General features: G+C 38.7%; 2 protein-coding genes across 7 annotated transcripts in view; one reads left to right on the forward strand and one right to left on the reverse strand.

Moving 5' to 3' along the window:
- Window positions 1-219: 219 nt before the first annotated feature.
- SEL1L2 (SEL1L2 adaptor subunit of SYVN1 ubiquitin ligase) lies at window positions 220-122,232 on the reverse strand (the record flags this gene model as incomplete). Of its 3 annotated transcripts, XM_080684223.1 has the most annotated exons (20): window positions 220-339; window positions 480-608; window positions 13,881-14,053; window positions 18,619-18,693; window positions 18,789-18,954; window positions 20,080-20,228; window positions 22,770-22,857; window positions 23,416-23,478; window positions 41,880-41,957; window positions 43,377-43,445; window positions 58,104-58,160; window positions 58,800-58,954; window positions 60,458-60,539; window positions 60,630-60,689; window positions 61,349-61,402; window positions 83,965-84,127; window positions 87,919-88,021; window positions 89,449-89,617; window positions 107,978-108,033; window positions 122,175-122,232. In XM_080684223.1, the coding sequence occupies 20 exons, from the start codon at window positions 122,230-122,232 to the stop codon at window positions 220-222; spliced, it is 2,067 nt and encodes a 688-aa protein (XP_080540349.1). The 3 variants fall into 3 exon arrangements, with proteins under 3 accessions (XP_080540349.1, XP_080540350.1, XP_080540351.1); XM_080684224.1 differs by lacking the exons at window positions 13,881-14,053; window positions 18,789-18,954; XM_080684225.1 differs by lacking the exons at window positions 13,881-14,053; window positions 18,789-18,954; window positions 58,104-58,160; ... (1 more) ...; window positions 107,978-108,033; window positions 122,175-122,232 and having other exon boundaries at window positions 220-342; window positions 87,919-87,968.
- Window positions 122,233-132,337: 10,105 nt separating this feature from the next.
- Window positions 132,338-288,358, forward strand: part of MACROD2 (mono-ADP ribosylhydrolase 2) — a 1,970,509-nt gene continuing 1,814,488 nt past the window's right edge. For all 4 annotated transcript variants that reach the window (XM_080685397.1, XM_080685398.1, XM_080685399.1 and 1 more), the window contains exons 1-3: window positions 132,338-132,667; window positions 140,182-140,298; window positions 203,511-203,618. In XM_080685397.1, the coding sequence (XP_080541523.1) occupies window positions 132,622-132,667; window positions 140,182-140,298; window positions 203,511-203,618 (271 nt within the window). In that variant the 5' untranslated portion in view covers window positions 132,338-132,621. The remainder of the gene's footprint in view (window positions 132,668-140,181; window positions 140,299-203,510; window positions 203,619-288,358) is intronic.

Raw genomic sequence — 288,358 nt, forward strand, 5'->3', positions numbered from 1 at the left:
TTAGGTGACTAGTCCCCATTACCCATCAAGTGGTCACCTCAACTAAGCAGGAAGTGAAATGACTTCTCAGAGGACAGGTCCCAAGCTTTGTCCATTTTCTATCACAGGCATTTGGGAAATCCGTGCAGACTCTCGAGCTTGACAAGAAAATTCTTTATTTAGTGAGGACACCTTGGGGTGAACTGGCTCCCATGAGCAGGTTTTCCCAGAATCCAGGTCCTACCCGTAGCGATTTCTAAGCAAGTAGATCAGCATAGCAACAATGAGGCCAATCGCAAATAAATCCCAGTATTGTCCAAGGGTATCATCCAATTTTATCCATTTCCATCTCATTGTAAACTGCTGGGAAAAGACATTTTGTTAGAAAAAAAATCTAAGCCTCCCACTCTATTCAGGGGAATAGATCCCTCCATTCCACCACCCAAGAGTTGCTCACTGGATTTTTTCAGAGATTTGGGACCTATTCGAGACAAACTCACATTAAAAAACAGGATATCTTGGAGCAAATGCATAGTCTCCAGTTTCACGAGAGCAAAGAAGACAGGCATATGAGCGTCGGGACTTGTTTGAGCAGCCATGTCATATAATCTCCTGGCCAAGTGAATGTCCTAGAAATAGAAGAACAGCCCATACTCATTAGTAAACAGAAGCCATTGTGTAAAATATTGTAATTTATCTTGGGTATGCAGCATGGCTCCCCATAACAAAGATGTTATGTCCTATTCATTGGAACCTGTGAATATGTTACAGGCCTTAAGATAGAGAGATCATGGTCTATCTGATAGACTCAATAAAATTACCTGAGCTCTGAACCACAGAGTTTTCTCAGGGCTGAGGGCAGGAGAACCCTAGACACAGTACAGTTCCCTAAAACAAATAACAATACAGATAATAACAAGCATTTAAAATTCCTAGTTTTCTTCATGTGCTTATCATCGCTGACGTTAATAGAATTTGTTTATTCATTTACCTGTCTCTTAGTCCTGAAGACAAGGACTTGGACTCCTGCTTACCTTTGAATTCCCAGTGTTTTATGATATGCTGAGTAAATAGTAAAACTCTGATAATACTAGTAGACTGAATGAATAAACTATTTTGGTTCTCAGGCTAGATTTGGATTCCTGAAAGGACATACTATATTTTTAGGGACTTTCTTTTTTCTTTTTTCTTTTTTTTTTTTTACCATTAACTTATGTCAGTGGTCGGCAAACTCATTAGTCAACAGAGCCAAATATCAACAGTACAACGATTGAAATTTCTTTTGAGAGCCAAATTTTTTAAACTTAAACTTCTTCTAACACCACTTCTTTAAAATAGACTCGCCCAGGCCGTGGTATTTTGTGAAGAGCCACACTCAAGGGGCCAAAGAGCCGCATGTGGCTCGCGAGCAGCGGTTTGCCAACCACTGACTTATGTGATGGCACATAATCATTAAAAAAATGTTTCACCTGCTATGGCTTGTTTTTGTTTGCTTTGTTTTCTAAAGCAATGTAGTGAAAAGGCTAAGCAGAGTTGCTTTTAGAGATTGAAGTGACCTGGGACAGTCCCAGAATTGTACTTTGCTGGGTGCCTGTGGCTTATTTTCAAAAGAAGGGGAAGAAGAGAGATTTTTCACAAATTGTGGCCATTCAGTATCTCTTCCTTGTTCCTCTCCATCTCTCAGAACTTCAGTACACAGAGTTCAATAGTTATGAATCCTTGCGACTTGTGCTAAACCATTTCTTGGGCAGTGTCCTCTCTCAGCTGTATTCTGCTGGTCATTTCTTAAGTTTTCTTAAAGCTTTGTGATCCGGTAAATTGATTTGTGGAGAAAAAAGAATACTCTTGCTTAAAATACTAAAATTCAGAAGACTGGTTCTGAGCAAATCTTCCTGGCAATAGAGAAAATGGATGTCATAAAAAAAACTCCTCTAATTTGTGTCTCTAATTCCAACAAATCCAGTGGGTGTTCATTTGAAAGTGCCCTGCAGATTAGAATGGCGTGTCGCCCGCCCCACATATGAAAGGCATATTGACTTGAATCGTTCAGGGGAATGCAGCCTTTTTCATTATTTCAGGCATTCATTCTTATTTGAGGCAGGCAATAGTTATTAATTTATTTCTTGAGGCACAAACATCACAATTCAGTCACTAGCTTATACTAAAAATAGTGAGAAGTACCTTTAATGCCCAGGCAGCCTCACAAATTATAGTGGGGGTGAGGTAGGATAGAAAAACCTTTCTTTAAAATTCCCAAAGAAATTTCTGAACACTTGTGGCTAACATATACTGCCCTTTACCTCTTTGCACACAATATGCCACAATTGCCTAATCCTCACAGCTTCCAACTACACGGTAACATTTAGTCTAGTCCAGTGGTCGGCAAACTCATTAGTCAACAGAGCGGCAAAGTGCGTTTCGCGAGCCGCATGTGGCTTGGAAGCCGTGGTTTGCCGACCACTGAACTAGGGTAACCCATATAAAAGAAATTTTATTACTAGACTAGAAAAGACTCCCTATTCTTTAGTCTATTTAATAAAAATCCAAATGGCTCAACTAAAAAATTTCCTCTGAATAGTGTTTTGATGATGACTAGAGTTCATTAAATAAGTCCATTGCACTCCTACCCCACGAACACTTAAACTTTCTGTGGTACATTTGTGTTTATTTTGCTTTAACTTCAGTGATTTAACAGATTATGTAAAGGAATCTACAGATTCTTCTTAAATCAATTTTCTAACTAAAATGTCAGGTGTGCCAATGTTCACATGTTCAAAATAGCTTCTTATAATTCAACTAGAGGCCCGGTGCATAAAATTCGTGCATGGGGGGGGTCCCCTCAGCCCAGCCTGCACCCTCTCCAATCCGGACCCTCGGACATCCCTCTCACAATCCAGGACCACTGGCTCCTAACTGCTCACCTGCCTGCCTGCCTGATCACCCTTAACTGCCCCCCTGCCAGCCTGATCACTTCTAACTGCCTCTGCCTGCTGGCCTGGTCGCCCCTTACTGCCCCCCGCCTGCCAGCCCGGTTGCCCCTTACTGCCCCTCCTGCCAGCCTGGTTGCCCCCAACTGCCCCCATCACTGGCCTGGTCGCCCCTTACTGCGCCTGCTGCTGGCCTGGTCACCCCCAACTGCTCCCCCTGCCAGCCTGGTCACCTCCAACTGCCCCCCCCCCCCCCCCCCCGCCAGCCTGGTTGCCCCATGCAGCCTGCTGTTCAGTCGTTTGGTCATCCCTCACTAACCCCCTTGCTGGCCTGGTCTCCCCATGCAGCCTGCTGTTCAGTCGTTTGGTCATCCCTCACTAACCCCCCTGCTGGTCTGGTTGCCCCACACAGCCTGCTGTTTGGTTGTTACTGTTACTGTGACAGCATCCTGGACAATTTGCATATTCCTCTATTATTAGTATAGAAGATACAGAATTCTTCAGCAATAAAGGATCTGGTTTATGAAAAGTATTCAATTACATGATGAAGGAGCCCCAAAGTGCAACAGCATGGGTGGACCTGGAGATTATTATGCTAGTGAAATAAGCCAGTTAGAGAAAGACAAATACCACATGATCTCACTTATATGTAGAATCTAATGAATGAAATAAACTGACAAACAAAATGGGTCCAGAGGCATGGATGCATGGAACAGAATGACAGATCTCAGTGAGGAGGAGAGTGGAGGGGACGGGAAGAGATTAACCAAAGAACATATATGCATTTATGCATAACCCATGGATACAGATAACAGTGTAGGGAAGGCCTGGGGTGGGAGCTGGATGGAGGGGGCAAAAGGGGAGACATGAAGGGACATCTGTAATACTGTCAACAATTAAAAAAGTTTTTATATTGGAACAGGTAATTTTTGAATAATTTATTCTTTCCCTATAAATATAGTATATGCTAATTTAAGGAAACTTTGAAAATATAGAAGTGAGCAATTTTTAAAAATCACCTACAATTTCACTGTAAAGAGGTAAATTCTGATAATATTTTATATATATTCCTCCAGCATTCCAGCATTTATATCTATACTAGAGGCCCAGTACATGAATTTGTGCATGGGGTAGGGGGGCCATCGGGAGCAAGGCCAGTCACGGGGAGGGGGCTGCAGGAGGTTGGCCGGCCGGTCCCTCCCCCTCTTGGGGTGAAGGGTGCGATCAGGGGCAGGTCAGCCGGGGGAAAGGGGCCACAGGAGATTTGCCATCTGGCCCCACCCCCGATCAGGCTGGTTTGCTGGCTGCAGTAGGCGTCATAGTGACTGCTCATTCTGGTTGTTCCAGCGTTACGGTCCCTGGCTATATATATATATTTATATATTTATATATTTATATACTTATATATTTATATATTTATATATATATATATATATATATATATATATATATATATATATATACATACTAGTAGAGATTCTTATGCATATAATTTTAATTCAGGAATTTTTCACTTTGGGTAATATTATGTCTTCTGCTTTCAATATATTTCAATACATTTCAAACAATTATACTGTGTCCTAAGATATTCCTTTAGTCTATAACATTTTATTTTTAATGGTTGCATAGTGTTTCATAACAAGGACTAATAATTAAATACTTATGCTACATGCCAGTTATCACTGTCATTTAGTTAAATCTCATGACAATTCTATAGGGCAGATGATATTATAACCCCATTTTAAAGATGAAGAAACTAAGGCACAGAGTGGTTAAACCACTTACCCAAATTCATGTGACTTGTCAGTGGCAGAGCTGAGATTCAAATCCAGACAGTCTACTTCTAGCCTGCTCACTTAATGAGGCCACAGAATACCTGATGGAACCACACACTACTACACAATAGTTCAAGTAACAGGGTTTCTATTGGGGAGCATTTTGGTTGTTTGTAGGTTTTTTTTCTGTAATAAAGCTTTACACACACAATTTTTTTTCCATATTTCTAATTATTTCATTAGGAAACATATTTATTTCAAGAAAGGCTGTGACCATATTTAAGAGGTATATATTCTATCCTGTCATATTCATGAGAGGATCATTTTAAATTTCTAACTTTAACTTGTCCTTTCCAGAAAAGAATTCTATTCTGGTATTTAAGACTACAGTTCTAACTCTCCATAGGTGGTCAGACCAGACAAGTGAGAAATAAAAATGCTTTGTGCCATAATTACTTTTATTTTTCACAGGACTATTTATAATTTATTCAGTATATACATTTTTTGTTTTCCCTGAAGGATCCCCCAAAATGTGTTATCTATTAGGTTGCAATACTGTGATTTATAAGAAATACGTATTTGTTCACTCAGATAACCAAATATATGTGACCGAAGGTCAGGAGGGTTCAAGGTCTTTTGTGGGGGGGGGGGAGGAAAAGTAGTCTAGAAGATATATAGAAAAATAGTGGCATATCAAGCCATTATAATCAAGGTAGGGTAGGTCAGGGTAAGAAGTCTGGACTTCATTAGACAACAGAAAGTCAAGAAGATTTATTTTTTGGTTTGCTTGCTTATATTTTTCTTGTGTGTGTATGTGTGTGTGTGTGTGTGTGTGTGTGTGTGTGTGTGCGCGCGCGCGCATGTTTTGGGTGGGGGAGGGGAGAAAGATGGAGAAATAATGGTACCAAACTTATTTTTTATCAAAAATAACCTGATAGTATTTTGTTAGATGGATTATATATGGATTAACTAAAGTAATGCTTATATCTGTAACAACCCCCCAAATAGCAGCAGCTTAACATATTTAGCATTCCAAGTGGATGCTCCTGTTTAGTGAGGAATTTCCTTCTTGTGATCATTGAGGAACCCAAGCTCCTTCTGCCGCGTGCTTCTGCCTGTCCCTAAAGCCTCTGGGTCTCTGTGTTCAGCCAGTGGAAGGGGAAGGAGACTAGGGAGAAGCTCCATCTACTTCTCAGCCACCTTAGATTAGAAGAGACACCTTCACCTTCACTCCCATTCCTTTGGATGTGATGAGAGCCTGGAGATGCAGCCTATGACTAGGAGACACAGCAGCAGCGAGACCTCCCTGTGGATGGGCATTACAGGGAACTGGTGGACAGACCTATCTCTGCCACAGACTCAAAGGAAAATGCTAGAATGGGAGACTCCTGAGGAGCCTTTACAGAAGCCTGTGTGAGTAGAAATTCCAGCCTGAACCAGAATATGGGCAGAAGGAATGGGCAGGAGGGGATGGGCACCAGGTTTTGTCCTAGGTTAAATTTCTGAAGTAATTCTGAATCAAGTATAAACTGAGAAGGAGTTTCATAACAACTTGCGAGATGAATATAGAATTATATATAGGATGTAGAATTTCTAAATTTAGAATTGGGAGATCATCTTCCAACTTCTCCCAGGTAGTTACGTTTTTGGTCTCAGAACAATGGTGCAGTCAGCTCTGGGCCACAGTTTAAGTAAAAAACAATTTATTGAGTTTAATCAGAAGTCAGAAATTGAGGAGTGAGATGCTTTTCAGTGAGGCTATTAGGATAACTCTCTTACATCACCCTAATCCTAATGTTCTTTCCTAAAAATAGATGAGAACCATGACCCATATTTTTACACTGATTTACTTAGAGTTGATTTATATTTCACTTTCTTCTCCCAGTGGGCTTAAATACAGAGTCTACGAAACCTGATTCCATACTACACCCTTTTTGATTCTCAGAGAAAGCCTCGTAATAATATTATACTCACCTTTCCCACGGGTTTGTACAAGGATTAACTAATAAAGAGGATTGTGAAGTGCCTTCCTGAACAAATGTGTAATCACTGGATGATTTAAGTGCTGTGAAAGCCTGTTCTAATTGTTGTTTTGCTTTCATTAACCATCCCTGGAACAAGCTCTGGGCTTTTAATTATCAGCATACTCATTTTGAGGATTAGAAAAGGTGGGATCTCCTTGTTAACCTGACTGTGAGATAACAAGATTAATAAACCTGGCACCTGAGTACATTACTTGGTTATTATTTTCTAATTGCTAAACAGAGGGAATTAATAAAGACAAAGAGCAATGGCCCTCATTAACTAAATATAAAATTTCCATATCCCGGCCTGAGGTTGAGCACACCTGTGCATGTGTGCGCCTGTGTGTGTGTGTGTGTGTGTGTGTGTGTGTGTGTGTGTGTGTTTACGTGTAGAGACTTTCTGTAGAAAAATGTCTGTGAATGAGAGAGACTGATCAAAGTGCCCTGTGATAAAACAGGAACCTTGACAGAAAAAGAACAGAAAGTCAGAAACTCAGAGAGAAACTTCAGAGTTTTTTCTAAATGTATGAAATGTATGTTTCGACAATTGTTATTTAACATTGTGAAGCAAGTGCCTAGGGGAGCCATCAGCAGTGACTCCAAGGAGGAAAACCCTCTGACACAGCTGGGGGTGGGGTGGGATGGGGGTAGGAGAGTTAATTTGAATTTAATCTATGGGGTGGGATCACTTTTATCTTTTATACAAACTACATTCCTCTCACCATTATAGTTGTTTTCCATGGGGAATGATGAAGTAAAGCTTTAATCTTTCTGAAGCTGCCTGGGGCAGGACAGGTATCACTATTCTGTTTTGCAGATGTGGTGACAGTTAGAGGGGAACTGGGTGTGGCTGAATAACAGCCAAAGAATCACCTAATACAGCTAAACAATCCAATCCCAATACCTCTCACTTCCCATAAACACAGGAAGCTTGCAGCTTCTAGAAATGGGGAAAACAGACTAGATTTGGGGTTAATATTCTTTCTATTGCTTAGGGCCATGGTCGGCAAACTGTGGCTCGCGAACCACATGCGACTCTTTGGCCCCTTGAGTGTGGCTCTTCCACAAAATACCACAGCCTGGACGAGTCTATTTTGAAGAAGTGGCGTTAGAAGAAGTTTAAGTTTAAAAAATTGGCTCTCAAAAGAAATTTCAATCGTTGTACTGTTGATATTTGGCTCTGTTGACTAATGAGTTTGCCGACCACTGGCAAATGGGGCTGGTACTGGGGCTGATGAAAAGTGATCAGCCAGCCTGGCTGGTGTTCTCAGTGGTTAGAGCACTGGCCCGTGCACCGAAGGGTGGCCGGTTTGATTTCCTGTCAAGGTATGTATCTGAGTTGCAGATTCAATCCCAAACCCCAGTTGGGGCACGTGTGGGAGGCAACCAATTAATGTGTCTCACATCGATGTTTCTCTCCCCCGCACCCACTCTTTCCTCTGTATCTCTCCCCCACCCTCCCTTCCACTCTCTCTGAAAATCAGTGGAAAAAATATCCTTGGGTGAGGATGAACAACGAGAAAAAGTGACCTGCCAAAAGGCTACAGGGCAGCACAGAAAGGTAGGGATCTTCACTGCTGGATTATTAGGACCGTACTTTGGTTGCAGTGTGGACCATTAGCCAATGTCACACAGGAAATTCCCTACCTCTAATTCTCAGTTACTGGCACAACTGGAAGAAAAAAGAGATCATTAAAAACAAAACAAAACAAAAAAGCATAGAAAAGCTGATAACCTCTCATTATTTGGCTCTGGAAATGCAGCCCAGAATATAAACACTGAAGTGAAATATATCCTTGGGCATTAAGGATGACACAATGCAAGGCCCAGTCTTTCCCCAAAAAGCAAGGGGTCAGGCAGTCCTGGGTTCAAATTCTGACACTACTACTAACATCTCTGTACTTCAGTTTCCTTTTATTTTTTAAATATATTTTTATTGATTTCAGAGAGTAAGGGAGAGGGAGAGAGAGATAGAAACATCAATGATGAGAGAGAATAATTGATCAACTGCTTCCTGCATGCCACACACTGGGGATCAAGCCCACAATTGGGGCTTATGAACTGACTGGGAATAGAACCGTGACTACCTGGTTCATATGTCGATGCTCAACCACTGAGCCACACCGGCTGGGCCTGTACTTTGGTTTCTTGATGCATTCATTGAGGACATTTATAGGGCTTATTTCATTGAGTGGTTCTGTAATTTAAATAATAAACCAATACTGTTAGAGAGTAGAAATTTTTGAGCATGCTTCCTCCTAGTCGACTTAGCCTTGAATCCCAGCTGCACCTCACAAAATAGCCTTGCAAGATAGAACACTGTCAGCTTTCTGAAGAACAGGATGACCCTGTAAATAACATCGTCATCAATAATATCACCCTGACATTAACAACTGTTTTGTCTTAAATTGCTTGCTTTGCAAAAACAAGATGGGTAAATGTGCTTAAAAGCAGTCCTGCAAAAAGGGTCAGGGCTGCTCTCTGGACTCCCTGTGTGGAGAAAGGCAGAGCAGTCGCCGGCTGGCTAATAAAGGCTCCCTAAGTTTTAATTTGGTCTGGACTCCAGTGGTCATTCACTTGCGTTCGCTCCACAACATTTGGAGGCCTCAGCGAGATAACCAGCCTTTGACTGGTCCTGTGACCGGAGCCCACCGGGGTCCCCGGACTCTCCGACCGAGGGGGAGATCTCTGAGAGATGTTCCTCAGCCCCGGGACTGGTAGAGGTCGGAGACCCCGCCTGCTAAATTTCCTGATGGACTCTGTTCGGAGCTGCCTGGATCTGGTTCTTACCAGTAAGAAACTTATTTCTGGTTTTGTGGGTGCCATCTAGGGTCTCACAGCACTACTTCTGAGACCAGATCCCGGCGCACGACGGTGCCCGGCGATCCTCAGTTGGTTGTCATTGTCTCTGTTATTCTGTGTTATTGTGGTCTAATTGTCTCTATCATTAGAATGGGTCAGTCTGCTTCATGTTCTGTCTGTACTCCCCTGCAATGTTTTTTGAGAAATTTTCAGGAATTCAAGCGGCGAGCGGATGACTACGGAGCCTCCGTTAACGCTTTTGATTTACAGAAATTTTGTCAAAAACTCAGACTGTCTGGTGTATAAATGTAAATGTGAGAGTCTGTGTGAAAGACAGTGCAAACCGTGCTTTAGAGGGAAGACAGTAGAGAACTTAAAATTGCTTTTCCTTGATTTATAATTTTTCTGTGTTAATTTAAAATTTTGGAATTCTAGGGTTAATTTGTGAAAGTTGCCAATCCAGAGAAGTTTAAACAAAGGCTTGTTAGGTTAAGATTAGTAATAATTAACTGCTTTGTAGGCTGCCTTTTTCAGCCCTGCTAGCAAACAGAGAATCATGTGGTCCAAAGAACTGCGACCTGCCTGCCCTTCCTGATAGATTTACAGTGGGTCTCTGTGGGAGGAGGAAGAGAGCCGAAAACTGCTCCGGAGCAGGTGTGCGAAAGGGTAGAGGCAGTAGAATTCACTCTCAGCCTGCTGAGATAGAGAAGCCCTAGGCTGGGGAACAGAGGATGGTTGGAGATATCAGAAGTGGTGAAGGTTGAGATCTTTTGGGGCCTTGGAGTAAAGAAGGAAAATCTGGGAGGGAGATCAGCTGTTCCTTAAGTGTAAAAAGCCTGGTTATACAGGATCTCAGACCACTTGCCTTATTTCCCCTGCTAAGGACAGAGTAAATGGTTAATGCAGAAAAGGGGGGGTGTCGGCAGGGAGAGATAGGTTTTTGTTGATTTTGCTGGCTACAACCTGCTCTGCTGGTGTCCTTGGTTTCTTATCTGAACTATGCTAGACTCAAGGCTTTCTACAAAACACAGTGGATCTTCTTCTGCCCCGTTTTCTTCTTTTTAACCCTTCCAATACACATAAAGAAAATCTCATTGTCTGAGCCTGGTAGGGCGGGGTTACTGGGTACTTCTTGGGCGGTGGTGGAATATTCAGCAAAGGAACTTTAAGATATAATATCTTCAATGTTACAACTAGTTTGTTTTAAAAATCTCTCTCTCTCAAAAAGAAATATTTTTACCTACTCTTAGTTTTATCACAGAAGGTCTAAGTCATAAATGTTAATCTAAGAAATTCTGGCTGTTTACTTTTTAGGAATCATTAAAGGATTGATGTTTCAAAGAATAAGGAATACTGAGTAGAAGGTCTGAGGCATGGTTATGCATTTTTAAAGGACATAGAAGGTTTCAAGGCTAATTTGGAAGTGTAAAATTTATAAAGGTTGTGTATGTAATAAGAAGGAAAAGAGAAATGTTGAAAGGAAATAAAATAATACAGGCCAGTAAGCCAGGAAGAGTAAATAATTTACATTCTGCCTCCCTAAACAGAGGGTAAATAGTTATGCCAAAGTACTTAGGGAGGGACTGATAAAAGAAATCTAACAGTTACTGTTTGTTATAATACATTCAGAAAATATTACTTTGGAAAGTCCATAGAAAGGACTGGCAAGGAAAATTCTATCTTAAAGCAGGTCAGTATATTTTTCTCCTTATACAATTCCTCCGAAATTTGGCAATACTTAATAAATAAATCATGGCAATACATTTCTTTGCATAAATTCAATAAGACCAGTTTTCAATAGTAGTTTTATTAACCAGAAACTTTGACTGAAGTATCATGTTTTAAAGAGCCCTGCCTGAACTCTGAAGACTTGAAGCCAATAAGAGTACCATGGAGAAAGTCTGGTATTCTGCTTGGTAGCCCTGAAAATACCTGGTGCTGGAGCGTCAGGCCCATACCCTACCATCACTGGCGGTTGGTCAGAGTAGAAGGGGAGCAATAAGGGTGCCTCTGTGTCCCTGCAGGACCTCCATGCACTGTGAGCCACAACGAGTAGGAGAGCTGAGATGGGCCTTAAAGCCTAGGGCATAAGCCCGGGTAGAGCCACTACAAGTGAGGACTTCACCTAACTCAGCAGATACTGCAGGCAGGCCTGACAGCAGCTGGATTGCTTGGCTTCCTGGACCTATGGGGCACATTAAGATTCAATCATGAAATTCTGGCAAAGGTAGTCAGTTACCATTCTTGTTATGTTTATGCAAACAATCAGGCCAAATTAAATACAATAGATAAATTAGTCTTGATTTGGCTCTTTTGATAAGGGAGGGGGTAATTTTGAGGAGAAAAATTCTATTTCAATGGAAGTTATTAAAACTGAAAGGTTTTCTTTCCCTTCCACCAGACCATTTGTTACAGTTTGTCTCCACCAGGTCACAAGCCCACCTCCTTCTGTGCCCAGGCCTCATTGTCCCTCTGACAGACAGCAAGGATCTCTTGGCTCTGAGAGAAACCTCTGACCCGCCTCAGTAGGAAGTAGCTAGAAGAGCCCACTGACGTCCATTTTCCCTAAAAGAATTCAGAGGCAGGATCCTTGAGGTAATATATTAGGCTGTTAGACAGATATGAGCAGAGCAAGGACGATGGGCCAACTAGCACTACCAGATGTAATCAAGTCTTTCCATCTCTACCTATGTAAGACAAGGGGACTCCCCAGAAGCAAGAGGGAATGAGGCTGCGGCTGAAGCAGCCCAGGAGGCTGCCCTAAAACCAGTGGGGCCTCTACAGATTCTAGTGACTCTTCCAAACCCTGACCTACCCACCTCACCAGCTTACATGGAAACCCAATCTAGAAAAGCTGAAATCCATAACCAATCTTTACTCAAGTTCTTACAGGCTTTACAGTCTACCCAGAAAGCAGTCCAGAAGCATTTCCAAGGTACTCTGCCTATACCAACTTCTGATCCAGTCCATCCTTCCACCCTGGTGACCCTGTTTGGGTAAAGAAATTTGTCACACAAGGACTGACTCCTACCTGGAAAGGACCACCCCCACAGCAGTCAAGGTTGACAGGTTCCAGATGTGGCTTCATCACACTTGGCTTAAGACAGCACAGGCAAAATAGAGAGTCCAGGACTCTTCGGACCCTCTAAAGATTAGTCCTGGCCCTCATTCTGGGCCCTTATCTTATAAACAGGCCCACTGACTTTATTCAGCAGAGAATTAATTCTATCAAGCTTATAGTCCTCATGGGTCAATATAACTCCCTTGCCAACAATGACTCAAAAGAGTCAATCATTTGACTCATGTACATAAAACCAGTGGGGAATGTTAGAGAGTAGAAATTTTTGAGCATGCTTCCTCCTAGTCGACTTAGCCTTGAATCCCAGCTGCACCTCACAAAATAGCCTTGCAAGATAGAACACTGTCAGCTTTCTGAAGAACAGGATGACCCTGTAAATAACATGGTCATCAATAATATCACCCTGACATTAACAACTGTTTTGTCTTAAATTGCTTGCTTTGCAAAAACAAGATGGGTAAATGTGCTTAAAAGCAGTCCTGCAAAAAGGGTCAGGGCTGCTCTCTGGACTCCCTGCGTGGAGAAAGGCAGAGCAGTCGCCAGCCGGCTAATAAAGGCTCCCTAAATTTTAATTTGGTCTGGACTCCAGTGGTCGTTCACTTGCGTTCGCTCCACAACAATACCTGGCTATTATCATTATTGATATTTAATGCCTTTCTCACCCTGTCAGATACCAAAGACCTCTTCTGCCTTAATTACACTTACTGTCTAAGTGATTTACCCAATATTCCCTTGTTTTGTTAGCTCTCTTTCTTAATGAATATGCCTCACCTCCTCAAGTCATATGTAATCTTTGAAGGATGGAGATCTATTTTCTCGGGCCTCTCCAGAGTGCTGAGCACTGTTTCATATACACAGAAGGTGTTTCAGAAGACATTTCTGGATTAATGTCACTTCAGTGTCCACCTCTAACTTCATTCCCACTTTCTCCTTGTTACTAAGAGCTTAAGAGTCAATGGAAAAGGTCACTAGGTAGAAGAGAGTCAGGGCAAGGTCCACCAGTATTTCTTGAAAGAAGCATGAATTTATAAATCAAATTGGCCAAGCCTAGATTTAGTCTACTCCGTAGTTATGTCCTTGGGCATAAATATAGGAAATAACTTCTACCTCAGAGGGTTCTTAATAGGGTAAGTAATAGGTGTTGGCACATGGGATGGACTTAGCAAATGAAAAGGAAGTCTTTTCCTTTCTTTCTCTACATTTTGATGACATCAATGAAATGCAAAAAATTTATAAATTGTCCCTTCCCATAGAGCCGCCATTATCAGGTTTGTATTATTACCAATACAATTACCTTTGTGGTACCTAAACCGTGTTCATACATGTAGGCCAGATTGAACATGGCTTGTGCACTCTGGTATTTATGGGCTGCAATGCTGTAATGTGTGGCTGCTGTTTGATAGTCCTTCTTAGTCCCATAGCCATAGTAATGGTAATCTCCAATTTTCACTCTAGCGAATGCATTGCCTGGTAGAAATATTAGAATAAAACATAAATGATTCATGTTCAGTTCCTAGCAACTCAACCTATAATATATATAAAAGAAAAAATTTACACTCAGTATCCAAGAATCAGGATTAGTTATCATCTATGGAACACAAATGTAACACTCAATGCTAGCCATCTTCACTATGGGATAACTCCCATGGTATAGTACAAATATCCTTAAAGAATAAAAATTGTGCCCTAGCCGGTTTGGCTCAGTTGATAGAGCATCGGCCTGTGGACTAAAGGGTGCCAGGTTTGATTCTGGTCAAGAGCACCTACCTCGGTTGTAGATTCGATTACCAGCCCTGGTTGAGGCTTTTGTGGGAGGTAACTAATACATGTATCTCTCTCACATTGATGTTTCTCTGTCTCTCCCCCTGCCTCCCACTCTCTAAAAATCAATGGAAAAATATCCTGAGTGAGGATTAACAACAACAAAAAGAATAAAAATTGTGAATATTATCTTTTAATTTTTTTCTTATTTTCAAAACATATTTTTATTAATTTCAGAGAGGGAGAGGGAGAGAGAGATAGAAACATCAATGATGAGAGAGTATCATTGATTGGCTGCCTCCTACATGCCCCACACTGTGACTGAGCCCACAACCCAGGCATGTGCCCTAAATGGGAATCAAACCATGACCTCCTGGTTCATAGGTCGACGCTCAATCCCTGAGCCATGCTGTCTGGGTTTAATTTTTTTTGAAGATAAGTCACTCTTGGGAAACTGGACCCCACCTGTTCTGTCCTTAGATTCACTTCTGAAACTCGACTCTTCTGCATCATCAGTTTCCTCCTATTTCCTAGATCAATCCCATCAGTCATTCAAACGCACTTGGTACTTTCTATGAAAAAAAAAAACAAACCCTTAGAAAGATCCCATGGTGTCTACTAACTACTCCCATCTTTCTATTCCATTCATACTAACCATCTCTAAAACTTCACCTCCCCTCCCATATACTCTTCAACCCACCCAATCCAGCTTCTGCCCCTCCTCCATGAAATGACTAATTTCAAGGTAGTCAATAACCTCCATTCAGCCAAATCCACTGGCCACTTCCCTGTCCTCATCTCGCTGGACCTCTAAGCAGCCCTGGAGTCACTGGATCTACACGTATGTTCCCAAGGACTTTTCTCTTGACATAAGTGACCATGCATCCTCTTGATTTCCCTTCTACCTCATAAGCCTCCCTTTTCGCACCCTTGCCTGACTCCTCCTCTACCCAGCTTCTAAATTTTGGAACATTAAGGGCTTGTTATTCAACTCCATTTTCCCCTTTTTTCTCTTCCTTCTTCTCTCTTTTCTCTCCTCCCCCAACGCCTCCTTTTCCCACTGCTCTCCTCTATCTCAACTCCTCCTCTAGGTAATCTCATCTTGTTACGTGGCTATCTTTATGTTTACTATTCCTGAATTATTTATCTACAGTCCTATCTCTTCCCAAGCCCCGTACTCTTATAATTGCCTTATTGACTTTACTACTTGGATCTAAAACTTAAAACATCCAACAGAGATTTCTAACACCCTGCTACCAGGCCCCCTCCCCTAGCCCCCAAACACACACACACACACATATAAAGACACACACACACACACACACACTCATCAGTTTTCTTCCCTATTTCAGGGCCAGCACCACCAATGTGCAGGGCATGAATCTAGGATAATTATTTCTAATTCTTTTCCCTGACTTCCATTATCAAATCCATCCCCAAGTTGGTTCTACCTCTAAAACATACCTATTATATTCTCCTCCATCATCTAGTCCAAGCCTGGAGTACTACAATAGCTTCCAAAGTGTCCTTCTATTAATCTATTCTCCATACAACAGCCAAGATGATCTTTAAAAATATAAAATTAAATCATGTTATTCCCCTGTGCTAAATCCCCCCAGTGCTTCAGTTTGCACTCAGGATGATTTCCAGATGTCTTACCTGACCTACAAGTCATGCCTTTCTGCCTCTCTGACTAGCTAGCCTTCTCACATGTCACTTTCTTGATATCCTCTAGCCTTCTTAATATTCCTTAAATGCATTTGAGTTCATTTGTATGATCTGACGTATATCACTAAGGGCTACAGGACTCCTTCCAAATTCCATTTGGCCTAGTGCAATGCCTAAAATCCTTTGGAATTGATTATTTTGGGTACTGAAGTTCTTTTAATCTTTCAGAATCCTCTATTAAAATTAATACCACAAGCCATCTTTAGCTCTTTCTGAGTAGAGATAACATCATACAATCCTTAAGCTGCCAAGACATTAGTTATCAGGGTTTGCTTCCCAGGTACTTCAAAATGTACAGGTAGCTGGCAGCAAGACCTTACAGAAGTGATGCCCAGAAGAGGGGTCTGCAGGGACCTAGAGAGGCAAGAGGCCCCAGGAGCCCTGTGAGAAACTCACTCAATCTCTAATTTTGCCCAAATCTGCCTTCCTTTGACTCCAAGATGCCTTCTGGGCCATAAACCAAAAGGACAGGACTTCTGTGTACCTCCGAGCTGTACAAGCAGTAAGCACGACCCCTGAGGTCTCTAAGAATAGAAGGCAGTGAACATCAGGTTCTCCAGAGGATTCGGCTGCACCCTAATTAGGGAGATAACTGGGGGCATGGGGGGTCCCGACAGGCTCCCAGGGGTCACTTGACAAGGGTAGGGATTTCCCCTTCAATTTCATAGTCACAGGCGGTGGTGACTTAGTCCTGATGGCTCACCACTCTCCTCACACACAGTAACTGCTGAAAGAAGCACCACCAGTGACTGATTAGAAACTTTCATTATCAGATTTCCTAACTGATTAGAAACCTTCATTATCAGATTTCCTAACTTCAAGGGAACGACATCTTTGGGGACACTCATGACTGACCTCTCTTGTGACAGGTAATTATTTTTAGTGGCCTAACGTTCTTATATTGGTGAATTCTGTTTAATATTAATGTCCCCTCATTTTCTTTTGTGTATGTGTATCTGTCTTTTTTCCTTTTTATTAAATTTATTGGGGTGACACTGGTTAACAAAATTATATAGGTTTCAGGTGCACAATTTCACAACACATCATCTGCACACTGTATTGTGTGTTCACCAACCCAAATCAAGTTTCTGTCCATCACCATTTATTCCCTCTCCCCTCATTTTCAATGACTCTTTTCCTTGGTGCAATTTTCACACCATTTCCTGACTTTGAATAAACAAGTATTTGTTGAAATTGGGCTAATTTGCCACAGCTGAGAGGTTGCTGGTGTTGTTTCCCCACTCCAAACAACGTCTTTATTGCATTTAGAAAATATAGACTTCTTTTTTAGGGAATTTCTCACTAAAATTAGCTGGATGGCTTGCTACTGTGTTACCAGCTTAGCTGCGTGTGAGGAGGCACCATTGTGACTTTTTCTTCTGCCTCATATTAACATCAGCTGAGAATCACTTTTTATCCCATTCCCTTCTTGTAGAAAGGGTGATTTGGCCTCAGCATGAGATGATTTTAAGAAACTTAATTGGAAGCAAAATTGCTCTCTTACTGCAAGAGAGTTCCTCACATATCCAAATGCCAACAGTGACAGCTTTGCAGTATCTCTCAGCTCTCAGTAATATAATTGTAGGGAAAGAATGGAATGAGACATAGTGATGCAAATGCCACTTGTCAAAGCTTCCCCACCAATGCTATCTTAACATTCCTTATCGCATGTGAGCATGTGATCCCTATAAGCAGGGCTCCAGGAAGGGAAGAGGATCTGGCCAATTAACTCTATGTTGTTTTTTGTTTGTTTGTTTTCTGATGCTAACATGCTAATGTTTATATAATAAAGATCTCTGAAGTTTATGGCAATCATCAATGTGATATTTTAAAAGAGAAATCAAGCAAGTCTTAGATCCGTAAGTAATTTTACCTATAAACTCATTGAGACATAACATAGACCACACTTTAGATTAAATTCAGAAAAAAACCCAGCAAATGAGTGACTGAAGCCAGACCAAGAAAATTGGTTTCTTGAGTAAAACTGTGATGTGTCAAACAACTGTTCTGGTGCCATTGAGACAGAGCCACAGAAAAATTCATATGGTTTGCTAAACTGAGACTTGGAGAATAACAAAGAAAAGAAAATTTTGGCCCTAACCAGTTTGGCTCAGTGGATGGAGCGTCGGCCTGTGGACTCAAGGGTCCCAGGTTCGATTCCGGTCAAGGGCATGTGCCTTGGTTGCAGGCACATACCCAGTGGGGAGTGTGCAGGAGGCAGGTGATCAATGTTTCTCTCTCATCAATGTTTCTAATTCTCTATCCCTCTCCCTTCCTCTCTGTAAAAAAAAAAAAAAAAAAAAAAAAAAAAAAAAAAACAAAAAAAAAACAATAAAATATATTTAAAAAAAAAGAAAAGAAAATTTTAGAAATGACCTGTAACCAAAGGCTGATCCTAACATCAGTACAATCTGAAATATGACCTACTTGTGCACCTCTTTGCCTATTACCCAAGAACTCAGCTGGAGCAAATCAGATGAATAATGATATGGTTTGCTATAGACAGGGAACAGGTAGGTGCTCATTTTTATCTGGTTCTATACCTTGAATGGCAGCTCGATTCCACAGGAGAAGTGCCATTGGATATATCTTCTCTTTTTCAATAATTTTAGCCTTTTCTAAAAAAAGGAGACATTCCATTAGGAAGACTTAAAATACTCCTGTAGAAATCATATATGAATATGTATGATTAGGGAATTTTAACTTATCTTACTAGATTCCAAAATGAATGCTGAATTGCTTTGAGCTACTTCATACCCCATTTCTGCAAGCAGTGCATACTGAACAAGGGAAGAATCTATATCACCATCCTTATAGGCAAAGTATGCTGTCAGGAATTTCTCAGCCCAGTGGCCTAGTTCACAGACACCTTTATAAAGCTGCATATGGGAAAAGAAATCAAGCAGATTAGTTAGACAATATACTTCATTCCAGGTAAAAGATAAATGACATCAGTCTTCAGCTCCTGCTGGCTGGTCAGGCAAGCATTTCCAGTCTAAAGCATGGCTTTTGCAAATTATTTAGGGTTAAGAGTTAATTCCTTTCATAGACTCAAAGATTACAGGTGCATTTTTTTTTGGTCTTGAGCTGAAGCTTCCTGAGGCTCATTTTATGTTTTGTAATGAACTTTCCTGACTTACAGGTGATTTGGCAGGACAAGACTACATTGACTTCTGTTTTTTTAAAAGGGCCTTTCTGGGCCCTGCTGCTCTGCAAGGGCGAGTTATAAGGTCACAGCTGATATGGAAAGGAGGGAATGAAGGGAAGAAAGTGCCTGGGGCTATAGGTGACATAATCACGAGGGAGCTGTGAGAGTTCTATGGGAACAAATGTCAACTTAGCTGAATAGCCCTTATGTAACCAAAAGAGGTTAGCCATACATAATTCATTAGGAAGTTGGCAAAGGAGCAAATCTAAAGATAGATTATTAGCTGGCAGCTTTTGAACTGAGTTTCAGAGGGGCCAGATTGCAACATGGATATATTTATATTGGTGCAGCTGAAGTATTTAATAAATCAATGAAGGGCATTAAGGTCCTAAAAGCATTCTTTTGAAAAGTACATCACTGGATCAGGCTGAAACAATTCACTTTGTCAACCAAATCATCAAATACCTAAAGACTCTGCTTTTTTGGGGGAAGTGAACTACATTTTCCAGGCTAGATCAAGCCTTTTGATTCCCAAACTGCATTGCCTAATCCCACTAGAAGTGCCAAATTGTCCTGGTGATTTGATTGAAGGCTGAAACAGAGCTCCTTAACTGCATTTGAGGGAGCTCTGAACTTGATGAAAAGTCAAATGCAAGAGGAGAGGGATCATTTTTTTTCCTCCATTTCCAGCTTGAGTTACATCAGTGCTTTCCCTCCCTAACCAATGTCAGTGCTCACCTTGACAACTGGGAGAAAAGAGGTGATATCTATAAAATCAAAGGCACCAACAATTTAAGGGCAGTAGCCTCTTCTGTATGATAAATGAAAAGTGCTTTACAAACATCTCATTATTTACCTCCACAGCAGTTCTGCATGACCTTAACACTCCTGCTCCTGTTGCGTACATCTCAGCCAGGTAGTAGATGGCGAGGGGCTGCCCACTCTGAGATGCCAAGTAAAAATATTTGAAGGCAAGTTTATAATCCTTCCATACTCCAGAGCCAGCTGAAAAGTAAAATGATTTTGCGCCATCTCTTATTTATTTTTTACATTATAATCTATGTATATAATGGTCATAATGATGTCTGCTATTTCAAATAGTATGGGGAAAATCCAACCCAAAGTTAAGCTGTTCTAGTGCCACTGTTTTGTTTCGTTTTTTTTTTTTTTGGGGGGGGTGGTGGTGGTGGTGGTGATTTTGATTATAAGTAAGAATATAGAAATCCTTGTTCTTGACCCATTCAGAAAACTGAAGGATTATTTTGTTTCATGAAAATATCTCCTCAATATGAAAAGGAGACCAAATGCTGGTCTCTGAGGACTAGAGCCCCACCATGATGTATCTCTGCATCCTTGTCATCTTTATACCAGGAGGCCAGTATAGTTCCTCCCAGCCATAACTATGGAGTTTGCAGCAGGCAAATCCCAGCTCCAGGGGGCTCTGCTGGGACTCAACTCATGGTCAGAGCAAGGGGCAGAGAATCAACATACTCCCAGCAGCTGGGATTCTTGTCTTGGCTCTCTTTTGTGAGCTGGGCACCTGTAGGGACTTCATTTGCAAAAGGAGGAGCTTTCCCTAGTTAGTCCTTAAATTCCTCGCCTGCATTAACTTTTAATAGCCTTCAGAAGCATGTCATGTAAAGGGTACTAGCAAAGGCTCTAGACTAGAGGCAGATTGCTTGGTTTTAAATCCCAGCTTCACTGAGATCTTGTTTAACCACAGTCTAGCTCAGTTTGCTCATCTATAAATGTTGGGATACCCACTAGAGAACTAAATGAGCTAATACAAAATGAGTTAATACAAAATGAGTAAAGACTAATAAACTTTAGCTGTTACTATTACTGTTATTCTAGAAACTTAAGGAGTCTGATGGATCTTGAGCCTGTGACTTGGAAAGAACTAGAAGAATAAGGCCATCTTAGGCAAGCCCCCAAGACAGTGCAGAACAGGCCCTGCCCCAGCTACTGTAGAAAATGCCAGCCAACTTTTTGGCCATCATCTGACCTCCTTGATGATGTGGTCTGTGGCTATGCTAGCCTCAACTCTGACAGGAAGGACTTAATGGGGAGACTAAAATTGTTCAGATCGCCTGGTACTTGTCTTGGCCAGCCCCCACCCCTCCCCCCCACCTCCACCGCCCCGTCCTCTCTTAGTCCCCACAGAGATGATGACAGAACTTCATGGCTTTCTGAGACCTCCTATCCCAATCACTCTATCTTTTTTCTCAGAAGACAACTTTGTACCTCCTAACTCACTGAGGAAACCCTTCCTTTGTCTTTCCTCTTGCCTCTTTCCTGTGCCCCCCAGATTTACATACACATCATCCTTTCCTTCCTGCCTTCATCTTTGAGGATGAGAAGTCCCTCCTCTCTGTGAAGTATACAGATCCTAATGCCACCCTACTTTTTCCAGAACCCCTTTTCATCAATTATCTCATTTCTCCCATGATTCATTAACCATCTCTATTGGCTGGCTTTCTTTCCTGTGTCAAAAATTATACTCATAACTCTCACCATCTTAAAAACAACTCCCTCTTAGTTCTCAGTCCCCTTTATGCTACCATCACATCTCTCTCTTTCCATTTAAAGGTGCAGTACTTCCAAAAATATTTTTACTTCACTTTCCCCTCACAGTTCAACCCATTGTATATGGCTTCTATACCAACCTGTCCAAGAACATCACTAACATCCTCGATATTGACAAGTGCCATGGATACTCAACTCCTCTTTTAAAATTAAGAACCAGGCTTCTTGCTGCATTCAGAGGGATGCTCATTCATTTACTCTTTCTTGAAAGTTCCATCCTTTGGCTTCCTTAAGATCATCTTCCCCGCCCCGCCCCCCCCCCCCCCCCCGGCCCCACCTCCTCTAACCAAGCCTTTCCAGCCTTCTTGTGACCAGTCTTCTCTGTTCATCTTTTTAATGGCACTGAGGATCACCATATTTCTAACCATGGTCCACTGCTTCTCCCTCTCACACTCTCATTTGCAACCTCAGTTATTCTTAACAAACACCTGCAAGTTGATGTTTGTCATGTCCCAAATGTTTTTCTCCAAGTTTGACCTTTCTTGTGAGTTTCTTTTTAAAAAAATATATTTTTATTGATTTCAGAGAGGAAGGGAGAGGTAGAGAGAGAAACATCAATGGTAAGAGAGAATCATTGATTGGCTGCCTCCTGCACACCCCCTACTGGGGATTGAGCCTGCAACTGGGGCATGTGCTCTTCATTGGAATTGAGTCCTGGACCCTTTAGTCCACAGCCTGATGCTCTATCCATTGAGCCAAACCAGCTAGGGCTCTTCTGAGTTTCATACTTGCTTCTGGGTATGTGTAGTATTGGATATCACAAGGCAACTCAACCTTTTCAAAGGTGTGTTTCCTGACTCTGTACCTCCTTGCCTCCTCTTCCCAATGGTATTCTTTCCTTTCATCTTCTTTAAATTCCTATTTAAATTGCTGCCTGAATGTTCTATCTAAACCACACATACCAGTCCTTTGATTTTTGTTCAAAAAGGAGCAGTTAATAATCATATTCATAGCACTTACAGTAGTACATGAAGCCTAATTGAAACTGTGCGTTGGGCCATCCTTTCTCTGCAGCTTTCTGAAAGTATTTAAGTGCTTCACCATAATTCTGCAAGATAATTATACTCTATTATTCAGAGGTATAGATATAACTCCATGGTAACAATTGCCTTCTACTTTTTAAAAAGAGTATAGATAGTGCCCTATGTGATTTAGTATAATTAAAATAGTATCAGAAGTATTATACATTTTGTTTCATTATTAAATTATGTTAGGAAATAATTATCTCATTTTCAGTGTAAATTATGACTTTTCCTACATTGATAGTAAGTCTTGTTAGACATTGGGGAAGGGCACTCAAAGACAGAGGTTATCAAAATTTCTCTATTAAAAAAATCCTCAGGGGTTAGATGATTTCTAAGGTTACTGTTACATTTGGCTATTATTCCTTAGGTAATGATTAGGGTTTGTAATTTTTGTCACAAGGCTGTTCTATGTCTTTTTGGCAAACATTTCACTAGATTATTTTATTCTCTATTATCATATGTGATAGTTTGGCAAACCAGGTAATAGAGACTAATTTCTTTAAATTAATCAATGACCATGAATTTTACTTTATAAGTTGCTAGAAACATGTTGAAAAGATAATGGAAATTATTTAACTTACCACAGGAACGCCTTTTCCATAAAAATAAAGAAGACCAAGCCCATGAAGACCAATTGCATTACCCTAGAACAGTTTTAAAAATCCAAGTTAAGTTTCACAAGAATTCATGGTAAATAAAATTACTGAAAAATCATTCAAAATATTTGAAATTCACCCCACAGTGATTAATCAAGGCAGTTTAATCAGGCAGTTGGCAAGTTATTCTGACCCTCTCTAGTTTCTCCTTTCATACCTTCATAACTCCCTCTGACTGAAAAAAAGAAGAGGAAAATGAAAGTCAAATCTTTCCTCCATTCTTTCATTCAGATTTCATTTATTGCTCTCCCTGTGTGTGACTCCATAAGAATGATTATTTTTAAACAAATGATTATTGATTATATTTTAAACCATGATCCTTGTCTTAGAAACTTCACAGGTTAGTGGTCTCTGACTCACTAGGTAGCTCTTCTTATCTTAAAGTGATCATGTCAAATGTGGTAAGTCCTATAATAAAATGTGGTGGGTTCCTAGAAGAGGGATACTCAACTGCCTGGATCAGCTTAGGGTCTGAGGGATTTGAGTTGTCAGACGTAGCTACATTTGAGCTTCGTCTCGGACTATATATATATATAGGAGTTTTCAGGAAGGGAGAAATCTATCCAGACACTTGTTACCTGCTTTGGTCAAAGGAGGTTACCACAAATGGCAAATAACATTTTAGTGTGTGAATTTCAATCAAATTATTATGAATGGTCAAGCATTGTTGGTATATATTACCTTATGCAAACATACCTTATAGAAGGAAGTACTTAGCACTTTAGCATTTAGTACACATTCAAAAATATTTATATTTAGCATATTAATCATTGATGAAGTAACTTCCCCACCAGAAAACTCACTTTTTCTTTCTATCTGCCATCATGCATTTCATCCTGTAGTAACTGAGTAGGGAGCCACACTTGGTCACTTAGCTTTCATTCAGCAGATCTATAGGATTGTTTTATTGGTTTATAGTATTTCCTCAGGAACTTTCCTCAGGAACTAGTTATAATAGAAAACTCTCCAGAATTTTTACCACCTAAATGTAATTATTGTGGGTGAAGCCAGAGTACCCCTCAGTAGAGAAGGCATAGTTAAAAGACTACTTTAAGATTCCAAAGTTTGGGGCAATGAATATGAAAGGGCCAGCTATTGTAAGAGTTCTTAAGAGTTGTGCACCTGTATTTAAAACAGGTGGTATATGTCTGCTTTCTTCTCCATTCTCCCTGACAACATCTACTTGTGGTCTTAGGAGTACTGTAATAGTCTGGTCTGGGGATAGTAATGCCTGGTGTGATGGATGTGATAAAGTCTAGTGAGTCTGTCTTCTAATTATTCTCAGTTAAGGGTTAAGAAAAAAGGAAGGGAAGGAAAATGAGAGGAGGGAAAGGAGAAAGAGAGAAGGTGAAAGGTTAGAATAGTGGAGACAAATTTCTCTAAGAGAGTTCCAGAGCCTCATTGGATGACTCACCAACTGTTTAAGCCCACAACACCTTTTTAGAACTTTCAGATCAGGAGTAAACATGCAAGTATGTAAGATGGACATTAAACCAGGTATTAGGTGGCTGGGACTGAGGAAAGCCAGAGAGTGCCTGTCCTGTCTAAAGGTAGCAGCAGGTCCACAGTTCTCTGCTCCAGGAAGTTTTTTAAAAAAATAAATATATATTTCATTGGCAAATTCTGGGAAAATATACATCAAACTATTAACTATGATGATGAGATTATGAGAAATTTTACTTTCTAAGAAGATATCGGAATTTTTTGGTTTTCATCTTTTTTATTTTTTAATTAAAAATTTTTTTTCAGTTACAGTTTACATTCTGTATTCTTTTGTATTAGGTGCTCAGCATAGTGGTTAGCCAATCATATACTTTACAAAGTGCTCCTCTGATATTTCCAGTACCCACCCGGCACTATACATAGTTATTACAATATTATTAACTATATTTCTTTTTAAAAAATATATTTTATTGATTTTTTACAGAGAGGAAGGGAGAGGGATAGAGAGTTAGAAACATTGATGAGAGGGAAACATCGATCAGCTGCCTCCTGCACATCCCCTACTGGGGATGTGCCTGCAACCAAGTTACATGCCCTCGACTGGAATCAAACCCGGAACCCTTCAGTCCGCAGGCCGACGCTCTATCCACTGAGCCAAACCAGTCAGGGCTTAACTATATTTCTTATCTGTACTTTACATTTCCATGACTAATTTGTAACTATAAATCTGTATTTCTCAATCCATTCACTTTTTCACACAGTCCCCCAACCCCTGTCCCCACTGGCAAAAATCAGTCTGTTTTTTGTATCTATGAGTCTGTTTCTGTTTTGTTTGTTAATTTATATTGTTCTTTACATTCCACATATGTTATGTCTTATGGTATTTGTCTTTCTCTGTCTGGCTTATTTCACTTAGCATAATACTCTCTAGGTCCATCCATGCTGTCGCAAATGGTAAGGTTTCATTCATTTTTATGGCTGAGTAATAGTCCACTGTATATATGTACCACTACTTTTTTATCCACTGGTCTACTGATGTGCACTTGGGTTATTTCCATATCTTGGTTATTGTAAATAATGCTGTGAATACAGGGATGCATATATTTTTTGAATTACTGTTTTGGGTTTCTAAGATATATATCCAGAAATGGAATTGCTGCGTCATAAGGTAGTTCCATTTTAATTTTTTGAGGAACCTCCATTCTATTTTTCATAGAGGCTGCACCAATTTGCATTCCCATCAGCAGTGCAAAGGGTTCACTTTTCTCCACATTCTCACCCACACATTTATTTATTGCTGATAGCCATTCTGACAAGTGTGAGGTTATATCTCATTGTGGTTTTAATTTGCATTTCTCTGATGATTAGTGATGTTGACCATCTTTTCATATATCTACTGGCCATCTGTATGTCCTCTTTGGAGAAGTTCTCTGATCATTTCAGTCCTCTGATATTCAGGTCCTCTGATCATTTTTTAATTGGATTGTTTGTTTTAGGTTGAGTTATATGAGTGTTTTTTAAAATAAATCTTTATTGTTCAGATTATTACAATTGTTCCTCTTTTTTCCCCCCATAGCTCCCCTCCATCCGGTTCCCACCCCACCCTCTGCCCTTACCCCCCGCCCCCACTGTCCTCATCCATAGGTGTACGATTTTTGTCCAGTCTCTTCCCGCACCCCCCATGCCCCGTTCCCCCTGAGAATTGTCAGTCCACTCCCTTTATATGCCCTTGATTCTATTATATTCACCAGTTTATTCTGTTCACCAGATTTTTTATTCACTTGATTTTTAGATTCACTTGTTGATAGATATATATTTGTTGTTCATAATTTTTATCTTTACCTTTTTCTTCTTCTTCCTCTTCTTAAAGGATACCTTTCAGCATTTCATATAATACTGGTCTGGTGGTGATGAACTCCTTTAGCTTTTTCTTGTCTGTGAAGCTCTTTATCTGACCTTCAATTCTGAATGATAGCTTTGCTGGGTAGAGTAATCTTGGTTGTAGGTTCTTGCTATTCATCACTTTGAATATTTCTTGCCACTCCCATCTGGCCTGCATAGTTTCTGTTGAGAAATCCACTGACAGTCGTATGGGTGCTCCCTTGTAGGTAACTAACTGTTTTTCTCTTGCTGCTTTTAATATTCTCTCTTTGTCTTTTGCTCTTGGCATTTTAATTATGACGTGTCTTGGTGTGGTCCTCTTTGGATTCCTTTTGTTTGGGGTTCTGTGCGCTTCCTGGACTTGTAAGTCTATTTCTTTCACCAGGTGGGGGAAGTTTTCGGTCATTATTTCTTCAAATAGGTTTTCAGTATCTTGCTCTCTCTCTTCTTCTGGCACCCCCATAATTCGGATGTTGGTACACTTGAAGTTGTCCCAGAGGCGCCTTATAATATCTTCATATTTTTGGATTCTTTTTTCTTTTTGCTTTTCTGGTTGAGTGTGTTTTGCTTCTTTGTATTTCAAATCTTTGACTATATTCTTGCAATCCTCTAGTCTGCTGTTGGATCTCTGTATATTATTTTTTATTTCAGTCAGTGTATGTTTAATTTCTAGTTGGTCCTTTTTCATATTCTCGAGGGTCTTGCTAAATTTATTGGCCTTTTTAAGAAAATTCTTGAAAAACCTTATAACCATGGTTTTGAACTCTATATCCAGTCGTTTGCTTTCCTCCATTTCTTTCATTTGTGATCTGTTTCTTTGTCTCTGCATTTTGGCTGCTTCCCTGAGTTGATAGAGTGGCTTTGTGTGCTAGGTGTCCTATAGGGCCCAGTGGCTCAGCCTCCCCAGTTACCTGAGGTGAACACTCTTGGAGCACCCCTTTGTGGGCTGTGTGCACAGTCTTGTTGTAGTTAAGCCTTGATTGTTGTTGGTATCACTGGGAGGAATTGACCTCCAGGCTAATTGGCTGTGAGGATCATCTGTGTCTATTGCTGGAAGAACTTCTGTGCTGGAGACACCCTTATGAGACAAGACTTGCTTCAGTGGGGCTTTGGTGCTCACTGAGTCTTCCCCCTGTGTGTGTCCCTTATGGATCTGAGGAGTTGTAATCTGTATGGTCCCACTCTGATCCCTGGGTACATTGGCTCTTGGATCTCCAAGGAGGTGCTAATTTAGCCTCTGCCTGAGGCCACCCAGCAGGAGCTATGGAGAGATCTGCAGATTCCTCTTCTTTGTTTGGGTTTTGGAGGTGCCCAAATGAGGCCCAGCTGTGAAGCAATGCAAGCTACTGTCGGGCCTTGGGCCTTCTTTTGGATGTTCTGGGTCTCTCTGACTCAGCTCTAGGTAAGTTTAAAATTCAGCCGAAACCGGTTTGGCTCAGTGGATAGAGCGTTGGCCTGCAGACTGAAGGGTTCCAGGTTCGATTCCGGTCAAGGGCATGTACCTTGGTTGCGGGCACATCCCCAGTGGGGGGTGTGCAGGAGGCAGCTGATCGATGTTTCTCTCTCATCGATGTTTCTAACTCTCTATCCCTCTCCCTTCCTCTCTGTAAAAAATTAATAATAAAAAATATATATATATATATATTTAAAAAAAAAATTCAAAGGACCATGCCATTCATATGCAAAAGCCTCTGGACTCAGCTTGGATGGGGTGGAGTCTCACGGCGGAGCAATTTTGCTATGGCTTCATGGGGTGGGATCACAGGGTGGGGAAAACAGCGATGGCTTCCCATCAGCCTGCTCTAAGAGGCCCCTGGTTCTCAGTGTCTTGCGGTAATCACTGCAAGCACCTCTGAGAGAAAGCCGCCCTCGAGTTTCGCCTGCTGCCAGACAGTCCAGTTTCTCCCCGTATGAGACTGGGTCCCAAGAGTCTCGCCCGGAACTGGAGTTCAGAGCAGTCGGGAGCTTTTGTCTCCATCCTGATTGAGAAAGCCTGCTGCGTACTCAGTTGCCAGCCCTGTCTGCGCGTGCACGCGTGCCTTTGTACCTCTGCCTTCCACAGCTCCGTAAGTCTGAGTGTGCTTTTTTCTTTCCTTCTAGTTGTAGAATTTCCACTCAGCCAGCCTTCCTGTAGTTCTGGATGATGTCCATTTTGTCTTTTAATTGTAGTTTTGAAATTGTTGTGCGAGGCAGCAGTTTAGGTGTTTACCTATGCTGCCATCTTGGTTTCTCCATCTATATGAGTTCTTAATACATTTTGGGTATTAACCCTTTATTGAGTGTATCATTAGTGAATATTTTCTCCCATTGAATAGGCTGTCCTTTTGTTTTGTTGATGGTATCCTTTGCTGTGCAAAACCTTTTTAGTTTGAGGTGACCCATTTGTTTACTTTTTCTTTTGTTTTCTTTGTCTGAGGAGAAAAAATATTGCTAAGAGAAATATCAGAGAATTCACTGCTTACATTTTCTTATAGGAATTTTAGAGTTTTGAGTCTTCTATTTAAGTCTTTTATCCATTTTGAGTTCATTCTTGTATATGGTGTAACAAGGTGGTCTAGTATCATTTTTTGCATGTATCTGACCAATTTTTCCAACATCATTTATTGATATAGATTGTCTTTATCCCATTGCATATTCTTGCCAACTTTGTCAAACATTAATTGACCAAATAGGTGTGGGTTTATTTCTGAGCTCTCTATTCAATTTCATTGATTTATATGCCTGTATTATGCAAGTACCATGCTGTTTTGATTACTATAGCCTTGAAGTATAGCTTGATATCAGGTAGCATGATACCTCCAACTTTGTTCTTTTTTCTCAAGATTGCTGTGGCAATTTGGGGTCTTTTGTGGTTCCATATAAATTGTGGGGTTATTCAAGTTTTATAAAAAATGCCATAGGGGAGGAGGAAAAAATGACAGCGGAATGGACAGACATGTTCCAAGCCTTGTCCCGAAGCAGATAGAAAGAACAGCTGAGGGTCACACAGGGAGTGTTTGTTGGTGAGTTGAGGGACAGCTATACTCCAGGAGATGGTGGGGGACTGCTGGATGGGGCTGCCCTGACCTGGCAGCCCCCACTGCTGCTAGGTTCCCTCCTGGAGCGACCAGCTTGGACACAGAGACCATGCCATCTTGAAGGGGAAAGTGGATGGTATCAGAAGCCTGAAAATCTACAACTGCGGCACGAACTGAACAGCTGCAAACCCCAGAGCACCAGTCCCCAATTGTCGCAACATACGGATTCAGAGGAGCTCTACACTCCACCATGGAAAGGAGAGAGAGAACTACATAACCAGACACCCAGAGAAGAGAGACCATGGGGAGATAAAGAAACAGCCCGCATATGAAAGAAAAGCAGGCATCACCAGAAAAGGAAGTAAACGAAATGGAGGCAAGCAACCTGCCAGAGAAAGAATTCAGAGAAATAATCATACGGTGGCTGAAAAGAATGGAAGACAAATTCGACAGTATGTGTAAGAACCAAGAGGAAATGAAGAAGAACCAAGAAGAAATGAAAAATGACATCGCTGCTGTAAAGAATGCAATAGAAAGCATCAAGAGTAGACTAGAAGAAGCAGAGAACTGCATCAGTGAGCTAGAAGACAAGATGGAAAAAAATACCCAAGTAGAGCAGCTTCTAGAAAAAAAAAATTAAAAAGCAGGAGGAGAGTTTAAGGGAACTTTGGGACAACATGAAACAAAACAACATCCGCATAATAGGGGTTCCAGAGGGAGAGGAAACTGAGCAAGGAATAGAAAACCTGTTTGAAGAAATAATGACAGAAAACTTCCCTGATATAGGGAAGAAAAAACCCACACAAATCCAAGAAGCTCACAGAGTCCCAAGCAAAATGAACCCCAAAAGACTGATGCCAAGGCACATTATAATTAAATTGGCAAACACCAACGACAAAGTAAGAATATTAAAAGCGGCCAGAGAGGGACAGAAAGTTACCTACAAAGGAACCCCCATCAGACTAGCGATTGATTTCTCAACAGAAACTCATCAGGCCAGAAGGGAATGGAATGAAATATACAAAGTCATGCAAAGGAAGGGTCTGAATCCAAGAATACTGTACCCAGCAAGGCTATCAATCAAAATTGAAGGTGAAATCAGGAGCTTCACAGACAAAAAAGAACTAAGGGAGTTTATTACCACCAAACCAGCAGTGCAAGCAATTCTAAAGGGTCTGCTGTAAAAAAAGAGAAAGAAATAGGAAGTGAAGAAGGAACACAGGGGTAAAGAATAAAAATGCCGACAAATAAGTACCTATCAATAATAGCTTTAAATGTAAATGGATTAAATGCACCAATCAAAAGACATAGGGTAATGGATTGGATAAGAAAACATGACCCATATATCTGCTGTCTACAACAAAAAAAGATGCACACAGACTGAGGATGAAGGGATGGAAAAAGGTTTTTCAGTCAAATGGAAATGAAAAAAAAGCTGGGGTAGCAATACTTATATCTGACAAATTAGATCTCAAAGTGAAGGACATAACAAGAGATAAGGAAGGCCACTTCATAACACTAAAGGGAGCAATCCAACAAGAAGAAATAACTCTGGTAAACATATTCGCACCCAATAGAGGAGCACTCAAGTACATAAAAAACTCCTGAAAGATATCAAAGGAGAGATTGACAGCAATACAACCATAGTAGGAGACTTTAATACCCCACTATCACCATTGGACAAATCCTCTAAACAAAAAATCAGCAAAGAAACATCCATCCTAAATGACTCACTAGACCAGATGGAATTAATTGACATCTTCAGAACATTTCACCCCAAACCACAGAATATACATTCTTCTCAAGTGCACATGGGTCATTTTCAAAGATAGACCATATGTTGGGTCCTAGGCAAAGTCTCTTCAAATTCAAGAAGATAGAAATCATATCAAGCTTCTTCTCAGATCACAGTGGCATAAAACTGGAAATCAACTACAATAAAAACAATCCAAAAAAATCAAACACATGGAGACTAAACAGCATGCTATTAAACAATGACTGGGTTACCAGAGAGATCAAAGAAGAAATAAAAAAACATAATGGCAACAAACGACAATGAAAACACAACAATCCAAAATCTATGAGACACAGCAAAAAGACTTCCCTCACAATCTTGAGAGGGAAGTTCATAGCTCTACAAGCCTACTGCAAAAAACAAACAATGGTATTAAATTACCTAACCCCACAACTCAAAGAGTTAGAAAGAGAGCAACAAGAAAAGCTCAGTGTAAGCAGAAGGAAGGAAATAATAAAGATCAGGGCGGAGATAAACGACATTGAGACCAAAAAAAACAATACAAAAGATCAACAAAACCAAGAGCTGCTTCTTTGAAAGGATAAACAAGATTGATGAACCTCTAGCCAGGCTCACCAAGAAGCAAATAGAGAGGACCCAAATAAACAAAATCAGAAATGAAAGAGGAGAAATAACAACAGACCCCACCGAAATACAAAGGATTGTTAAAAAATACTACAAACAACTCTATTCCAACAAACTGGACAACCTGGAGGAAATGGACATATTCCTAGAAAAATACAACCTTTCAAAACACAATCAGGGAGAATCTAAACATTTCAATAGGCCAATAACTATGGAAACATTGAAGAAGTCATCAAAAAGCTTCCAGCAAACAAAAGCCCGGGGCCAGATGGCTTCACAGGGGAGTTTTACCAAACATTCAAGGAAGAACTAAAACCTATCCTCCTCAGACTATTCAAAAAAATTCAAGGGGAAGGAACACTTCCAAGCTCATTCTATGAAGCCAGCATCAACCTAATACCAAAACCAGATAAAGACAACACAATGAAAGGGAATTACAGGCCAATATCCCTCATGAACATAGATGCCAAAATCCTCAACAAAATTCTAGCAAATCGGATCCAGCAGTATATCAGAAAGATCATACACCATGACCAAGTAGGATTTATCCCAGGAATGCAAGGATGGTACAATATCTGCAAATCAATAAACGTGATACATCACATAAACAAATTGAGAGATAAAAATCACATAGTCATATCAATTGATGCAGAAAAAGCATTTGACAAAATCCAACACCCTTTCTTGATAAAAACTCTCAACAAGGTGGGAATAAAAGGATCTTACCTCAACATAATAAAAGTAATATATGATATACCCACAGCCAACATCATACTCAATGGGCAAAAACTAAAACCATTTTCCCTAAGAACAGGAACAAGACAGGGATGCCCACTCTCACCACTCCTGTTCGACATAGTACTGCAAGTATTAGCCATTGCATTAGACAAGAAGAAGAAATAAAAGGCATCCAGATTGGAAAAGAAGAAGTAAAGCTGTCCTTATTTGCAGATGACATGATATTGTACATAAAAAACCCAAAAGACTCCATCAAAAAACTAATAGATTTAATAAATGAATTCGGCAATGTAGCAGGATACAAAATTAACACCAAGAAATCTATGGCATTTCTATACACCAATCGTGAACTTACAGAAAGAGAGACTAAAAAAGCAATCCCATTTTCCATTGCACCAAATAAATTAAGATACCTAGGAATAAACTTAACTAAGGAGGTAAAAGACCTATACGTGGAAAACTACAGGACACTGAAAAAAGAGATAGAGGAAGACATAAACAGATGCAAGAACATACCATGTTCATGGATCGGAAGAATCAACATCATTAAAATGTCCATACTACCCAAAGCAATCTATAGATTCAATGTACTCCCCATTAAATTACCAATGGCATATTTCACAGACCTAGAAAGAACTCTCCAAAATTCATCTGGAGTAAAAAAAGACCCCGAATAGCCACAGCAATCCTGAGAAAGAAGAACAAAGTAGGTGGGATCTCAATACCAGATTTCAAACTGTATTACAAAGCCACTGTTCTCAAAACTGTCTGGTACTGGCACAAGAACAGACTTATAGACCAATGGAATAGAATAGAGAACCCAGATATCGACCCAAACCACTATGCTCAATTAATATTTGACAAAGGAGGCATGAACATATAATGGAGTCAAGACAGTCTCTTCAACAAATGGTGTTGGGAAAATTGGACAGATACATGCAAAAAAATGAAACTATACCACCAACTTACACCATACCCAAAAATAAACTCAAAATGGAGCAAGGACTTATACATATGATGAGAAATCATAAAAATACTAGAGGAATCCACAGGCAGAGAAATCTCAGACATATGCTGAAGCAATTTCTTCACCAATACCGCTCCTATGGCAATGGAAGCTAAAGAGAAAATAAACAAATGGGACTACATCAAAATAAAAAGCTTTTGCACAGCAAAAGAAACCATCAACAAAACAACAAGAAAGCCCACTCTATGGGTGAACATATTTGCAAATGTTATCACTGATAAAGGTTTAATCTCCAACATCTACAGGGAACTTATACAACTTAATAAAAGGAAGATAAATGATCCAATAAAAAAATGGGCAACGGACCTAAATAGAATCTTTTTGAAAGAAAACAGAAGGAAGGTCAAGAGACATATGAAAACATGCTCAAAGTCACTAATTATCCGAGAGATGCAAATCAAAATGACAATGCGGTACCATCTCACACCTGTCAGAATGGCAATCATCAACAAATCAACAAAGGACAAGTGCTGGCGAGGATGCGGAGAAAAAGGAACCCTCGTGCACTGCTGGTGGGAATGCAGACTGGTGCAGCCACTGTGGAGAACAGTATGGAGTTTCCTCAAAAAACTAAAAATGGAACTCCCATTTGACCCAGTAATCCCACTCCTAGGAATATATCCTAAGAAACCAGAAACACCAATCAGAAAGGATATATGCACCCCTATGTTCATAGCAGCACAATTCACCATAGCTAAGATTTGGAAACAGCCTAAATGCCCATCAGCAGATGAGTGGATTAGAAAACTATGGTACATCTACAAATGGAATACTACGCTGCTATAAAAAAGAAGGAATTCTTACCATTTGCAGCAGCATGGATGGACCTAGAGAGCATTATGCTAAGTGAAATAAGCCAGGCAATGAAAGAAAAATACCACATGATCTCACTCATTTATGGAAAATAAAGAGCATTATAACCTGATGAATAAAAAGATAGATACAGAGGCAGTAAAGCACCGAACAGACTGTCAAATTACAGCGGGAAGGCTGGGGAGTGTTGGGGAGGGAGGGAAATAGATCAACCAAAGGACTTGTATGCATGCATGTAAGCACACCAATGGACACAAGGTATTGGGGGGGTGGGATGAGGGCATGCAACAGGGGGTAGGGGAGGCTGGGGGAAGGTCAATGGGGGAAAAAAAAGGGAGATATATGTACTAATATATTTTAAACAATAAAATAAATAAGTAAATAAATAAATTTTTAAAAATGCCATTGGTATTTTGCTAGGAATTAGGTTGAATGTATTTATTGCTTTGGGTAATATGGACGTTTTAACAATGTTAATTCTTCCTATCCATGAGCATAGTATATGCTTCCATTTATTTGTATCTTCTTCCATTTCTTTCTTCAATGTCTTATAATTTTTTAAGTACAGGCCTTTTACCTCCTTTGTTAAATTTATTAAGTACAGTATTTTATTTTTGATGCAATTCTTAGTTTTGCTTACCAATAGTTCATTACTTAATATAAAAATGTAACCAATTTCTGAATATTTATTTTGTATCCTGCTACTTTACTGAATTCATTTATCAATTCTAGTCCTTTTTCCCCCCATGGAATCGTTATAGTAATTGATATACATTATCATGTCATTGCAAATAATGACAGTTTTACTTCTTCTGTTCTCATTTGTAGTCAGTCTTCAGATTTTCTGTATCTACTTGATTCAGTTTTGAGAGATGGTATGTTTCTAGAAATTTATCCATTTCTTCCATATTATCCAATTTGTTGCCATGTAGTTGTTTGTAATGTTTTTTTTTTTTATAATCCTTTGTATTTCTATGGTGTCAGTTACTTCTGTTCTTTCATTTTTTATTTTATTTATATGGGTCCTTTCTTTTTCTTGATGAGTCATTTAGCTTTACAAAGAATCAGATTTTGGTTTCATTGATCTTTTGCATTTTTTTAGACTCTATTTCACTTATTGCCACTCTAATCTTTATTATTTCCTTTCTTCTACTCACTTTGGTCTTTGTTCACTGCTCTTTCATTAATTCTTTTGGGCGTAAAGTTAGATTATTTATTTGAGATTTTTCTTGTTTCTTGAGATAGGCCTGTAATGCTATAAATATCCCTCTTGTACTGCTTTCACTGTTGTCCCATAGATTTTGAGTTGTCGTGTTCCCATTTTCATTTGTCTCAAGGCATCGTTTGATTTCTTCCTTGATTTCCTTATTAACCCATTCGTTATTTAGTAACATATTATTTAGCTTCCATGTGTTTGTGTGTTTTTCAGTTTATGTATTATAATTGATTTCTAGTTTCATATCATTATGATCAGAGGAGATATTTGATATAGTTTCAATCTTCTTAAATTTATTACAACTTGTTTTATGTCATAACATGTGGTCTTTCCTAGAAAATATTCTGTACTTTTACTAGAATGTATATTCTGCTGCTTTGAGATAAAATGCTCTGGAAATATCAATTAAATCCATCTGATCTAGTGTGTCATTTAAGGCTTCTGTTTCCTTATTGATTTTCTATCTAGAAAATCTATCCATTGGTATCAATGAGGTGTTAAAATCCCCTAGTATGACTATTATGGTAGACCTCTTCTTCCTCTATGTCCACCAAGATTTGCTTTATGTATTTAATTAAGTGCTCCTATGTTGGATGTATAAATATTTAAAAAGGTTATATCCTCTTGTTGAATTGTCCCCTTTTTTATTATGCAGTATCCTTCTTTGTCTCTTATTATATATACTTTGTTTTAAAGTAGATTTTGTCTTACCTAAGTATTGCTACCCCAGCTTTTTAAATTTCCATTTGCATAAAATATCTTTTTCCATCCCTTTGTTTCAGTCTGTGTGTGTCTTTCATTCTGAGGTGGGTCTCTTATAGACAGTATATACTAGTATATTGGTCTTGTTTTCTTATCCATTCAGCTACCCTATATCTTTTGATTGGAGTATTTAAACCATTTACATTTATAGTGATTGTTGATAGGTACATATTCGTTGCTACTTTATTCTTTATAACTATGTTCCTTTATTTTCTCTTTCTTCTTCTTATAGAAGTCCCTTTAACATTGCTTGCAATACTTGCTGGGCAGTCTTGGTTGTAGGTCCTTGCTTTTCATTACTTTGCATATTTTATGCATATCCTTTCTGGCCTGAAATGTTGCTGTTGAATAATCAGCTCATAGGGGAACTCCGTTGTTGGCAACTACCTTTCTTTCTCTTGCTGCTTTTAAGATTTCTTTACTGTTAACCTTTGCCATTTTAATTATGATGTATTTTGGTGTGGGCCTCTTTGGGTATATCTTGTTTGGGGCTCTCTGCATTTCTGGACTTGTATGTCTTTTTCCTTCACTGGATTAGGGAAGTTTTCAGTTATTCTTTCTTCAAATAGGTTCTCAATCCCTTGATTGCTCTCTTCACCCTCTGGTACCCCTCTGATACAGATGTTGTTACACTTCATGTTGTCCTTAAGGTCCCTTAAACTATCCTCATTTTTTAAAACTCTTTTATTTTTGCTGTTCTGATTGGGTGTTTTCTGCTACATTGTCTTTCAAATCATTGATTCGATCCTCTGTTTCATCTAACCTATTGTTGATTCCTTCTAGTGTTTTTTTTTTTTCATTTCAGATATTATATTATTTATTTCTGACTGGTAGTTCTTTTTATGGTTTATGTATTTTTTTTAAGCTGTTGAAATTCTTGCTAACTTCTTTGAGCATTTTTGTAACTATTGTTTTGAATTCTACATCTGGTAGATTGCTTGCCTCCATTTCCTTTAGTTCTTGTTCTAGAGATTTCTTCTATTCTTTCATTTGGGGCATGCTTCTTTGTCTCTCCATTTTGGCTGCCTCTCTGTGTTTGTTTCTGTGCATTATGTCAATCTGCTATGTTTTCCTGTTTTGGCAGGGTGGCCTTATGTAGTAGGTGTTCTGTGGAGCAGTCTCCCTGATCACCTGAGCTGAGTACTCCAGGAACCTCCCTGTGTGGATTATGTAAGCCTTCCTGTTATAGATGAGTTTTGACTGCTGTTTGCTCCTCTTTGCAAGAGGTTGTCCCTCTGGCTGGCTGACTGTGAGGACTGAATCCAACCATAGTGTGTGAGCTGCTATGCAGGCACTGTCCACACTAGCCTCAACAGGGTTTGGCGCCTGCTGAGTCTCACTTTGGATGCGACTCTTGTGGAGTTAATTGGGTTCTGCTCTGATATTGTCTGTATTCTGCCATAGGATGTGCTATTCTGGGACCTCTTGGGAGGGACTCTGGTGGAGGTCAATGTCAGATGCTGCCTATGACTGTCCCTAAGCAACCTCTTTGGAGCTACAAAGTGATCCACAGTTTGTTGCTGCCCTTACTGGGCCTGGGTGTGTGTTGAAAGTGCCAAGCTCTGCACCAAGGCCAGCTGCCTCCTGCATCAAACTGGGGAACAGGTCAGCATAAGGCCCAATGTTTCCTGATATCTTCCTCTACCTACCTTCACCTGCTGGCTACCTGTTAGGCTCAGACACTGAAATAGCCTCTGGTGGTACTCAAGTTACACAAGGTAGGTTCCCAGTGAGTCATCAGGTAGGGGCGAATCGTCTTTACCTGACTGATACAGATTCAAACTCTGTGCCAGTGCTGGATCTGGCTCAACTCAACAAAAGTCCCAAAGTACACCAACACCAACTACTACCCATCAGGCCCCTGCAGACTTTTGTGGTGGGACAGGGTCTCAGGGAGTCATCAGCATGAGGCCTGCAGAGCTTATCTGGCCCAAACAGAACAGGAATATTGTGAGGAAAAAATGGCCTCCACCCTGGAGACACCCTGAATTCTGTGGAGACTTCTTCAAGAGCCTTAGCTCAGCAGTGTGGGGTGGCAAGGAGCTGGGAGGGTGGGGCTAGTGGATTTGTTGTGGGGTGGCCGTGCCAGCCAGACTCTCAGGAAGGGGAAAAATGGCCTGGACTCAGTCTCTGATACAACTCCAGTCCACGCAGACCTCCACCACATGTGCAGGCAGTCAAATCCTCTGCAGTGAGCTCAGCAAGATGGGGTGACAGGGAGTCAGGAGGGTATTGCATTTCCTGGGGGCTGATGTCCTATGGAGGGGTGTGCTCAACCCAAGAAAGATGGCCTCGATGGGCGGTGGGGGAAAGGGACACAGCATAGGGACCCTAGCACTTGTCCCTTCAGCTCCCTCCTCTCACTCTCCGCCGAGGGCCATTCAACTTAGTCTCTCCTCACACACTCTAGTCTGCTCAGAACTGCCCTCCCTCTGCTGGAGCCAGGGTAAGTGGCTGTGAACAAGATTTTGTGTGCTGGCCCTTTAAGAGGGTGCCTGGGTTTCTAGCAGACTCTCATCTCTCCCTGGCAGACAGAATCCCTGCTGATTCTCATAGCCTAGCTCTGGTGCTCTGGGTTGGGGAGCCAGGTTTGGGGTTGAGATCCCATGCTCCTCAGGGAGAACCTTTGCAGCTGAGATATCCCTCTGGAATTTCAGCTGCCACCTAGGAGCCAGGCCAGGCCTTTGCAAGTCTCTGCCCGTCCTACCAGTCTCATTGTGGCTTCTTCTGTAAATCCTTCTGTTCAGTTAGTCTTTAGTTGGTTATTCGGGTTAATTATTCTATATGTTAGTTGTAATTCCAGTTTGTTCCTATTCTGCTGCCATCTTGGATCCTCTCCAGGCAGTTGTTATATGGAATAGTGGCCTTATAGGTCAGCTCTTCCTATTTTCCAAAAAAATCTGGATATTGAGATTTTGATATGAAATTCTCTAATTTTAAAAACACTTTTTGGGCCAAATATAACATGTGTAGGCAATCGCATCATATGTAACTTCCACTTTAGGGCTCTTGCTTAGGTTAGCTTACATGAACTCAGTGAGCAAATGATCATTTATCTGGCAAATATTGTACTAAGACTATAGCCCTTTTGTAATTGAGGAGACATGACTTCAGATAGCAGGAGAGATGGCACAAGGTAGAAGCAGTGAAGTTCCATCGGAAGGTAGCACGAATGCAGGGCAATTTCAGAAGAGGAAAAAGATTATGTGAGCCAAGGAGGGTAAGGGTGGCTTTGTGCAGGAAGAGAGGTTAAACTCTCATCTGGCGAATGGGTAAGATTCAGAATGGGAGAGTCTGGGAAGGGAGAAGGAAGGACAAAAGTATGGAGATGGGGTGGACCTGATGTGTTCAGAGGTATGAGAGAGAAAACCAGAAGAATATGGGCCCAATATCACATAGGATAAATGTTCATGATTCTAAGTAAATAAAAATCCAAAGAGGTTATAACGTTTGTATCTTTGCATCCTGGTACTGATATGACCTAAAACAAATTGAAAAAGCAATGTTTTTTTAAAAAATTATTAGTGAAAGAAGAGTATGGATGTGCAAAGAGTGGAAGACAGAAACTTTTATACTTTACTAGTGACCCAAAGTAAGAAATCTAATTGTGCAGTTGGTGATAAAGGAATATCGGTGATGTCAACCCAATGCCATTCAGAACAACTACTTTAAATACATGTCAGATTTCCTCTGTAAATGAAGGTAGCTCAGGTTTAGAACTCGAGTAGCTCAGATCACTGCTGGTCATACAACCCTGGATAGTTTGGGAGCTGGGTTAATTTACACACTCAGCTTCCTGGCATTATTCCTCTGGACTGACAAATCAGCATTATTTGCCAGATTATAAGAGATCTTCCCATTACATTACCTCTTTTTCATTTGGCTTTCCCTTGTCATCCTAATCTAATGGTACTCCAGATAACTATCTTGCTGCACCACAGTTTCATATAAATTACAAGGAAGAGGAGCCTCCTACCAGCCTTCTCAGTAATTTACACCACAATAGCAGCAGCACCAAAGTGCTAGTCATTTATAAATAGGCTCCTAAAGCAGCATGTAGGTTTTTAAAAAAGAACAGTTAAAAATATTCCCCAATTTGAGCACATCTTTACTGCTAGTGTTATAGTATGACATAGACAACAAAATGTTTTCTATTGTGTAGGGATAGAAAGTTCATTAGGGCCACTCACCAACATTAGGTTGATGGGTGTTGTGACTAGGAGCTCTTTATGTACTAAAGGGATTCAGAGTAGTCCACTAAGTTTTATCTGACAGATACCAGCCTCACTGAACCTAGGAACCAAGGCAAAACTTCAGTGGCAGGATTCAAATAACACCATTTATATATTCCCTCATATATTTAATCCATTTTGCCTTAGATATGCTTTGAAGCTCACTCTATCTAACTGGTCCCAGGCTGCAAAATATAATAGCAGACACATACCACTTACAATGTGCCAGGCAATGCTTTATCTACTTTATAATAGGAGGCACAGAAATGTCCACTCAATAAATCCTGACAACAATATGAGCAAAATCTTCTTATACTCCCATTTTATAGATGGGGAAATTGAGGCACAGAACGGTTAAGTACTTGCTCATAGTTACATCGCTAGTAAGTAGCAGGGCTGGCATTCAAACTAAATGTCTCCAGAGCCTTGCTCTCAATCATCTTGTCCTGGCTGCCTCTCTGACAACCTTCTCGGGCCAGGGGAATGTCTGCTTTTGGGTAAGATCGAATGGGAGAAAACTGGGCATTTCTTGGTTGTTTTTGTCCTGAATGCATTGCTTTACTGATTGAGTTTTCCCTTCCTTTGTCCTTATCTTTTTATTTATTGTTTTGTGAGCTAGATAACCTCGTCTACAGCATGGGAGAGGGGAAAGCTGAACTTCTGTTTGTCCTCCTGCTAGGAGTCACTGGCATTTCCCATTTACCAAGAAGACAGGACATACCTCCTACCAGCCAAGCCCCATGTTTTATTGTTAACAATATTCTTCCTCTCCTGGACACCAAACTCCTCCCAGCTCTAGTAGCCAGGCATGAAGCTTAGGAGTCCATGTAATACAAGCCAAATGCTTTTATGCATTTGCAGAAATGGGCTGAGTACATACCTTATTGGCTGCCATGGAAAAGTATTTGAAAGCAGTAGCATTATTTTGTGGTGCTGCATCATTACCTTCTAAATACATCTAGAAAAAAATTAAAGAGGGTGTAAAAACGAAGGAATTTGAGGTGATGGTTATACAAAACTGTGAATATAGTAAATGCCACTGAAATGTATACCTTTAAATGATTAATTTATGTTCCATGAATTTCACTTCAATTTTTTAAAAAGGAAAAACTAAAGAAACAATCTACTACATACATTCGGGAGTGACCTTGCACAAGAACCAAAACACGAGTCCTATTTGTGTTTTTTTCATTTCCTTGTATCTGCATTTATTGTAGATTGCACTTCTGGAAGCTGGAAGCTGGGCACTTGTCCCCACAGTTACTAATAAATGCAAACTGGCTGCAGGGAGCCAAAGGCAGCACCTGGCAGAGAGAGTGGTCTTTGAAGAAGACATAACATGCCCTTCTAGAGGGACCCTCCACAAAGGCTGCTCAGGAGCCGGAGGGGGCTCCCATCAGAGGCAGCCCAAGGCTGCACTTTGGTCAGCCTGGATCTGGGTCTCATTCTTGGAATTAAGGAAGGAGGCACTCATTGGATTGAGGACTGTACCAGTCTTGGATGCATAACCATCCTGGGTCTCCTGTTACATGCCAGGGGAAGGGGTCATGGGAGGGATTCTGAGCTATATTCAGTCAAGGAGCCCTAAGACAGGTGAACTTTCAAGGTTGTGTTTGGTGTCCCAGATAAAAGCTTCTGTTTTGTGGGGATCCTTCCCAAACTATCCCCTCAAGAATACCATCAGTGTGTAGCCACATGCCTCGCTCAGCTGCTTCCGTGAAAGAGGCCTGCATCATTGTACCTACGCTGGGTTCAATCAGCTGATACCATTTAGGAAATGAAAATTATTCATCAAGATGAAGCATGTAAACAGTCAGCAGCTGTGCGACGCAGCAGGTTGCCTAGGACCAAACCAGAGAGGGTTGGACCTGCATTGCCACCATGTGCCCACCATCCAGATATCATTGCTGACATGTACACATAAGGAACTGTTTGACATTGAAACAGGGACTCAGAACTGTTGGACATTGAAATTGGGACTCAAACATTTTTTGTTATTATATGCTTATTTCTAGTCTGCAGAGGCAAGATTTTTTAAAGGAAAGAAATGGGGAAAAAATAGATACAGAGGCAAAGAAGCATTGAACAGACTGTCAAACTACAGCGGGAAGGCAGAGGAGGCTGGGGGAGGGGGGGCTGTAAGAGATCAACCGGAGGACTTGTATGCATGCATATAAGCATAACCAATGGATAAAAGACACTGGAGGGGGGGGCAGGTAAAGGCATGTACTGGGGGGAAGGGGAGGCCGGGGGGAGGTTAATGGGGGAAAAAAAAGAGACATATGTACTACTATTTGTAATACTTCAAACAATTAAATAATAATAATAATAATAATAATAAATAATAAAATGCTAAAAAAAAAGAGGAAGCATGTACCTTTCCTATGAATGCCATGGCATTTGCACTCCCAGCTTTTGCTGCCTTTAAGAAGTAGTATAAAGCTTTCTGGAGAGAAAAGAAACAGTATTATTGGTAATCATGAACATATCCTACAAAATGGTTTTTCAAAGCAAACAGTTTCATTCAACATGCATTCAAAAATATCTATGCAACGTCCACTTTCTTCAAGGTACTATTCCAAATGCTATTTAAACCATAAACCGGAAGAGCTGGAGATTATATGTCTATCTCATATGCATATTTAGAATGTGAGGACTTCTCACATTGGGAAAAGCTCGATGGGCATGTGGCTTAGTGGAGGACAAATGAGTCCCAGCTGCAGACCTAACAGTCTAGTGTTTTGAAAAAGTAAGCTTCTATGTTGATACTATGTACTTATAAGACAGTTTATACAACTGGCAGGATTTATCCTAATGTTTATAAGGCAGAGTGAATAGGACCAGACACACATGGCTGCCTGCTGAGACCAGATCTTCCTGCAGAGGTGAACTTCAAGCCAATTCTTTCTAAGTCAATTTGAAGGAGGCCAGCAAAGCCTCTGATTCTCTCTAGGTCATGACATTAAATGTATGGCTCAGTCTAGAACACATAAGGGTTGCCCTGTACCTTGCTGCCTCATTCCCTAGCCTCATCCTGAACTTCCAGAAGTTTTCCTCAGAGACCATATGGAGTAATGAAAGAAATCAGCCCCAGGAATGAGAAGTGCAGAACTCTCCAAAGTGTCTTATTAGGACACAATTCTTCTGCTCTTTAAATAACCTTGACTCAGTTGATGTGCAAGGCTCTGCTCCTTCCCAAAGAGGAGAGAATGTTTAAGAAAAACATGTGGGTAGTGTTTTTATGTATAAACTAGAGGCCCAGTGCACAAAATCTGTGCACTTGGGGGGGTGTCCCTCAGCCTGGCCTGCACCCTCTTGCAGTCGGGGAGCCTTTTGGGGGATGTCCCTGCAGGGAGCGGGCCTAAGCTAGCAGTCAGACAACCTTAGTGCTGCTGTGGAGGTGGGAGAGGCTCCCACCACCGCCACTGTGCTCGCCAGCCATGAGCCCAGCTCAGGGCTTCTGGCTGAGCAGTGCTCCCCCTGTGGAAGCGCACTGACCACCAGGGGGCAGCTCCTGCATTAAGCATCTGCCCTCTGGTGGTCAGTGTGCATTATAGCAACTGGTCATTCTGCTGTTTGGTCAATTTGCATATTAGCCTTTTATTATATAGGATTTGCTCTAGAAATATTGCCAACTTATTTGACAACCACATGCTTGTTAGTAAAGTCAGTCTCTCTGGTGCTGGACCTCATCACATCATGCATCCATCATCCATCCTCCTGTTCTTCATCTACCCTTTCAAATGCTTGATTCCATACTACTGTATATATGGTAGTATAAAAGGTATTCTAAGTGATTCATAGATGAACAAAAAACACGGTGTCAACATCTGCTCCCTAGCAATACTGATGAGAAGAAAGGAATATATCTAAATAGCAATAAGGTAATAGGTAATAGGTGCAATAAAAGGAACACCAAAAAGAATCAGAAGGGAATGGAATAATACAAACCAGTTAAGTGATAAGTATTTTACAGTTTTTTCTTATGTAACCTTCACAATGACACTAAAAGGATGGTATTATTAATATCTGAGCCTATTTAGTGACACTCAAGAGTCATGCAGCTGGTACTAGAGTCCCACAAGCCTGAATCCAACTTCCATTTACTTGGCCCTCTGCTTTCTCAGTTCAAGAAGAAGGGCTTAAGCCCTGGCCAGTGTGACTCAGTTGGTTGGGACATCGTCTCGTCTACTGAAGGGTGGCAGGTTCGATTCCAGCCGGGGCACATAACCAGGTTGCAGTTGTATGGAAGGCAACTGATAGATGTTTTTCTCTCATATCAATGTCTCTTCTTTCTTTCTCTCTCTGTCTCTTTCTCACCAATGAAAACATATCCTCAGGTGAGGATTTAAAAAATAAAATAGAAAGGGGAGGGCTTAAATTATAAGGGTCTCATGAAAGCTGGATAGAATTCACCAGTGCAGAGGGCATCAATGGCTGGAGGAATAACATGAGCAAAGAATGGAGATGGGAGTGTCCAGAAAATAGTAACTACTTCAGTATGGCTTAAGTAGAATATCTAAAACCCAAGACTTGCAAAAATATGATGGGGCCATATTATAAACAGTCTTGAATACCAGGCTAAGGTCTCTTATTTTATTTGGTAGAAAAGAGAGCCACTGGAAATTTATGAACATGAGGAGATCTTGAAACAAGTGCTGTCTAAAGTGTCTGGAATAATATGTCAATTATATAGGAGCAAGTTGTAGCAATGTATGATTTACCAATCATTTGCTGGTAAATAAATTAAATGTATGATTTACCAATTACATTTATCAGAGCTCATTAATATAAAAAATAAAGGCATTTATTTATGAATGTCTCCATTAAGCCAAGACCCAAATATACCCCTAGATTACTATAATTTGTGCTAGTCATAGTGTCTCCAGGCCTTGGTTTCCTCATTCATGTTTTCTTCTGTGCTCTTGGGGCACCCTATCCTTCCCTATCAGGACATGCATTCATTGATTTAACTGTGCTTAATTGTTTTTCTCCTCCAATGTTGAATCCTCTGTACTTAGCTCAATGTCTCCTGTATGTTAGGCACTCAGGAAATACTTCTGGAATTATTAAGTAAATGAAAGGATCCTATGTAATAAGAGCCTAATATGCAAATTGTCCCTCAACTGGGAATTTGACTGGGAGTTCCACTGGGCGCTATGACGTGCACTGACCACCAGGGGGTGGCACGGTACATGGTGGGCATCAGCGATGCGGCGCTGGCAGCGGGAAGCAGTGGAGACGCTGCCGCCCTGATGGGTTCTGATGAAAGCGGGACCATGGCGGGATGGTGGAGAAGGTGAATGGGCAGCGCCAGGACAAGGTGACCAGCAGCAGTGGTGGGGGGCGGGGCCGCCGCCCGGCTCCCACACACTGAGGGAGATCACCCGCAGATGGCGCAGCAGCCAGCAGGCCCTGATTGCCTGATCGGGCAGGCCCTGCGATGGGTTGGGGAACTAGGTGTGGGTGGCGGTGACCAACCTCCTGCAGCGCCTGGGTGGGGGACTGCGACCTCTCGCCAGCTACCTGGGGGTGGGGGTGATGGAGACGAAGGTGCGGTGAGAATGTGGGGTGTCTGCCGAGCTCACTCTCACTCTCCCTCTACCCTCCCCTGGGATGCCAGGGCTCATGCACTGGGGAAGCCCCTGCGCTCAGGTGCTGGGTGCCCACGAGGAACCTGTCCCGCACCTGCACGGCCTCTTCTGGGTGAGCTGGGCCACAGCCGCCAGGAACGCAGGGGCCAGTTGGGCTCCTTGTGGGTTTGTGCAGGAGCCAGCTGCACTCACCGCATCTCTGTGTGGGGACTCGGGCCCTGTGACTCAGGCAGAGGGGGGGTGCATGGGGACCTGGCGGCCCAGGTGCTGCCCAGGGCCCAGAGGTCAGCTGGGACCTGCCCTTCCATGCCAGACGCTTGCGCTTGGATTGCCAGCCAGGCCTAGGGACTGCACTGGTGCACAAATTTCATGCACTGGGCCTCTAGTAATTCATAAATCTTTAAAACAAGGGGGCTGGATTTTAATCTTTATGGCCCATTCCAGCTCTAGTACTGTGATTCTGTGTAACCTTTTACAAAGTCCAGTTTCAGAACTTGGCTCTCAAATATGGCAATAGAGAGTTCTAGAAAGATGTTTCACACTGGAAAACTAGATTTGAACTGTTACAAGTTAATAATCTATTCCCCAGAAACAAACAAGTATCCTGGAGCTTTCCCCATTCTTCAATATAGTGATCCCATAAAGAGCAAAGGAATTAAAGCTTTCTGTAATTCCCTGTTCCATACTCCTCCACTAACGTGGCTTATTTGGCATTTCCATTCTCTATTCTTTCTACTTAAATTAACTTGTCTTTAATGCTATTACTTTATTAAACACTATGTGAAAATACCATGCAAGTTTTTTTGATGGATAAGCATGAACCAACCTGAGTTCTTGCTTTCAAAGGGTAAGACCAAGTATCCATCCATTTATCCATTTATTTATTCATCTGCTATGGTCTGTATATTTGTGTCTACCCAATTCATATATAGAAAATGTAACATCCAAGGTGATAGTAAGGAGGTGAGGCCTTTGGAAGGTGATTAGCAGAGCCCTCGTGAATGAGATTAGTACCTTTAAAAAAGAGGCCCCAGGGAGTTAGTTCACCCCTCTGCTATTTGAGATATATGAGAAATCTGCAAACTGGAAGGCAGTCCTACCCAAACATGATCTCAGACTTCCAGCCACCAAAACTGGGAAAAATAAATTCCTACTCTTTTTTTAAAAAAAAATTTCTTTATTGATTAAGGTATTACATATGTGTTTTTATTCCCCAATTACCCCCCACCTCCCATTCATGACCCCACCCCCCTGTTGTCTGTGTCCACCGATCAGGCCCACATGCATGCATACAAGTCCTTTGGTTGATCTCTCCCCCCTACCCCCACCCTCCCCTACCTTCCCTGAGGTTTGACGTTCTGATAGATGTTTTTCTGTCTCTGGATCTATTTTTGTTTATCAGTTTATGTTATTCATTATATTCCACAAATGAGTGAGATCATGTGATATTTATCTTTCTCTGCCTGGCTTATTTCACTTAGCATAATGCTCTCCATCTCCATCCATGTTGTTGCAAATGGTAAGAATTCCTTTTTTACTGCAGCATAGTATTCCATTGTGTAGATGTACCACAGTTTTTTAATCCACTCATCTGCTGATGGGCACTTAGGCTGTTTCCAAATCTTAGCGATGGTGAATTGTGCTGCTATGAACATAGGGGTGCATATATCCTTTCTGATTGGTGTTTCTAGTTTCTTGGGATATATTCCTAGAAGTGGGATCACTGGGTCAAATGGGAGTTCCATTTTTAGTTTTTTGAGGAAACTCCATACTGTTCTCCATAGTGGCTGCACCAGTCTGCATTCCCACCAGCAGTGCATGAGGGTTCCTTTTTTTCCACGTCCTCGCCAGCACTTGTCATTTGTTGATTTGTTGATAATTCTGACAGGTGTGAGGTGTGAGATGGTACCACATTGTTGTTTTGATTTGCATCTCTCTGATGATTAGTGACTTTGAGCAGGTTTTCATATGTCTCTTGGCCTTCCTTCTGTCTTCTTTCGAAAAGTGTCTATTTAGATCAGTTGCCCATTTTTTGATTGGGTTTTTTTATATTCCTTTTGTTAAGCTGCATGAGTTCCCTGTAAATGTTGGAGATTAAACCCTTATCATTGATATCATTGGCAAATATGTTCTCCCATGCAGTGGGCTTTCTTGTTGTTTTATTGATGGTCTCCTTTGCTGTGCAAAAGCTTTTTATTTTGATGTAGTCCCATTTGTTTATTTTCTCTTTAGTTTCCATTGCCTTAGGAGCAGTATCAGTGAAGAAATTGCTCCGCATATGTCAGAGTTTTCTGGCTGTGGATTCTTCTAGTATTTTTATGGTTTCTCATTGTATTTTTAAGTCCTTGATCCATTTTGAGTTAATTTTTGGGTATGGTGTAAGTTGGTGTAGTTTCATTTCTTTGCATGTATCTGTCCCATTTTCCCAACACCATTTGTTGAAGAGACTGTCTTGACTCCATTGTATGTTCATGCCTCCTTTGTCAAATATTAATTGAGCATAGTGGTTTGGGTCGATATCTGGGTTCTCTATTCTATTCCATTGGTCTATATGTCTGTTCTTGTGCCAGTACCAGGCTGTTTTGAGAAGTGGCCTTGTAATACAGCTTGAAATCTGGTATTGAGATCCCACCTACTTTGTTCTTCTTTCTAAGGCAGGGGTGGGCAAACTTTTTGACTCGAGGGCCACAGTGGGTTCTTAAACTGGACCGGAGGGCCGGAACAAAAGCATGGATGGAGTGTTTGTGTGAACTAATGTAAATTCAAAGTAAAGGAGCGGAGGGGAGAGCAAGAGAACCCTCCGCTCTTTCGGCTCTGCGGGCCAGATAGAACAGCCGAATGGGCCGGATCCGGCCCGTGGGCCGTAGTTTGCCCACGGCTGTTCTAAGGACTGCTGTGGCTATTCAGGGTCTTTTTTTTATTCCAGATGAATTTTTGGAGAGTTCTTTGTAGGTCTGTGAAATATGCCATTGGTAATTTAATGGGGAGTGCATTGAATCTATAGATTGCTTTGGGTAGTATGGACATTTTAATGATGTTGATTCTCCCAATCCATGAACATGGTATGTTCTTGCATCTGTTTATGTCTTCCTCTATCTCTTTTTTCAGTGTCCTGTAGTTTTCCACGTATAGGTCTTTTACCTCCTTAGTTAAGTTTATTCCTAGGTATCTTAATTTTTTTGGTGCGATGGAAAATGGGATTGCTTTTTTAGTCTCTCTTTCTGTAAGTTCACGATTGGTGTATAGAAATGCCATAGATTTCTTGGCATTAATTTTGTATCCTGCTACATTGCCGAATTCATTTATTAAGTCTATTAGTTTTTTGATGGAGTCTTTTGGGTTTTTTATGTACAATATCATGTCATCTGCAAATAAGGACAGCTTTACTTCTTCTTTTCCAATTTGGATGCCTTTTATTTCTTCTTCTTGTCTAATGCAATGGCTAATACTTGCAGTACTATGTCGAACAGGAGTGGTGAGAGTGGGCATCCCTGTCTTGTTCCTGTTCTTAGGGGAAATGGTTTTAGTTTTTGCCCATTGAGTATGATGTTAGCTGTGGGTTTATCATATATAGCTTTTATTATGTTGAGGTAAGATCCTTCTATTCCCACCTTGTTGAGAGTTTTTATCAAGAAAGGGTGTTGGATTTTGTCAAATGCTTTTTCTGCATCAATTGATATGACTATGTGATTTTTATCTCTCAATTTGTTTATGTGATGTATCACGTTTATTGATTTGCAAATATTGTACCATTCTTTCATTCATGGGATAAATCCTACTTGGTCATGGTGTATGATCTTTCTGATATACTGCTGGATCCGATTTGCTAGAATTTTGTTGAGGATTTTGGCATCTATGTTCATGAGGGATATTGGCCTGTAATTTCCTTTCATTGTGTTGTCTTTATCTGGTTTTGGTATTAGGTTGATGCTGGCTTCTAGAATGAGCTTGGAAGTGTTCCTTCCCCTTGAATTTTTTGGAATAGTCTGAGGAGGATAGGTTTTAGTTCTTCCTTGAATGTTTGGTAAAACTCCCCTGTGAAGCCATCTGGCCCCGGGCTTTTGTTTGCTGGAAGCTTTTTGATGACTGCTTCAATTTTTCCATATTGGCCTATTGAAATGTTTAGATTCTCCCTGATTGTGTTTTGAAAGGTTGTATTTTTCTAGGAATATGTCCATTTCCTCTAGGTTGTCCAGTTTGTTGGAATAGAGTCGTTCATAGTATTTTTTAACAATCCTTTGTATTTCGGTGGGGTCTGTTGTTATTTCTCCTCTTTCATTTCTGATTTTGTTTATTTGGGTCCTCTCTCTTTGCTTCTTGGTGAGCCTGGCTAGAGGTTCATCAATCTTGTTTATCCTTTCAAAGAACCAGCTCTTGGTTTTGTTGATCTTTTGTATTGTTTTTTTGGTCTCAATGTCATTTATCTCCGCCCTGATCTTTATTATTTCCTTCCTTCTGCTTACACTGAGCTTTTCTTGTTGCTCTCTTTCTAACTCTTTGAGTTGTAGGGTTAGGTAATTTATTACTATTGTTTGTTTTTTGCAGTAGGCTTGTAGAGCTATGAACTTCCCTCTCAAGATTGTGAGGGAAGTCTTTTTGCTGTGTCTCATAGATTTTGGATTGTTGTGTTTTCATTGTCATTTGTTGCCATGATGTTTTTTATTTCTTCCTTGATCTCTCTGGTAACCCAGTCATTGTTTAATAGCATGCTGTTTAGTCTCCATGTGTTTGATTTTTTTTGGATTGTTTTTATTGTAGTTGATTTCCAGTTTTATGCCACTGTGATCTGAGAAGATGCTTGATATGATTTCTATCTTCTTGAATTTGAAGAGACTTTGCCTAGGACCCAACATATGGTCTATCTTTGAAAATGATCCATGTGCACTTGAGAAGAATGTATATTCTGTGGTTTGGGGTGAAATGTTCTGAAGATGTCAATTAATTCCATCTGGTCTAGTGAGTCATTTAGGATTGATGTTTCTTTGCTCATTTTTTGTTTGGAGGATTTGTCCAATGGTGATAGTGGGGTATTAAAGTCTCCTACTATGATTGTATTGCTGTCAATCTCTCCTTTGATATTGTCCAGGAATTTTTTTATGTATTTGGGTGCTCTGGTATTGGGTGCATATATGTTTACCAGAGTTATTTCTTCTTGTTGGATTGTTCCCTTTAGTATTCTGAAGTGGCCTTCCTTGTCTCTTGTTATGTCCTTCACTTTGAGATCTAATTTGTCAGATATAAGTATTGCTACCCCAGCTTTTTTTTTCACTTCCATTCAACTGAAAAAACTTTTTCCATCCCTTCACCCTCAGTATGTGTGCCTCTTTTTTTCTGAGGTGGCTTTCTTGTAGACAGCAGATATATGGGTCATGTTTTCTTATCCAGTCCGTTACCCTATGTCTTTTTATTGGGGCATTTAATCCATTTACATTTAAAGTTATTATTAGTAGGTACTTATTTGTTGCCATTTTTATTCTTTACCCCTGTGTTCCTTCTTCGCTTCCTATTTCTTTCTTTTTTTTACAGCAGACCCTTTAGCATTTCTTGCATTGCTGGTTTGATGCTAATAAATTCCCTCAGTCCTTTTTTGTCTGTGAAGCTCCTGATTTCACCTTCAATTTTGATTGATAGCCTTGCTGGGTACAGTATTCTTGGATTCAGACCCTTCCTTTGCATGACTTTGTATATTTCATTCCATTCCCTTCTGGCCTGATGAGTTTCTGTTGAGAAATCAGTCGCTAGTCTGATGGGGGTTCCTTTGTATGTAACTTTCTGTCTCTCTCTGGCCGCTTTTAAGATTCTTACTTTGTCGTTGGTGTTTGCCAATTTAATTATAATGTGCCTTGGCGTCGGTCTTTTGGGGTTCATTTTGCTTGGGACTCTGTGAGCTTCTTGGATTTGTGTGGGTTTTTTCTTCCCTATATCAGGGAAATTTTCTGTCATTATTTCTTCAAAGAGGTTTTCTATTCCTTGCTCAGCTTCCTTTCCTTCTGGAACCCCTATTATGCAGATGTTGTTTTGTTTTGTGTTGTCCCAAAGTTCCCTTAGGCTCTCCTCCTGCCTTTTAATTTTTTTTTCTAGAAGTTGCTCTACTTGGGTATTTTTTCCCATCTTGTCTTCCAGCTCACTGATGCGGTCCTCTGCTTCTTCTAGTCTACTCTTGATGCTTTCTATTGAGTTCTTTACAGCAGTGATGTCATTTTTCATTTCTTCTTGGTTGTTCTTCATTTCCTCTTGGTTCTTGCTCATATTGTCGAATTTGTCTTCCATTCTTTTCAGCCACCTTATTAACATTTCTCTGAATTCTTTCTCTGGCAGGTTGCTTGCCTCCATTTTGTTTACTTCCTTTTCTGGTGATGCCTGCTTTTCTTTCATATGTGGGCTGTTTCTTTGTCTCCCCATGGTCTCTCTTCTCCGGGTGTCTGATTATGTAGTTCTCTCTCTCCTGTGTTGATTTAAAGGCACAAAATACAACACAACCAGGTACAACACACAAGGCACTGAACAGAAATGTATTCACAATATTAATAACCCCAAATAAAGGTGACCACCAGAGAAAGGCAAATTAGGGGATAGGAGATAAAGAAGAAGAGAAAAAAAAAAGAAAGAAAGAAAGGAGTGCCAACATGAAATTGGGAAAAGGAAAAAAAAAAAGTAAGAGAGAAAAGAAAGAGAATAGAAATAAAAGGGGAAAAAACTATATATATGGGGAGAAAACTGCAATAGAACAGCCACTAATCCCAGCAAATGTCAGCAACAAGTACCTGGAGATGAATACAAACTACACACAACAACTAATATCAAGTGAGGCAAGGGAAAACAGAAGCAAAAAACAAACAAAAACAAAGCAAACAAAAAAACAAAACAATAAAGAGAATAAGCAAAACAATCTCACAAACAATCATAAAAATCGATATAATCAACATTCAAGCAAACAACAACAAAAGGACAGAGAGAAAAACAATTTTTTGGATAGTAAAGGCAGGGAAGAGAGATGTGTGTTTGAACTCAGAGCAGGGGATTGGAAATTAGATATATAACTAGGGTGAAATTTTAACAGGGGGTAAAAAGAAAGGATAGGGAGAATCTAAAGCAGGAGAAGGGTAAGAGAAACAGGACAACAAAAGGGGAAAAGTTAGGAAGAGAGTGATGGCATAAAGGTAGAGTTGAGATAGAGTAGAATGATGCTAAAGGAAAGATGAAAATAGAATGTAGAACACTAATCTCAAAGTCAAATAAAGAGAAAATAAAATGACACTTTTTTTAAAAAAGAGGTAAAATAGTAGTAGTAATAATACTGATTGAAAATAAAAATGTAATAATTAAAAAGGTAAAAATCAAGTGAGGAAAAAAGAAAATAAATCAGTTAAGTAAAAGATGAAAATAAATAAATAAATAAATAAATAAATAAATAAATAAATGAAATAAAAATAAAATGTGCAGTAGTGAAGGTCATTCACTTCCTCTATTGTTCTGTTTGGCACGCCTCTTTCCCTGTCAGGACAGTATTGCAGTTCCCTGTGTTCCACTGCTCCTCAGTGTTGTAAGCCAGTCCTGATTTTTAAGCAGGCAGTGTGTCTTACTCTCTTGTATTCCTTTATTTGTGATTATACAAGAGTCAATTTGTGATTCAGCCCCTGGGTGGCAGTGTTTCTGGATTGACCTCCGGATCTATAGGTCCTCTCTAGCCTGTGCTTAGATCCTGCTTTCCCTGTGGCACTCAATACCAGTTTGTGGGAGTGGGCTGCTCCAGAGCTGGTTCTCCAAAGGTCACTCCACACTCCGATCCCCAGGTTCCAGAAAAACAACTTTCCCCTGAAGTCTCCTAGGGTATCCCAAACTGGGTGATTCCATGCACTGGGCTCAGCAAACAGAAGCAAGGATTTAAAGAGGAGAAAGTGCAAGTGTGCGAACTCCGGGGCTGTGTGAAAATCTGTGCAGTCCTTCATTCCCCACAATGTGTCCAAGCAGCTGGCACACTTTTAAAATTTTTAGGATGTCCTTTTGCATCAGATCAAAATGAGTTGCTTTTTAGAGATCCTCTCTGTTAGCAGCTCTGAGAACCCCTTCCACATTCACAGATCATGCCAGCCCCAACAGCCACAGATTTTTCTAGGTGCAGACTTCCCCTGGTCCTCCAGCTCCTGCAGTGTGTGCGTTTCTCTCTCCTGCCAGGAGCAGAGGCCTCACCTTATCCCAGGAAAAATCTGACCTTTCCGTGGTGGAGTGTTGAGCTCCTCTGAATCCGTGTGTTTGTGCCAATTGGGGACCAGTGCTCTGGGGTTTGCAGCTGTTTGGTGGGTGCCGTAGCTGTAGACTTTCAGGATTCCGATAACATCCACTTTCCCCATTGCCGGGGAAACCCAAGCCTCCCTCCTGCTCTCTGTGGCTGTAGCCATCTTGGTTGGGTTTATTTGCATATTTGCTCCTGATTGGCTGGTGGGCGTGGCTTGTGGGTATAGCAGAGTGATGGTCAATTTGCATATTACTCTTTTATTAGATAGGACTGTGTACCAGGTACTAATCTGAGTACAAGATACATAGTAGTGAGCAAGACAGATAAGAACTTGTATTCCATTTTGGGGAGACAATAAACATGTCAAAATCAATATAGTTCAGAGAGTGATACAGGCTAGAGGAAAATAAACACAGAGTGGTATGATGTGATGGAAGAGTAGAGTTGATCAATTAAATCTTTTCTGAGGAGGTAAGACTTAAAGGATGAGAAGTTAGCCATGGGAAGATTTGTATTAAGTCTTTCAGAAATTGGGTTTATACTTTTATCTTCTCTCTCCCCTTTACATTTCCCATGCCATTCCAAGTTGATTCTGGTGCAAATAAGCTTGTTGCAAAAATGACCATCACAATACTCTACAGTTCTGCCTATTAGGGGGAGATGCCTTTTCCTCTACCTCTTTAATGCTGCTGGCCTTGTGACCTGCTTTGGCTAAATGAATGTGGCAGAAGTGATTTGTGAGTTCTGACCATATGCCTCAACAGACTTTCTGCTCTGTGTTCTTAGAACCTTAGAACGAAAGCAATTTGCTATGTGAAAGCTTGAGCCAACTGGCTGGAGAATGAGAGCATATGGAGAGATCCAGTCATCCTGTCACAGATGAGTCCATCATAAGCCAACCAGCTCTGGCCAATAATACTCTAGCTAACTATAGATGCATGAACAACCCCAGCCAACTTTAGTTGAGTCTGGCCAAGACCAGAATTACTCTGCTGAGCTCAATCAAAACTACTGACCTGCCAAAATCATGAATTAAATAAGTGGTTATTGTTTTAAGCTTCCTAAGTTTGTGAGTGTTTCCTGATGCAGCCTAAACTAATTTTAAGCCAATCAATGTTGAGCACCAAGACCTTGACTGGAGTCTCTCATGGAAATTCCAGTTTATTAGGCTGAGGAAAGCAGCAAGGACCAGCCTGTGCATGTGCCAGAATGTGCCTGAACCATGGGTGGTGGTTGTGGAATTAAACCAGCTTTTCCCCCCCTAATCCTCACCCAAGAATATGTTGTGTGGCTTTTTAAAAATTGATTTTAGAGAGAGAGAAAGGGGGGGGGGTGAAGGAAGGGAGGGAGGGAGAGAGAGACCTCAACTGAGAGAGAAAGGGAGAGAGAGAGGGCGCTCATTTGGCTGCCTCCCATATGTGCCCCTACCAGGGATTGAACCTGCAACCTGGGTATATGCCCTGACCAGGAATCAAACCCATGACCCATTCAGCACTCCAGATGATGCTCCAACCAACTGAGCCACACCAGCCAGGGCTAAACCAGCTATTTTGAGATGTATGGATGGGAAGCATGGGGCCTAACCCATCATCAGAAAGTTAGATCTGAAGCAATCTGAGAGATTATGTCGTTCCTTGTTTTTGCTTTATAAGAGAAGAAACTAGATTTTAGAATCCCTATCCCCCCCTCCCCCGGTCAAAAGGAAATAAGGTTTAATGGAAAGAGCACAGGTTTTAAATGCTGAAGCCCTATGTTCAAATTTTGCTTCATAATAACCTTACTACCTAGTTGTGAGGCTTGAAGCAATTTACTTCATTTTCCAGCCTCAGTTCCACATCTGTATAATAGAGATGTAAAACCCCTGTGACCGAGCTCATGGGAGGGCTATATGGAGCTCCTGAGTGATGGCAACTGCTTGGCTGTTGCCACTACAGAAGCAAATCCTTCAATGCCAGCCTTGGATAGCACTTCATCCTCACCTGGAGGCAGCTACCTCCCATCTGGTGTTCACAAAACTAGGTGGCTGGAATTGACCAGAAGTACCTAGCTTCGTGGGGTTTTATGCACTCTACAAAGATTGGTGGATTTTCTCTGTAGCTGAAAACTTTAATGCCTTAATGATCAAGCTTCATGCTTGCGGAAAATGGAGAATTCTTCTTAGTTATGCATCCCATGGTTGCATGAGAAATTCATTGCAGGCTGAAATCTGACATTGGAATAATTTTGTGAATCCAGAAATTCCCATCTAAAGAGCTAAAACCTTGGCTAATGATTAATATAATTTAATCTGAAGACCTTCAATTGAACTGTCGTTGGCACACATATGCTTATTTCCATTACTACCTATTTTTATCACATTTTATGAACTTTGAATTTATATAATATATCTCATATAAAAACTATCTTACCAATGACATACTCATATCATAACAATATGAAATGAGATGGGAGGTAAGAGCAGATTACTCTTTAAAGTAACTGCCTTAGAAAGTAATTTCTATTGCTTAGCTTTTGGGACCATGTTAAAATAGGGTATGTGCTCCTTTGAGCACGTGGCTCCTATAAAATAACAAGGGCTGAAAAACCATCTTTTAAAAAGAATCCTAGTTACTTCCCCAGGCCTATGGGGATCTGGGGCCTTGAAGTCATAGTCAGGATCTAGACAAGACCTCATCCCAGGGCTCTGGTATCTAATTGAGGAGGATCCTGTATAGGATTTGCTCTTTCTTCACTAAATATGAATTGTTAATTAATCTTCTAACCTCACGGGATAAGTAAGGTTAAGCAAGATGATTGAAAGAAGCTTTGAAAATTCATAAATATGATGAATAATTTTTCTAATTGCTGTACATTGAAAGCTGTCTGTCCTCTGATCTAGCTAAATGGGGCTGAGGCTGGTCCTCAGACTCCTTGGTAGGAGACTTCCAGGTGGATTTGGGGAATGGGCAAGTCCAAGGCCAGCAGGTGGGGTATCCTCCTCACCTTACCCCAGTCCAAAAGTCTGTTTGGATAGAAAGAGGTTAGGTTCAGAGCATGGGAACTCCCCTGCCCCAACTGTTCCTTCAGAAGCCTCTACCCCTTTGTACTTGGAGGCAGATAGGAAGGATGCTCCCTCTGGTGAACTTTGTTGTTCTTCAAAAGCTGGAAAACTGATCTGACCAAGGAAGCAGCAGCAGGCTTTCCCCAGCAACTCTTCCACACCCGCTCCCGTTTCACTGGCTCCCTCACTACTATGCTCCCCTCCCCACATGATGGAATCTTGAGATTGACTTACGTAGTAATCCTGATCTAGACCTTTCCTCCCAATTAGATGTAATTGTCCAAGAGAAACCTAGGAAATATGATTTTTGAAAATTATTTTAGCAGTTGTATTAATTTAAATAAAGAAAAGAAAAATTTTACTTGGTGATTTTACTATAGTGTGTTGATCCACTTTGACGCAGTTGGCATGTCTTAAAAAAAAGCAGGAAAACATTCCAGACTATATCTTTCATTGGGTAATTGGTTGATGCTGAGCATATGGCTTCTTTAATGAGTGGCCTGCTAGTGTATAGCAACACGTGGGCACATAAACCTAGAGGCCTTAACTCTTGGCTATGAAAGGCCCACAAACACCATCCCATTCTCACTCCCATAGAACATTTCTGGATCCTAGTAAGAAGGAGTTCATTAATATTAAAACCAACATTGGATGGTGCTTTTTTCTATAATTAAAATCTATGTTTTTTAAAAATGATTTTTTAGGAGTAAATGTAAAAAAAAATTGCCATTACTATGGCAACTGGCTCTTCTATAGGCCAGAGGAACTGCAAGTAGCAGGGGACAAAAAAAGAGTAGGACAAAGGGGAGAGGGTATCTCTTCCCTTTCTCATTTAGGATGGGGCATTGTTAACCCCTCTAAGACTCAGAGCAAATCAAGCCCCTTGTAATTTAAATGTTCTTAAAATTCAAGTTTGTCTGTATACTTTACTTGTATCTGAACATCTCCTCTTTCAGCCAAAAATTTATAGTATTGATATATGTCCCAATCCAGAATCTCACTGTTAGAACTCAGATTTTCAGGTCTCTCAGTTAGTCTCACTTTTTCCACTGGAATACCTTCACTTTTTTCCAGTTTGTCAGCAACTGTGAGTAGAAACAAGCCAGAGAATAGCCAAAATACACAGGTTTGCAAAAGGTAACAGTCAACTTAGAGAAAACACTGTTAGGTCTATTCTCTTTAAGTTGTGCAGAGATCTGATCTATTAACAAAGGAAATATCCTTAGGTGATACAAATTTGCTTGATTTATTTGGTTCTGAGAAAAGTGCAAGCAAGCTTTGCAACCCATACAAATCTTGTATCAACATATATCAAACCCTACTCAGGATCTTGGCCAAGTAGGTATAAGAAAAAAAGACAGCTGTCCAGCTGATGTGGCTCAATTGGTTGAGTGTAGTCCCATGCAACAGGAGGTCACTGGTTTGATTCCAGGTTAGGGCACATGCCTGGGTTGTGAGCTCGATCCCCAATAGAGGGCATTCAGGAGGCAGCCGATTGATGATGTTTTTCTCTCTCCCTCTCTCTTCCTCTCTCTGAAGTCAATAAAAAAAATATTAAAAACAACAACAAAAATCTGTCACACCTTAAAAAAAGAGAGTTATTGTATGACTAATAACACAACCACTCTGGTAGATAGAGTGAAACTTAAAAAAAAAGAAAAGTAGAGAAAAAAGGACAGCTTTTTTGGATTTTAGAAACAAGCAACTGACCCTTTCTACCACTATCTTTTTCAGAGACTGAAACTACAATATAAGAGCAATAACTGTTCCTTACTTCCTATGGGTAATCTGAAAATAAATATAAAGATAACTATGCTTAATAAATACAACAAAGCATGCAGTTTGAACTATACATATATTGATTCTAGTTTCATTAAACATATGAAATGATCTTGTTTTATATAGCATCTTAAATTCAAAATTAGTTATTTTCCTTTTTTTCTTAGATCCCAATAATGCCAAAAATGTGTATTTAAATGTTATTGTGATTATAGAAATTAGCCAAATGGACTTTACCTTATTCACTTCTTGGCAGACTTTTATTTAAAATTCTATTATGTAGTCTGATTCAGTGATGTTGCATGATGAAATGTGACATACAGCTTTGAAAATTATTCTAGGAACGTATATTAATCTCATGCTCTATTTTTTTATAGATAAAGGGTAGGGTGATAAAATAATGATTACTTGAATTGTTCTCAAGTGCAGTAATAGAGATCTCCAATGTGTGTACCTTATATCCATTTATCCTGGAATTTTAAACAAGTCATGCCATATTATAAATGTTAATATTTATTGATGCTACATTCAAATTCTCAATAGAAGGAAAGAACATCACAAAACAAGTAAAACAGAATTGTTTGGGGTCATGTACTAACAAAAATAAAAGATGAGCACAATAATTTAAAACTTGAGAAGTAACTATTAAGAAATCAGAAAACTACATTGCATTGAAAGAATTGTATTATAACAGATATTAAAAGCATAGTCTTTTAATACTTTCATAAATATGTCAATTGGCATTGATTTATTTTTTTAAATGCTTGGCAAGTCTGTTTATCTTAAAATAAACTATGTGGATTACTCACTATAATCTGCCACTTTCTTGTAATGATATAGGGCAACTTCACAATTCTGTAGAACATTGATTCCTGACAAATATCTGTATCCCTAAAACACAGGCATATATATTCTTAGTATTCTGACAATGCTGTATTTACAACATAACTATCTGGGTCCAAGAATATTTAATTTACAAACCAATATCATCTGGGACACCATGCTTCCTCCAGCACTTCCAAAGGTGTAATATATCAGTGCCTAGTTAAAAATAAATGAATATATATAATCTGAATTTGAAACTCAAAAACTAATCATTGCTTTTCTTATTCTTAGCACAGAAATGAACCCAAAATATATTCCATATTTCATTCTCTTCATTTGTAAAGACAGTTGGCATTATTTTTTGAGGAAGGGAGGGAGTCTTAGTGATCTCTGCAGTCTGTGAAAAGGGCATTGTATATGAGATTGTATTTACTCATCACAAATCCCTATGAAATACATATAATCTATCTTTAATGAAGAAACTGAAATACAGAACATTAAAAAAGTTATGGTATTTTAACCCTAAACTTCTCTGACTATTGAGCTGGTGCTTTTAATCACTGTACTAGAGTGAGCCCCTTTATCTAAAGCAGGGGTGGGGAACCCTTTTCTGCCAAGGGCCATTGGGATGTTTATAACATCATTTGCATGCCATACAAAAGTATCAACTAAAAATTAGCCTGCTATATTTGATCAAGCCTTTAATTAACTCACCCCTAATGCATTGGCAGGGCCAGCTCAAATGATTTTGTCAGCCTTATACAGCCTGCGTGCAGGATGTTCCCACCCCTTACTAAAGCATAGACTCTAGTCAATGTTAATGTCCCTTTAAAAAAAAATCAGTTTTGTTTCAGAAAAAAATAGAATGGTCTTACCTTGGCTTGATTATATTCCATTCCTATTCCATAAGAAGACAAAAACCCCAATGCCTAAAGCTCAAAAGAAAAAGTCAGTAAATACATTTATTTCACAATTATTCTTATCTATATTGGTAAGGGGTATTTTAAGTATTTGTTTCATAATAATTAGTATTGTTAACTTATTTCTTATACCATAACAAAGTGCATATATATATATATATATATATATATATATATATATATCTCCAATAAACACATAAAAAGATACTGAACATCACTAACCATTAGGGAAATACAAATAAAAATATAATCAGATATCATCATATCCATTAGAATGGCTACTATCAAAACAAACAACAAGCAAAACTAGGAAACAGGAAATGTTAACAAGGATATGGAGAGATAAGAACCCTTGTACACCATTGGTGGGAATGTAAAAGTGCAGCCACTGGGGAAAACAACATGATGATTCTTCAAAAGTTAAGCAGAATTACAATATGATCCTGCAATTCCACTTTTGGGTATATATCCAAAAGAACTGAAAACAGGATCTCAAAGAAATATTTGTATACCTGTGTTTATAGCAGTATTATTCACAATAGCTAAAGTTGTAAGCAACCCAGATGTCCATAATCAGAGGATGAATGGATAAACAAAATGTGGTTTGCAATTATGTTGATTACTGTAGCTTAAAGTATGGCTTGATACTTCATGGAGCAAGTCTCCCCTCATTATTATACTCCCAATTCGTTTACTATTCTTAAACATTGTGGATACATTTTAGTGTATGTATTCCAAGTGTCACCAAACTTTCATAACATAAATATATCTTTTTAATTTTTTATACATTTTGGAGATTTCCTCCTGCCAATACTTACAGGTAGACATGCCATAACTTCATAACATAGCCATTTCTCTACTGTTAGCCATGTAGGGCATTTGAAATTTTCAGCTCTTACTAAAAACATTGCAATTCTTGTACATGCACAGGTATATATATACATATATTTTTAAATATATTTTTTAATTGATTTCAGAGAGGAAGGGACAGGGAGAGAGAGAGAAAGAAACATCAATGATGAGAGAGAATTAATGATCGGCTGCCTCCTGCAGAACCCACACTGGGGATTGAGCCCATAACCTGGATATCTGCTCTGACCGGGAATTGAACTGTGACATCCTGGTTGGTTCATAGTTGACACTCAACCACTGAGCCACACTGGCCGGGCCAGGGATATATTTGTTAGGACAAATAACTGGAAATGGAATTGCTGAGTCAAAGTGCTTCTGTAGTGAAAATGTTAATAGGTACTGCCAAATTGCCTACCGAAGTGTTATACAAATTTACACTCTTACCAAAAGTATGTGAATTACCCATTCCCTCATAATCTCACCAACACTGGATATCACTGATCTTCAATTTTTCAGTTTTACCAATCTAATGTATATAAAAAAAAACTTATTTAAATTAGGGTTTCCTGAATTTCTGGTGAGATTATCTTTTCTTACTTACTAGCCATTTAATTTCTTTTGTCATTTGCATGTTTATAACATTTGACCGTTACTACTAGGTTTATGTATCTCTTCTTATTGTTGTGTAAGAACTTCATATAAACTATATGTATTAGTCATTTGTTTGTTATATATTTTGGTGAATATTACCTCTTAGTTTACTGCTTGCCTTTCAATAATGATTATACCACTAATGGTTAGTGATGTGCAGTATCTTTTTATGTGCTTATTGGATAAATATATATGTATATATATACATATATATATCTTACCTAATAAAAGCAAAACATGCAAATTATCTATCACTCCGCTATGCCCACAGCCAATCAGAGTGAGTACGCAAATTAACCCACCAAAGATGGAGGTTAATTTGCATATGCAGGCGCAGAGCTGTGTGAAGCCTGCTATGAGGGGAAGGTGGGTGGTGGAGGGAGCTACTGGAGTGGTGCTCCAAACAGAAGCAAGGACATGCTGGCTCTGGGCAGCCCCAGCCTGGGAGTGGGGACATGCCGGCTGCCAGGCCACAGGCGGCGGGGGAGCGGGGCGTGCTGGCTCCTGGGCGGCCAGGGAGTGGGGACTTGCCAGCTCCCGGGTGGCTGGGAGTGAAGCCAGGGGCCTATTCTTGCATGAATATTGTGCAATGGGCCTCTAGTATGTATATATATATATATATATATATATATATATATATATATATGCGCACTTGGTTATGGTATAAGAAATAAGTTAACAATACTAATTATACAGAAGTTTTAAAGTTTTAAAAATAAGATTTCTCAAGTTTTTCTTACAGAACAAAACAAATATCAATAATAAATCCTCAGAGTGACTTTTCTGGAATCTACACATGCCATTTGTTCTGTATTTTACATCAACAAAATTGAATATAACATGTCTTCATGTTACCTTCTCAGATTATGTATTACTAACCCACTGTTGTGTATTGGGATGAAAATAATGCTTACTTGCATATTAGGTGCTAAGATCAGCATTTCATCTTGATTAGTCATTGGAGGGAGACAATGGAGTGAAAAGTGGACAAAAATGCTTTTTAAAAAATGAAATTAAAGGACGCAAATCTAAAGCAGTGATAACATTAAATGTTAGTGAGGATGTGGAACAACAGGAACTCTCATTCATTATTGGTAAGAATGTAAAATGGTATAGTCACTTTGGAAGACAGTTTGGAGGTTTCTTACAAACCTAAACATAAACAAAAATAAAACTAAACATACTCTTACCATATGATCCATTAATCACACTCCTTGGAATTTACCCAAATGAGATAAAAACTTACGTTTACACAAAAACTTGCACATGGATGTTCATGGCAGCTTTATTCACAATTGTCAAAACTTGGAATCTATCAAGATATCCTTCAGTAGCTGAATAAGTAAGTAAACTGATATATCTCGACAATGGAATATTATTCATTGTTAACAAGAAATGAGCTATTGAGCCATGAAAAGACATGGAGGAAACATAAATGAATATTACTAAGTGAAAGAAGACAATCTGAAAAGGCTACATTCTCCATGATTCCAACTATATGACATTCTGGAAAAGGCAAACTGCAGACAGTAGGAATACCAGTGGTTTGCAGGAGGTGGGAAGGGAGGAATGAACAGGTGAAGTACAGAGGATTTTGAAGGGTAGTGAATACACTATATCATAAACATGGACAAAAAACAAATTATATACTTGTCCAAACCCATAAAATGCACTACATCAAGAGTAAACTCTTAAAAATAAAATTAAATAAATTCCTCTTACTGAAAAAAAAAAAACACACACAAAAAAACAAAAAAACAAAACAAAAACAAAAACAAAAAACCTGTGGCAGGGGTTGCTGGTTGTACCTTAGGATTTCCCCTCCTTCTAGAGTAAAAGAACTCTTGATTTACAGCTGAGGATGTGGCAACCAACACACTAAGGTTGAACCATAAGAATTTGATGGCGTTGTAGGTCAAATAAATAGCAATGTCATGATTTAACTTAATATGTTCCTTAGCCTCCTTAGTTAGCAGTCAGATGTGCCCATGTGGTTATTACCAATAGACACAGTGACACTGATGTAAACAACTTCTACGTCATGTTTGTAAAGGTGTGCCTTCCCTTTCCCCTCTTCCTCTTCCTATTAGCTAGAATGCTGACACGATGGTGAGCCAACTTGGACAGTGCAAAAATTAGCATATCCTAAAGATGGCAAAGTTACAAATAAGGAGTCTGAGTTCCTGATGACTTTACTACTGAGCAGAGCCACCTTCTCCACTCAAATTGCACTGTAGGGAAAATACAATTCTGTTTTGTGTAAGTCATTTTATTTAGGGTCTCAGACATGCTCAACTAAACCTATGTCCTAACTCTGTAGTTATCAAAGTATAGTTTGTAATGACTTGGAACATCAAGTCCTTTCATCAGGTCTTCAAGGCCAAAATGATTTTTATATATTCAAAGACAGTATTTGTGTTTCTCTTCATGGTGACATTAGCATTAATGTTGAAGAGCAATGGTAAGTAAAACTGGTAGTATGTTAGCATGAATTAAAGAAGTACCCCAAGCATCCATTTATATTATTATTCTTCATACATTACACTCACAGGAGAATATGCTAGTTTCATTTTAGAATGTTTGTGATGAGGCAGTAAGAGCATTATTTTTATTGTCTCAAATCTTAAATACATGTCTTTTTAATATTCTACATGAGCAGATATGAAGTAGGCATAAAGCACTTCTGATAGTAAAATATGCTGGGTATTTCAAAGAAATTCTTGAAGTGCTTGTTTGAGTTGCAAGCTGAACTAGCCACTTTTTTCATGGAACACCATCTTTACTTGAAAGAACAATGAACTGATTATGTTCATTTAGATTGGCAGACATTTTCCTGGAAATGAATAAAGCAAGCTGGTCACTTCAACAAAATAATTAAAAGTACTTGTCAATCATAAATATAAGCTTGTAAGAAAAAAACCCTGAAATTTAGAAAACTTGTATGTGATATTATGAACTTGATACCCCATTAAAGACTTTTGATGAGATCAATGGCAATATTAGCATACATGATTTTTTGATACCATATAATGAAATTTGTCAAATTTGGAAGATTTGCATAACTTGGAGAACCAATATTTTCTAAATGACCACTGTATGATGTTATGAAATCATATATGAGTAAAAAATTTCCATTCAAAATGCAAGACAGACCAGTCAATTTAAATGTAAGAAGTAGGAAAAGATCATTGATAGGATTTCAGATTCCACATTGCAGCTGACCTTTAAAAAGTTATCAATCACCGTTGGAGTTTGGTGAGGAACTAAAGAAGAATATATACAATTATCTGAAAAAGTTACTAAAATACTGTTCTTTTATACTGTTATTTTGCTATTTTTTTCTTTTAGCTTTTTGAGATATAAACTTGTGTTTCTTGTTTATTAAAACACTTAAAGCTGTATTTTTTCCTCTGCATATGGCTTTAGCTATATTCCATAACTTTTATATGTAGTGTTATTATCATTGTTGAGTTTTAATATGTCATTTCAGTTTCTCTTTTATCTCTACTTGCTAAAAACTAGGAGACTTAGAATTTATAAGAGGCTAAATTTTAAGCTATATTTTTGTCATTAATTTTTAGTTCTATTGCTTCTAGTCAAAGAATGTAGTATCATTTACATTTTAAAAAATAAATTCACATCTGGCAGGCATGGCTCAGTGGTTGAGCTTTGACCTATGAACCAGAAGGTCACAGTTTGATTCCCAGTCAGGGCACATGCTTGGGTTGCAGGCTTGATCCCCAGAGTGGGGCATGCAGGAGGCAGCCAATCAATGATTCTCTCTCTCGTCACTGATGTTTCTGTCTCTCTCTCTTCCTCTCCCTTACTCTCTGAAATCAATAAAAATCCTATATAATAGAAAGCTAATATGCAAATTGTCCCCATGGGCAGGAGTTCAACTGACCGGGAGTTAGACATGTGTTGACCACTAGAGGATGGTGCAGAACATGGTGGTGTGGAACATGGCGGGACTGATGGGCCCTGATGAGAGCAGGACCGTGATGGGATGGTGGAGCAGGTGAGTGGGCGGCACCAGGCCAAGGTGAGTGCGAGTGGGGGCCCCAATTGCCCCGCTTGTTGCCCCACAGATGGCGACCAGCGGTGGTGGGGGGCTGGGCTTGCCAGTGGGCAGCGCCAGGCCAAGGCGGGTGTGAGTGGGGGCCCTGATCGCCCCGCCGGTTGCCCCACAGGTCGGCCCTGATTGCTGGCCAGGCCTAGGGACCCTGTCTGTGCACAAATTTCATGCACTGGGCCTCTAGTATATATATATATGTGTGTGTGTGTGTGTGTGTGTGTGTGTGTGTATGTGTGTGTGTGTGTGTGTGTGTATATATATATATAACATTTTTCCTTGTGTGATTATATGTTGAAAATACTTTTTCAATTTTAACTTTTTAATTTTGTTTGTATTTTGCATGTAGATGTAGTCGGTGTATACTTTTTGTCTTCCTGGATTCTCTTTGTGAAACCACCTTCAATTCTCTGTTCATTTGGTTCAATGAACTAATGGGCGTCTCATTCTTTTCTGAATCCAGAGGAGGTCACCTGACATTGGCTCAACCAATCAGATTTTTCTCTTGGATGTGGTGAAATTTTTTTGCACTTTTTTCAATATATTTTTTTTCAATTACAGTTTTGCTTTAGTTTCAGTATACAGCATAGTGGTTAGACATGATACTATACATAGTTGTTTCAAAATTATTGACTATATTTCCTATGCTGTACTTTACATCCTCAGGACTACTTTGTTACTACCAATCTGTACTTATCAACCCCTTCAACTTTTCACCCAGTCTCCCAATCCCCTCCACACCCCCTCCGGCAATCATCAGTCTTTTCTCTATCTATGAGTCTGTTTCTCTTTTGTTCTTTAGATTCCACATATAAGTGAAATTATATGGTACTAATCTTTCTCTGACTGACCCATTTCAGTTAGTATACTCCCTCTAGGTCCCTGGATGCAATGATTGACTCAGGGTTGGCTTGTGATCTAACCCGGTGCTTTTGATGAAACCATTGGGAAAGAAGCTGGCTTTTCTCACATAGACTTTCAGATATAAGGGAGAAGGATATCTACAGCTGTTGTTTGCCATCTTTGCTTCCATATGGGGTCAGCTGGCTCAAAATAAAGCCATAATAGAAAAAAAGAAAGCAAAGAGCTCAAGAAAGTATGTCCTGATATCTTCATTCTTTCCTCTTGATCCAGGTTATTAAGGCAGCCACAACTTGGACTTCACAATTACATGAGCCAATAAATCCCACTTTTGCTTAAACCAGTTAGGTTGTATTCTCTGTACTTGAAACTCAGAGAATCCCAACTGATACAAGTGGACATCTCTGTTGGTGGGAAGTTTATTAAGTTAATAGATACTGAAGCAAAATTAATCTCTATATAGTAGTTGTTGCCTTAGTACTTAGTTGCCTTAAACTATATAATAATTTGGTGTTCTACAAATCACTTCCTGTTTTTGCAACACTCTCTGCCTTTTAGACACTTGAGGGCAGCTGTCTGGTACCTCAATTGTTCTCTTCTACAAAGATTCCCCATTCTGCCTTCCTCATGTAATATATTTTGGGTCATAATCACCATCTTGTGTGTTCTCTGAATCTGGACTACATTGTGGATGCCATATTTCTATCATGACCTTGTCAAAACAAAGTAGTTACAAGTTCCTAAAAAAGGGAAGATATCCCAAAGTGGATGAAACTGTGTTACTTTGTATTACTAATTTATGTGCAAAATGAATGGCTGTAAGCCAAGCCTTGAAACTCAAGGCAGGGGAAATTGACAAATCCCAAGGAATAGATGGAAACTATTGAACAATGAGAAGCTATGGTGACCAATTTATTTAACATGATATATAATGATTAGGGTGTTCAATATTGAACATTGTCAGATACTTCTTGCTGACTTTGATTGAACTTCCAGAAACATGTGATTCAACTGAAGAAAACAAGTAAGTACTCTATGTTTAGTCAAATTGGAAAGAGTCAGCATTAACAGGTGCAGAATGAGTCAGTAGTTTGGAAGAAATTCTGGAGGTAATCGAGGAACACTCCCTAAAGATATTCTTTTCTTAAAAACTTTAAAAATATATGAATTTTATTTATTTCAGAGATGAAGGGAGAGAGATATAGAAACATCAATGATGAGAGAGAATCACTGATCGGCTCCCTCCTGCATGTCCTCTGCTGGGGATTGAGACCACAACCCAGACATGTGCCTTGACTGGGAATCTGAACTGTGCCTCCTGGTTCATAGGTCAATGCTCAACCACTAAGCTATGCTGGGCAGGCTCTAATGATATTCTTAATGTACAGAGAATGTCATCGTGTTGGACAAAGATAGTTACCAACTAAGTTTTCTAAGTTTAAACTGATTCAATTGGACTCTGAATGAGAAGAATTTTGGAACACCTTAATTTATTTAACTTATAGTATTTACCTTTTTTATATAACCAAATACTGGTCTATGATAAAAATTCGTGTCTAAAATGTCTAAAACAAAACATTTAATAGAAATAAAACATAAATCTAATAAGAAAACACTGATTTATGCTTTAATTGACAACTTTTATATGATACAAGTATATAACTGACATTTAAAAAGTATATAACTTAAAATCAATGGTGTCTTATAATGGATAAAGTATGGAATTATCATCTCTACTGCAAGTTTCCCATTTCTCAATTTAGCAACTGCTTAATTCAAATTGTTCTTAATGAATCCATGCTGCTTGACAAGTAGTACAGCTTCATTTTATGGGATTTTCATAAACAAACATCATGAAGATATGATGGGAGTCTTCCATTAAACTCACCAACACTATGTGTGATTTGGACGAATTTGGCAACCAGCCTCCAGGGTTTGTGGCTTCTTTCCTGCCCTTGTTAATCTTTGACAAGTTGGCAGTGACATTTACAAATTCTCTCAGTATCCAAGGATGAAACTGAATTGGGTCCAGAGATTTGAACTCACTGCAAACCAATGTTCGTTGCACTCTGCTTTAGGTGCTTCTGAGAAAAGTACATTCTAAGCTTTTATTAACTTACTATAAGTATCCTTGTTTTATTTTAAACACAATTTATAGTAGGGTAGAGTTAATATATAAATTTAACATTTTATATAACTTCATCAAACTAATGGATGCATACGTATATAAAAAATTAAAATTCTAATACTTCTGAGGGCTTATAATATAAACATCAATACCATGCTCCTTTCTAAGTCACTTCTTATTCTCTTCATAAACAACAATTTTTAATTACTTTAGCATTTTTCTTCTGATAATTACCACTGTTGTGACACCTGATAAGCTGCTACTACTTGCTGTTAATTTATATATTTCGCACATTATCTATCTGATAGATATTTATTTAGGTCATCTATATCACTGTCTCATTTTTTCTCCTCCCTCCTATTCTTAATAGAGTCACAACACTGTATTTTGTCAGAATATAATTATAAAATTTGTTTTGGTGTTTCTAATCTTTTCAAGGTTCTACTCATTTGGAGCTTTATCATTCCTGTCAGCATTTTTATAAGCTCGTTCCACATTCTTATATATATCATTGGTAATATGCCTTTCTTTCCATGCTTTATATTAAAAACACTCTGGTATTAGCCATTCAATTCAATAGTTGATGAAATATTTGAAGAGCACAGGGTCATAGGCAGAATTCTTTGGCGGACTGCCAGAGACTTGATTTTACATTGGCATTGCTCCATTAGTCTACACCCTTTATCTACCTTCAACAAAGCCCACATTTTTATTTTTTCATCTAGTTCATGAGAACATCATGCAAGAACAAAGAACTATGCTACTTTTTAAACTAGGGAATTGACTACAGAGTTCAGTTCCCCCAAAGCTTAGAGCTCTAACATGTGGTTTATAAGTATAATTTATATAATCTGCTTAATCCATAAACTGGAAAAAAAATTCTATGATCAGCCAATTCCTTTTTAGTCTCCAAGACTCCCCTTTTTAGGATAGTTGACCACAAAGGCTGTTATTAGAAATGGAAGGCATCTGGAATCCTGGGACTTCTGTAACCCTTTTAAGTTTATATTTAAAACTAGAGGCCCAGTGCATGAATTCATGCATGGGTGGGGTGCAGCTGGCCCACCCCAATCAGGCCAGCTGGAGGGAGGGGCCGTGGGCAGTTGGCTGGCTGGCTCCACCCCCTGGTCGAACTCCCTGTCGAACTCCCGGTTGAGGGGACAATTTGCATATTAGCCTTTTATTTTTTTTATTTTTTATTTTTTTTTAATAAATCTTTATTGTTCAGATTATTACAGGTGTTCCTCTTTTTTGCCCCCCATAGCTCCCCTCCACCTGATTCCCCACCCCACCCCATGCCCTTACCCCCCGCCACTGTCTTCATCCATAGGTGTAAGATTTTTGTCCAATCTCTTCCCGCACCCCTCACACCCCCTCCCCTCTGAGAATTGTCAGTCCACTCCCTTTCTATGTCCCTGATTCTATTATATTCACCAGTCCATTCTGTTCTTCAGATTTTTTATTCACTTGATTTTTAGATTCACTTGTTGGTAGGTATGTATTTGATGTCACTTTGTTGTTCATAATTTTTATCTTTACCTTTTTCTTCTTCTTCCTCTTCTTAAAGAACACACTTCAGCATTTCATGTAATCCTGGTTTGGTGGTGATGAACTCCTTTAGCTTTTTCTTGTCTGTGAAGCTCTTTATCTGACCTTCAACTCTGAATGATAGCTTTGCTGGGTAGAGTAATCTTGGTTGTAGGTTCTTGCTGTTCATCACTTTGAATATTTCTTGCCACTCCCTTCTGGCCTGCATAGTTTCTGCCGAGAAATCAGCTGACAGTCGTATGGGTGCTCCCTTGTAGGTAACTAACCGTTTTTCTCTTGCTGCTTTCAAGATTCTCTTTGTCTTTTGCCCTTGGCATTTTAATTATGATGTGTCTTGGTGTGGTCCTCTTTGGATTCCTCTTGTATGGGGTTCTGTGTGCTTCCTGAACTTGTAAGTCTATTTCTTTCACCAGGTAGGGAAAGTTTTCGGTCATTATTTCTTCAAATAGGTTTTCAGTATCTTGCTCTCTCTCTTCTTCTGGCACCCCAAAAATTCGGATGTTGGTACGCTTAAAGTTGTCCCAGAGGCTCCTTACACTATCTTCATATTTTTGGATTTTTTCTTTTTGTTTTTCTGGTTGGGTGTTTTTTGTTTCCTCATATTTCAGATCTTTGGTTTGATTCTTGGGGTATGTTGATCTACAGTTGAGTTTCTGTATATTCTTTATTTCAGACAGTGTATGCTTAATTTCTGACTGGTCCTTTTCCATATTTTGGCATTCTCATTAAGATCCTTAAAGGTCTCACTAAGTTCCTCAGCGGTTTTTAGAAGATTCTTGAGTAACCTTATAAATGTGGTTCTGAACTCTATGCCATCCAGTAGTTTGCTTTCCTACATTTCTCTCATTCATGACATGTTTCTTTGTCTCCGCATTTTGCTACTTCCTTGTGTTGATGGAGTGGCTTTGTGTGGTAGGTGACCTATAGGGGCCAGTAGCTCAGCCTCCCCAATCACCTGAGGTGGACGCCTTTGGTACACCCCTTTGCGGGCTGAGTGCAGTCTTGGTGTAGTTATACCTTGATTGCTGTTGGTACACTGGGAGGAATTGACCTCCAGGCCAATTGGCTGTGAGGACCTGCTGTGTCTATAATGGAAGAACTGCTGCGCTGGAGACACACTTATGGTGCAGGACTTGTTTCAGTGGGGCTTTGGTGCTCACTGAGTCTGCCTCTTGAATGTGTCACTTATGGATGTGAGGAGTTGAAATCTGGTGTCTCACACTGACCACTAGGTACACTGGCTTCTGGATCTCCAATGGGGTGCAGGTCAGCTACTGTCTGAGGCCATCCAGCAGGCGCTACAGCGAGAACTACAGTTTTCTCCTCTTTGCTTGGGGTTTGGAGGTTTTGGAGCTGTCTGACCCAGGCTGCAAGTTTGCTAGGTTAAGCTGTGATAGGGCAGACCATTCATATGCTAAAGCCACTGCTTGGAGCTTGGGTGGGTTTGTAGGTTGTGCGGGGCGGGGTCTCAGGGCATCACTAGGCTAGGGCGTGGCAAACAGCGATGGCTGCCAGAAGTAGGCTCTGCGTCTCTGACCGTGTCCCGTGTCCCATGCCCCAGCACAATAAACAATTATTCCTGCGCGCAGCCCTGCAAGCAAGCCTCCCTCACTTCCCGACCTCACAGCAGACAGTCCAGTTTCTCCCCATAGGAGTTTGGGTCCCCCGCATCTCCCCAGAAACTGGAGTTCGGAGTAATCGGGAGCTTATCTCCCTTCGGGTTGAAAACAGCAGCGCTCCTGATTCGTGCGTCTCCGTACCTCAGCTTTTCCGCGCTTGTGCACCCCTCAATGCTGTTTGCTCTTTCCTTCTAGTTGTAGAACTTCCACTCAGCCAGCTTTCCCGTGGTTCTAGGTGATAGACGTTTTGTCTTTTAGTTGTAGTTTTGAAATTGTTGTGCGAGGCAGCAGTTTAGGTGTTTACCTACGCCGCCATCTTGGATCCTCCCTAGCCTTTTATTATATAGAGTGATTTAATTGGCTCCTTTTAAGGAGTCAATATTAGATTCTTATTTTTCTTGAAATCCTTGTAATTTTTGATTCTGCTTAATTTATAATCTGGTTTACTTATATAGAAACTTTGATAGTAAACAAATATTCATTAACTATTAAGTTGAATGGCTAATGCCAGATTGTTTTCTATAAGAAAATTAAGATACTGTGCTATTCAGTTGAGCTTATATTTTTAAATATGCTTCATCAATAGTGTATTATTTTATGCAAAGCCTACCATACTTTTTGGCCTGATCCTTCTGAGAAATTTGTGAGGTCCTGAAATTGTGAAGTAAGTTGTGTAGGAGTTAAATTTCTATCCTGTGACTGTGGAGAAGAGCTCACCTCTGTATAAAGCTCACTCTTGAAAGAAAGGACTAAAACCATCATTTTACCAGCTGCAAAGAACCATCCCAGAGACGCACTCCCTCTCTCTTCAGCAGTAAAGTAACAATGGGTGATTTTGAATTAATTTTTGAGGGTTCAACTTCCTTTCTTTCTTTCTTTTTTTTTTTTTTTCACATTCCTTAAAGTATGGCAGGCACTAGAGGAAGACAAAAGATGTTATGGGCTCTTATGTAGTAGATAATGCTCATTATAGTCAGTTTTTCCCTATTCCTTTACACCTGGGCATTGTCTCCTAACAATTTACAATAATCAAGTTTTGGTATTTGATCTTTTTTTCTGAGATAAGGGCAGAGATGAAATGAGATGGATTATAGAATGATAAAATCTTAATCCAGAAAAAAATGCTTTGAGTTGAAAGAGAAGCTACATAATAGTGATGACATCAATGACACTTTCAGTGGCTTTTAAAGGTCGAACTCTGCAAATTAGATTTGTTTATAAAACTGGATTCTGAACTCAACCATTGTGCTGTGCTTTTGAAGGATCTGTTAAAACATCTGTGATTTGAATGGAAGGAGTTAAGCATAGAGAATATTTTATTATATTTCAAAACAAATTACTCAGTTTCCATAATAAGAATTGAAAAATTAAACATTCCACCTTTTACTTGTTACATAAGACATTATTGTTAAAAGAGAAAAATATTAAGCAAGTTTCCATTAATTGTGGTACAAGGCTTGAAAGCATCTGAAATCATTACTTTCAGCTCAAATTGCTACCAAACGAAAGTGGGAATCAACCTTAATGAGCAACTTAGAGCTGGTCTATATTCTTACTACAAAAAGAGCATTCACATCAAGATGAAATGCTTTACAAAGCAATCCTAGAATTATCAAAGTGATTATTAGATTGATACTAAAATATTTTTTCAGTAGTAGCAAGGTGCTAATAACTATAGTCCCTCTATAAAACACATCTATAATTCAAATCTTAAATAAATGAAGAATATGTGGAATCTACCATTGTGATAGAATTATTATAGAATCACAAACCATGGTAAAATCCTTCTCATTTATATACTAATAGTTATTTTTACATAATAAAATGGATTTCCTTATAATTCATATTAAAACTATTTTGAACTGTGTAACCAAGAGAGTAGATGCATCTACGTTAAGTAACTTTTTTCTGGTATCAAAGTAATACGTACCCATGAATAGAAAATTTAGAAAAAATAATCATAGAAGTATTTTTAAAAAGAAAATAGCTACAAATAATACCACCACTTAGAGATTACAGTGATTAAGTTTTAGGTGGTACAATGTGGATGATTCATTTCTTGGTTCTTTTTTTAAAAATATATTTTTATTGATTTCAGAGAGGAAGGGAGAGGGAGAAAGAGATAGAAACATCAATGATAAGAGAGAATCACTGATTGGCTACCTCTTGTGCACCCCACATGGGGATGGAGTCTGCAACCTGGGCATGTGCCTGACCGGGAATCGATCAGTGACCTCCTGGTTCATAGGTCGATGCTCAACCATTGAGCTATGCTGGCCAGGCGATTTGGTTCTTAAAGCACATGAGATTTAATCCTACTTTCTTATTTGGCAAATTAACAGACAAAATCCCATTGAAACAGTTCATCAAGAAAAGAGTTCATCTTTCTAATTCTGAATTTTTGCTTCCTGAGCGAGAATCAGAGAAATAAAAGGAAAATAATTTATCTACCTCCAGCTAGTATAATATAACATCTTATAGGACATCTTCCAGGGTATGACTGTTTTTTGTTTGCTATTTCCTCAATTTCCACCATTATTATGAAGACTACTCCATTGATTAATAGTTCTCAATATTTCAAAGGTATAGATTCTTTGAAAATCAATTAAATGAACCCTGTTCATAACCTTAAATGCTTTTATTGCTCTTATTGGGATTTATTTTAGTTGATTTTGAATTTTGTGAGATGAAGCCTTCAAGGTGCATGAAAAGAAATAATTATGCCTTTTCCACCATCAGCTGCCCTTTATACATAGCCTGAAATTGCATTTCTTCCACCACCTCAGTGTCACTTTATAATATTAATTCATACCTCTTTTTTCTTTGTTAATTCTGGTCTCTCCTAGACCTCTGGCACTCCAGGCTTCTCCCATGTAGTATTACATTTCAGTATTTCTGATTATTCTTCCCCTTTCCCTCAGAGGTAGGTGTTTTAATTCTTTTCATTCCCTTTCTCTCTGTCTCTATTCCTCTCATATTCTTTTATTATAATTTTCAGCTTATTTAGCCACATTTCTGTTATGTTGTCCTCAGTTTCCAGCAAACATTACTTACAAGTTCAGGCAGTTTTCCTATATAGGCTGGCACAAACAGCTTGAGAAGAAAGATGGTTATCTGGCCAGCCCTACTAGAGAGCTGTGATCTATATGCCCTGTGACCAATCCTGGCTGGGTGGTTCAGTTGGTTGGAGTGTCATCCTGCATACCCAAAGGTTGCGGGTTTGATTACTGGTTAGGGCACATACCTGGGTTGTGGGTTCAGCCCACCGGTTGGGGCACATATGGGAGAAAGCTGATCAATGTTTCTCTCTTACATCTATGTTTCCATCACTCTCCCTTCCTTTCTCTCTAAAGATCAATAAGAGCATATCCTCAGATGAGGATTAAAAATATAAATATATGTGGCATGTGATCATCCTGGTCCCAGCAACCAAGCATTGTTGGTAACATAGAATCTCTTTGACTAGTTGTGCTTTGTACAAGGAGATAAATCAACTACAAGAGGATTGGATATTGGAAACAGATTTTCTTATAGTGATGACAGGGACTATAGTCAAAATTTCAGAATAGAATCTGGCTGCAGCACTAGATCAGGGTCCTATAGGCTCCATGCTCATTCAGATGTTAAAGATTTGATCACTAGGTCATAGGGAATTCATGGGAAGAGGGGGAGTCTGAAGTGAAGAATAAGGGTGTCCAGGATCTCTTGCTAAGAGATCTTTTGGATATTATTTAGTTCTTGTAGTAACCTTATGAAATATCATAGTGTGAACCTTATTAACAATCCCTTTTTCAGGTGTGGGAAACCTGAGGTTTAGATAAGTAACTATTTCAGGAATACTAAAATAATGAACAAAAGAATGAACATCATAGAGTCTGGATTCACACACTGTCAAACTTTCTGATTCCAAAACCCCTCCTCTGCTACTACACAATGCCACCCTGATGTCTGTAATTATACATTTCCGAGAACACTGTCCCCCCAATGCCTGCTCTTCTCTACAAAGATGGCTTTCATAACACATGGCCAATGGTATACATTTAGAGTTTTTGTTTTTTTTCTGGCATTGAGTTAGCACTCAGCCAATTACATTCCCCTACCTGATTCTCCTTAAAATCAAAGGCAAACAACTGATGGTCAATTAACTAGGATTAGAGAGTGGTTTGCAACCATGTAACAGAACCACACTAATTACAGTAAGTAGAGTGAAACTTGGAGTTCAGCTCTAAAATCCATGTGTTTTAATGTGCCATTTATGTTAATTTGAAATTTCTTTTCTGGGAGAGTTATTTTGACATTAAATCAAATACTTTATTTAAATACAAATAAATGTTTTATGTTATCTATATCCAATATTCAAGACTGGGTGTCAATGTAAAATAAAGACTTTGATCTATTAATCTTTTTCTCTCATCAACTAGATTATGTTTAGTAGATAATAAGTGTCCAAGTAACAATTATTGACTTAATTAATTAATATACCCATTGAAAAATAAAGTACATGTCCACTAGTTTGGAAGGATAGGTGAGTTTGTTTTTTTTACTTTAAATATATTTTTTTCAATTACAGTTGATGTACAATAGTATATTAGTTTCAGGTGTACAATTCAATGATTAGACATTATATACTTTAATAAGTGATCACTTAAAAAATCTAGTATCCATCTGACACCATACATACTTATTACAATATTATTGATTATACTGTATTCCCTATGCTGTACTTTGCATAGTATGACTATTCTGATTTTTAGTATATGTGCTGTTGAAGAGAGTACCTCTGTGACTATTTGTACTTCTTAATCCCTTCATCTTATCACTCATCATCCCTCCCCCCTCCCATCTGGCAATCGTTAAAATGTTCTCTGTATGGGTCTGTTTCTGTTCTGCTTTTTCATTTTTTTTTAAGATCTATTTTATCTGATGTAAGTATCACTACTCCAGCCTTTATTTGTTTCCATTTTCATGAAATATCTTTTCTTATCCCTTTATTTTTAGTCTGTGTATGTCTTTCAATCTGAAGTGAATTTCTTATGGAGAGCATATGTAAACATTTTATTTGTTAGCCATTCAGCTTCTATATGTCTTTTGATTGGAGTGTTTAACCCATTTGCATTTAAAGTAATTGTTGATAGGTATGCCATTTTATTATTCACATTTTGCTCTTTTTCTTAAAGAAGTTCCTTTAATCCTATATAATAAAAGGCTAATATGCAAATTGTCCCCTCAACAGGAGTTTGACTAGGGGGTGGGGCCAGTGGGCCAACTGCCTGCAGCCCCTCTCCCTGGCCGGCCCTGCCCCCAATCACCCCCCTTCCAGATTGGGGGCGGGGCCGGCTGGCCAACCTCCCACTACCCCTCCCCGCCACATGGCCCAGCCCGATTGACTGGCCGGACCCCACCCATGCACAAATTCATGCACCAGGCCTCTAGTATCTATAATAATAAAAGCATAATATGCTAATTAGACTGGACATCATTCTGGACATTTTTTCAGATGAAGCTGGGGCCGGAGGGAAGCCAGTGCCAGCAGCCAGGGGAAGGAAGGTCTACTCCCGCATGAATTTCATGCATTGGGCCTCTAGTTTCTTATAATACTGATTTGGTGGTGATGAACTACTTTAGCTTTTTCTTGTTTTTATCTGTCCTTTGATTCTTAATGATAGCTTTGCTAGGTGGAGAAATCTTGGTTGTAGGTCCTTATTTTTCATCACTGAATATTTCTTACAAATCTCTTCTGGCCTACAAAATTTTTCTTGAGAAATACACTGAGAGGCCAGATTATTATGATCTCTGAAAGCATAATAATCTGGCCACTCAGTGTATATCCTATATAATAAAAGACTAATATTCAAATTGTCCCCTCGACCAGGAGTTCGACCAGCAGGCATGTCGGCCAACCGCCCATGTCCCCTCCCCCTGGCCAGGCTGGCTGGACCCCACCCATGCACAAATTCATGCACCGGGCCTCTAATATATATATATATATATATATATATATATATATATATATATATATATATATGTATACTGAGTGGCCATATTATTATGCGTTCAGAGATCATAATAATCTGGCCACTCAGTGTAACAGTGTAAGCTGACAATCTTATGGGAGTTCCCTTGTAGATAACTAACTGCTTTTCTCTTGCTGCTTTTAAGATTCTCTTTGTCTTTAACCTTTGACATTTTAATTATGCCATGTCTTGAGGTGGGCCTCTTTGGGTTTATCTTGTTTGGAAGTCTCTGAGCTTCCTGAACATATATGTCTATTGCCTTCACTAGGTTAGGGACGTTTTCAATCATTACTTTTTACATAGGTTTTCAATTTCTTGTTCTCTCTCTTCTCTTTTTGGAACCCTCATGATTCGAATGTTGGTATGCTTAAAATTGTCTCAGAAGCCCCTTATACTATTCTCATTTTTAAAAATTCTTATTTTTGTTGTTCTGAGGGTGTTTTCTGCTTCCTTATCTTCCAATTTCTACTTTGATTTTCTGCTTCATCTGCTCCACTACTGATTCCCTCTAATGTATTCTTCATCTCAGCTGGCACATTCTTCATTTCTGACTGGTTCTTTTCATGTTTTCTATCTCTGTTTTTATGTTTTTTATCTCTTTAAGTTCTCACTAAGTTCAACTACTATTCCCTTAAATTCATTAAGCACCCTTATAACAAGTGTTTTGAACTCTCTCCATCTAGTTTAGTTCTTTTTCTGGAGTTTTGTTCTGTTCTTTCATTTGGGACATGTTTCTTTGTTTACTTATTTTGGCTGCCTCTCTGTGTTTGTTTCTGTGTATCCGAGCTGCTACATCTCCTGGGTTTGCTAGAGTGGCCTTGTGTAACAGGTGTCCTGCAGGTCCTGGTTTGCCCCCTGGGTGGGATATGTATACCCTCCTGTTGTAGTTGAGCCTTGATTGCTGTTGATACATCAATGGGAGGGATTTACCCCCAGGACGATTGGTTGCAACGGCTGGCTGTGATCACTGAGGAGGATCAGCTGTGCAGGGACTGACCCCACTGAGCAGGACCCACTTCAGTGAGGCTCTACTCAGTCTGCCCAAGTAGTGTGTCCCTGTGGAGGAGGTAGGGTGGTGCTTTTTTTTTTTTATAGCAAAGGTGGAGATTTATTAAAAAACAAGTACAGACTCCCACGTGGGGAGAGGGAAGAGTCCCACTGAATGGACTCCAAAGTAGGGAGGGGGAAAGGGTCCCACAGAACGGACTCCCAAGTAGGGAGGGGGAAGAGTCCCCAGGGTGGTGCTTTGACATGATCTGAAGCTGTCTACTAAGTGTGCTTGCTCTGGGGCCTCCCAGGAGGTGCAGGCCAAGGTTAGCTGCCACCTGAGTCCTGCTCTGGGGCTACCTGGCATGAGATACAAAGTGATCTGGAGATGGGGCTAGGAGAGGCCAAGTTGTTAACGAAGACCAGCTACCACTACTGCTGGGCTGGGCCACTTTGCAAGAGGTATGCAGTATGCTGAGGCTAGATGCTACTTGTTTGAAAGATTTTAGGAATGTTGTCTATAGCATGAGCCATGATAGGTTGTTTGTATGGAAAAGCTACTGAAAATTGCTTGGGTTGGGCCTGCCAGTTGGGTAGGGTGGGGTCTTAGGGAATCACCAAGGTGGGGCAAACTGTGTTAGCCAGGTTGATGGAAATTCAGATATGGTGCCTGCCTGCTGGCTCTGTGAGGGGAGAGCCCAGACAAGGAACAATGGCCTGTGCTCCCATTTCTGTCTGGGAGAAAGCTGCTCTCCCACCAACTCTTGCCCCAAAGCTAGACAACTTCCTTCCTTCCTGTATGTCCCTGGTGCCCAGTGCTAAACTCAGAGTGAGTGACTTTGAATAAGTCTGTGTGTCAGCCCTTTAAGAGGAACTTCCTGGGACTTCTGCAGCCCTCCATCCAACTCAGCTACAAAGTTCGCTGGCTTTACCAGCCAGAAGTTATTGGGACTTCTCTTCCTAGCACTTGAACCCTGAGCCAGGGCCCTGGTGTGGGGCTAAGACCCCTTGATTCTCAAGGGGCACCAATGCATTCGAGATAGCCCTCCTAATTTTTATCCAACACACATGGGTGTGGGATTAGCCCATTTTGCATCTCACCCCTCCTACCAGTCTCAATGTGGCTTCTTCTTTATATCCTTAGTTATAGCACATCTGCTCAGCTAGCTTTTAGGAAAATCTGAATGATGGTTGTTCTATAGTTTAGTTGTAATTCTGATGTAGTTGTGGGAGGATTTGAGTACCGCATGTACCTATACTACCATTTTGACTGGAAGGGCTCGGTGGTATCATTTCAGTGGTGGACATGATGATAAAATTTGGTCTGTCTTGAAACTTTATATTTTTGATTATCTAAATATTGAGAAAGAAGGTTTGATAACTCTCATATTTTATTACAACATTTATAAATCTGTTTACTGTTTTGTAAATATAATTATTTTATATTTAACTGCAAAACATTGCCTAGGGTAAAAACAGTATTCAAGAACTCACATTAATTAAAATTATAAGGCTATTTAAAATTATGATGTTAATCTGTATATACTTATATGGGAAGATGTCTATGATATATTGTTAAGTGAATAAAGAGAAGATTAGGAAACAACAATTAAAGTATGATCTTATTTTCAAAAACAAATTCTACATAGTTATAGGTAAAATTCTAGAAGAATAATAGTGGGAGTAATATTTATATTCTTTCTTTATAATGAATGATTACAAAGTTCCAGGTTGGAATTAAGTACCTTCACATATTATTTTAATCCTTACCATAACTCCAGTGACTAATTCATCATTAACTATTATATAGTTAATTACATATAAATATATAATTAATTATATAAGCATATAATTATTTATATAAGTATATAATTAATTAATTATATATTTTTTTGTCCCAGGTACTGTGCTAAATGCTAGAGATACAGCAGTGAAACAGACACAATTCCCAGTGAAGTTTTTTTAAAATTATAATCTACATTCACTATTATTTTGTATTAGTTTTAGGTGTATAGCCATAGTGGTTAGACAACCATATACTTTACAAATTGTTCCCCCTGATATTTATAGTATCCACCTGGAATCATATGTAGTTATTACAATATTATTGACTATATTTCCTATGCTATACTTTACATCCCCATGACTAGATTGTAAAGCTTTACATTTATACAATGGAATATTACTCATCCACACACAATAAATGAAATCGTACCATTTGCAATAGCATGGATAGACCTAAAGGATTTTATGTAAGTGAAACGTCAATCAGAGAAAGACAAATATCATATGATTTCACTTACATGTGGAATCTAAAGAACAATATAAATGGACAAACAAAATAGAAACAGACTCATAGACACAGAGACAGACTGATAGTTCCCAGTGTTTTATCATTATCCTAAATACAGATAAAAATTAGAGAGGTTGCCCCACAGTCTTCTGGAACAATTTCTGGTTCAACTAAATATAAAGACTCACAAAACTCCCATAGGCTACATTTACCACCAGTCTATTCAGTTGGGTATAGCACAGGAATCACAGTTTCAGAAGGCAACACCAGGCCCTCTTGTTTGTGGGAGTCTTCCCAGCAGTTTGCACAATATTCCAACAGCCATCTTTGGTCCCTTAGATGATGGCTCAAATCCAAGGGCTTATATCAACACTGGGTGGGTGTGGGAGCCACCCTGACATAAAAATGTCATGCCCCATGTAACAACTCCATAGATTGTCCAGGGTAAGAATCACTATGACTATCAGGTATTTATAGTTCATTATGGTTCCTCCCAGTCCAAAGGAAGTTTGCCAATCAGAGATCATTTCAATAATAAGTAATGCTCCTTAGAAACACTGTTTAACATTTTCTTCTATCAAATTACCAGGGAAACAGAGCTAGGATGAACGGAAGGTCAAATTGTCATGCAGAAGAAGGGGAAAAAGGTTTTCTTACATAGCTACACAATAAGCAAGTGGCAGTATAGATTCCAACTTAAGTTTTTCTGATCCCAAAGCATAGTTTCTGAAATTTACTGGATGGTAAAAAAACACACACAAACAAACACAAAAATATCTGGGAGAAAAATTTTTAGACAACTTTGACTTTCTTCTTCATACTTTCTGAATTCTCAGATTTCTTTTTGTAATGAGCATTAATTTCTTTTGTAATTAGGAAGAAATATTTTCACTAAAAAGGCTAGAAACATGAAAATATGATTTTGCTATAGCATTACGTAGCCAGAAACAAAATGATATATGCACTTGTATTGTGATTAGAATGGTGTAGAAAGGAAGATGCAGAGAGGAAGAAACCAAGGGAAAATGCAATAGTTGAGTCAGGGTAGTTGGTTTATGAAGGTCTTTTTTATGTTTTTCAAATTTTATATGAAATGCTTATGTTATTTTTGGAATAAAATGAAATGCATTTCTTAAATAGAAAAGGAAATATATATAGCTTATAAAGTATTTCAAATGTAAAAACCAGAAAAACATCATCCTAAGGTAATAGATTTAGTTCTATATTTCTTTGTATAGGTGAATATACTTTATGTATAAAATGTTAGGAATTCAGAGTTCTCATATTTTCTCAGAACACACATGGACATGGAAAGTGGAGTAGAGAGCAGTTCTGTTCCATTCCTGAAGGTCACTAATGTAACTAAGGATTTGCCCAGGGCTGCTGCTGGGTCCCTGCCCTGACACTACACTATTCTGTGCATTGCAGCAACTTCCCTAGGTCTGGATTCATGAAGTAGAGTGGGAATACTATTGCCCAATTCCTCTTACATGTTATAGTTATTTCAGGATGTAGTTTTTGAGATTTATTTTTTTCCAAAACTCACATTTTGGGCTTTATATGATCCTTCTTTGGCCAACAACTCATATAATTGGATAGCTGCTGTTATGTTTTGCATGCCAAAATTTCCAAATAGCAAAGCATCAGCCATTTTCTCCATAGCTTTCAAGTTTCCCAGGTCAGCTGCTTTGGCAAAGAATATGTAGGCTCTGTTTCAAGAATACCAGGTTAGAAGGTGGAGAAAATGAAATTTTCTGTTCCTTCTTTCATAGTACTTCTCTCTAGGACCTAGTTGTCATTGCTCTTAACAATATGGTTTAGCTAAAGCCCATTACATCTCTAGACTGATTCTTTTATCCTTAGATTAGTCTAAGATTATAATTTCAATATATCTGACAAATAGGTAAGCTGATAAAAAGGAGAAATATATAAAATACATTATATATACCAAGCTTATATACCAAGTGAAGTGAAAAAATTGAGGCACTTGTACTAAAATAGTTCACTACGAATATTTGTTTTATAAAGTAAACTCTGAAATATATAACAATATAATAAAAATAAATTGAAAATAATCAAACTGTCACTTCTAGGAAGTTACTATCATGAGAACAACAGTCCCTTAATATTCTGAAATAATTTTTAAAAACACAACATATTTTTATCAGATCAAAGCCAGGACTATATGGAAAAACAATAACCAAACAAAACCTAATGATTATAAGGGCTCTAGAGTCTGACTGCCTCAGTTCAAATCCTGGCTCTACCATTTATTAGTTCAGATCTTTGGGCAAGTTATTTAACTTCCCTGTGTCTCTCTCACCTATGGAATAGGGATAATAATAACACCTATTTCATAGGGTTTCTAGGAAGATTCAATGAAATAATCCATAGGAAGTAATTGGTATAGCATCTGGTACAGAGTAAGTACTCAATAAATTTAGCTATCATCATCATCATCATCACTTTTGTATAGGTTCTAAAGTTTTATGGCATTGTAATTTTCTCCTGTAATTAGTGGGTAAATGATATGAAAGCTTAGTGATTGCAAATATAGATGCCATAGGATTGCTTTACATTGCATTTTCTGAGGGTTCAGAAGCCACCTTCTGTATAGCAGTAACAGATCTGTGTAACGGATCTGTATGACAGCAGTGATGGAGAGACTTGCAAGGTCAAATCTTGTGTCAGAGACAGAGAGTACTTTTGGGATTGATTTTTACTATTATAACTTCCTTTATGGTAGTGGTAAGACATGAAAGCATTAACCTTTACTTGTGACCTTGACTCAAATGCTGGAACAAACACACATATCTGACACTGCTACCAGTTTAGAAGGATCAGGAGACTCAGCTTTATGTAACACCTTTCCAGGCTGATGCTAACATAGCCTGCTCTTGGTAAAAGGCTGGGATAGACTGACTAGACAAAAAAGGATGGGCTAGTGATATCCAGGTAGGCATTAGGGTCCTGGATGGCAAAACAGAAAGTAGACTCCAGTGGAAAAAAAAAAAGAAGCCAGGAGGTTAAGCAAGAAATTGTCAGAGCAAGCTGAGGACCTGGGAAACAGAAAGCAAGGAAGCTAGGTCTCAAAGGTCAATAAATGCACATGTCTGGCATCCAGGGATAGATCTGACATCAGGATACAGACTCCCTAAAGCTCTTCTGTCACATGGCTTGCTGCTGCAACTGCATAGCCTGCTGGGATGCTCAGACTAGAAAGGCATTGACATGGATCAGGGCAGAGAAACCTTGGACTGAAGGATCCAGCAGTATATCCATTCACTGGTCCTGGGTGCAGCAATGGGTTGCAAAACCAATCTTTCTATGTGTCTTTGATTTCGAGAGACAGAGATGGGTATCTAGGTCCCCCTGTCAGGAAGGTCCAAGGTGATATAAGGAATACTAGAAGCAGGACCCAGGGCTGGAGAAAGTTGTTGGTAAATTAAATAGGATTAAGATCTGGGCTACAATCCCCAAGAGGACAAACTGGGCAGCAGGGGCAAAAGGAAAGTTCAATTAGGTTTCTGGTATTAGATGCTAAGGTGGGTGCAGGGAGAGAGGAAGACTAAATACATCTCTAGAACACATCAGAAACTTGGTGTGGGGCAGCAGCGTAGTTCCTAACCTTCTTTGTTGATGTGGAATAATTCTTAATGGCAGCTAACCCTGGCTATCACAGAGGCTTCTTGACTCCTTCAGACAAATTTGTATTTCCCTGACATGCTTGCTTAACATCTGTAATTCTAATAGCACTGACTTGTTTAACAATTTGCCTCTCATACATTCAAAGAGGCTGAATGACTGAATGAGAGGATCAACTCCCTTGCTTCTTTCTTTTTGACTTTGAAAGTATTACACAATTCTTTTGACCTTCCATTTCATCCTCTGTAAATTGGGGATAAAAATCTATGTCTATCAATATAATAGTAAGCAATGAATAATATTACACATAAATGCCTAGAACATTAACTAGCACAGAATAGGTGCTTACTGGTATAGATGGAAGTTGCTGGTGTTGTTATAATCAGGTTCATAGTTGAGTGTCCCCCCTCATCCTTTATACTCTTACACTCGTATCACTTTGAGTTTTAAGAAAAATTCTGCTGTTGTCCTGTCCAGGGTTGGCTAATCCAGCTCTGGAATACTTCATCAGGGCTAATTAAGTATGCTTAATTTGTGAGAAAATAAAGGATGTTTCCTTGTTGGGAGTTCAAGGCCCATTCTTTCTATTATTGGTATAATACACTTGCTTTCTTTTATCCCACACCTTCCACTTATTGGTTAGAGGATTAGAGATAAAAATAACAAATGCCTATCATAATCCTGGTTACTATGTGTCAGGCATTGTTCTAAGAGCTTGACTGTATTTTTCAGGGCAAAAGGAGGTTAAGTAACTTGCCTGGGATCACATAGCCAATAAATGTGATTTGCTCCAAAAGCTTTAACTATAGACTTGTAGGGTGACCTCATATTGTGCCCTCTACTGAGGAGAGAAGATATTTCTGACTCCCTTGAAGACAAGGTAAACAAGTGAAAAAACAGACTTGCACAGCTTAGTCATTTCCCAGCTGTGTATTTGTGATCACCTCAGTTTAACATCCTCAATTCTGTTCTTAACTTTTTAATGTGGAAGAATGATGCTCTTAACTCATAAGTCTGGGGATAAAATGGGATCACATACATGAAAGTGCTTTAAAACCAGAAAGTATTGAAGGAATATATAGGAGAATAAAGCTTCTAAAACAACTACACTAATTTAACACATTTAATTTTATTTGGAATCCTATATAATAAAAGCCTAATATGCTAAGTGTCCAATCGTCCGGTCGGTCATTCAATCAAACGTAATATGCTAATGATATGCTAAGGCTGCTCAACCGCTCACTATGACGTGCACTGACCACCAGGAGGCAGATGCTCCGACCACTAGGTTAGCTTGCTGCTGGGGTCTGGCCGATCGGGACTTAGTGAAACAGGCCAGACATGCCCTGGAGCCCTCCCATGGTCCCTCCAGGGTTGGCCAACCTCCCACATCCCTTCCCGACCCTGATCATGTACCGGTGGGGTCCCTTGGTCTGGCCTGTGCCCTCTTGCAATCCGGGACCCCTCGGGAGATGTTGGAGAGCCGGTTTCAGCCTGATCCTGCAGGCCAGGCTGAGGGACCCCACTGGTGCATGAATTCGTGCACCGGGTCTCTAGTATCTAATAAAAAGTCAACAGAGAATATTTTTACCTGAATGTTCAGGTAAGTGCTTTAATTCTGCATTTCACTTAATGTGTAGGAACCACAATTTCACATATGGTTCTATTTATTTATGCTGATAATATGTGGGATTCCTTAAACATGATTTAATCCTATTAAAAATAAAAACTTATGGGCAGATATGTTTATTTGTTATTTCAATAACATTTTAATGACATTGAAACTAGATTTTGAATTGTTCTTTTTCTCAACCTGGAAATTTAACTTGGCTTATGTAACTGAATAAAGACTTACTGTGCTTTTTGTCTTTGGCCCTTAGACTGCTGGAGAATCTTGATGCCCATTTTAAATAGCTGTTCGCCTTCAGCTGTGAAATTTTTCTTTGATCGCTTTTTTACTATATGTGAAAAAACAAGGAAAAGTAACATTAGTTTTGTGTTTTATATTTTAAAAAGAATGTGCTGCATATTAGCTTGACTTTTGTTCTCCTTATTTTTTAATCTCTGCATTTCAAGAAAATTACCTTACATTTGGTCAGAAGGTAGAAACTGCTTACAAAAGTACACTTGCCCTGCCTTTTGTGAAAGGGTCTGGAAGATGGAAGAGACACTGAGATACTTTTGATGGTAAAAGGGAAAGAGATGTTCCAAGTCTGGAAAGGGAATACAAAGTCCTAAAGCAGAAGGCAGGAAGCAAGGCCTCCAAGAGAAGGGTTTGCCTGATATACCTAGAGGCCGGCTTTTAGACACCAGGATCTCAGTTCCCAGACTTTTTTAATTAAGCATGGACCATAAACCTCAGAACCGTAAGATTCCAAGAGGACATAAGGAAGAACATAGGCAATGGGCATCTCCAAGATGACTGGTGTACACCTAAGATTGGAGGTAAAAATTTAGCTTTGCCCAAGGCTCCCCCCTCCTCTCATAGAACCTTTCTGAGATCGTTCTATGAGTAGGGAAAAAGTCTGCAAATATATGGCAGGATTCTGCCCACAGATTGTTCCATAAATGTCTTTAGTGCTTTTGCTTTATTAAATACCTGAGATGGGAAATTATAAATGTTTCAGTTTGAGTGAGGTTTATACTACAAATGCCAATCAGTGGACCTATGCTAAATAAAAGGCAGGCCATGTTTCGATGTAAAAAAGAAATGGTCAGGTGAAATGTTTCAATGTATATCACTTAGATTTAAAATAGGTTAAAGAGATGTATATATAATTTTTTATAATGCCATTAAAATTGATCTTAATTTTTTCTGTCAGAACTCTTAAATGAGATGTTAATAAAATAGAACTTCATACATATGTTAGAAAAGAGAAAGCTTTCATGCATCAGACTTAAATAAAATGTTAAAATTGATTCTTAAATTTTATGACTGAGCACTAGTTTACTCATACAGACAGAATCTATGCAGACTTTGTTTATATTATCTAGACCACTCTTGCATCCAGAGAAACTGATGCATTAATCAGGCATGTCCTTACCAGGGAGAGTTTCAGATAGACTAGGGAAAATAAGAGTATTACATCAATTTTTATTTTCTTCAAAGTATAAGGGTTTCAATTAGCAGAATAGCTAATAAATGTTTTATCTGCACAATTTTTTTATATTTTCCCCCTAGGAGTTCTATTTATCAACCTTGCTTATTTTAATCACTACAAATTCTGAATCTAAAACGAGGGTCAGAAACTGCCAAATTTAAGGCTTTTGTATATATAAATATTTATTACTATATCCTAAGACTTTTAAAAAAGTAGCTCTAAAATTCAATTTTAGATTACATAAAGTTATTTTACAATTACATGTGAAAGGCAATTCAACTTACAATAATTTTTATTTCTTTTCGAGATATCTTTATTTTGAATTCCTTTTATTCTTAATTTATGTTGATTCTTCTTTTTTTCCAAGAGATTTTCTCTTTTACTGATTACTTTGACCAATTTTCTTCGTTCCAATATATATGATAAAAATTGTTTGATTTTGTTCACTGATATCTACAAAGAAAAAGATTTTTGCTCATGTTTTAAAAAATAAAACAGGAAAGTAAAAAATTCATCTATTCATGGGAAAAATAGTAGTTTAATGCAATCACTCTAATGACTGCTTAGTTCACTTTAAAAATTCATATCATTTTTTAAATCCTCACCCACGGATATTTTTTAAATTAATTTTAAAGAGAGAGGAAGGGAAAGCGAGAGAAAGAGAGAGAAACATCAATGTGAGAGAAAAACATTGATTGGTTGCCTCCAATACACGCCCTGACTAGGGATTTAACCCGCAACTTAGGTATGTGCCCTGACTAGGAATCAAACCTGCAACCTTTTGGTGTATAGGACGACACTCAAACCAACCAAGTCACCTGGCTAGGAAAAGAATTCATCCTAAATAATAAAAGACTAATATGCAAATTAACCATCACTCCGCTACACCCGCAAGCCATGCCAACAAGCCACGCCCACCAGTCAATCAGGAGCAAATATGCAAATAAACCCAACCAAGATGGCTATGGCCACAGAGAGCAGGAGGGAGGCTAGGGTTGCCCCCGGTGATGGAGGAAGCCAAGCTTTCCGCCTGCCCTTGCCGGCCTAGGCCTCCACTCAAGGCTACAAAGTTTCAGTTATAGAAGATACATAAATCCCCCCCAAAATGGCTGCCACTATGGAGCAAGCAGAAGGCTTGGCTCCGCTCCAGGCTACAAAGTTTCAATTGTAGAAGATAAATAAATCCCAGATACCAGGGCCTCCACTTGGGTCGCCAGGGGGCATGGCCGGCCTGCAAACCATTACAGGCCCCTCACCCAGGCCGCCCCACGCCCCAAGGGAACCCCCACCCTGATCCGGGACACCCTTCAGGGCAAACCAGCTGGCCCTCACCCGTGCAGCAGGCCTCTATCCTATCTAATAAAAGAGTAATATGCAGATTGACCATCACTCCAACACACAAGATGTCTGCCCCCATGTGGTCAAAGATCCTGCCCCCATGTGGACACAAGATGGCCACCACAAGATGGCCAGCAGGGGAGGGCAGTTGGGAGGAACCAGGCCTGCAAGGGAGGGCAGTTGGGGGTGATCAAGCCTGCAGGGGAAGGCAGGTAGGGGTGACCAGGCCTGCAGGGGAGGGCAGTTAGGGGTGACCAGGCCTGCAGGGGAGGGCAGTTGGGAGGGACCCAAACCTGCAGGGGAGGGCAGTTAGGGGTGACCAGGCCTGCAGGGGAGGGCAGTTAGGGGAAAACAGGCTGTCAGGGGAGCAGTTAGGCATCAATCAGGCTGGCAGGGGAGTGGTTAGGGGGTGATCAGGCTGGCAGGCAGAAGTGGTTAGGGGCAATCAGGAAGGCAAGCAGGCGAGCAGTTGGGAGCCAGCAGTCCTGGATTGTGAGAGGGGTCCCAGATTGGAGAGGGTGCAGGCTGGGCTGAGGGACACACCCCCCCCTCGTGCATGAATTTCGTGCACCGGGCCTCTAGTATCTTTTATAAATAAAAACTTTTAAATATATTGTATTGTCATCTGAACTGCAGAGCCAAGCATTAAAACCTAAATGTTATAAATAAAATAGATAATTTAACTAACTTTACTTTTCTACTGGTAAGTTGTCATGGTAATATCAATTGTGTACACTTAAAAAAGATGAAGATGTTGATACTGCCTTCACATTACAACAAATTTATGATAGATAGAAAGTAAGAAAATCCTGTGACTAACTAAAATAAAAATGTTTTCCAAAGTTCTTTCCACAATTTAAACTCCCTCTTTCCAAGGTCACTTTCTAGACTGCTTAACACCTTCCCATGTTGTAGCAAAGACATCAGAGCAATGACTCAGAAGCTAGAACATGCAGGGATATGAAGCTATATGGTAAGGACTTTTATTTTTAAACAGCTTTATTGTGATATAATTCTCATTTTATAGTTATAAATGTACTAGAGTCCCAGTGCATGAATTCGTGCACCAGTGGGGTCCCTCTGCCTGGCCTGTGGGATCAGGCTGAAACCAGCTCTCTGACATCCCCTGAGGGGTTCCAGATTGCAAGAGGCCGCAGGCCAGGATGAGGGACCCCACCGGTACACAGTGGGGGCCGGGGAGGGACACGGGAGGTTGGCCATCCGGGGAGGGACTGTAGGAGGGCTCCAGGGCATGTCTGGCCCATCTTGCTCAGTTCTGATTGGCCAGACTCCAGCAGCAAACTAACCTACTGGTCGCAGCATCTACACCTGGTGGTCAGTGCATGTCATAGCAACTGGTTGACTGGTTGACTGCCCCCTGGTGGTCAGTGCACATTATAGTGGTTAAGCAGCCTTAGCATATCATTAGCATATTATGCTTTGATTGGACTTTGAACAGAAAACTGGACTACCAGACACTTAGTATATTAGGCTTTTATTATATAGGACTAGAGGCCCGGTGCATAGAATTCGTGCACGAGGGGGGGGGTTGTCCCTCAGCCCAGCCTGCACCTTCTCCAATCTGGATCGGGCCTAAACGGGCAGTCGGACATCCCTCTCACAATCCAGGACTGCTGGCTCCCAACTGCTCGCCTGCTTGCCTTCCTGATTGCCCCTAACCGCTTCTGCCTGCCAGCCTGATCATCCCCTAACCACTCCCCTGCCAGTCTGATTGATGCCTAACTGCTCCGCTGCCAGCCTGTTTGCCCCTAATTGCCTTCGCCTGCAGGTCTGGTCACCCCTAACTGCCCTCCCCAGCAGGCTTGATCGCCCCCAACTGCCCTCCCTTGCAGGTCTGGTCCCTCCCAACTGCCCTCCCCTGCTGGCCTGATTGCCCACAACTGCCCTCCCTTGCAGGCCTGGTCCCTCCCAACTGCCCTCCCCTGCTGGCCATCTTGTGGCGGCCATCTTGTGTCCACATGGGGGCAGGATCTTTGACCACATGGGGGCAGCCATCCTACGTGTTAGAGTGATGGTCAATCTGCATATTACTCTTTTATTAGATAGGATAGAGGCTTGGTGCATGGGTGAGGGCCAGCTGGTTTGCCCTGAAGGGTGTCCCAGATCAGGGTGGGGGTTCCCTTGGGGCGTGGGGCGGCCTGGGTGAGGGGCCTGTGGTGGTTTGCAGGCCGGCCATGCCCCCTGGCGACCCAAGTGGAGGCCCTGGTATCTGGGGTTTATTTATCTTCTACAATTGAAACTTTGTAGCCTGGAGTGGAGCCAAGCCTTCTGCTTGCTCCATGGCAGCAGCCATTTCTGTTGGGATTTTTGTATCTTCTATAATTGAAACTTCGTAGCCTTAAGCAGAGAACAAAGCAGGCCAGGGCTACAGAAGCTTGGCTTCCTCCATTGCCTTGGGCAACCCTAGCTTCCTGCTCTCTCCAGCTCCATGGCTGCCACCATTTCTGTTGGGATTTATTTATCTTCTATAATTGAAACTTTGTAGCCTTGAGTGGAGGCCTGGGCTGTCAAGGGCAGGCAGAAAGCTTGGCTTCCTCCATTGCCAGGGAAACCCAAGCCTCCCTCCTGCTCTCTGTGGCTGCAGCCATCTTGATTGGGTTTATTTGCATATTCCCTCCTGATTGGCTGGTGGGCGTGGCTGGTGGGTGTGGCTTGTGTGTGTAGTGGAGGTAAGGTCAATTTGCATATTGCTCTTTTATTAGATAAGATAATTGTATGTTTAAGTGAACAATTCAATGGTTTTTAGAATATTCACGGATATGTGTAACCATCATCACAGTCATTTTCAGAACATTTTTTTCACCTCAAGAAGAAACCATGCATTTTTTAGCTATTACCCTCCCTATTTTCCCAATTACCCTACTCTCAGTCCCAAGCAACCACTAATCAATGTTCCATCTCTATAGATTCCCATATCCTGGAATTACTATACTATGTGGGTTTTGGTAACTGACTTCTTTCACTTAGCATAATGCTTTCAAGGTTGATCCATGTTGTTGCATGCATCAGCATTTCATTATTTTTTATGGCCAAATAACATTCCTTATATGGATATACTACATTTTGTTAGTCTGCTGATGAACATTTGAGACGTTTCCACATTTTGGCTATTATGACTAATGCTGCTGCAAACATTCATGTACAGGTTTCCGTGTGGATATGTAAGGGCTTTGAGTGTGGGGTTGCCAGACTCAGCAAATAAAAATACAAGATGTGTAGTTAAATTTGAATTGCATATAAGCAATGAATTTTAATAAGTATAAATATGTGCCATATATAGATCTTATATCATAGAAATGTATACTTGAAACCTATATGATCCTATTAACCAATGTTACTCAAATAAATTTATTAAAATCTATAATAATACAAGCATAATATGCTAATTAGACTGGATGTCCTTCCAGACGAAGCTGGAGCTGCAAGGAAAGCCCAGGTCCCAGGTGCCAGAGGGAAGCTGGTGGTGGCAACCGGGGGAAGGAAGGCCTACTCTTGCACAAATGCACGAATTTCATGCATCGGGACTCTAGTAAATAAAGAAACAAATAAAGCCAGTTAGAATGTAGAGAAAAATAAGTATGTGTCAAATATTGCATGTTAACAAATAAACCCACAATGTCTAATGGCTCAAAATCAATAGGCAGGTGTTCAACTTAGTGGCAGCTGTCACTCAGGGATCCAGGCAAATAGAGGGTGTGCTGACTTCAACATGGGAATCACAAGGTTTTCCTAAGCATTGATATCTAGCAGCCAAAAAGGGAAAGAGCATGGAAGACCATGTGCAGAAGGGTTCTTGTTTTGTTTTGTTTTGTTTTGTTTTCTTCAACAGGCCAGATGTGGAAGTGGCACAGTGCTTTGAGCCACTTTACACTGGGTAAGACCATAAAATAGCTTTACCCAATTGCCCAGGCAGCTGGGAACATAATATCTGGGCATCACAAAAAAGAGAACATGGAAGATGATGAGCCTCCAGCATTCTTTGGTACAGTGGGATTATCATATGCTATTATCATTAAAAGAAACAAAATTTTGATTCAAAACTAGCCAACAGCTAAGTTAAGGAGGCAGTGCAAACTTATCAAATGCCTCTGATTGTCTAGTATTTCTATCTTCTTCTACAGTGGCCATTGTTTCTTGATTTTGATTCCTTTTTCACTCAGTGGGAGTGGGCAGTACAACAGCCAACTAGAGCAAGTACTAGTATAATGGACCTCAGGCAGATAGAGAGCCTTTTTCTAACTCTCAAAAGCATCTAAAAATTATAAATTCAATAAAAGACACCAGTATTTACTGAGTGTCTATCTCAGGCCCTATTCTAAGATAGACATATATAAGGGAGACAGCTATGCACAGTAAAAGGACTTTGCCCTCATGAAGACGATGTTCTGGTGGAAAAGATAATAGTCAATTGATAAAAGGAGGTTTTTACAAAAGAGTAGGGGGATGAAATTGATAAAACTTGGTGTTATTTGATATAGGATGGTTAGGGACAAGTCCTCTGAGAATTTTTGAGTAGACCCTTCTGTGAGGAAGGAGGGATTAGTAATAAAAGTACCTCAGGAAAGAGTTCTAGCAGAGGAAATATCAAAAACAAAGGCCCTGAAGCAAGGGCACCTAGTGATGCAAGTAAGATAGTGTAGTTATCATAGAATGATTGGTGATATTAGATAGGACAAGGTTCTCAAGATCTGGGGGGTTCTTACTAAATGCTATTTTCACTAAATGTTAAAATGTAGCATAGTATATTGTAGAGGAAGAGGTAAACAGGAAGAGCTTGACAGGAACATGAATAAGCGTAGCCAAATGCAAGGAGGAAATCAATGTGTAATCTATATATATGAAAAGCCAGCGACTAGAATACCATAACAACTGGAATGACAGGTCGCTATGATGCCCACTGAGGCCAGTGAACTGGCCTGATCAGGGGGTGGGGCCGGCCGGCCAACCTCCTGCAGTCCCTCCCATGGTGGGCCCCCACCACCCTGATCAGGGGTAGGGCTGGCTGGCCCACTGCCCACAGCCCCTCCCCACGGCTGGACTCACCTGCAATCAGCCTCCACCACCCTAATCGGCCCACGACCCCTCTCCCAGCCAGCCACGCCCCTAATAGGCTCCCCACCCCAATCAGGGGTGGGGCCCGCTGGCCAATTGCCTGCAGCCCCTCCCCCGAGCTGGCCCAGCCCTGATTGAGCCCCAATTGGGGTGGGCTGGCAGGCCAACCTCCCGCCATCTCCTCCTCCTGACAGGCCTGGCCCTGATCCGCTGATTGGGGTCCGGCCAGCCAGACCCCACCCATGCATGAATTTGTGCACTGGGCCTCTAGTTAACCTATAATCATGGAGCTTAATTTCCAGTGTGGGAATCAAAGATGAATAATTATATAGATATATAATGGCACATGATAAAACATGAAATCCCAATCTGGGTAAGGAATATGTTCATAGCAACATCTATAATAATAAAAGCATAATATGCTAATTAGAATGGACAGCCAAACAACCTTTCAGATGAAGCCGCAGCAGCGGGGGCTGAGGCAGAGGCAGTGATCAGGCAGGCAGGCAAGCAGTTAGGGGTGATCAGGCAGGCAGGCAAGTGGTTAGGTGATCAGGCAGGCAGGCGAGCAGTGAGGGGCAATCAGGCAGGCAGGTGAGTGGTTAGGGGCGATTAGGATGGCAGGCAGAGGCAGTTAGGGGTGATCAGGCAGGCAGGCAGAGGTGGTTAGGGGCGATCAGGCAGGCAGGCAAGCGGTTAGGAGGCAGCGGTCCCAGATTGAGAGAGGGATGTCCGACTGCCAGTTTATGTCTGATCCTTGGATTCGGGCCTAAACCGGCAGTCGGACATCCCCCGAGGGGTCCCAGATTGTGAGAGGGTGCAGGCCATGCTGAGGGATCGCCACCCCTCCCCATGCATGAATTTTGTGCACCAGGCCTCTAGTTATTTATAGTAGCCAAGATCTGGAAATAGTCCAACTGCCCATCAGATGAGTGGATAAAAAGCTGTTGTACATTTACACAATGGCACCCTACTTAGCTGTAAAAAAGAAACAACTCTTACTTTTTGCAGTATGGATGGACCTGGAGATTATTATTTTTTTAATTTTATTTTTTAAAAAATATATTTTATTGATTTTTTACAGAGAGGAAGGGAGAGGGATAGAGAGTTAGAAATATCGATGAGAGAGAAACATCGATCAGCTGCCTCCTGCACAACCCCTACTGGGGATGTGCCCACAACCAAGGTACATGCCCTTGACCGGAATCCAACCTGGGACCCTTCAGTCCGCAGGCCGACGCTCTATCCACTGAGCCAAACTGGCTAGGGCTGGACCTGGAGATTATTATGCTAAGCAAAAGAAGCCAGTCAGAGAAAGACAAGTACCATATGATCTCACTTATATGTGGAATCTAATGAACAAAGTAGAACCAGAGGCATGGATACATGGGACAGACTGACAGAGGTCAGAGCAGGAGGGTGGTAGGGGGACTGAATAAAAGAAGTTGAAGAGAGTAGCCAGATAAGATATATACATAGCCCATGGACATAGGCAACAGTGTGGTGAAGGTTAGGGGGGAGATGGATAAAGTGGGGGAAATGGGAGACTTCTGCAATAGTGTCAATAATAAATAAATAAAATTCATTTATTTAATGGAAACTTGTGTATTTTCATATGTCTTGCTTATTTTATATTTTATAAGAAGAAAGTATTCATCTATGTGTTTTGTGTAATGATTATATCAAGTGTAGGGGTTTTATGTCATGCTATTAAAATTAGTTAAGCAATAAAAAAAGTCTTGCTTTTTGAAAAAAAATTTGAGGGGGAAACATATGAGTAGATACCTGGTGTATTGAGGACAAAGAGCCATGTGATTATTTGGCAGATCATCCTAGCAGAGGAAAACAGTAGGCACTGAGGTAGAGGTATCCTTGGGTATTCTAAGCTAGTATGAAAGCTGAGATGGCTGGAATGGAGTAATTGGGAGAGTGGTCAAAGTTCAGATAAACAGCAAAGACCAGGTCATGTAGGACCCCGTGGGACACAAAAAAAGTATATGCCTTTGTGTAATGGAACATATACTTTAAAGTGAATAGACTGCAGTGGGGCAAGAATGTAGGCAGGAGACCAAGGAGTTGACTAACACAGAGTCTACATGGGTGAAGCTGGTGGCTGGTGGTAGAGTATTTAAGTGACTGGATTCAGGATATATTTTAAAGCAGGGGTCCTCAAACTTTTTTTTTTTTAAATATATTTTATTGATATTTCACAGAGAGGAAGGGAGAGGGATAGAGAGCTAGAAACATCGATGAGAGAGAGACATCGATCAGCTGCCTCCTGCACACCCCCCACTGGGGATGTGCCCGCAACCAAGGTACATGCCCTTGACCGGAATCGAACCCGGGACCCTTCAGTCCGCAGGACGACGCTCTATCCACTGAGCCAAACCGGTTTTGGCCTCAAACTTTTTAAACAGGGGGCCAGTTCACTGTCCCTCAGACGGTTGGAGGGCCGGACTATAGTTTAAAAAAAAAACTATGAACAAATTCCTGTGCGCACTGTGGGCCCGGGACAAGTCGGCTGCTAAGCAGGACAGGCAGCAGCGCCCGGCGGGCCAGATAAATGTCCTCGGTGGGCTGCATGTGGCCTGTGGGCCGTAGTTTGAGGACGCCTGTAAGACTCACACTAGGTGTTATATTGGGCATGAGAGAAAGAAGTTAAATTTTTACCCCAAGCATCTGGTGGATGAAGGAGCCATTTACTGGTACAATTAGACACTAGGGAAGGAACAGGTTTGGAGTTGAGGAAAATCAACATCCCAGTAGTCAACATATCAAGTGTAATGCCTTTTAGACATCCCAGTAGAGATGTGTCTTAGTTTGTGACTAAGGTTGAGGCACTGTACATGGTTATAGATACTGGTAGACTGATAGAGTGGTTGGTGTAGGATAGTGGTCGGCAAACTGTGGCTCGCGAGCCACATGCGGCTTGCGAGCTGCGGTTTGCCGCTCTGTTGACTAATGAGTTTGCCGACCACTGACCTAGACTCTTGATTCCAATAATTACTGGCTGTTGTTGTTCCTTGTGATTAAGTCCCTATCCCAGTGGTCGGCAAACTCGCGAGCCGCATGTGGCTTGTGAGCCGCAGTTTGCCGACCACTGGAGGAGAATGTAGGTTTGCTCTTCAGACTGTCTATTTTTTTCAATGAGAAAACAAACCCAGCTGAGAAAAGTAATCATCTGAGAGTATTGAATTTTGAGAAGAATATATGAAACAGCAGCATTAGAGAGGGAGAAAAATTTGATTAGGGAAATGTTCAGGTTTGCAGGGACACATTGAAGGCCTACTTGAGGCTTGTGGTCATAAAGTTGAAATGAGATTGGTTGCCTGTTTGTGCTCATTTTTAGCCACATTCAGATACTCAGGTGCAGGAATTGATATGTGGAGAACTGCATTCAATCAGGGTTGATGTTTTACCAATAAAGTGGATGGAGTGCAAGAGGGGTACCTAAATGGAAGTTCTGTAACAAGGGAGAGATTTCACAGGACCCCCAAACTCTTATCTGCAATTCCAAAATCCAAAAATATCTGAAAACTGAAAGCTTTTCAACAGTTTTGTGTTCACATTCAGATGGTGAGAAAATCTGCCTGCATCTGATGTAAAGTTATGTTCTTTATTTATCTGATTTAATGTGAATACTTATATGTTTTACTACATAAATGTTAATGTGTTTGAAAACAACTTATTTTCCCAGCCTCTGCTGGAGGTATTCTATAAATATAATGTATAATCTCTCTCTCTCTCTCTCTCTCTCTCTCTCTCTCTCTCTCTCTCTCTCTCTGTGTGTGTATGTATAGTATTACATTTCTACCTCTAAAAAAACCTGACTTCTGTCTCATACTCTTCCAAAATATTAAATTGGAGAGAACACTTCTACACTCATACTATGAAGGCAGTATTACCCTGATACCAAAGCCAGACAAGGACACTATAAGAAAATTACAGACCAATAATCCTGATGAATATTGGTGCAAAAATCTTCAACAAAATACTAGCAAATAGATTCAAAAGTACATCAAAAAGATTATTCCATGACCAAGTGGGATTTATTTCTGAAATACAAACATGTTTTAACCTACAAAAATCAAGCAATGTAATATACCACATTAACATAATCATTTCAACTACTGCAGAAAGAGCATTTGACAAAATTCAACAACCTTTCATAATCAAAACACTCAACAAACTAGGAATAGAAGGAAACAACCTCAATATAATAAAAGCCATATAGAAAAACCCACACCTAACATCATACTCAATGTTTCATTTTTGTGAAAGACTGAAAGATTTTCCTTTAAGATTAGGAACTAGGCAAATATGTCTACTCTCACAACTTCTATTCAACATAGCTTAAAGTCCTAGTCTGAGCAACTATGCAAGAAAAAAAAAGCCATTTAAACTGGCAAGGAGAAGCAAAATTATCTCTGTTCACTGATGACATGATCTTTTTAAAAAAATATATTTTTATTGATTTCAGAGAGCAAGGGAGAGGGAGAGAGAGAGAGAAACATCAATGATGAGAGAGAATCATTGATTGGCTGTCTCCTGCATGCCTCACAATGGGAATTGAGCCTGCAACCTGGGCATATGCCCTGACTGGGAGTTGAACGATGACCTCCTGGTTCAAAGGTTAATGCTTAACCACTGAGCCATGCCAGTCGGGCAGATGATGACATGATCTTATATGTAGAAAACCTAAAAGATTTCACAAAAAGCTATTAGAATAAATAAATTTAGCAAAATTACAAGGTATAAAACCAACACATAAAAATCAGTTGCACTTCTACGCACTACCAATGAACAATCATAAAAAGAAATTAAGAAAACAATTCCATTTAAAATAGCATCAAAAAGAATAAAGTACGTAGAAATAAACTTAGCCAAGGAAGTGAAAGGTATCTCCATTTGAAAACTATGTAACACTAGAGGCTTGGTGCATGAAAATTCATGCACTGGAGGAGGGGGGGTCCCTCAGCCAGGCCTGCTCCCTCTCACAGTCTAAGAGCCCTCAGGGGTAGGAGGTGACCTGGTGATCAGGGGAAGGCGACGCCCCCATCACACCTCTGCTGCTACCACTGCTGGCAACACAAGCCTCAGCTGGTCCTGGTTACCTGAGCCTCGGGTGGCCCTGGGCAGCTGAGCAGCCACCATCTGAGGCTTGCTTGTGCCTCGGGCCAGCCCTGGGCGGCTGGGGGGCTGAGGGGATGGGGGACTCTGGAGGCAGGCACGTGGAGTGGCCAGACTCGCCTGGGGGCGGGCCCGGCCATGCCACACGCCTGCCGCCTCGGCAGGGCTGAGGGGACTGGGTTTAGCCATCTTGTGGCTGTGGGTGCCGCCATTTTTGAGGGCGTGGTAGTCAATTAGCATATTCCCTCCTCATTGGCTTTGGGCGCCGCCATCTTTGTGAGGGCATGATGGTCAATTAGCATATTCCCTCTTTATTAGATAGGATTGCTGAAATAAATTAAAGAAAACAAAAATAAATAAGCATCATGTGCTCCAAAATAGAAGATTTAATATTGCTAAAATGTCAATAGTAAACAAACTGATTACAGAGTTAATGCAGTCCCTATCAAAATTCCAATGGCATTATTTATTTCAGAAATAGAAACATTGAACCTAAAATTTATATGGAGCTTGAAGGGACTCTGAATAGCCAAAACAATCTTGAGAAATAAGTTGTATGTCTCACACTTGCTAATATCAAAACTTTTTACAAAGCTACAGTAATCAAAATAGTACAGCAGTGGCATAAAGACAGACATGGTGTAGCATAGAGAGTTAAGAAATAAACCCTCTGAAATATGGTCAAATGATCTTCAATAAGAATGTCAAGACCATTCAACGGGGGAAAGAACAGCCTTTACAAAAAATTGTGCTTGGAAAATTGGATATCTACATACAAAATAATGAAGTTTGTCTCTTTAAATTATATATAAAAGTTAATTCAAAATGGATTAAAAACCTAAATGTAAGACCTGAAACCATAAAACTCCTATAAGAAAACCTAGGGAAGAGCTTTATGATATTGCATTTGGTATATGACATCAAAAGCACAGGCCAAAAAAAGGAAAACTAAGTAAACTGGATTACATCAAAATGAAAACCTCTGGTCAACAAAAGACACTATCAACAGAGTGAAAAAGCAATTGATGGAATGGGAGTAAAAACTTACAAATCATATATATGATAAGTGGTTAATATCCAGAGTACATAAAAAATTCCTACATCTCAACAACATAAAGCTCAAACAACCCTATAAAAAATGGGCAAATAATTTGAATAGCTATTTCCTTAAAGAAGACACACAAATGACCAACAAGCACATGAACAGATCCTCAACTATTAGGGAAATGCAAATCAAAACCACAATGATATACCATTAGTTTGGTTACTATAAAAAAAAATCAAGCAAATGGAAAATAAGTGTTAGCACAGATATGAAGAGATTGGAGTAGTTGCTGTGGAAAGCAATATGATGGTTCCTAAATAAATTAAAATTAGAATTACTATATGGTCCAGCAATTCCACTTTAAGGTATACATCTAAAAGAATTGGAAGCAGAATATCAAACAGATATTTATTTGTACACCCAAGTTCATAGCAGCATTATTCACAACAGCCAAAATTTGTAAAAAACTTGTCCATCAACAGATGAATGGGTAAACAAAATGTGGCATCCTATCTAATAAAAAGGGAATATGCTAATTGAACCTCACACTGTTGCAAAGATGGCGGCACCCACAGCCAATAAGGAGGGAATATGCTAATTGACTGCCCTGCCCTCAAAGATGCCGGTGCCCAGAGCCACAAGATGGTGGCGCCCAGTCCCCTCAGCCCCACTGGGGTGGCAGGCACATGGCAAGGCCGGCCCGCCCCCAGGCAGGACCAGCCACTCTGCATGCCTGCCTCCGGAGTCCCCAGTCCCCTCAGCGCCCCAGCCACCCAGGGCCAGCCTGAGGTGCAGGAAAGCATCGAATGGTGGCTGCCCAGCTGCCCAGCTGCCCAGGGCTGGCCTGAGGCACAGGCAAGCCTTGGATGGTGGCTGCCCAGCCACCCAGGGCCTCCCAAGGCTCAGGTAACCAGGGCTGGCTGAGGCTTGTGCTGCCGGCATTTGCAGCAAGCAGAGGTGTGATGGGGTGTCGCCTTCCCCTGATCGCCGGGTCGCCTCCCGCCCCTGAAGGTTCCCAGACTGTGAGAGGGGGCAGACCGGGCTGAGGGACCACCCCCCTCCAGTGCATGAATTTTTATGCACCAGGCCTCTAGTCCTATATAATAAAGAGGTAATATGCAAATTGACCCTCACGCCCTCGCACAAGATGGCCACCCCCATGTGGTCAAAGATGGCTGCCACAAGATGGCCGGCAGGGGAGGGTAGTTGTGGGCGATCAGGCCAGCAGGGGAGGGCTGTTAGGGGCGACCAGGCAAGCAGGGGAGGGCAGTTGGGGGCGATCAGGCCTGCAGGGGAGGGTAGTTGTGGGTGATCAGGCCAGCAGCGAAGGGCAGTTGGGGGCAACCAGGACTGTAGGGGAGGGCAGTTGGGGGGGGGACCAGGCCTGCAGGGGAGAGCAGTTGGGGGCAACCAGGCCTGCAGGGGAGGGCAGTTGTGGGGGACCAGGCCTGCAGGGGTGGGCAGTTGGGGGGGATTAGGCTGGCAGGGGAGGGAAGTTGGGGGGGGACAAGGCCTGCAGGGGAGGGCTGGTAGAGGGGACCAGGCCGGGTGACCGGGCCAGCAGGGGAGGGCAGTTAGGGGCAAACAGGCTGGCAGGGGAGGGCAGTTGGGGGGGACCAGGCCTGCAGGGGAGGGCACTTAGGGGTTACCAGACCGACAGGGGAGGGCAGTTGGGGGCAACCAGGCTGGCAGGGTAGGGCAGTTGGGGGGGGACAAGGCCTGCAGGGGAGGGCTGGTAGAGGGGACCAGGCCGGGTGACCGGGCCAGCAGGGGAGGGCAGTTAGGGGCAAACAGGCTGGCAGGGGAGGGCAGTTGGGGGGGACCAGGCCTGCAGGGGAGGGCACTTAGGGGTTACCAGACCGACAGGGGAGGGCAGTTGGGGGCAACCAGGCTGGCAGGGTAGGGCAGTTGGGGGTTACCAGGCCAGCAGGGGAGGGCAGTTGGGGGCGATCGGGCTGGCAGCAAAGGGCAGTTGGGGGCAATTGGGCCACAGAGAAGCAGTTAGGTGTTGATCAGGCTGGCAGGGGAGTGGTTAGGGGGTGATCAGGCTGGCAGGCAGAAGCGGTTAGGGCAGGGGTGGGCAAACTTTTTGACTCGAGGGCCACAATGGGTTCTTAAACTGGACCAGAGGGCCGGAACAAAAGCATGGATGGAGTGTTTGTGTGAACTAATATAAATTCAAAGTAAAGGAGCAGAGGGGAGAGCAAGAGAACCCTCCGCTCTTTCTGCTCTGCAGGCTGGATAAAACAGCCGAACGGGCCGGATCCGGCCCGCGGGCCATAGTTTGCCCATAGTTTGCCCACGGCTGGGTTAGGGGCAATCAGGCAGGCAGGCAGGTGAGCAGTTGGGAGCCAGCAGTCCTGGATTGTGAGAGGGATGTCCGTCTGCTGGTTTAGGCCTGATCCCACAGGGCCTAAATCGGCAGTTGGACATCCCCTGAGGGGTCCCAGATTGGAGAGGGTGCAGGCTGGCTGAGGGACACCCCCCCGCCCAGTTCACGAATTTCGTGCTCCGGGCCTCTAGTGTGTGTGTGTATATATATAATAGAAAACTATTCAGACCTCTAAAAGGAGAAAAATTCTGACACATACTATAATATTGATGAACTTTGAGGACATTATGCTAAGTGAAATAAACCCAGTCACAAAAAAGACATCTATAATAATAAAAGCATAATATGTTAATTAGACCAGACATCCTTCTGGGGCTGCTGCTGTGAGGGCTGAAGTGGCAGCCGGAGCTGCTGCCTGGGCCCTTGGAGCCCCTTGCATGGATTTCATGGATTGGGCCTCTAGTATACTATATGATTCCACTCACTGGTATATAAGGTACTTATAGTAATCAAATTCATAGAGCTAGAAACTATAATGGTGGCTGTCAGGGAGGAAGCAAGAATTTGAGAGTTTTTGGTTTTATGGATATAGAGTTTCAGTTTTGCAAGATGAAAAGAATTCTGGAGATTGTACAATCATGTAAATGTACGTAATACTAATGTAGTATACACTTAAAATGGTTATGAGGGATAACTTTTATGTTATATATATTTTAACCACAGTTTTTTGTGTTTTTTTTTTTTTTTTTTTTTTAAAGAAAACCTGAATTTTGAAGCACAATTGTTCCCAAGGGGTTTTGGGAAAGGGACTGTGGTCCTGTAGTAATGCACCATCAACTCTAAGCCAAGTAAGAAGAGAAGTGAATATCTGAGGGGAACGATGAGCAGTAAAAGAAGTAAATGGATTTAAGATCCAGTGATGGAGTATCCTAGAAAGCACCAGGTGGTCAGCAGAGACGTGGAAACTTGAAGTTTTAATTTAGAAAAGACATAGTTTAGCTTATGGAAGTAGAGAGGAGGGTATAGTTATCAGAGCAAAAATATCTAAACAATGAAAATGAGGGGCTAAGTCCTAGCCAGGTAGCTCATTTGGTTAGACCAGTGGTCGGCAAACTGCGGCTCGCGAGCCACATGTGAGAGGGATGTCCCTCAGGGGATGTCCGGTAGTTGGACATCACTCTTGAAATCTGGGACCTCTGGCTCCTAACTGCTCACATGTGGCTCACGAGCTGCGGTTTGCCGCTCTGTTGACTAATGAGTTTGCCAACCATTGCCTTAGGGAAAACACTTAAAAAACATTTTAATAATGTATTATCTTTAACCTGAAGTAAAAACTTCTGGGTAAGGGTAATGCTTTACGCAGTAGTTGGCAAACTCATTAGTCAACAGAGCGGCAAACCGCGGCTCTCAAGCCGCAGTTTGCCGACCACTGGGTTAGACCATCGTCCTAATATGCCAAGGTTGTAAGTTTAACCCCCAGTCAGGGTACATACAAAAATCAACGAATGAATGCATAAATAAGTGGAACAACAAATCAATGTCTTTCTCTCTCTCCCTACCTCCCTACCAATCAATAAAAATAATTAAAATAAAAAGAAAACGAGTGGTTAGGATTCATGGATACTGAAATTTCCAGAGCAGAGAGAAACAGATAACACAGTTGGGGAGAAAGATTATACGTTACTTCTGTACTTATCTTCTATTACTCTTCCAATGAGAACGTGGCAATAAGAAGGGAGAAGGATAACAACCACCCCAACCAGGACCAACATAATTGGGTTGTGGGAGAAAATGTTTGAGAGGGCTACAGGGGAAGTTTCCATGAGACAACTAGATTTACTAGATTCAGTTAAAATGAAAGCAAAGGTAACATTTAGTAGAGAAGTATGATACCAGGATGGATGATTATAAAAAAAAAAAAAAAAAGGAAGAAGAGTCCAGGGAATGGAGAATCTACCCATTTTATAACCACATCTTGAGTAAATGATAGTAGCATATTTAATTAAATCTGTAAACCTACTTTATCTTTCAGATGTTATTGGGCAGACATTGCATATGACAAGATATCAAGAGCCCACAAGGGGAAGCAAGGTGACCTGATAAAGCTGATGTCCCTTCAGTCTCCACCTGCCTAAGGACAAACTGAACTTTATGCCAAGATCAAATTTATTTCTGTAGATAATAACCCCACCATTAATTATGTGATGTGATGGTTATGATAATTGGAGATGAGCTAAATTTGTAGCGATTTAGAAAATGTTGCAATGTAGAAAGGAGTTTTTGATTTACATAAACTTTTTTTTCAAAGTTTAGTCCTTTAATCTTGATTTAATATTTATTCATTAATTGAATAAACATTTGTTGACTGCCTCCTATGTGCCTAGCACTATTCTAGTTGCTAGAATAACCACAGTGAACAACACAGACAAAAACCCCTGCTCTTATGAGTTTATATTCTAACTAAGGGCCCGGTGCATGAAATTCATGCATTAGATGAGGTGAGGGGGAGGGTCCCTCAGCCCGACCTGCACCTCTCCAATCCAGGACCCCTCAGGGGATGTCCGGCAGTTGGACATCACTCTTGAAATCTGGGACCTCTGGCTCCTAACCGCTCACCTGCCTGCCATCCCTCTTGAAATCTGGGACCTCTGGCTCCTAACTGCTCACCTGCCTGCCAGCCTGATCCCCCTAACTGCTCTCCCCTGCCGGCCTGATTACCCCTAACCACCTCTGCCTCGGCCCCGCCACCATGGCTTTGTTCGAAAGGTCATTCAGAAGATGTTTGGTCTAATTAGCATATTACCCTTTTATTAGTATAGATGGAAGGAAAGTGACAACAAACATAACAAAATATGATATGTACAGCCCTGGCTGGTTTAGTTCAGTGCATAGAGCATCGGCCTGTGAACTGAAGAGTCCCGGTTTTGGTTCCGGTCAAGGACACATGCCCAAGTTGCGGGCTCAATCCCCAGTAGGGAGCGTGCAAGAGGCAGCCAATCAATGATTCTCTCTCATCATTGATGTTTCTACCTCTCTCTCCCTCTCCCTTCCTCTCTGAAATCAATAAAAATATATTTAAAAATATGCTATGTACATAGTGGTAATTCTGAGAGAAGGGAAGGGAGATAGAAGGTGTCAAGATAGGGTTTGCAATTTTAGAAGAGTGATTGCAAATATACAGTGTGTTAAGGGACAGACTCTCCAAAAATACAACATTTGAGCAAAGTCCTAAAGAGGTGAGGGAAGGGAACCACATGATATCTAGATTCAAGGGCATTTCAAGCAGAAAGAACAGAAAGGTGAGTGCATGCCTGAGGTTTCTGAGGAACAGCACAGAGAGTGTGTTTAGAATGGTATGAGTAAGGGAGATAGTAGTAAAAGGATATCAGCAATAAAACTGGTGCAGACCAAGTCTAATAAGCAAGACACTGGTTTGACTGAGTGAGATGGAAAGCCACTAAAAAGTTTCAAGTACAGGAATGATTTCAAATGACTTACAGTTACAGAATTATGTTGGGTGCTGAGTTGAGAAGAGATTGACAATGTTGAATTCCTTACTTCAGAAATGCCAGAAAACATTATGAAGTTAATGAAGTTTAAAAAGCATCTGTGACTCTATTAGCCAGACTGGCCTCTGTCCTTTTTGTTTTAAGATTTAAGCCCTCAGACAGGTCATGGCTTATGAGAATGCTTGTCTTAATCTTTTCACAGTAAAATGAGTAAATATTTGTTTAATGGATGAATACAAAATACTGATTGAGAATGAAAAAATAAGAACAGAAACAATAGTCAATAATTACTTGTGTACGAATTCTGAGCAGGCCAAATTAATACTAATAGTGCCTATTGCCTAAATTTTGTATTAGAAAATATAATGATTTAGCAAAATATTTACCTGTGTGGTGACATTTCTTTGTTTTTGCTTTTTATTATTTCTTTCTGCTTCAATATCTATAATATAGAAAACATTTCTATAAAATTTGAAAACATCAAAAAATTTCACTAAATACAATTTCTTGTTAAAAAACTTTCTAATTTTTAGAACTCTAAGAATAATAGTTGAAAAATAATGTACAATTTAAATAATGTGTTTAATTCCTTCACTGATAATTTTAAAATATTTTTTCTCCTTTTCTTTTTCTTGTTTTCCCTTAAACACACCAGAGATGATATTTAATCAAGCATTTTGAAAGAATTCTACAAATAATAGAATTAATCACAATAATGGAAAGCTTTCTGAGCTAGAACTTAATTTAAATGTATCTATGTAAATAAATGCCATCTATTAATAGAGAATATTAAAATGGAGAAGGAATGCAATCTTTTATATTTTCATAGATTCATATGTCAGAGATATGCTAAAAAGTAATATAATTGAATGATATAAATATCTGAGAAATGTAGACTAGAATAATTACATCAGACTTCAAAATTTGAGAAAATAATTTTCACAAGCAATTTTAATGAATCTTTTTATAAAGAATAGAATATATACCATATATTCTATATAGAATATATGTCATCTTTAGTATATTTCATTTCTGCACAGTACTTAAAAGCTCTTAAACTTACATATTTAGAAAAATAAGTATTTGAAAACCTGGTATAACAGGGTGATACATCATAGCATGTCAACTTAATTACTTTATTAGGATTGATCATTTTTAATTACTGTAAAATTATTTGATGCTCAGTATAAATGACCCTATATATTCCCTGAAATAAAACAAGCATGAATATCATACATTCCCATTTTACAAACTGAAGAATTTGACTCAAGACAAATAGGGGGTAGTCAAAATTTTATATTTCCCAAAATCATGAGTTTGTACTTTAAGAGCAAGTTATAAATTTTCAAATTTTACATTTGCATTATATTTATTAATTTGTTATGTTTTATTCTTTCTCTCACTGGTGAGCTTTAATACTTGGCCTCATAATTCTGTCTGTTCCATTTACTTTGTAAGCCAGACCTTATAGAAACTGTCCCAAATTTAGTCCTTTTTCAAACTGGAATAATTGGCAAATTCTAAATAAAAATTCAATAACTGCATGTTAATATCAAGCATATGAAAAATTTAAAAAGATTATGCATATTTCATACTATTAAGTACATTAAAAATGCTCTTTAGGTTCAGATTATAAAATAAATTACACCAGAATAAGATTGTTATTACTAATGAAACTTTGTCCCAAGATTGATAAGTGATCATTTCGGGCCATGGATACTCATTGTCAGAAGTAACATAGCGTCATGGTTCACCATGTGGCCTATGAGTCAAATAGGCCTCTGTTCTAGTCCTGATGTTGTACCTATTTCATTAATTTATGGTGAGCAAATGAGATAATCTATGTAAAATATGTAGAACAATACTTAACACATGTTCAGTGTTTAATAAATGTTAGCTATACATATTATTATGATTATTATATGATGTCTACTTTGTTAAAGGATTTAAGATGCCTTCAAGATAATAATGTATGTAAATTAGTATTTTAAAAGGACTGTGGCAAATAAAGCATTATTAGAGACTTAATACATTAGAAGTTATTAATGCTTTGTCTATAATAAGACTTCTTTCTCAAAGTATTTTCTTCAAAACAAATTACTTTGCCTAATTATATGTGTACTAGAGGCCTGGTGCATGAAATTCGTGCACTGGGGTGGGGAGGTGGGGGAGGGTCCCTCAGCCTGGCCTGCACCCTCTTGCAGTCTGGGACCCCTAGGGGGATGTCCGGCTGCCAGCTTAGGCCCCTCGGAATCGGGCCTAAGCTGGCAGACGGACATCCCTCTTGCAGTCTGGGACCCCTCGCTCCTTACTGTCCACCTGTTCACTCCTTACCATTTCGGCTTGTTGATACTTAGCATTGCCATGGAGGCAGGAGAGGCTCCCGCCACTTCTGCTGTGCTCGCCAGCTGTGAGCCCAGCTTCTGGCTGAGCGGTGCTCCCCCTGTGGAGTGCGATGACCACAAGGGGCAGCTCCTGCATTGAGCGTCTGGCCCCTGGTGGTCAGTGCACATCATAGTGATTGGTCGTTCCAGACATTCCACCATAATGGTCACTTAGGCTTTTATTATACAGACTAGAGGCCCAGTGCATGAAATTCATGCACGGGGGAGGGGGTTGTCCCTCAGCCCAGCCTGCACCCTCTCCAATCTGGGACCCCTTGAAGGATGTCCGACTGCCTGTTTAGGCCCGATCCAACTAGGATCCAACTAGGATCGGGCCTAAACGAGCAGTCGGACATCCCTCTCACAATTCAGGCAGGACTGCTGGCTCCCAAGTGCTCGCCTGCCTGCCTTCCTGATTGCCCCTAACTGCTTCTGCCTGCCAGCCTGATCACCCCCTAACCACTCCCCTGCCAGTCTGATTGATGCCTAACTGCTACCCTGCCAGCCTGTTTGCCCCTAACTGCCCTCCCCTGCAGGCCTGGTCACCCCTAACTGCCCTCTTCTGCAGGCATTGTCACCCCTAACTGCCCTCCCCTGCAGGCCTGGGTCCCCCCCAACTACTGTCCCCTGCAGGCCTGGGTCCCCCATAACTGCCTTCCCTGCAGGCCTGGGTCCCTCCCAACTGCCTTTCCCTGCAGGCCTGGTCAACCCCAACTTCCCTCCTCTGCCAGCCTGGTCACCCCTAACTGCCCTCCCCTTCAGGCTTGATTGCCCCCAATGGCCCTCCCTTGCAGGCCTGGCCCCTCCCAACTGCCCTCCCCTGCTGGCCTGATCCCCCACAACTGCCCTCCCTTGCAGACCTGGTCCCTCCCAACTACCCTCCCCTACTAACTATCTTGTGGTGGCCATTTTGTGTCCACATGGGGGCAGTCATCTTTGACCACATGGGGGCAGCCATCTTGTGTGTTGGAGTGATGGTCAATCTGCATATTACTCTTTTATTAGATAGGATAGAGGCCTGGTGCATGGGTGGGGGCCAGCTGGTTTGCCCTGAAGGGTGTCCCGGATCAGGGTGGGGGTTCCCTTGGGGCATGGGGCGGCCTGGGCGAGGGGCCTGTGGTGGTTTGCAGGCCGGCCATGCCCCCCAGCGACCCAAGCAGAGGCCCTGGTATCTGAGATTTATTTATCTTCTATAATTGAAACTTTGTAGCCTGGAGTGGAGCCAAGCCTTCTGCTTGCTCTATGGCCACAGCCATTTTTGTTGGGATTCATTTATCTTCTATCATTGAAACTTTGTAGCCTTAAGTGGAGGCCAAGGCAGGCCAGGGCAGGTGGAAAGCTTGGCTTCCTCCATTGCTGGGGAAACCCAAGCCTCCTGCTCTCTCCGTAGCCACAGCCATCTTGGTTGAGTTAATTTGCATACTCGCTCCTGATTGGCTGGTGGGCGTGGCTTGTGGTGTAGCAGAGGTATGGTCAATTTGCATATTACTCTTTTATTAGATAGGATGGAACTAACTGACAGTCATGTGTCCCCCTGAGGGGTTCTGGATTGTGAGAGGGTGCAGGCCATGCTGAGGGACCCCACCGGTGCACAATTGAGGCCAAGGAGGGACACGGGAGGTTGGCCAGCTGGGGAGGGACCATGGAAAGGCTCCAGAGTGTGTCCAGCCCATCTCACTCAGTTCCGTTTGGCTGGACCCCAGCAGCAAGCTAACCTACCAGTTGGAGCATCTGCCTCCTGGTGGTCAGTGCATGTCATAGCAACTGGTCGACCAGTAGACTGCCTCCTGGTGGCCAGTGCACGTCACAGTGAGCGGTTGAGTGGCCTTAGCATATCATTAGCATATTACACTTTGATTGATTGAACGGATGACTGGACACTTAGCATATTAGGCTTTTATTATATAGGATTATAAATTAGACAGTATGACTGATATTATAGCAACAGGAAATGTTTAGTAATTTTTAAACTCCATTATCACAACTATAAAAAATAAACTGGAATAGGCAATGTTATTTGATATATTCCCATTATTATAGTCTCTAAAGTATACAGAAAAATTAGAGTTAGTATGAACAGTATGTATAGACAGAGAAAAGTAAGTATAATGCCTAGCCTGTATGGCTCAGTGGTTGAGTGTCAACCTATGAACCAGGAGGTCATAGTTCATTTCCTGGTCAGGGCACATGCCTGGTTTGTGGGCTGGATCCCTAGTGTGAAGCATGCAGGAGGCAGCCAATCAATGATTCTCTCTCATCATTGAAGTTTCTGTCTCTCTCTCCCTCTCCCTTTCCTACCTGTTTGGCTCAGTGGATAGAGTGTCGGCCTGCGGACTGTAAGGTCCCAGGTTCGATTCCAGTCAAGGGCACATTCCCTGGTTGCAGACTCGATCCCCAGTTAGGGGGCCTATAAGAGGCAGCCAGTCAATGATTCTCAATTCTCATAATTGATGTTTCTATCTCTCTCTCCCTTTCCCTTCCTCACTGAAATCAATAAAAATATTTTTAAAAATAAAAATATAGTTTTTGAAAAAGGGGAGTATAAAGTATCATGTGTATTACAGCAACAGGAGAAAATTATGGATATCAAATGAAATAAAGTTTGTATTATACACTGGACCAGAAAATTAAACTGCCATTGGTTAAATATTAACATGAAAATTACAAAGCTAAAAGCAATCATCAAAGGTGGGATACATTTAGATAGAATTAGTAAAATGGGAAGAAGTATAAAAATCTAACTGAAGAAACAAACTCTTTAATAGCTTAAAACATAAAAAGAAGATAAAAGAGCCCTGGCCGGGTGGTAAAGTGCTTAGAGTGTCAGCCCACGCACCGAAGGCTCACAGGTTTGGTTCCTGGTCAAGGGAAAACATTAAAAAAGTGTTTCTTTTCTAAATTTCAGGCTTTTAAGTTTTTTATTGGCTACTGGAAAAAAATTTCTGCTGTAAATAGTATCTTGAAGAATGCTTTCTCTATCAGTTGAGAAACACTGGTGATTGCTGGAGACCTGTCCAACTATTTCATTACTTCCTTCTATATGAATACTGGTATTTCCATAAATTCCATCAATCCTTATGAAAAACACAAGCCACTGGGTGCAGGAAGAGAATATTGATCTACTTATGTGAAGTTTAAAAAAAATCTCCTTTTTAATTTCTACTTTAGAATATGTTTTATAAGATCAGTAATATATCATCATAATGAATAAATAAACATAAGAGAGTATATCATCAGAAAGGATTGATATACAGTTACCCTTGGAAGGCTTTCATTCAGCTCTAGAATTGTAGCTCTAGCTGTAATTATGTATCAGTTGCTTTATATAGTTTATATCCAGCCTCCATAACAACCACCAAGATATCAAGCACAAATACAAAATATTTGTATTCCTATTTTACTGGTGAGGAAATTGACATCAAATGAGAATAAATAACTTGTTCAAGATCATATAGCAGAGTGAGATTCAAATGCCGATCTGACTCTAGAGCTGTTCCTCTTTCTACCTCACTGTCTCTCCAAACTTTACCAAAGGACTCACAATAGATTGATTTTCAATGGCAAGCTTCTACAATGACATAAACTCCCTTGTCTTTACAAAAATTGACTTATGTAGTAAATTTTATGAAACTTTTATTTGCATAATATGAAACATCATTTTATATACACTAGATTTTTAAATTACTAAAACTTACTCCATTGAGATGGAGTAAGGAGGAAGCTAGCACTACAGCCCACTGCCTCCAAAAGAATTACCCATATTGTTTCAGGTTCATGGAGTGAACCCATCTGATTCACAGAAAACCCACAATGTTTTTTAAAGAGCTCTGTTGATTAAAAGAGATTGAGAGCTCAAAATGAAAAATGAAAAGTTTACCTGAGGGCAGACTGTTGTGGATTGTTACAATAATGGCCCCCAGTGAACTACAACTACCTGTGCTCATACCTGCTGCAGCCACCTTTCACTTCAAATTCCTTCTCTTGGTTGCTCTTAGCATATCTAGGACAGTCTGGCATTTTCAAAATAAAGCTTATTATCTTAAGGAAGAACAAAGAAAATATAAAAGGCATAGACACAGTTTAGTATATGGGGGCAAAATTAGGTTTATGGTTGTGAGCACACAAAACAGTTTATTCTTGTAGTATTATTTAGTAATTATTGTATTATTTATTTGTACTACAATAATAAACCTACTTTTGCCCACCCCAGTATACTAACAATCTTTGGTTCTATAATACCTCTACTGCATCTGTGGGAACCCTAATCAGTTAGTGTATGCTGTATGTTCAAGGCCACTCTAAGCATTGGAATCCTAATCAGGGTGTTCAAGGCCAAGTTGCCATAGGCAGGTACAAAGATGCAGCAAGCTATACACTGTGCAGGTGTGCCTTTCTGTAACCCAAATACTGAGGTCACTATTTGGCATGAAGCCTCTTTTGTTTGAGCGTGTCTGAGCTTGTATACAAGTTGCCACTGACCAGCCTGTGGTTGGCTCCTGTATACCAGTAGATCCTATGTTGGGGGCTACATTGTAGGGAAGATGTATTACTGACCAGCCGGTGATGGTTGTTTTACTAGAATGGCTCCTGTATATCTCCTATGTGCAGGGCTATGTTGTGGGGAAGATAATTACTGACCAGCCAGTGCTGGCTGTTTTTGGTAGGATGGTTCTTGTGTTTGCTACTGTATTAGCAAGGACTGCTTTACTGGATTGCTTTGTCTAATGGCTCCTTAGTAGCAATGGCTACTTGGGCTACAATAAAGACTCTCTTATATACCCACGACTTCTCATGTCTTCTCCATCTGATACCCGGCGTCTAAGGAGGTCCAGTCCCTGGCAGAGGGACTCAGACACAACAGATGGCATGGTCGAACAGGATAAAGGACCTGTGCACCCAACAACAGACTAGCCATATACTCTTGCACATTTTGGGGCAAAAATTTTATTCTTTCAGTTCATTCCCATCTCTTATTTTGTCCTTTAAGTATTTCTAATTTCTTTTTCATCAAGGGCCTTCCTACTTGTTCTCCAGAGCTGATGAATCTTAATGCTTTAAAAAAACATTTTTTAATTGATTTCAGAGAGCAAGGGAGATGGAGATAGAAATAACAATGATGAGAGAGAATCATTGATTGGCTGCCTCCTGCACACCCCCCACTGGGGTTTGAGCCCACAACTGGGGCATGTGCCCTGACCAGGAATCGAACCATGACCTCCTGGTTCATAGGTTGATGCTCAACCACTGAACCATATCAGTAGGGCAATGGTTTTTTTGAAGAAAAAAATCTCTTCTATCAGGGAAACTGAAGGGTGTAGATCACTCTTTCTGATCTGGGACTAATTATCTTCAATCCCAGCACTATAAAGTTGACTCCAAGTTTGTGGGGGCAGAGTTAAAAAGAAATCTTAAAAGGAACAAGTTTTTCTTGCCTACCACATCTCATTGGCTGATAAACTATAAAAATTAGATCATAGATACAGGAAATAAATTGCAGATGCCAGTAAAATTACAAAATCAATGAAAAACCAATAAAATGCCACTGTTGGAGTTTATGTAATCACTATACTGCCAAAACAACTGGTGGAAAAGTAAATAACTTAATCAATTACGTAACTGTTTGTTCTATATGAAAGCAAACATATGAATACTACATTTTAAAATATTTAGATGATTGGTTAAATTTTTTTATTTTACATCTGGCTGTTTGATAGCATGTAGAAACGGCTTGAGGCAAGTAAATATGATGATGCGGTAAATACACAGAGCAATTCACTTTGGAGAATTACAGACTTAGAATAACAAACAGGTGATATGGAGTAAAAAAAAAAAAAAGTACAAAACAAACCTTGTTTCCCATTAGAGGATTCAGGTCTTACTAAACTCTATACTTCAGGGTTTTGAAAATCTTTACATTTAGAATAATAAAAATGCATGACCTACTTCATAGGTTTACAGAATATATTTAAAAAATATATTCCGTTATTATTAGTTAATTATTAGTCTATTTTACAAGTGCTAATTGAGCATCTACTATATGCCAAGTTCTGCAATGAATATAGGAAATAGAAAAAGTAAGTAAAACACAGTCTCTGCATTTAGTTAACAATCTAGTGAGGGTGTTAAAACAAACTCAATTATGAGACTATGATGTATAAGAAAATAAAGGTACAATGTGCCATGAGAAGGTCTTGGGAAAGTTTTGGAGTATGTAGAACTTGAGATGGAAGAAGATGGGATGACAGCCCTTCATTGCAGACAGTCCATCTGCAGAATAGACTAAGAAAGACCTGGAAGTGAATTAGGTAGGTATACTGAGTAGCTAATAATTTGAATGGGTTGAAAAAAAATATGTGTGTAGCTGAGACAAAACAGAAAGGAACTTGGCATCTGATTGCATAGGATTTTTATGGCTGGACACTTACAATTTATTCTTTCCCCGTTTAGAGGTATAAGGTTAAAAAAAAAAAAGCAAAAGTAACTTAGAGCTCCTCGATTTCACAAGTTATTCAAAACAGCACTGGTAATAGCAAGAACATTTCTGAAGTAGGATATTTATTGCCTGTATTGCTTAGGCTCCGCATCCTCTGCAACAAGTCCAGGACATGGCCTTTGTGTGGTCCCTCTTTGAACATGACAGTGACCTAAACATAATTGCTAGGGAATTGCTTCTTGACCTATGATTAGTGTGAGACTGGTGAGCTACTTGTTGTTGTTTTTTTCTGCCAAGAAAGAGAGTTGCCAGGTGGATAAGTGTCAGGGGAGAGAGTTGTTATAAATTTTCTTTTAATTTAATTTAATTTTTTCTAATTATAGAAGTGTATGATAGTGAGGAATTACTACTAGAAAGAGAAAGACAGGATAGAGAAACCTCAGATGATTTAGAGCCAGAACTCCTGGCAATATCTTTGCACCGCTTCAGTTATATTACCTTACAGTTATATTACCTTACACTACCTTCAGACAGCTGCTGATTTGGTAGGGTGACAGAGAAAAAACACACTATTAGTTCTACTTCCATTTTCTAAGCCACACTTTGGGGGTACATTATTTATTCTTTCCATCATCATCAACTACTTTATTCTGAGGATTTACCAAAAAACAACAACAACAACACAAAAACTTCTAAAGACTTTCTCTAGATGAATGCAGAGTCAGAGATAATCACATAGTAATTGCATCATCCATCTCTAAGTGTTTTTATATAGGTAAAATCAAAGAACATTAAGCATCAAGTGAAAAAAATTAATGAACAGGCAATATGCAAATTTGTAAGGTATATTTGAGTGGAAAAGGACACTTTTTTTTTATTACAAATAGTAGTACATATGTCTCCTTTTTTTTTTCCCATTGACCTCCCCCCGGCCTCCCCTTCCCCCCAGTACATGCCTTTACCTGCCCCCCCCCCAGTGTCTTTTATCCATTAGTTATGCTTATATGCATGCGTACAAGTCCTTTTGCCAAAGTCAAAGCAAAATTCTATTCATGTTCTTCAATGAGTGAGCCCTTAAATGACTCTCCATTGCTCACAGGATAAAGTCCAAACTTCATAGCCTGTCTCTGCCTACCACTCCAGCCTCATTAATTGCTGTGTTTTTATATCCTACGCCACAGCAAACTGATATGCTTATTTGTAGATCATGCTTTTTTTTTTTTTGTCTTGTGTCTTTGTTACCTTTATCTGGTGTGAAATGTTTTTGTTCTTTCTCTGTTTGGTGAACACCAATCTTTCAAGATTCAACTTATGCCATTTCCTTTATGAAGTCTTTCTGATCAATTGGTCACTCCCTCATTTGTGCCCTACAATACCCTCTAAATGCTTCTATTTTAATATCTACAAAACTTTACAATTAATAAAACTTGTTTACCTGTTTTTCTCATCTAGACTCTAAACTACTCGAGGATAAGGACTATCTCTTGATGGCCTTGTATCCCCAATATAAATTGGCACATAACTTTTATTAAATATGTCTTTTACCCCTACAATTCAATGACTTTTAGGATATTCACAGGTTTGTGCAATCATCACTACAACTTTAGAACATTTTCATTACCTCCAAAGAAATCCCTTAGTTATCATCTCCTCAATTCCCTATACCTCTGAGCCCTAGGTAACCAGTAATTAAATTTGTATCTTCTGGATTTGCTTATTCAGAATATTTCATATACATGAAATCATACAATATATGGCTTTTTATGTGTAGTTTATTTTCTCAGCAGAGTGTTGTTTTTTTTTTTAAATATATTTTATTGATTTTTTTACAGAGAGGAAGGGAGAGGGATAGAGAGCTAGAAACATCGATGAGAGGGAAACATCGATCAGCTGCCTCCTGTACACCTCCCACTGGGGATGTGCCCGCAACCAAGGTACATGCCCTTGACCGGAATCGAACCCGGGACCCTTCAGTCCGCAGGCCGACACTCTATCCACTGAGCCAAACCGGTTTCGGCTCAGCAGAGTGTTTTTAATGCTCATCCATATTGTACTCTGTTTCTTTTTTTTTGCTGACTAATATTCCATTGCACAGATATACCAAATTTTATTTATCCATTCATCAGTTGGTATACATTTGGTTTTCTCTTTTTTTCTGGCTACTACCAATAATGCTGCCATTTGTGTACAAGTTTTTGTATGAAAATAAGTTTTCAATTTTCTTGGATATATACCTAGCAGTGGAATTTCTGCATCACACAGTAATTCTATGTTTAATCTTTTGAGAAACTGTCAGATTATTTCCCAAAGCATTGCATCATTTTTAAAAAATGAGGTGAAATTCATAGCATATAATTAACCATTCCAAAGTTCACAATTGACATTTAGTGCATTAACAATGTTGTATAACCACAATCTCTCTCTAGTTTGAAAACTTTTTCATTATCCCAGAAGTATACTCTGTACTCATCAAATAACTCCCCATTCCCTTCTCCCCCACCCTTGATAAGCACTAATCTGCTTTCTGTCTCTATGGGTGTGGTCTTTTGTATCTGGATTCTAATGTTTTTGAGGTCCATCCAACTTGTAGTATGTATCAGTACTTTGTTCCTTTTTATGGCTGAGTAATATCCCATTGCATATATATATATAGGATATATATATATCTCACAATTTTTTTACCCACTCACTCATTGATGAACATTTAGGTTGTTTAAACCTTTTAACTCTAACGAATAATCTATAAAAATAAAAGTGTAATAGGCTAATTATACTGGACTTCCTTCTGGACGATCTTCCAGAGTAAGCCACCACTGTGGGGGCTGAGGCGGACGCAGCCGCCGTGGTGGGTGGGGGCCGAGCCCTTTGCACGAATTTCGTGCATTGGGCCTCTAGTGTTTTTTAATAAACAACTGTGTAATGTTTTCTGTTTGGACATACACTTTCATTTCTCTTGGGTTTATACATAGTAGTGGAATTGATGGGTCATATGACTATCCTATATTTAACATTTTGAGGAACTGCCAAACTGTTTCCACAGTGGTTGTATCATTTTACATTCTTATTAGCAATGTACGAGCATTCGTAATTCTCCATATCCTTGCCAATGCTTGTTATTTTCCACTTTTTAGATTATACCCATCTAATGGGTATGATATGGTATCTCATTGGGGTATTGATTCTCATTTTTAAAATGACCAGTGATTTTGAGTATCTTTTCATGCATTTGATAGTCACTTGTATATCTTCTTTGGATAAATATCTGTCAAGTTCCCTTGCACATTTAAAAAATTGGGTTGTCAGTTTTTTGATGAGTTATGTGTTATTTATATATTCTGAATATTAAACCCTATGGGATACATGATTTGCAAAAATTTTCACCCATTCATTGGGTCATCTTTTCAATTTCTTGGTAATGTTCTTTGAAGCATAAAAGTGCTTAATTTTGATGATATCCAGTTTATCTTTTCTTTCTTTCTTTCTTTCTTTTTCTTTTTTTTTTTTTTTGCTTGTGCTTTGGTAGCACATGTAATCCAAGGACACAAAGATTTATGCCTATATTTTCTTCTTAGGGTTTTTCAAGCTTTAGCAAATATATTTAGATCTTTGACCCATTTGAATTAATTTGTGCATATGGTGTGAGGTTTGCATCCAAATTCATTCTTTTGCACTTGGCTTTCCTGTTCTCATTATTTTGTTGAAGAGATTATTCTTTCCCTTTCCCACTGAGTTGTCTTGGCATTCTTGCTAGAAAATCAACTGATCATAAATGTGAGGATTTGTTTCTGAACTCTTAATGATATTCTACTGATCTACATATCTATCCTCATGCAAATTCTACACTGTCTTGATTATTGTAGCTTTGTAGTAAGTTTTGAAATTGGAAAACATTCATTTTCATATGAATTTTCCTATAATGTTGTTAATTTCTGCAAAGAAGTCAACTGGGATTTTGATAGGAATGTATCAAATCTGTAGATCCATTTGGAGAATATTACCATATTGATAATATTAAGCTTTTCAATCCATGAACATGGGAAGTATTTTCATTTATTGGGGTTTTAACTTTTTTAAAAATATATTTTATTGATTTTTTCAGAGAGGAAGGGAGAGGGATAGAGAGTTAGAAACATCGATGAGAGAGAAACATTGATCAGCTGCCTCCTGCACACCCCTTACTGGGGATATGCCCGCAACCAAGGTACATGCCCTTGACCAGAATCGAACCTGGAATGCTTCAGTCGACAGGCCGATGCTCTATCCACTGAGCCAAACCATTTAGGGCAAGAGTTTTAACTTTTTTGAACAATTTTGCAATCATCAGTATATGAACTTTGCACTTCTTTTGTTAAATTTATTCTTAAGTACATTATTCCTTTTGATGCTATTGTATATACAATTGTTAATTTCATTTTGTTTTTTTTCATTGAGATCATCGAATTTTTATACATTGATCTTTCATCTTATGACTCTGATGAACTTAATAGTTTTTATAGTTTTTTAGTGGATTCCTTGGGATTTTTAAATATAAGATCATATCATTAGAGAATAGAGATAGTTTTACTTCTTTCTTTTCAATTGATGGTTTTTATTTCTATTTCTTTTTTTTTTAAATATATTTTATTGATTTTTTTACAGAGAGGAAGGAAGAGGGATAGATAGTCAGAAATATCGATGAGAGAGAAACATCGATCAGCTGCCTCCTGCACACCTCCTACTGGGGTTGTGCCCGCAACCAAGTTACATGCCCTTGACCGGAATCGAACCTGGGACCTTTCAGTCCGCAGGCCGACGCTCTATCCACTGAGCCAAACCGGTTTTGGCTCTATTTCTTATCTAATTGCCTTGGCTAGAACCTCTAGTCCAATGTTAAATAGAAATGGCAAGAGTGGACATCCTTGTTTTATCCCTGATCTTAGGAGGAAAGCATTCATCTCTTACCATTAAATATATCAGGTGTGGTTTTTTGAGGATGCCCTTTATAAGGTTGAGGAAATTTCTATTCCCAGTCTGTTGTGTATTATTTCTTTTAAATGAAGGGGCGCTGAATTTTACCAAAAGCTTTTTTCTGCATCTATTGAGATGATCATGTAGTCTTTGTCCTTTAGTCTATTGATGTGGTGTGTTACATTTAATTAATTTTTGGATTATACCAAACTTTGTTTCCTGGGTTAAATGCAAATATTTCTTAAATTTAATTCATGATGATTAACTTATCTGAGGATTGGGTGAAAGTTAATTCAATAAGTGGCCACAGAAACAAGATTGAAAAATAATTTCCATTGCAAGACAATAACTAGTTAGGAAACATGGAAACTTTGGAAGTAGAATTATTATTGTAAAATGATCCAAAAAGATTATATGAATATAAATTTATTACAATTTACCACCCTTTGAGTCCTATATTTTTCCTTTACAGTCCTGGAACAAGATCTTCATGGTATTTTAGATTTAACAAAACTTAACTATTACAAACATCCCTACACTATAAAAATGACTTTAATGCTTTCCTCATACACTTGCTCTATCCTCCCAACTTACTTTCTCTTTCTCTCCCTCTCTCTCTGATACACACACACACACACACACACACAAATGTCCTTCTCAAGTATTATCCTAAATGAGAGTATAATTACTATCAACCCTTACTGAATATCCAAAAATGGTGTTAATTGGGCATATAGTGAGGTTACTTCCGATTTAAATAACTTTAGTACTGTTAAAATAAAGAGCCTCACATAGAATAAAAAGGACAGAAAAACTTACGTTTAATTGTGAGCCCAAGAATTATCAATATCTCTATTAACAGGGACAAGAGCTTCATCTTCTGAGCAGCTCCTTCTCACTGTAACACAAGCAGAACTATGTGGCTGGCCTATAGCTTCTTTACAGTTTTGGTGGTGTCAGGACTTGGTTGCTAAGCAACCATTTCTTTACTCTTTGGCCAATGAGCTGCCAGGAAGTTTCTTTCAACCAGGAATAAAGGCAGGTGCTGGAAGAGCAGGTTGTGGGAAGGAATCATATCTAGTTTGCTACTCCTTTGGCAGGAGATAAGGGGTAGGCTTGAAATAGTTGCTCTTTGAAACTGAAGGACGGTGAATAAGTCCAATTTGTCCACACTAATATTAATGTTCCGAGTTGCTGAAAGTTTTTTTTAAAATTCTTTAGTGTTTAAAGTATTACATATATATAGTATTACATATGTCTCCTTTATCCCCTATTGACCTCTCCCCGGCCCCCCCACCCCCCAGCACATGCCCTCAGCCCCCTAGTGTCTGTGTCCATTGGTTATGCTTATATGCATGCATACAAGTCCTTTGGTTAATCTCTTACCCCTCCCTGCCACCTTCCCTCTGACATTTGATGGTCTGTTGGATGTTTCTATGTCTCTGGATCTATTTTTGTTCATCAGTTTATGTTGTTCATTATGTTCCACAAATGAGTGAGATCATGTGATATTTATCTTTCTCCGACTCACTTATTTTACGTTACCTCAAGAGGTGCAAGCTGCATTTATGTGAAAACAATTAAGTACATGAGCTGATCTGACATCTTACTTTAATATCTCAAGGCTAGGGTGGACAATAAACATATGGACCAAGGCTTTGGTCTCCATCTGGGTGAAAACATCATTTGTCCTCTCTTCAAGTAAGGAACTCCTGAGCTTTCACTGGGACAAAGACAAATACATAATCCACGTCATCTATGATTTTTTAAAATGGTCTTTCATTAAAAGGAATTTTAAAATACCTTCTTTACTATCTTAAACAATATGAGCATTTCATGAGTGAGTGATCTCAAGGTAGGACCAGAAACTAAAATGAATATTTGGTTAAAAGGACAGTAATATTAAGGATAAACCAAGAAATGGAGGCAGTTGAGAAGTTATGCCTAAAATATATTCAACTTTTACAGTGTGTCCAGGTAATTACTTCAGAAACTCTTACATTTATTGTCTTGAATTTACAGGTTTTCCCCCTTTATTAGTTTCCCATTGTTGTCTTGACAAATTACCACCAATATAGTGGGTTAAAATAACAGAAATGTATTCTCTCCTGGTTTTGGAAGTCAGAAGTCCAAAAGGATTCTTACAGGACTAAAATCAAGGTCAGGTCAGGTCAGTTCCTTCTGGAGGCTCCGGGGGAGAATCCTTCCTTCCGTGGCAGCTCTCAGCTTTTAGTGGCTGCCCACATTCCTCAACTTGTGGCCACTTCATTCTAATCTCTTCTCAGTCATCACTCTGCCTTCTCCTCTTCTGAAGTCTAACATCCCTTTGTCTCCCTCTTATAAGGACACTTAATGATGATGTTCAGGGACCACCAAGATAATAAAGGATAATTTTCCCATCTTAAGATCCTCAATCACATCTGCAAAGTGAGATGTGATTTTTGCCAAATGAAGTAACATTCACAGGTTCCAGAGATTAGGTTCTAGAAATCTTGGGGAGCACTGTTCAAGCTACCAGTGTCTTTAATGTCTTTTCCTTTCAGCAACAGACTTCAAAATGGAACTTTCTTTCCTAACTTCTGTACTTTAAAAAATTGCCTCAATATAATTTATTTAAAGTTTTAAATATCATCCATTAAACATTCTCCAAATAATATTTTTTCAGTTCCCATTTGGATCCAGAATTTTCAGCATTGTCCAGCAGATGATTTGCCTCCTACTTTTACTGAACTTGAGGTCATTTGACCTATCTTCCTTCAACTTCTTTTTTATTTGAAATTTCTTTTCATGAGTTTTTTCTTTTTCCTTTTCTCTTTTTGGCTCAATCCCTTCACCAACACCACCCCCAGCCATCAACCCTCCCAATAGCTGTCAGCTTGTTCTCTATCTATAGATCTATTTCTATTTTGCTTGTTAGTTCAGTTTGCTCATTAGATTCCACATATAAGTGAAATCATATGGTACTTCTCTCTAACTGGCTTATTTCACTTAGCATAAGGCTCTCCAGGTCCATCCATGCTGTTGCAAAAAGTATGATTTCCATTTTTTTTTTTACAGCCAAGTAGTATTCCATGTGTAAATGTACCACAGCTTTTTTATCCACTTATCTACTGATAGATACTCGGGCTGCTTCCAAATCTTGGCTATTGTAAATAATGCTTCAGTGAACATAGGGGTGCATGTATTATTTTGAGTGTTTTGGGTTTCATTGGACATATTACCAAACTAGAGGCCTGGTGCATGAAAATTCATGCACTGGAGGGGGGGTTCCCTCAGCCTGTCCTGCCGCCTCTCACAGTCCGGGAGCCCTCAGGGGCGGGAGGTGACCCGGTGATCAGGGGAAGGCGATGCCCCCCATCACACCTCTGCTGCTGCCACTGCCAGAAGTGCAAGCCTTGGCCGGCCCTGGTTACCTGAGCCTTGGGTGTCCCTGGGGGCTGGGCAGCCGCCATCAGAGGCTTGCCTGCACCTTGGGCTGGCCCTGGGCGGCTGGGGGCCTGAGGGGTCTGGGGGACTCTGGAGGCAGGCACACAGAGCAACCGGATCCGCCTGGGGCTGGGCCCAGTTGTGCTGCGTGCCTGCTGCCCCTGCCACCCCGGTGGGGCTGAGGGGACTGGGTGCAGCCATCTTGTGGCTGTGGGCACTGCCATTTTTGAGGGCGTGGCAGTCAATTAGCATATTCCCTTTTTATTAGATAGGATGTGGAATTACTGGTAATCTCCATCTATTCATCCTTTTTGTAATTCATCCCAAAATATGAAATGCCCTTCCTATATTCTTTTTTTTTTTTTTTCAAATTTTTATTAAGGTATTATATGTGTACATATCTTACCATTGCCCCCCACCCCCACTGCCCTTCCTATATTCTAAGTCCAAGCTTCCTACTCTCACTTTTCCTTCTATACACATCTAGTTTTTCTGGAAGTCTATTGACCATTTGTCCTCTCTCAGTTTCAATCTTTTTGTTACCAACCTTCTTCATTTTTTAAAGTCTCATCCATTTTTTATTACTAATGTCCTTTAATTTCTTTGACCTAGGTGGAGCCAGGTCAAATGGATGAAAACCAAACAAAAGCGCTGAATTTGTCCTGGCAGGTTTCTCGCAGACACCATCTATTAAGGCAGGCTATTTGTACTATTTATTTTCTTCTATGTGCCCATATAGATATGTGATGTCCTCATCATGGTCACAGTGGTCTCTAATAACTATCTGAATTCATCACCCATATATATTATTTCTTGGACCTTTGTTATTCAATAGTAATGACCCCTCAGCTTCTGGCTGATTTTCTTGACCAACCTTCTTCTTAGTTTAAAAATTCTTCATTCCACCTCTCCTAGAAAAAATTTCCTTTGACTCTGGTATCCTTTCAACTACTATCTCCTCAACTTACCCTTTAGCTTCTAAACATTCAAAAAGATAGTCCATAATAAGTGCTTCTGGCTTGTTGCCTCCTAATTATTGTTTAACTACTTGCTTTTATTTTTGCTAATTTACATAGATTCTAAGTCCAATTAATTATCTTTTCTCAGTTCTCATCATTCTGATCTCCATAAAACATCTGACCTTTCTGACCTCAAACATCTTTTTGAAAATATATTATTGGTTTCTCTAAAACTGAATTGCAATTATTTTCTATACTCTGGAACATTATTTATTCTTCTTCTACCACTCCTTCTTCCTTCATTCATGTATTGCATACTTATTATATGCTAAATATGAATGGTAATTTTCTTTCAGGTGTCCATTAATTTCAGTTCTTAGGTCCACTTAGTCTTTACCTTAAAATTAGGGCCTCTTCACAGTAATCCCATCCAATCTCACGTGTTCTTCCTTAGTTTTGCCAATATCTCTCCTTTTTAAAAAATATATTTTTATTGATTTCAGAAAGGAATGGAGAGAGAGAGAGAGAGAGGGAGAGAGAGAGAACCATCAATGATGAGAATCACTGATTGGTCGCCTCCAGCAAACCCCACACTGGGGATCAAGCCTACATCCAGGGCATATGCCCTGACTAGGAATCGAATCATGACCTCCTGGTTCATAGGTAGATACTCAACCACTGAGTCATGCCAGCCAGGCAGCAACATCTTTTTATTGCTCCTTATTTAACTCTCATTCATTATCTTATCCATTCAATAAATATTTATTGAGAGTCCAGTATGTGCCAGGCATTATGCCATTCTCTGTGGATGGTGAATAAGAAGATATATTTTCTAACCTGAGAGAGTTTGTAAGTCCAGAGAGAAAGATAAATATTAACAAAATAATCACAAAAATAAATGCATAATAACAAGCCATAAAAAGTACTGTATAGGTAAATAAATGAGCACTGAAGGCATATGAGGGGATACTGTGGGTAGAAGTCAGGTGGGATCAGAATCAAGACAGGCACTGTCAGAAAATGATGTTTAAGTTGAACTGTGAAGTATGAGAATGGGTCAACTAAACAAATCATGCCCCAAGTATAGCAAAAAAATGTGAAAAGGCCATGTGGTAAGCATAAGATGTATTCAAGAAAATGAAAAGCTCTAAGGGTTGCTATGATTTGAACTAGAGACTGGGAGGTATAAGATAAAGCAGAATTGGTAGGGATGTTCACTCAATTCTCAATGATTTCGTTTTTATAATTAGACTATGTTAATTGAATCAGGCTGCCATAATGAAATGCCATAGACTAGGTGGCTTAAATAACAGAAATTAATTTTCTTACAGTTTTGGAGGCTGGTCTGATTCTGGTGAAGACTCTCTCCCTGCCTTGCAGATGACCACCTTCTCACTGTATCGTCACATCAAGGGGGTCTGAGGAAGGAAGATAAAGATATTTTCCTTTAAAAAATAAGGCTATAGTTCTAGTGAATTAGGGTCCAATCTTTATGGCCTTATTTAACCTTAATTACCCCCTAAAGACCCTATCTCCTGATATAATCACATTGGGGACTAGGGCTCTGACATACAAATTTGGAGGGAACACAATTCAGTCCGTAGCAAAGATCACCAGAATGTCATTGAATGACTTACAACAATGAGATATAATCATATTTAACAAGATGACTCTAGATGTGGGGTAGAGAATGGACAGAAGAGGGGTAAGGGTGAACAAGGGATCCAGTTAAGAAGTATTTTGCAGTAGTTCATTTGAATTCAGACTGAGCTTACTGAAGTGCTATTGGAAAGGAGATTTAAGTTATATAGGATAAAAAATTGAGAAGGTATAGCAATTCATTTAAAATGATACTGAAGTGTCTGGCTGGTATTGCTCAGTGGTTGGGTGTTGACCCATGAACCAGGAGGTCACAGTTTGATTCCCAGTTAGATCACATGCCTAGGTTATGGGCTGGATCCTCATTTAGGCATGGGGGCATGTAGGAGGCAGCTGATTGATGATTCTCTCTCATCAATGATGTTTCTATCTCTCTTTCCCTCTCCTTTCTTCTCTCTGAAATCAATATAAACATATATTTTAAAAAAATGATACTGAAGTCATAAAAGGAACTAAGGATGGTACTTAGGTTTCCAGATTGCTCAACTGAATGGGTGATGGAGTCATTCAATGAGATATGGAACACTGGAAGAGATCTAAGTGTGGGGGAAAGTTCATGAGTTCATTGTGGCATATGGTATATTTAAGGTACTTGAATACATTAAGTAATATTTTGTCAGAATAATTAAAACTAAATGCTGAAAAGAATCCCCTCTAAATATTAGTGCCTTAACACAATAAGAGTTTCTTATTTATATCATAGCCTGATGTAGTGCTCCTTAGATTCCCTGAGATACTCCTCCAAGTAGTGACTCAGAAATCAAAGCTAGCCTTGGCCAGTAATGCTAAGTGGTTATAGTATCATCCAGAGCACCGAAGGGTCACAGGTTTGATTCCTGGTAAGGACACATACTCAGGTTGTGTGGTTGATCAATAGTTGCGGCATGTATGGGAGTACGGGAAGCAACAGATTGATGTTTCTCTCTCACATTGATGTTTCTCTCTCTCCCTTCCTCTCTGTCTAAAATCAGTAGAAATATATCCTCAGGTGAGGATTGGAAAAAAAAAATCCAAGAGAATTTCCTTCTTTAGATGATGCTTCTGAGATCACTCTGGAAAGGAAAGAGAAAATATGGATGAACGCATAGGGGATGTGCTGTTCAGGCCTGGAAGTGGCATGCATAATTTTTATCTCATAACCCAGTCAGAATGCTGTCACATGCCCTAACTACTTTAGGGGAGACTGGGAAATATAGTTTCCTATGAACCAAGAGAGAGGAAATTGTATTAGTCAGTATCTCTGCCACATTTACCTGTGCTAGGTACTATTCTAAGTTCTTTATATGTTTTAATTCATTTATTCCTCACATCAGTCTTATAAGGCACATACTGTATTATCATCCCCATATAATAGATTTAAAAAACAAACAAACAAACAAGGTACAGAGACTTTGAGAAACTTGTCAAAGCTCACATCCTATATAATAAAGAGGTAATATGCAAATTGACCCTCACCCTGTCACGCCATCACAAGATGGCTGCACCCACAGCGGAAGCAGGGTTCCCATAACACAAGATGGCTGTGTTCACAGTGGAGGCGGGGTTCCCATAATGAGCAGTAGTGAGCAATCAGCAGGGACCTGAGGCTGTGTGGTGCCAGGCCAGGGCAGGGGACCTGAGGCTGCGCCCCCCCGCCCAGTGGGGCTTGATGGGGGACCTCAGGCTGTGCCCCCTGCCTGGCAGGGCTTTAAGGGGGGGCCTCAGGCCACACCCCTGGTGCTGGGCTGGGGGACCTGAGGCCATGCTCCCTGCCCTGGTGCCAGGCCCGGGGACCTGAGGGTGCACTGGGGGACCTGAGGCTGCACCCCCCACCCGGCGGGGCTTGACGGGGTGGGGCCGGCTGGGTCTGGATCTTGCCCAATGGGGGTGGGGCCAGCTGGGTCTGGGTCTTGTGCGATTTCAAGGTGCACGTGGGTGGGCGGGGACTTGATTCTGGGTCCCATGGCATGCCCCAGACTCTGACAGGAGGAAGATTTTCATATATATTTTACTAATTTTCTTTCATCTCTGATACTTCTATTATAGAGAAAGGGCAAATAGCAATATTAAAATATTTCCTCTAATTAATTCCCTTTTAATGTGAACGAATTTCGTGCACCGGGCCACTAGTAGTCAATAAGTGGAACATAGGATTTGAATCCAGGTGATCTGGCTCCAGATGCCTTTTAATGAGTACATAATACCAACTTCTTCAAGTTGAGATTCAGTGTTTGGTAGAATGTATAAGTCTAAAGCTCAAGAAGAAATTTTTGCTGGTGATGATACATTTGGGGATCATTGGTGTAACTCAGGGTTTCCCAACTTTAGCAGTATTATTGGGCTAGATAATTCTTTGTTTTTAGGGGCTGTCCTATGCAATGTAGGATGCTTAGCAATATCCTTAGCCTCTACACACTAGATGCCAGTAGCATTCTTCCTCCAGTTGTGACAACAAAAAAATGTTTCCAGACATTGCCAATATACCATGGGGGGCAGAATTGCCCCTGGTTGAGAATCACTGAAAGTCATGAGTATGGTTGAAATTATTATTATTATTTTAAAATATATTTTTATTGATTTCAGAGAGGAAGGGAGAGGGAGAAAGAGATAGAAACATCAATGATGAAGGAGAATCATCAATAGGCTGCCTCCTGCATGCCCCCTACTGGGAATTGAGCCCACAACCTGGGCATGTGCCCTGACCAGGAATTAAACCATGACCTCCTGGTTCATAGGTCGATGCTCAACCACTGAGTCATGCTGGCCTGGCTGGATGAAATTATTTAAAGAAAAAAGTATAAACTGAAAAGAGACAAGGGGCTAGTACTGAATCTTAACAAATTTCAAAATGTAATAGCAGAAAAGGAAGATGGGCTGGCTAAGGATAGTAAGAAAGAATGGCCAGAAAGGAGGACATTTAAAATGTAATAAAGTTAAAGAATACTGCAAGAAGGAACAAGGGGTTAACAGTGTTAAATGCTACTGATTTTGTAAAAGAAAGATTGACAAATGTCAATTAAAAAGCACAAGTTCATTGGTCACCATAGCAAAAGCTATTACAGTTGATAATAGGATAGAACCCAGATTATAGTGGAGTGAAGAGCAAAAAGTAAGGCACTGCCAATCTTTTGGAAAGGAAGAAGCAGTAGCTGAAGAGGGTTGTGGGATCAGAGGATTTTTTTTTTTTTTAAACCTGACAGAGACTTGAGAAAGCTTAAAAGTTGATGGATGGTTCCAGTTCTTTGAACTGACTTGTGACAAAGAATAATCAATAGTGTAATGTTCCTAAGGAAGCACAGGTAGAAGGACTGGACCTATGTTGGGTGGAAACAGTGTCCCTGTTGTAACTGCAGGTAAAGTGCCCAGTATGATGCACTTTCCTGCAGACACCTTACATTTATCATTTCTAAGTAAGAAAATACCTTTCCCACAAAACCTGTAATTGTTCCTGTATTGCCTAATATTAATATTACTGTTCTCTGCTTTAATTAGCCCATGGAACCCTCATCTTCTTTCTCATCCTTATCCTTTTCCCCAAATCTTTTGCATTTCCAATTATAATGTAAGTTGACATAGAGCCCTCTTTTTCCATTGCCAAAAACAAGTGCGTATTTTTATTATAGCTCAAATGTCACTTCTTCTCAAAGCTTTTCCTAGGTCTCTCAGCCAAATAAAATTTTATGTATTTAGCATGAAAAGAAAAACAGAAGAAGGGGCAATGTCAAAATAAAAAGTATTACGTTACTGTGTTATGAATTATTCTCATGAGAGCGTCCTGTTACTCAAAACATTTAATTCTTTACAATTGGAGACACATCGATTGGTTGCCCCCCTAACGTGCCTGGTGATTGAACCTGCAACCCAGGCACATGCCCTGACTGGGAATTGAAGCCACGATGCTCTAACCAAAACCGCCAGGGCTTTTTTTTTTCTTTTATTATTAAAAAAATGTTACAAATAATTTGATCTTACACTCCTTGCTTAAGTAAAACAAATATAACACAGCACACCAATTGTCAAATAAATGTGGATTCCAATGCATCCACCAAGTCAGCATCCACCAAGTCATCCCTGTGGATTGTCTGTTCTTTAGAAGCACAATAAATTTGGAGAGGGCTTACCAAACTTGCTCTAGGTCAATCTACTCTTGTGGTGGACTCTACTGGAACTGGATTTTAGTATTACCCTGAATATAGCCAGTCCTTTGGACCAGCGCCTTGACCTGAAGCAATTGGTGGAGGAATAAAACGATAACATGACCTGGCTCTGGTTAACATCTTTATGAATTTGCTTTGATGTAAGGCTTCTGTTTCCAATATAACATTTTGGTTGCACACTATTGGCTGGTTCTTAAAACACTTGAGTAATCCAATTTACCTTAGTGTTTTCCAAACTTCACCGAACTCCAGTGAAATTTGTAATTTTTACTACAAGGTTGAGGAGCCCGTTGTATATGATCCGGAACCATTTCCCAATCGGTTCATTTCTTTCTGTTATACAGTATTTGCCCACTTAGAAGACAGCTTCAGATTATCTGGTAAATTCTGTGCAGACAGACCAGTTGGAGTGAGCATGGACAACGTGTGAACTCACATCTCCCACTTCCACATTTTCCAGTCCCTAAGGCTGGGATCCCCAAATCACTCCTCTGTCACCTGAAGCACCTGGCCTAGAGGCCACAACCTCCTCCTTGTCCCACGAAGCCTGGGGGGTGGTGTCTGCCTCCTCTTGCTCCTCCCAGGCGTTCGCTCCTCGTCCCACTCTGGTCGCGAGGCCATTTCCAGCACCTTCACGCCCTGGCTCCGCCCCCTCCCGCTCCCCAACGTCCTTGGCGTCTGGCTCGAGCCTGCGCCTGCGCGTGCGCCCTGGGGCCGAAGTCGGGGCGCGCGGTGGCCGGAACGCGGAGAGTGGCGGGCGGTGCAGCCAATGGGAGGCGGCGATGGCTAGCGGCTGTGAGGCGGGGCCTGCGCGGGTGTTAGGTTCGCGCGAGGCGTGACCTAGTTGACAGGCTGTGAGGTGCTGCTGTGGCGGAGTCCGCGGGGCTGAGGCGGGTGGGAACCGAAGCCGAGCGCGGGTTGAGGGAGGAGGGCGGCGACTGGAGAGCTGCGAGCGGCGTGGGACCCGGAGCCTTTTTCACTTTTTCCCTCCCGAGTGCCCCCTCCCAATCCTCCCACTCCACACCACCCTGTTTGCCCGTGAGCCTGGGGAACTTGCAGCTTAAAGCCAGCCACCCCCACGGCAACATGTACCCCAGCAACAAGAAGAAAAAGGTGTGGAGAGAGGAGAAAGGTAACGGCCTGCCGAGTCCTGGGGTGCGGGTGGGGGTGGATAAGGGGTGGGGGCGGGGGTCAGGGCTGTGTGTGCTCCCGCCTCGCGCCCGCCCGACCGGTGTCGCCTCCCTCGTGTGTCCGTGCGTACACACCCGCGCTCCCACCGGCGTGCACGCGCCGCCCCCGGGCACCTGCCGCTCGTGCACGTGTGGGCGCACGCCCCTCGCTGCTGCCCGCTGCGCCCAGTCACCTCCCGGGACAGGGCTGCCCTAGCCTCACTCGCGGCGTGGCACCCGCTCCACGCCGCAGTCCCCGGGCCCGGCACAACTTCCTTTGGTTCCCCACCCGGGCTCCACACTCCTGCTGGGACTTTCGCACGCCTGGCCGGCGTGTCCCACGGACACGTGCCCGCCGGCGGACACACGCGCTGTGGCAGCTATTGCGCCTCTGCTCCCACTCATTAAGGCGCTCTTCGCCACTGCCTACCACTCCCTCGGTTTGCAGAGTGTCCCCACCTTCGGGTGCAGATCCCTTCTCTTGGTCCCCCACTTTTGCACCGCAGGGTGCCTTGAAACCTGGAACTCTTCGGGGAAACCTCAACAAGCGTCTTGTCCGTGAGGATGAGTGCCATCAGAGACATCTAAGTGGGCTTTTCTCTGCGCAGGGTGTTTCTCAACATTCCACCCCCATTCGTAGTGTGAAGTGGCTCAGAGAAAGGGTGTGAGACATGTCTCTTTCTGTGAATGAACCCACCCGACTTCTGAGCATGTCAAGGCTTATCCAAATCACTGAAAGTGGCACTGATTTCTGTAAGACACAGAAGTGTGCCTGCCACCCAACTCTCTTCTTTCCTCTTCTGTTTTCTCTCCTATTTCTGGCATTATAGTTAGGTAATATGTTAAGGTAAAACTTGAAACTGGAGTTTTTTTCTTCTTTTCACTCCTTTTTATTCTTTAGCTTTTTTACAAAAATGATGCGGAAAGTACTTACATTTCTATCTGCTGAGATATACTAAACCGGTGTATGGCGTGAGGTCGAGTGAGGGTAGTGCATATCTCTCCGAAGTATCCCATCTTCTTTATAAAAGAAGGATATGGAGTGACTAGGTTGAAAGTTGATTTCCTTGATAATAGTTCTCTAAAACCTATAGATTTTTATCGCAAGTCCTGGCCTCTGTAAACACCTAGGCAAATAGTGGAAAAGAAATGAATGTGGGAAAAGGATCCTCTCTATAGGGGCTACTTCAAACAATGTACAAGAAAAGGGATGAAAAGGGAATTTTTCCCCCCCAATTAACTACTGGGAAGATTTCACATAACAACTGAACAACTGGTTAAAATGGTTTTTAAGGTATTAAAAGAGTAGGTTGTATGTCATTTAATTATGTTTTAATGATTATGATCATATATAGAACTAAAAATTCTGTTGTCGCAAAACAAATGCTGTTGAAAATAATAGCCTGATTATTACTAAAGTAGTGTGAAATAATTGTTTTGTTTTTGCAGTAGCAATTACTTTACTTTCAATAAGGATTTACTTTGTAAGCACTGAAAAATCATTTATACCCATTTTTATTGATAGTCTTGAAATGTTAGCTTTGCATTATTGATAATAACGAAGGCAAAATAATGAAAGATATGGAGATTGATTTTAATACATGAATCATTAATGAAATTATAGTGATTACTTAAGAACTATTTTTTCTGTCATAATAGACAATGTTCCTAAATAATTATATTATAATTCTTCCTTCATTTAACATCTACACAGTTGAACTGTGATAAGCAGGCTTTTTAGAATCTTCATTGTCTTAATTCTTAGTTTGCTACTAATTATAAGAGGAAATATAACCAAATTAATATTTTCTAAATAAAGAAGCACATGCACAATTAAGGAAGGCATTTAACAAAATACATTTATCATGTCCAAACTATCCTATTTTTGCCTGAAGTTTAATATTAAAGGGAAAACTTATTGAAGACTTTAATATATGTCTCTGTCTTATTAGGATGTATATTTTTTGAATAGTTAATATTTTAAAAATACATATTATACCATCAAGAAGGAGCTAAGGATTTTCAGTACAGTAGTTAGTATTAAAGAAGCTGATGGAATTCATGACCTTTTTCCATTTATTGCACTGGAGAGGATAGTATCATATTTTTGGAGCTGTTATTTAAATCTAAAGGCTTACCCACCTCATTGAAATGTCAAGGTATTGTATAAACATTTTAACTTAGTATACCATCTACTAAGTAGGTCTGCTTACTTATATGCTTAACAAAGAAAGGATTTATTGCAAAGGTGGAGCATTCTTTAAGGAAAAGTTTTGTGTAATACCAAAGAAACTATTTAGTATGTGTATGTAGCTTTCATTGTGTCTCGTTGTTTAAACAAATAACTAAGGAGTTCTCCACATATGTTAACTAGATGTTGTTGATCTAGTATTTTGAATCCTAATTCAAAACTACTTAATGTGTATTATAATTTCAAGTACTGAAACTTAAATTATCTCATTGTTTTATCTTATTGTCTTATTATATAGATTATATAGATCTTGTTTTGTTTTAAGTGTCCACACTTAAACTTTTAAATAAATGCAGTGACAAAGACATATGTACCTTCTGACACTTATTAAAACTACAGTTGCTTCATATATTTCAACCTGATTAGTGATGTTCCATATTAGTGATCTGAGCTTTTTTAGTAGTGCTTTGATAAGTTCTAGTCATCACTTTTCCTGTTGTGTGATTATTTAAGTTTACTATCCCCTTCACACTTCCTATTCCATCAAGACCCCATCCTCCTACTAAACAGATGATATTGCCTTTTTTTTTTTTTTTTAAATAAGAGAAAGTTTATTTAGGAGGTAGAAGTGAGTTTTAGAAGAAATGGGATCAGCAAAAGAAGGGCCTTTGGAATTTAGGAGACAGAGACCGGGCGAGGGGGCGGGGGTGAGAGAAGAGAGAGAGAGAAAGAGAGAGACAGTGACACTGGGTGTTTAGAGAAGAGAGGAGAGGTTTGGGTGGAAAGGGAGAGGGAGAGAGAATGAATGAATGAGTGAGCACGTTGCAAGCCCTGGAGAAAGATGGGATTGGGGAAAGGCCTGGGCGTGCTCTGTAGAACTGCCAGAAGTTGCCTTTTAATTCATGGAGAAAATACATGTCATATAACATAAACAACTGCATAGTATTATTTGTCTCTTTCTTCTCAGGTTCTTTGTCTCTTCAGCTTTGTTTCTATCTTAAAGCACTTTTCTTCTCTGTTTCTAAGATTAACCCCTCTGTACTGTCACATCGCCTGAATTCTTTGAGATCTTGTGCTATCATTTATTCCCTTTCGGGTATGTTTAGTTTCTGAGTGTTTTCAGGTTCCTCTCCTCAGCCTATATGAATGCTCAAGTCTCTTCTACCCTAAAGTAGCCTTCCTTTTGATATCATTGTAAATAATCTGGTTATTAATTAACAGAAAAGGAACAAAGGGAAGGCCAGATAATATAGGCATACCATTTATGCCGGGTAGCTGAAGGTCTGTTCCACTCGGACTGAACAAAGGAGAAATAGATGTATACTTAGTAAGGTCTGGGTGACATAGGGAAGGTACTCAGTCACACCTGTGAACATGTCATTGTCCAGAATAGGTGTGGCTATTGCAAACTCGGGAAAATTTGATATACATGCCATATAACATGAACAACTGCTTCTGAACAAAGGAGCTCTCTCTCTTGCGCACTTGGCTACTGGCTCTTTAGTCACGGATGCACTCCATTGCATTTGCCCACATGGCTCACTGCCATGTAGACCCCCCACACAATGTATTGATGGACTACAACTAGTCTGATACTACACTGGACCAAACTCCACCATGGAATGGAAACTCTGGACACTGGCTTTGCTTTTAGCTCTACTGAATTCCCAGTTGTACCACTTCCAAGACTGGTTTAAGGGAAATGGGACTTTGCAAGCCAAAGGATGTAATTCCATGCAAATAGAGCTTTCTACTATAGTTCATCCTCCCTTGGGGGCCTCCGGAAATGCTTATTCCAATGGTACCCCAAGAACCCCACTCCCACTAGCAAAGGAGAAGGGCAATCCATGCAATTCTCCCATAAAACTTTCATCTTGGAGTTTGCTATTTTCATTTATTTTTCTCAGTCTCTCATAGCCTCTTGGATCCCAGTTACACTCTAATAAAACTAGTTTTCTAAAGTCATTGTGTAATAACAGTGATGATGGTATTAATATGAAATAGTTACTGTTACTGTTTGAGTCCTACTCTTTACTTTTCTAGGTACTTTACATGGGATCTCATTTAATTCTAACAACAAAACTCTGGGGTATTATACTCTAGGGTCAAGAGCTTTGAACACCATATTCATGGATTTGAACCCTAGGTGTAATGCTTTCTGTCTGTAACATCTTAGGTAAATTATTTAACCTCTCTATTTTAGTTGCCTCTTTTGTAAGTTGAGAATAATACCTACCAACCTATCTCAAAAGGAAACTGAGACATAAGGAGCTTAAGTAACCCAAGATCACATAGATTTGCATGATTTGGCATTAGAACCCAGACCATTTTGTTCACCACTTTATTCTCTTTTCAGTGCTTTGAGTGATGCAGTTGATAAAACCAGTGATTTATTAATTTTTATTCTTTCTGATCTTCCTGTAGCAATTGGTAATAGCTCTTCTCTTCTCCATATTAAAACTCTTTGCTGGTTTCCACATCACTGGGACCTTGATTCATCATGTGCCCCAAGTGACATCTAAACTTCATTTCATTTTGTCCACCCCCCCCCTTTTTTTTTTAGCTTTGCTCTCCTCCCTTCACTTTTTGCAGGACTAGAAGTTTAGGTTATAATTTCCAAAATCTCTAGCTAGACCTCTCTCCTGAGTTCCAGATTCTTGATTGCAACTTGAATGCCCTTTAGGTATCTTAAATCAATAGTGTTGACCCTTGAGTATTGTGATTTGAATATATCCATCTGATTAAAATACAGCTTTTGTTGCTGTTGTTGTTTTGTCTACTTATGTGGCCGAAGACAAGCAACTTCTAGGAGTGGGGAAAAATATTGGTTCCCTGTTTCTTGTTCACTTGTGTTTACATTAATACTTTCTGCAGTTTATTTCTTTGGAATAATTTTTCAAAGTGATTATTTTGTGTTAGAATATCTAATGCTAGATACTATCTTTAAATCCATTACCTAAAGTTTAATACCTTGTAATATGCTGAAAGAAAATTGGAGAGGGAGAATACAAACTTTGGTAAAGTATGTGATATAAGACAGCTGACTTACAGAATCAGTGAGGATGCCAGTGTCAGTTTTTATATTGACTAGTAGTAATTTTTAATTTCTTCCTTATTTCTTTAGGTTAAAAATATAAATATAATTATATACATTTTTTTCCTTGTATCCTAGTGGATAATTTTTTGTACCTTCTGGGATATGCATAATTAACTTTGAATATTAGTGGTCTACTTTATAGGATAAAGGTTTAACTGTTTAGCATGGTGTACAAGTTCCTATACGTTTTTGTTTTAACTTTTGTTTGAAGCTACTTTTCACTTCAGTGGTCACTTCCCTTTTCATAGTATATCTTGCAGTTTCATTAAACTATTCTTATCTCCTTATCTTTGTTTACATTATTCTTTAGTCTGAAATATCCTTTTTACCTCTTCATGATAAAATTCTGCCTGTTAGGAACCAACATACACATCACCTCTTTTGGGGAGCTTTTCTTGAGAAGGCAGTACAGTATAGTGGCAAATTGTATAGGCTATAGTTTCTAATGGAGATATCTGACAGGATTTTCATGGGAAGTTCTCTTGCTTAGGACAGATTACTGAACTTTGATGTGCTTTATTTCTCTATCTGAAAATAGAGATACTAATACTATTTGTTGAGTTGTTGAGAAGATTATTTCAATAAAATTATATATGTGAAGTACCTGGCATACGGTGAATTCTTTATAAATGACACCATTATTATCAATTCTAAGATGCATTTAAAAATATTTTAAGCTTGTAATCAAGATATATATTTAAAGTATTATTTATATCACTTCCAGACAGGTGTTATTAAATTAAAAGTGCACTTTTATTGTTGATGGCATCTTCAAATTAAAATATCTAGGTGACTGCCTTTCTTGTGCTCTTAGCATCCTATCTAATAAAAGAGTAATATGCAAATTGACCATCACTCCAAGACACAAGATGGCCACCCCCATGTGGCCAAAGATGGTTGCCCCCATGTGGACACAAGATGGCCACCACAAGATGCCTGGCAGGGGAGGGCAATTGTGGGCAGTTGGGGGTGACCAGGCCGGCAGAGGAGGGCAGTTGGGGGAGACCAGGCCAGCAGGGAGGGCAGTTAGAGGTGACCGGGCCAGCAGAGGAGGGCAGTTGGGGGAGACTAGGTCAGCAGGGGAGGGCAGTTAGGGGAGAACAGGACTGTAGAGGAGGGCAGTTGTGGGGGCAGGCCTGCAGGGGAGGGCAGTTGGGGGGGACCAGGCCTGCAATGGAGGGCAGTTGCGGGGGGACCAGGCTTGCAGTGGAGGAAAGTTGGGGGGGACCAGGCCAGCAAGGGAGGGCAGTTAGGGGTGACCAGGCCTGCAGGGGAGGGCAGTTTGGGGGGACCCAGGCCTACAGGGGAGGGCAGTTGAGGGGGACCAGGACATCAGGGGAGGGCAGTTGAGGGGGACCAGGACATCAGGGGAGGGCAGTTGGGGGGGACCAGGCCTGCAGGGGAGGGCAGTTGGGGGGGCAGGCCTGCAGGGGAGGGCAGTTGTGGGGGGACCAGGCCTGCAGGGGAGGACTGTTGGAAGGGGGGACCCAGGCCTGCAGGGAGGGAAGTTGGGGGGGACCAGGCCTGCAGGGGAGGGCAGTTAGGGGTGACCCAGCCAGCAGGGGAGGGCAGTTGGGGGTGACCAGGCCTGCAGGGAAGGGCAGTTAGGGGCAATCGGGCTGGTTGGGGAGCAGTTAGGTGTCGATCAGGCTGGCAGGCAGAAGCGGTTAGGGGCAATCAGGCAGAGGCAGGTGAGCGGTTGAGAGCCAGCAGTCCTGGATTGTGAGAGGGATGTCCCAGATTGGAGAGGGTACAGGCTGGGCTGAGGGACACCCCCCAATTCACGAATTTCATGCACTGGGCCTCTAGTTTATACATAACTATTTTAGGATTTAGTGTTTTATTTATGTAACTGTTATTTTGTCTCATCCATTTCCTCTTTGTCTTGTGAACTTCTCAAGGTCAAGGATCTCCTTTGTATTTGCAATGTGTAAACAAATCACCTGGTACACAGTAGACTGTCAATAGATGTTGGTTGGAAGAGTTTTTTTTATTTTTCTTCCTGCTAATATAGTGTTAATTTAACATCTTTTAACACTACAAAGTAGAGTCATTAGATTTGCATTTAGGTGTTTCTCAAGCCCACATTGATTCTTTTGGTAGTTTAGCATGGTTAATATTTAAGTTATAAAATAATTCCTGATCTTAAAAGTTAAATACAAATGGAAGTTCTGCTTTTATTTTGCAAGAACGCTTACTGAAGATGACCCTAGAGGAAAGACGCAAAGAATACATAAGGGACTATGTTCCCCTGAACACTATTCTATCGTGGAAGGAGGAAGTGAAGGGCAAGAGCCAAAATAATGGTAAGTTTCTCAGAATATTTTTCAGGTAGATACAGTACTGTTGCCTTTTTTTTTTTTTTTTATGACTTCTGCAGGACAATTTTTGGCAAAAATGAATAACAGGCATTCAATAAAGAGATGACAGTTTTGCTATTTTAAATCATTGTCAGTTGTCATTTAGTTATTTTTAACAATCTATTATATATTATTTAAATTTAGAAAATTATTATTTTTAATTTTTTTTTAATCCTAACCCTAACCTTAACCCTAATCATTCTAAAATACAGCACGATTATATTATGGTACTCCTTTATGGGTACTTTTAAAAAATTATTTTGCAGTAGTTTTTGGAGCAAATGATGTTAGAGATTATGGTGTGGCCCTTTGAGTTTGTTTTGATTAGGTTTATTTATATTGGATTTCTTCAATTTTATTTTAAGGATTGGATATATTTCAAAGACAGTTCATCAAAAAGAATAGAGAAAAACCAAATACATTTCACATAATTTTAGAGAAGAGCATACAGGGTGTCCCTAAAAAATGTATATACCACTTTAATAGCTGATAGCTCAATTTTGAAAATGAAATGCATTTTTATAAACACTGCCTTTATAATTATTCAAAGTGTGTTTATACATTTTTTTTGGGGGGGAACTCTATTTTGTGTGGTCTGGCATTATGTCTACGTATAAAGTATTTGTATGACAAATTTACTCTTTCTCAAACTTGTTATGATTTAGAGTCTAGATTGAGGGAAAATATATGTATTAGAATATAAATGAAATTTTTAGTATTACAAAGGTTCATGGAATAAAATTCTAAAAACAACATAATAAATTTAGTGTATATTTAATATGTTTATCTCTGAATTAACATTTATTGGTGTTTATGGTCTGGATGTTAAGTTTAAAAGAAATAGGGTGCTTTTTAGGATATGTAACAGTTGAGAAACAAAGGTAATTTTAAGAAAGGATATTGGAGCATGCTGATTTCACAGATTGTTGTCTTTGATGGAACTATACAGGATATTATGGCCCAGAATAAGAAGACTAGCATGGAGTTTCTATGGACAAAATCTGTGGGAAGTAGCAGCCAAATTAAGCTTTAGAACCTGTGAAGAAAACACATTGACCTGAGAGTTTGGGGCTTTAGACAGAATTTTGTTTTTCTAGGAAGGCAAATCATGTGGGTTCTTTTAGACTTTTCTCTGCCTGGAAAAGTGTGCCCTTGGGCAAGTGGGTAGTGTGTTTACCCCTAGTTCTAATGGGAGTCATTAGCTGATTGGGATGTATAGATCTGACCTCCTTGCCCAGTGTCTTAAGTAAATGCAAGTTATTTTAATAATAGTCTAATCAAGACATCATTGAAAGAGTAGGTAGTGCTGTGTAATGAAAATACAGAGCTAGAGACCAAAAGGACAGAATTCTGGGCCTTCTCTGACCTAGGGCTATGTGCCTCTTAATATTTGGATCTCAATTATTTATTTTGTTTATATGAAGCTGGTATTGAATACTTCAGCTTTACTTTTTATGCTAATAAACCTCTCTTTTTCCAGTGCTTCATTCATCTGGTTTTCTTTCTTTGTCACAGTTTTAGCTGGTCAGTTTTCTAAGGATGCAGTACATGGTGTTTTTTTAAAGAAAATTTTGATTCCTGAGATAGAGGTAGATTCCTGTTGCTGCCACAACAATTGACAAAGCAGTAGTGAAACCCAGGCTGCATTGCCCAAGGTTGGCTTAGCTCACCTCTGCAAAGAGGCTTGGCCTTTATGTTGGCTGCTTCTACTTGAACATTCAGTATGTAACAGTGTAGGGTTGAACTGGGTTATTAAGAACTCAGTGTTGGGTGTTTTTAGAGACACTAGACACCAAAATATGTCCCCCAATCAGATAAGATACATTGAGTGACATCTGACATTGTTATTCCCAAACAAGATCTGGTGTATTTATTTAATCCTGTTTCCCAATATGAGTGTTATAAGTGACTTACAACTGCTCTATGTATTTCAGTTTTTTCCTTCATGCTTTTTGAAAATGACAGGCCTTCATGGGGAACTAGGTGATATGATCAAAATTGTATTTCTATTAAATAGTGCTTTATTCCCTTCATTAAATGTTAGTTGCTCCTCTCTGTTGTGATGTAGAAATTGGTGTCTGGCCCCTTCCTTTTTCATGAAACAGAATGGCTCATTCTACATGTAATATCTATTAATTTCTTTATATAATATATACTAGAGGCCTGATGCACGAAATTTGTTCAAGGGTAGACCTGCCTTCCCCCTGCTGCCGGCTTTGAGGCCCTGTGGCCCCGGCCCCATGGCCTGCCCACACCCACCTTGGCCTGGCACTGCCCCTGTCCACCGCCACACACCCCTGGTTCCCCGGTTCTGCGGAGCCCTCCCCCCCCCCCCCCCCCCCCCGGGAATGAGTCTGGCACCAGTGTGTGTCATAGTGTGGTCATCTATTCAGTCAATTTGCATATTACATCTTTATTATTGTAGATGTTTTCTAAGTGCTTTCTTCTAGTGTTATGTATCTAGTCTTAGATAACTAAAATATTGGTCAAAAAAATTTTAGTATTCTTACAGTTTGAAAGATCTTTGAAAAATATAAATTCAAAAAATCAAAGGGCAATTATAAATATAGTTATATTTTTATATTTTATTTTGAAACGTTTAAGCTTATGAATTAACTGCTTATAAATGTATATGTGTAAGTATTGATATTTGTAGCTTTATTTTTTAAGTATGAGATTTAAAACTAAGTTTTAAAAGAAGATAATTTATAATTCTTTGTCACATAGTTTCTTTTAAATTTAGTAGTTTATTATTATCTTTGTTTTTGTAGAAGTTCATTTAGTCTTGATATTTATAATTACATGGAAACTTCTAAGCTGTTATTTAAAATTTTTTTTTACTTTGCTCAGTTTTTTTTTTACTTTAATTAACTGCTTCTTGTTAATATTGTAGTAGAAAGTTTAAAAAGGAATGGAGAGACTGAATATGTTACTCATATTTTGACTTTAATCTGTCCTAATAAAAGGAAACCAAAAATTGCAAAACAATATAAAATCAATGTTTGTGTAGAAAGGAGGAAGCAAGTAGATAATACAGGGTGGGGCAAAAGTATGGAAAATAATCCTTTATAATAAAACCTTAATATGCAAATTGACCAAACGGCAAAATGACCAGTCTCTATGACATGCACTGACCACCAGGGGGAAGATGCTCAACGTAGGAGCTGCCCCCTAGTGGTCATTGTACTCCTACAAGGGGAGTGCCGCTCAGCCAGAAGCTGGGATCACAGCTGGCGAGTGCCTCTGCTGCAGGCGGCTGGTAAGGAGCGAGGGGTCCCGGACCGCAAGCGCCCTGGACTGGGGAGATAGGGCCTAAGCGAGCTGGTGGACATCTCCCAAAGGGTCCTGGACTGTGAGAAGGCGCAGGCTGGCTGAGGGGCACCCCCCCACAACATGCACTGGGCCTCTAGTAATTAAAACATTGTGGACCAATAGTTTTTTTCAAAAACATATTTTTATTGATTTCAGAGAGGAAGTGAGAGGGAGAGAGAGATAGAAACATCAATGATGAGAGAGAATCATTGATTTGTTGCCTCCTGCATGCCCCCTATGGGGGATTGAGCCCGCAACCCAGTCATGTGCCCTTGACTGGAATCGAACTCGGGACCCTTCAGTCCGTAGGCCGACGCTCTGTCCACTGAGCCAAACCAGCTAGGGCATGGACCAGTAGTTTTATTGCTAGCTTTACCCAGTGGCCAGATAAGTTTCTATTGAACGAGTACAAAAAACGTTTTACATAAATGTTAAAGGCACGCTTTAAAATTAAATATCCATTGCATTTTGAAGTTATTTATTACATATTCTTACAAGCTAATATCTTTTTAAAGTATGATACTTTGTAAAACACTGTAATATGAAGCTAGAATTCTCATGATCTTTCTGCAGTGTGTTACTAAATAATAATATAAGAATAAACCATGTTTCGCCTACTGACAACTGTAAACCTGCTTTTACCGCAATGTATGTTCACATTGACATACTACTTTGGTAGTATTGGAAAGCTATGGATCAGAAATGGTAAGTAATGAGAGATGATAACTAAAACAGAAGTCCATTTGTTTATTATTCATGTTCATATTTATCAATACTATTAGTAAATCTCTGGAATTATATGCTTCTAATTATTTCTTCCTCTGTGTTAGCAATTATGTAATAATTCTCTTTTATTTGTCAGTTGCTTTGTTGTAGAAAATTTAAAAATTCTCATCCCTCCTATTATATTGTGTCTCTAGCACCTGGAATAGTGCTTCATGAATAGGTAGGCTCAATTAGTATGTTATATAAGAATATCTCAGAGGTTAACAGTCTACAAAGGGCAGTTCTTTTTTTCCAAATTTTTTTCAAACTTTAAAATGAGCATTTAAAAACATATAAAAACTAGGGGCCCGATGCACGAAATTTGTGCAAGAGTAGGTCTTCCTTCCCCAGGCTGCCGGCACCAGCTTCCCTCTGGCACCCAGGACCCGGGCTTCCCTGACAGCATCAGCTTCGTCCGGAAGGTTGTCCGGTCTAATTAGCATATTGCACTTTTATTATTATAGATAGAAAGTATAATGAAGCTTTATGCTCCCATTTCTCAGTTTCAACAGTTAATATGTGGCTAATTTTATTTCACCTATATCAAAGCCCTCTGTACCTTTCTCCAGACTATTTTGAGACAATTCCTGTACATCATATTACTTTTATTTAGAAATATATCTATGTATGCATATGTATATATTTCTAAAAGATAGGGACACATTTGTATTGTTTTAATATAACCACAATACTATTATAACACCTAAAATTAATAATTCTTTAATATAATACAATACCTAATTAGTGTTCATATTTTCCTACTGTGTCATAAAGGGTTTTGCTTTCTTTGTATAGCTGGTTTTTTTGTGTTTTTTTAAAATATATTTTATTGATTTTTTACAGAGAGGAAGGGAGAGGGATAGAGAGTTAGAAGCATCGATGAGAGAGAAACATCGATCAGCTGCCTCCTGCACACCCCCTACTGGGGACATGCCCGCAACCAAGGTACATGCCCTTGACCGGAATCGAACCTGGGACCCTTCAGTCCGCAGGCCGACGCTCTATCCACTGAGCCAAACCGATTTTGGCTGTATAGCTGGTTTGCTTGAGTCAAGATCTAAACAAGGTCCACATATTGCTTTTAATTTATATATTTCCTAAGTATTTTTTAGTCTACAATTTCTTTTTTCTCTCTCCTTTCCCTGCTTTGTAATTTATTTAATGAATAAAGTAGGTTGTTTGTCTTATAGAATTTTTTACACTTTGCATTTTGCTGCCTGCATCTTTGTGGTGTCATTTAACATGTTCCTCTTTCCCCTGTGTTTCTTATGAGCTGGTAAATACAGAGGCTTATCAGACTTAGTTTAATTATTTGAAATAATAATTTATAGGTTGTTGTACTTTCTTTCCTGTAATATTGAAGGCACATAATGTCTGGTTCTCTCTCTCTGTGGTGATAAAACTGACCACTAGTTGAAGTATTATCAGGCTAATTCATCCATTGTAAAGCTCCCTATCAACTTTTCACCTAAATTACTTTAGTAGCCATTAATGATCATTATTTTTAGGGATTATAAAATAATGTTATTTTAATATTATTCATTTTTCATTTATTAGTTGAACTTATATAAAGAAATTTTTTTGAATCAAGTTTATACAAAAAAGGAAGAATAAATGCTAGATTTCTTCTTTCTTACCAGTTTTCAGATTGAGTTGGTTCTCTGAAATTTAAAATGACTAAACAGAAAAATGGTATTTAAAACAGGATGGAACTCATTAGGGATAAAAAAATATGGAGAGGAATGTTTTCTATTTAATCATTTGATATTAATTCTTTTTTATATTATCATACTCAGTTTGAACACTATAATTTAAAAGTAAAATAATCTGTAGACACAGAAGAAGACTCAGAGCAAAACATCCCCAGATTCCTTTTTTATATGTTTTCATAGAGCCATGTTCCTTTTCCTGGAACATTATATCAATTTATTTGTATGTACATAATCTAAGGATTATCAATCATGGTCAATCTCCTTATGAGATTGTAATTAGCAAGCATAGTGCTTGATGCACAGTAGATATTCAGGAAATATTTGCTGTGTGAATTGAACAAATGATAAATTATTTGCCTGATGGTATATTCATGTATTTATTTACTTTCTTTCCATAGTTTCATGTGGAAATGACAGGCTTAGAAATTAAACCAGATGCTTTTTAATGTAGGTAACAAATACTTTAAATCTCTGTGAGATAAGGTAGGTTTTATTAAGTTTTAAAAGTCAGATAGCTCGGTGATAAATTTCAATAAAGATTTTACTGAACTATTACATAGGTAAGTTGAGACAAATACGAGAATTCATGTGTTACATGTAATCATCAGCACTGTATATTATTATTGACTAGTAGCCCTGCACACGAATCCGTGCGCCAGTAGCTCTCTGCATTGCACGCCCACTGCCCAGAGGCTGTCTGTGGCCCAGAGGCCCATCCGCGGCCGTGCGTGGAATGCTTGCCTTGTTGCCGTGGTGTCAAGGCAAGCATTCCGCCAGGCTGCTCACGCTGCCGCTCCACCCCGGGACTGGGGGACTCCGGCAGGGCTGAGCGGACTAGGCGCCACCATCTTGTGGCTATGGGCGCCTCCATCTTTGTGATGGAGTGACAGTTAATTTTCATATTACACTTTTATTAGATAGCCTAGTACTTAGTAACTAAACTTGATGATTTCAAAATCTGAGTTTAAATGTCAACAGAACTTAAATTAAATGGATGTAAATGAAAAAATGTAAGTCTGTTAGAGAATAATATTTTTTTAAATATATTTTTATGGATTTCAGAGAGGAAGGGAGAGGGAGAGAGAGAGAAACATCAATGATGAGACAATCATTGATCAGCTGCCTTCTGCATGTCCCACACTGGGGATCGAGCTGACAACCCAGGCATGTGCCCTTACCGTGACCTCCTGGTTCATAGGTTGATGCTCAACCACTGAGCCATGTTGGCCAGGCTATTACAATATTTTGAAGTGTTGTAAAACCTTAAAGTATTGCCATTCTAAATGCATTTACTTTGGCATTATTGTGTCTTGACATGTAAAGGAACAGTTAAAAATTATTTTAATGTTGTATCCTCTTAAAGCCCTTTACTGAGGTAGTTGGTTTGCTTCAAAAAAGAACTTTGCTACAAAGAATTTGTTTCTCCATGGAAGAATTAAGCTAAATAGTCTAAATAAGTTGTAAGAATTTTGATAATAAATGGCATTTACCATTAAAAATGTTTGTGTAATGATATTCCATGTGAAGGTGTGAGCACTGGTTTAGTCCGACATTTGTTAACTTTTAAAATGGAGAATTATTGATTTACTACATAGTTTTGTTTGTCCTCTGCTTTTGTTTCACTCAGTCTTTTTAACTTCTTCCCAAGATTATTTTAACAACTTATAAATAAGTTTTATTGTGCATCGTAGTTTTTACTAAGAGCTGTGCAGGGAGCCCACTGCAACCCTCTCTCCTCAGCCACAGCCCCTTGTCCAGCTCTGGTTCTGAGACAGGGGGCACTTAGCTTGTTCTGGGCAAAGCCATTATCTCCCTTTTCCCTGGGTTGCTCCCGAAGCTGGAACATCATCTCTCTTCATCCTCTCTCCTCACCCCTGCCCCACTTCCAGTCCATTCTGCCTCCATCCCTCTGTTTTAAAATAATGTACTAGAAATAAAAACACACATATCTTTTTATATGCATGAAGACCACAAGATGAAAAGTTCTTACTGTGTATCTCTTAAGAATGTAATTTCACCACAGATTCTACCAGTTTTCTTTTTAATCCATTATGTTAATCATACTAATAAATGTGGATTTTACTTAAATACGTTTAGGTCAGATACTTTGAGATGGGTTACAGACTAGGAGCTGTCAAAGCCATCTTTTTCCATTATTGAATTTTCATATAAGTATTCAAAACAAGGTTTTAAATACAATTTACTGTTTACCTAAGTCTTTGATTTAGAACCAAGTTGAAGATTACTGATGAAACACGTACTAAAATATAGATAATAAATATAGGTCAATAAAAGTTCATATGCTTGGCTATGTGCATGCCACAGCAGAAGATATATGTGCCTTTGGAGGTTTGGAAATATTGAGGTTTAGTTTGGTCTATCTGTAGGGGAAGCCATGGATTTCAGATTGCTGGTTGTTCCTTAGAGATTGGAATCAGATATATTCAGAATCCAGACAACCCTAACAAAGAGGGGATTCTACCATCAAACTTATACTTGAAGTTTTGTCATCCATATGAAAATAACAGATTTAGAGATTTTCCAGATTTTATAATTCTTTTGTATTAGTGATTCTGTTGGGGTAAAAAAATTATGAACACTATTAGTTGCTTCTGAAAGGAATGGACTCTGTCACAGTGCTTTTTTATTTTTTGGTCATCGAAGTATTTAGAAAGATTTTGGATGAAAACAGTCAAACATAGTAAAAGCACTTTCTTGTAATTGAACAAGATGTTTTCTAATGTGTCTATTGAAATTCTTATTATAAAATACTATATAATTTTCTATAAGTAGTCTTCCCTTTTCTGATCCTTGACAATGTGATTTATCAATACTTTCTGTTGTGAGTGAACACTAGTGATTTTTTTCCTTAATGTAAGACAGAGAACTAAATGCAGATGACTGTTCTGTTTCTAATTAAGTGATTAAACACTAAGCCAAGGTGTACTTGGAAACACTGATTGGCACAGTCAGAGCATGGTACTTTTTTTATTTTGCAGATCTCACTGCAAAATATTGTTACCTGATTTTCCTGGAGGCACAGGAAAATTCTGATTGTTGGTTCTCTCAGGGTTTAGTTGGTGAGAGGGGCCACCGTGAATTTTAAATTTATAAAAAGCTTATGGAAATGACTCGTATGTTTCTCCTACTTTCTTTTTATTGTTAACACAATACTTGTGGCCAGACCAGGGGTGGGCAAACTTTTTGATTCGAGGGCCACAATGGGTTCTTAAACTGGACCGGAGGGCCGGAACAAAAGCATGGATGGAGTGTTTGTGTGAATTAATATAAATTCAAAGTAAAGGAGTGGAGGGGAGAGCAAGAGAACCCTCTGCTCTTTCGGCTTTGCGGGCCGTATAGAACAGCCGAATGGGCCGGATCTGGCCCGCGGGCCGTAGTTTGCCCACGGCTGGGCCAGACTCTTTGGAATTATCAATACTTAACTAAATAAGGAATCTTGTGACCTTTCCCATTAGTAGCTCAAATGGTCATTACTAGGATTATCTGTATATCCTTGGGGAACAACTTAAATAGATGAAGGACAGCCAATTTTAGAAAAAGAGATAGGCATCCTATCCTATATAATAAAAAGCTAATATGCAAATCGACTGGATGGCAGAACGACTGGTCGCTATGATGCTCATTGACCACCAGGGGGCAGTTGCTCAATGCAGGAGCTGCCCCCTGGTGGTCAATGTGCTCCCACAGTGGGAGAGCCGCTCAGCCAGAAGCTGGGCTCACTGCTGGCAAGTGCAGCAGTGGTGGCGGGAGCCTCTCCCACCTCTGTAGCAGCGCTAAGGATGTCCAACTGACAGCTTAGGTCCTTCAGTCGGACATCCCCCAAGGGCTCCTGGACTGCGAGAGGGAGCATGTTGGGCTGAGGGACCCCTACCCCCCAACCCCAGTGCATGAATTTCATGCACTGGGCCTCTAGTATATATATATATATATACTTTTCTTATTTTCTTCTACACATACTCAAATCTAGATGTCAAGTTATGTTTAGTTTAGTTTTGACCATTCGTAATTTGCTAATAGTTCCATGGTAGGATCTTAAAGACTATTTAACTATGCTCATGTAATACTACACTGGGTAAATACTAGTTTTTAATGATAATAGGATAAAAACATCTTTTTTTTTCTAGATAGGGTTATATTGTTACTCCAAATATGCCATGGCCCTAGCCGATATGATTCAGTGGATAGAGAATCAGCCTACGAACTGAAGGGTCCTGGGTTTGATTCCAGTCAAGGGCACATACCTCAGTTGCAGGCTTGATCCCCATGTGGGAGGTAACCAATTAATGTGTCTCTCTCACATCGATGTTTCTCTATCTCTGTCTCTCTCCCTTCACTCTCTAAAAATCCATGGAAAAATATTCTCTGGTGAGGATTAATATAAAAATAAAGATATCCTATCTAATAAAAGGGTAATATGCAAATTGACCATCACTCCAACACACAAGATGGCCACCCCCATGTGGACACAAGATGGCTACCACAAGATGGCCAGCAGGGGAGGGCAGTTGTGGGTGATCAGGCCAGCAGGGGAGGGAAGTTGGGAGGGGCCAGGCCTACAAGGGAGGGCAGTTGGGGGCAATCAGGCCTGCAGAGGAGGGCATTTGGGGGTGACCAGGCCAGCAGGGGAGAGCAGTTAGGGGAAACCAGGCCTGCAGGGGAGGGCAGTTGGGGGGGAACAGGCCTGCAGGAGAGAGCAGTTAGGGGTAACCAGACTGGCAAGGGAGGGCAGTTAGGAGTGACTGGGCCAGCAGGGGAGGGAAGTTGGGGGGGACCAGGCCTGCAGGGGAGGGCAGTTAGGGGTGACCAGACTGGCAGGGGAGGGCAGTTAGTGGTGACCAGGCCAGCAGGGGAGGGCAGTTAGGGGCAATCGGGCTGGCAGGGGAGCAGTTAGACATTCATCAGGCTGGGAGGGGAGTGGTTAGGGGGTGATCAGGCTGGCAAGCCGAAATGGTTAGGGGCAATCAGGCAGGCAGGTAGGCAAGCAGTTGGGAGCCAGCAGTCCTAGATTGTGAGAGGGATGTCCGACTGCTCGTTTAGGCCTGATCCCACTGGGGTTGGGCCTAAACGGGCAGTCAGACATCTCTCAAGGGGTCCCAGATTGGAGATGGTGCAGGCTGGGCTGAGGGACTCCCCCTTCCCATGCACGAATTTCATGCACCGGGCCTCTAGTATAATATCTCATTGTGCATATGGATTGAACTCTATTACTTTGATAAAAAATGATTAACTGTTCTGACATTTGAAATGAGCCTACAAATTGACTTTAGCAACTTATTTAAGGCTTTGTAATTACTTCTAAAATGTAATTACTTCTAATTAGTTAAAAGTAAATAACATAACTTTTCTTTAAATGTTGTTTGTATTAATTAAAAATTATTTTTAAAAGGATATATTAAAACTAATGATAAATCTAGTTTTTATCATAGGCATTAATTTATTAGAGTTGGTCTCTACTATACATTTATATATCTGTGTATTTATATTTTGTTATCTATCTATATAAAAGCCTAAGCGACCGTCCAACCCTTCAACTGTCTGACCAGTAGTTATGACGTGCACTGACCACCAGGGGCAGATGCTCAATGCTGGAGCTACTGAGCTGTGGTGACTTGGCAGCTGCAGTTCTTGGGTGACGCATCTGGAACAAGAGAGGAGGGAGCCTGATTCCAGGGTGTGTCACCTGAGAACCACCCTCTCGCAATCCGGGACCCCTAGGGGGATGTCGGAGAGCTGGTTTCGGCCCGATCCCCACAGGCCAGGCCAAGGAACCCCATCTATACATGAGTCTGTGCACCAGGCCCTCTAGTATTTTTATAAAACAAAGGAATGCATTAAGTCATGGCCATTATAAAGTACTCAGGAGGCATAAAAACAGAGTTTTAAAAAATGATAGTTTCCCCTTCCCCAAACACAGAATTTCAAACAGGTAAGCATTGATAGCATTTAGGTGATTATCTTTCTAGACATGTGTTTTTTAGTTTATTTTTATTTAATGCAACAATGTGTCAGGCATTGTTCTAAGCATTTATAAATAGTAGGGAGTTTTTATGAAAAACTAAAAACCCTAGGAAGTAATAAGTATGGGGAACTGAGGCTAATTGTATGGTTAACTCAGCCAGCCTAGTACTAGTATCTGTACTCTTAATCATGCTTCCTGTTAGGCTTTTATAAATACTTTTCTACTGTATGTATACTCATATATAGTATTTTGTTAATTTTAGTTTAAAAACTAACATTATATATACATGGTGCTTTGGACCTTCCAATTTACATTATATTTTGACATTGTTTTGTTTTAAAATGGCTATGTGTTTTACCATAATTTACTTAAATTTATTTACCATAAGTTATTTTATCCTTGATCAGACCAATTTTTTTAACTATTGCAAACAGGTTATGATGAATATGTTTATAATCCTTGTGTATATGTTTTTCTACAAGATAGAGTCATAAAAGTGGAATTGTTGGGTCACAGTCAGTACATGTTCATGATTATGCTGTAGAAAATTTTTATCTTTATATAAATGTATGTTTAGAACACTTCTATCCTTTTTTACATACAGGGTCATACTCTAATACTGTTAATTTTTTTGTATTTTTTATAACCTCATAATCTATTACTGAAATCCTTTTATAAAATCTAATGATTTACTTGATTTTATTTTTCAAGGCTTTATAGTCTGTATTGTATGAAGATATTGTGATTTTATTTAATCACTTCCTCATTAATGAGCATTTTGATTATATAATTTTTTGTTTTAACTAGTACAACCAATATTTTACAGATGGGCTGAGGGACTCCCCCTTCCCATGCCCGAAAGTTAGAAAAATCTAACTTTCACCTCATATGTTTATCTTTGTATTCTTGTGCATGCTTATATCATAAGAATAATTTCTAGCTATGGAATTGCTAGGTCAAAAGGGTCAAGATTTTTCAATTGACAGATATTTTTAGTTTTCACTTTAAAAGTTTTGAACCACCATTTTATTCCCATGAATGATTTAAAATGATTTAAATAATGTTTAAATTACTTAAAGTATTATTTAAATGATATTTTAATAAGTTTATTAGCCACTTGTTTTCCTGTCTAAGCACTTACTATGGGCCATCTGGTGTAAGTGGATTGCATGTTTATTTAATGATTTATTTCCTAATATTATTTGCTTATTTAAAACATTATTTTTTCTTATGTGTCTCCCAAGAGTTTATTTTGCATTAAGGAAATTGCTTTTAGTTATATGTATTACAGATTTTATTGTTTTTCATGATTGTGTATATAAATGTTTTATACCCAATTTTACATTCTTATTTGATCAAGTGATGTTTTATAACATTCTTCATCTTATCTTGTTAGTTTTGGTCAGACTTATTGCTAGATATTTATTTAATAGATTTAAAAAAGTATGAATGGGATATTTATTTTCATTTAATTTTCTACTTAGTTATTGATGAGGTATAGGGAAGTGATGATTTTTGAATACTAATCTGGCATTTTGTTATTTGTCTTTTATGAGATACTCCTGGATTTTCTAGATAGACATTAAAACCTTCTTCAAATGATGTTCTTGTAGCTTCTTAATATTTGTGCCTTCTATTTACATATTAATTAATAGGATAATAATCTCATCTTTTAGTGGCAGTTATTTTGAGGAAAGTCGTTTACCTAATAAATGGATATTACCTTGAAGGTTAAAATATCTAACTTTCGCCCTAACCGGTTTGGCTCAGTGGATAGAGCATCGGCCTGCGGACTCAAGGGTCCCAGGTTTGATTCCAGTCAAGGGCATGTACCTTGGTTGCAGGCACATACCCAGTAGTGGGTGTGCAGGAGGCAGCTGATCGATGTTTCTCTCTCATCGATGTTTTAACTCTCTCTCCCTCTCCCTTCCTCTCTGTAAAAAAATCAATACAATATATTAAAAAAAATCTAACTTTCACTTCAGTATTTGTGCTTGTGCAAACATTTTATTCTTAACTCTTCTATTTATTTATTTTATTTTTTAAATATTTTCATAAATTTCAGAGAGGACAGGAGAGGGAGAGAGAGAAACATCAGTGATGAGAGAGGATCATTGATTGGCTGCCTCCTGCACACCCCCTACTGGGAATTGAGCCCGAAACCCGGGCATGTGCCCTTGACCGGAATCAAACCCGGGACCCTTCAGTCCATAGGCTGACACTCTATCCACTGAGCCAAACAGGCTAGGGTAACTCTTCTATTTATATAGTGAGGATAATTACTAATCTGTAATGTAAAATTTCTATAAGGAAGTTACTAAATGTATAAAATATCATTGTAGTCAACCTATAAAAGGATCATTATATAACCAGTTGCTATTTATTGAGTTATTTCAAGTACTTACTGATATTTCACACCAGGGTCATGATTTCTGAATTAGGGAAAATTTTTTGTTCTGAAATTTTGGTCACTATATTATTGATCTTAAAAATAATTTGTATTTTTTTAATTTAAATTCTTTATTGTTTAAAGTATTACATAAATCTCCTTTCCCTCCATTGACCTCTCCCCTGCCACCCCACCCCCAAGCACAAGCCCTCACCGCCCTACTGTCTGTGTCCATTGGTTTTCCTCATATGCATGCATGCAAGTCCTTTGGTTGATCTCTTACAGTTCACCCCCTGCCTTCCCTCATAGGTTGTACAGTCTGTTCAATACTTCTATGACTCTGATTCTGGTTTTATTCATCAGTTTATGTTGTTCATTATATTCCACAAATGAGTCAGATCATGTGATATTTATCTTTCTCTGACTGGCTTATTTTGCTTATAATGCTCTGTAGGTCCATCCATGGTGTTGCAAATGGTAAGAACTTCTTTTTTATAGCAGTGTAGTATTCCATTGTGTAGATGTACCACAGTTTTCTAATACACTCATCTGCTGATGGCACTTAGGCTGTTTCCAAATCTTAACTATTGTAAATTGTGCTGCTATGAACATAGGGGTGTATATATCCTTTCTGATTGGTGTTTCTGTTTTCTTGGGATACATTCCTAGAAGTGGGATTACTGGGGTCAAATGGAAGTTCCACTTTTAATTTGAGGAAGCGCCATACTGTTCTCCCCTAATTTATATTTTTTGTTGGCATAATATAGTGAAAGCTTTTTCAAACTTCTTATTTTTTTTTTCTGTCAGCTCTTAAATTCATTATCAGGAAAATAGAAAGGTAAAGTAGTACAAGTAAGCAAAAGGTAGTTAGCATACCCATTTTGTAAATCATTGAGACATCTGACAGGAATTCAATAACGTACAAGACACAGTTTCTGCCTTTTGAATTCTATATGATGTTTAGTAGTTTTATCTTCTCAGCTGAGATTTACTGAGACTATTTTAATAATATTTAATTCCTGGCACAATGACTGGAATCTGTATATTTTTGCTTAGCATATTTACTGTTTATGAAACATATTCAGCATCCAATACAGATTCTGATTCAGTTGATATGGTTAGGGTCCAGGAGCCTGTACCTATTATTAACAAGTACTTCAGGGTGTTTTTTTCTTGTGGTTGCTCCCCATAGGTACAAAAGTTTTTCAGAATAGTGATTTTTCATTGTATCTCATAGAAAATAAATTTTGGGGAGAGAAATTCATTGTTATCTTCCATGCTTTAGTAATGTAAATTTGCCTCTTACTTTAGACTTTAGTTTTTCATTTTAGAGTAATCTGGGTGGGTGGGTTCTTGGTATCCACTTCTTAGTACATATGTGGTGATTAACATTGATAACTAGTAATAATTATGGGATTAGCTATAATTTTTAATACAGTGGTTCATTTTGTCAACTTCATTAATTTGAATGTATTTTTTATAAAACTTCTAAAAATGGAATTGATCTTTTTTCCTCCTTGGGATCCTTATCATGGCCTAGGTCAGCCTTGGGCAAACTACGGCCCGCGGGCTGGATCCGGCTGTTCTATCCGGTTCTCTTGCTCTCCCCTCCGCTCCTTTACTTTGAAGTTATATTAGTTCAAACAAACACTACATCCATGCTTTTGTTCCGGCCCTCCAGTCCAGTTTAAGAACCCACTGTGGCCCTCGAGTCAAAAAGTTTGCCCACCGCTGGCCTAGGTACATTGAACTTGAAAAAGTACCTATACATTTCATTATATATATATATATATATATATATATATATACACACACACACACACACACACACACACACACACACACACACACACTAGAGGCCTGGTGCATGAAATTTGTGCACTCGGGGGGGGGGGGGTGTCCCTCAGCCCGGCCTGCGCACTCTCGCAGTCCAGGAGCCCTCGGGGGATGTTCAACTGCCCCGGAGGCGGGAGAGGCTCCCCCCACCACCTCTGCGCTCATTATCGCGACCCCAGCTTCTTGCTGAGTGGCGCTCCCGTGTGGGAGCGCACTGACCACCAGGGGGCAGCTCCTGCGATGAGCGTCTGTCCCCTGGTGGTCAGTGCTCATCATCGGTCATTCTGCTGTTCAGTTGATTTGCATATTAGGGTTTTATTATATAGGGTGGGTATATATATACACATTTAATCCTCATCCAAGGATATGTTTACCGATTTTAGAGAGAGAGGAAGAGAGAGAGATATGAAAGAGAAATATCAGTTGATTCCCTCCCATATGTACCCTGACTGGGGATCGGACCTGCAACCTAGGTATGTCCCCTGCCTGGGAATTAAACCTGCAACTTTTTTGGTATAGGGAACAACACTCTAACCAATTGAGCCACTTGGCTGGGGCATAATATATTTTTTAATGAAAAAATCTAACCTTTATTTTAAAAAGTATTGCACATGAGTAGCTGGTTATATTCTAAGATTGCTTGTATGTATTAGAGCCTTTTTTGTATTGTTATATTATACACTAAAAAATATGAACAAATCATGACCAATAGAAACAAATTGAAATTTTGTAGGATTCGCTAATTTTATATTCATTGATTTGGCCAAAATAAAAGTGCTGATGGGAATTTAATCTGTTATAATATTTCTATCAAAATCCTATAGTAAAATTTTATTTCAGCAAATATTTTTGAATTGAAATATTTTTATTTAAGCAAATATTGGTGAATAGAATCAATTGTTTTCTATTTGCTTTTGTCCTGTTTATATATTCTATTGCACTTCTATTCTTATCTTACAATGTAAGTTTAAAAAATTAGTTGTAAGAGTTACAAAAATATTTTCACGAAGTCCTATTTAGTAATTAAGAAAAGCTCCTTTCATGGAATGATATAACTGATACCAAATGTATTTCATCATGGTGGGCATGTAAATATTTAATTTATTTCATACTTTAGTAAGTGATACATACATACTTTCTTGATTTATAGCTTAATTGAGCTTTACCCAGTTCAAAGGGATGGATATTTCATTTTTGAATTTAACTCAATGATGTTGCTAACCTAATCTATATGAACAAACTGCCTACGTTTTTGTGTGTGGAAATGAGGGGTGAAAGTTAGTGACGATAGACTAAGAATTATTTGAGGTTAATGATAAGGGAAACAGACATTCCCTTGGAACTAGGAAAAGGCCTTTCTTTTTTAAAAACAGATACGTATAACGTTCTAAATATCTGCCAAATATAGTTATAAGCGTTTTACAAATGTTAAATTATGTAATTATCACAACAGTGAAGTAGGTACTGTTAGTAAGAGTAGGTACTATTATTATCTCATTTTACAAATGAGGTCACTGAGGTACAGTGGGGTTAGCTTGCTGAAAGTCACACTGCTGTCAAGTAGCAAAGTCTGAACTTGATCCCAGGCCTTTTGGCTCTATATCTTCTTCAATTATCTTCTGTTAAATGCTGCCTTTTGTTTTCTAAAAGCATTACTGATATGTTTATGTGTTACATGTTTACTGTTAATTATATTTGATTTTTGGAAAGATGTATTTTATGCTATGCATTATAAAAATGTTCATAGATTATTACTTATGATGCCATGATATTTGTTTTTAATTTAAAAAGCACAAAAACTCTAGATAAAGTTGTGGATAATAAAAATGGCAATAATAACTGAACACTATGAGGAGGAAGGCTTTGTCTCCTCAAGTAGATATGTAACGACTACCACTTTACAACATTTAAAAAAATCATTCACATTTCTTTGTAATTCCATCAGTGTTCCAAGGTTGCACTTATAATTGAAAGTTTTTAAAATCTGTTTCTTTACCTTTTTTTAAAAACCAGTCACCATTTTTTTTAGTAGGGTGGACCACACAATGAACATAAAACTACATTTTGCAGCATTTAGCTGCATCTCTATGAACTTACTTTTCAGACTGGATCACTAAAGTATCTATGGATATTTACCAGGGAATACGTGAAGCTACAAAATAAAAAAATTAATCTTTTAAAGCACCATTTCTACTAAAAGATTGGTGGGGGTGGAATATTAAGTAATTTAATTGCTTAGCACTTAAGAAGTTTTTTATGTTAAGACTAATGATTCTTAAGAGACAAAGAATTTCATAATAATGGTTTCTACCCTAGAAATCCTGAAGGTATATCAGTTCATTCTGTGGAAAGGTTTCAGGAGTGCTTGATTGTATTTGGAGTCAGTTGGTATCTTGGAAAGTTATAAAATAAGGGGTTATTTAACCAACATAAAATTGTCAGTAATGTTGAGAAAGAGCCTTACTTCACTTTATTGGTCAGTTAGTTGCCATAGTATCAATATACCCAAATGTTAATCAGTAATGTTTGTTGGGCTGCTAAAAAGAATTGCATCATCAAAGACACATCTTGTTTAAATCTTGGAAATATAATAATGTTTTCTTGGCTTTTATTTTAGCAAATCCAACTTTTAAGTAAATCCTAAGTAAAATAGGATTTATATAAAAGATAATTTTGGGGTTATTTAATTTACTAAAGGTTGAACATGGTATGTTTTTAAATAGTTTCTTCATTTTATTATATGCACAGCATCTAGGCTTATATATGATATGATATAATATGATACAATATAATATAATAAAGTAAAAAACAAACAAATAAACATCCTGGTGAAAGATTAAAAGAATATAAAACCAGAAATCTGTATAGCCAGTGTTTTGTTTTATTTTTTAAAATACCTAGTTGGTTTGGGTATAAACAATATTAATATAATTGCCTTTAATTTTATTCTAAAAACTGAGGGTAGGCCTTGAATATGCCACTTATTTTTAATGACTAAGTGAGACCATTAAAACATTAATCATTTGACTTAGAGTGGCATGAATGCATTCTTAGAGTATCCAGATGGAAATTGTGGGTGTCAGAAAACCTCTTAATAGAGTAATTATAGGGATAGCAAATTAAATAGTTTTCATGCTGCCTTGGAGTATATTTTCTGTGTGGAAATTTTTTATTCAACAGAAGATAGGTGTATAAAGCATTTTCTCTGTTTAGAAATTAAATGAGAGAAAAATATACATTGTTCTTTTGGTTTTATGCTATTTAGACTCACTGAAGAAGAAAAATAGCAATTGTTAGAATTGGTGTAATTCTTAGGTTTTATGCCCTTAGTCTAAGTTTCTTGATTTATCACTATATATTTGTTCATTCAAGCATATTTAATTTACCTCATTTATAAAACTGTGAAGCTTGTAAAATTTCTATAACTTCATAATAAAGAATATTCTTAAAGTAAATTATGCATGATAAAAGAAAAAAGATACCTCTAACTTCTGTATTCAAATTTCTTTACTTATGCTTTAATACGATGAACCAGAAGTAGAGTTAGAGAGGATTTTTGGGGGCTTGCTGATAGGATACAAGAGTATTACTAAAATGTTGGGGAGGGAAGAAACTATAAACTGAGGCTTCCAGATATGTGATATTAAATGTTTGAGACTCTTCTAAGGACATGCCCTTCAATTTTCTATTGTTCTTGCTATTTTGGAGGTAGCAAGCCAAGTCCAAATTGCAATGACAAAAGAAATATAAGAATAAGAAAAAAATCCATAGCAGCTCTGGAAAACAGGAAAGGGTATAGTCAATAGGCCAGAAAATTTGGAGGCTTTCTGGAAGATAAAAGATTGACAAGATTAGATCATTAAAAACTACTAGTACTAAAGAGTCTGTAACTTAACATAGGGAAGATAATCTGTTGTTTTTTGTTGTTTTTTTTGAGTAGAATATATAGTTGCTTCTGTAATATTTCAGAAATTTACCAAGTTTAGAGATAGCAGGGTTAGGGCAGAGAAATGGCCTTCTGGGCCACATCAAGGTAATTAGAAGACTATAAAATCAATGGATTTTAAAGAAAAATCTCTCAGCTGGTCTTTTCCCTTTACCACCCACAAAGAGCCTCAGCCTTACATTATGGGCATGATGGGAGTGGGGGAGACTCTTGAGGAAAATAAACTAGTGAGCTGCATCAGCCATCAGTACTGAACAGTCTAGAACAGCCGTGGGCAAACTACGGCCGGATCCGGCCCGTTCGGCTGTTCTGTCCGGCCCGCGGAGCTGAAAGAGCGGAGGGTTCTCTTGCTCTCCCCTCCGCTCCTTCACCAGCAGCAGTGTTAACATGGCAACGTCAGGAAACACAGCCGCAGCTCCTTCTTCTGAGTGGGCGGATTTATATCCGCCCATTCAGTAGAAAGAACAACCTCTCAATCTTCCAGAGGCTCCTTGTAATGCCCGCGGACGCGTCCCCCGACATCACCCTGGGAATGCGTAGACACGTCAACGTGGTGATGTAGGGAGACACGCCCCTGGAGAGCACAGTATCAGAGCATTAGCTAAAAAGGAGACCAACAACACTGTTCCCACTGAAGTTGATGTTTTAAAGACCAAAAACCTTTCAACCCAGTCTACATTGCCATCTACATCTACGTCCCGGGCATAATTTGGAAGTTGCACTAAAGAAAATGTTTAATTTACTGTTTACACATTTTGTTCTTTTCTATTTGTTTTAGTTTTAAATTATTTTATTATATTTAAGTTTAATTTGAAAGGCTTTTGTACCTTTCCTTTGTTAGGCAATTTTATTTTGCCTTTGCCAACTTCAATATAAGGTATGTTATTGTGCTATGATTCCTCCATTTTTTTAAGTTTCAAATTATAATAATTAGTGTTTACATTCTTCTTGTTAAAATGTTTGAAATGAATAAAACTATTGAAATAAAAAAAAAAGACCGTACCCTTTTATGTAATGATGTTTACTTTGAATTTATATTAGTTCACACAAACACTCCATCCATGCTTTTGTTCCGGCCCTCCGGTCCAGTTTAAGAACCCATTGTGGCCCTCGAGTCAAAAAGTTTGCCCACCCCTGGTCTAGATCGTCATTTAAAGATGAAGGCAATGATGAAATACTGGGTATTTGAGGAAAATCAGTGCTAAAAAGAAGACTCATACTAAAATAAGCAAAGCAGATAGCCCAGAAATCATAGTTAATCTTAAAAAAAAAGCAAATTGAAAATTTCTGGTTAGAATGGAAGAAACATTATATTGAGATGAAACAATGGAAAAAGTTGTATATAGTTAAAAATATTATTGCCACCTAAAATCCCTAGAGGCCCAAAACCATAGAAGATGCTAGAATACAGAGTGCTAATTTGATTCCAAAGCTGTTCTTAGAACATTTACTGACCTAGAGGCTTGTATTTAAAGTTCACATTGGTTTGAGGGGATAGAACTTCGTGCCTCCACTAGATGGGCAGTTGAAATTGAGGCCTCTATATAAGGCCAAGGCTCTTTAAGATCATGCTTCAGTGAAAGAGAGCTTACAAAATAGAATTTAACTTCCAGCAGAGAACATCACAGAGTTTTCTTCTCTTGGCAAATGTGTGTGAGACTGAAAAGTCTCCTCTACAAGTTTGTGACCATAAGTCAATCTTTATTTGGGTGTGAGAATCTAATCTTTTAATTCTGGAAAATTCTCAATCATTCTTTCTTTGGATATAGACTGTCATCAGTCTCTCCATTCCTCTCTGGAACTCTATCTTCATATACGTTAGACATTGACACATTACTCTCGAAAATTGGAATTAAAAGATGTGAATCATTAGATAAAACACAGTAAATTTAGAGGAATAAAAGTGACTGGATAATACTAAAGACAAAGAAACTGAAAGTAGCCAGAAATAGATTATTTACTAAAGTATAAAAATTAGACTGGTTCAGACTTCTAAATTACAACAATGAATGCCATATGTCAGAATTTAGGTTTCAAATACTAAAAGGAAATAAATGTCATCCTCCATATGGTCTTGTGTCTTTTAGTATATTTTTCTTTTTCAGTGTTTTTTTTGTTTTGTTATTGTTGTAGTGTGTGTGTGTGTGTGTGTGTGTGTGTGTGTGTGTGTGATTTTGGTTTGGTGTTGATTTGTCCTGTTTTGTTCTGTCAGCATCTGTGTAACAGTTGGCATGATGTGGTCAGGGTTGAATCTCACAGTCAGCAAGCCTCGGGGCTGAGTCCATCCATGAATGGGACAATAGCAATAAAGATCCAAGTACAACAGGAAGGCTCACATAACCAACACAAGGTGCATCCCTAGAGCACCCAACCCAGAAGATCAAGGATTCTACACCACTAGGTCCCACAAGAAGGCTACTAAATAAGACTTGGAGGCATAGCAGTCTTATCCATATATAGAAACAAACACAAAGTAACAGCAAAAATAGAGAAACTAAGAAAGAGTCCCCCAATGAAAGAACATGAGGAATCTCCAGAAAAAGAGCTACATAAAATGGAAGCAAGCAATTTATCAGAAACAGAGTATAAAATAATGGTTTTAGAATGCTCAACAGCTTGAGAAGGCATACAGAAGCCATGAAAAATAACCACTCAGAAATGAAGAATGACATAGCTGAAATAAATAGTACACCGGAAGGAATTAATAGTAGATTAGAAGAAGCAGAGGGTTGAATCAGCAAATTAAAAGACAAGGTAGAAAAAAATCACACAGAATAGCAAAAAGAAAATATACTTTAAAAGCATCAGGACAGTTTAAGGGAACTTTGGGACAACATGAAACAGAACAATATTTGCATCATAGGGTACCAGAAGGAGAAGAAAGTGAGCAAGGAATAGAGAACTTTTTTGAGGAAATTAATCACAGAAAACTTAACTAACCTGGTGAAGGAAAAAGTCACAGGAAGCACAGAAACCCACAACAAACCACATTATAATTAAAATGGCAAATGTTAAAGACAGAATCTTAAGGACAGCAAAAGAGAGAAAGTGAGTTATCTATAAGTGAGCTCCCATAAGGCTATCAGCTGAGTTTTCAACAGAAACACTACAGGCCAGATAATGTCATGAAGTAATCAATATAATGGAAAGCAAGGATCTGAAACCAAGACTATTCTATCCAGTGAGGCTGTCATTGAAAATTGAAGGTGAAGCAGAAAGCTTCCCAGAAAAAAAAAGGCTAAAGGAATTTATCACCACCAAATCAGCATTGTAAGAAACATTAAAGGGACTGCTGTCAGAAGAAGAAGAAATATATATAGAGAGGGACATAGGCATAAAGAATAAAATGGCAATGAATAAGTACCTATCAATAGTAAACTTAAATGCTCCATTCAAAAGTTATAAATGCTCCATTCAAAAGATATAGGGTAGCTGAATGGATAAGAAAACATGACATATATACTGTCTACAAGAGACCCATCTCAGAACAAAAAACTCACAGGATGAAAATTAAGGGATGGAAAAATTTTCCATTCAAATGGAAATGAAAAAAAGTAGAGGTAGCAATACTTATATCTGACAAAATAGACTGAAAAACAGAGGCCATAACAGGATACAAAGAAGGTCATTACATAATACTAAAGGGATCAATGGAACAAGAGGATATAACCCTGTCTAACATATATGGTATATATTATATGCACTCAATATAGGAGCACTGAAATATATTAAAAAAAACACACAACTCTTGGAGGACTTTAAGGGAGAAATATAGAGCAATACAATCATAGTAGGGGACTTTAACACCCCACTGACATCATTGGATAGATCTTCTGGACAAAAGAACAAGGAAACAGTGACCTTAAACAACATACAGGTAAGATGGATTTAATTGATATTGACAGAACATTTCATACAAAATTGGCAGATTATACATTCTTAAGTGTAAATGGAACATTCTCAAAGATCATATGTTAGGAACAAAATAAGTCTTTACAAGTTCAAGAAGATTGAAATAATGTCAATGGCATGAAACTAGAAATCAAGTACAATAAAAAGATTCAAAAACATTCAAACTCATTGAGGCTAAATAGCATGTCATTAAATAATGAATGGATTATCAATGAGATCAATGAAAAAATAAAAACTTTCTGGAAACAAATGAGAATGAATACAAAACTCCAGATCAATGGGTGACAGCAAAAGCAGTCCTTAGAGGGAAGTTCATAGCATTACAGGCCTACCTCAAGAAACAAGAAAGCTCAAATGATCTAATCATATGACTCAAAGAATTAGGGAACATCAAGACCAGAGTAAGTAGAAGGAAGAAAATTATAAAGAACAGTGCAGAAATAAGAGACCAACACCCCCCCCCACCAAAAACAAACAAACAACAAAAAACAAACACAAAACACAGCAATACAAAAGATCAATGAAACCAAGAACTGGTTCTTTGAAAAGGTAAACAAGATTGAAAAACCTTTAGCATGACTCACCAAGACACAGAGACGATCCAATTAAATAAAATCAGAAATGAAAGAAGTAGTAACTGACATCACAGAAATACAAAGGATTGTAAGAAAATACTATGAACAACTATATGACAACAAGGTGGACAATGTGGACGAAATGGACACATTCCTAGACACATACAATCTTCCAAAATTCACCAGGAAGAATCAGAAAACTTAAATAGACAGATAACAACTAATGAAATTGAAGCAGTAATAAAACTCTCAGCACACAAAAGTCCTGGACTGAATGATGTAATAGGCGAGTTCTACCAAATATTCAAAGAACTAACACTTGTCTTCCAACTACTCCAAAATTTCAAGAGGAAGGAAGACTTTTAAGCCAGCCTTTGGCAAACTACAGCCGGCGGGCCGGATCCGGCTGTTCTATCCAGTTCTCTTGCTCTCCCCTCCGCTCCTTTACTTTGAATTTATATTAGTTCACACAAACACTCCATCCATGCTTTTGTTTCGGCCCTCCGGTCCAGTTTAAGAACCCATTGTGGCCCTCGAGTCAAAAAGTTTGCCCACCCCTGCTTTTAAGCTCTTTTTATGAGGCCAACATTATCCTAATTCCAAAACCAGATGAAGATACCATGAAGAAAGAATATAATCCAATATCCTTGATGAACATAGATGCTAAACTCCTCAAAACATTATTAGCAAATCAGATCCAGCAATGCATTAAAAAGATTATAGACCATGACCCAGAGGGATTTATTCCAGGGATGCAAGGTTAGTACTACATTTGCAAATCAGTAAATGTGATACATCACATAAGCAAAATGAATAAAAATCACATAATCATATCAATAGATGCAGAAACAGCACTTGACAAAATCGAGCACCTATTTTTGATGAAAACTCTGAGCAAAGTGGAAATAAAGGGATCATACCTCAACATAATAAAGGCTATATGTGAAAAACCTACAGCCAACATCATACTCAATGGGCAAAAACTAAAAGCGTTTCCCCCCAAGAACAGGAACAAGACAGGGATGTCTTCTTTCACCACTCATATTCAACATAGTACTGGAGGTTCTACCCACAGTGATCAGACAAGAAGGAAAAAAGGCATCCAAATAGGAAAGGAGGAAGTAAAACTGTCATTATTCATAGATGACATGATATTGTACATAGAAAACCCTAAAGAGTCCACCACAAAACTATTAGATTTAGTAAATGAATTCAGCAAAGTAGCAGGATACAATATTTATACCCAGAAATCAGTTGCACTTTTATACACCAACTAGAGGCCTGGTGCACAAAATTCGTGCACTCGGGGGGTGGTGCCTCAGCATGGATTGCAATAGGACACAGGCCAGGCTGAGGGACCCCACCGGTGCACAGTCGGGGTCTGGGAGGGACACGGGAGGTTGGCCAGCCGGGGAGGGGCCACGGGAGGGCTCCAGGGTGTGTCGGGCCCATCTACCTCAGTCCCGATCGGCCAGACCCCTGCAGCAAACTAACTACAGTCAGAGCATCTGCCCCCTGGTGGTCAGTGCATGTCATAGTGAGCAGTTGAGCAGCCTTAGCATATCATATTATGCTTTGATTGGTTGAGCGGATGACCAGACACTTAGCATATTAGGCTTTTATTATATAGGATAATGAGCTTTCAGAAAGGAAAACAAAAAGCAATCCCATTTATCATTGCAACAAGAAAAAAGATACATAGGAATAATCTTAACCACGGAGGTAAAAGACCTGTACTTGGAAAACTATAGGACATTGAAAAAAGAAATAGAGGAAGTTATAAACAAGTGGACGCATATACCTTACTCATGGATTGGAAAAATTAACATCATTAAAATGTCCATACTACTGAAAGATTTAACACAATCCCTATTCAAATACCATAGGCATATTTCACAGATTTAGAACAAACACTTCGAAAATTTATATGAAGCCCAAAAGACCTCGAATAGCCACTGCAATCTTGAGAAAGAAGAACAAAGTTGGAGGGATCACAATACTGGATATCATACTATACTACAAAGCCACTGTAATCAAAACAGTCTATTACTGGCACAAGAACAGGCATATAGATCAATGGAATGGTTTAGAGGCCCCAGAAATCTACACATGCCATTAGGATCAGTTAAATTTGATAAAAGCAAGAGCATGCAAGTGAGTAAATACAGTCTGTTAAATAAATGGTGTTGAGAAAATTAGGCAGGTACATGCAAAAAAAAAAAAAATGCAGTTAGACCACCAACTTATACCATACAAAAGAATGAACTCAAAATGGATGAAAGACGTAAATTGTGAAACCATAAAAAATACTTTATAAAAACATAGGCCATAAAATCTCAGACATCTCATGTAGCAGAATTTTCACCGATACTTCTCCTAGGGCAGTGTTCAGCAAACCGTGGCTCGTGAGCCACATGCGGCTCGCGAGCTGCGGTTTGCCGCTCTGTTGACTAATGAGTTTGCCGACCACTGTCCTAGGGCAAGAGAAAGAAAGAAAAAAAAACAAATGGCTCTACATCAAACTAAAAAGCTTCTGCACAGCAATGGAAACCATCCACAAAGTGAAAAAGGGACCCACTTGATCCATCTATAAAGGGTTAATTTCCAAAATGTATAAATAACTCATACAGCTCAACAAAAGGAAGACAATCCAATTAAAGAATGGGCAAAGGACCTGAATAGATACTTCTCCAAAGAGGACATACAGATGGGCAGGAGACATGAAAAAATGCTCAACCTCACTAATCATCAGAGAGAAATGCAAATTAAAACTGCAGTGAGTTATCACCTCACACTTGCCAGAATGGCTACTATCAATACAGCAACAGTCAACAAGTGCTGTCAAGGATGCAGAGAAATGGGAACCCTAGTATACCTCTGGTGGACTGCAGACTGGTGCAGCCACTATGGAAAACAGTATGGAGTTTCCTCAAAAAATTAAAAATGGAACTGCCATTTGACCCAGTGATCCCACTTCTAGGAATATATCCTAAGAATCCTGATACACCAGTCAGAAAGAATATATGCACCCCTATGTTCATAGCAGCATTAATTACAATAGCTAATATTTGGAAACAGCCCAAGTGCCCATCAGTAGATGAGCGGATGAAAAAGCTGTGGTATATTTACACATTGGAACACTATGTAACTGTAAAAAAGAAGGATCTCTTACCCTTTGAGACAGCATGAATGGACCTGGAGAGTATTTTGCTAAGTGAAATAAGCCAGTCAGAGAAAGACAAGTATAATATGATCTTACTTATAGGTGGAATCTAATGAACAAAATAAACTGATGAATAAAACTGGCCCAGGTGCATGGATGCATGGAACAGACCGACAGATTTTTGAGAGGAAATAAGAAAGATGGAAGAGATTAACCAAAGAGTTTATATGCATATATGCATAGCACATGGGCACAGACAATAGTGTGGTAAAGGCTTGGGGTGGGGTGGGCCTGGGTTGAGGGGCAAATGAGGGACATCTATAATACTGTCAGCAAAAATGAATGAATGAGTGAATGAATGAGTGAATGAATAAAATTAGGGGCCAGCCTTACCACAGAGAGGATGCTCTGCTTTCGTAATTTACAAAAAAGCAAAGCCATACTATATATAGTTTTATAGATATCCACATATGTAAAAATGTACCAAGTAATCCATGGAAATGATAGACACCATACTTAGGTTGTGTCTGGTAGGTAAAGAAAAATATTTCTGTAATCTAGATATTTTTTAAGTAAGGTGGTAGATACATAAGTGTTTATTAAACAATATGCTACTTTCTTTGAATATCTAAAATATGCATATAAACTCTTTGGTTAATCTCTTGCATCTCTCCTACCTATCTCCCATCAAAAAGTTTTTTGAAAAGGGAGGAAGCAATATTGACAGTGAAATTGAGATTTCTCTCAGACAGTAGAGCAAAAAGAATTGAGCATTTTTGAGGAAAGTTTGAGACCTTTAAAGTAAATCCAGGAGATTAGTATCTGTATAATAGGAATTTCAGAAGTAAAAAGTATACACATATTATGAAGCATTAGATAATAAAGTAGTAGAATAAACTTTTCTTGGTCTGAAGAATGCCATCAAATAAGATACACTGGGATCAAGTTTCTGGTAAAATCAAATACTGGTAAAACTTATGAATTCCAAAAGTGAAAAGAAAATCAAATTTCCAGATAAAGTAATCAAAAAAGATTCAGATCGGTATCTGATTTTTCTTACACAGGACTGGATATTAAGAAACAGTGAAAAACGTCTTTATCCTATATAATAAAAGGCTAATAAGCAAATTGACTGAATGGTGGAATGACTGGTCGCTATGACGTGCACTGACCACCAGGGGGCAGATGCTCAATGCAGGAGCTGCCCCCTGGTGGTCAGTGCACTTCCACAGGGGGAGCGCTGCTCAGCCAGAAGCCAGGCTCACCTCTGTGGCAGTTGGACATCCCCCCAAGGACTCCCAGACTGCGAGAGGGCACAGGCTGGCCTGAGGGACCCTCCCCCTCCCGAGTGCATGAATGTCGTGCACCAGGCCTCTAGTTCTGAGATAAAAGTGTTATTAAGCAAAAACTGTTTTTCAGGAGAAAGGCAAAATATATATTTATTCCAAAGTCCTGAACTATTATACTTGGAAACTTAGATAAATGAATATATTGTTGGAAGTACTTATGCAAAATGAAATGTATCAGGATAAAGATTTCTGGACACAAAAAGGGAAAGGTACAGGAATACCTCAGAGATATAATGGGTTTGATTCCAGACCACTGCAATAAAGTGAGTGTCACAATTAAGCGAGTCGTAATTTTTTGCCTTCAATATGTAAAAAACACAACATCTTTGAAACACAATAAAGTGAAGCACAATGAAACAAGGTAGGCCTGTATCCGTTAACCATTGATGAACAAAACTAAACAACAAACCAAAACCTAATCAAACAGTGAAATTTATGCTTAAATCTAAAATATTGTTAATAATTTACTTTGAAATCTAACTTTAGAAAAAATATTTCTAATAAAATGAGTGAGATGAAAAAATGACAGGAAATTAATTCTAGATGCTTTAATAATAAAACATGTAGTCTACCAGATGAAATTCTGATGAAATGGGGAAAATAGAAGAATACTATGCATAGTATATTATGCAAGTATTTCTACTTAGAGAATTACATGAGTGGATACTTTTTACTCGATAGTTTTGAAGGTGTATAGGTGAAAGTACATGTTAAAAATTTGAAGAGGCATTTATTAAAAGATGGCAAAAGCTCTCTCAACTTCACATGTATTTGAAATGATTAAAATGTATTTCTTTTTTTAAAAAAATTTAGACCTATAATAGCATTGGTATAGTACATTTTGGGAAATTCAATGAAGATAGAAAACGGAATGAGAGGAACATAGAAACAAGAGCAGAGAAAATGAGAAGTTTTTCTTTAGTGGACCTCAGGAAATTCCATCTGTGTTAACATTTTCAAAGATTTGGAGTGGTCTGTGGGTAGTCATCAGAACAGCTAATTTAAAAACTGTCTGTGGCAGCTGGGGTTTTCCCTTCCTCATTTGTACTGAATGATTGATTATCAGCTGAAAATAGTATTCGTGTCTAGGATAGAGACATGGCTTCTGTTCTGCAGATAATGAGAAGACTGCTGGTAATTGGGGTTGGAGCGAGTTGCAGAGCAGAGCCAGAGAACTCTACCAAGACACAGAGTAGAGGTGAAGGGAAGGGAAAGAGAAAATGGTCCCACATATGAGAAATGCATTACAATATTCTACCTCAAAATTAGAGTCTTCCTGGTATTGTCAATCTTGGGGGTTCCAGCCTACAACCTGCTTTATGACCACATGTTGTAAAATAAAACATACTTCTTGATATGCTCCCCCAACTCATATTCATCCTGAGATCAGCTCTCTCATTCTGGGAAGTTGCCTTCAGAGAGGGACAGACATAAATCTACTGAAAAAAACTAGGCCAATTAGCTCCAGAACACCACTGACAAATTTTCAATACCAAGGATCATCAGAAAAACAATAATACAAATAAACTGTGAACTAAGAGAAAAAGTGGTGCCTGGAGGATGGGAATGATACAAGCAATAGATGGTACATAATGGTATTTATTTTTTTTTTTTGGTAGGCCATCACTAAGTGTCTATTGACTTAGAAATATAGCCAGGCCAGTATGGCTCAGTGGTTGAGTGTTGACCTATATGAACCAGGAGATCAAGGTTCAAGTCTAGGTCAGGGCACATGCCCAGGTTTTGTGCTTGATCCCCAGTAGGGGGCGTGCCGATCGATGATTCTCTCTCATTGATGTTTCTATCTCTCCCTCTTTCTCCCTCTCCTTGAAATCAATAAAAACATATTTTTAAAAAAGATAATATTTTATAAAAGATACATATAAATGGCTTTGAAATACAAACATGCTCAAATTTACTCATTATAAAATAAATTAAAATTTAAACTAAAAATGGATGCCTTTTGAGAATAAACAGTTTGATAATAGATGATAATGGTGAGGAAACCAATACTTTATCATAAATGTAATTTGTATCTTCAGAGAGATTTAAGAGGATAAAATAGCTTAAAAAATAAGTCAGACTGTCCAGAAGCAATCTGCAGAGTTGTCAGAAACAAAAATATGATAGTTAATTTTTTTTAAAAGGAAGAGCTAAAAGCTGAATTAATGATTTAGAAAAAAAGTGGGGGAAACATCCTATAATATAAAGATAAAAAAGTGGAGGTAAAAAATATGAGCAAATGTTTAAGAGACATGGGGCATGGAACCAGGTATTTCCATTTTCAGAGGAGATTAGAGAAGGGGAGAGAATGAGCAAAGAAATAGAGCACAATGCCTAGATGCAAGGGAGTGTTATATAAACATTTGAAAAGATGAGTGAGATCGTTATGTGTCATGTGAAAAAAATGGTCAGATATATTAAAAAAGAAGCAAGAACAGTCTATTTGTGGTCAGAAATATATGTATGTTCAGATATGCACAAGAAAGAGGAAAGGACATGAAATTTTAATATGGTTTTCTTAAAACAATGTTTTATAAGGAACATATTTTTATTTAAAAAATTAAGCACTAAAAGTTATGTTGGAGAGAAGGGGAGATGAGCAACATGAGGGCAGCAGTGGTTACCTAAGCCACTTTAATTTACATATAGTCTCAAGTCTAGTTTTCTTTGTAACATACTTTTACTAAGTTTTTAGCAATCATCTCCTTCACTCATTATTCCTAGGCTCTCACAGAAGTGTATTTTCATATACTTCTCTTAACCTTTTTTACTCAGAATATCAGGGTGGGTTTTGGTTAGGTCCTTCATTGCATATGGATTTTATGAGAGATGATATATATGTGGAGAATACCTTCAAGTAAGGATACTTCCTAGGTGTTGCTTTATTAATAAAGAGTAATATCAAACCAACATCTCTTGTGGAATGGGCCAGGATATAAATGAAATAATAAGTAGCAAAGGGAAAAATAAGGAAAATGATATATTTAAGATTTTGAGGCATATAATAATGGGATTTTGGGGATTGAGAGGAGAAATTGCTCAATATCAGAATAGTAACATGTAGTGTAATCATCTGGATTACCTGAAAGGCCCCATCTCTTTTTGTGAGGAGATGGATATGATCCTTGATCTCAATATGCCACATCTACTATAAACTTCTGAATCCTCCACCATCATTCAGGATGCATCTCTAATGGTTGAAGAAGTGGTGGAGGACAATATGGAGAGAATGCCTGAGGATCCTTGCCTGGGACAAGTTATGGGAAGAAAAATCTTACAGGTATTCTTCTTCTTATGTACTTTACCTGGTTGCTCTGTTTTGGTTGGATAAAATAATTCTTTTTCTGAGAGGAGTGGGGAGTGGCTAGTGGAGGGTGGCGTGGGAGATGGGAAAGTTGGGGTGGAGCTATCTTCTTTTGTAAGGGTGGTAAAAGAAGTAGGAAAGAATACTAGCATTTTTTTGTATTTCTTTTCCTGCTCTTGCACAATTTTGCTTCACGATATAGGAAGTTGTCTCAGAGTTCTTGAATCACAGACTCACTTCTATGGTAATCAGATTCACCAGGAACATTTAGGTACATAGCATGATGACATAATAGTATTAGCAAGCAGCGACTTTTAGAAACCAATGAAAATGTTTAGATTGACTTTTAAATATTTTAGTATATGTTTAAACCTCTTATTTGTAATTGATGATCTCTTCTTTGATCTCTTATTTAACCATTTAACACTGACTTCTCGGGCATGGAAATGTTTAACACTGCTAGCAGTTAAATTGTTGATTAATTGGAACTCTTTAAGTCTTACATTCTTGATTTTTCCCTAGAATAGCAGTGACTTAAGTGCCAAGAGCTCAGTGAATGACTTCCAAGATAGCCCTAGTCTTAGTGCAGCTTAAAAATATTGCACAAACATTTTTTTTCTTCAAACCATATAGTAGGGAATTTCATAGAGATTTTCTAGATATTTACTTATTGAGGTTTTAGAAATGCTATTTTCAGTTGTACTTCTGACAATTTATAATTCTGTTTTGCTTTTTAAGTGATAATATAAGAAGTATGCATGAGTATGTGGGGGGAAGTTGTTTTTAAAAACTTGGAGCAGTGGGAACTTATACCTGTAACAACTCAATTAGAGGATATGAATAAAGATATGTCAATAAAATTGGTCAAGTGAGAGTTTTCTTTTTTCTTTCAGTGAAAATAAGAAGTGTTATTAGGTAATTCTGTATCATTTTTCTCTTCTTTTTCCTCCCCCTCTAGCTTGGGCACAATGAAAAGACCACTTTTATCTCATCTTGTCTTCCAATCCATTTTTTATCAAGAAATTCTCATTGACGACTCCTTGAGAAGAGTCTGTTTTGAAGAAGGAAAGGGAAATACTGTTGAGACAAGAAGGCAAACACAGCAAAAGAGTGATAGAAACATATATTTTTTGTTGTGTGTTTAACACCAGTAGGAGTTCACAGAATGAACATGGAGAGCTGAGAAGGAAGAAAATTAAGAAATGACTGAATTTTGTGAGTCCTGATGGAAAAATGTTGGCCGTCTACTAAAGCAGAAAGACAGTTGATGCTTTAGTTCCAGGATTCTCTGTCTGCTGTGTGTAGTTATCATAAACTCTTTTCACTTTCAGAACCACTCCTATGTCCTCTGAGAGTGATGGTACTCTTGCTTCTTTTTCAGCAGTACTTCGAAGGATGAATGAAAATACAGTCTGTCAAAACCTAAAAAGTACATTTATTTATCATAGAACTTTGCAAGGTACCCCTCTTGTTTTTAAAATTCTGTAGAGCTCAAAACCAACCATTTATTGTAGAGTTTTTTTAAATCAATAAATATATTTTCAATATGAAGTATGATAATATTCTGGTCAGTTTTCTTCAATTTGATATCTATAGGAAGCTTGATAGAACAGGTTTTAATTTTTACACTTAAAAATTTTGCTATTGCTGATGTTTAGTTATATTATTTTCTGTTTTGTTGAGATGTTAAATGATCTTATTTTACTGTATATGAAAAATTTTTTTAAAATAGTAAATATGTTGTAATAAGATATACATATTAATTTCTACTAAATATTGTTTGGTTTTGGTATAAATCCTGATCCTAAATGACAAATTTATCTCAAGTATTGGAAATTGTTTATATGTGTTATATAGGAAGCATCTTATGCATTTGGCTTGTGTGTGTTTTTTAAATTTAAATTTAAATTTTGTCTATAATTCTTTCTTAAATTATGTAATCATACTCTATTAGGCAGCTTCTCTTTGGAAGACAGGAGGACTTTGTTTTTGAACCTATAATTGGTTGTTTCAGTTCTCCAGGCTAATAATACGAACTCTGAACCTTGTTCCTAATTTTTCAGTCTTTCCTTATTTTAAGAACTTTTAGAAGAGATTGTGATCCATTTTGAACATAATATCTCAGTTGTCAAGAATGTGTTCTCCTGAGCCTTTCTCCAAAGAGGATTTCTTGATCAAAAATCCTTTTCATACACTGGGTTCTCTTCTGAGTGCTCTCTTATTAATTCATTGACTATATGTCTATATGTAAGATTATAACTTTGTTTCATAGTCAGTGATACAGACATGTTTATCACTGCATTGCTGGTAGTGACAAAAAGCTAGAAATTAATGTACATCAAGAGGGAGAATGGTAGCAATGTAATATCGTGGAGCTCTTAAAAAATGGGTTCTATGATCATTTTTTCTTTTTCTAATCCTCACCCAAGGATATGTTTCTATTGATTTTTAGAGAGAGAGAGAGAGAGAGAGAGAGAGAGAGAGAGAGAGAGAGAGAGAGATCAATGAAAAACATTGATCAGTTGTCTCCTGTACACACCTTGACTGGGATTGAACCCACAACCTAGGTATATGTCCTGACCATGAATTGAACCTGCAATCTTTTTGGTGTTTGGGATGACGGTCCAACCAATTGAGCCACCTGGCCGGGGCCTTTGTGTTCATTTTTTAAGGAATGTCTGTGATGTTTTAGTAAGTGAGGAAAGCTAGTTATAACTCACAGGGTACCCTATTTTTAAAAATTGTCTTTATAAAACATATTGCATATATTTGAAATAAAAAAAGGTATAATTATCCTGATATATGGGATGGAGGATAAAGAAGGAATAGAGATGACCTTTTTTTCCTTTTCATATTTTTATATTATCGTATTGGTTTCAGTGGAAGTGTTACTTTTATAATTTTTGAGGAAGAGTTTAAGAATTATGGAAAAAGTACTTAAATGCAATCTTGTATCTTATAACTTTATAGGATAATTTAATAGAGAAAAGTAAAAATACTTAATGTGGCCAGTGATATACATAATCTGCCATTACTGTGAAAGCAATTAAGGGCATGCATTGATTATGCATCTCATCGATTATGACCCAGGAGGACACTGAGATAGAAGCCATCTTTACCTATAGGAAATAATGAGACAGGGTTAGTATGCACATTTGAAATTTGGTGCAAATTCTTATTATAGGGACTAGTTTTAGTTTAACCTGCTTTCTTTTCTTAGCCTCAGTGTTTTTGCATTTGAGATACTAAATTACCAAACAAAATTTTATTGAATTTGCTTGTATCCCTTCTCTCTACTTCTTAGAAAGGAGCAGGCAAAGGGGGAGTATTCAGCAGTATAAAGAGGAAAAGATGAATTTTTTTCTTTATCGATTAAGGTATTACATATGTGTCCTTATCCCCCCTTGCTTTGAATACTGCATGGACCTATTCTGATCAAAAGCTTTCTGGGCCTCCATTTGCTCAGCTATAAGATAAGGAGTTTGGACTCATGAATACAAAGCGCTGTCCTGGAAATAGGTTTACATAAATAAAAAATCCTTGCAGAATAGAGATTTGAATAGATTTACCTTTTTAGGGGGATGGAGTTAATGCAGTGATACATATGGATGTGAACTTGGGCATTATTTTGGACTACTAGAATATTAGAATATTTTTCTTTAAGATCTGGTAACTGCTACACAATGATAATTATTACAGTAGCAAATATCGATGGCTGTATTAGGTTTGTACAGTTAACATCATGAGTTCATAGGGTGTAAGTTTTAAAATACAACAATTTAAAATATAGCAAAGTGACAGGTAATAGATATGGACGTGTCAGGAAATAATATTGAAGGAAACAAAAGCCTGACATTAATTTTGTATTATGCCAAGGAATTGTGTATATAACTTTTAAAAACTAACCACAGTTTCCTTGAGGAAGAAACATTATGTCTGTGGGATAGAGATGAAATTTTACTCTTAAACTTATCATGTCGAGTCATAGAACCCAGTATTCATAGTCAGAGGTTATAGTTGCTTTTCATTTTAGTCTCCACTAACTCTTTCCATCAGCTTGAATAGTTATAAATTCCTTGGGTTATCTTATTACCTGGTTATAAACTTAAATAAATTATATTCTAATGTTTTTCTTCTTTCAACTAGATTATCAAAGGACTGTGAAACCCAAACTTTCTAAATTTCAGTTTTATACAATATTATAAATGAAGTCTGTAGTATATGTTTGTGTACAGCATGAACTGTAAACTGATTTATAAGTTGTGGTTCTGTATTTCACATCTGTATATTCCAAACACTTGTCTGTTATTTGCTTTCTATTATAATGTATAGGATTATTATAAAGACTAAAAGAGACTATGAATATAAATACTTTGAAAATAAGCAAGATTATACCAACCAATTATTTTATTCAGTGGTTAAAAAAGATTAGAGGGACCATAAGTATGTTCTTCAGGGCTGGAAATCTTTTGAAAATCATTTACTTATGCTAGGTGTGGTTTTATGGTACAGTTTTATGAATAGCAATATTTCTGTTTTTCTGAGAGAGAAAATTGAGATGATTCTACTAGATGATTAACTGACTACCAGTCCTATACAGTGCGATATGGAAATATATAAGATGTAAATTTTTAATTTTATTGATTTCAGAGAGGAAGGGAGAGGGAGAGATAGAAACATCAATGATGAGAAAGAATCATTGACTGGCTGCCTCCTGCACACCCCACACTGGGGATTGAGCCCACAACCTGGGCATGTGCCCTGACTGGGAATCGAACTGTGACCTCTTGGTTCATAGGTTGATGTTCAACCACTGAGCCACATCCGACTAGGCAAGATGTAAAATATTTAAGAAAAATATGAAAAAAAATTCTAATTTAATCCATATACTTTTACGAATAGTTGAAATTTGTTAACTAAAGTGGCTCTGAAAATACCCAATATTATTTCAAAGTTGACATGTCAATGTGTGACCTAAGGTATTGAAGTTGGTTACACTTTTGTTTCTAAGTCAACTTAGCCAAAACTAAACTTACTATCTTTGTTTCAGAAAGCCTATTCATCTTTACCCTTATTTTGGAGTTGTCTCAATTTATCATATAGTACTCTCCAGTAACACTTCTAGCAGGTTCTAAATTATTAAAATTTCTTCTTTAAAATGCCATTTGTTTATGTCTCTATTTCTGTCACCCCTGCCACTACTGGAGATTATGCTTTAAAGATTTTTTAAAAAATACATATTTTTATTGATTTCAGAGAGGAAGGGAGAGGGAGAGAGAGATAGAAACATCAATGATGAGAGAGAATCATTGATTGGCTGCCTCCTGCATGCCCCTGACTAGGGACTGAGCCTGCAATCCAGGCATGTGCCCTTGACCTGATTTATAAGGAATCGAACTTGGGACCCTTCAGTCCACAGGCTGATTTGACACTCTATCCACTGAACAAAACTGGCTAGGGCTCTAAAGACTTTTTATTTGGATTATAATGCCACCCTCAGAACTCATCTACCTGTCTTTTAAAGTCTTGCTCCATCCCATCCATACCTTCTCAAAGCAATCTTTCTAAAGGCAAATCTGATCAAATTATTCTTTTGGCATCTTACCCTTTAAAGACCTTTTTTGACAAAGGACTAAACTCATATAAAGGGCCTCTTTATGATCCTGTAAGATCTTTGGGTGCACATAACTGGTTCAGATTCCTGCTCCACCCTTATCACTGTGACCTCTAGTAAGTTTAGACTTTCTTAGGTTCCTCAGTTTATAAAAGGAGGTGATTATAGTCACCTCCCTTGTAGGATTATTGTGGGGATTTTATATACATCAAAGTGCTCAGTATTTTGGTTGGCTCATAGTGTTACCTCCTGTTGTCATTACTTCTCCAGCCTCATAGCTCTTAACTCTCCTTCCTCTATATAGTATTATCCAAAGTACTTCTTAAAAATGTTCAATTAATTATTTTGAAGGTCTTGATTTTTTTTTTTAGGTGACACCAGTTAACAAAATTATACAGGTTTCAGGTGTACAATTCTACAACACATCATTGTGTGTTCATCACCCCAAATCAAGTATCAGTCTATCACCATTTATCCTCTCTACGCCTTCCTTCACCCCCCACCACAATCAACAAACTATTATTCTTGTCCATGAGTTTTTTTCTCCTCCCTTTTTTATTTTTTACTCAATCCCCCAGCCACCTACTAAGCTGTCAGCCTGCTCCCTACCTATGAAACTGTCTCTATTTTGCTTGCTAGTTCATTTTGTTCATTAGATTCCACCTAAGAGTGAAATTATATGGTACTTGTCTTTCTCTGCTGGGCTTATTTAACCCAAAGTACTTCTTGTACTTTATTGTAATTGGCTGTTTATTTTTCTATCTCCACCACCACATTCAAAGCTTATCTAGGATAGATGAGCTGCCTTATTTTTCATTATGTCCCTGTGCTTTGTATTACACCTGGTATTCTGTATGTCCTCATTAAATATTGGCAGAAGGAATTAATCCTGTTAAGTCCTGTTACATATATCTCTTATACTGAAAAATTATTCTCTTCCTTGAGTTCCTAAAGAACTTTTGTAAGCACTTTCTTTTTATTGGCCATTGTCTCTATTTCACTTAGCATAGTGCTTGTCAATTAGTAAAGTGCACAATAAGTGTTGAATTAATTGATCAATTTGAAATCAAAATTGGAATCTAAATTTGGATGACACAGTGGGTATGGGACTTGTTTTGGTGGAGATGTTAAGTTTTCATATTCTATTTCCACTATAGTTGAGAAGAAGGAAATTTTTTACTGTGTATCTTCTGAGCCTGGCAGTCTTTTATCTAAGCATTTATCTGAGGGTTTTTTAATTGTGTGGTTTTTTTTTTTTTGGTGGGGGGGTCTTCTTTTCTGTGTGTCTTTCCTCAATAAATTTTTCATTTTGGTTCTCTTTCTTTAGCCAATTCAAAGGTGGCTTAGGGGTACTTACTCTCTGTGAAATGACTTGAGCCATTGATCAGCTGAGGATATTGAAAAGGGAAAGGTAAATCACCATAAAGGAAAAAGAAGCTCCTCTTCCTTTTTATGTGTAAAACACAAACATTATTTATCAATAGCCAGATAAAATTGGAATTAGCTAACTTGCCACATTGCTAATTAGATGTTACACTTAATTATTGATCCTCTGTCTAGGCTGGGTATTAGATACATTTCAGATGGAATTAGTCTCTGGGATTTAATTATTGAAAAACTTGAAAAATCATTTATTAACCACAGGTTGTAGATGTTTTTCCTATTACAATTTGTACTAATTTTTAACATTGTGAATTAGTCAAGATTCACTTTGTCTCTCATTTAATAAAATAGCCAAGTGCAATTGATATGTAAATAATATCAAGATAGGCATTAAAAATAAGGAGAAACAATTTCATAAATCTTAAGGTAAAGTTTTTCTTCCATTCAGGCACATTTTACCTTGAAATCAGTATACAGGATTTAGTGAAACTATTATCTACAAATTCATTTTACAAGGTCAACCAATTGAACACTTAAAGGCTGTTCCTCTTTTTCATCATTTTACATGTAGAGAATTCATACATGACTTTTTTCTCTGAAAGTATTAAATAGTCTTTCACTAGTATTCCTACTTTCTCACCCACAGAAATAACTTCGGATATAAATTACTACTTGGTCATTGTGCACATCCGACTTTGTGAAAATTAACTGTTCACAGTGGCAAATATTTTAACCCCTTACTCCTACTCCCATCCCCACAAATGCACACATAATCAGGCATTCAAAATCATTATCCGGTTTCCTCCCACCTTGAAACTTGTATAAACTTATCTGGTGTAATGGTTCCTTTTTATGATGAATTATTTTTTCAGAGATAGCTCAAGGCGACTCTTCAACTTGGTAGTACTTTTTAGTTGAATTAATTTTTCATCAAATAAAATTTCCAGTCACCACCAGATTATTTCTTGAAATAAGATCTCTATGTTTAGCTTTCATTTGTTTACTTCTATTTATTTTTATTTTTACAGTAAAGGGAAAAAATGTGTATTTATTGTCTATGCAGAAACTGACCTGAACAGAATAGAAAACACCAACCTACTTTATCAGGACTAGTGACCCTCACTTATATTTTAATTCAACTAACATTTTTAAGGCCCTCCTACCTTGGTTTCAGGTACTTGGAATACAAAGTTGGATGAGATAAAAATTCTGATGCCATAAGATTCTTTAAATTACAAAAAGAAATTTTTAAAAAAGGAAATGTAGTCTTTTATGGTACTAAAGGGACAAAAGACTAAAGGGATAGGGTTGGGAGGACTTTAAAGAGGAAATGATAAAGCTAAGACCTAAAAGAAGAGAATCCGTTTAGGAGTAGGTGGGGGAGCAACAGGAAGTAGAATAAAAGATGCAAGACTTAAAGACCTACTGAGTTCTAGAGTGCTCTTAGCCATTTCTAAAGGCAGGAAGCTCTCTGTGTATGGGAGAGTGGCAGGTGAGGCAGTGGCAGAGACAGTCAGGGACCATTGAAGGAAAGGTCTCAGACCAATGCCTTTTTATGTTGTAAAACTAATATATGAATTCCCTGTTAAAAGTACAGATTCTGATTCAGTAAGTCAGGAGTAGGACCCTATCGTCAGTAGGAGAAGTGATGCTTCCAAGTGATGCTGCTGCAGGACTCCTAACCACAAGGAGCAACAAGATTATAGACTGTTCTGAAGAGTTCTGCCTTTATTCTGTGGGCCTTGAAGGAGTGATATGACTTTCATTTTAAGAACATTTTGCTTACATAGAAGTAGAAGAGGAGAAATGCTAATCACTAGGTTTGGTAAGGAAAAAGAATTGTGTGATACTGGAGAAGAGAAGAAGGAGATGGAGGCAAGAGATATGCAGAAAGCAGAGTAAAAAGCTCTTGGTTATTTGGCTGTGGAGATTTGTTGAGGGGCAGATAATTTGATATGTCCCTAGGTTTGGAAATTGGCTAAGTGGCAGGTGATATTTATTAAGTTAGGGAGGAGAAGCTGGTCCATCTCCTTGTGCCTGAGGGGCGATAGGAGGATGGATGTCTGCTGGGAAGTTCCAAATGACTAAATTGTCATGTCTGGAAAGTATGTATGGACATCAGGGACTTAATTTGGTCAGTTTATTTCAACATTTATTGAGAGCCTGTTGTTGCCAAGTTCTCCGCTAATAATAATGCTTAGCCTACTAGAAGGGGTAAGATGGGATGTCTTCCCCAAAGGATCTCACTACTGAATGGGGGAGATAGAACCAAATGAGTAATTTCAATGTGGTGTGATCCACATAGTTATGAAGCAAATCAAGCTGGGAATTCCTGCAGAATACTGAGGAAACATTTAGAGTAGATGACAATTCAGCAAGATGTAGAAGGGTGAAGAATTCCACAAGCAGGTAGATAGGAGAGTGAGAGGTGAGATGGACATCCCAGTTACTCAGAATGGGAAGTTATCTTTTGAGTGCAAGTTGTAGATCATTTGCTGTAACAGCTCAAAGTAGAAGGCAGGATGGTGGGAAAGGAGGCTGTAGAGAAAAGCAGAGATATGATCATAAGAAGTCTTGACTTTGTGTAGTCCCTTCACCTGTAGATAATCAGGGGAAGGGCATTTGAAGTGCTTAGTTTTGCACTTTGCATTTTAGAGGGAAAATTCTATCAATATGAAGGATGAATTGGAGAGAGGTAAAATATGGGACTTGAATCCCAGGTAGACAAATCTAAGGTAGTGTTTTAAGTCCATACAATTAAGCCCCAAGCTCAAATTCTTTATAGGGTCAAACAGGCAGGATGGATGTGGGAAGTGGCAGTGGTGGGAGGCTTAGAGAGGGGCAGGTTCTGTGGTGAAAGAAAATGCAGCATGTGTTCCCTTTTCCCTACCAAGGAATCCACATTCAAAAGTTTAAATAGTTAATAAAAAACCCTTAAAACTGTAATTCCTGGTTAAAACAAAAGCTGTTCCAGTGGTGACAGAAATAGTGATTTGGGAAGTATAATTTTTGTCTTGCAAGACTGGATGATTGTCTTCCCCACTTATGGCAAGGGAATTTAGGAGGAATCACACACTTTTGCTGAAAAGTGAGGAGTTAGGTTTGGACATGTTGGATTTGAGATGCTTATGTAACATCCAAGTAAAGATAGCTAGTGTACAACTGTCAGAACTAGACCACAGAATGAAATTTGGAAAGCCTTCTATATAGTAGAGTGGAGATTCTCAAAGAAAAAAAGTCATGGGAGAGAAGAGGGCTGAGGATGGAAACCCAAATTCTAAACTTTAACAATGGCCAGTGAGAGAACCAACAGAGGAGTGTTCATAGTAAAAGTAAGTCATAGTAAAATTTGATTGCCAGAGACAGAATCAGTGTTTCAGAAAAGATGATAGTTTGGTTGTGATAGTTGCTGCATAAAGGTGCGGAAACAACTCAAAGAGTCATTCAGGTCTGTTATGAGCAGCCACTGACAAATTTGTCTAGAACAATTTTAGTGGGGCCAAAACCTAGAAAAGTGAATTATGGAGTGACTGGGAGGTGAGAAAGCCCAGACAATTATTTTCCTTCAGAAAAATTCTTGCTCTGCTTTTGTTATTTTTAAAAGACACTATCTCAAAGCTTAAGTTCATGAGTGAATGATCTAATTATAGGCTGCCTATCTGAAAATAGTTCTATTTGGAATAAATTAATTAATATAATTATGCTGAAAAAAATCCTAAGAATGTAAAGGTAGGGGTGATTGTTTTTAAACTGAAAAGCTGCTATAACAAAGCTAATTTAGAAAATAAGTTTTTATGTTTTTAGGCTTATTCATCTATTCTCATTAATGTTATAGTAATCTTTGTGAAACTCCAAGGAAATGTTTCTACACATTTCAGGTTAAAAAGGAATATTCTGTGCATTTATTTTTTTTTGTTTTATACATGCTTTAACCATTCTAAAAAGTATTTGAGCACAGGAAAACATTTCTTTTTTAGTACTTTAAAAATGGTCTTAAATATTGCAGTGCTTTTAGTTTTACCCTAGATCTTTTTTCCTATTGACTTGTTATTCATAGTGTTTGCAATGTCGCCCTCTAGTGATAGCTTCCCCCAATGCATTAATTAACTTGACTGTCCAGTCTCTTTTTTGACTCCATGGGTCCTCTGCCACAGCATGTATTGTTTGGTGTCCTCTTTTATTGCATCTCAGTTGAGGTATGTGTATGTATGTGTTTTATAGCCAGTTAGACTTCTTATTCTACTTTAAGGAAAGATCAGGAACTTTGGGGCCAAAAAATTTGGATGTGAATTTTTTTTTAAATATATTTTTATTTATTTCAGAGAGGAAGGTAGAGGGAGAGAGAGATAGAAACATCAATGATGAGAGAGAATAATTGATAGGCTACCTCCTGCATGCCCCCAGGCATGTGCCCTTGATAGGAATCGAACCCAGGACCCTTCAGTCCATAGACTGACACTCTATCCAGTGAGCCAAACCAGCTAGGGCTGGATGTGAATTCTTTTTTTTTTTTTTTTTTTTTTAATATATTTTATTGATTTTTTACAGAGAGGAAGGAAGAGGGATAGAGAGTTAGAAACATCGATGAGAGAGAAACATCGATCAGCTGCCTCCTGCACACCTCCCACTGGGGATGTGCCCGCAACCAAGTTACGTGCCCTTGACCGGAATCGAACCTGGGACCTTTCAGTCCGCAGGCCGACGCTCTATCCACTGAGCCAAACCGGTTTTGGCTGGATGTGAATTCTTATACCTCCATTTATCAGACTGCATGTAGGGCAAGTTATCTGTCCAGAGTTGTCCTGAGGAGTGAATGAGGATTTCTTTTTAAGGCATCTGACACAGTAGAGAGTAGGCATTTGACATGTGCCAACTCACTCTTACAACCCTCTTCTCCCCATCCTCATTGACTAAGGTAGAGGCCAGTTCTCTTCCCCCCCCCCCCCGACCCCAAACTTCTCTTTTGTTGAAACATCTCAGTTGTAATTGCCTATTCACTTGTCTGTGCTATGTGACTTCTAGAGGCCAAAGATCATGTTGGCTTGTGTAAGTTTGTATTTAGTATTTAGCACATACTCCAATACATACAGGATCCTCACTAGATATTTGTTGAATGACTAAATGAATACCACTTCTTAGTAGGAATCCTTGAGTGTGTTTCAGAAATTTCTCTGGTATTATGCAGGTTGCAAATGGATAATACATGATATAATTAGATTTTTTACCATGGCCTTTCATAGAGGTATTTATTTGATAATTTTTGCAAACAGTTGTACATAGTAATTTCTTATAACATTTGATCTCTTCTGTATCCAATTAAAGTCCTTTTATTATTACTAATTTTATGTCTTATGTTTTCTCTTTTTAAATATTGAATTAGATTAGAGGTGTGTATATTTTGATATTTTTGAGGCCTCAGATTATTTTGAATTCTTCCATTTTTCTACTCTCTAAAAATTATATAATCTTATCATATTTCCTGTTCAAGGTTTTTCTAATGATTTAATGCTCCCATTAATTTTTGTGTGAAAATTACTTCTAAGTTTGCTTCTAATCATATCTTTGACCAAGTCCAATATGGTTTGATACACACCGGTTTTGCTATTTCTAAGTGTTGAATAAATGCAGCTGTGATTTCCTTCTTGACCTAAGAGTATTTAGGTGGATATTTTAAAATTATTAAATGTGTGTGTTTAAAATATTAATTTCTAGTTTTATTATAATGTGATCAAAGAATAGGCACTTGTACTTTCTATTTTTTGAGATTTTGTTCACAGGATAAATATGAGATCAATATTTAAAGTGTTCCCTAGGCACCAAGAAAGAAGGTGAATTCCTTGTAGGGTTTACAGTTCTGTATATTTATTGGATTTATTGCATACATTCAGATACCTTTTATATTTTGACTGCTTCAGTTTGTCATGTTCTTATGAGAATTATATTAAAGTTTGCATTACTGTTATGTTTGTCATTTTTTCATTGTTACCAACATGTTTCATTGCTTTGTTATTTGATGCTTAAAAGTTTGTGATTGATATTTTCATAGTGGTTTTACTTTTCACCAATTAAAAATAATTAATATTTTAAATCAAATGTTGCTGGTCATTTGGATACTCAAATGGGTGGGGAGGGTTGAAACTTGATCTCTACTTCCCACCATTGCACATTTGATTGAAGATCTAAGTGTGAAAAGTAAAATAATGAAACCTCTAGAGGATAAAATTAGATAATATATTTATTATCTTAAGATAGGAAAATATTTCTTACATAGGACACAAAACTTAGTAACATAAAGGAAAAGATTCATAAACTAGACAAAATTAAGTTGATAAGTTGGACAAGATAAGAATTTTTCTCATCAAAGATACTGATAAAATATAAAAAGTAAACCAAAGGACAAGAGAACATACTTGTACCTATACCTGACAAAAGGTTTGTATCCATATTGGGTAAAGAAATCCTATAAATCAATGTGAAAAAGACAGACAACCTATTAGAAAAATGGGAGAGACTTGAGTAGGCATTTCACAAAGAGGATACTCAGATGGCTAATAAATATGTGAAAAACTGCTCAACTTATTATTTATCAGGGAAATACTAATTAAAACTGTAAGGAGATGCTGTTGCAACACTCACTAGAATGGCTAATACTAAAAAAGATTGACAATACCTAGTGTCAGAATGTGGATAGCATTGAAACTCACTGCTGCTTGGAGTACAAATTGGGAAAATTACTTTTGCAAATTCTGGCAGCATCTACTAAAGCTCTCTGTACTCAGATATATAGGATGAGGCAAAAGTAGATTTACAGTTTTTCATAGGAAAAATAATAATATAAGAATAAATGGAGTTTTGCATACAACTATAAATCTACTTTTGTAATACACATAGTTCCTATATACCCCAGCAATTTCAATAGGAATTTAGGCATAGTCACTAAAAGATAAGTACAGTCATGTTCAAAGAAGTATTATTTGTATGAATACTTTATATGTTGGAAATTAACCCCTTATTTCATATATCACTAGCAAATATGTTCTCTCATACAGTGGGTTCCCTTTTCATTTTGATGCTGGTTTCTTTTGCTGTGCAGAAGCTTCTTATTTTGCAGAGGACCTAAATAGATACTTCTTCAAAGAGGACATACACATGGCCAAAAGACATGAAAAAATGCTCAATGTCACTAATCATCAGAGAGATACAAATTAAAACAACAGTGAGCTACCACCTCACACCTGCCAGAATGGCTACCATCACTAAATTGACAAGTGCTGGCAAGGATGTAGTGAAAAAAGTATCCTAGTACACTGCTGGGAATGTACTAGGTACAAGAATGCAGACCGGTACAGCCACAATGGAAAACTGTGGAGTTTCCTTAAAAAATTAAAAATGGAACTGCCATTTGACCTAGTGATCCCATTTCAAGGAATATATCCTAAGAAGCCTGAAACACCAATCAGAAAGAATATATGCACCCCTATGTATTCAATAGCTAAGCTCTGGAAACAGCCCACATGACTGTCAGTAGATGAATGGATAAAAAAGCTGTGGTACATTTATACAATGGAATGCTATGCAGCTGTAAAAAAGAAAGACCTCTTACCCTATGAGACAGCATGGAGGAACCTGGAGAGAGTTATAAGTGACACAAGAGGCCCAGTGCACAAAATTCATGCACTTAAGGGGGGGTTCCCTCAGCCTGGCCTGTGCTCTCTCGCAGTCCAGAAGCCCTCGGAGCGGGCCTAAGCTGTTAGTCGGACATCCTTAGTGCTGTAGTGGAAGTGAGAGAGGCTTCCGCCACCGCTGCTGTGGTCGTCAGCCGTAAGCCCAACTTCTGACTGAGTGGCACTCCCCCTGTGGGAGCGCAATGATAACCAGGGGGCAGCTCCTGCGTTGAGCGTCTACCCCTGGTGGTCAGTGCATGTCACAACAACCAATCATCCGCCATTGGATCGATTTGCATATTAGCCTTTTATTATATAGGATAAGCCAGTCAGAGAAAGACAAGTATCATGTGATCTCACTTATATGTGGAATCTAACGAACAAAATAAACTGACAGACAAAATAGATTCAGAGATATGGAAGCATGCAACAGACTAAGGATCCTCAGAGGGAAGGGCAGGGGAAGAGATCAACCAAAGAACCTATATACATATATGAATAACCCATGGACACAGACAATAGTGGGCTGAAGACCTGGGGAGGGGATAGGAATGGGAAGGAGGAAGGTCAATGGGAAAAGAGGGGACATCTATAATACTTTCAACAATAATTTTTTTTTAAACAGCAGTATTATTTGTGTTAGCTAAAACCTGGAGATAATTTTCATCAGCAGTAAAATGGTATAATCAATCCAATATTGGACAGTCATAAGTAGAGCAATGAAAATGCACAAATTACAGCCTCATATAACAACAAAAATTACACAAAAAATGTTTATCAAAAGAAACCAGGCATGAAAGAATATAGTTTATGATTTCAAATACATAAGATTTAAAAACAGTGAAGACTAACCTAGGACTGACACTTCCAGTACAGGCTGATGGCTGTGCAAATGTGTATATTATTTTACATATCGGTGCTGGAGGATAATGTTAAGAGGGTGCTGACCCAGAGTTTCAGGGTATTTATTTCTTTCAATAGTCGAGAATTGCAGATTTCATAATTTTCCTTAAATTTTGAACATTTATGACCTCAAAAATAATGATCATGTGTATAGTTATGGAATTTATCATTGCCAGCATCTGAAGCATAACTAGGAGTTATATCTCCTTCCAGATTTGTGACAACATGGAGAAGCTCAGAAACACACTGTGAGTCAGGAAGCTAATAGTTTTTCCTTTCTCTGAATGTTATGTATAGTTTTTAAAAGTCTGTTTAATTGGTTTGTCTCAGTGGATTGAGCTTCAGCCTATGGACTGAAGGGTCCCAGGTTAGGTTCTGGTCAAGGGCACATGCCCAGGTTGCAGTGTGGGATGGGGTGGGGCGTGCAGGAGGCAGTCAATCAATGATTCTCTCTCATCATTGATGTTTCTGTCTCTCTCTCCATCTCTCTTCCTCTCTGAAATCAATACAAATATATTAATAAAGTAAAATAAAAAATACCTGTTTAAAATAATCACACACACACAGTCTGTTGGGTTTCCAATGTTATTTTAAAAATTGTGTCAATGATTTTATATATAAAACTAGTAGCCCTGCACACAAATCCGTGCACCAGTAGGTCACTGCTACCCTCCTGTAGCTCTTTGCCCGCTGTCTTGCCCTCCTGTAACTCCCCCCCACCTTCATAATTTGCCTTCCTGCCCCCTCCTGTAGCTCTCCGGCCACCCGCTTGTAGTTCGCTGCCCCACCCTCCTTCAGATCTGTGATCTGGTCGTTACACGGTTGGTCATTACGCCTCAGAGAATATTTCTCTCTTATTATATAGGATTAGAGGCCTGGTGCAGGAATTTGAACACAGGTCGGGTCCCTCAGTGGCTGGCAATCGGGCCCAATCGAGGCTGTCTCGCCTAGTACTGATCAGGCCGATCAGGGCGGCTGGCCAGGGGGAGGGACCGTGAGAGGTTGGCCGGCCAGGGGGAGGGACTGCAGGAGGTTGGCCAGCATGGGAGGTTGGCTGTGGGAGCACACTGACCACCAGGGGCAGCTCCTGCATTGAGCGTCTGCCCCCTGATGGTCAGTGTGCATCATAGCTACCAGCCGGTCATTCAGTTGACTGGTCGAAATGGTCGCTTAGGCTTTTATATATATAGATAATTATTTAGAGCAGTGGTTCTCCAATTTTAATATGCTTAAGAATCACTTTAAAGCTTGTGAAAAAGATGGCTTCAGTCCCGTCCCCAGAAATTTTTCCTTGTTCTTCAGAACACATTTTGTGAATCTACCTTGAAGACTAAAGAATAAAAAAGTAGTTTTGGAAGTTAGTGATTTGTGAAGCAGGAAATTAAAATATATCCAAGTCATTACCATTTTTGTTTAGAAACTTACATTAGTTTAACATAAGCTTTCTTATTATTGTGCGCTAAAGTATTTAAAGTGATTAGCCTTGCTTTTGAAAATATCATTGTGTTAGGTTTCTATTTCTATTCTATCTCTTCAGTTTTCCTTTCCTTCTAGTAAATGTTTCAGTATCTAGTGTGTCAGTAGTTGTGCTAGGAATCTGGAAAGACTCAAATATGCAAAATACATCAATCTAGCCTTGGCAGTCTCATTTCAGAGACTGAAAATCATAAAGTAATCAATAACTGTATAATGTATTAAATGACAAAGTCATTTGGAGTAGTGGAGAAGAATTCATGAAATGTGGCATTTATAGTAGCTCTTAACAGGTGAGTAGGAGTTTGTCAAGGGGATAAAAGGGAATGGCATTTGGGTTAGTGAGAACAATGTTAGCAAAGACATAGAAGCATTAAAAAGTCTGGTGTGATTAGAGTGCAGTGTGATGGGGGAATTGTGGAAAATGAGGTTGGTAAGATAGATTAGGGCAAGAGATATTATATTTTGATTTTAATTTATTTTAATGTTTAACTTAATACACCAGGGCAGTTGTAGTGAGTGTCAAGAGGAGAAAATTAATTTGAGATATTTTAAGAGTAGACTTGGTAATATTTACAGACTAGTAGGATATGTGGTAGGAGACTTAAAATTGAACTGAAGTTAGAGGACTTAGGATAACTAACTGGAAGAGGTAATGACTGTAGAATCTAAGAAATCTCATTTCTAAATTCTCAACCATCCTATATAGTAAAAGCCTAATAAGTGTCCGGTTGTCCGGTCATCCATTTAACCAATCAAAGCGTAATATGCTAATGATATGCTAAGGCCACTCAATCGCTCACTATGATGTGCACTGACCACCAGGAGGCAGACGCTCCAACCAGTAGGTTAGCTTGCTACTGGGGTCCAGCCGATTGGGACTGAGCGAGACAGGCTGGGCATGCCCTGGAGCCCTCCTGTGGTCCCTACCCAGCTGGCCAAACTCCCATGTCCCTCCCCAGCCCCAGTTGTGCACTGGTGGGGTCCCTCAGCCTGGCCTGCTCCCTCTTGCAATCCAGGACCCCTCAGGAGATATTGGAGAGCCGGTTTCAGCCCGATCCCGCAGGCCAGGCCAAGGGACCCCACTGGTGCACGAATTTGTGCACCGGGCTTCTAGTGTATGGATAAACAGGGAACTTCTAATCCAAATGGCCTTCTTTCAAGCCTTATCTTTTTTTTTTTTTTTGGCTTCTTTTTTTACAGTTTTATTGAGGTATAATTGACAAATACAATTGTAAGATATTTCAAGTGTACAACATGGTGATATAGGTACATACTGTAAAAGGATTCCGTCCATTACCTTACCCTTTCTGAAGTCACCAAGTATATGAGCACTTCTCTCCTCTCTCACAGTCTAAAGCCATGTGTGTTTTTGTTTTCCTCTCACCCATATACAAATAAAGCAGTGTGATCTTGTAGTCTGTATCAAAAGCGTGTATGTGACTTGGTAATTCTCTTTTAGTAGTTGAAAACAAAGAAATAATCAGAGATGAGTTCAAAGATTAATGTATAAATAAAGGTTTCAGATTATGTTATTTTTAACAAAAATGGGAAATGATGTAAGTGCTCTCACAAAGAAATTGATTAGATAAATTGGTATATCTATTTGTTCGATGGCAAGTTAAGGAAAGGTAGGGCTGTTGTAACAGAGACCTATCAATGATTTCATGGTTGAATGAAGATTGAACTTTATTTCTTACTATACAGTGGAATTTTCTGGTCAGCTGGACATTCTACTCCATGAGGTCGCTTAAGGATAGAGATTCTTTTTATCTTATTTCTTCACCAGCTCTTGGGGCATTATGATCTAAGTCCACTTGTAAGCACATCCATATTTTGGCTTTATTGAAACTGTAATTGCTAAGGTCACCAGAGATGACATAATTGTTATATCTAATGAGATGTTTTTAGTTCTCTATTACTTGTCTGTGACATTTGAAAGTGCTGGTAACATGTTTATTAAACTTCCTCCTCCATAGGCCTCTGTTGATTTCTCTCTTGTCTCTCTTTATTCTTCATGTCTCTTTCATGTTCTTTCTCTTTGCCTTACCTATATAGGTTGGTGTTCTCCAGTGTTCTGTTTTTGCTCATTTTCATTTCATGTCTAACCATGATGATTTCAGCCAGGGCCCTTACATATGATGATGTCTCCCAAATCTGCATTTCTAGCCTGAAAACCTTTCTTTTGAGCACCAAGACTTGTACATACAGCAGGAATATTCTGCAGGAAGTTCAAATCTAAGATATCCAAGATGGACTTACCTTCCCTACTAAATTGGCTCTTCCATGCATTGCCTCTCATAGCCACCAAGTGAGAAACCAGGAAGTCAACCTCAGCAGTTTCCTATCTTTCCTCCAGTGAGACCCCTAACCCTTTATTAAGTATCCCTCTTGAATATTTTTGCTGGCATATGCCATTTCCTGTATTTCCATGGTTGTAGTTCAAGCCAAAACTACTATTTTAAGAGTTTCTTTGGGGATCTATGTTTCTGTTTAGGCTCCCTTCCAATTCTGCTTGTTGATTAAATAGGTCACTATTTTTTTTTCCCCTACTGGTATTTAGTGGAAAGCAGCTGTGTGTTTAAATTATATAACATCTGGCATACTGTCAAATGCAATTCAGTTGTTAATAACAAAATTATACAAATGATAATACATTAAATGAAAAGAGCTTTTGAATACAGACAAACCAGGATTAGTCATTATATTAATTAATTATTACCATAATATCAAAGAATCCTGAGAGAAAATGAAATACTTATTATTTTTGTGAAAATTCTATTATATTGTCAATAATTATTATAGCCTTAAAAGTCATGCTTTCAAAACAATGAGGATGCTGGTCACTTCATCCTAATTAAGATTCAGTTAACAGTTTGTTTCTCCATATGTATCTTCATGTTACCAGAGTGTTAATGTATGTTTGGTTGAATTTACTTTTGTTGTTACTATAGCATTGTATTCTATTTCTACCTCATAGAATAGATCAGTATTTCTGAAGTGGCTTATTTATGCTTGAAAAGAAGTGAAATAGTAACAATAGTAACTTTAATGCCAGAACTCAGAATAAATGTAAATAATAAAGAGTACCAGTGTAAATAGAGGATGGATTGGGATTCATGATTTTGCATAAAAAAGAAAATGCACATATAAGATACATGATTAATATCTGCAGATTTAATTTTATTAGATAGTCTTCTAATCCCAGGTGTGTGTTATGTTATGAAACTTTGTCAATTAGTAGCAGAAAACTGCTGAGGCCTTTGCAATATTTTCAAAGCATGTTAGCCATTCTGATAAACCAATTACATTTTTTTGTAAGGCAAACCAAATAATGATTCTTTTATGGGTGTGAAATTGCATTATTTTGCAACTAAAGGACAAATAGGACCTAAACAATGGATACCTCATTTAGAATTGGACTCTTTGAAATAAAAATAGGTAAATGAGAGCCGAAACCGGTTTGGCTCAGTGGATAGAGCGTCGGCCTGCGGACTGAAGGGTCCTGGGTTCGATTCCGGTCAAGGGCATGTACCTTGGTTGCGGGCACATCCCCAGTGGGAGGTATGCAGGAGGCAGCTGATCGATGTTTCTCTCTCATCGATGTTTCTAGCTCTCTATCCCTCTCCCTTCCTCTCTGTAAAATATCAATAAAAAATATATTAAAAATAATAGGTAAATGAGAGCCTGCATAGTTTGTTGTTAAGAGCATGGGCTGCCTGGGTTCAAATCCCAGGCTTGTACTTAATAGCTGTATATACTTGGTCAGACCACTTCTTTTCTGTATGCCTCAGCTTCCTTATCTACATAGAGGAAATACTAGTAATATGTACCACATAGATTTGTTATGAGGATTATAGAAGCTAATATTTGTAAACATTAGAACAGCATCTGGCACATAGTTTGTGCTATACAAGTATTAGTTAAATATATAAACCCAAACTAAAAAATGTCTATCTGAGGGAATGCTTTTAAAAGATGAGATTATGACTCATACAAATATAAAATGAACACTTATAACAATTTTACTTAACTCTGATTCAACGGAGAATTTAAAGAACCACACATTTACAGGCAGTAAGGAACTCTGAAATGAAATTTACAAATAAATGTAAATTGCCCACAGGACAATATCAGTTCCATTAAGGGGAACATAATTTATTTGCATTTATGTGGACAAGAATTGTTTTTATTATTATTTGTTTTCTACAATTTATGGAAATGTAAAATAGCTCCTAGACAATGGAAGGTAGAGATCATGCTGATGGGTAAGATAGACAGGATGCCCACTAATCTTTTTCCCCCCATATCTTTCACAATTTTTTGACGTGCCAAACTATTACAAATAATTATAAAATCAATGCAAAGTTAATAATATGTTATGCTCAGAGAAGCAGAATGGAACAATTATATTTTAAATACCACTTTTGAATGTCACATATTAAAAAAACACATAACACTTTAGTCAGATTTTTCTAAGCCCTTCCATTGTGAGACCTGCATAGCCCAGTTTTAGTAAGAATTCTGTTAAGTAAATTTAGGAAGAATTTTTTATGCTGGCTATCTGATCATCTTCTATATCTGATCTTAGAAGTCTTCCTCATCACTCTTGACTGATTGGGGATTCATTGTTAAGTAGAACTCCTGAGGCAGCACTCTGGATGACAGTCAGTGGAAGCATAGTAGAGAAAGATCTATATATATATAAAGAGGTAATATGCAAATTGTCCGGGATGCCGTAATGGTCACGACCGCTCAGGAGGAGGTTGCACGCACAGGTGGGCGGGAGGAGACTGTGTGCGTAGTGAGGCAAGCCACCGATGGAGCAGGCCAGCTCTCTGTGGTGGTGAGCAAGCAGGCCTGCAGAGAGCAGGGCCTGCCAGCTCGCCATGGCAGTGAGTGAGCAGGCCCGTAGAGCCCGCAGAGAGCAGGACCTGTCAGCTAACTGCAGCGCCAAGCGAGCAGGCAGAGAGCAGGACCTGCCAGCTTGCCACAGCAGCGGTGACCACTCATTAGCTAAACTCCCCTTACTCCACTGGCAGTGTTCTTGGTAACTTGGGTAATAAGAATCCAAGAAGGTGATCTAGGGATTTTCCACCATATTCCTGGAGGAAAAAATGAAGGTCCACTGCTGGAGGGGCTAAGAAATGTCATATCCTGCCCTAGCCGGTTTGGCTCAGTGGATAGAGCCTTGGCCTGTGGACCACAGGGTCCAGGTTCAATTCTGATCAAGCGCATGTACCTAGGTTGCAGGCTCCTCCCTGGCTGGGGCCCAGATCAGGGCTCATGTAGGAGGCAACCAATTGAAGTGTCCTTCTCACATTGATGTTTCTCTCTGTCTTTCCCTTTCTCTTCCACATTCTCTAAAAATCAATGGAAAAATATCCTCAGGTGAGGATAAAAAGAAGGAAAGAAACGAAGAAAGAAAGAAGGAAGGAAGGAAGGAAGAAAGAGAAAGGAAGAAAAGTCATATCCTATGAAAGAGACATCTTGAAAATGCCTAAAGAAAGTTGTTATTTTTTTGTGGTAAAGAGACTGGAGTCCATGTTGATGAAAACACCTTGGTGGCTGCGGCAGCCGGCAGTGGCAGCAGCAGCAGGGTGATGGGGGTGGCACCTTCCCCTGATCAGCCTGGTTGCCTCCTACAGAGGGAGGCCAGACTGCGGCTTAGGCCCACTCCCCATGGGGAGTGGGTCTAAGCCATCAGTAGGACATCCCCTGAGGGCTCCCAGATTGGAGAGGGTGCAGGTTGGGCTGAGGCCCCTCGCCCATGCATGAATTTTGTGCCCCGGGCCTCTAGTTTTTAAATAAGATTCTAAGATTCTAAGTATAGGATAAAAATCACATGATCTATATCAATAAGTGAAGAGAAGGCATTTGCCAAAATCCAGCATCCATTTTTGATAAAAAATTTTAGCAAAGTGGGAATAGAGAGATTGTACCTCAACATAATAAGGGCCATATATGACAAGCCTACAGCCACCATCATAGTCACTCAATGGGCCAAAACTAAAAGCATTTCCCTTAAGAACAAGAACAAGACAGGGATCTCTTCTTTTATCACTATTATTCAACATAGTACTGGAAGTCTTAGCCACAGTGACCAGACAAGAAGGAAAAATAAAAGGCATACAAGGAGGAAGTGAAACTGTCATTTGAAGATGACATGATATTGTACATAAAAAACCCTAAAGATTACACCAAAAAAGCTAGATTTCATAAATGAATTTGGCAAAGTAGCAGGATACAAAATTAATATCCAGAAATTGATGGCATTTTTATACACCAATAATGAGCTCTCAGAAAGAGAAACTGAAAAAACAATCCCATTTATTATTGCAACAACAAAAGTAAAATACTTAGGAATAAACTTAACTAAGGAGGTAAAAGACTTGTACTCAGAAAACTACAGGATATTAAAAAAAGAAATAGAGGAAGATACAAACAAATGGAATAATATACCATATTCATAGATGGGAGGAATTAACATCATTAAATGTCCAAACTACCCAACGCAATCTCTGGATTCAACACAATCCATATTAAAATAACATTGGCATATTCCACAGATCTAGAACAAATATTCTAAAAATTTATATGGAACCAAAAAAGACCCCAAATAGCTGCAGCAATTTTGAGAAAGAACAAAGTTGGAGGGATCACAATACCAGATATCAAACTATATTATGAAGCCATTGTAATCAATGGTACTGGCACAAGAACAGGCATATAGATCAATGGAACAGAACAGAGAACCAAGAAATTGTTTGGGTCAATTTCTTGGTTCTCTGTTCTGTTCCATTGTGCTATACACTCAATTAATTGTGCTATACACTCAATTAATTAATATTTTACAAAGGAAGCAAGAGCATGCAATGGAGTAATGACAATCTCTTCAATAAATGGTGTTGGGAAAATTGGACAGGTATATGCAAAAAAATAAAACTAGACCACCAACTTACATTCTTATACACAAGAATAAACTGGAAATGGATAAAAGACTTAAATATAAGTTATGACACCATAAAAATCCTAGAAAAAAACATAGGCAGCAAAATCTCAGACATCTCTCATTGTAATATGTTTTCCTAGGGCTAGGGAAACAAAGGAAAAAATAAACAAATGGGACTACATCAAACTAGAAAGCTTCTAACAGCAAAATAAATCATCAACAAAATGAAAAGGGATCCCACTGTATGGGAGAACATATTTGCTGATGATACATCTCATAAGGAATTACTTTCCAAAATATGTAAAGAACTCATACAAGTTTACAAAAGAAGACAAACAATCCAATTTAAAAACTGAGCAAAGGACCTAAATAGACACTTCTCCAAAGAGGACATACAGATTGCCAGGAGATACATGAAAAAAAATGCTCAAAGTCGCTAATCATCAGAGAGATGCAAATCAAAATAACAATGAGGAATCACTTCACACCTGTAAGAATGGCTACCATCAACAAATCAGCAAATGACAAGTGCTGTCAAGGATGTAGAGAAAAGAGAACCATAATACACTATTGGTGTGATGCAGACTGGTGCAACCACTATGGAAAATGGTATGGAGTTTCCTCAAAAAATTAAAAATGGAACTGCCATTTGACCCAGAGATTCCACTTCTAGGGATTTATTCTAAGAATCCCAAACACCAGTAAGAAAGAATATATGCACCCTTATGCTCATAGAAGCACTACTTATAATAGCTAATATTTGGAAGCAACCCAAGTATCCATTAGTAGATGAGTGGACCAAAAAACTGTGACACTTTTACATCATGAAATACTATGCAGAAGGATCTCTTACCTTTGAGACAGCATGGAGGGACCTGGAGAGTACTATGCTAAGCAAAATAAGCCAATCAGTGAAAGACAAGTATCACATGATCTCACTCAGATGTGGAATCTAATGAACAAAATAAACTGTTGAACAAAATAGATCCAGAGATACAGAAGCATGGAACAGACTGTAGAATCTCAGAGGGAAGGGAGGGTTGGGTGGATAGATGGGAAGAGATCAACCAAAGAACTTGTATGCCTGTATGCATAACCCACTGACACAGACAATAGAGTGGTGGAGGCCTGGGATGGGAGGCAGGGGTGGGCTACAAGGGTCAATGTGAGGAAAAAGGGGACATATGTAACACTTTCAACAATGAAAATTTAAAGAAATTCAAACATAAAAAAATTGTATAACCAAAGCTTTAACTGGAAAGTCATACTTGGTGTACAGAATCAGATATTATCAGAGAGTTTTGAGGAACTAAGGTTGACTTTATAGAGCTAATGCTTACAAAGCCCTTTTGGAAATAACAGTCTTGTAATTGGTTTACAGGGTTCCCAGACTTGCAGCTAAGTAAGGCAGGTTACTTTCTGGCAAGCCTAGGAACCTTAGGATATTTTGGGCAATGTGAGGATACAGGAATTCACCCAAATTATAGGTATTGCGGGCTCAGTCTAGTGGTGAGTTCTTGGCTTGGCTTCCTAGCCTTGAGAAGTTTTAAAAAGTCTAACCTGAGATTCTTTATTAAAAGTTCCAGGAAAGCAAATTCAAAGGAGCTAAGTGGTCAATTACCATTCTTGTTGCACTTATGTAAATAATCAGGCCAGATTTAATGAGACAACTTTTATCCAAGAATAAAAATGGGGGGTGACTCTAGAGACACTTTTTATGTTTCAGTGGAAAACTAATGTGCACCCCTGTGGCTTATCAAATTCAAGCCCTATTTATTGTCTTGAACATTTTGTCAATTCTAGTTTCCTCCAATATTTGGCTGCAACTGTTGAAATGTTTTGAATTTTTCTTCCCTCCTTCTGCTTTGGCCTCACTGAGAACTAAAACTGCCCCTTTCCTGAAGCCCTGCAAGCTGAAGCTGGAGGGCCTGATATACTAGTAAACCTCAAAGAAGTCATCACAACCCATCATGTATGGTCAGCCTTCATGCTTGCTGTTGTGTAGGCCCTTCAGAAAATTCACTGGAACATCTGATGCCATCACCAAGGGCATTCAAACTGCAAAAGATGGTTCTCCCCACCAACATGAAGAAATCTCAACTGTATGCCCTCTGGACTCATAAACTGGGTTTATAGGCAACTCCATCCATTTATCTTTATTTTTCTTTTTATTTTCATAGACATTACCCTCACTAAATGCATGACTGCTCTCATCACCTAGCCAATATGATTTACTGCCAAGTCTCAATTGTTGGTTCAGTTGGTCCTTAATGAACAAAAGACAACCTAATGAAAAATGGACTTACATTGATCAAAGGAAAGGAGAATGTCTCTTTTTTCCTTGAATGAGAGGAGAGACTGACAAAGACTCTCTTAACTAAACTTTAGTGAGGTTTCACTAAGCTCTTTTCTCAACTTGGCCCCATCCTTGCCAGATTTGCATAGTACAGTTTTAGCAAGAATCCTGCCTAATCAGTTTAGAGAGAATTCCCTACCCTTTATATCTAATCACCCTCAGTATCTAATCAAAATTCCACACCCCCACCCCTGTTCCCCAGGTTATATCTGATCACCCTGGTCTGCCTGTAGCAAGAGTCCTAAGTCTGTTTAACCACAATTTCCCTCCATCCCCAGTGTTTCCTCTTAGTAATTTTCCTTCCATTGATTCCCACTTTGTTCCTTGGCTATAAAACCCCATTTGTTCTTGCTGTGTTTGCTATTGATCCCTGTTCTATACTGAGGTCTCTTTTTCTCCTATTGTAGGCATTTCTGAATAAAACCTGTTTTGTTGTTGTTTTTTTTTTTTTGTTTGTTTGTTTTGTTTTTTACCATTTTACTCTCTATCTCTGGTTTTAAAAAAATATAATATCAATAGTTTACAATCTGGAAAAACAATTACTATCATAAGTGCACACCGACAGATATTTCAACTTGCAGTTAGATAAATCCAGTAATATACAAAATGTGAATTGGTGCTTTGTGCACATATAGAATGACCATGAGGGAGTGACACTTGACAGTGTTCTGTCCTATCCTACCTAATAAAAGAGAAACATGTAAATTGATTGTACCTCTGCTACACCCACAAGCCACACCCACCAGCCAGTCAGGAGTGAGTATGCAAATTAACCCAACCAAGATGGCAGTGGCCATGGAGCTGGAGCAAGCAGGAGGCTTGGGTTGCCCCTGGTGATGGAGGAAGCCAAGATTCCTGCCGACCTGGCCTGCCCTGGCCTCCACTCAAGGCTATAAAGTTTCAATTATGGAAGATATATAAGTCCCAGATACCTGCTTCTAGCCAGCCCTGGCCTATGCTTGGGTCGCTGGGGGGCATTGCCTGCCTGCAAACCACCACAGGCCCCTCACCCAGGCTGCCCCACACCCCAAAGGAACCCCCACCCTGATCCGGGACACCCTTCAGGGCTAACCAGCCAGCCCCATGGTCCTGGGCGCACCTGCGCCTGCCGCCCACCCACAGTCCCCTGCAGCTGTGGCCAGCCCAGGCAAAGCCAGCCTGGGTCCTGGCTGCCTGTGGCGGGCCAGAGGGAGGGAAGCCCAGGTCCTGGGTGCCTGTGACCGGCCGGAAGAGGGAATCCTGGGTCCCGGGTGCGGGGTGAGGCAGAGGTGGTTAGGGGCGATCAGGCCAGCAGGGGAGCAGTTAGGGGCAATCAGGCCAGTAGGAGAGCAGTTAGGGGCGATCAGGCAGGCAGGCAGAGGGGTTAGGGGTGATCAGGCAGGCAGGCAGAGGGGTTAGGGGTGATCAGGTAGGCAGGCAGGCGATCCGTTAGGAGCCAGCGGTCCCAGATTGCGAGAGGCAGTCGGACATCCCCCGAGGGGTCCTGGTTTGGAGAGAGTGCAGATTGGGCTGAGGGACCCCCCTGCCATGCACGAATTTTATGCACCGGGCCTCTAGTGTATTCATGAAATCCCAGGATATGGAAAAGATAGATTGGATCAGTGCTGATGGAACAGAGTTGTGTGAAAAAGGAGTGCATTGCTGTTCAAATAAAATAAGTGGCCTCTAGTGGTAATTTACATTGTTGTAGTTACAGAAAATAGTTGGTGGTCAAAACGATGCCATTTGGTTTTGGTTTATTGTTTAAGGAAATGCTGATAATTATTAATATTATTAATTGCAGTTTTTGAGTACATATCTGCCTTTTTGATAGACCATGTGAGGAATTGGACAGCAAGTATAAGTCTGGCTATGAGGAAAAAAGATGCTCATGTGAATTTTTAAAATGAGAGAGAGATAAAAATATTTCTTTATGTTGTTGATAATTCTAATAAGATCAGTTTGAGTAACTTACTTGACTGACCTGCCAGAGCAGTATATTTATTCAATATATTCAACTGCTTGAACCTGTATTTAGGCTCTAAATATTCCTTTTTTTAAAGTTTGCAGATGAGAAATTAGGATTTCTTTTAAGAAAACTGGACTGTGGTACAAATGGTTTAAACTTTGATGCTTTCCAATACCATTATTTAAATTTTGCAGAAAGAAATACATGGTTTATTGTCACATATGTTTAAAAGTCACATTACATGCAATATTACATACATATGCTTCATGAAAAAGATGAAGAAATACTTTTCAGAACTAAATGCAACTAGAAACCCTGGCCAGGCAGCTCAGTTGGTTAGAGTGTCATCCTGAATAGGCCAAGGGCTCGGGTTTGATCCCCAGTCAGGGTGATACCATTGTAATTAGCTAGTTATTAATAATTGGAAAGGAACAAAAGGGAGGTCAGACTTTATAAACACGGCCATCTGGGCAGCTTCACCAGGAGGCTACAATTTCACACTCTCTAGGGAAGCACCAGTCCCTGGAGATCACTGGGGAAGGGGAAAGATGGACACTTGCTCAGTAAAGTTGGGGTGATGTAGGGAAGGTGCCTCTTAGTCTAACCTGGAACAGAAATCATTCACCAGAGCAGGTAGGGTCACTGCAAGCCTCCAAAAATTTGGGAATATGTAATCTCCCAGACAAAGGAGCTCTCTCTCTTGGCTCTTGGATCTCTGTTCATCTGGCTTTGCTCCTGTCCATGTTCCCTCCATAGCCATCTGGTCCTGTGGATCCCACATGCAATGGACTGATGGACTATAGCTAGGAATACAAACTAAGCTAGTCTGATGCTGGATTAGGCTGTGAAGACATGGAATGGAAACTCTGGACAACGGCTTTAATCCTAGTTCTGCTGAAAGCAAAATGAGACTTTTTCTTTGGTGGGACAGAGTGAAATAGGACCTTGGAAACTAAGGGGTTTGATTGCACAGAAATAAAGCTTTTAACAATACTTTCTTCTCCTGTATGAATCCCAGAAAATTCTTTTTCTCATGACATCGCAAGAAGCCCACTTCCAGCAACAACAGATGGAGACACAGAGAGCTCCCACCAATAACAAGGACACATACAAGATTCCCCCATGCATGCATAAATAAGGGAAATAACAAATCAATGTTTCTATTTCTCTCTCTGTCTCTATCTCTTCCTCTCTCCCCTTCCTCTCTCTCTCTTAAAAAAAATGCAACTAGAGGGTGGATTAGGAATCCTTAACTCTTTCACCCAAGTTTAAACAATTAACTTTCCACTTTCATTTGTGAGATGCTTTTCAAATTAATGCCTGATGGAATTCTGAACTTCATCTTCACTGAGAGGTCTTTAAATGTCTAGATTCAAATAATCCAAATATCCAGAAATTTTTGTCAAAGCCACCAAGTATTTGTTGTCATCCAACAATCTTTAATTGGAAATAGGTCTTTCTAATTTGGTAAAAGTACTAAGAATCAGAATTGATTGGATGTGGAATTCAAGGTCTTCTGGCTCAAAGTCTTTGTCTTTGGGCCAGTCACTGGCAGCTTGGTAAGAGCACAAAAAGTCCAATCTCTTTCACTGATAGGGAATAGTAACAACAACAACAATAATAAATATATTGATACTTGATTGAAAACAATTTTTTCTTTGGTACTGGGGCCCAAAGACAATTCAAGTGACATAACCTGCCACCTCTAATCACTCAGATACCTCAAATTGTATGCTCATCTGAGAGTGTCATAGTGAATTAATAGCATTATCATCCCCATTGAAAGATTTGCTCAAATCATGAATATTTTAAAAAATTGGAGTCCATAAATCAGTTTTTTGAGAGATATCTTAAAAAGCGTTTAAAGCATAACATTTTATTGTATTTTCATTTCATATATCTTTGTTTAATATGTCTTAACATTACTATTTGTTTAAAAGAAAATGCAGGTTATATTATTTCTCTAAAACATTTTAAAATGTCAGGTTTTAGAATGTAATTTTTAACTTTTAATTATACTACCTTGCTGGCTGTTGTGTGCAGGACAGAGCTATTTCTCTTTTAAATCTAGCAGTGCCTTCTAGAGTCAAAGGTTAATATAATTTAAGAAATGAGTAGTTTTACACACTCAAATATTTTTTCATTCTGAGGGACAGCTTGTTAGTTAGAAGTAGCAAAGAGCTGAAACTAAATGTTTTTGTTTTGAGTAAATATTTTCAATAATGTCTTTTAGGTAACTGAATAAAACAGAAATAAACTCATTCACTGTAAAAATTTATTTTGTCTTGGTACTTGTGCATATTTTTCTTATCTCCTTGTGAAACTGGAGCTACATAATTTTATTTCAAAATTGACATTTTAATAACAATAATAAACACTGATTTTTTGGTTGACCAATATAACATGTCTACATTTATTGAGTGCTTATTATGTATATGATACCGCATTTGTATTTAGGAATACACAATATGTGGAAAATAAGCCACACCCCTGATAACTTACACATTTATTTCTGCTTGTCTAATATATTAGAGTGTGACTCATATTGGCTTTTGTATCAAAATTGTATTTATTAAGTTAAGAATATTACTATTAATATATATTTCTTTTTTATTACAGAAGGAAATACTCAGGAAACATCACAGGTGAAGAAAAACTTGAGTGAAAAAGTTTCTCTCTATAGAGGTGACATCACATTGCTAGAGGTAGATGCTATAGTCAATGCGGGTGAGTAGTTGATTTTTTTTAATGTATTTGTTATACAAGTATTTCTTATTTAAAAATATTTTTTATAAACAGGAATATTAGTATCGCAGAAAAAGATATCATTCCTGGTATAGAAATGTCATATGTATTTTTCTGCTTGAGGATTTATTTTTGTGTATGTGCCACAGTTAATGTGCTGACTCTACATAGTAGAGAAGAGGATACTGGAGCAATGGAAAGGTGACAGATTTCACAGAAAATTCTTTGGAAAGAAATTTGGCAGCTGTATTACTGCTGGTTTTATGCTTGAGGTAACAATTGACCAACATAAAAACAAGTTTACTAAGCTTTTTTAAAAAAAGAATAGGTTATAAAGAGATGATTGAATTATACTATACAAAAATAAAATGTAAAGAAGTTTTTTCTGTGATTTCCAAACCTCAGTTATTTGATTTCAACTTTTCATGTAGTTATGAATAATTTATTTTAATTATTTTAATAATCAATTATCTAAGTCATTTTCACATTTGAACACTGAAAAATAACAGTGTTATACTAGTATACGGTGGTCTGAATCACCTATGTATTTTACTATGTGGCTATATGTCGAGAAATATGTAATAGTTGTGATTCATTAAAAATAAATGTTGGCTTTATTTAAAAAGATGATTTCAATAAGAAGAGGACTATTGCAATAAGAGAAGGATGAGTATTGCAATAGGAAGAACCACTTCAACTATGAGATCTATAAACACCTTAAAGGTCAAGAAAAATAGGGCCTTTTTTTTTTTTCAGAGAAAAATGAGTAGGCTAAAAAGAATTGGGTGTGGTGCAAGGGGGTGAATGGGAGGCATGATCAGACAGTGGATCAGGGAATGTTTTTCCCTGAGGTCAACTGATTCTTGAGAGGGGTCATCAAGGAGGGGCTGTTCACCTTCCATTTTCAAGAATGGGTCAAAACTCAGAGGTTTGGAAGAAGAACTAAACCTGACTAAAATTTGATCAAGTCTAGGCATTGACCAACCAGAATGGTTGATGGGGACAAATAGTTCAGCTAATCATTTATGAGTCAAAGAATGGAAATTTGTAGGGTCTATGCCTTGGTTTTGTCATAGGTCACAAGGGGTTGTCCATGAATTTTATCTAAGTTATATGAGGAAGAGTGGGGGAGAGGTCAATTTCTTGAATGTTCCTGTTTCCCAGGGGTACAGGATTCAGGTAAAGTTCAAGTTTGTCTTAAGGTTCTCTCTGATGATGATTAAATTCACACAGGGTAGTAGGAACATGCCTTGATAGGTAAATAAAAGGGTGTCATAAAGAACTGTAACATTGTTCATCATATAGCATGGTTCTGGCAGCTTAGCAGGAAGTCTGGAAGCCTAGCCAGCTTGTTCTTCCCTCAGAATTGGCTGTCAGTCACTTTGTACTACTGTATCTGCTTTGTCATGATTAGTGCTCAGTTTTTCTCTTTCTCTTCTTCTGATACCTCTGTACTTCCTTTCTCATCTGCTGCCTCTCTAAAGAGAGAGGATCTTTTTGGTGATTTATGAATCACTTCTTTTGGATAGAATTCCATCTTCAGATTACCTTGTGGGCTACATGTCTCCCTTATATCTGGTCTCTGTTCATTTATTGTCTGGGTATCAAGATGCCTTTCTCTGATCTGTGGGGCCTCTGGAAGAGACAGGCCCTTGGAAGGTCTCATAAACTCTTCTTCAGTACAGAGGTTTAATCAGATATCACTGTAGTTATTAAGTTGTCAGTGATTTATTATGCTATTAATTCTATAAATGTGAGCTTTAATTTTAAAATATTTACCTATTTTTTTATTTTTTAAAAACTTATTGTGGTGACATTGGTTTAATAAGATTATATAGGTTTCCCCTCAGCTGGATGGCTCAATGATGGTTGGAGCATCATTCTTTACACCAAAAAGGTTGCGGGTGTGATTCCTGATTAGAGCACACACCCAGGTTGTGTGTTTGATCCCCATGGGGCTGTGTATGAGAGGCAACCAATTGATGTTTCTCTCTCTCTCTCTCTCTTTCTCTCCCCCTTCCTCTCTCTCTAAAAATTAAAAAACATATCCTTGAGTGAGGATTAAAAATATTATATAGGTATCAAGTATACATTTCTATGGTACATCATTTGCATATTGTGTTTACCATCCAAAATCTTTTTCTGTTACCATATATTTGATTCCCTTTACCCTTTAATATTCATCCCCTTCCCTCTTGTAACCACCATGCTGTTGTCTGTGTCTATGCGTTTTTGTTTGTTTTTCTTGTTGTTCATTTGTTGCTTTCAGTTTCATATCCCACATAAGAGTAAAATCATATGGTCTTGACTTTTTCTGTCTTATTTGTTTTCCTTTTTATTGAATTTATTGAGGTGACACTAGTTAACAAAATTATACAGTTTCAGTTGCACAATTCTACATCATCTGTACACTGTATTGTACGTTTACCACCCCAAGTTAAGTCTCTGTCCATAACCATTTTCTGTCTGACTTATTTCACTTAGTGTGATAGTGTCAAGATCTTTAAAAGCTTGTGTGTGTGTTTATGCGTGTGTGTGTGTGTGTATTCTTATAATTTTTAGCCATTGATTCTAATTTATTTTCCTGTGGAGCACAACTGATAACATGTATTTTCTTCTTAAATACCTGAAGACCACTTTCATGAGTTGTCTCTTATTATTGCATAACTAGGGGCCCAGTGCACGAAATTCGTGCACTGGGGGTGGGGGGTCCCTCAGCCCAACCTGCCTCCTCTCACATACTGGGAGCCCTCAGGGGATGTCCTATTGATGGCTTAGGCCCGCTCCCCACCACGGGGAGCGGGCCTAAGCCACAGTCTGGCCTCCCTCTGTGGGAGGTGATCAGGCTGATCAGGGAAAGGCACCAGCCCCATCACCCCGCTGCTGCAGGCACTGCCAGTCACCACAGCCACCAAGGTATTTTCATCAACACGAACTCCAGTCCCTTCACCATGAAAAAATGACAACTTTCTTTAGGCATTTTCAAGATGTGTCTTTCATAGAATATGACATTTCTTTCTTTTTTTTTTTTTTTTATCCTCACCTGAGGATATGTTTCCATTGACTTTTAGGGAATGTGGAAGAGAAAGGGAAAGACAGAGAGAAACATCAAAGTGAGAGGAACACTTTGATTGGTTGCCTCCTACATGAGCCCTGATCTGGGCCCCAGCCAGGGAGGAGCCTGCAACCTAGGTACATGCCCTTGATCAGAATTGAACCCGGACCCTGCGGTCCACAGGCCGAGGCTCTATCCACTGAGCCAAACCAGCTAGGGCAGGATATGACATTTCTTAGCCCTCCAGCAGCAGCAGACCTTCATTTTTTCTCCAGAAGTGTGGTGGAAAACCCTAGATCACCTTTTTGAATTCTTATTACCCAAGTTACTAAGAATATTACCAGTGGCATACAGGAAGCTTAGCCAATGAGCAGTCAGAAAAGGTGTTTCCTCTGTAGTTCACACCAATTGCCGGCTGGGCCCTGCCCAGGCCTAAAGCCTCTGGCCGAAGCTTTAGGCCTGGGGAGGGGACCCTCAGCTCCCTCCCATCACCGGCTCCACCACTGCCCAGGCTAAAGCCTGGGGGCCTGGGCAGGGGCCCCCCAGCTCCCTCCGATTGCCAGCTCCGCCCTTGCCCAGGCCTAAAGCCTCTGGCCGAGGCTTTCGGCCTGGGCAGGGGACCCCCAGCTCCCTCCGATCTCCGGCTCTGCCCCTGCCCCCTTGGCTCTGATGGCAGGCTTGGCCCTGACCAGGAGCCCCCTGGCTCAGGCCCTTCCCAGGCTGCTCAGGGCCCACGTGGGACTTACCTCAGAGTGACCTGGGTGCCAGGATGTTCCCGGGACCTAGGTGCTGGGCGCCTATGTATGCAAATTAACTTCCATCTTTATTGGGTTAATTTGCATACTCTGATTGGCTATGGACATAGTGGAGATATGGTCAATTTACATGTTTGTCCATCATTAGGTAAGATATTGAATTGCCATGTTAGCACACTTAATAATAGCAGTAATTCTTGGGTTTTGTTAAATATATACCTGTTTATCTCCCTCTTGAGGCTACAGACTGGTGTCTTTCAATTTTTATGTTACCTCCTATAGCAATATCCTGCCCTTATGTTCTTAATAAACACTTGATATTGAATATTTGTTGAAATGAACTACAAGCAATTGAATTTGTAGCACCTCTGACCAATAGCACATTCAGCACTGGGGACTTGATACAATGAACCAGATTGGCTATGATTTTTAAAAACTGATTTATAAATAATAAAAATATTTTTACTGGCATTTTTTATTGAAATAAAATAAAATGGTGTGAAACAGGAAAACATCATTAACATGAAAACATTTCATTGCTATTTCGATTCTTTGTCATTGCCTATAGAGTATGTGTAATTTTTTGTAGTTGCCATAAACCTAGTGTACAAGGTTTTAATGAATCAATATGAAGCCAGGAAGCAACTTTCACTCTGTCCCAAAAACCATTTGGCATGTTTTAGCTCATCTTTCTGGCTGTGATTATTATAATTTGGCCATGTTCTGTATCTCACAAGGAAACCTCATCATGGTAGATGGAAAAGAGATGCCAAATATACAGTGTAATGACTATTTATAGCTTTCTGCTGTGCAGTTTGTCTGCCTAGTGTGTAGGGAGAGGAACAGCTGTTAACCTTCCCAGTGAACAAGATAACATGGCAGGAGACCTTCAGGCTGCCTCTAGTGAGAAAGAGAGGCAGTGCCTGTAGTCAAGATGCCAAAGCAGCCCAGTCATCACTTCTATCCGACTCCCAATGTTCTCTTTCCATGTCCGTATTAGTACATTGGAACGCCTGGGCTCAGTTGCTATGAATGAAATGATTCAGTGTCTTAATTTTTTCCTAATAAAATGTTTTGAATTTCCTTAGATTTCTTTAAATGTGATCCAGATAAGCCTTTTATATATTATATTCTTCTCTATAGGAAATAATGCATATTCGATATATTTTAATAAACATTTTGTAGGTAGTAGGGTACACAGGGCAGTAGCACAAGTTCAAATTCAGGTTCTTGTACCAACGGCCATTTTTTGTTTAAACTTTTATGTTGAAATAATTATAGGAAATTACAAAAATAGTACAAAGAATCCTTTCTACCATTCACCTTCACCTGTATAAGCCTCCCCCAAAGGTGATATCATCCTATATAATAAAAGGCTAATATGAAAATTGTCCCCTTGCCTGGGAGTTCGACCAGGGAGCGGGACCGGCCAACCAACTGCCTGTGGCCCCTCCCCCTGGCTGGCCCTGCCCCTGGCCAGCCCCTCCCACCCCGATCTGGGTGGGGCCTGCCGGCCAACCTCCCGTGTCCCCTCCCCCCAGCTGGCCTGCCCCGATTGGCCTCAATTGGGGCAGGCCAGCGGGACCCCACCCATACATGAATTCATGCACCGGGCCTCTAGTATAGCTATAATACAATATGGAAACCAGGAAATTGACATTGATACATTACTATTAACTAGACTATAGACGTTATTTACTTTTTACCATTGTTAACTTGCACTCATGTGTGTGTATGTGTAGTTTTGTTCCAGGTATAGATTCTCATTCTCTCTCATGCTATCCCTTTGTAGTGTCATCCACCTCTCTACCCTTCTCCTGTTCTTTATCTCTATAGTTTTGTCATTTTGAGAATGTTATATAAATGGAATCAGATAGCATGTAAACTTATGAGATTGAATTTTTACTAAGCATAAAGCCCTTGAGGACCATTCAGAATGTGACATGTAGCAGTAGTTCATTCCTTTTTATTCTGAGTAGTAGTCCATTGCATGGGTATACCAAAGTTTGTTCAGCCATTCACCAATTGGAGGACATTTGGGTTCTCTTCAGTGTTTTGCAATAACTAATAGAGCTGCTATAATGACTCATACAGACAGGTTTTTGTATGTAGTTGCATATAGGATGATCTGTTTACTGTGACTAGGTCCTTGTATTATTTTGCACTAAGCCTGTTGATCAAAGAATTTTGTTCTTTGCTAGAACTTGGGAGAGAATACATCATTCTAATTTATAGTTCAGAATTATATTTTTGGAGACAATTTCACCTGTACCACAATCACAGAAAAATATTTTGAAGGAGATATAACTTATATTCACTTGTGAATTATAGGCTGAGTAATGAAAAAGTGGTTAACTTTCCAATTCTAATGGGCTGGCTTTGGCTAAATATTAATTCAATTTGCCATAAAAAGAATTTTAAAGTGGATAGTGAAGAAGGATGATTTGTTTATTTAATTATTCCTGTACCTACTCCAACATGCCAAGGACAGGTACATTTACATTGTGTGAATCATAGGTCAAGTAGTAATATTTTAATGAATGTATAAGATATACTATGACAAATCATTTTATAGCGTTTCATAGTGAACAATCCATATTAAGGCTTGTGGAAGTGAAGAAATAATAAAGTGAAAAATGTAAATGTTGTTTTCCTATAGCTGAGGATGAGAAATTAGGGTTCTTTTATGTAGCTTTTTATTGGAATTATATAAATGTAATACATTTTCCTCTCATAGATAGCAGCACTTAGGAATAAATAAACTATCATACTATGAAAGTACTCCTACTACTATTACTAATATTACTATTACAACTCTCTTGGGAAGATCAAAACCAGTTTTAGGACTGACAGTCTCAAACATACATTTGGGAAAAAAGGCATCCAGGAAAAAGCCTCATAAGGTTTCTTTCCACATGTGAGATTCCCAGAAAGTCTCTCATTTTGCAGAACATAGATATAAAAAATAATTCTGCAATGTAGTGTTTTTTATTTAATTTAAAATTTATTTTTATTGTTGACACTATTATAGATAGCTCCATTTTCCCCCAACTTTACCCACTTCCCCCCAGCCCCTGCCACCCGTCCCCTGGCCTTCACCATTCTGTTGTCTGTGTCTATGGGCTATGTGGCTATGTATATATTCTTTGACTGCTCTCTTCACCTTATTTTATTCAATACCCTTTCACTTCTCCCCTCTGACCTGTCAGACTCTTCTATGTATACATGACTCTGGTTCTATTTTGTTCATCAGTTTATTTTGTTCATTAGATTCCACATACTAGTGAGATCATATGGTATTTATCTTTCTCTGACAGGCTTATTTTGCTTAGCACATAATCTGCAAGTCCATCCATGCTGTGGCAGTGGGTAAGAGTTCCTTCTCTATAGCCACATAGTATTCTATTGTGTAAATGTAGCATAGCTTTTTTATCCATTCATCTACTGATGGGAACTTCAGCTGGTTCCAGAGCTTGGCTATTGTAAATAATGCTGATATAAACATAAGGGTGTATCTATTCTTTCTGATTGGTGTTTTGGGATTCTTAGGATGTATTCCTAGAAGTGGGGTCACTGGGCCAAAGGGTACTTCCATTTTTAATATTTTGAGCAATCTCCATACTGTTTTCTATAGTGGCTGCACCATTTTGCATTCCCACCAAGAGTGCACAAGGATTCCTTTTTCTCTGCATCCTCACTAGCACTTGTTTGTTGATTTACTGAATTATTTGTGTTCCTGATATTGAGGTGTGTAAGCTCTTCTTATATTTTGGAAATGAACCCCTTTTCAGATGTATCATTGGCAAATATGTTCTCTCATACAGTGGGTTCCCCTTTCATTTTGTTGATGGTTTACTTTCTATGAAGAAGCTCTTTAGTTAGATATAGTCCCATTTCTTTATTTTTTCCTTTGTTTCCCTTGCCCTAGGAGATATATGGGTAAAAATATTGCTATGCAAGATGTCTGAGATTTTATTGCCTATGTTTTCTTCTATGATTCTTATGGTTTTGTGATTTATAGTTAAGTCTTCAATCATTTTGGGTTTATTCTTGTGTATGCTGTAAGTTGGTGGTCTAATTTCATTTTTTTGCATGTACCTGTCCAATTTTCCCAATATCATTTCTTGATGAAACTGTTTTTACTCCATTGTATGCTCTTGCCTTCTTTGTCAAATATTAATTATCCATAAAGGCGCAGGTTGATCTCTGGGCTCTCTGTTCTGTCCCATTGGTCTATATATTTGTTCTTGTGCCAGTACCAGGCTGTTTTGATTACAATGGCTTTGTAGTATAGTTTGATATCCAGTATTATGATCCCTCTAATTTTGCTCTTCTTTTTCAAGATTGCTGAGCCTATTCAGGGTCATTTTTGATTCCATATAAATCTGGAATATGCCAATGGTATTTTAATAGGAATTGCATTGAATCTATAGATTGCTTTAGGTAGTATGGACTTTTTATTTTGTTAATTATTTCAATCCATGAACAGTATCTTCCTCTTGTTTGTATTTTCCTCTATTCCTTTTTTTTCAGTGTTCTATAGTTTTCTGAGTACAGGTCTTTTATTTCCTTAGTTAAGTTTATTCCTAGGTACTTTATTTTTTGTTGTTGCAATAGTAAGTGGGATTGCTGTCTTAGTTTCTTTTTCTGATCATTATCAATATAATAAAAGCATAATATGCTAATTAGACTGGACTAATTAGCAAAAATTAGAAAGGACAAAGCTGGGGCTATGAGGGAAGCCTGGGTCCCGGGTGCCTGCCAGTGGCCAAAGGGAAGCTCAAGTCCCAGGTGCCAGAGGGAAGTCAGTGCTGGCAGCCGGGGGAAGGAAGGCCTACTTTTGCCTGAATTTCATGCATCGGGCCTCTAGTTGGTATATAAAAATGCCACCCATAATTTCTGGGTATTAATTTTGTATCCTGCTACAGTTTTATTTCTTTTTTTTTTTCAATTTGAATGCCTTTTATTTATACCTCTTGTCTGATTGCATTGGCTAGGACTTCCAGTACTATGTTGACTAGTAGTGGTGAAAGCAGACATACCTGTCTTGTTCCTGACTTTAAGGGAAACACTTTTAGATTTTGCCCCTTAAGTATGATGTTGGCTGTAGGTTTGTCATATATGGCATTTATTATGTGGAGATATGATCCCTATATTTGTACTTTGCTGAGAGTTTTTATCATAAAAGGGTGCTGGATATTATAAAATGATTTTTCTGCACCTAGTGATATGATCATGTGATTTTATCTTTCATTTTGTTTATGTGATGTATCACTTTCATTGATTTGTTAATATTTTATCAGCCTAGCATCCCCAGAATAAATCCTACTTGATCATGGTGTATGATCTTTTTAATGTATTGCTGGGTCTCGTTTGCTAATATTGTGTTGAGAATTTTAGCATCTATGTTCATCAGGGATATTGGCCTATAATTCTTTTTCTTTGTACTATCTTTATCTGGTTTTGGAATTAGGATAATGCAGCCCTTGTAAAAAGAGCTTGAAATCTTCCCTACTTTTGAATTTTTTGGAATAGTTTGAAGAAGATAGGTGTTAGTTCTTCTTTGAATGTTTGGTAAAATTTGTCTATGAAGCCATCCAATCCAGGACTTTGGTTTTCTGGGCGTTTTTATTTATTTATTATTATTTTATTACTGCTTCAATTTCATTAGTTGTTATTGGTCTATTCAAGTTTTCTGATTCTTCCTGATTTAGTTTTGGAAGACTGTATGTTTCTAGGAATTTGTTCATTTCACCTAGGTTGTCCAATTTGTTGGCATGTAGTAGTTCATAGTATTTTGTTACTATGCTTTGTATTTCTGTGATGTCAGTTGTTACTTCTCCTCCTTTATTCCTGATTTTATTTATTTGGGTCCTCTATCTTTGTTTCTTGATGAGTCTGGCTAAAGTTTCATCAATCTTGTTTATCTTTTCAAAGAACCAGCTCTTAATTTATTTTTGTACAGTATTGTGTTTTTAGTCTATGTTACTTATTTATTTCACTCTGATTTTTTAATGTCTTTTTTGTTTAATTTTTATTGATTTTAGAGAAAGGAAGAAGGTAGAGGGAGAGATAGAAACATCAGTGATGAGAGAGAACTGTCCATCGACTTTCTCTTGCACACCCCCTGCTGGGGATCAGGCTCACAAACCAAGCATGTGCCCTGCCTGGGAATTGGACTGTGACCTTTTGGTTCATGGGTTGATACTCAACCACTGAGCCACAATGGTCAGGCTTACTCTGATATTTATTATTCCTTTCTTTCTACTTACTCTGGGCTTTGCTTGTTATTCTTTTTCTAGTTCTTTAAGGTGTAGGGTTAGATTGGTTATTTGAGGTTTTTCTGGCTTCTTGCCATAGCCTTCTAAGCTCCACCCTATGTTGGTGACTCCTCACCAGGGCTTAAAATGCAGGGTGGGGTGAGCAGAATTCCAGAGGGCTGGGAGAGTGGAATACTGGAGGGTAGAGGTAGTGGCTTTTTCCTAGGCTGATGCCACTTGGAGAGGGTTATTCTAAGAAAAATGCCTGCCATAGTATCAGAAGTTGAACTAAGTCTCTCAGTGCCACTTTCCATGTGGACTGGGCCAATAGGAATGAGACTGTAGAGGAGGGAACCAGTCCCCTGGGAGGGTAAGCAGCTGTGCTTGTATTAGGATGAGGAGATTGGGGAAGTTGTTTATAATTCTGGTGGTAGTTAACAATAAATACAAATACTGTCTGCCATAGTTTCATTTTTATAATTGCATGAATTATCAGAAGTCAATTCTGGTAAATCTAATTAAAAGTTGACCTTTATAATGATGGTAGATGACATTTCATGAGGCCCTGGGGCTGTCTACCTTATGTGTATCTAATTTGGAATTCTCAATTCTCTTTTACTTAAATAATTAAAAAATTATACAGTAAAATTGAAGAATTTTTGCTGTATACTTCTACTAATTTTAACTAAAGGGAATGTATATAAAGTGTATATTTTGTTACATATAAAGGTCAACTTAATTTTTAAAAGTTATTTTCCTTCTTTATTTGTGACTTCTGGGGAGCTGTTACCTGTGGGTTGAAAAACATCTGGATAATACTCACTGTGTTCTATTGACCGAATATAATTGTAGTCATTTGACTGTTGGTTTACTTAATTTTTATTCAGTTAAGGCCGTGGTAGGTGTGTGTATGAAAATGGAAAAATGACATTGATCTCTGAATTCTAACAATTAATGCATATAAAAATTACTCTCCATAAATAATAGTGAAGAAAAATAGTTTATCAATAGAAAGTATATATCCTCCCCTGGCCAGTGTGGCTTGGTTGGTTGTCCCTTACACCAAAAGGTGGTGGGCTCTTTTCCCTGTCAGGGCATATATCCAGGTTGCAGGTTTGATCCCCAGTTGTGGTGCAACTGACTGATATTTCTCTCTCACACCAATGTTTCTTTTTTCTCTCTCTGTCTATCTTCCACCCTTTCTCTCTCTCTCTCTCTCTCTCTCTCTCTCTCTCTCTCTCTCTCTCTCTCTCTCTCTCCCTCTCTCTCTCAGTAGATATCCTTGCATTTTCATGAAATAAAAACTATATTAAACTTTAGCAGTTTTAGAGAACTTACTGGTTTTTATTAACTTTGTGTTGATGAATGGTCCTTCATGAAGTAAATTCTACATACTTAAAAAGGACAGAGTCAATGCTTAATACTTGAGTAAGAACAATATTCTTATTTATAGCTCAGACTTGGTGCTTTTTGATTGAAAATGGTTTATTAAACTTGGTGCTATATAAAGGAAGATTTTAGCCATTATGGTAAGAAGGAAAGGTTGATAATTATTTTCAACATTCTTAGCTGGTTTTGCTTTCTAGTTGTAGAAGCAGCTCATGCTTGCTTCGGAATAGGGACAGAAATATTTTATTTTGACATACAATCAGTGCAAAGGCAGCGGCTGTTCCACTATACTTTTCGTTTTTGTAACTGTTTAAAAAAACAAGTTTATGGCATGAAACTTCCCCAGCTTCTTTTGACTCTGAGTTACAATCTGATTTGCTTTGTTAGGGTTTAATTTTATGATACACCACACCTCTATTATATCCAAAACTAAACTTCAGGGTGGAGGAATATTTTTTATAGTGGATTGTGAATAGAATAAATACCAGAGAATTATGTTTAAATGAATGTGCCAGTATAGGAATGTTGAATAGGTGAGGCACACCTCCCTACATCAACAACTTGTTAATGTGTAATCAGTCCCTGCAGTTGCTATAAACTTGGAGCTTAATGAACAGGTGGAGAAAGAGGATGAATTTCAATCCAAAATGGATCTGACAGCTTATCAGGCAATTTCAGTGATCGATAATCTATTTCGTTTGGCAACTTAATTTATCACACAGTTATAATTTTCATCCCATGGGTTTCCAGGTGGAAATTAATTCAGAAACATGCCCCGTACTATGGGGTTGAAGAGACCTGTTTAAGCTTTGTGAGGACATTTAGAAATAAGGTATTTTAAATGCATAAAACAGGAATCTCTTACAATTCCACTTGTATATTCAGGTCTTCCTTAAAATGTATAAATGAGAGTATATCATGACCATGAACTAAAGTTTATTTGTTTCTATAAGATAATTTCTAAATTAAATATACACATTTTTCATTTTAATTAATTGGTGAAATAGCTACTAAAATATGTTAAATAATCTTGTGAATATAATTCTGTCTTTACATGTAGAAAAATTACTGGTCTTGAACATGTTTTATGGTATTCATAGCAAGAACTAATGAGCAAAATAAATTATTTCTTAAATTATTTCTTACATTTTCTGAGTACTTACAAATTCTCTAGTTAGACTGATTTACAGCTCATTATTTTATTTAAAAATGTCTATTAAAGCAGTATTCTTTTTTTAAAAAAATATATATTTTATTGATTTTTTTACAGAGAGGAAGGGAGAGGGCTAGAGAGTTAGAAACATCGATCAGCTGCCTCCTGCACACCTCCTACTGGGGATGTGCCCACAACCAAGGTACATGCCCTTGACCGGAATTGAACCTGGGACCCTTGAGTCCGCAGGCCGATGCTCTATCCACTGAGCCAAACCGGTTAGGGCTAAAGCAGTATTCTTTAACAGTAAGGAAGAACTGCAACATTTCAGCTCATACTCTGACTCTGTTTAAATTTGCAAGGATCAGCCTCAATAATTGAGCTTGGCTTAGGACCTGGCTATGGTTTAAAATAAGTTCAAAACCAGAAATACATTTTCTTCACTTTTTAAATACTTGATTTATAGTGCATGGAAAGTGAAATTGAATATTGATTCTTGAAAAACAAATGTGTCTTGTAAAAATGAGAGAATAAAAGAACACAATAAAAATGATAGAGTGAGTGATGTCCAAAGCTTAAAGACAGGCGCCTCCTCCTAAGATGTCATCTTCTCTCGGCACCTGTAACTCTGAGGGTGTTGGGATGAAATGCTAGAGGAGATTAGTTGTGAACTGTTACATTTTATAAGAAGATTGAGGAAGTCTGGTAAATCATGTCTAAGAAGGAATTTGAGGAATGAGGAATGGAGAACAAGATCAATAAGATCTATGTTATAACTCCAGGCAGGGACACTAGGGAATTCCTTATAATTTTTCAAGCCCTGAAGCACCTTCAAGAAGAATTTAAGTCACTGAAAAATAATTGAGATTACAGGAAACCACAAACTGGCATAACACTATCATTGATTGGATGTGTCAGGCAAACTGTAGCTATCATTCTCATGACCAGGCTGATTAAAGTAATGTCTTCATAATCTAGAGGGGCTCAGTGTTGAATCATTCTGGCACCTTTCCCAAATCCCCTCTCCGAGTCTTTGGCATTTTTCCATGGAACACTTTGCAGTCTTGCAACCTTGTCATTTCAGAAACTGGACTTTCATTTTTATCTTTCAAGGAGAATGGTCACTGAGTCCAGTACTAGTCCTGGAAGCAAGCTAAAAGAAAAAAAAAATAGTCAAGGCATTATTTGACTTTTCTGTCCTTTCCTATGAGAGTAATGATTGTGTTAAACTTCAGTAGGCATCAGAATCACTGGGAAGCTGGTTTTAAATGATGATTCCCTGTCTCCACCACTTAAGGATTCAGGTTCAGTAGGTATAAGAGGTGCCCTTGGAATCTCCAATTAACAAGCTTCTGATGCAGCGGTTCTGATACAGGAGTATGTGTACCATTCTTTGGGAATAATTTTCCTAAAATCTAGGGCTTAGAGCATGCCAAGCAAGGTCCATGCACTTGCTCTCTCTCGTACTCTTTTTCAGACATTTTGAAAAATTTCTCTCCTTAGGGCTTTCACAGATTTGTCTTGGAAAGAACTGTATCTCCTATTTTCTTAAAACAACCTAGGCTTTAATATTTGCCTTTTCCATTCTTTCTCTTCCTTTCCCTTTCTTCTCTTACCCTCTCCTTTTCTCTGTCCCTTCCTTCTTTTATTATGCATATTGTGCTAGAATTTTTGTCTAATTCTTTGCCAAACATTGGGATGATAGACATTCTTTGTTTTAAAGGAGCTTATACTCTCCAGGCAGATACATCCTATATAATAAAAGCCCAATATGCTAAGTGTCCAGTCGTCTGGTCATCCATTCAACCAATCAAAACATAATATGCTAATGATATGCTAAAGCTGCTCAACTGCTTGCTATGATGTGCACTGACCATCAGGGGGCAGACAGTCAAATGGTCAACCAGTCGCTATGACCAGTCTTCATGATGTGCACTGACCACCAGGGGCAGACGCTACGACTGGTAGGTTAGTTTGCTGCTGGGGTCTGGCTGATTGGGACTGAATGAGATAGGCCAGACATGCCCTGGAGCCCTCCCACAGTCCCTCCCCAGCTGGTCAACCTCCCACGTCCCTCCCTGGCCCAGATCGTGCACCCTCGGCCTGGCCTGCACCCTCTCACAATCTGGGCTGAGGGACCACCCTGCCCCGAGTGCATGAATCTTGTGCACTGGGCCTCTAGTATATACATAAACAACTATATGCTACAGAGCTAATGACAAGTGGCATTGGAGAAATATAAGCCAAGTGTCAGGGAAGGATTCATTATTGTGAATATGGACACCAGGAAAGACTTTATTGGTCTTTATACTAAGTTTCAAGACTTTATATCTATAAAGCATTGAGGAGAATAGTATTTCAGTAGGCAGAGAGACAAGAAATTGAAAGAACAAAGGCTTAAGGCATGAAAAAGTGTGGCCTGTTGGGGAAATGGTGCATCAGGTCAGCTTTTTGCTTGTGGCTCTGTGGAAATATTGGACAAGGAGTAAGGAGACTGGGGTTCAAATACTGTTATGGACCTGATCAGCTAGGTTTTGGTGACCTCCATTATATGTTTATATGTATCATTGTCTTACTTTATTGGTTCTAATCTTTGGTTTATCTTTTTTGCTTTGCTGACTTGTCTCAAAGGATAGTGGGTAGTATTCCCTGTGGTAACTTTATGGACGATCTCTGATTTACTCCCATACCAATAACCCATTAATAATTCAGTAGGGAAAGTAGTAGAGTTTCAGTGATAGGCCGAAAAACACGCTGCCTCCTGCTCCCCCCGCCCCCCTTTAAAAATATATTCACCTTGGGAGTTTATGAATATTACCTTAGATGGTAGATGTGATTAAGTTAAGGATCTTGAGATTTGACCACACACAGAGGAGAAGGCCATGTGAAGACAGAGATGAGAGATTTGAAGATGCTAGCCTTGAAGATTAGAGTGATGTGGCAATAGAGAAAGAATACTGCAGCCACCAGAGGCTGGAAGAGGTGAGGGACTTCTTCCCTAGAGTCTCCAGAAGGAGGGCAGTCCTGCTGAAACCTTGGTTTCTACCCAGTGAAACTGATTTTGGACTTCTGGTCTCCAGAACTGTTAGAGAATAAATGTGTTTTGTTTTAAGCCTTGTAGTTTGTGGCATTGTAATAACAGTTTTAGGTAAGCTTTGAAATTAGAATGATAGGGATCTTGTTGTTAGTGTGACCTTAGACTACTTCCTTAGATTTCTAAGTGCTTATAGAGTAATTCTTAGGAATTACCTAACATGTATGTATGTAGTTTATATGGTTTCTAGTTCCTGGTACAAATCATAAACTGCTTAATAACTGTCCAATATGATGGTGATGGTGATGGTGATGATGATGATGCTGATGCCAATGGTAAAAGGAGCAATATAAAACAAAAGGGAGGAAACCCAAATAGATCCATTGTGCTCTGTTAGGATTTCTAATTGAATAAACTACAGGTCTGTTACTTCTGAGTAATTTATAAAGTGTCCTATGTAAATGGCAATTAGTAAAACCTCCAATAAGAAGCCATTCAGTGTAATAGGATTCTATAACAAAAATTCCTCAAGTTGGGTTTATGTTCCATGAGGAAGACAGTGAGAGATCTTATCTTTTTGGATGAGGCTTCTTTTTTTTATTTTTTATTTTCTTTTGTTTAACTTATGGTTCATCAGATAGCCTGAAGCTTGGAAGGAGACACCTTTGATATAAAAACTCTAGTTGGGTAGCTGGCACAGGTGATCTCAGTAGAGATACAATGTGTTCATCAATTAGAAGGTCATATAGCTTTTAATTCTTCCAACAGTTCTAGGAGTTTGTGTGGAATTGAGATTTATGTCTGGCGGGCATGGCTCAATGGTTCTGTGTCGACCTATGAACTATGAGTTCATGTTTGATTCCTGGTCAGGGCACATGCCCAGGTTGCAGATTCGATCCCCATTGTGGGGAGTGCAGGAGGCAGCTGATCAATGATTCTCATCATTGATGTTTCTCTCCCTCTCTTTTCCTCTCTAAAGTCAATAAAAATATATTTTAAAAAAAGAAATTGAGATTTATATCTTTCTTTAGTGCTATATGTGGCTACTCATGACAATGATCAGGAGTAAATAAAAATCAAAACCAAAAAAGTATAAAACATAAATACACAAATAATAGTGATCATGACTGTTCCTTATGAAAATTGAGATCCAGTAAGTAACCTTACTGTCCAAATTTTGAGTGTTAAAACATTATCCTTCAAACATAAAATAGGCCACTCTGTTAGTGAGTCAAGCTATTGTTAGATCAGTAGATACACTGAGCCATATGTGCAGGCATTGGGTACATCGACTTGCATTGCGATAGAACTGATGCAATTTAAGAATCAGGTGTGTGTGATTTGTGAGTCTTGGGAATTCAGTCCCTTGGCAGCAATGACAGGTCTCATGCTTCTATAGTGGGTAGACTTGAGGTAGTGAACTATTTTATTCATTCTGTCAGGCTGAGACTTCCACCCATGAGTTAACTACCACTTAGAGATTTTTTTCTTCTCAGCAATTATTAAAATACAATTGACAAATTAAATCTCACTATAGTACTCAACCCTACATGTACTATGTTTTTAACTATGCATACATACCTATGATAAAGTTTAATTTATAAATTAGGCCTAGTAAGAGATTAACAATAATAACTAATAAAGCAGTCAGAGCAATAAACTGTAATAAAAATTATATGAATGTGGTATCTCCCTTGCTGATAACTGAGATGAGTATTAAGTGACTAACAGGCAGATAACATATATAATGTGGATACCCTCGATAAAGGGATAATTCAGATCTGGGAGGAACAGAGCACGATAGCTAAATATTTCATCCTGCTACTCAGAATCGCACACAATTTAAAATGTATGAATTGTTTATTTCTACCATTTTCCATGTAATACTTTCAGATCATGATTGACTGTGGGTAAATGAAACTGCAGGAAATGAAACCTCAGATAAGGGGGAACTACTTTATTTTATTTATTTATTTTATTAGAGAGAGAGAGAGAGAGGGAGAGAGAGAGAGAGAGAGAGAGAGGGAGAGAGAGAGAGAGAGGATGAGAGAAACATCCATGTGAGATAACGTCAATCAGTTACCTCCCACATGTGCCCTGACTGGGAATCCAACCTGCTACCTTTTGGATGACACTTCAACCAATACTGGCCAGGGTGGAGATTACTGTATTTAAATTTTTTCTTCTGGCAAACTCTTTGTTCCTTGAAGGAATATATGTTTGAATAGAAGACATTACATAGATGGACAGTATACTGTACAGAAATTCTGTACAACTATATAATGCTTCCATCTGTTCATTTTTCACTTTTGTCATGTTGGCTGTCCTATCTTAGATTCCTGAGGCAATCTTACACCCTCCCCTGCGGAGTCAACATCCATAGGGCCCACAACACTCCTTTCCAGTGTGAGAGGAATACATTAGTTTTTTGCGTCATCTTCTTCCAAATTGTAGTTTAACTCAGGCTGGCACCAAAGAGTGTTTTTTAACAAGCTTGTCATCAGACAAGAGAATGAGGCTATCTCTGTAGCCTGGTATCACAGAGAAATTAGTTTGTGCTATGAACAAATGCAGAGAATAAGGTACATGTTTCAGTTCTTGAAGCATAGCCACCACCGTAATCGGCTGACTTTGCCAGAAAGTATTTGATTCTTAACATATGAGCCCTATTTTAATGAAACCTATCTTGAATGTCACAAAAGTTCAAGTAATTCATACTTTTACATTATTTAGATAAAGCTCCATTTTTTTTTGTCCCTAATAAATCTAGTTATCTTTTCAATGTGTACTCTACTCATGACTATTTCTGGGTATCGCACCAAACTGTGTCTCAATTGCCATCTGGCATTGGCCAATAATCTCTCTCCTACTCAAGCTTTCCTTGTTTGAAGGAGTCTCACCTTCACCGGCATGCAGCATCCATGGTGAAGAGGTGAGGACGAAAACCATGATCTCCCGCTCCATGCTTTACCTGGTCACCTAGGCCTTACCACAAAATCTTCCAGTTCTGTATGTTGGTAGTCTTTTTTAGAGAAGAAAATATCAAGTCATGTTTCCCCAGACATCAAGCTACCTGAAGAAGGCTCCTAAAGTAGAGGGGTTCTAAAACCAAGTCTAAAATTTGAAGACACAGGTAATCATCCTTGTGGCCTCTGCATACATTGTGTAGACTGATGGATGTCAGTGAGTATTTCTGTCAGGTTTAAGGCTTAGGCAAGAGAGGGGAGGGAAGAATCGAAGAATAGAAAATAGTGAAGAGGTTTACGTAAAGGGCAAGGAAATAAAATTGATTATGTCTGTAATCAGCAGTGGTAACATTTTCCTAACAATTGTTATAAATGCAGCATAGTAATTGCCTGAGGATAGTTACCTTTCCTTACTGGTATTTAGAATATATCTTTTTCCTTTAAGAGTCTTTTATTTCCTTGTTTCTAGTTTCTGTTACGTGTATTTAGTTTTGGAAAAGAATAAGAAGTATATGCCAGTTCCAGTGGTATTTTTTTTTCATTTTTTTTTCTCTTGAACCATACTTACTTTGCCTCCCAAAAGAAATGACAAGCTTCAATGGATAAATTGTTTCTACTATTTATACAAATTGAGTATAAGTTGCATGTGACTCCTATTGCATGCATTAAATTCTCCTAGAGGAAATGTGACCCAGATAGAACATTTTATTGACTGTTTCTTGAAATTGGTATAGAGTTATTTTTCCTTTCCTTTCCACTTTTTATGCTTCATTGAATTGAAATTTTATTATTTCATCTCATGCATTATGCCATCTTTAGAAGAAATGTGAAATAATGTGAACTACTTTTTCAATTACATATCCAGTAAGACTAGAAATTAACTAGGGACTTAATGGGTTAATGTGCTACTTCCCCCTTTATCTCCTATGTCCTAGATTTCAGCATTAGCTCAATTGGCTACTTAAAATTACCCTACTCTTATCCTTGTTTCTAATGGAGTTGTTATTCTATTTAAAAATGTTATCACACAACTTGTTATAATTGTTTGGAATTTTTTGTATGATTACTAGAACTAAAATGTCAAATGTGTTTAGGTTATAGTTATAAAATAATGAACCGCAGTGAGATATTAGTTGACACTCACAAGGATGGCTATAATTTAAAAAAGGAGAGGGGAATAATAAGTCTTGGAGGGATATAGAGAATTGAGAACCCTCATGTATTCTGGTGGAATGTAAAATGGTGAAGCTGCTGTGAAAAAATTTTTTTGTCAGTTCCTCAAAATTTTAAACATAAAATTATCATGTGACTCAGCAAATCTGCTCCTACATGTATGCCCAAGAGAATTGAAAACATTTGTCCACACAAAAGCTTGCACATGAATAAGTAGCTTTATTCAGCTAGCCAAAAGACAGAAACAACCCAATGTCTATCAATTGATGAATGGGTAAACAAAATGTAGTTTATCCAGACAATGGAATATTACTTAGCCATATAAAGGAATGAAGTACTGAGACATATTACAATATGTATGAACCTCAAGAACATTATTCTGAATTTAAAAAGCCAGACACAAAAGGTCACATATTGTATGATTTCATTTATATGAAATATCTATAATGGGTAATAGAAACAGAAAGCAGAATAGTTATAGCTAGAGGCTGGGAGGAGGTGGGGGATAGGGAGTAAATGCTTAATGAGTATGGTGTTTTCTTTTGGGGTGATGAAGTGTTTTTGAACTAAACAGAGGTAGTAATTGCATAAAATTTTGAATGTGCTAAACACCACTGAATTATTTACTTTAAAAATGTTAATTTTATGTTACATGAATTTTACCTCAATAAAAAAAGTAACTAATTCTCACAGAAGTGAATGTAAAATTTTAAAATATTGATAGTATTCACTCCCTTTAGTCTTTTTGGGTAAATCTTGTATAATTTCAGGCTTAGGCAACCTTTTTGGAGGTAAGATTTAAAAAAATTGTTTGATCATGTTTTAAACACAAAATATGTACTCAAGATAAACAAAAATAGAAAATTAAAATTATTTTAATTATACCAATTACAAAGAATAAATGTTAACACTTTCGTATATGCCTTTTTTATGTTTTTTCAATGTATATTACATGTACACATACTCTACAAATACAGATGTCCCAAAAAATGTATTCACACTGTAACAGCTGATAGCTCAATTTTGAAAATGAAATGTATTTGAATAAACACTGTCTTTATAATTATTCAAAGTGTGTGAATACATTTTTGGGATACCTTTTATAAGTACATATTTATTAAATAGGATTATATTGAACATAGTATTTACAACATACTTCTATCAGTTAATGTATTATGTAATAACTAGAGGCCCAGTGCATGAAATTTAACATTTTATTGAATGCTATAGGGTAAGGTATGGAGAAATGGCACTGAGCTTGCATGCCCTTTTGGAGTGTGCCACTCTCTCCAAATCTTTATGTGTACCAACCTGGAAGCTCTCAGAACTTTGTCCTTTTGGGATTTCATGGAGGCTTCATTACATAGGTGTGATTGATTAAATTATTGGTGTTGGAGAGCCAGTTTCAGCCTGATCCCACAGGCCAGGCTCAGGAACCCCACTGGTGCACTAATTCATGCACCAGGCCTCTAGTATTATGACAAAAGGTGCTCTTGTTAAAGGACAGCAGAAAAGATGGTATCAGACAGCTTCCTGAGTCAGAGGGAGAGGGCTGTTGTCTCCTCAGTTCTTGTCATTTTCGTAGGAAAGATTTCAAATGAGTGACATCAGACAGCAGCATTGTAATAAAGCAAGCAAATGTATTAGAGAAGCAAGGCAAGCAAATTTATTAAAAATACACTTGACACCCTAGCCGGTTTGGCTTAGTGGATAAAGCATCGGCCTGTGGACTAAAGGGTCTGGGTTCAATTCCAGTCAAGGGCACATGCCTGGGTTGTGGGCTCAATTCCTAGTAAGGGGTGTGCAGGAGGCAGCCAATCAGTGATTCTCTGTCATTATTGATGTTCCTATTTCTCTCTCCTTTCCTCTCCGAAATCAATAAAAATATATTTAAAAAATACACTTGGCATAAAGTATAAGTGGACACCCAGTTAGTTTGAGTGTGTGCCCAGTGGGGGTTCATGGAGTTTTATACCCTTCTGTCCACAGGTTTCAAGGTTCCTTTGCTAGATATATTGGGCACAAACTAGATTTCAAGGTATCCCTTTTACTTTGTTGTAGCTTTCCAAGAATTTATGAGAACATCTTTCAAGTCCCAAAACTACTGACTTTTTGTTCAGTGAGATAAAACTCCCCTTTTTTCCCTTCTCCTTTCCCCTTCTGCCTTAGCAGTTCTAGGGTGCTTTAAGCTTTGTGTTCTCTGGTTAGGGTGGAGAGATATTAACCATTGCTTTCAACTGTCCTTGGTTGGGGAAGATAAAGTCTTGCTGCAAGCTGGTTACAAGCTGCCCAAACTGGCTTTGTTTAATTTTCTTGTCTCAGTTTCCCTATTTCTTCTGCCCAGGAATAATCTTAGCTTTGTGCTACCTTTAGGTGATTTTTCAAAAGTTACACTTTATTGTTTTTATCAGTCAGGACATTTTAAGGGTTTGAGGACCTATACGTCAGGAACTGTGGTCTTTGAGAAATATATATTTGGTCACTGAAATATATGAATCACAGTAATGTAGAATGCCATAAAATATCAAAGATTGGGTGGCTTAAACAACAAAATTTATTTTCTTATAGTTTTGGAAGCTGTAAGTCCAAGATCAAGGTATTGTCAGGTTTTGTTTTTCCTGAGGCCCCTTGTAGAAGGCTGCCTTCTGTGTCCTCCCATAGCCTTTTCTCTGTGTGCACATCCCTGGTGGCGCTACATGGCCTAATTACCTCTTCCTATAATGGCACCCATCAGATTAAATTAGTGCTCACCCTAATGGCCTCATTTTAATTTAATTATCTCTTTGAAGGTCCTATCTCCAAATATAGTCACATTCTAAGGCACTGGGTATTAGGATTACAACATGTAAATTTTGGAGGGACACAATTCAGTACATAACACATTACAAACTGAGAAAGATTATTTCATTGTGTTTAGAAGAATCTTACTGTGTGGGCTCAATTAAACTGAGTCATCCAAGTCTATCAAGAGCTAGATTTTCTTACATATCTTCGGGATAGCTCTAATTAGGACAGGAGAGAATCAAACAATGTAAGAAGCAAGAACAGTAGGAAAAATATTTGACTTTTTTCTCCTTAAACCAAGGAAATATTTACATTTAATACAGGAAAATTCATTAATGTGATCTATTTCTACTACTTTGATGGCTTGAAGTGAAATAGCAATATTTTAGCAGTTCACAATTAACAGTCTTATTAATGAGTAGCTTCTGGAGATCAGAAGAGTTCAGGTTCTACCTTTTCTTTGGAACTAAATAGAGATATTCCTTTCAATAGGAACAAATTGGGATACATTTATCATGTTTTAAAAAATAAATTATAAAACTTCAGGATAGTGGAATAATTTTAAAAGAGAATATCTTTTCAAGGAGCAAATTTTGTTTGATTTTTATCTTCAAGATCTATGAATATAGAAACTGAAAAATTGTCAGAAGTTTTAACATGTTTCCATATTAGATAATATTTATGATTTCCTTCAAATGTGTACTTATTCATTTGGACAGGGGATGAGGATTTATTCTCTGAGGTATATATTTGACTTTTAAAATCTAAGTGGAAATGTATTTCAAATGAAATATTATTTCTTATCATTTCTCCTGTTTAAAACAAACACACTCTTTAGCCTTTATATATCAACAATCAAATAGTAAAACCAACTAAATTCACCCAGAGTAAGTTAGATTAATTTGAGCATTTTTATGTAGGTTAAATAGCCATTTGCTTATGAGGACTCCCTTAAATTCAGCTTTGCAAGAAATAGTATGATTGTCTTAAACATGTCTGTCTCTCAAAATGATTTGGATAAAATAACATCAGAAAATGTGAATTTAAATGTTCCACTTGAAATCCAGTTAAACTTTTTATTATTCACTCTAAGGGAAAGAGAGCATAGGCATACTGACTCCCAAGAAGCCTTTAATTCAAAAGTTACTTTTTGTTAGAATTTCAAGGCATTAGGGGTAAGGGTGTGCCTCATATCGTATGACTTTATTGACAGCCTTTAAATTTTAAGTGTTTGTATGTGGGAAGGAACTTTTACCTTTTAGGAGTTTGGGCTGGTTAAATTGACATGACAGATCAGCAGGAGAAAAGCAAATTTTGTACGTATAGGAGCCCCACAAACACATGAGAAGCTCTCTGATAGTCAATTGAGGCTTATATGCCACCATGAACTAAGGAGAAGGGGTCGGGACCTAGGGTTCAAAAGGAAGAAAGACAATTCACAGGAAGATGGAAAGAGCAGATGTTTGGTAAACAAATGTTGGCCATGCCATGCAGAGACAATGGGACGTGGAGAGGACTTTGAACAGAAAGGCCCTGCTGGGTTCCCCCTGGTTTACTAAACTTAGCCCATACTCTTCGTAGTTATCTCTGGTGATAGCTATCTTCCTGAATCCAGCCCTCCATATAAGTTATTTTAGGCAGTTAAGAGAGAAGTTGATGGGAGTAGCTCTTATAAAAGAGGCCCCAGAGGGCTCCTTGGCCCTCCCACCATATGAGGACACAGAGAAAAACTGCTGGCTATGAGCAGAAAGAGGGCCTTCATAAGAATGTGACTATGCTCGCACCTTGATCTTGGACTTCCCAGTCTCCAGATATGTGAGAAATAAATTCCTGTTGTTTATAACCTACCCAGTCTGTGGTATTTTGCTATAGCAGTCCAGATGAACTAAGACATTAGTTCGTACTATTATGGGGGCTGATAAGTGGGAAAGCTGGAGACCCAGGAGAGATAATGGTATAGTTCCAGTCTGAGTCCAAAGGCGTGAGAACCAGGAGAGCTGATGGTGTAGTTCTAGGCCCATGGCTGGCAGGCTCAAGACCTAGGAAGAGCTAGTGTTCCAGTTCAAGTGCAAAGGCAGGAGAAAAACCAATATCCCTAGTCATGGGGATGTAAAGCATAGGAAATATAGTCAATAATATTGTAATGACTATTTATGGTGCCAGGTGAGTACTGAAATATCAGGAGTTGTACTTTGTAAAGTATATGACTATCTACCCACTATGCTGTATACTTGAAACTAATACAAAATAAAATTGATTATAAACTGAAGTTGAAAAAAATATATAAAATTAAAAAACACACCCTGATGTTTCAGTTTAAAGATAGTCAGGCAGGAGGAATTTTCTTATTTCAAGGAGGGTCAGTCTTTTTGTTTTATTTAAGACTTCAATTTATTGGATGAGGCCCACTCACATTAGGGCCTGCTTTACTCAGTCTATTTATTTTAATGTTAAATTCACCCAAAACATTCTTACAGAAACACCTAGAATAACTTTTGAACAAATAATCTGGGCATGTCATGCCCAGTCAAATTGATACATAAAATTAACCATCACAGTGATTTACCTTAAAGTTTTAGTTGTATGTTTCATGTTTCTCGTGAGGAACCTAGGCTAAAGTTATAACCTTTGATATTCACTTCAAAACCAGAGTATAGATAATGAGTTATCAATGATGACAAATTATTATTAATCCCAATACAAATATTAAGTGAACTCTAATTATTTATGAATATGTTATTTTCCCCACATTGTTCTAGACATTGGGGTACAGTTGTGAACAAGATAAAAGTTGCTCCCTTCTGTAATTTATACTCCAGTGGCAGTGCCAGATAATATACAATAAATATATATTAAAATATCAGGTGATGATAAGCATAATGAGAAAATGAAACCCAGTAAAGATGTACCGTGTTTAGATAGATTGGTCAGGGAAAGTTCTGAAGAGATGACATTTGTATAGAAATCTGAATGAAGTAGAGGAATGAGTTATGTAAACTTTGGTATGCAAATATCTAAATAATGTTTCTGACATGGATTAAGATTTTTTTTTTAAATCTCTGAACAGTTTGCCTAATGTGGTAGTACTATGATGTGCCTGCCAGATATCCCTTCCTTGAACACTTGTTGCCCTAACTGCTGGGAGTGCAATGAGTAGCTGTCAACCCATAGCTGTCAACCCCTTTAGCACTGCCTCAGCTGCAGGGAGCCGGCTTAACTAAGGTAACTCCCCTTCCCAGGATGGTCCACAATCTATGACTGATGGCTGTTGGAGTAAAAAGGCCTGACATTTTGGCTCAACTGAGGACAATTCTGAAGGGTTATTCCAGCTCCACAGTACTTGTGGGGTAGGCCAAGGCTGACACTAGACCTGCATCACAATTCAACTTTTCCCCCTGTCCAAACTTGCATTATTCCTCTCCCTTTTCATAGGTTCAATTCCAAAGGTACTTCATAATTAACAACATGCATGCTAATCTTGGTCTCAAGCTCTGCTTCCCAGAGAACCCAATGTTTGCTATGAAGTTTTCTGAACTTACAGTTTATTTATGATTCTTTTCCTCTATTACTTGGCAACCTGTTTTATATCAAGGCACAGTTTGCTTCCTAACAGAATCTTACATGTTAAAATGAGCCTTACTTTTCTTACTTTCTACTTTGGAAATTGATAAAGAGATTATATTTTTTTCCTAACCTCTTCAATCTTATTATTTCACTGAGGAAACATGCTGTTTCAGAAACAATAGTTTATCCTCACTGCTTGGAATATTACGGGATTCCAATGTGTTTGGGCCTATTAAACTAGAGTGTGGGCAGCATCAACCTCTTTTTCATTTATAAAGAGAATGACACAAATTCATATCAAAGTGGGATTTTCAGATTGTCTCCATGATGCAAAAGAAGATAATTTACTTTGTAATTTATTACCAAGAAGCTGTTTCCATCAAGTATATTAGAATTGCAAAATTCCTAGTAATGGCAAAAAGGTTGTGGATAACTTAAAAGGGCGATTTTTTTAAAAAGCAGCTGTGTTTGATGTTTTATGATTCTATATAACTAACTTTGAAAGTTAATTATAATGTAAATTCTTATTTTCTGTGTAATTGATATTAGTGCATTACCTTTATTCCTATTAAGAAAGATATGAATTAGCCTTAGCTGATTTGGCTCAGTGAATAGAGTGTCAGCCTGCGAACTAAAGGGTCCTGGGTTCGATACCAGTCAAGGGCACATGCTGGGGTTGCAGGCTCGAGCCTCAGTAGGGGGTGTGCAGGAGGCAGCCGATCAATGATTCTCTCTCATCATTGATGTTTCTATCTCTCTCTCCCTCTCCCTTCCTCTCTGAAATCAATAAAAATATGTTAAAAAAGGAAAGATATGAATTAGTGTTGCAATTTACATGATTTATAATAAACATTATCATTAATTATTTGCAAACCTGATGCCAAAAATATTATAAAAAAAGAAAACTACATACCAGTATGTGTTGTGACATATATATATGTGTGTGTGTGTGTGTGTGTGTGTGTGTATATATATACATATATATATATTTATATATATCTCAACACAATTTTAGCATATGAAATTCAGAAATATATATTAACGATTATACTATATCATGACCTCATGGAAAAATCTGAGGCATTTAAGGTTGATTAAAAAGTGAAAATCAATCAAGGTAATTAACCATATTACCAGGCTAAAAATGAAAAAAACAAACAAGCATGTTCACCTCAATAAATACAGGAAAAGTATTTGATAAAACCCAATATCCATTCATGATAAAAATCCTCAGGAAACCTGTATTAGAAGTAACTTTCTGCTGCTACTAGAGATATCTTGAAAGCTCTCAGCTAATATCATACTTGCTGATAAAAGCTGAATGCTTTTCCTTAAGGCAAGAATGTTCATTTTTCTTATTTCTAGTCAATGTTTCACTGGCCCTACCCAGTAAAATAAAACAAGAAAAAGAAATAAAAGTCAGAACAGAAAGGAATAAGTAAAATGTTCTTTATCTTCAGATGCAATGATCATTTACGTAGAAAATACTAAGAATTTTACAAAAAAATGCTATAAGAACAAAGAAGTTTAGCCTAACAAGGCCTCAGGATACAAGATCAATACATAAAAGTCAATTGCATTTGTATATACTAACAACAGACACTTGAAAATTGAAATTAAAAAGTACCACTTACTGTAGCATAAAATATGATTTACTTAGGAATCAATTTAATAAAATACTTGAAAGATTGATTCATTGAAAACCTCAAAACATTACTGAGAAAAATTAAAGAAGACCTAAATAAATGGGCAGATATACTCTGCTCAGGGGTTGGAAGACTAACTATTGTTAAGATGTCAAGTCTCTGGAAATTGATCCATAGATTCAACACAGTTCCAACCAAAATTCTTTTTTTTTTTTTTTTAATATATTTTATTGATATTTCACAGAGAGGAAGGGAGAGGGATAGAGAGCCAGAAACATCGATGAGAGAGAAACACCGATCAGCTGCCTCCTGCACGCCCCCACCTGGGGATGTGCCCGCAACCAAGGTACATGCCCTCGACCGGAATCGAACCTGGGACCCTTCAGTCCGCAGGCCGACGCTCTATCCACTGAGCCAAACCGGTTTAGGCTCCAACCAAAATTCTTGCTGGCTTTCTTATAGATTTATTAGATGAATCTAAAATTTATGTGGAAAGGAAAAGATTCTAGAATAGCCAAAACAGTTTTGAAAGAAGAATAAATTTGGAGAAATTATACTATATGATTCCAAAGCTTACTGTAGATTCATGGCAATGACAATGGTATGTTTATTGGTGTCAAGAAAGATAGACATTAGGATAGAATATAGGTCAAGGGATCAAAAAAGAGGGTTTAGAAATAGACTTATGTACATTTACACTCACAATTGATTTTTGTCACTATACCAAGGCCATTTGTGGGGAAAGGACAATCTTTTCAACAAGTGGCACTTGAACAATTGAACAGCTATATGCAGAAAAAGAAACTTTACTCTTATCTCACACCACATACCAAAATAGAATTTAAATAGATCATAAAGTTAAATGTAACCACAAAACTATAAAAGTTTTAGAAGAAATCATAAAGGAATAAAAAGCTGAAGGCAAACAGACCTAGATTTAACTTCCAGACTTGGCCTTGAACCACAGCTCTTCTTCATATTACCTACTAGAGGCCCGATGCACAAAATTTGTGCAAGAGTAGGCCTTCCTTCCCCCGGCTGCCGGCACCGGCTTCCCTCTGGCCACTGGCAGGCACCTGAGACCTGGGCTTCCCTTGCAGCCCCAGCTTCGTTTGGAAGGTCGTCTGGTCTAATTAGCATATTACGCTTTTATTATTATAGATGTGACTCCTGGTAAGTCACTTAGCTTTTTTGAACCTTACTTTTCTTACCTATAAAATGGAGATAATATCAGTTACCAAGTGTTAATTTCAGGTAGTGGTTCTTCAAGTGTGGTCCTTGGACCAGTGGTATTAGCACCAACTGAAAATTTTTTAGAAATGCCAATCCAGACCTACTGATTCAGAAACTCAGAGCAGGGGCCCAGCAAATATGTTTGCCTTCCAGGTGATTCTGATGCTCAAGGTTTAGAACCACTGATGTAAGAATTACCTATGTGATATTCTGTGTGTCACTGTGTTTGCTATATATGAAGTACATACTTAATTTCAAAAATAATGTCTGCCCCAACATACCTTCTATTCACTTTCTTTATATTATTTCCTTCAGAAATACCTTCCCCTTAGCATCCTTTCAGGATTCAACTCAAATTCCATCTTATTCCCAAGTTCTTTCCTGATTATAATAATCTACTACTTTCCTCCAGCATTTATTATCTAGATCACCCTAGCATTTACTATGCTGCCTACTATAATAGCCACTAGCCACTAGCCACACATCACTATTGAGCACTTAAAATGTAGCTGGTCTGAATTGAGATGTACTGTGGGTGTAACATACACCCTGGATTTCAATGACTTAGTACAAAAAATGAATATATATCATTAATTTTATATTGATTAAATGTTGAAATGATAATATTTTGATTATACAGAGTTAAGAAATCCTAATATATAAAAACCCTGGGTCCATCACATCCACAACGACCGGAGGCTTGACTAACAGGAAGTCAGTCCTGCAGTCAGCTATGGGTTGCCGTGGTGACCCAGCACTGACTGCTGCCGCTGCAAGCATGGTGACCCAGCACTGACTACTGAGGGGGCTGTGAATCAGGCCCGGAGAGAGGCCTGAAGAGAGAAGCAGCGTCTGATCCATAGCCTGTGTGGCAGCTGTTGATCAGCACTTGCCTCTCTCTTTCTCTTCAGGCCAGGCCAGCTGCCGCACCTCCATTTCTCTCCAGGACTCCACCGGGGCTGCTGATCAGCCCCGCCTTTCTGATCAGGCCCCGTTGATAGGCCCAGAGATGCTGACTGGCATAGAAACTGACCAATCAGAACCAAATCTGGGTGAACTGTGAGGAGCCAATGGCTGCCTAGGAGGCAGAGCTTTTGATGCTGACTGGCATAGAAACTGACCAATCAGAACCAAATTGGCCAGCAGAGGAGGGCAGTTGGGGGTGAGATTAGGCCAGCAGGGGAGGGCAGTTGGGGGCGAGATCAAGCTGGCAGGGGAGGGCAGTTAGGGGTGATCAGGCAGGCAGAGTCAGTGGGGGCAAGATCAGGCCGGCAGGGGAGAGCAGTTGGGGGCTAGATCAGGCCGGCAGGGGAGGCAGTTAGGGGTGATCAGGCAGGCCAGGGAGGGCAGTTAGGGGTGATTAGGCTGGCAGGCAGAGGCAGTTAGGGGTGATCAGGTAGGCAGGCAGGTGAGCCGTTAGGAGCCAGTGGTACCAGATTGCGAGAGGGATGTCCGACTACCCATTTAGGCCTGAAGGGGTCCCCAATTGTAGAGGGTGCAGGCTGGGCTGAGGGAACGCCCCCCTCTTCCATGCATAAATTTCGTTCACCAGGCCACTAGTATATTATTAAAATTAATTTCACCTGTTTTTACTTTGGTTAATGTAACTACTAGATAATTTAAAATTACACATATGACATATATTGCATTTCTATTGAACAGTACTACCCTCGAGTTAGACTGTTTATTTGCCAAAGACAACCTATTTTAAACAATGTTTATCATTTACTAGAGGCCTGGTGCACAAAATTCGTGCACAGGGGGGGGGGTGTCCCTCAGCCCAGCTTGCACCTTCTCCAATCTGGGACCCCACTGAGATTGGGCCTAAACGGGCAGTTGGACATCCCTCAAACACTTTGGGACTGCTGGCTCCCAACCATTCGCCTGCCTGCCTGCCTGATTGCACCTAACCACTTCTGCCTGCCAGCCTGATCACCCCCTAACCACTCCCCTGCCAGCCTGATTGACGCCTAACTGCTCCCCTGCCAGCCCGATTGCCCCTAACTGCCCTCTCCTGCCAGCCTGATCACCCCTAACTGCCCTCCCCTGCCAGCCTGGTCACCCCTAACTGTCCTCCCCTGCAGGCCTGGTTGCCCCCAACTGCCCTCCCCTGCTGGCCCAGGCACCCCTAACTGCCCTCCCTTGCCAGCCTGGTTGCCCCTAACTGCCCTCCCCTGCCAGCCTGGTCACCCCTAACTGCCCTCCCCTGCCAGCCTGGTCACCCCTAACTGCCCTCTCCTGCCGGCCTGGTCGCCCCCAACTGCCCTCCCCTGCCGGCTCGGTCACCTCTAACTTCTCTCCCTTGCCAGCCTGGTTGCCCCTAACTGCCCTCCCCTGCCAGCCCAATTGCACCTAACTACCCTCCCCTGCCAGCCTGGTCACCCCTAACTGTCCTCCCCTGCAGGCCTGGCCACCCCCAACTGCCCTCCCAGCCAGCCTGGTCCCTCCCAACTGCCCTCCCCTGCTGTCCTGGTCACCCCTAACTGCCCTCTCCTGCTGGCCCAATTGCCCCTAACTACCCTCCCCTGCTGGCCTGGTCCCCCCAACTGCCCTCCCGTGCAGGCCTGGTCCCTCCCTACTGCCCTCCTCTGCTGGCCTGATCGCCCACAACTGCCCTCCTCTGCTGGCCATCTTGTGGTGGCCATCTTTGACCACATGGGGGCAGCCATCTTGTGTGTTGGAGTGATGGTCAATTTGCATATTGGGCTTTTATTATGTAGGATTTTTTTGCACTTCAATATTGTACAATATTTAAGAGCTCAGATCTAGAATAAGACCATCTGAGTTCCAATCATGGTTGCATTAATTACTTTTTTACTCAACTGTAACATATCAGTAATAATAGTTGATTACATCTTCATAGATTTGTTGTGAGGATTAAAGAAAATAATATATGTAAAATGACCATTCTAGGTTCATAATAAATGCTCAATAAAAACAGGTTATTACTATTATTCTAGATATAATGTAACCATGATATCATTTTATTCAAAAAGCAATAAAGAAGATGAAAGGAAACATAGATAAGAATAGTTCTAGAATTGCTTCATATGAATCTTTTTCATTATTGAAAAATATATAAATTAGAAAGAACTTGTTGTTAGTTCTATAACTAACAGAGTTATTTTGGAGGTTAAATATTCATATAACTACTTAGAGTTGAAAGAACCATGTCTCCACATGGATTAATCCTGAGGGTTCAAGTTAAATAACATGAATAAACAGGACTGACAACATACTTGTGGGACATACTTATGCAAAATAAAAAATATGTGGCTTCTTTTAAAAAGATTAAGAATTCCAGGGTGGCAACAGCAAACCATTAAACCAAGCATAGGCCACTTCTAAGCAGAGGCCTCATGAAGCCAGTCTTGCCAAGAACCTTGTAGACATTTAAGTGATGGAGATTATTTTTGTCTTCAAATAAAGTTTGATACAGGCATTGAACAGTTCCTAGCTCTTGAATGCTGGGACAAAAGATGATCAAGCCATATTTCCTCTCCTGAGAGAAGAATTGATAGACACCAAAGGGAAAGCCACCATATAAAGAACAGGGCAGGGGTAATAAAGAAGAGTCCTTCAGTACTGGAATTAATTTTTGTGTTCTGAAGGTGTATTAATCTGTTTGAGTTGCTATGACAAAATACCACAGATCAGGTATTGTAAACAACAGAGACTTATTTTTCACAGTTCTAGAGGCCAGAAAGCCCAAGATCAAGGTGCCAGCCCTCTTCCTGTACATTCTCACTGTGTCCTTACATAGTGGAAGGGGTGAGGGATCTCTGTGAAGTCTGTTTTATAAGAACACTAATCCCATTTATGAAGGATTCACTTTCTCAAGTGCTAAGCACCTCCCAAAGACCCTATGTGTGTGTGTGTATGTGTGTGTGTGTGTGTGTGTGTGTGTGTGTGTGTGTGTGTGTGTTAGGATTTTAACATATGAATCTGGGGAGGTACACAAACATTCAGGTAATAGCAGAAGGTAAATATAAGTAAATATTTTATTTTGGAAGAGTAACCAGAAAAATTCCCTGGATAATATTCTTGCTTTCTCTTCAAAGAAAGAAAAAAATACTATTTTTTCTACTAATAACAAAAAAAGAAAATATTGGATGTGATCAATGATTCTGAGAGGTGATTTGTGATAAATATAGCAAGAAAATAGTATAAATACCATGTTACATGTTCACTATTTAGGTTATTGGACTTGAGTGCAACATCTTCCCGTACTTATATATTTTTTATAGAAATAAAACTTATAAACAAATTTTAAGATGGTGTAAAAGGATATATTAATTATTGTTTTGTACTTTTTTGGCACTGTTGGTATGGATGAGGCTCTTTTAGTAATACTGCTGTAAAGTTTGAGGTTGTATATTGAGATAAATATATCACATAAAAGGATAACATTCAATCAAATGTGTGAAGTGGTAAACAAAGTATTTTGTAACAATTTTAGGGTATACTATTTCTTGTGTGCAACATATTAAAAGTAAGCCTTGAATTACTAAGGAGGAGAGTGCCTGTGGTGGAAAAAAATCTTAAATTTGGTGGTATTTAATTAAATACAAATACAAAGTGGTTTGCTATTTACCAGGATTTTGACCATTACTAGGTTAACTTTGGCTTTCCTCCAGAGTGTCTTTTCAGAATATGAATAAGCATTTACTATTTTAAAGGAAAGATGACCGTTTCCACTGTAATAGGTACACAAGACGTACAAATAATAAACACGTTGTAAAGAGATACAGCAGGTCATGAATAACATTGCTTCCTTCAACATTGTTTTGTTATAATGATGAAGTGCCTAAGGAACTTAATTCTTGTTAATTTATATCAATTAGCCTATGGCAAAACTGGTTTAGTTATAGGTTGTTACACTTAAAGTCTCAGAACCTGTCAAGTGAGGACTTACTGTATTTTTTCTTTCATTATGTTCTATAAACAAATGTCTAACGAGTGGAGTTGTGAGAAAGTTCCCAAACCAATATTCTTCTGTTGGCTCCGAGAACAGTTTTTGGTTCAGTTTGATTTAATACAACCTAGAAGAGGTTGATGATTTGTTATACACGGGTGAGAGCACTGAGCTGTAATTGTTACACACCTTGCAGATGCACCTGTATTTTCACATCTTTTTATCCTCAATGTTAAAATATTAACTTATTCACTGCAGAGAAGGGTAGAATAGAGCTTGTGTATATCTCAATACCTCAGCTGCTGCCAGATGACTCCCAGCCAACACCTGCGGGTGGGGAGCTGCCTGGGTTTTCTTTCATGTCAAGTCTGGGCATACTCAGGGAGAATGCACCTGCCACAGATCTCTTTATTTTTGAACTGAGCATCAGTGTTGTTGGCCAAGAGAGCCAGCTGGTGGGCTTATGTACCTACGCAGTCCTCTCTATGGGCCTTTCCTTCTATGTTGGAGAAACAAAGTTGGATTTTACTACCTGTTTTGGTGCTAGGCTTGGCATTTACATTGATGAATGAGTTGCTCATATTACAGAGTCATCTAGGACACCCAACCTTCCTGCCTTCACCACAATAGGCAAAAAATCTCTTCTGCTCCCTAATTTACTATGGTATATACCTGGGTGTGTTGAGGAGGGTAGGGTGAGTGTCTTTAGACTAACTATAATCTTGGGTGATTAACAGACTATTCCTAGTGGCAGCAGAATTGGATACCTGTTTAGTCTTTTCAAACAGAGAGGTATCTGCCTGTAGTAGGCTAAGGTAGCTTAATTCCTCATTTATCTACTAGCTAACTGTATGGCTTTAGTTAAGATTCGTTAGTATTTTAAAATAAAATAGAACAGAGGAATAAAATATCTTTGTCTATGGTGCAGTGGTTAAGAGCATAGGTTCTGGAGTCAGAAATACCTGGATCTGAATCCTGGCCCTGCCACTTGCTAGTTTTGTGTTTTGGGCTGCACATTTGCCTTCTTTAATCTGTAAATGAGATATTTGTTATACAGTTAAGGTAGAGAATATGTAAAGAGCATAGTGGATGGCACATAGCAAGCACTCAATATATTATAGCTTTCAATACTATTATTTCTTTTTAGCTTAAAAATAAATCATTAATCTATTTTTAAAATGAATAGATATAGTGCTTTCTGTGTGCCAGGTTTTAGTCTAAGCATATTACAAATATTGTCTTTATTTGATCCTCATGGCTCCCCTTAAGGTATTTAAAAAAATCTCTAGTGCAAAATTAAGGCACATTCTAAAAACCTGCTAAAGGTCCCACTGACAGTAAGTGACTAAGCCAGATGCTTTACAAATAACAGTATTTAATTCATGTAAACTATTTTTTTCCGTAAAAGTTCACATATACTCCCTGTGTTTTTGGTTCTTAGATTCAAAAAATGTTAGAGAGCATACTCTACTCTGCTTTGATGGTGCTTCAGTGGCTTTTATCTGGGCAGCCAGAGCTATCTCATTTTTGTCACCAGGGTGTGCTGTAATTCCACAAATCTGAACTTACTGCAGCTGTTGCGAAACTGGAAGGGATCTCTTTAATGCCTTTGCTGCTGCTTAGTGACTATAGGTTTTTCAGCTTGGTGCTTTACCATCACCTGAGCAACTGCGGGGATTCCCAGTTAAATTCCTTTTGTGTTATGCCATGCATCCCTGCTCACTGGTGTCCTCGTGTAGAGGAAGGAGTTGGCTTGTTCACAGAAAAAAAGCTCTATGTTGTCAAGCATTATGATGCTGCCCTCAAATTCATTATTTTCCTAAGTAAGAAATCTGTATGACATTGCCAAATTGATGGCTTTAAAAAATTTGATATCAACAGCATTTTGTTAAACTTGCCACTGCTTTTAGGGCTTGCCTTTTAGTGTCTTTTGCGAGGTTCCTGATGAATTTGGAATTAATCAGGGCTACATTAAAATGACCTTAGTTTTTATCGATAAGCCCCTATAGCATTTAACCATTTTCTAAATTTAACTAACGTACCCTATAATTATGAACAAATATTAAAAGGAGCTGTGATTACAAAGGACCACTTTATATTCATTTGTGGATTAAAAGATGTCTGTGTAGTATGATTTATGTAAAAAGCATAGATTGGTTTAAAGTCTCAGGGTTTCTATACACACAAAAGAGGTATAATATGGCAGAGTCTCTGGCAGATTAGTTTTGCAAGAAAACTTTTCATGTCTTTCATCATTCTTTTTTTAAAACTGAATTCATCTCTTGATTGTAATTATCCTAGAAAATTTGATTAGTGGGAAGCTTAAACAACTAACTCACCAAAATGAAGTTGTTAGCACAGCAAGATGATCCTGTCTTTAATACACTGCTTTCAGTGTATTAATTAATATGTAGTTGTCCTTCAAAGGACACTTGTTTCTACCCTTGTATAAGGGGGTTTTTAGGAGTCTAGGCTGTTTTGTGAGATATCTTGGGAAATGGCTTATATTACTTGGGCCAAGAGACTTCTTTCTCAGATAACACTGAAAAAGGTGTGTTTGTGTAACCAACTTGTGTAGCAACATTCAGCTTGAAGATAACAGTTTTATATGCTAGATAAAATGATGAAATCACTGACCAGCAAGATTCCTAAGTGGGGTCCGTCAGCATTTATAGCAATATGATAATTCTGTTTAATGTGGAAATGGTTACAACACCTAATATATGTGGAATTTCTGCTTAATGGGCCACTTGCTTGAAGAAAACCAAAATCTGTGTATGAAGTTCTAGTCTCCTTATTTCATTCCAAATGCATTTCTGACCATTTTATTTCATTGAATCCACTGACTAGTATGTTAATTCATATACACACTCTAAAATTTGAAGTCTCTCTTCAGGCCACTATGGAATAAGTATCATCCATTAACCTTGTTTCATATTAAAGTGAATAAGAATTTTATGATTTTTGAACTGCATGTCTAAATTACAATTTAGCATATGAAGCATATTCTTGAAGAAATTAAAGTAATTAGACAAGACTATCTTATGAACAACACAAAGTGTCATTAAGTCACTAAGAGTAGGTTTTAAATGTTCTCACCCAAAGAAACAAATGGTAATTATGTGACAACATGGAGGTGTTAGCCAACCCTATGGTGGCAACGTTTTGCAAGATATAAGTACATCAAATCAATATGTTGAACCTTAAACATATACAATGTTATATGTCAATTATATTTCAATAAAGCTGGAATGTCTGGATGAAAGACTGGACCAACTTCAAATTCTATATTTAGGTTCTTTACAAAGTTAAAATAATTAAGGTTATTAGGTCTCATTCTGGGCAAAGGTTTTCCCCACCCCCACCTCTTTTGATCTAAATGACAATCTTTCTACCTCTGTTTTTTACAGTCATTTTTAAAAGAGCTTATAGGGATAAAAATCTGTACCTAAATAGATATCTAGGAATACCATTAGCCAGTTTTTCATGTTCTTTACCGCAGAGCCACAGTAGCCAGCCTTATAATATTCTTTTTTTTAAAAAAAATAAATCTTTATTATTGAAAGTATTACATATATCCCTTTCCCCCCCTTTGCCCTCTCCCACCCTCCTCCACCCCCAAGCCTTCACCACCCACTGTCTATGTCCTTGGGTTATGCATATACACATATGAGTTCATTGGTTGATATCTTCTCTCCTTCATCCTCCCCTGCCTTCCCTCTGATGTTTGATAGTCTGTCCAATGTTTCTGTGTCTCTGGGTTTATTTTTGTTTATCAGTTTATGTTGCTCATTAGATTCCACATATGAGTGAGATCATGTGATATTTATCTTTCTCTGACTGGCTTATTTCCCTTAGCATAATGCTCTCTAGATCCATCCATGCAAATGGTAAAAGTTCTTTTTTACAGCTGCATAGTATTCCATTGTGTAATGTACCACAGTTTTTTAATCCACACATCTGCTGATGGGCACTTAGGCTGTTTCCAAATCTTAGCTATTGTAAAGTGCGCTGCTATGAACATAGGGGTGTATATATTCTTTCTGATTGGTGTTTCTGAGTTCTTGGGATATATTCCTAGAAATGGGATCACTGGGTCAAATGGGAGTTCCATTTTTAATTTTTTGAGGAAACTCTAAAGTGTTTTCCACAGTGGCTGCGCCAGTCTGCATTCCTACCAGCAGTGCACAAGAGTTCCCTTTTCTCCACATCCTCGCCAACACTCGTTGTTTGTTGATTTGTTGATGATAGCCATTCTGACAGGTGTGAGGTGGTACTTCATTGTTGTTTTTATTTGCATCTCTCGAATGATCAGTGACTTTGAGCACTTTTTCATATGCCTTTTGGCCATCTGTATGTCCATTTTGGAGAAGTGTCTATTGAAGTCCTTTGCCCATTTTTTTAATTGGATTGTTTATCTTCCTTTTGTTAAGTTGTATAAGTTCCCTGTAGATTGTGGAGGTTAACCAGTTATCAGATGTATCATTGGCAAATATGTTCTCCCATGGAGTGGGAACTCTTGTTATTTTATTGATGGTTTCTTTTGCTGTGCAGAAGCTCTTTATTTTGATGTAGTCCCATTTGTTTATTTTCTCCTTAATTTCCGTTGTCCTAGGAGATGTATCCGTAAACATGTTGTTACAATAGATGTCTGAGATTTTGCAGCCAATGGTTTCTTCTAAGATTTTTATGGTTTCACAACTTACATTTAAGTCTTTTATCCATTTTGAGTTTATTTTGTGTATGGTGTAAGTTGGTGGTCTAGTTTCATTTTTTGCATGTATCTGTCCAATTTTCCCAGCACCATTTAATGAAGAGACTGTCTTGACTCCATTGTATGCTCTTGCCTCCTTTGTCATATATTAATTGAGCATAAAGACTTGGGTCCTTTTCTGGGTTCTCTGGTCTGTTCCATTGGTCTATATGTCTGTTCTTATGCCAGTACCAGGATGTTTTGAGTACAGTGGCTTTGTAGTATAACTTGAAATCTGGTATTGTGATTCCTCCAACTTTGTTTTTCTTTCTCAAGATTGCTGCAGCTATTTGGGATCTTTTTTTATTCCATATAAATTTTTGGAGAATTTGTTCTAGCTCTGTGAAATATGCTGTTGGTATTTTAATAGAGATTGCATTGAATCTGTAGATTGCCTTGGGTAGTATGGACATTTTAATGATGTTGATTCTACCAATCCATGAACATGGTATATTTTTCCACTTGAGTATATCTTCCTCTATCTCTTTTTTCAATGTCTTGTAGTTTTTCAAATACAGGTCCTTAACTCCTTGGTTAAGTTTATTTCTAAGTATCTAATTTTTTTTGTTGCAGTGGTAAATGGGGCTGTTTGTTTGGCTGCCCTTTCTGAGAGTTCATTATTGGTGTATAAAAATGCCATAGATTTCTGGGTATTAATTTTATATCCTGCTACGTTGTCAAATCATTTGTTAAATGTAGCAGTTTTCTGATGGAGTCTTTAGGGTTTTCTACATATAGTATCATGTCATCTGCGAATAGGGACAGTGTTACTTCCTCCTTTCCAATTTGGATGCCTTTTATTTCTTCTTCTTGTCTGATAGCTATGGCTAGTACTTCCAGTACTATGTCGAACAGGAGTGGTGAGAGTGGGTATCCCTATCTTGTTTCTGTTCTTATGGGAAATGGTTTTAGCTTTTTTCCATTGAGTATGACGTTGGTTGTAGGTTTTTCATATAAGGCTTTTATTATGTTGCGGTATGATCCCTCTATTCCCACTTTGCTGAGAGGATTTATCAAAAAAAGGGTGTTGGATTTTGTTGAATGCTTTTTCTGCATTTATTGATATGAGCATGTGGTTTTTATCTTTCAGTTTGTTTATGTGATGTATCATATTTATTGATTTGTGGATATTGTACCATCCTTGAATCCCTGGAATAAATCCCACTTGGTCATGGTGTATGATCTTTCTAATATATTGCTGGATCTAAGTTGCTAGAATTTTGTTGCGGATTTTTAGCATCTGTGTTCATCAGGGATATTGGCCTGTAATTTTCTTTCTTTGTAGTGTCTTTATCTGATTTGGGGATTAGGATAATGCTGGCCTCATAGAAAGAGCTTGGGAGTATTCCTTCTTTCTGAATTTTTTGGAATAGTCTGAGGAGGATAGGTATTAGTTCTTCTTTGAATGTTTGCTAAAACTCCCCTGTGAAGCTGTCCAGTCCAGAGCTTTTGTTTGCTGGGAGTTTTTATTTTTATTTTATTACTGCTTTGATTTTCATCAGTAGTTACCAGTCTATTTAGGTTTTCTGATTCTTGCTGATTGAGTTTTAGAGGATTGTATTTTTCTAGGAATATGTCCATTTGGTCAAGGTTGTCCATTTTATTGGAGTAGAATTTTTCATAGTATTTTTTTTTATGATCCTTTGTATCTCTGTGGGTTCAGTTGTTACTTCACCTCTTTTGTTTCTGATTTTGTTTATTTGAGTCCTCTCTCTGTTTCTTGTTGAGCCTGGCAAGAGGTTCATCAATCTAGTTTATCCTTTCAAAGAACCAGCTCTTGGTTTTATTGATCTTTTTTTGTTGTTATTTTGTTTGTTTGGTTGGTTTTATGTCATTTATTTCTGCTCTCTGAGTTTTATTATTTCCTTCCTTCTACTTACTTTGGGCTTTTCTTGTTATTCTCTTTCTAATTCTTTAAGTTGCAGGGTTAGATAACTTATTACAAGTTTTTCTTTTTCTTTTCTTTTCTTTTCTTTTCTTTTTTTTTTTTTTTTTTGAGGTAAGCTTGTAATGCTATGAACTTCCCTCTCAGGATTGCTTTCTCTGTGTCCCATAGATTTTGGGTTGTTGTACTTTCATTGTCATTTGTTTCCAGTATGCTTTTTATTTCTTCTTTGATCTCTCTCTTTTTTAAAAATATATTTTATTGGTTTTTTAGAGAGAGGAAGGGAGAGGGATAGAGAGTTAGAAACATTGATGAGAGAGAAACATCGATCAGCTGCCTCCTGCACACCCCCCACTGGAGATGTGCCCGCAACCAAGGTACATGCCCTTTACTGGAATCGAACCTGGGATCCTTCAGTCCGCAGGCCGATGCTCTATCCACTGAGCCAAACTGGTCAGGGCTTCTTTGATCTCTTTGGTAACCCATTCATTATTTAATAGCATGTTATTTAGCCTCCATATGTTTGATTGTTTATGATTGTTTTTATTGTAGTTGATTTTTAATTTTATACCATTGTGACCTGAGAAGATTCTTGATATCATTTCAATATTCTTGAATTTGTAGAGACATAGTCTATGTCCTAACATGTGTTCTATCTTTGAAAATGTCCCATGTGCACTTGAAAAGAATGTATATTCTGTAGCTCTGGGGTAAAATGTTCTGCAGATGTCAATTAGTTCCACCTGATCTAGTGAGTTGTTTAGGATTTCTGTTTCCTTGTTGATTTTTTGTCTAGAAGACTTATCCAGTGATGGCAATGGAGTATTAAAGTCTCCTATTATGATTGTATTACTATCGATCTTCCCTTGATATCTTCCAGAAGTTTTTTTTTTATGTATTTGGATGCTCTGTATTGGGTGCATATATGTTTACCAGAGTTATATCCCCTTGTTTTATTGATCCCTTTAGTATTATGTAGTGGCCTTCATTATCTCTTGTTATGGCCTTCACTTTGAGGTCTATTTTGTCAGATATAAGTATTGCTACCCCAGCTTTTTTTTCCATTTCCATTTGCTTGAAGAATTTTTTCCATCCATTTACTTTCAGTCTGTGTGAGTCCTTTCTACCTCTGTTTTTTACAGTCATTTATTAAAGAGATTTTAGAATCCTAACTGGTTTGGCTCAGTGGATAGAGCATCAGCCTGCAGACTGAAGGGTCCCAGGTTCGATCCCGGTCAGGGGCATGTACCTTGGTTGAGGGCACATCCCCAGTAGGGGGTGTGCAAGAGGCAGCTGATTGATATTTCTCTCTCATCGATGTTTCTAATTCTCTATCCCTCTCTCTTCCCCTCTGTAAAAAAAAAAAAAAAAAAAAAAAATCAATAAAATATATCTTTAAAAAAAAAAGAGATTTTAGGGACAAAAATCTGTACCTGAATAGATATCTAGGAATACCATTAGCCAGTTTTTCATGATCTTTACCACAGAGCCATAGCAGCCAGCCCTATAATATTTTTAAACATGCATATTTTTACATCTTCAAACTAGAGGGTATTGCATATTTGTTCAGTGACCTTTAGGAGCAGCTTACATAATTTGTTTTTAAGGATGGTTGGAGATGGGGAGAGACAATATTGGTATATTATTTGTGTAAGCACAGCTTTAGTGTCCCATAATTATGGGGACGTTGCCCACTGTACTGCCTGAGGTTTTTCACCTCCAGAATATTGCTTACTTCCATAGATTTCTCTGGGCTCATGTTCAGCTAATCTGCATCAAGATAATTATGGTTTTTGTCTCATCTCCTGGTTGACAAGATATCCTCTGGGTTTTCTTCCTACATTTTCCCTGTAAGCAAGCTCCTCCCACCTTGTATAGATATACCTATTGATTATGAATTAAGTTAATTACAATAACTCCACAATTAAGCATTGTGTATGTGTGTTACATCTCTGTGTTTTAGGCTTAAAGAGAGTTTGGAATAAAGATGAATAGATTTACTTCACGCAACCCCTTTACTCAAAGACTCTATAATCTAATCTAGTGTTTGTGGTAATTATAATGAAATGTTAGTTAATATAATGATTGTTCTTTGCATATGATTCAGCTCAGAATTGTATTTCACAAGTATTGATTCAGTTAAATTATTAAAATTTTTATAGGTTTCTCAAGAGAGAAACATCCTTGAGGCAAGATTGACTCTTTCATCTGTGTTCATTAAGCTTGAAATCATTAAGCTTCTGTCAAAATATTGAGAGTGGCCACTAGATTGAAGACTGTATATATCAGAATATTAGAAATACCAGTTTCTAGAGTTTTCTTATTGGTAAAGTTCTAGGTAATAGAGATTTGATTGCATGAATCTCCAGAAATCTGAAGCTAGCTTTAATTCTTTTTATTTTCTCAAAAATATTTGCTCAAATAATTGAATAATGTTTACAGAATAGTTCATTAATTTGAAAATCACACACAATATTATTATTCCAGGACTTTCTCACTGTTAAATTCTGTATTAGAGTCCTTATGGAGAGTTTGGGCTTCCTAAAGAGTTATTGTAAATGTTCAAATTTTCCAAAATAGAAAAGCAATGAACTTGTCTGAAGTTTGAACAGGGAATTAAATCAATGTTATCATAGTATTAACATAATTGTTTTCTGCATATTACTTTATTGGAAGCCTGTTTAATCACTACCTGGGAGGCTATTGTTTTCTGTAAACCAGTGTTCTACTGAATCATTCGTTCTTTGTAAGATTGATTATAGTTTCATCCCCATTAAAGATTTCTGTCAGTATTGAGTTACTCTGCAGTTTAGTTGTTGGCATTGATAAGCTAAATGAAAACTGTAAATTTGCTTCTTGCTCCACCACTTCCCCATTTGTTGCTGCTTGGGCTGACTCAGGTTTCCTGCTATTCTAGTCAGCTGCAGGCTTGGGTAAATTTAGTGGTTAATCAGGGGAAGGGAGGGATAAAAAAAAAAAGGGCACACAGCCCAGTTGCTGGTGTATGCTACTCTAGAATCCCCTGATTGATGTTTTACCTCTGAAAATTATAAACTTATGCCTATTTTTTAATACCTACCCTTCTCTTTGCTTATGAGGAAAGTAAGGAATTGTCTAAGAAGCCTTATAGATTGATACTGATAGGATGAGGGAAGGTTCACCAAGTTTTCCAATCAGAGGTTAACGCTCCCTCCTGGAGAAGAGTCAGAGGGTCACAGGTCACGTAGCTGGGGAGAGAAGGCCTGTGGAGCAGGCCTCCCAAACATTGCTGTTTCATAACCTGGAGCTCTAGGAAAGACAACAAAGGCCCAGGCTCCTGGAAATAGGCCAGGGATTTTGTATTTACACTGTATTACAACCAACTTTGAGAATGGCTTGGGGTGGGGTAAAAAGATTTCTCTGGTCTGCTTTTCTTTTCTTTTTTTTAAATAAATATTTTAGGCTTTACAGGCAATCCAAATTAAATTTTTTTTTTAAATTGATTTCAGAGAGAAAGGGAGAGGGAGAGAGAGATAGAAACATCAATGATGAGAGAGAATCATCAATCACATGCCTCTGGCATTCCCTGACCCCAAATGGGGATTGAGCCCACAACCCGGGCATATGCCCAGACCAGGAATTGAACCCGTGACCTCCTGGTTCATAGGTCAACATTCAACTACTGAACCACACCAGCTGGGCTCTCTGGTCTGCTTTCTTGGGCACAGTGAGTTAAAAAGAGAAAGGGATAGAGGAATGGGAATTATGTCCAGGTAATGAGTTGCTGCTTTTAGGTATTATGACATTGATGTTCACAGCAGCACAACAAGGTAAATATCATCTTCATTTTACAGGTGACCAAGTTGAAATTCAGAACAGTTATGTATTTTTTCATTTAATTTTTTAAAATTACAGTTTACATTCAATGTTATTTTGTATTAGTTTCAGGTGTATAGAATAGTGGTTAGATAATATATACTTTGCAAAGTGTTTCCCATGATATTTCCAGTGACCACTTAGCACCATACATAGTTATTCCAATGTTATTGACTATATTCCTTATGCTGCCCTTTACATCCCTGTGACTATTTTGTAACTACCAATTTGTACTTCTTAATCCCTTCACCTCTTTCATCCAATTCCCCACACTCTCCCCTCTGGCAATCACCAGTCTGCTCTTTCTGTTTATGAGTTTGTTTAATCTTGTTTGTTCATTTACTTTGTTATTTAGATTCCACATATAAAATGAAATCATACAGTATGCAGATTTCCCAAGGTGGCAACAGTGTGTAAGAACCAGAATTTGAACTTTTTAAATTCTGTTTGTATCTGAAGACCATATTCTTTCCATGCTATTCATGGTGTTGACTGTCTTAGCTGTTGAATGAAAACTGTAAATTTGCCTTCTTGTTCTGCCACTTCCCCACTTGTAAAATGAAATTAATAATAGTAACTTATGGAGTTGCGAAAATTGAACAATATACGTAAACCACTTAAAACAGTGCCAGGTATTGCTGTAGTAAGCTCCCAATGTTAACTATCATCATCATTATTACTGTAGTTCCTGCTATGGGATATGCATGCTGTTAGGTAGTGATACAAAGATAATAAGACATTCTTTGTCCTCAGGCAGTTTAGGAATAGTGGAAAGACCCCATGGTTGAAAGTAGGTTGTTTTTTTTAAATTCCAGGAATCCATTATAAAATGTGAGTGAAGTCAGGTAGAAAAACAAAGTATGCCGAAATGTAGAGATGGAGCCCGTGGCAGGGACAGACTTTCCACACTCAAGCTTTGCAGTGAATTCAAATTCAAACTTGTGCTTCAGAAAAATGTGTAATTGCTACATATTTGGATCATCAGGGCTCTAAAGATTCTTTAAGCACTTAGGGTTTGCTGTATTTCTTTCTATCAAACCTATTTTTAGAACCCCCATGCTGATCCCTCTTTTTCTTTTAAATTGAAATATTGTATTTGAGCACAGTGTTTGAGAAGTGTGACTTTATACTTTTCATATAGTGAAAAGCTCTTTCTTTCAAGTCGGTGGAGATGGAGATTTTAGGTCTTTTGAGTCTCCTTTATTTTTTTTAACCTTTCTTATGACTCATAAGCAAATTACCCAGAATATAAATTCACCAGAAAAATTAAATAAGAAGTTTTTTAAATTTTGCTACTCTGAGATATTAGAATTAAGATAATTATAGAAGGGATACTTGAACTTTTTGGCTAAATTGAGGTTTTAAAAGTTTCTGAATTTCAGTGCTATCATTGACTCATGTTTGAGTTTCTATGAATTACTTACTCTTTTTTTTTTATGTGGCTCTTAGGTATTAGCAATGCCTGGCATAATGCTTTACATGAAGTGCATATTCAGGAATGATGCTTGGGATAGACAAATGCATGAATGAGAGTAGATAGGAAACACATACTGCTAAATTAGTAATTGAAGAACATTTTTTGATATCTTACCATGTTGAATAAATTACTTTGGAAGACATGTACTGGAATCTGAAGAACATGTCTGTAAAATCTTTACTTATTTTGTGAGATTTTATTTCATTGGATCCTTTTTGGTGTCAATTCATTAGAAAATCATTTTATTATTTTGGTCTTCTTCACCTGTCCGGCTTCCAGATTTACTTTTGCCAGTCACTGACAGATTCTATACAGTAAAGGATGCTGCACTGTTACATATTCCTCCATGAGTAATACTTTGGAAGCATATTTATTATACTTCATTTCCTGTGAAACAAGACATATTTGGTGAGATGAGTTTTTATGTAAGCAGAAAAACTGGTGGTTGTATCATTTAGCACCACATTTCCTCTCACTTAAACTGCATTTAAAAGTATTCAGGAATAATTAGATTTTGTGAAGAAATTATAAATATTTTTGTTAAAAGCAAAACTTTTGTTTTGTTTATGGTATTTGGTATTTAATATTTGTAATATATTCCACTGAGAACATTTCATATGCTTTCCTAATTCACAGTGACAGTGTTTTTCTTAGGAGTATCTTTTTCTTTTTTAATTAAGACAATTTTTTTAGAGCAATTTTAGGTTCACATAAAAATTGAAGGGAGGGTATAGAGATTTCACATATACCTTCTGTCCCCATATGCATAGCCTCCCCCGTTATTAACATCCGCCCCAAAAGGGGTACCTTTATTCCAATTGACAAACCGGAAATGACACATCATTATTACCCAGAATCCATACTTTACATTATGGTTCACTCTTGGTGTTGTAACTTCTACAACAAATTCATAATGGATATATCCAAGTGTTGTCTTTTCATGCCTTTTTATTTCTTAAAAATAGAGTCAAACCTGGTATTTTTTTCCTATATAAATTCCAAACCTTAAGTTTGATAAAATACTATGATTTTTCTCCTTAAATTTAGTTATGTTATAAACATCAATGTATCTTATGTATATAAAATTATTTATTTCTTTTTATCAGTCAATAGTTAAACACTTTTTCTCTCTCTCCTACTGCCCATCTCCTCTCCCCCTTCTCATCTTCTCTGTCTTCTTTTCTTTCTCCACTTTCCTCCTTCCTCCTTATCGTCTTTCTCTCTCCTTGATTCTCTGATTTTCCCACCTCCTCCTTACTTATTATATTAAAAAAAGTAAAAACTGAGGCTGGAGATATTTTTATAAAACTAATAATGCTGATGCAGAACTAAGGACTACATTTAAAAGTTGGGTTTCCACATGGATTTGAATTAAGAAGCAGTGTAGATGTTGTCATCTAACTTGCTTTTTCCCCCCTAATGCTTACATCTAATAAATAAATGCCCAACTATGCCTTAAAAGTCTTATGCAGTAATCAAAATCCTTAAGCTTGTCATAGTGAGTGGTATATGGTAGCAACTCAGTGTTAATCATTTACTTTGAGATTATTATCTTTCTTCTAAATGCAGGTAGTCCTCCCCCCTCCCCCCCCCCCCCCGCAGCAGACTTTAGTCTAAATAACTAAAGAGAACATGAAAATATTAGGAAGAAGGGATTTTCCTCTCTCTCTCTCTCTCTCTCTCTCTCTCTCTCTCTCTCTCTCTCTCTCTCTCTCTCTCTCTCTCTTATTTCTGACCAGTATAGGCATACAATTTTATTGCCCTTTGTTCTTTCTGAACTTTCTTCTTCCCTTCTGATTTTTGTCTTCTCCATGCTTTTCCTTTAAAAGGAAAAGACTCCTTAGCTGGAAATCAATTCAGATAATACAGTGTATTTTAAGGTAGTAATTTTTTATTGGTAAGAAAAAATTCTTTAGCAATAAAAAGAAGAATGGGGAAAGGGAGAGAGAAAAATAATGAGGAATTCAGTCAATTGTGAATTTACCAACAAGGAGTAGAAGGGAGGATGATAGAGAAGAAAATATAGTTGTGACAATGACATATTCTATTTCAAAAGAGCAGGGTTTGTGATTCTGCAACAAACAAATCATGCAATATCACTTATGACAGCAGAAATTTCCTCATTTGTTATATGTAGTAGAGGGATAATACCCCAAATTTTTCTTCTCTAAAAATTATCATTTTTATGGGAATCTTATGCATTATATATGTCACTTTTGCTAAACTTTATAACTTAAAGTTTATAGAAGTATAACATATAGAAGTGTAACATATTTACTATAAAAATGAATAGAAAAATGCAGAGATGCAACAAGAATAAAATTAAAAATATTTGTAATCTGCCACCCCAGGGATTTAGCATATATATATATATATATATATATATATATATATATATATATAAAAATTCTCAGGTGAGGATTAATATATTTTTAGAGAGAGTGAAAGGGAGGGAAAAGTGGGGGGGAGAGAGAGAGAAAGAAAGAGAGAGAGAAACATCAATGTGAAAGAGACACATTGATTGGTTGCCACCTGCACATGTGTGCATCTTTTATTTATACCTATCATTAAGCAGGTTTTCATCATTGTATGCTTCTACATTAATCTTTCATATTAACAAAATAACTTAATTTGCTTTGATTATAAGTTAAAATCAGACTTAATGGGTAGATATATTTATAGACATAAATATAATTATAGATATCATTAATCAATCTTCATTTTATCATCTGATTGAAATGAACTTTGAGGATTAAAATTAGGAAAGAACAAATAACATAGATAGGGCTTTTCTTGGTACCAACACAATGTGTGAGAAGAAAGTTCTAGGAATAGCAAGAGGAGGAGTGATGAATTTAGCAGACCTTTCATTAGTGGTAAGGTGTGATTGCTAGAAAGGAAAATCATCTTGGGTGAGAAATGAAAAAAGTGGTGGGAATAGAGTCTTTGGATAGAAAAAGACAGTGGAAAATCTTTTTAGTCATTGGCAGGTGACCCTAAAACAGTGGTTCTCAACCTTTCTAGTGCCGCGACCCTTTAATACAGTTCCTCATGTTGTGGTGACCCCCAACCATAAAATTATTTTTGTTGCTACTTCATAACTGTAATTTTGCTACTGTTATGAATCATAATGTAAATATCTGTGTTTTCCGGTGGTCTTAGGCGACCCTGCTAGCGCTTCTCAACCTGTGGGTTGTGACCCACAGGTGGAGAACCGCTGCTCTAGAGCCTAAGACCATCGGAAAACACAGATATTTACATTACGATTCATAACAATAGCAAAATTACAGTTATGAAGTAGCAATGAAAATAATTTTATGGTGGGGGTCACCACAACATGAGGAACTGTACTAAAGGGTCGCGGCATTAGAAAGGTTGAGAACCACTGCCCTAGAAGGTTTAGTGCAATTAAACAAAATAGGAATATTCAAAGTATAAAGAGTGAAAGACAAGTCCATCTGGGAATGTTGAGAGGAAATGAAGTCCAAAGTTTCAGCTATTTTGTGATCATCCTATATAATAAAAAGCTAATATGCAAATTGACTGAACAGCAGAACGACCAGTCGCTATGATGCACACTGACCACCAGGGGGCAGACGCTCAATGCAGGAGCTGCCCCCTGATGGTCAGTGCACTCCCACAGGGGGAGCACCGCTCAGCCAGAAGCCGGCCTTTCCTGCCTCCCCTGCAGCAGCTAAGCTGGCAGTCGGACATCCCCCGAGGTTTACCAGACAGCGAGAGGGTGCAGTTTGGGCTGAGGAGGACCCCCCCCCCCACCGTGAGTGCACAATTTTTGTGCACCAGCCCCTATTGTGTGATAAGAGAGTGGGTGTGGGTAGTGCCTGTTCCAAGAGCATATTAAGATGTTTTTCATATACAATCTTTGTGCAGATATTGAGCACAGATCATATCAAAATATTATTATATTGATCCTCAGAGAAAATAAGATATCCTCATTATGTGGTTTCTGAATGTATAAAACTGAAAATAATTAAGTGGCAAATGATCCACAAACTATTTTCAGTGACAATGTACTATGTATATTCTGTGATTGGAAAAAGCTAAAGTAAGAGAAAATATGAGAGAAAATATGTCCTGGATAAAAAGATACTCATTATACAAATTTAAAAATTATAGTTTAAATGTGTGTTATTTATAAATTCGGTTCACATAAAAAAGAGAAGCAAATATTTTAATAATGTATTTATGTAGTGTCCAAAGTGAAGAAGCTTCTTTTCCCCTTTTCTTTTTCTGCCTGCGGACTCTGGTTTTAAATTCTAATTTCAACATTTTGCCAGTTTGGAGAAATGATTTGTTAGCTGCTCTGTGAAGAAAGCGAAAATGTGATAGGAATATTTTAAATATACAAGTATTAGGAGGAAAGGGCAGGCCTATTTCCTGAGACTTTGAATGAATGCTACCTTATTTCTTAATAGCGTTAGATATACTAAATAATTAAAAAGCTTTGAAAGACAAAGGGCTCTTTTTCTTTCCTCCTGCTGCGGATGACTTGGTTGTGTCTGATTTTGGACTGATGTCATCAGTATTGACTTGAAGCATGCCTTGGGTCCTGTTCTCATTGTGCCTGAGGAAATGTCCTGGTCAGTTTTTGTTGCAGGGTGAGAACTTTTTGTATGATGAGAATATCAGCAACAAATGGGCACTGGAAATAGAACCTGTCAGGGTGTGTTCAGTAACTGAATAATACCTTTACATGTGTTATCAGAGAGCTGTGCTGAAGCTTTCCTTGGGGGACTGGCTTCACATTCCCTGGACTGCCTGGACCTGTTCATCTTCCCCCACGGCACAGGCCTGTGTAATAACTCATTCCAGTCTTTGGAAGCATTATGTAACAAATGTCTATTTTAGTATCTATCATGTGTGTCATAATTACTTGTTTACAAGTCACTCTCCCCTGCTAGAATGTGAGCTCCTTGAAAATGAGAGCTAAGTGCTTTTCTTTTCATCTCCCCAGCATCTAGCCCTGGGTGAAAGAAAAAGCTCTGGGAAGGACCCTGGAAGGTGCCTGAGGGAGCTCTTGGCTGTGTTTCACAGCTGAGATCTCTGTTAATTTGGGTTAGAATAAGAGGACATTGTTTTGAATGGAAAGTCCTAGTGAGATTCATGCTTCATCCAGAAAAATGGAAATGTATGTTATATGTCATTTATATATACATATATATCACATGACTATAATATATATATATATATATATTAATAAAACATTGAAATTAATCCTAAACATCCTATCTAATAAAAAATTAATATGTAAATTGACCATCACTCCCAACACACAAGATGGCTGCCCCCATGTGGTCAAAGATGGCTGCCCCCATGTGGACACAAGATGGCCACCACAAGGTGGCCAGCAGGGGAGGGCAGTTGGGGGGGAGGACCCAGGCCTGCAGGGAAGAGAAGTTAGGGGGGACCAGGCCTGCAAGGGAGGGCAGTTGTGAGTGATCAGGCCAGCAGGAGAGGGCAGTTAGGGGCGACCGGGCCTGCAGGGGAGGGCAGTTAGGGGCAATCACACTGGAAGGGGAGCAGTTAGGCATCAATCAGGCTGGCAGGGGAGTGGTTAGGGGGTGGTCAGGCTGGCAGGCAGAAGTGGTTAGGGGCAATCAGGAAGGCAGGCGAGCAGTTGGGAGCCAGCAGTCCTGGATTGTGAGAAGGATGTCCGACTGCCCGTTTGGGCCCGATCCTTCTGGGATCGGGCCCAAACAGGCAGTTGGACATGCCTCGACAGGTCCCAGATTGGAGAGGGTGCAGGCTGGGCTGAGGGACACACACCCCCGTGCACGAATTTCATGCACCAGGCCTCTAGTTTCTTTAATAATATTTCAAATTGAAGAAAGGTAATTGGCTCAACTGATTCAGATGCCTTTAGTAAAAGTTCATACTGGAATTCCTTCCTTTTATATGTCTTCTCATGTGTATTTTATTCTTTCTTTATAATTAAATATTATTATACCTGCCTTTCCATCAGTATGCTATTTCATATATAAATTGACTATCTCTGGTATAAGTCATGTCATAACTTTTAGAACTTTTTTAAATTTCTAAAAGTTATAACTTTTGAAGTCTTTGACTAGGGAATCCACAGACATGACTGATGAAAAGAGATATTGGCTTCCACTTCATTCAACCTTAAGCCTTCAAACTGACTTCATTTGAGCAAAGATAGATGTGTTCCTGACTTTATTAATCTTAAGAGATCCACTGCCTCTTTGGTAATCCATTTCACCACATTTTATTAATTTTTGTTCTGTGTGGTTAAGATCATTTTAGAAAGCTTTTTCTAAAGTTAAAAAATTATCTTTCAATTACAGTTGACATACATTATTTTATTAGTTTCAGGTGTACACTCCAGTGATTAGACATTACATAACTTAGAAAGATTTACAATCCACTATACACTTTTCTCAAAACAAGCAGAATTAATTTCTGTTATTAATATGTAACCTATAAAAGTTCTCTATCATTTTAATATTTAAACATTTTAATTATATCACCTTTTATTTTTTTATTTTATTATTATTATTTTTTAATTTCTTTATTGATTAAGGTATTACATATGTGTCCTTATTCCCCCATTACCCCTCACCTCCCATTCATGACCCCACCCCCCTGCTCTCTGTGTTCATTGATTAGTCTTATATGCATGCATATAAGTCCTTTGATTGATCTCTCCCCCTTACCCTGACCCTCCCCTACCATCCCTGAGGTTTGACCTTCTGATTGATGTTTCTCTGTCTCTGGATCTATTTTTGTTCATCAGTTTATGTTCTTCATTATATTCCACAAATGAGTGAGATCATGTGATATTTATCTTTCTCTGCCTGGCTTATTTCACTTAGCATAATACTCTCCATCTCCATCCATGTTGTTGTAAATGGTAAGAACTCCTTTTTTACCGCAGCATAGTATTCCATTGTGTAGATGTCCCACAGTTTTTAATCCACTCATCTGCTGATGGGCACTTAGGCTGTTTCCAAATCTTATTTATGGTGAATTGTGCTGCCATGAACATAGGGGTGCATATATCCTTTCTGATTCGTGTTTCTAGTTTCTTGGGATATATTCCTAGAAGTGGGATCACTGGGTCAAATGAGAGTTCTATTTTTAGTTTTTTTGAGGAAACTCCATACTGTTCTCCACAGTGGCTTCACCAGTCTGCATTCCCACCAGCAGTGCACGAGGGTTCCTTTTTCTCCGCTTCCTCACCAGCACTTGTCATTTGTTGATTTGTTGATAATAGCCATTCTGACAGGTGTGAGATGGTACCACATTGTTGTTTTGATTTGCATCTCTCTGATGATTAGTGACTTTGAGCAGTTTTTCATGTCTCTTGGCCTTCCTTCTGTCTTCTTTCGAAAAGTGTCTATTTAGATCAGTTGCCCATTTTTTGATTGGGTTGTTTATCTTCTTTTTGTTAAGCTGCATGAGTTCCCTGTAAATGTTGGAGATTAAACCCTTATCGTTGATATCATTGGCAAATATGTTCTCCCATGCAATGGGTTTTCTTGTTGTTTTATTGATGATCTCCTTTGCTGTGCAAAAGCTTTTTATTTTGATGTAGTCCCATTTGTTTATTTTCTCTTTAGTTTCCATTGCCCTAGGAGCAGTATCAGTGAAGAAATTGCTTCGGCATATGTCAGAGATTTTTCTGGCTGTGGATTCCTCTAGTATTTTTATGGTTTCTTGTTGTATGTTTAAGTCCTTGATCCATTTTGAGTTTATTTTGTGTATGGTGTAAGTTGGTGGTCTAGTTTCATTTTTTTGCATGTATCTGTCCAATTTTCCCAACACCATTTATTGAAGAGTCTTTCTTGACTTTATTGTATGTTCATGCCTCCTTTGTCAAATATTAATTGAGCATAGTGATTTGGGTCAATTTCTGGGTTCTCTATTCTATTCCATTGATCTGTATGTCTGTTCTTCTGCTAGTACCAGGCAGTTTTGAGAACAGTGGCTTTGTAATACAGCTCGAAATCTGGTATTGAGATCCCACCTACATTGTTCTTCTTTCTAAGGATTACTGTGGCTATTAAGGGTCTTTTTTTATTCTGGATGAATTTTTGGAGAGTTCTTTCTAGGTCTGTGAAATATGCCGTTGGTATTTTAATGGGGAGTGCATTGAATCTATAGATTGCTTTGGGTAGTATGGACATTTTAATGATGTTGATTCTACCAATCCATGAACATGGTATGTTCTTCCATCTGTTTACGTCTTCCTCTATCTCTTTTTTCAGTGTCGTGTCGTTTTCCGCATATAGGTCTTTTACCTCCTTAGTTAAGTTTATTCCTAGGTATCTGAATTTTTTTTTTGGTGCGATGGTAAATGGGATTGCTTTTTTAGTCTCTCTTTCTGTAAGTTCACTATTGGTGTATAGAGATGCCATAGAATTCTTGGCGTTAATCTTATATCCTGCTACATTGCCAAATTCATTTATTAAGCCTATTAGTTTTTGATGGAGTCTTTGGGGTTTTTTATGTACAATATCATGCCATCTGCAAATAAGGACAGCTTTACTTCTTCTTTTCCAATGTGGATGCCTTTATTTCTTCTTTTTGTCTAATTGCAATGGCTAATACTTCCAGTACTATGTCGAACAGGAGTGGTGAGTTTGGGCATCCCTGTCTTGTTCCTGTTCTTAAGGGAAATGGTTTTAGTTTTTGTCCATTGAGTTTGATGTTAGCTGTGGGTTTATCATATATAGCATTTATTATGGTGAGGTATGATCCTTCTATTCCCACCTTGCTGAGAGTTTTTATCAAGAAAGGGTGTTGGATTTTGTGAAATGCTTTTTCTGCATCAATTGATATGACTATGTGATTTTTATCTCTCAATTTGTTTATGTGATGTATCACATTTATTGATTTGCCAATATTGTACCATCCTTGCATTCCTGGGATCAATTCTACTTGTTCATGGTGTATGATGTTACTGATGTAGTGCTGGATCTGATTTGCTAGAATTTTGTTGAGGATTTTGGCATCTATGTTCATGAGCGATATTGGCCTGTAATTCTCTTTCATTGTGTTGTCTTTATCTGGTTTTGGTATTAGGGTGATGCTGGCTTCATAGAATGAGCTTGGAAGTGTTCCTTCCTCTTGAATTTTCTGGAATAGTCTGAGGAGGATAGGTTTTAGTTCTTCCTTGAATGTTTTGTAAAACTCCTCTGTGAAGCCGTCTGGCCCTGGGCTTTTGTTTGATGGAAGCTTTTTGATGACTGCTTTAATTTTTCCATAGTTATTAGCCTATTGAGATGTTTAGATTCTTCCTGATTGAGTTTTGGAAGGTTATATTTTTCTAGGAATATGTCCATTTCCTCCAGGTTGTCCAGTTTGTTGGAATAGAGTTGTTCTTAGTATTTTTTAACAATCCTTTTTATTTCAGTGGGGTCTGTTGCTATTTCACCTCTTTCATTTCTGATTTTGTTTATTTGGGTCCTCTCTCTTTGCTTTTTGGTGAGCCTTGCTAGAGGTTCATCAATCTTGTTTATCCTTTCAAAGAACTGGCTCTTGGTTTTGTTGATCTTTTGTATTGTTTTGTTGGTCTCAATGTTGTTTATCTCCGTCCTGATCTTTATTATTTTCTTCCTTCTGCTTACACTGGGCTTTTCTTGTTGCTCTCTTTCTAACTCTTTGAGTTGCAGGGTTAGGTAATTTATTACCATTGTTTCTTGTTTTTTGCCATAGGCTTGTAGAGCTATGAATTTCCCTCTCAAGACTGCTTTCGCTGTGTCCCATAGATTTTGGATTGTTGTGTTTTCATTGTCATTTGTTGCAATGATGTTTTTTATTTCTTCCTTGATCTCTCTGGTAATCCACTCATTGTTTAATAGCATGCTGTTTAGTCTCCATGTGTTTGATTTTTTTGGATTGTTTTTATTGTAGTTGATTTCCAGTTTTATGCCACTGTGGTCTGAGAAGATGCTTGATATGATTTCTTTCTTCTTGCATTTGAAGAGACTTTGCCTATGTCCCAACATATGGTCTATCTTTGAAAATGACCCATGTGCACTTGAGAAGAATGTGTATTCTGTGGCTTTGGGATGAAATATTCTGAAGATGTCAATTAATTCCATCTGGTCTAGTGAGTCATTTAGGATTGATGTTTCTTTGCTGATTTTTTGTTTAAAGGATTTGTCCAATGGTGATAGTGGGGTATTAAAGTCTCCTACTATGATTGTATTGCTGTCAATCTCTCCTTTGATATCCTCCAGGTTTTTTTTTTTTTTTAATGTATTTGGGTGCTCCTGTATTGGGTGCGTATATGTTTACCAGAGTTATTTCTTCTTGTTGGATTGCTCCCTTTAGTATTATGAAGTGGCCTTCCTTATCTCTTGTTATGTCCTTCACTTTGAGATCTAATTTGTCAGATATAAGTATTGCTACCCCAGCTTTTTTTTTCATTTCCATTCGCCTCAAAAACCTTTTTCCATCCCTTCACCCTCAGTCTGTGTGCGTCTTTTTTTCTGAGGTGGGTTTCTTATAGACAGCAGATATATGGGTTGTGTTTTCGTATCCAATCTGTTACCCTATTTCTTTTGATTGGAGCATTTAATCCATTTACATTTAAAGTTATTATTGATAGGTACTTGTTTGTTGCCATTTTTCTTCTTTACCCCTATCTTCCTTCTTCGGTTCCTATTTCTTTCCCCCCCCCCCCTTTTTTTTTAAATTCCCTTAGTCCTTTTTTGTCTGTGAAGCTCCTGATTTCACCTTCAATTTTGATTGATGGCCTTGATGGGTACCGTATTCTTGGATTCAGACCCTTCCTTTGCATGACTTTGTATATTTCATTTCATTCCATTCTGGCCTGATGAGTTTCTGTTGAGAAATCAGTTGCTGGTCTGATGGGCGTTCCTTTGTAGGTAACTTTCTGTCTCTCTCTGGCCACTTTAAAGATTCTTACTTTGTCGTTGGTGTTTGTCAATTTAATTATAATGTGCCTTGGCATCAGTCTTTTGGGGTTCATTTTGCTTGGGACTCTGTGAGCTTCTTGGATTTGTGTGGGTTTTTTCTTCCCTATATCAGGGAAGTTTTCTGTCATTATTTCTTCAAACAGGTTTTCTATTCCTTGCTCAGTTTCCTCTCCTTCTGGAACCCCTATTATGCGGATGTTGTTTAGTTTCGTGTTGTCCCAAAGTTCCCTTAGGCTCTCCTCCTGCTTTTTAATTTTTTTTTTCTAGAAGCTGCTCTATTTGGGTATTTTTTCCTACCTTGTCTTTTAGCTCACTGATGTGGTCCTCTGCTTCTTCTATTCTACTCTTTGATGGTTTCTATTGAGTTCTTTGCAGCAGCGATGTCATTTTTCATTTCTTCTTGGTTCTTCTTCATTTCCTCTTGGTTCTTACCCATATTGTCGAATTTGTCTTCCATTCTTTTCAGCCACCTTATGACCATTTCTCTGAATTCTTTCTTTGACAGGTTGCTTGCCTCCATTTCGTTTACTTTTTTTTCTGGTGATGCCTGCTTTTCTTTCATATTTGGGCTGTTTCTTTGTCTCCCCATGGTCTCTCTTCTCTGGGTGTCTGATTATGTAGTTCTCTCTCTCCTTTCAGTGGTGGAGTGTAGAGCTCCTCTGAATCTGCGTCTTTATGCCAATTGGGGACTGGTGCTCTGGGGTTCACAGCTGTTCATTGGGTGCCTCAGTTGTAGATCTATATCACCTTTTACATTAGAATCTCTGTGGCTATGTCACAGTTACACTCATCTCTTTTAAATGTGTATTTAAGAAATGGTTGTATATTTTTTCACATACAACCAGGAATTCTCTCAATTTTCTTGAAAAACTATGCAGGTGTGGGGCATAATCTTTGTTACAGCTGTTGTTTACTGCTTCTTTTGGATCTATTTCCCAAGTGAAATAGAGAAACAGTTTTTTTAAGAAATGAATTACCCCCTTGGCTTTTTTATTCTGTCTTTCTCAGAGAAATTTTTATTTGCAATATTGCTTAACTGTGGAATGCTAGAATTTCTAACCCATTATCTGTATTTCCTCCAGGTTGTTAGCTTAATAACCTGAACAAAAATTGATTCTTGTTGTACTGAAAATAACATTTCCTGACTATATAACCTGCTAATCCAGTTTTGACGTCCCATTAAATTTTTATAATCAATGTCAAGAAATATTAATCTATAAGTATAATCACTCAAAAAGTTTACTATGAAAGTGTTGTAAGTTGCATTTAATTCCATTTTATTTATATGCACTATTTATTTTTTATATTTTATATGGCTATGTTTGTCATCCATGTAGGAAGAAAAAAATCAAGTTGAAATTAACCTTTGCAATTTCTGCTTTCCTGAAACTACTTTTTCTATTGAAGATTCGATATTATATGACTGGTGGAGTTGCTGATTGCCAACTACTGAGAGACAATATCTAAAATACAATTTCTGACTGGAATAAATGAATCTACTTTGCAATAGCCAATGTAATTTCTCTTAAGGGTCATTATGAGCAGATGGCTCTTCACCCTGAGGGATTTTAAGTTTTCAGTAAATTATGCTTTTTGTCATATTTTCCATGTATCTGAAAAGTATTAATTTAAGCAACATTGAAATCTTTATTAAGATTATCCTGTGTGCCAAGAACTGGTCTTCAGACCTGTAAACTCTTGTATAGTATGATATGTACTATATATAGTATCTGTAGTATAATAATCAGTCATGTTAACTGATAAAGCAAGTTAATTGAATAACTCATCAAAGAAAAAAAGTAATGAATTAAAATTGGGTGCATCCAATTTGGACATATTCTGGGACTGACTTATCCTAATAATAACCTAAAAAATAACTCTCAGAGGGGGTCCTATAATTAATTTAAGATGATAAGCTTGTACAACAGATGATTTGTAGTCTCTAAATATACATATAGTATTATAAAACATTTTGTTTTTTATTTTTAAAAATGTTTTTATTGATTTTAGAGAGAGATAGAAATATCATTGTTGAGAGAGAATCATGGATTGGCTGCTTCCTGCATGCCCCCTACTGGTGATTGAGCCCATGACCTGGGCACATGATGTCCTGATTTATGTGTCAAGGCTCAACCACTGAGCCACACCGGCTGGGCTAAAACATTTTAAAAGGAGGTAAAATTACATACAAATTATATATTTAAAATTAAGTGTAGGTGGTCATCAGTCTACAAACACTATAATTGTTTGAACATTAGATGAATTACTGGATGAGTAAAATGCCATCCAAAAAGATGTTATTATAAATTCAAATATAGATTTTAAGTTGTTGCAGTACTTATAGTAGAAGGAGAAGTCTAATAAGAAATAAAGTAAAATGACAGGTGTCTTTTAAAAATAATTAATAATTAATAGACTTTATTTTTTAGAAAAGTTTTAGGCTTATAGAAAGATTGAGCAGAAAGTACAGAGTTCCATATATCCCCTTGCACATACCTCACTGCTCACAATTTCCCATATTATTAACATCTTGCATTACTGTGGCATACTTGTTAAAATTATTGAACCAATCTTGATTCATTACTATTAATTACAAGTCCATAATTTACATTAGGGCTCCCTATTTGTGTTGTAGAGTTCTATGGGTTTTGCCAAATTCATAATGTCATGTATTCACCATTACATTATCATACAGAATAGTTTCACTGCTTTAAAAATCCCCTGTGCTTCATCTACTTATCCTACCCTTCTAGTCTCCCAATGCCTGACAATCATAGATCTCTTTGCTATCTCTAGTTTTTCCTTTTCCAGAATGATATAGAGTTGAAATTAGACAGTATATATCTTTTTCAGACTGTCTTCTTTCACTAGCAGCATGCATTTAAGATTTTTCCATATTTTTTCATTTCTTAATAATTCATTTTTTATTGCAGTATAATTGACATATAGAATTTATTAGTTTCAGGTGTACAACATAATGATTTGATATTTGTATATATTGTGAAATGCTCACCTTTTAAATATGTAATACAGTATTATTAACCATAGCACCTTTTAAATATGCAATACAGGATTTTTAATTATAGCACCTTTTGTATATATAATACAGTATTATTATTTATAGTCACCATGCTCTACATTACATTCCCATGACTTATTTATTTTATAACCACAAGTTTGTACCTTTTGACCCCTTCTACCCATTTTTCCCAGTCCTCATCCCCTACCTCTGGCAATCAATCACCAATCTGTTCTCTGTATCTATGAGCCTTTTTTTATTTTTACGATTCTATTTATTAGTGAGATCATATGAGATTTGTCTTTTTCTGTCTGACTTATTTCACTTATCATAACACCATCAAGCTCCATTCCTGTTATCACAAATGGCAAGTTTTTATTAATTTTAATAGCTGAATAGTATGTGTATGAGTGTGTATATACATAGTACATTCATAGTACATACCACATCAGTGGACACTTGGGTTGTTCACATATTTTGGCTATTGTAAATAATGTTGCAATGAACATGAGGGCACATGTGTCTTTTGCAATCATTGCTTTTGTTTTCTTTGGATAAATACTCAGAATTGGATTTGCTGAATAATATTCTAGTTCTATTTGGAAGTTTTTGAGGAAACGCCATACTGTTTTTCATAGTGGCTGTACCAATTTACATTCCCACCAACATTGCAAAAGGGTTCCTTTTTTCATATCCTTACTAGTGCCATTTTATTAGCTGTGTTCTTGCTGTTTTGTATTTCCTTTGGTCCTCTTTTTCTCTTGCTGTATTCCTTTGTGAATTGATGATTTTCTATGGTGGTATATTTTGATTCCCTTCTCTTTATATTTTGAGTATCTACATAGGTTTTTGCTTTGAGCTCACTATGAGGCACATAAAACATCTTATAAACATAACAGTGCATTTTAAGCTGATAACTTAGCTGCAGCTGCATACAAAACTGTACCTTTTTATCCCCCCTTAAATGTTTTTGACGTCACATTTTACATCTTTTATATTGTATAGCCATTAAAATTATTGTAAGCTGTTATCTTAAAACTCTTTTCTTTAATCTTTATAATATACTAGAGGCCCGGTACATGAAATTTGTGCATGGGGGGGGGGGAGGGTTGTCCCTCAGCCCAGCCTGAACCCTCTCCAATCTGGGACCCCTTGAATGATGTCCGACTGTCTGATCCCAGTGGGATTGGGTCTAAATGGGCAGTCAGACATCCTTCTCACAATCCAGGACTGCTTGCTCCTAATCACTTGCCTGCCTGCCTGCCTCATTGTCCCTAACCACTCTGCTGCCAGCCTGATCGACGCCTAACTGCACCCCTACCAGCCCGATTGCCCCTAACTGTGCTCCCCTGCCGGCCTGGTCACCCCTAACTGCCCTCCCCTGCCAGCCTGGTTGCCCCCAACTGTCCTCCCCTGCTGGCCTGGTTGCCCCCAACTGCCCTCCCCTGCTGGCCTGGTTGCCCCCAACTGCCCTCCCCTGCTGGCCTGGTCACCCCCTACTGCCCTCCCCTTCAGGCCTGGTCCCCCCCAACTTCCCTCCCCTGCAGACCTCGTTGCTCCCCACTGCCCTCCCCTGCAGGGCTTGTCCCCCACAACTGCCCTCTCTTGCAGGCCTGGGTCCCCCCCAACTTCCCTCCCCTGCTGGCCCAGTCACCCCTAACTGCCCTCCCCTGCAGACCTGGTCACCCCTAACTATCTTCCCCTGCAGGCCTTGTCCCCCCAACTTCCCTCTGCTGCAGGCCTGGTCCCCCGCAACTGCCCTCCCCTGCAGGCCTGGTCCCCCCAACTTCCCTCTGCTGCAGGCCTGGTCCCCCCCTTACTGCTCTCCCTTGCAGGGCTGGTCCTTCCCTACTGCCCTCCCCTGCAGGGCTGGTCCTCCCACAACTACCTTCCCCTGCCAGCCATCTTGTTGTGGCCATCTTGTGTCCACATGGGGGCGGCCATCTTGTGTGTTGTAGTGACAGTCAATTTGCATATTACCTCTTTATTATATAGGATTTAAGTGATTAAGACACCACCATATTATAGTATTAGTGTTTTCTGAATTTCATTATACTTACCTTTACCGGTGTGTTTTATATTTTCATATTACTAGTTTTCTTAGGTTTCTGCTTGAAGAACTTCTTTCAGAATTTTGTGTAAGACAGTTCTAGTGGTGATGAATTCCCTCAGCTTCTGTTTGTCTGGGAAAATATCCTTTAATTTTGAAGACAACTTGGCTAGGTAGAGTAACCTTGTTTGGCAGGGTTTTTGTTGTTGTTGTTGTTTTGTTTTCTTTTAGCAATTTGAATACATCATTCCACTCTCTCCTGGCTTGTGTGGTTTCTTCTGATAAATCCAATGAGAGCCTCAGGGGTTTTCATTTATATGTGTACAGTGGTTTTTTTGTTTGTTTTTCGTTCTGCTTTCGAAATTCTCTCTTTGTCTTTGATTTTAGACACTTTTATTCTAATGTGTCTGGGAGAAGATCTTTTGGGGGTGGAAATTTGTTTGAGTCTTTAGGGGCTTCATGAATTTGGATGTCTAAATCTTGCCTGAGATTTGGGAATTTCTCAGCTATTATTTCTTAGCATTCTGCTTTTTTCTCCCTCTCTTATTTTTCTGGGAATCCAGTAATGCATGTTTTCCTTATTGGTATCTTATAACTCATGACAGCTTTCTGTTTTTTCATTTTTTTTTCATTCTCCTCTCACTGGGTACGTTGAAATAACCTGTTTGTACTTCACAGATTCTTTCTTCTTGATCAAGTCTACTGTTGATACTCCCTATTGCATTTTAATTGTTTTCATTGTATTTTTCAGCTACAGCATTTGTTTGTTTGTTTTTTATGATCTTCTCCTTTCTCTTTGCTTCTTTTCTTTCTTTGTTCCTCTCATGTCTCCCTCTCTTTCTCTTCCTTGCCCTACTTTTATCTCCATTGTGCAAAATTGTACCTTTTAATATACAGTTCTTGCATATTTGATTCTGTTTAAAAATTTCCCCCCTTTTTTTATTCTTTTCAGTGTGAGAAGTTTCTATTAACATTTTCTACCACACTGATTTTTTTTCCTTGGTCATGTCCAGTTTATCTGTGAGCCCATTAAAGGCATTTAAAAAATGTCTGTTACAGTGTTTTTTATTTTTAACATTTTCTAGAAAATTTCCCCTAGAATTTACTTTTCTCAGCTTACATTATCTGTTCTTGTATGTTGTCTCTTTTTCATTAGAGCTCTAAACATATTAATCATGTTTTGTTACATTCCTGAGTTGATAATTTAAAAATCTCTGGCATATGTTCTTCTGATTTTTATGTTTCATTTGTTTCTTCAGACTGCATTTTTTTCTTTTTAGCATGCCTTGTAATTTTTGTTGTTGCTGTTGAAACCAAGACATGGCATATTGTGTAAAAGGAACTGAGGTAAATAGGCCTTAATATAAGATTTTATCTGTATGTAGCTTGGCGTTAGGTTGTGTTACTGTTTACTGTACTTCTAGGTGTCTAGGCTAAAATTTCCTTATAATGTCCTTGTTTTGTATCCTCTGTTGTTCTGGGTTTTCCTAAAGACTTCTTAAATAGGGTCTTGGTCTTGCTATTCTTTCAGCTATAATGCACTGTTATTACACAGAAGCCTGATGTTGATGTGGTACTAAGGTGTAGGGGAGAGAAAAAAGTCTATAATTCTATGGTTAGGACTTACTTTTTATGTAAATCTGTTTCCCTCTACTATGACCTTTACAAGTGCTCTACTGTTTTCATTCTTAGGTGAGATAGAAGAGCTAGAGGTGGCTGGACTTTGGCATTTTCTTACCCATGGCCATGGCTAAAGGAGGCTAGAGTTGGATATTTTCCTTCCTCTTGATCAATTAGGCTCTGATAAAATTCAAAGTGGGTTTGTCTCAAGTAAAAAACTTTTCTTTGAGTGTGATTTTTCTAATTAATATCTGTTGGAAAATGTATGATGACTTGTTCAAATTGTGCCTAAAATCTGGGAAAATATATACTGGGTGAGAATTTTAAAAACTCTCTTCTGAATTATGTTTGTAAACTTAATTATATCACCTTTGAGACATTTTTTTAGATGTCTTTTAGAGCTTGAGCATTTGTTGGATGAAGTTGCCAACTTAATTAATGACTTATGGGTAAATGGGGTTTTATCCTGTGGTCCTAATTCTTAATGAATTATTTGTTAACACTAAACTCCAAATAAGTATAAACATATTTCCAGTAGATAATCTGGATATATGTATCCTGTAAATATTTCTAATAGATATTAATTATACGTGAAAGCTTAGGTTGAGTCATGGATTTCCCAATACCAATACCTAAAATATGGAATCCAAAATGAATCAAACTTGCACCTGGTTTTCTCTGATTTATTAGAGATGTTTATCTGATATAATACTATTAATCATAGAATTTTAAAAGTGCCTGTAGTGACAGAAGTCATTTTAAAAAATGTGGAGTTTCTGTAAATCTCCAAAATAATTAAAATGCATAAAAAGGATGCAACAGATGGTAAAAGTGTGTGAACTAAATGTGTGTGACTTTTTTACTATCTAGTTTTAAATGATAATGTGTACAGTTAATATGGTAACCTTTAGTGATAACTTCTGCAGATATACAAAGTGGAATGTGCTCTCTGGACTTGCTATTATCTGGCAATTTTAGAATCAATATGAAAATACTTTCCTAGTGCTTTATTTATAACTTTACTATTGTAATATAAAATGAAAAACTGACTGTTACTGGGGTTTCTCTTTTCTCTTTCAACCAAATGGTTTGAAAAATTAGCTGGCAATTAATGTTTCCATAGCATTGCGATTTCCCTATTAAACTTTAAAAGTAATGTACTTTTTAAACTTTCTTAATTTAAAAAATGCTTTTAATGTAAAGAGAAATGCTATGCTCTTTGGTATCATTGCATTTCTAAGGAACTTAAAACTATTCACTTTTATTATTTTTTCTCTTTATATGCTAAAAAAAATGCAGACCTAGATCTGAGTTTCTTTTCCTGTTCATGACAGTGGATTTTTGAAAATTCATATGTTTTGGTTATCTATTGATTATCTATTGTCTGAGAAACCACTTCCCATGTTAGTAGTTGAAGGAAATAACTATTCTAGTAGCAACAAAAATTAAGTCTTTAGGAGTAAATTTAATGAGGGATGGGCAAAACCTATATTGGAAAAAATAAACATTCCTGAAAAACATGACTAGAGTTAGACAAATAAAGAATGACTTCTCCTGTTTTCATATACATACTCAACATTTTGAAAATGACAGTTCTCCCTATATTAATGTAATTACTATAATACAATCCAAACAAAAGTACCAACATTCCATTTTATGGAGTTACGTAAGTTGATGCTGAGGTTCAAACAGAAAAATAAACACGTAACAATAGCCAGAAAAATACTGAAACAGAAGAAACACTATAAGTAGTGACTAGCCCTACTAGACATTAAATTATACTTGAATACTAGATAACCTCTATAATTAAAACATTGTAGTACTTGTGCATGAATAGAGAAAGCAATGGAATGGGAGAAAATTTCCAGAAATAAATCAAAATACATATGGAAATTTAGCATAGCATGAATAGAGCATCTCAAATGACTGTGATAAGGACAGGCTTTTTAATAAATGGTTCTGCAAAAATTGGGTAGCCATTTGGAAGAAGTTATTTTATACCGTATCTTACATCATACCCAAAAATGATGGACTTGGGATCTAAATGTAAAAACAATGAAACCATATAAGCAATAGATGAAAATATAAGTGCATTTAAAAAAAAAAAACTGGTGTAGGGAAAGGCTTTCTAACTCTGACTCAAAATCCAGAGGTAATAAAGAAAAATATTGATAAATTTGACTACAAAAACATTTTAGAGGCCCAGTGCACGAAATTCGTGCACTCAGCGGGGGGGGGGGGGGGCGGGCAGGGTCCCTCAGCCTGGCCTGCGCCCTCTCACAGTTCGGGAGCCCTTGGGGGATGTCCGACTGATGGCTTGTGGAGCGGGCCTAAACCATCAGTTGGACATCCTTAGCGCTGCTGCGGAGGTAGGAGAGGTTCCCACCACCACTGCTGCGCTCGCCAGCCATGAGCCTGGCTCAGGGCTTCTGGTTGAGCAGTGCTCTCCCTGTGGGAGCTCACTGACCACAAGGGGGCAGCTCCTGCATTGAGCGTCTGCCCCCTGGTGGTCAGTGTGCATCATAGAGACCTGTTGTTCCGCTGTTTGGTCGATTTGCATATTAGCCATATTAGCCTTTTATTATATAGGATAGCTAAGCTCTGGAAACAGCCCAAGTGTCCATCAGTAGATGAGTGGATAAAAAGCTGTGGTACATTTACACCATGGAATACTATGCAGCTGTAAAAAAGAAGGATCTCTTACTCTTTGATACAACATGGAAAGACCTGGAGAGCATTATGTTAAGCTAAATAAGCCAGGCAGAGAAAGATAAATATCACATGATCTCACTTATATGTGGAATCTAATGAAAAAAATAAACTGACAAACAGAAGAGCAAGAGACATGGAAGCATGCAACAGACTGAGGATTCTCAGAGGGTAGGGGCAGGAGGGAAGAGATCAACAAAAGAATTTATATACATATATGCAAAGTCCCTGGACACAGACAATAGTGTGGTGAAGGCCTGGGGAGGGAGTGGGAGTGGGGAAGATGGGGTCAATGGTAGGAAAAAAAGGAGGACATCTGTAATTCTTTCAACAATAAAGATAAATTTTTTAAAAAGCAAATACAGAAATCCCTGGTAATGGTCATAAATGAAAGTAGGATACTAAGTAAAAAAGGGTAAACATGTGAGAAAGATAATAAGCGTACATTTACCTAAGTTAGAAGACAAATTAATAATACATTACATGTTGCTTAATGTTTTCATGACTTATCTGGAATAAAATATTATGAATTTCTCTGGGGTGGGGTGGGGGGAGAAGATCAAACACCCTATAAAAAATAGGTAAAAGACAATTCACAAAGAGAAACATATGTACATATGATAAACATATGAAAAATATTCAAACTCACTCATGATTAGAGAAATGTAAATTAAAACAACACTAAATACAATTTATCACTTTTTAGAGTGGCAAAATTTTCTTTAAATGACAAATACTGTCACTGAGCCTGAAGGGAAATAGTCATTCTTACATATTTCTATAGGAATTAAAACTGATACAGTCTTTGAAAGGAAAATTTGTAATACCTAACAAAAGTACATATTTATCTTTTGACCTGACAATTCCACTCCTAGACCCTATCATGATGATACATCTCCAAAATCTAGAAAATGAATATGTACAAGGTTATTTACTGCAGCATCATCTGTAATTGCAAAATGTTGGAGATAAATGTCCATACATAAGAGAGTGGTTGAATAAATTATGGTATATTCTATATTCACCTAATAAGTATGATGCATCTGTGAAAGTGAGAGAGATATTTATAAACTTATTTTAGTGATTTCTAGTACATAATGTTATAAAAATTTTTAAATGCAAAAATAGTGTCTACAGGGTGCTATTTTTAATGTAATACAGAGAGACATATTAGTATAAGTAAATATATTTGCTCAAAAGAAATATAGGTGTGATAAATCACAATCTGAAGAAATCAGTTATCTACTGAGAGTTGGATAGAAGTGGTATATAAAAAAGAAGAATAAGAACAGAATAGTAAGGATTAGGAGGGAATAATTTTTTTTTGTTTGTTTTCATATTGCTTTGACTCTTAGAATCATAGTAATGTTTTATGTATCAACCAAATGAGATAATTGAAATTAACCAGGACTTGGAGGAGGATTATCCAAAATGAATACAAATGGTAACAAATGGACCTAATTGTATCACTAAACCTATATAATAAAGGCCTAATATGCGAATTGTCCGACCTTTCATTCGACCATTTGACCAGTCACTATGATGCGCAGTGACCACCAGGGGGCAATGCTCCGACTGGTAGGTTAGCTTGCTACTGGGGTCTGTTGATCAAGACTGGGCGAGACTGGGCGAGACAGGCCAGACATGCCCTGAAGCCTTCCCGCGGTCCCTCCCTGGCCCCAATCATGCACTGGTCAGTCTCTTGGCCTGGCCTGTGCCCTCTTGCAATCCAGACCCCTCGGGGGATGTCAGAGAGTCGGTTTTGGCCCAATCCCCGCAGGCCAGGCCAAGGGACCCCAGCTTCTAGTGAATAACATAATCATTAAGGGGATGAGAACCAAAATACCTAATTTAAGAACAGTATTTTGACTAGGATATACAAATATTGTATCCCATTTGTTAAGTAATGTCTTTCAGTGGTATGGGTTAGCAATTTTCTAAGTAGCATATGTGAATATTAAGATTGAGCAAATAAGTAAATGCATTGTAGATAATGAGAGCCAGGTTTCTTATTGTCAGAGAATGAAGTAACAAATAAGGAAAGGGGAAGGCTATAATGAAGCTTGTAATGATTGGAATCAGAGTTATCAGTATGAAATTATAGTTACCTCTCTCTCTCTCTCTCTCTTTTTTCTGTATCTCTATCTACACACATATAAAAAGATATAGAAATAACTATAGATGTGTAGTCATGGATTAGTATACATACACATATGTATCTTAGCTTCTTAACTCTGTTCATTGACATGGCCTAAGCACAGTTATCCCTCAGTAGTAGTGAGCATGCTTTGTAACAGAATTTGTTTTTTACATACCATCCTATATAATAAAATCCTAATATGCAAATCACCAAACGGTGAAATGACTGGTTGCTATGATGTGCACTGACCACCAGGGGGCAGACGCTCAATGCAGGAGCTGCCCCTGGTGGCCAGTGTGCTCCGACAGGGGGAGCTGGACTCATAGCTGGCGAGCATAGTGGAGGTGGTGGGAGCCTCTCCCACCTCTGCTGCAGATGGGCAGTAAGGGGTAAGGGGTCCCAGACTGTGAGAGGGATGTCCAACTGCCAGCTTAGGCCTGCTCCCCATGGGCCTAAGCTGACAGTCGGACATTCCTTGAGGGGTCCAAGACTGTGAGAGGGTGCAGGCTGCGCTGAGGGACCTCCCTCCGCCCCAGTGGACAAAAGTTTGTGCACCGGGCCTCTAGTTTTCCAACAAAAGGTACTAGAGCTTCTTGGAGAAGTGGAGAAGTGACACTTTCCAGAGCTGGGACTGAGAAAATACCTATGAGCCTGGGACTTCTTGTGTTGGGCTAGTTAAAAGGGACAGTTTGAGGAATAAAATAAATAATGCTGTTACTGAATTACTAGAGGCCCAGTGCACGACGGCGGCGGGGAGTCCCTCAGCCTGGCCTGTACCCTCTCACAATCTGGGACCCCTTGGGTAGGGTCCATAGGCCTGACCTGAGATCAGGGACTACTGGAGCTTTCCTTCCCCTGGCTGCAGGCAGCTGGCCCACCCCCGCTGCTGCCACTGCTTCCATCTGTGCAGTGCTACCACCCCTTCCCTGCCACCAGTAGCCTCCCTCTGCAGGCGATAAGCTGGGATGCGATGGTTTGGCTGGCCTGGGCCTCCCTATTTCTTTGCTGGGGGATAGGGCCAGCCCTGCGAGGGGCCATCTGCCTACCTGATCACCCCTAACCACTTGCCTGCCTACCTGATCACCCCTAACTGCTGGTCTGCCTACCTGATCACCCCTGACCACTCTGCCTGCCTGCCTGCCTGATTGCCCCTAAATGCTTGCTTCGGGGTGGGGCTAGCCTGGCAAGAGGCCGTGGTGGTCTGGTCTCTGGTTGTTTTGGTCGTGATGCCTGTGGCCTTTTATTAATAGGATAATCTATAGAATAAACTAAATATCTATACTTATAATTAAATGTTTTCTTCTTTGTTTTATAGCTTTAGGTCTTACATTTAAATCTTTGATCCATCTTGAATTAATTTTCATTTATGGTGTGAGGTAGGGGTCCACAGAGGTTTGTTTTTAAAAATACTCTTAGTATTGAATTGAAAATAAACTTGCAGTTCAAGGGCTTCTTTTCTCCCAGAACATTTCCTCCTGTCCTCTTAGATTGAATAGAAAGTCTCTGACTCAGTGTTTTTGTACTGCCTTTTGCCTGGACTGCTCTTCTCCAGACCCTTTGCTTGACTGACTCCCTGTCATCACTTCCCATAGAGAGGATTCATCTCCAACCTTTCAACTACAGCAGCTACCACTTTCACACCCCACCCAGTTTAATTCTTCTCAACAGAATGCATCTAGTTCATTTGTTTACTTGTTTACTATTTATTGCATCTCATTAGCATGTAAGCTCCATGAATGCAGGTATCTTAAATGTCTAGAACTGTGTCTTACACATAATAGATGCTCACTAATAATTTTTTGAATGAATTGAATGCATTGCTGTGCATAACATTTTACCTCCTTTACTTTATGATGGGGACTTTTTGAAATTGTGCCTTCAGCATTTAGAAATCACGAAGTCATCAATTAAAAAAGCTATATTAATCTGGAAAAGAAGTGCTTCATTCTCTGAACCACTCTCAGATATTAAAATAACCTCCATTCATATTCCTCAGAAGGATTCTGGTAACTAGAGAGTAGTTTATTTCTTTTCAGTCTGTATCTGGGAGTGATAAAGGCAAACTTAATCCCAAAGAAAGAATATAATTGGTTGTTGTGCATCTGCTCTTGGATGGAACATTAATTAATTTGGAGATGACCAGCAGTTTAATTCAAACAGTATTTATTGAATGTTAACTGTGTATAAAAAGCTATTAGGTGCTGGGGTAGAAAGATTGATATGTCATTGAAGCAAATATATCTTTCTGAAATTTTAAAAATAGTTAAGACATAAAATACAAAGGTCTGCAGAATGTCAATGTAAGAAACATTCAAACCTGTGAAGAATTTTTGTGTTTATTTGAGCCAAATTTTCAACAATTGCAGGGAAGCAAAATCTCAACAGATTGAGGTAATGCTCCAGAGATTGGCTATTTTGCACCTTATTTTATATATTACTAGAGGCCCGGTGCACTAAATTCATGCATGGGTAGGGTCCCTAGGCTTGGCCGGTAATTAGGGCTGATCGGGGCCTTCCTTCCCCAGGCTGCCAGCTGCCAGCTGCCAGCTGCCAGCCAGGGCCTTCCTTTGTTTCATGCTGCTCCCTGGTGGTCAGCACACATTATAGGGAGCAATAGAATTCCCGGTCAGTTGAACTCCCGAGAGGACAATTTACACATTAGCCTTTTATTATATAGGATAATCAAAAGGGGAGACATATGTGGGTTACATGATATCCATTGGTGATAGATTAGGGAAACCTCTGGGGTAGGATAAAAAGTAAAATGAGCCCTAGCCAGTTTGACTCAGTGGATAGAGCTCAGCCTGAGTACTGAAGGGTCCTGGGTTCAATTCCAGTCAAGGACACATACCTGGGTTATGGGCTTGATCCCCAGATTTGGTTGGGGTGCGTGCAGTGCAGGAGGCAACCAATTCTTGTGTCTCTCTTACATCAATATTTATCTCTCTCTGTCTCCTCCCCTCCCTTCCACTCTCTCTAAAAATCAAAGGAAAAATATCCTTGGGTGTGGATTAATAAAAATAAAGTAAAATTATAGACACATACTTCTTTTACTTAGGTGGGTATAGGATAGTTAACAGTCAGCAATGAGGAAATTTGTGATCTCCACAGAGTGGTACCTGTGGTTTGAGGGGTCTGGAGAAAGAAAAACTACTTTGACCTTCCAAAGATATGTTGTCGTAGATGCAAAAATACAATAGACAGACTCAGGGTAAAGATTGACCTTTGTCAGGAAAGATGCTGGCCTAGGACATGACTACCCACCATAAACTGCTTTTATTTAAAGTTAATTTCAGACCATCCTTTGTGGTTACTTTAAGTCTCTGAGTTTGTAAGGCCACCAAGCAGGCCTTTCCTGAGCTAGTCAGGTTAGCATGTGGCCCCTTTTCATTCACAAGAATAATAATTCAGAGGATCAGTTTCAAGATCTGAATCTCTGGATTTAAATTCCAACTCAGTTAGCTCTAAAGGCTTAGCTGAACTCTTCTCTATAAGCTTCAGTTGCCTTTTTGTAAACGATGATAATACCGTGTTTTCCCGAAAATAAGACATCCTCCGAAAATAAGACCCACTTACAGGTTTCCTTCTGAGTGAAATATAAGGCATCCCCCGAAAATAAGGCCCCCAGGCTCTGTCTCAGAATGAAAATTAATTTACCGTAAACTAGCTGCTAGGGCCGCCCTGACTGGCGTCTAGCAACCAGTGACGCTACACGGAGTCCTGACGTCACTGCTGTGTGGAGGCGGAGCGGAGGTCGGAGTGAGCGGTGAGTGCGGGGCGGGAGAGAGGAGGAGACTTTTGCAGATGCGTGTAGAAGAACAGGAGGATTAGAGCGGACGGGACGCGGCGAAGGTTGTGAGTGCTGGTCTATCTCTGGTGACACTACCTGATGCTCGCGGCCGCCTTCATGATGACTGAAGGTTCTCAGTCAGTGGCAGACCCTGCTCCAGCCCAGATCCAGGCCCCAGCAAGCCCAGTGACAGTCCCCAGGCAGGCCCCAGGGGGTAAATGTCTGATAAAGGGGTAGGGGGGATGTCTGGTGAAGGTGTTCAGTGCACAGGGGTGGGGGGAGGGGGATCACTTAAAATGACACAGGAGGATCAGTGGGGGCAATCAAAATGACACAGGAGGATCAAAATGGCGCAGGAGAATCAGAGGGGGGATTACTAAAATGGTAATCCCCCCTCTGATTCTCCTGTGCCATTTTGATTCCCCCCTCTGATCCCCCCTGTGTCATTTTGAGTGATCCCCCTCCCCCCACCTTGATACCCCAATTCCTTTTTTTTTTACCCCTAGAAATGAGCACAAAAAGAAAAAGCTACTCCGTGGAGTACAAGAAAGGAAACGTGGAAGACTCTTTGGGCCAAAATCTTACTGCTTTCTGCAAAGAGATGTTGAGTATCCGATTGGTCCAAAAATGGCGAGCAGAGTATGGTAACCTCATTGAACAAGTGGACAAGGGAAATGCTAAAAAGCGCAAGTGTGGATCAGGTTGGCAACCATTATTTTCCGAGCTGGAAGACCTGATCTGTGAATGGGTTGTTGACAGGAGAGCAAAGGCTTTGGTTGTGAGTAGGGCTCAGATTGAAGAATTTGCCCTTGCAATGGCACCACAGTTTGACATAGCCCCCGAAGACTTCAAAGCATCACAACACTGGCTGGATAATTTCCTTCAGTGAAGTGAACTGTCTTTAAGAAGATCTACAACATTGTTTAGGTTGGAAGATACTCAAGTTATTAAGCGAGCACTTGCATTCAAGTCCTTTATTGATGATGCTGACTTCTCTAAATACAGTCTTTCCAACATGATTGCTATGGATGAAACTGCAGTGTTTATGGGCCAATCATCTCAAACAATTGAACAGCGGGGTGCCTCCTTGGCGTACATTCCCTCCACTGCTTACGAAAGTGCATGTGTTTCCTGTATTTTGGCAATTCATCTGGATGGCACTAAAATCCCACCTTTAATCATTTCTAAGGGCAAGAAGGAAAAGATTGAATGTGTTTTGGGCATTTTTATTCCTGAAACTGAAAAAGCCTGGGCCACACAAGCAGTTATAAGGAAGTGGGTCGATTTAATGCTGCCGCTTGTTATGCGAGGGAGCCAAAGAGGTCTGCTAGTCCGGGATGCAGCCAGCACTCACCGCGCTAAAGACATGAAGACATTTCTTCACGAAAGAAAAATAGATCAGATAATGATTCCCGCAGGAATGAAGGCCTATCTCCAGACTCTTGATATTGCAATAAACAAGCCATTCAAAGACAATTTGCACATGGAAATTAATGACTACATTGAAAATAGAATGGAGAGAAATCAGCGTGGAAACTTTGTGAAACCTAAACTGCAAGAAGTTGTGACTTGGGTGAAGAATTCATGGGAGAAAATCACTGACAGTTGCATTGCAAATGTACTGCGAGCAGGCTACCTTCACACGAAGTACTCATTTAAAGACAGTGCTATTGCTAAACATGAGAGATTTGGTCCACTGATTCTGAAAGAAATGGAGTCACAAGACATTCACCAGGAAATTCAGGAATTGGATTGTTATGATGATGTTCCAGAAGATGATGACATGATTGTCATTGAATAAATGAGTAAATTCTTGATACTGTAGGATTCACAGTTTGTCTGGTTTGTGTTGACAACTACCGTACTACCGTACCGTATACAGGTAATAAATTTCCTTTATTTTCATTTAACAATAAATGTGTACTGTATTCTTCTTCATGGAAAAATAAGACATCCCCAGAAAATAAGACCTAGCGTGTCTTTGGGGGCAAAAATTAATATAAGACACTGTCTTATTTTCGGGAAAACACGGTATTACCACCTCATAGGGTTTTCATGGATATTAAATGAGAAAAAATATGTAACTCCCTTGCACATACATATTGTGTTCATTATACTACATCCTATACATATTAGAGTTTCAAAATTGTGAGTATATTTTTTGAAACTTTTGTATAACTGCCAGACATAGCTGACTTACTGTCAGGGTGTATCCCACCTCACTGGCAAGCCCAGCACAGAGTGGCATGCTATACTTTTATCAGCATTTTGCCCCCAAGGTATATAGCTCCATCCCCAGTCTTTTTCTTTAAAAATATTTTAAAATTACAGTTTACATTCAATATTATTTGATATTAATTTCAGGTGTACAGCCTAGTGGTTAGATAATCATATTCTTTACAAAGTGTGCCCCAACCCCTATTTCCAGTACCCACTTGGAACTATACATAGTTATTACAATATCGATTGACTATATTCCCTATGCTGTATTTTACATCCTGTGACTATTTTGTAACTATCAATTTATACTTTTTAATCCCTTCACTTTTTTCACCCAGTCCACCAAATAATCCTCCCCTCTGGCAACCATCAACCTGTTCTCTGAGTCTGTTTCAAATTTGTTTGTTAGTTTATTTTCTTCTTTAGATTCCACATATAAATGAAATCTTATTGTATTTGACTTTCTATGTCTGATTTGTTTTACTTAGCATAATACCCTCTACATCCATCCATGCTGTCACATATGGTAAGATTTTACTTTTTTATAGCTGAGTAATATTCTACTGTATATATGTACCACTTCTTTTTCCATTTGTCTTTTGATTAGCACTTGGGTTGTTTTCATATCTTGGCTATTATAAAGAAAGCAGCAGTGAACATAGGGATGTATATATTCTTTTGAATTAGCATTTTGGGTTCCTGAGGTATATACCCAGAAGTGGAATCGCTGGGTCATAGGTAGTTCCATTTATAATTTTTTGAGGACCCTTCATTCTGTTGTCCACAACTACTGCACCAATCTGCATTCCCACCAACAGTGCATGACGATTCTCATTTCTCTACTCATCACCAACACTTATTTGTTGATTTACTTATGATAGCCATTCCAACAGATGTGAGGTGATATCTCATTATGGTTTTAATTTGCATTTCTTTGGTGATTAGTGATGTTGATCATCTTTTCATAAGTGTATTGGCAATCTGTATGTCCTCTTTGGAGAACTGTCTATTCAGGTTCTTTGCCCACATTTTTATTGGATTGTTTGTTTTTGGTGTTGAGTTGAATGAGTTCTTTATAAATTTTGAATATTAACTCCTTTTGGATGTGTCATTAGTGAATATGTTCTCCCATTCAGTATGTTGTCTTTTTATTTTGTTGATGGTTTTCTTTGCTGTGCAAAAACTTTTAGTTGGATGTAGTCTCATTTGTTTATTTTTTTCTTTTTCTTCCCTTGCCCAAGAAAATATGTTAGAAAATATATTCCTGATCTTTCTGATTGCCAGCCTAATGGAGTTTGCTAGGTATCTTCTGACAGATTTTTAAAATACTGACTGATTTTCTGGACTTCCATATGGGTGGTTATCAGATTATTTATAAACCACCTCTTCCCAGGTTCTACTGGGAAGTAAAGTAAGCATGACATGAACACATTTTCTAGTGAAGGAGACATATAACATATGAGTCTTCACTCAGATTAATGTAACCCAGTTTCCTACATTTGCCTATCACATCACAATTTTTTTTTGCCATTCTCTTAGCAATTAAAAGACATAGTAAATGTGTCTGTGTTTGTCAAGTAACTATTTTAGACCTTGAAGAATACCATGTAAATTGACTATAGAAAGTAGAATAAATTGACAAAGATATAGATTTCATGAAGTTGTTGTAAATGATATTGGGGAATTTATCGAATCACATGTACAGTGATGGTAAATGAGGATTGGATAGTTTACAATTGGAGCAGAGAAAATTGGCAAGGGTTATGATGTGATAATACTTCAAAAAAGCCAGGAATAGAAAGGATTAAGATAAATCCTTTAGAAAACTGTTGAAGCCCTCGAACATTTGTTAGATGACAATTATTACTTTCTTTTAGATGTTAAATGTAAATTGACAGATATTATTTCACACTATCGTGAAGTAATTTCAGAAAAATCAACAAAATTTTATAACTGTTTTATTCCTTGGCTTAAAAATTATCACAGAATTATGTTAATTTAACTAAAATTTTGTTAAATGTAACATAAAGACAACTTACTTTTATATATTTTTAGATTCTTTTTAAGATGAATGGTTTTAAATTGGCTCTTTGTAGAGATAAATTGTCTTAGATAAAGTATTCTCTCTGTACCGCCTATTTCTTGATTCCCTATGATCCTTTCTACACTTCACTTAGGCTCTCTCTATTCTGACATCTGAATTAAGGCAAACACCTATTATCTATTTTCCATGTTCCATGGACTGGCCTTCAAGTGGTCTTACCAAAACTGTGATATAAAGGATTTGTGAGGTGCAGATCCAGATTTTGGTACTCTATACTAAGCTAAGGTAGTGATCCAGTTGACTCAATTGAGTAGTTCTTCCTACAGAGTAAGAGTGAAAGGTATAATAAAACCAGACTATGAAAGACTTTAATTATCAGGTTAAAGGAAATGAACTTCATCCAACAGTTAGTGTTTCTCAAACTGGTGGTCCATTGACCATTTACATCAGCATCACTTATTATGTTAAAATCCCCATTCTCTTATTATGATGATGTTAACGATGATGTTAATAATGACCACTGTACTGCATATCAGGAAAAGCCAAAATGAAGGGAGAAGCTTAGTTTTCACACTCCAGCTAGCAAGCTACTCAAAGTGAAGCCCAAGTTACCAATGACAGCAAAGTTCTTATGCAGAATTCATTTAAAAAATTTTTTATAGTTGAAAATATTACAGATGTCTCCCCACCCCACCCCCCATTGACCCCTGCCACTCCTTTCCTGCTCCTTCCCTACGCCTTCACCACACTATTGTTTGTCCATGGGTTATGTATATATGCATATAAGTTCTTTGGTTAATCTCTTCCTATTCCCTCTCCTTCTCCCTCTTGCCTCTGAAATACATTAGTCTGTTGCATGCTTTCACACCTCTGGATCTATTTAGTTCATCAGTTTAATCATTTTATTTTGTTCATTAGATTCCACATATAAGTGAGATCATGTGATACTTGTCTTTCTCTGGCTCACTTATTTTGCTTAGCATAATAATTTCCAGGTCCCGGAGAAACCAAGATGGCGGCATAGGTAAGCACCTAAACTGCTGCCTCGCACAACAATTTCAAAACTACAACTAAAAGACAGAACGGACACCATCCAGAACCACAGGAAAGCTGGCTGAGTGAAAATTCTACAACTAGAAGGAAAGAGAAAAGCTCACAGAGAATTGCAGGTACGGCAAAGGGTCTTTGTGCGTGCAGAGAGGAAGGGTTGTTGAGAGCCTGGCTGACTTTCTCTGGCGGAAGGGGGAAGGAAGCCCCCGACTGCACTGAACCCCAGTTCTGATTGCACTGAACCCCAGTCCTGGGTGAAACCCTGTGGACCCAGGCTCATACAGGGGGCGTCTGGACTGTCAGGTAGAGAGAAAGGCACCCGGAGACTCGGAGACCCGGGGGAGCCCCAGCGGGCAGGGGTCTGGAGACTCGCGCGCCAGTGTGCACAAAGGCTGCGGAGGTTGCCACAGGCTTTCCCTAGCAGAAGAGAGTCGGAAGCACCTGACTGCACTCAACCCCAGTTCTGACTGCACTGAACCCCAGTTCCAGGCGAGCCCCTGGGGACCCACGCTCTTGTGGGGGGAATCTGACTCTCGGGCGGAGACTCGGGAGCCGGGAAAGGCAGAGGTCTGAAGGCGCGCATGCCAGTGCACACAAAGGCTGCGGAGGTTGCCACAGGCTTTCCCTACTGGAAGGGAGTCAGAAGCTCCTGACTGCACTGAGCCCCAGTTCTGACTGCACTGAACCCCAGTTCCAGGCAAGCCCCTGGGGACCCACGCTCTTGTGGGGGGAATCTGGATTCTCAGGTGGACACTCGGGAGCCGGGGAAGGCAGAGGTCTGAAGGCGCGCGCAAGGGCAAGGCTGACTGGAAGCCAAGACTGTCTGCTCTGCCCTGAGACTCCACCCCATCCAAACTGAGCACAGAGGCTATTGCAATTTGGCAAGTCAAATCCTATAAGGCTGTCTCCAACACCGAACTTCTCCCAGCGTAGACACAGCTGATCCTTACAGCCAACTGGCCTGGAGGTCAATTCCTCCCAGTGATACCAACAACAATCAAGACTTAACTACAACAAGGCTGTACACACAGTCCACAAAGGGGTGCACCAAGAGTGTCCACCTCAGGTTAACTGGGAAGGCCGACCCACTGGGCCATATAGGAAACCTAGCACACAAATCTACCCTACCAACTCAGGGAAGCAATGAAAATGTGGCATCAAAGAAACAGATCACAAATGAAAGAAATGGAGGAAAACAAACGACTGAATATAGAATTCAAAACCACGGTTATAAGGCTTTTCAAGAATATCCTAGAAAAGGCCGATAAATATAATGAGACCCTCGAAGATATGAAAAAAGACCAACTAGAAATTAAACATACACTGACTGAAATAAAAAATATTATACAGAGACTCAAAAACAGAATAGAGGAACAGAAGAATCAAGTCAAAGAATTGAAATACAAAGAAGCAAAAAACACTCAACCGAAAAAGCAAAAAGAAAAAAAAAAATCCAAAAAGTTGAAGATAGTGTAAGAAGCCTCTGGGACAACTTCAAGCGTACCAACATCAGAATTATGAGGGTGCCAGAAAAAGAGAGAGAGCAAGATACTGAAAACCTATTTGAAGAAATAATGACTGAAAACTTCCCCCACCTGGTGAAAGAAATAGACTTACAAGTCCAGGAAGCGCACAGAACCCCAAACAAAAGGAATCCAAAGAGGACCACACCAAGACACATCATAATTAAAATGCCAAGAGCAAAAGACAAAGAGAGAATCTTAAAAGCAGCAAGAGAAAAACAGTTAATTACCTACAAGGGAGCACCCATACGACTGTCAGCTGATTTCTCAACAGAAACTATGCAGGCCAGACGGGAGTGGCAAGAAATTTTCAATGTGATGAATAGCAAGAACCTACAACCAAGATTACTCTACCCAGCAAAGCTATCATTCAGAATTGAAGGGCAGATAAAGAGCTTCACAGATAAGAAAAAGCTAAAGGAGTTCATCACCACCAAACCAGTGTTATATGAAATGCTGAAAGGTATTCTTAAAGAAGAGGAAGAAGAAAAAAGTAAAGATAAAAATTATGAACAACAAATACATATCTATCAACAAGTGAACCTAAAAATCAAGTGAATTAAAAACCTGAGGAACAGAATAATCTGGTGAATATAATAGAATCAGGGGCATAGAAAGGGAGTGGACTGATAATTCTCAGGGGGAAAGGGGTAGGGGGGGGGTTCAGGAAGAGATTGGACAAAAATCATAGACCTATGGATGAGGACAGTGGGGGGGAGGTAAGGGCAGAAGGTGGGGTGGGAACCGGGTGGAGGGGAGCTACGGGTGGGGGGAAAGGAGAAACAATTGTAATAATCTGAATAAAGATTTATTTAAAAAAATAATAATTTTCAGGTCCCTCCATGCTGTTTCAAAGGGTAAGAGATCCTTCTTTTTTTTTTTACAGCTGCATAGTATTCCATTGTGTAAATGTACACAGTATATCCTAAGAAGCCTGAAACACCAATCAGAAATGATATATATACCTCTATGTTCATAACAGCATTATTTAAATAGCTAAGATCTGGAAACAGTCCAAGTGCCCATCAATAAATGAATAGATCAGAATTTATTTTATACTGTTGGCATGGTATATTCAACTTGGGGTGGTCTGAAAGAATTTGTGTGGGTTCAATATATTTTCCATAGAGACGATTCAGCCAGTAATTTCTACATTGAATACTCTTCTTATAATTCCTCTAAAGGCTCATAGAAAGCTGGATTCTGAGCCTTTGAATCCTTAGTAAGCATAGTAGAAATGGCTTTCTGTGAGAATGCTTTAGTTTTCACAGTGGATGATTAGGCTCATATTCAATCCTAACATGGATAAGATACAAGTAAATGCAGTGATCATATACTGCTAGTTTGAGAATATGTGGATTACACCTGAAATAGATGATTTCTCTCATCAACAAGTATTATTTGAATAAAATAGGAGGTGCTAAAGACAAGATATTGCTCTATAATAGTTTGATTTTGAAGAATGGAATGTTAACTATTTTTTTTCCATCACTCTTTCTTTTGAGAAAAGAAAATATGTTAACTGTTCATCATGAAAGTACATTTCTGATTGCACATTGACTGGAGTTCTTTCTATGTATATATGGACTAATGATGTGTTTTATAAAATGAGGATTCAGGACTGGCTTATACATAGCCTTTAACTGCATGTAAGATTTTTAGATCCTGTGCCCTGAAGCAATTCTGACACTTGATAGAATTCTCAAGGGCTCTGACAGGCCTCTTTAGAAGAACCAATTCTGTTCCTAGAATTTACCTAGAATTCATTCTTCAGTGGAAAAGAATACATTACAAAAGCATCTCTCTCCCAATCTCACTCACAAATCTGCAGAATTACTTGTAGTTAGTAGTACAAGTCTGGCCAAAAGACTTGTAAATAGCATACAATGATGTCTTACTATTTACGTGTAGAGAAGCTCTTTGAAGTAATCAGATCAGCTTAGCTCACAGGCCTTAGTTTAAAAAGGCATCCTTCTCCCCCCATGCTTTAATCCTGTATAGTTCAAACCTTTAGGACTCATGATCATCTGAGTAGTTTTATGCTTTTAGCTACTTTTTTATAAAAAATAACTCCATGTTTCTACTACTAGTTCAGTATTTTATAATTTCCTAGTAATAAAGTAGTGTTACTTTCAAAGCTGTAACAGTTAACTTTATTCTTCTACTCTGAAAAATCTTGAGTTATTTAAGTGTATATAATATATTTAAAGGAGCCTTATGGATTTGTTTTCATCTACACTAATAAAAGAGAAACATGCAAATTGACCATACCTCTGCTACTCCCACAAGTCATGCCCACCAGCCAATCAGGAGCAAGTATGCAATTTAACCCAACCAAGATGGCAGCAGCCACAGAGCTGGAGCGAGCAGGAGGCTTGGGTTGCCTTGGCGATGGGGGAAGCCAAGCTTCCCACCCGCCCTGGCCTGCCCTGGCCTCTGCTTAAGGCTACAAAATTTCAAATATAGAAGATAAATAAATCCCAGATACCAGCTTCCAGCCAGCTCTGGCCTCTGCTGAAGGCTACAAAGTTTCAGTTATAGACGATAAATAAATCCCAACAAAAATGGCGGTGGCCACGGAACTGGAGTGAGCAGGAGGCTTGCGTTGCCCCCGGCGATGGAGCAAGCCAAGCTTCCTGCCTTCCCTGGCTAGCCCTGGCCTCTGCTCAAGGCTACAAAGCTTCAATTATAGAAGATAAATAAATCCCAGATACTTGCTTCCAGCCAGCCCTGGCCTCCGCTCAAGGAGGTGCTTGAAAAAAAAAAAAAAAAGTAAAAGAGGAGGGGCTGGGAGCTTGGGTCACCACGGGGTGATCAGGCCAGGATGGGACAGCAGTTGTGGGTGATCAGGCTGGTGGGGGGTGGGGCCGTTGGGGGTAAGCAGACAAGCAGGGGGGGCAGTTGGGGGTGAGCAGGCAGTCAGTGGGGGTCAGTTGGAGGTGATCAGGCCAGTGGGGAGGGAAGGTGGGGGCAAGCAGGCCAGCAGGGGGGGCAGTTGGGGGTGATCAGGCTGGTGGGGGGCCAGTTGGGGGTGAGCAGGCCAGCAGGCAGAGTGGTTAGGGGCAATCAGGCAGGCAGGCAGGCAGGCAGGGGAGCGGCTGGAGCCAGCAGTCCCAGATTGTGAGAGGGATGTCTAACTGCTGGTTTAGGCCTGATCTCTGTAAACTGGCAGTAGGACATCCTTCGAGGGGTCCCAGATTAGAGAGGGTGCAGGCCGGGCTGAGGAACACCCCCCACTCCTGCACGAATTTCATGCACCGGGCCACTAGTAATTTAATATTTTTGTATTTGCTCTTGTATAATTGTTTTTAACAGAAAGTATTATAAAATTGAGGGTGGAATTCTTAGAACCAATGTTATTCTTAATAAAAATTACCACATGCTTGGACCATGAAAAAAAAACACCTCTAATTGTTGCTCCTCATCTGTGAATCAAGATTTCTGGGGTGAATACAGGCAGTACACATTAAAAATATCATTATGTGGGTTGTATGTGCACTATTGTTTTAGAGTCATTGCTAACCATATACTTTAAAGAAATTTTATCTGCATTTTTCTTTTAAATTTTAAGTATTATGATGGTATATTAGGAAAAGTTTGTCACAAAGAACTTTACAACAATATCATAATAACCTGAAATTATAACTTCATTAATTGTTTCTTAGATATCATTTCTAATCTTACTATAAAGAGAAATGATTGTTTCATATGTTAACTCTATGTATGTAAGAGTTTAAAGATGGCATTAGCACTTAATTCCATGTTTTTGAGATTCTCTTATAAAAACAAAGTGTTAATTCTTTTCAGTTTCTTCACATGGAGACCCTTACTGTTATGCAACATTGAAATAACAACATTGTTTTCACCCATTAAAATACCACTGCAAGATATTGTGAATTGGTTCATTTGCCTTAATTTTTTTTAACAAATAAGGCAGTGTTTTGAGTTATGCCAGATGTACAAATGAGAGATTTGAATGCACTTGTAGAATTTAAATTGAAATGCTAATGAGACTCTGACAGGCAGAAAAAACAACCCAGTCTACATTTTCATCTGTTTTATTGGTCGTTATTTAACTGGAAAAACACATTATTTAGAGCTATTTACTTATGTGGCATTGGTAAGTCAGCTCTTAAATTTTATCCAGTTAAAATGCTTTTCATTCCATTTCACTTAATGTGGTGAATTGTTTTGAGCATTCATCTTTTGCTGTTTCATTCAGTTGTAGAGTGGCAGTAACTCATTTGAATGAATGTATCTCTCTCTTTCTCTTTAAACTAGTGCTTACATGTGCTGCTTCATGCTGTGGTGCTACATGGACATCTTTATTTTTTATCTGCCATAATTCCATTGAAATTTTATGGTAGATTATAACACAAGATTGTTTATAGTTTTATGTTTTGGTTATTTCACTAGCATTTCTAAAATGGGGAAGTAAGGAAAAAAATGTTACACAAAACCAAACTTCTGAGAAGATAAATTGACCTTAGAGATTATTAAACACAGTGCACTAAACCTTAAAAGTACTTATTTCAACAAAGATAGCCAATGCCTTACCAAAAATATTGCTAATTTTTAAATTTTTGATTATTATCTATTTGCATAGTTTTTTCAATTTTTTTCATAGTTTCTTTAAATAAAGACTTTTTGTGGATAAGAAATGTGTGTATTCTGAGCATTAACATAGAACAGCTTTTTGGGTTCTTTTACTCATATTTTTCTACCCACCTCACAGATGAGGTTAAAATGAGAGAGAATATTTGAAGTTAGAGAGTTTTAAATTTTCATGTATATACATAAAATCAGTACATTTAGATGAAGAAATAATAGCACAAAATTTCAAGGCTGGTGAGGCTGGCTGAGGTCAAGCTCACGTTGGACTACAGACATTTGGGGAGGTTCTGGAAGGCAGTGTGACTCTTGAGAAGGCAGCTTCCATGGAGAGAGTGGGATGTTGAGTCCAGCATTGTACAGATGTCATATCAAATGCCAGATCTCCTTTTGATTGCATTTTTCAGCAGGTCTGAGGATTCTACCATTGTAAGAATGCTTTCTGTATCTTAAACTGCCTTATGTTGCTTTTATGAAAATCTGTGGTAAAACAAACTCTATTAGCATAAAAACCATTACAGTTAATGTTCGGTGAATAATAAAGATTCTGCACTAACTGGAAATTGAACCAGTGACTGTCTGTCGGTTCTCAAGACATTTACATAAGGATTCTCTTGAGGGTGCTTTATTAAGCAGTTTTAGGGAATTTCATACACGGAACTGTGTCTTTATGTAAAACTTTTGTAAGGGGGGAGACTCTTGATATGCAGAAAGGACAGTGAGCTTAGAGTCAGGAGCCTAGCTTCTGGTTCAGATTCTAGCACTCATGAACTCTGTAGACCTGGATACGCTACTTGACTTCTTTAGGTTTAGATTCTTTATCTGCCAAATGAAGAATGTGGTGATGACCTCTAAGAGCACTACCAGCTCTATAACTATGATTTCCTGATTCTCTCCCCTCTACCCCGAGCCTGACCTCAGTCGTTGTATTATTTATGTAGTTGCATTTCTAATCGTGATTTTTTTTTTAATTTACCCTTAAGAAGCCAGGTCACATAACATTTATTACTTTTTAAAATATTTATTGTTGAAAGTATTACATATGTCCTCATTTTCCCCCCATTGACCCCTTCTAGCCCATCCTCCGCCCCCAGCCTCAGGCCTTCACTACCCTATTGTCT

This window comes from Plecotus auritus, assembly GCF_963455305.1.
Source record: "Plecotus auritus genome assembly, chromosome: 8".
Taxonomy (NCBI): Eukaryota; Metazoa; Chordata; class Mammalia; order Chiroptera; family Vespertilionidae; genus Plecotus; species Plecotus auritus.